Below are 247,009 nucleotides of genomic sequence, written 5' to 3'. Positions count from 1 at the left end.
GCCAAAAAGTATTCCAAAACAATTTGTGATGAACAATACATATTGTAGTAGCCTATATACACAGTGACCTTTTTGTACACATAGTCAGTTGTAAATTGTACTGCATATTGAGCTACTAAATACTCGTTTAGGCCTAGACTAGAGTACCTTAATCCTAATCAAATATCCGAAGAATGAGTTGTAACCTCAACTTTGAGCTCGGATTTGACTTGGAGACTTTAGATAAGCCTACAAACCATACATCAACAAAATAGGCATATATCTGAAACTTTATCTGCATGCCTGGATGCGAAGGCAAATTCAAAATGACGGCCTTAAATTGGGAATACAGTATACCCTCACCTATTCGCGGTTCCCCATTCGCGGCCCCGCATATTCGCGGGTTAGGCTCTTAACCTTATCGTATCGTATGCCGGTATACCAGGCCAGCGTCGTAACGTCATAAAAACGAATGCTCGGTAAACCGGGTTTTTGTAGGTCATAGAGACTAAAAGCGCTTTTCGAGGGTATGTCTGTATTTACTCTCTCAAGCAGTTTTATCGATTGACGTCTTTATCGAACAGTTATTACTGAATTGTACTGTACTGTATTATTATTACCTGAACTGTGCGTACTGTATTTATCTGTCTAAGTTTGCCTTTAAATTTGTTCCACATTTTGTCAATTCTAATACATGTGTTGTACGCATAGAAAATGACTTTACGGTACAGTAATACAGTATGGGTAACTATACTATGTACGTTTCTTTTTGATTAAAATATTGTTGCAGTACAAAATTAAAATGTGTTTACATTATCATTACTACATTAGTGAAATACATGACTGCATGCAATATTACTACATTATTACTGTATTAATGAGTAAGAGTGTCTTTAGAAAGTGTCTGGGAAGCATTTAGTACCGTATATAATCTCATACATAGAAGTTTTAAAACTGCATCCAATATTCGCGGTTTTCCGCTATTCGCAGGGGGTAAAGAACGTAACCTCCGCGAATAGCGAGGGAATACTGTAGTCCACTTTATTATTACAGGATACAGTAGCGTTTCCAGTGTACTTTTACTAAACTAGTTACAGTTGTTACGCCTAACGTTATTGTCACTCAGTTCTCAGATAACAACATCAATGTTAAGCCTGATACTAATACATTGCAACTGAGGCCACTAACTTGTTTAATTCATGCACTTTTTCAGACAATCCTAAATTGATTTTTGTTGATTTGCCGGTTCTTTACAGTATTGTTGTATGACCACGGTTCAACAGTACTGTACTACTAGTAGTAGCATAACGTATAGCGTATGCATAACGTTAAGAATCATGTTGTCGTACATGTCGAAGTCTTACGAAATTTGACCTAAAAAGTCGAATTATTGCCTTTAGAATGCTCCGATCAGTTTGTTGTTTCTCCAGCTTTTCAGAAATGTGATAGAACACATACTGATCCGAATTTACATTCGCAAGATAGTTGAATTACACCTAAAAGTTTGTCGTCGCTGTCTCTTCGTTTCTTTCTCGGATTGTTCGTTCGTCTCATAAAAAATATCACCAGAGGGCTGGGCCGGGTAGGGGCATTATGACGTCAGGACAGGATCAGTGAAGAAGGTAGGATAACATAATTATGATCTCCATTTTTAGGGCTAAAAATGGCATATTTGACAAAATTTTTTTGGTTATTTATGAATGGAGATAAAAACAGGGATGCCCGGTCTTAAATCACATTTGAGAGCGGGCACACTTGTATTTATCCCCTAAGTAAATCTCAGCTTCATATATGTTTATATTATTACATAATCACAAAGGAATACAAACATGCCCAAATACTCTTAAAGGTTGCATGTAATCGATGAACAGTGACATTGCTACAGTGGCATTCCTTTCCAATTTTTTTTATTGGTATGATAAATTTCAAAACATGTACTCTCACACGAAGGTGTTTTTTTGTTTCTTACAACAAGTTGTTTGAAGCCAAAAAAATCATGGCCCAGAAAAGCTTCAGTGAGAAACACAGTTATAAAAATTTTACAAATAACTTATGAATAATGCAATACTAAAGCAAATAAAACTAAAACAAACGAGACAATAACCCAAATATAACGTACAAACACAGAAGCCGAAAAAACATAAAACTAGCCACGTCTCTGTACACATCTGTCACTATTTCGTTTGACTTATGTTTCTGTGGTATTATACTATTATTTTTCCGTAGATGTGACTGAATAAAGCAGTGAAAGGTAAAACAAAATAGTTTCACTGTCTATAATTTCTTATAAATAACCACAACAGAAGGCATGATTGAGAAATATATTTCATCTTCACAGTCAGCCCCTCACTAGTATAGTGGTATGTCTACGCATTTACAACACTATAATCAGGGGTTCGATTTCCCTCGGTGGACTCAATAGATAGCCCGATGTAGCTTTGTTTTCAGAAAACACACACACGCGTCAAGGTCAGACATTATAACATACGACTATCTTCCATCTGAATTTTTATCAACATTTTGTACTGCTCTTTACAGTAATCTTTCGCAAATCAATGACTTCTTACTTGAGATACATAGGTTCGTATTATCTTGAAAATTTAGTCACTCGTCGAGCCAAAGAAGACATTTTTTTTTAAACAATGTAAAGTCGAATACGGCAGATAAGGAAAATTACAAAAAAATTGACTGAAGTTGAGTGTGGCAGTGAAGGAGTTAAGGGCGTGATAGCTAGGGGAACAAAATCTGTGGTGCCCCCACCTTCCCTTGGTGTCCTAAATAAGTGCTTATTTTGGTTCATGGTTAATCCAGGGCTGGTATGTGTGCGTTTTTCTTTAACAAAGCCACATTGGGCTGTCTGCTGAGTCCACCAAGGGAAAGCGAACCCTTGATTTTAGCGTTATAAGTCCGTAGACTTACCGCAACCCGATATATAAAACACTTTTTAATAACCATAAAGTTTTATAAAACAAATAAAAATAACTATGCATGAAAACATAGCACGTATTATTTCAGAATTGTGAGTGTATATCTATATATATAACACTGTATGAGTTTACTTTATACTACATATCTGTGTAGGTTTATGATGAAAACGAATGATGTTTTTTTCCGAATGCTAAGAACAGAATAAATATTGTTTTGGAATTTTTTATTTTGTATTTGATATAAGTAACGATTACTGAATAACATATTGTAATACTTGTACTAATGTTCTGCTTGTTCAATGAAACTGAGAGTGAATAATATTACGTTATACTGTCCTTGTGTTTGTTTCGAAAACAGTTTTCTAAACTTCACTAAGTGGCGATATATTTTTGTTACTAAATGCAATTTTCTTGATGAGGTGACTTGATGACATCAAATAACAAACAGATTATTTGAATATTTTGTCGTTGGAATTTGAGCGTTTTTAATAATACGAGCCAATTATTTAATATTGAGGTCACCAGAATATTTTAATACAATAGAATAATAGTGTTTTTGTGAAAATAATCATAAAATTATGGAGTTATAAGCTAATTTTAACTGAAGAAAATGTCAAAATTAGTACACGCAGTATTTCGTGGTAACATTATTTTAAATTGAATTCGTAAAATTATGGCATTATTTAAAAATAATGTGACAAATAAGTCATTAACAGTTTATCACGGGCCGGATAAACTAAACTTCTTCAGCTAATATAAAGCAGAATATGTATCAATTCAAAAACTTTAAATGTATTTCGATTTTTGAAGTTTAAATTTCCAAAGAAAAAATAATTGAATTTGGAACAGATTATACGAATTTTTAACGTAAATATAGGTGTAGTTCTGTTAAACAAATAGTTTCATCGAATTTTATCACTTCTAGAAAATAGGTAACATTTTGTTTATGATTTATAAGCAAATATGTTTTTGAATATTAAATAGGAAATACAATGCAGAATATGACTATGCTAATTTATCACCAAGGGAGATTTGTTTGTTAAACACAAATACCTACCTATGCTATTTCCGCCAAAAGTATCAAATCCCGGTAGGTAGCGCTATAAACTTTCACACTTGACGCTGAAGAACACAATAGGAGAGTTACCATTGATAAAGCGTTTAATCACTGTTTGAAAGCCGCTGATGTGTGCAGTTTATTTATTAACGTATTTAGTTTATTATGATAACAGCAGGTGGCCCTAATTGTGATGAAATTTCATGTCCCAGAAATGTCCATTCGATTCTTTGTTAGAAAGGTAGAATGTGGTTTAATGAAATTTGCCATTCAGTAACTTTGACCAGAATTACCATACATTGCGTGAGTGTGTTTTTTTCTTATAGCAAAGCCACATCAGGTTATCTGCTGAGCACACCGAGGGTAATCGAACCCCTGATTTTAGCGTTGTAAATCCTTAGATAACTAGTTAAACTAAAATAGCATCTCAATTTTATTATACTATACTGATATAATTTGTTTCCTAAACATATTAGGTTGTATCCAAGTCATTGTTACTGGCATCTTAGGTAAATTTTCAATGGCTCTTTGAGATTGTTATTAATTGTTTCTTACAGTATCACAGTATAACACAGACCTTTTAAGCTCTGTAACTCTTAAGAAGCTATAAAAATAAACGTAATTTTTTAAAAGTCATGATTAGGTATTTCTAAGTCACTTACAAGGGGCGGGGGGAGTGCTTTGATTGGAGTGTATTCAACATATGTGGTTTATTCAACGTTCCTAAATGTAAGACCAATTCATTTTTCTATAACATCAGTAGTACTGGAGTGACGGGAGAGACTCTAATAAAGTGTATGTTTGTTTGTTCTTACATTTCTCGCAAAGCTACACGAGAGCTATCTGCGATAGTCTTTCTTAATTTAGCAGTGTAAGACTAGAGGGAAGGCAGCTAGCCATTACCACCTACCACCAACTCTTCAGCTACTTTTTTACCAACAATTAGTGAGATTGACTGAACATTATAACGTTCCCATGGCTGAAAGAGTGAGCATGTTTGGTGTGACGGAATTAAAATCCGGGCCCCTCAGATTGGGTGGTTGGTTTGGTGTTTTATGGCGCAAAGCAACTAGGCTATTTACGCCATTCAGACTGGAAGACGAGCGCCCTAACCGCCTAGCCTTGCTGGATCAACCTAATCGAGTGAATCATACACTAGCTTTTTTCTCACACATATATAGGATGGAATTATGGCCACTTCAACACCAGCCTAGTGTCTAGCAAAATGTGTATTTTCCACCCTTGTAGTTAAAAAGTTTAATTTTAAACTTTTTTTTTGTAGTTCTCTTTTGGGACGAAGTGAGACACACAAATAAGTTACTAAATTTAACTTTCTCTGGGTGAGAAGCAGACTTGTAGGTGAAGGCTAAAGTATGTTTATTTGGATTTTTTTATATACAGGAATAATTAAAGTAGGACTTATTTAGCAGCTAGCAGAGGGCATAGGCTTGTGTGTGCTGAAATATTGATGTTAATTGTTATATCTAAGCTAGTGCTTGTGGACTTCTTGTAGAATTTGCGTGTCTTCAGGTCTTGTACAATCTTGTTTTGTATCTGATTTCAAGTTTTTTGTGGGTTTCCGTTGCCCGTAAGTATAAGATAAAGGCCTTCCGTTTATTTCTGAAGAGTTGTGATTACCTTAATTTTAATTTATAATGATATCATATACAGCTTTCGAGTGTTTGGTTATATTCTCGAATAAAGTTAGCATACTTTCCCTTTAAAGTGTACTGTTTATTTTACTACTAAGGAAGTAAAAGTATTTTAAAGTAAAGTAGTTGTTATTGTATCGAAATTCAAGTAGGAATTTAGATTTCACGGAGTTGTAGCGAGGTTTTAACTTGGGTATGAGGGAGGGGGTGCTGTTGCTAGTTGCTTTCTCTTCCGTCTATTATTTTAAAGCATAGATAAGCATCTACTATTTCCTGCGAGAAATTTGAAACAACTTATGAGATAAAAAGAACCAAGAAAAATGGGCGACTTTATTCAAGAAGCTAGTTTACATTATCAGTACCCCTTTTCATCTGTTAGACAAAGCATACACATAATAAATTAAAAGGTTGCTTCTGTAGTCTTCAAGACAAGCACGATGGTCCAAACAGCCATAAATTCAGGAAAAGTACACGTCATTAGTATTCCTCCAGCGCCACCTATTGATAAGAATACGAAACAATGATATATTCAATTTTTTAACTTTCAAAGTAATGATAAAAAAAGAAAAAATTACGCCCCTTCATACACGTGATGATAAAGTATATTTCATCACACTCTTTATTTTATCTATTACAACGGATTAAAAGTTTCTAAACATCCAATTTTCAGGTTCAAATTGTCTGTGTTTGAGAAAATTGAACTTAAATGGAGTAAACTAAATCAAACGTATTCTTTGATACATCGTTTAGGTTTATTATTCATGATAAAACGTAGTTGAATGAACGAAACTACCTGTTGTAGAAACACACGTGTAGAGGATGAAATTTTAAACGCCATCTGCTGTCCATTAAATTTAGTTTCATTAGTAAAAAGTGTTGTTATTCTAGTAATCGCTATAGTTACAAAAAGGAAAAAGACAATAACATAGGCTAACAAGATGTTTTTTTTTTTTTTACCAGGCATCAGGCAGGGTAGAAATTTTGAAAAAAATTATTATTTCATTGTTTGGATCAGTATAGAAGTTTCAACATTATAAAATTTTGTAAATGTCATTTAAGTTTAAGCGTTGTATCTTTAATTAAAAAAAAAACTAATATTTTTGTATGATACGATGCTTACACACAAATATACGAACGTATGAAGTTCGCATTACTCGGTTAATCCGTGCTCAGTGTCTTCCTTATTTTGTTAAAGTGAGAAAGAAGCAGAGGCAAACAAACCAACAACGTTTCACGTAGGCCTAAAGCTGTGTTTCAAAACTTGTGACGTCATTTAGATAAAAATATCGTTAATTAAGATACTTTAGTCAAACGAGAAAGAACATATGAGTGCATTTTAATTTTCGGATCAATAATAGTTCCAACAGGTTGTTTGTTTTTAAGAGTGGACTGTTTGTGCTGTAACTACAGCGGGTACCTAACCACGAATGTTAACGTAATAAAGTCCAGACACTTGCCGCTGAACCACTGGGGCTAGTGTGAGCAGAAATATTTGTTTATTATGTTATTGTCTTACAAAAACCACTTAATAATCACGATATAAAACATGAAAATGTTTTTTTTTAAAAGCAAAATAAATACAAATATGTAAGGTTTGGAAGACTGTATAGTTTTTCTAATAATCATATACAGTATTCTAAGAAGTCACTGCTTTTTGCTCGTGGGAAAACAAAAACAATATTTTCACACATTTAACATAAAATATTTCAGAGAAACTTAGCACAGTTTTCGATTGGACGAAGTTACATTACTGTATCACTCACCGTTTCATACACAACCGTCGAGTACCAAGCTGTTCACAGAAAAGACCTTTACAGCAAGGACGACGGATTAGAAACCCGTAACCATTCACTCTACAATCGGTATATTCAGGCGCACAAAACTTCTGAAACGAAAGACAAATTTCACTTACTCATTTTTCTTCCAATATGTGGTATCTAATCAGACAGCAAGAAAACAAAAATAGGCTGTTTTATTATTACTTATCTGAAGGGGGAGATTAGAGGTCAGACAAACCTATTATGACTGCCAGTGAAGACTAAAGTAAAACAACAACAACAACTAAAACTCATAACGTTTGTTTTTTTAGCCTTGGTCTGGGGGTACAGCCCCGCCTTAATCCACCCCTGCTTATCTGTAGCGACACCAGGATTTTTTTCTGCTCAAGATGTATCTTTCTTAGATATACAACTGTTCGTGTAACGGCCCGGCAGGAACAGGTGGTTAGGGCGCTCGACTCGCAATCTGAGGGTCGCGGGTTCGAATCGCAATCACTAAACATGCTCACCCTTTCAGCCGTGGGGGCGTTTTAATGATATTGTCAATCTCACTATTCATTGGTAAAGGAGTAGCCCAAGAGTTGGCTTTAGGTAGTGACGACTAGCTGTCCCCTCTCTTGTCTTAAAGTGTTATATCAGGGACGGATAGCGCAAATAGTCCTTATGTAGCTTTGTGAGAATTTACAAGCAAAATGTTCACGTGTATACGTAAAATTGCATGTGCTATAACTAAAACTTAATGATAAACAAGTTAGGTGAAATAAATGATCATGCAAGCTTTAAAAATAAACTGGGACCACCTACTAATTACTTGCCTGAAGTTCACGCGTACGTGTGCAAGTTCCTTTTTATTAATAACTATTCTGCACTATTGTGTAATATAAGGTAGACATGCTGCCTTTTAATCCTTCAGATTAAGCACCGTATCGAACCAACTAGAAGTATAGAGGAGTCAATAAACACCCACATCTTATGAAAGTAATTTATCACCCCCAAATTATCAAAAAATGAAGGTTTTTATCCAAGCCTAAATGAGATGTTTACGTTTATCTAGACAGTACTGTGTAGGGCTAGTGCGTGAAATGGGCGAAAAGAGAAAGAGGGATCGTTTACGAAATTTGGGAAGCGATATTAATTTATTTTTTTCATTAAAGTAACTAAAATGTAAAAACTAGAAACTTGTTGGGTTATATTAGGTAAAGATAATGGAAAACTTCACTGGGTATATTCGCTAGCAGCTCGTGCGTTACGAAATTCTATATAGTAACGTGAGCTGCATGTTCGCCGAGTGATTTACAACTTGAGTGGTGGGATTATTAGTTAGACACGATTCAAAGAGAAATAAAACTGAGTTTAAATAAATATATACTGCTACGCAGGATCTTCTAAATGGATAATCATATCAACACTGAAAATTCTTTGAGCCTCAAGAAGAAGAAATATATCCTGTTTAGATATGATACTGTTAAGAGTTCTAGTATAGAAACTACGGAGATCACTTTGTGCGTATGACCTCAACTGCACAAACTGAGTCAGTAGCGAGAAGGTTAATTCGTTCTATTTCCATCTATTTACTACTTTATCTCATTCATGCATGGTTCTTACAATACCTTTTACAAATGTGTGTATATATATATATACTCTTCAAAAAAAGAAACGCAAAAGGCAAAATTTGAGACAAATTGTTAACAAGTTTATTCCGGGTAGTTCTGTATGACATGTGTGAAACTTTGCACATTCACTGCTGAACATCCAAAGTCTGCAAAGGCGAAGTCCACGCTCACTAGTTGAAGTTTAACGTCACTCAACGTCAATAACGAGTATGCCCCCCGTGAGCATCAATAACTGCTTGGCATCTCCTGCCCATGGAAGCGATGAGATGACGAATCACATCCTGTGGAATGGCTGTCCACTCAGCCTGCAAAGCTGCTGCAAGCTGAGGTAGAGTCTGCAGTTGAGGTTGTCGCCGTCGCAGACGTCGGTCCAACTCGTCCCAAAGATGTTCGATGGGGTTTAAATCTGGTGATCTGGAAGGCCAAGGAAGAACGTTGATGTTGTGGTGTCTCAAGAAAACAGTGGTGAGTCGGGCTGTGTGAGGACCGGCGTTGTCATGTCGAAAAACGTCGTTGACGTTCACCATGATGGGTTGCACATAGGGTCTAAGAATCTCGCGCCGGATGTAGCGATCTTGTGCGTGCGTGGTCACACGATGTCTGCCAGATCGTGGACGGTCACGAGTTGAACCATGTTGTTGGTGACGATTCCATAGCCTTGTGATGGTGCTTGGGTGGACATACACAGCTCTGGCAACATCTGATCGAGATTCGCCTGCTTCCAAGCGACCAATGACGTTGTTGCGTTGTGCTTCAGTCAGTCTTGGCGTAACTGTATTGCGTGTCGGTGGCTTAACACTGAGCTATAGAAACCGAGAACCCGGCACTTTTATAGGGATTTTGCACATGTTGCACTTGCAGAACATGCAGATTTCTCAAACAAATTTATTGGATACGAATGCGTTTTGGCGAAAAATCCGTTGATTTCCTCTGTTTTCAAAGTGCACAACTTTTATTGTCATTTTGGTCTTACAATCAGTGCCTTAACATGTGTAACATCACATACTCTGAGCTTGTAACGTTATTACATATATTTCTCTTTAAAATAAAAAATATCCCTTTTGCATTTCTTTTTTTGAAGAGTATATATATATACACACACATACATATAGTTTCTCGCCACAGTCCCTTGCCGCTGTAGATATTTATTGCACTCCGAGAAGATTACAGTCTGCTAAAAACTTGTGACATGGTTTGGGGCCCTCCTGAAAAGAAGTAATATAACATTTCGCCTAATGCTGCCCTACTTCAAGCTCTTAATGTGATACCTGTTCATTTAAATTGTAGTGAGAAACTAAACCCCTGACAATTGACCAAGTTTCAATACATTATATTAGCGCTAAGGGTATTGGATTCACCCGTAGATAGATAAAATTTCTTGCGAACTTAATGTTTATTTACGATTACAAAATGGGGTTCATTGGCACTTCCTAACCTCCCATCCTGGTGACCCCCTTGCATGTTGATTTGTAATTAAGCACAAAGTTACACAATGGGCTATCTGTGCTCTGCCCATCATGGGTATCGCCCTTACATGATATAGATCTTTAAAATATACAACAAAAAAACGGTAAGCGGTAAATTACAAATAGCTATATCAAATACGAAAAATAAATTTGTAGAAAATAACAACTGTTTTTTTTCCAATATTTCCTTGTAGCTTGTAGAAAAGAGAGCTTGTTTTTGAATTTCACGCAAAGCTACACGAAGGCTATCTGCGCTAGCCGTCCCTAATTTAGCAGCGTAAGACTAGAGGGAAGACAGTTAGTCATTACTAACCACCGCCAACTCTTGGGCTATTCTTTTACCAACGAATAGTGAGATTGATCGTCACATTATAACGCCCCCACGGCTGAACGGACGAGCATATTTGGTGTAACAGGGATTCGAACTTGCGATCTTCAGATTACGAGTCGAGTGCCTTAACCACCTGGCCGTGTCGAGCCGCATACTTTGTAGCTAAGAAGAAAGCTATTTTTAGCATTATAAGAGAACAGACTTAATATTTTGCCATTGGGGGTCGATTTTTTTGTATTACGTTATGAACTAAGTAAATAACATATTACTATTACGTCCTTTCCAACCCACATAGCTATTCTTCTTAAAGCCACGAAAAACTAGGGGGCTCCACTTGTAGATCGGCCTGTCGTCGTTGTACGAAATAACAGATGTAATGACCATCAGGTTCACTATGGCAACAGCAAATATAAGTTCAAGCTTCATGTCCTGTTTTAGAAATAAAAGAAGACAAAAACCACACATGTTAAAACAATATAAACAGTATTTTTCTATAGCTTTATTTATATCTGTCTACCTCGTTACTTATTGGGGAATAACAGACCAATAAACAAGAGGGAATCCTTAATATTCTGCGACACTTTAAATCCTTTCAGGCAGGATTAGAGTAAATTAATCTACGAGACTTTGGGCATGTTCAAATACATCAGTCAGAAGGGTTTAATGCTCTGAGTCCAATACTGTAATCAGATTTTAAATCTGTCAAGAGATTACGGAGCTATGAACTGAACGTTTATATTAAAAGCAAACGAAAAACCCGAAGCCATTATATGAGTTGCTAAACCGCGGCTAAAATACTTTTTTAAACAAAACACGCCTACTATTGGATAGTAAATAGCATTATCATACACACTCTCACGTAGAACTTTTTGAACGATACCAATGGTTGTTTTTAATTTTATTTTTAGAAATATATACGTTTTTCTTCTGCTTGACAAGCAACTACCAATGGATACACGTACAGATAGATAAGATAGAGAGGTAAATACAGAAAAATAGGATAGATAGACGATTATTTTTGTGTTTGTTGTAAAGCTCAAAACTATATAATGGGCAAATATAATGTTCTGTGTACCGCAGTATTGAAACATGATTTCTAGTGTTAGAAGCTCGCTTGCAGCTGCGTTACCTGGTTCCAGATAGATAGAGTTATATAGATTTATCCCCTTCTTACAAAAATAACCTGCTATACTCGAAAACGAGCTCTTTGTGTCGTACGACAATGAAGTTATCTAAATATGAGAAGACGTTTATCGACAGCTTGATTAATGATAACCCAACAAGTGACGTCAGAGCCTTTCTTGTGCACCACGAGAAGAAATTTTAGTACGTGATTGTGAGTGAAACTAACCAAATTAAAACCTTTACCCAACCTACGTCAAAAGGTGAGGTTGGTTACAAGTCGGCGAGTACTGATTAAATACAACCTTCAAGAGAAAATCCATTCAGAATATTTTCAGTATTTTTACCATAAAATGGAAAAGGTTAATTTATTTACCAGGAGGAGACTTTTTTTTAGAAGAAAGCATTAGTTTCTACATAAAAATATGCAAACATTTTCCAAAGTGGTGTATTAATACGCAGTCCATGTAACAGCGACTTCCTTCCACATAGTCTTTTGTTATAGCAACTTTTAGAATTTCATATTAAAACTCTAACTTGGAAACCTTTCTAATGTTAAGATTTCATGTGCGCATATTGTTTCCATTCTCGACAACCCACGAGAAGCCTTAAACTGTTACACAAGAAGCTAAAAGATGAAATATATTTCTGTTTATTGTTTGAGCTGTCTTTGTAATTCGATAGAACTTGTGGTCAATTTCATAAGGTTGGCGATACCAAATTAGATTGACGACTCGAGCCACTGAGATGCCACGTTTGCTAACTACGCTTTTAGAAAAGTTTTTTTTTTTTAATATGTGTCAAAATAAAAAAATGGGATGACATAGATTCGTTTCATGTCGTTTGTTTAACGAACGAAAGCAGTTTTGAATTAATAGAGTCGAACGACAACTGCATTAAAACTAATTTTAGCATTTTCTAACAAACGTCAGAAAGCTTTTAATATAAGATTAGTTGTTTTCGAAAAAATGTAAGCTACTTATAGTCCTATATAGGCTAAGTGTGGCTCAATGATTAGCATGTGGGGCTGCGTATTGAAGGGTTCGGAGTTCCAGACAAAAAGCAAAAGTACCCGTCTTCAGTGACGGGGAAGAAGTTTAAGTTAATTTATCAATTTAAATTATTTCGTGGACTTTAAAACGGCTAATATTGTTGTAGTCTTGAGTTCCCTCAGAGTCAAAGCTCACCACAAAAAGTAATTGTTGAGCATTTCAGTCATGTTACATACCGCTCAATAATAACATACGGTAAATCTACATTTTTATTATTTAACTTATGTCGCATCTTGAAATGTGAATAATAGTGATTAGTTCCTAATAATTTTGTGTAGAATATTCTGTTTGAAATTAAAATTTGTATTCAGCATTATTCATGTTTGTTCTTCCCTCATTTCAGAAGTGAATGTTGAGCTTTGTCTGCGTGCACAGCTTTCCAAATGGGAAGTCTCGGCATGACCAGGCGCTAAGACACTCGACTCGTAAGCAGAGAGTCGCGGGTTCGAATCTCCGCCACACCAATCATGCTCGCTCTTTCAGCTGTGGGGGCGTTATAATGTTACGGTCAATCCCACTATTCGTTGGTAAAAGAGTAGCCCAAGAGTTGGCGTTGGGTGGTGATGACTAGCTGCCTTCCCTCTAGTCTCACACTGCTTAATTAGGGAAGGCTAGTGCAGATAGCCCTCGTGTAGTTTTGCGCGAAATTCAAACCAAACCAAACGTGAGACAAAGTAACATTCGAATACATACCACGGTCCGCAATACATAAGATATGCAGATGAACACGCTATGTACTTTTAGTTGTGGCGCGTTATAAAAGTAGAAGTCAATCCCATCAATCGGTTGAAAAGGAGTTGGAAGCTTTCCTTCTTGCCAGTATTTCAAAAGTAGGCACGACAACATCTGTAGTTTAGGGAGTCTCTGGTGTTATCGTTCAGCCAACGTACACATGCATAATGTACCGTTCATTTATAAATAAAATCATTTTGAAATTCCAGGTGGGCTTGTTTTATTTTTACTGGAACAACGTTTCGGATTTAAGAGGAGAATCCCGTCTTACGTCGTACTCTAAGCAAAGTATAGTCGAAACAATGAGAGTTAATAGTAATTTTTAGTTTCTCATTCTAATATAGGATGTTTTAAAACTCATTTATACACAGACCGTGTAGATATGAAACTTATTTGGACACTAATAAAAGTATATCGCTTCCAAATGCTCTCTCCCCCAAAAAATAAAAATCTGCACTTTCAACTGCCTTTTAGAGTTCCAAACGTTTTAGTTAATGCTTAGCGACTTGAAACTATCGCAAAAGTTTCTAACATGTTCCCCTCAGCCAAAATACGTAACTTGATTTGAATTTCGCACAAAACTATAAAATTGTTATGTGCGCTAACCCTCCCTAATTTAGCAGTATAAGGCTAGAGGAAAAGCAGTCAACCATCATCACCCTCCGCTAACGTTTGGGCTATTATTTTACCAAAGAATAGTGGGATTGACCGTAATATAACGCACCCACAGCTGAAAGATTGAATATGTTCGGTATTGGAGATTCGAACTTGCAGAATGCAAATAAAGCGCCCTAATCACCAGATCTTACTATAAGAGTGACAGTCAAACCTCGTTATTTGAACTAAGTAAGCCCCACGCTAGTACAGCAGTATGTTTACGCATTTACAACGCTAAAATCAGGGGTTCGATTCCCCACGGTGGGCTCAGCAGATAGCCCGATGTGGCTTTGGTTTAAGAAAACACACACTAAGTAAGTTTTCCTGTTATCTCAGGTTTATAGTTTTTGTTCTCCTTTGCTGTTTATAATTTTATTTTTCCTTTCTTTTCTCTTTTATTTTCTGCGCCATTCAACCGCTTAAGCTAATGTTTTGATTGACAAGCTTATATTGAAACTTTCTCTTGTTCCCCTTCTAAATTTATATACAAGTTGTTTGTTTGTTTTAACTTATTTATTAATAGTGATTATTTTTGATACATGACAGAAATGGTGGTGTCTTTATTTAATTTATCGCTACTCAACACAATAGGATTATCTGCTCTGGGTCCACCGCATGGAATCGAGCCCTGAATTTTAGCATTGCAAGCCCCTAAACTTACTGTCAAATCACTCTGGGACATGCTGTTTTCTTTATTGTTTGATGTAGCGCATTTTTGGGTTTCACACACCACTAAACTGTTACGTTTAATTAGTTGTGTTTTTATAAAAGCTAATAATAATCCAATATCATTAGTCAAATAAATTACGAATTACTTAGAAATTCCAACTACTATGATACTGTGTTTGTAATACAGGGTAGTATTAACTCGGAAAATATGTACTTCGAGTAATGTAGGTGTCATCAAGTTGATGACATCGTGAACATGTATGTGGTTCATTGTTTGTTTTTGGAATTTCTAAAATAACGCTAAAAACCGGGTTTCAATAGTAGCAATAGGCTAGTGTTTAACTCAAATAGTCCATTGTGCTGAACAATAAAAGAACAGATCTTCCATTTGATATAAGAGGTGTTCAATATTGAACACACACACACTTATAACAATAAATACAGGGTTCAATCCCTGTGATAAAAACAGCAAAGATAGCCCATTGTGCAAGCTTGTACTAAAACAAATGAACAAACTTTCAAAAGAAGAAACTATATAATAAGCGCCCTCTATGGCTTAGCAGCAATTCCTAGAGCTTATAACATGAAAAATCACTTTTCGTTTGGAAGAGGACAGACAAATCGCCAGCTGTTTAGGTTTGTGCATGATAACAAATAAAATAGGATTAGGTTTTTTAAATCCTGAAGAAGCAGTTCACTCGTCAGCACTGTCCTCTGTAAATCTATAAAACAGGCTTAATATCCTAAGTAATTAAGCCAGATTTACTTACTTTAAACAATGTTGGTAATTAAAATAAAGCACCGTTTTTGTGGTTTTAATTTTTTTTTCTTATTACTGCATTAATTAACTTACATTTATATTGTAAAGTCGAAAAATAAAAAGAGTATATTTATACACACACAAACAAATAAACAGTATATAAACCTTAAAATAAGAAGCCATATTATTAAACCATATATAAATTAATAACACTTACTTTACATTTCATGGAATGCACGAGAGATGGAAATGATAAATTATAATGCATTCTAATGTTAGAGGATTTCTCCTGAGGAGTATTCTTATTCCATGTCTATTAATATCCCCTATGTTATAGTTTTATAATAAATCCTTATTTAAAAATATTATACACAGAAGAGAGACGATAACGTAACTCGAATCTTCAATTCATTATGTATTATTTTACATTTGACAAAATAGGTGTTGATAATTATGAAACATTAATTCTCAAATTTCGTACAATGTATTGTAGCAACTTCTTATCTTAAGTACGTGTGAGAGGGAAGGCAGTTAGTGAACTCGTGGGCCGCTCTTTTATTAACGAATAGTGGGATTTGACCGTCAGTCTTACAATTAACTCAGAGATGAGCGCTCTTTTATTTGGGCGGTAACTGAGAGCGAACCATGAAACCTTCAAGAAACCCCTAGGGTTCGGGTATAGTCGTCCTTTGTTTTGAGCTACTGAGGAGAGAAGAGGCACCCAGACAGTAGCGCTAACCACCACATGTTTTATTCAGATCTCTGAATAAAATAATAGGAATGTCTGTTACCTTCACAGCGTGGATCTTTAGGTAATAATCCGTTACACTAAACAACAGGCCGCGCCCGACTCTACTTCAGTAGACACGTGCATTCACTTATATATTAGAGGCCTGGCATGGCCTAGCGCGTAAGGCGTGCGACTCGTAATCCGAGGGTCGCGGGTTCGCGCCCGCATCGCGCCAAACATGCTCGCCCTCCCAGCCGTGGGGGCGTTATAATGTGACGGTCAATCCCACTATTCGTTGGTAAAAGAGTAGCCCAAGAGTTGGCGGTGGGTGGTGATGACTAGCTGCCTTTCCTCTAGTCTTACACTGCTAAATTAGGGACGGCTAGCACAGATAGCCCTCGAGTAGCTTTGTGCGAAATTCCAAAAAACAAACAAACAAACTTATATATTAATCTTCGCTAATACACTTCCAGGTGAAGTAGAAAAACGCAAAGCGACTATTGTTAATCGAGAACGACCCGATTTCTACGTGTGTATAAATACGTGTATATTATTGGGTTTATTCGTTGAAACGAGGAAAGACGTAACAATAGGAAAAATAAAACGGGTTTCCGTCAGGTAACATTGAATAGCAATCTATAAGCCCCAATCCTAAAGGCGCCTCTAAGCTATTTGAAACACTTGTTACGATAGTCCTTGTTTGTATCCATTTTGTGTTATGTGTGTAACACTTTCAATTTATCATTATAAAAAAAAATTAAAAACCGAAATAAATGGATGAGATGTCAGACAGACAGAGACGAGAGATTTTGTTTTCTCAGTTCCTTGTTACAAAGTCCAAATCTATCTTAGCCGAAAATATTTACCGTAATCACACATTTTAAGCATTTCGTGAGGCATTTCTAACGTTTTTATTCTATATATTTAAAGAGAGTTTTAATTTCTCAGGCATATCTCTCACTGTTCAGTATCAAATACACAGAATTCAAGTACACAGATGATATTAAATAAACGCGAATTTTAAAGTATTAACTAAAATATAATGGGGTGTTTCAACATTACAATAGGCTAAATATAGTTTTCTTCATCCAATATATATATTAAAAAGTGTAAATTCTCACCAGTTTTGAGATTTTTTCACAACGGGTTAGTTTTCTCCAACTGCAACAGAAGTCGGCCGTCTTAGAAAACTCCTCTGTAGCTCTTGTGAAATCTGTTGGCAATGGAAAAGACGACATCTTTTATAGTCGAAGCCGTGCTTTGAAACCACGAACAATCATTCACGAATGAGACGAGTCCGCAGCGAGTTCTTATTGGCTTCTCGATCTAACACAGGGCGTATCATTTGAGATTAGGTCACAAGAAAGCCATGGTGTGATCTTAAAATAAAAGGACTAAATTGTGTACTTTGACGGGCGTTAATCAACCGATCAAACACGTCAGCAGAGATGAAGCAGAAAGTCATACAAAGATAACGTTCCTTCAAAAAAGAAAAAAACCAACAACTGGTGAGTGTTTAACGAAAGTAAAACATACAAAACATAACTTTAATATTTTAAGCACGATAATGTGTATATATATATATATATATGTAAGAACTTCACGACCACCTCCTTAAGTCTTAAACTAATCGAATTTTATAAACTATCACATTATTCTGGAGTTGAACAGAGTGAAATATTATTAAAATATGGTAACAGTACCATTTGAATGCATCGTTAAACGCAAGAAGCTCTGTATCTGCCTTGAGTTAGAATAGAAATGAGAATTGCTTTATTTTTACTAAGTTATAACCTTTGTCCGATACAGACGAAACGTACGACTTTAGAGAAGTTTCTTTTTGTTCTAGAACAGAATATTTTCATATACAGTACTGTAGGCTCTCCCAGCAGCACAGCGGAATGTTTGCAGACTTATAACGCTATAAACCGGGTTTCGATACCCGTGTTAGGCAGATTACAAGTAATCCATTGTGTAGCTTTGTGCTTAATTCCAAACAAACAGTGCTGTAGTAACTGTTAAATATTCTGATAAAATCTTCGTTTGACATATTTTGTGAAATCAATGTCCACCTGCTTTCAACAATGACAAATACCGTAATAACACTAAGAAATGCCTTGGCATCAATGGATCAATCACAGGTTCTAAAACTTAACACAAGATTCTGTACAATGAAACATATATAGTAATATTTAAACTACAGTTTAACATTATTAGAACGAAACTAATTTAATATTTAGTTTACAGTATAGTTGTATTGAACGAATGAATTAATTTTAATAATATTCAAGCTATAATTTAACATTATTAGAACGAAACTAATTTAATATTTAGTTTGCAGTCTAGTTGTATTCAACAGAATGAAATATTTTAATAATATTTAAATTATGACTTAGTTTTATCAAAATGAAAAATATTTTTAAGTTAAAACTTTTACTATTAGATTGAAACGTATATGAAAATATTTAAGACATGTGTCAGCTTTAATAAGTTGAAATATATATGTATAATAACACTTAAAAATATCTCTGCCTTTTCTATCTATCCGTATTGCTTATTTTACATTGTTAGTTTAGAATACGTAACCTGATAGAATATTATTGAGATTAAGTCCGAAAATGTCGATGATAAAGAAGGTATACAACTGATGAACCAAACAATCATACTCTTATAAATATTTATTTTTTGACATTGCACGATCCTATTTAGGCCGGTATATAAAATTAGATACAAATATATATTAAGTTTGTTTGTTTGTTTTTCGTTTTCATCTGTGTATTTATCTCACTTTACACGGTTTGGTTTGAATTTTGCCAAAGCTACACGAGAGCTATCTGTGCTAGCTGTCCGTAATTTAGTAATGTAAGACTAAAGGGAAGGCAGCTAGTCATCACCATCTACCGCCAACTCTTGGGCTACTCTTTTACCAACGAATAGTGGGATTGATCGTAACATTATAACGCCTCCGTGGCTGAAAGAATAAGCATGTTTGGTGGGACGCTTTACACGGAATTTAGTGATTGTAGATTATCATAACAGAGATGACAGTGTTTAAAAATGGCTATAAACCTGTTATTGTTTGTCACCCATGCGCTTCTTACACATTGTTAAATATTCTAGAATATTTTTTTAGCCGACTAATGCAATGTTTTGTTCGTTAATAGTAAGAAGATAATTCATTTTAATGTTATTTCTACCCATTGGTTTGTTTTAACATGTTAATTATAAGTTAGCCAACAATGTAATAAAACCCGAGCGCCTTGAAAAGGTGGACCTTTCTTCTTTAGGGGCAAACTTGAAGTCAATTATTAGACAATAATGTCGACTATACCTTGATAACTAACGTAGACCAAAATTTATATATACCTGGTTTAAAATACTACTATAAAACATGGTCACCAAGTTAGATCTAATTCCTTGTATATCTTTATAAACATCGCAGGAATTATCTTAGTGGGGAACGTTTCTGTTCGTGTGTATATTCATCAGGTTACGAAGAGAACTCGATGATGAAGAAGTTGTTTGGAAACACATATTTAAAAAGTATAAAATGGATATTTTCCGCTCGTTACCTAACTGAAGCCTCCCTTTGGAACAGGCGGTTCGTGGAAGTAATGTTTATTTTTGGTTCAAAATGAGGTTCGTTCACACACCCAGAATCCCCGCCTCCCTGGCCTTTGTTATGGTATTTACTATGAAAGTTGGTAACTAAGTTAAACCTGAATTCACATGCCTTGATTATTGTATTAACTTTGTCGATAATTCCAAAATTCAACGTTCTTCATTTGAATTTCAGTCCACACTAGGGCTTTCTTGAATTCAAAAGCCATTAAAATGCTTATTTTGAATCAATTTCAAGTTGTTTTTTTCTAAAACATGATTATATAGATTGGACTTCAAGTGAAATTACTTTTGATGATGCATGGAGATCTATTCCAATCAAACATTCAGCAGCATGTCGCCATCTTTGGAGACCTGCGAAGGTCTGGTTAGCATTCACGTTCTTATGCTCGTTTGTTTTTTAATTTCGTGCAGAACTACACGAGGGATATCTACGCTAGCCGTCCCTAGTTCAGCATTGTCAGACTAGATGGATGCCAGCTAGTCGACACCACCCACCACCAGTACTGGGGCTACTCATTTACCAACGAATAGTGGGACTGACAGTCATTTTATAATGTCCTAATGTAGCGATATATACCTCTGTAACTGATTCATGCCAAAAGTAAATATGTGGTCTAAGACTCGAATAACAAACTAAAATAACTTACCAATACTTACATATGCCATTTATTTCATGGCTTATTTTTTAAAACAATGAATGGCTCAATACATTAGCAAAGTCTGTTATATTTAAATATGGAGCACTGTTTATTAAACGCGAAACGTTAACATAGGTAGATAAAAAGTAATGCTTATGGTGAAAGAAGAAAATATGGTACATATATATTCTAATTAATCCCAATATAAAAAATAGACATGAACCTACGAATCAATCAAAATAAAGGTATGTGTGAGAGTTAATGTGGTATTTTTGTGAGTTATATATTTATCATTTTCATGTTTTTGTTTATCAGAGAGTTTATTTTTCTTCACATAAGAAATGGTTGGTGAAGTCTAGAAATCTTAGAAACGTTAAGACTTCAGTTAAATCTTGAAGTTTCTTGTAGTAAGTGGAAAATTAAATACAGAAATGAATTAAGGTTAGTTAATCACTGCAGTGTGAGTTAGTGAGTTTGACGTTTGGGAGAGCTAGTGAGTCCATTCGTCTGTGATTCAGTTGGAAAGTTAGTCAGTCATCATGTTTTATTTACAAAGAAATTTTGGGAACACTAATGTACACTAGTCTCATAATTTCTGTCGAAACATTGTAACGAAAGGTAGGCCTGTCAGTAAACGCACACTGTAGGAAATGTTATTGTAGAAAGAAAGTTGTTTGTTTGGAATTTGTTGACTGAGGGCTATTTCTAGCTTCCCTTTTAGCAGTGTAATAATCCAAAAGAAGCTAGTCATCATCACCCACCGCCAACTGGTCAGATGCATATTATCAACGAATATTTTGACAAACTTATCATATATTAAAGGGCGAGCATGTTTAGTGAGACAATAGATCGATATTTATTTGCGTTATGCCAGCCGAAATTGAAAAGAAAGTCATTTGTTTTCGATTTGTTGACTGGATTTCTCTTGAATTTTAGGAAATAATCCAAAAGAACTCGCCCATCGCTAGAAATGGTCAGATGCATATTATGTCGGCATTTCAAACTTTCATATATTAAAACTTCAAGTGAGACAATAGATCGATATTTATTTGTTTATGCCAGGAAAGAAAAGTTCAAGTGATTGTATATTTACTGTTGAATGGCCCGGTCAATCCCACTATTCGTTGGTAAAAGAGTAGCCCAAGAGTTTGCGGTGGTGGTGATGACTAGCTGCCTTTCCGCTAGTCTTACACTGCTAAATTAGGGACGGCTAGCACAGACAGCCCTCGAGTAGCTTTGTGCGAAATTCAAAAAACAAACAAACAAACAATACTTGTTGAACGATGAAAATACAAATAATTTCAAATTTGTCCATTTCCTAGAAAGTGACGGCTACGTAAGATATAAAAGTTACGTTATGCACTATTATGTACTTGGCGGTAATAATTCGTTTGTTTCGGTTATTTGCTTAAAACTACACAAAAGCTCTCTGCGTTAGCCGCCCTATGTTTAAACTGACAGACTAGAGAGAAAGAAAGCAAATATTCAACAGTACATACTGCCAAGTGCTGAACTACTCTAATCGAATAATCAGTGGCGGCGCCAGGATATTTTCGTTGTGTGTGTGTGGGGGGGGGGCTGAGGGGGGCTGAGATAAACTGTGGAGGGGCTTCCCAAAATGCCATTAATATGAATTATATATGGTAAATTATAATAATGTAAATACCAAGATACATTTCAGAAAGGTGTGCTATTTTGAACTGCGTTTTCAATGCAGTTTTCATTTTTTATGAATATATTAGGTAACAATATTGAGGGGGCTTGGCTCATTGGCTCAAGCCCTCCAAGCTCTCCCTTGGCGCCGCCACTGCAAATAATAAAATTTAATTGTCACTCTTATAAAAAATAAGGTACTACCATTTTTAATTTTTTATGTATTATTTTATTTAATGTTTATTTATTTTTTCTTCTTTACTTTAGAAAGCAGTCACCTTCCCACAACTGTTTGCAGGCAGTGAAAGGTGGTATAAGATGTGGGACGTTGTGGGCTTGAAGACTCACATTTCGATCTCCTTATTTCTATATATATTTTGATTTCTATTGCTATTCATTTATTTTATTTCTTAATGTGAGTCTGGCGAACGGAGGTTAAGACTGATAGAGGATGTATCCCCACCGCAATGTGGGTCCTACTTCCGTACTCACCTCCAAAACCTAGGGTAATTTTATATCACAGATTATAGTTTGTATCCTGGGATCCTTTCAATTAGTGCAGGGATTCTCTTTTTTTATTTTGGCTTGTTCTTTGTTATAAAAAAACTAATATATATATATGTATTGCTTTTACTTTAAAGAAGTAAGTATATAGTCAGTTTTAATTCGTATAATTTATGCTTCTGAATTAGTGGATAAAATCTAGACTTACTCAGTTTTTATCCGCAGTCACGAAAATATCAGTTTTAAATGTGATATATTAGTTTGTGATCTTAGTAAAACGTTTCTGAAAGAATGAAACTTACAATAAAATGGTTTCGAATCCGCGATTCAGTAGAGTAGAAATTTATTCACTTCTTTGAACTTGGACGAAGAAAAAAGCACTCCAGTGGCACGGTGGTATGTTTGCGGACTTACAACACTAGAAACCTGTTTTCGATACCTGTGGTGGGCAGAGAACAGATAGTCCATTGTGTAGCTTTGCGCTTAACTACAAACAAACAAACGAACGAAAAAAAAACGTTAAGACTAACACATTGTTCAGTGATCTTACGAAAACTTGTTCGAAGGAGTGGAAATTGACAGAGAATAGTTTTTCAAACTTGAAATTCTGTCTTGTATTAAGAGCCGATAATTGTGGTATTCGAGACACGTATGTCTGCTCGAGAAATAGAATCATACTCCACACAAAGCTAGTTTCTTCTCTCCGGGAGAATTCCTAACAACTGAAATATTCTGCTTTGATGTTTCTTTCATTGCGAAATATCATTGAAAAGTACGTTTTATAGAAGGCACTTATTCGTAATCGGACGATAAATACAACATAGCAATTACATAAACACTCTTAATTCACTTAGTGAGATAAAAAACTCAAAAACCTAAGTTAACCTTTAGTTTATTCTCAAACAAAGAGCCCACGTGTATATCGCAATTCATTCGTATTCATTTAGTTTTATTATCTCTGTAATGGCGTTTAACGTCTACGCCATAAGACTACAGTTTATCATGCCACAATGATGATCAGGTTTAACTTGAATTACAGTAATGAAGTGTATGAAACGGAATTGATTATATGCTGGTCCGCGACAAGGATTTTGAAGCAAGGCTGGTACACTTCTCAGACATATTCGTCATTGTTTGTATATGATGAAGTAAATGCTTAAGTGAGCATGATGTTAGAACATGAAAAAAGCAACAACGTTATATAAGACAATTGCTTCCTTATAGTTATTTTTGAGCAAAGCCACATTGAGCTATCTGGTCTGTCCATTGCATTAAACTGAACTCTGAATTTTCGTGTTGTATGTTAACAGCTGACTACCAGTATACACTTCCTTAGGTTAAAAACAATTAACTATTTAGTATAAAGAACATGAAATATCAACAACTCTTTCCTATGTTGTTGTTTTTAATTTATTTAAGTTTTCAGGAAGTAAAGAATGAGGAAAGATGTCTGAAACAAAAGGAATAACTGAAAAGATATTTGCTTGTTTTCAAAACTTTAAGAGGCTTAGAAAGTGCAATTATTACTTGTAAAACTCTTGCCAATAAACTCACTGCCTCCCAGCGGACTTACAACGCTATAACCCTAATTTCGATGCCCGTGGTGGGTAAAGCACAGTTAGCCCATTGTGTAGCTTTATGCTTTATTCAAAATAAACTCCCCTTTTTTAATTCCACAGTAATACATGTTTAATGCTTATTATAAAATATTTAATGCAAAGTATAAGAAGACACACTCGTGTATACAAGCTATCATTTCTTATATATATGCTTTGTCTGTGTGACAGTCGTACTTTTTAATCTAGTAATGCAAGGTTCAATACTAGTTATTCAGCACAAGTTTATTCAGCTTGCAATGAACTGTACTTTCTCACCACTAAGGTAATGAACATTTTGATTTTTTTTAAAATAAAATCAAAGCTACATGCCACATATCAGACTAAGCATATACATAAGAAATGACAGGTTATTTATACCAGTGTGTCTTCTCGAAACGAGTACCAGCACAACTGTGCAAAGTTTAGGGGTATAAAGAAAATTAGTAAATATTTCGTAACAGCTTACTAGTAAGAAACACTGCATGTTTCTTACCTGGGTCATCCGCTTTCAGCAAAGCTAAAAAATACGAGTTTTGATACTCGTGGTTAGCACAACACATATAGCCCATTGTAAAAGTTTTGTGCTGATTAATAAACAATTTTTTTTAGTGCAGCTTGTATTTAGCTATTTTATGGTCGTATTCAGATGTACTAAAATTGATGTTTTTCGTGGTTTTCATTTTTAGTTTAATTTTGTTGTGCTTTCTTTCTCCTTTTTATTTTTCACGACCTTAATCTAAGCAAGAAATTCACGATTATACTGTTGTCATGATATAAAAGACTGTATAATTTAGACATTATTAATTTTGCTTATTTAGTGAATTAATATTTTATGATAGTTTAATTGTTTAGTTTTATTTTTTATTATAAGAGTTAAAAGCAGACGAGTGTTGGAAGTTGTGTTTATAACTGATTAAGTGTCGAGAATATAGTGAGCAGACGATTTGGTAATGAATATTTCTATATAGTATGAGATGAGCGGGAAAATAGCAACAAGAAAAAGTAAAGCTGTAAGAAGGAGCTCGACCAAGGTAAAGTTAATTGCCGTAGAGAGGAAAGACCTAACGATTAATGTTAGAGGAAAATTAACAGTATAAGAATAATTTATTTCATCAGAGAGTTCCAAAGTGATTGAACAAGCATCAGTGGACTTACACAAATAGACAGACGATTCTCGGAAATACAAAGAAATGAAAGAGAGCAAACGAGTTTAGAAGTATAGGATACAACCTCGATAACATAACATATATATATACATATATTAATAATATGCTTATAATTTTAATAGTGTGGAAAATTTATTGTACATACATTTAACTTGTTCCGAATATATATATGAATTAACTAGAAAACAAGTTAAATGCGTGGTGTTTGTTTATCGTCAACAAATCATAGACACTTACTGTTAAAATCATTCTGAGCCTAACAACAACAAAGTGTAAGTAAAATCATATTTTATTCTGACAGTTGAAGAAAATATTGCAATTTTAAATTTCAACAACCGTATATTCTCTGTACATTAATTTCTCTTATGAGAGTAATAACAGTTACAAAACAGCTATATTTATGTGAAAGCTTTGTAAGAGTAGCTAATATTTTATACGTAATTATAGAAACAAACCACAAACAGTTGAAACGTGTTTCTTTTCTTCAGTGTAATGTTCCTAGGCAATGTAGTCATAAAAATAGTTAAAGTTCGTATAACTAACTAACTATTTCCGGTGTTTAACATAAGGACGCCAATCTCTCTCTTTTTTTTCCGGTCTGGCATGGCCAGGTGGGTTAAGGCGTGCGAGTCGCAATCTGAGAATCATGGGTTCGCATCCCCGTCGCACCAAACATGCTTGGCTTTTCAGTCGTGGGGGCGTTATAATGTGACGGTCAATCCCAGTATTCGTTGGTAGAGTATCCCAAGAGTTGGTGGTGGGTGGTGATGACTAGCTGCTTTCCTCTAGTCTTACACTGCTAAATTAGGGACGACTAGCGCAGATAGCCCTCGTGTAGCTTTGCGCGAAATTCAAAAACAAGCTCTCTTTTCTTTATTTTATTTTATCGGTACTTATCGATTAAAATCGAAAATCAGAAGCCCTATTTCTACCAATTTTACCAGTAAATACTGAACTTGACTGTGACATCATAACGCATCCACGGCTGATGGGGCGAGCATGTTCGATGTGGCAGAAATTCGAACTCACGAGCTGTAGATTGCGAGTCAAGCGACCCTAATGATCAGTCCCAATTCTGTAGAAGAGAATCTTAAGCAATATCGAATACCTAACGTTTCTTTGGTATCAGTGCCTATGTAGCATGCCTTTTTTTGTATAAGAGACAGTTCCACCAAAATAAATCATTTGTATTTTTACTGTTATTGCTACATAATAGCCTATCTGAACCCTCTTCTTACCGCAGGAATCGAACCACTGATTTTAACGTTGTAAATTCTTAAACTCACCGTTCACCAATCTACAGTTATATATAAAATACACTTATATTAAGAATTAAGAATTTTATTACTTCGAGACAATGAAAAAAAAACACAACTTGAAATACACATAAATTTATCAAGCATTTCCTTCCCTGTCGTCCAATTATTTGTTCTCGGAGGGAAGTGAAGTGGTAAGTTTAGGAATTTACAATGCTAAAACATGGGATTCGATTCCCTTCGGCAGACAGAGCAGATAGTCAAGTGTGGGTTAGCTCTAAAACAAACAAACGTTGAATTATATATATATATAATAAAAATTAAAAAAGTAAAGGCATCACAGATGCGCTTTAGCGTTATATTCTGTGCGAAACTAGAAACGTCTTAAAGATTGTTATTGCTATATAGCGATAAAATATTTCCCATAAACGCAGTTTTCTCTTCGCTAGTGTAATCCCAAATTAGGGAAATTAGATCGTTATAAGTTTAGTTCGTTATTCGAATATTACGTAATAAAATAATTAAGTTTATCTCTTTACTCTCATCGTTGGCAAGTGTTAAGCAGATAGAGGATGATTTGTGAAGTATATCCTTAATGAGTTATCACGTTTTTTGTGTTAAATAGGTTTTCGTTTTGATTAATCAAGTCCTTATAAAAACAAACGTACCAAATCTAGCGTGGGTGTCAGTTTCGAGATAAAAGTTTTATTTCTTTCAAGTAGTCAAGTACAAGCTCGAATTCTAAGCTTGGAAATTTTTTGTTTTTCTTTCTGTTCTTTGGTTTTGAAGAATATTCATACAACACAGTAGCTACTTGTGGTATAGAAAACAAAATAATTAAATCACTAACGTAACTAAACATTTAAAGTGAGAATGTCGTAAAGTTTCCATGTTCGTCCACTCTACTACACACAGAATAAAGAAACTGCATGTGTCTCAAAAAAATTAAAAAGTGCTCTGTTTGGTGACACTTTCTATCGTCGAAGGAAAGTTTACGTCTGTTGCTGGAAAGAGCAGTTCTCATGCCTTTAGGAATATTGATAAAATGAACTTTCTGCTACTTACCAAAGAATACTAGATATTCATGTTCTATAAAATACTGTTGTTGTTTTTCTTCTGATTTATAAAACTTTGATAAATATATTCTGTTAGTCATTTCGCTTCGAGATATATTTACAACATTTTTAATTATTGCCATCAGAGGCATTAAAATCTATATTAGTAGCATGAAGCAACAGGCAATAAAACATTCATCCTTCTTGAAGTAAAAGTGACGTTATCCGTTCTTACTTTCACCCAATTTCATTTCTGCATAATTTAATAAAGTTAAAAAATGTCCACGCACAAATCCCCTGTTATTATACAGACATGGCATTGCTTCTTCGTATGTGTATATGTATGGTTACTTTGAAAAAATACTTACGTACTTGCATAAGTAACAGTTACTCCGACCAAAAATCATTTTTCAGTCTTGGTGTTCTTAAAAATACGTTGATTTTTCTATCTAACTTGGAAACTATATTCATGGCTCTTATTAACAGAAAATTCCGTTAATCTCTTTTTGCGCTTCCATGTGATGAAAAAAAAAAGAATTATTCTAAAGCAAAGAACTACAACAGAGACCTTCAAAATTGGTCTGTTTTGTTTTACTTGTATGTACATTAAAAGAAATTAACAGTGAAAAAATTGAGTTTAAGCTTTCTAAATGTCATGGACGACGCGTGTAAACGCATTTTATCCATACATTTACTAAATACGTGTAAGCAAGAATAAAAAATGTTGTTTTTTTTTAATTTCGCGCCAAGCTACACGTGGGATATCTGCGCTAGCCGTTCCTAATTTAGCAGTGTAAGACTAGATCTAGGTAGGTAGCTAGCCATCTCTACCCCACAGCCAACTTTTACCAACGAATACTGAGATTGACCTACCATTATAACGCCCTTCGGCTAAAAGGACGAGCATGTTTGGTGTGACAGAGATTCGAACCCGCGACTCTCAGATTACGATTCGAGCGCCCTAACCACCTGAAACATTAGAGTTGAGTCAACTCAATCCGAAGAAATAATTTTTATTTTCAGTAGATTTAATATTCACATCGATTTTAACGTTAAAATTGATGATGGAAATCCTGTCAACTTTTCACATTTTCTAACATTCTTATGTTACATTGATTATGGTTTCATGACTATATTGATTAATTACACTAGTTAATTAGTCACAAAAATACTTTGATAATTTAAATAATCATATTAATGACTGTATAGATTAGGTTTCCTAAATATTTCATGTCTGTTCGTTTTAGCGCTAAGTTACACAGAGAAATACATACGCTTTGTTCACAACGTGAATCGAACCACGGATTTTAGCGGTGTAAGTCCTAAACTTATCGTTGATTCATCATGAGACTTGAGCGTTCTCACGTTTAAAATCAATCAATATGACACAATACGGTAATCCCATACTAGTGAATGAGGTAAAAACATCCTCTATAGAGGATCTTTGACCTGGCCGTTTAGGGTGAAAATTTCGGTATTATCATAAGAAATCCATTCTGGAGAGAAAAATAAAAATCCAAAACACAGCAGCAATAACTTGTTCGCAAAATTATTATCCATTTCGAATATGACACGAACCACGAGGGAAAAAATTGTTTAAAACGTTTAGGTACATAGCACTTAATTGATTTTACACTGGCCATGTGATTAATACAAAATAATAATTTTGAAAAAAAGATAAAACAGTAATTCCTGATCAATGATACTACTAGACGCTCTGTGTGATGAAAATCTAAACATCATCTAAGAAGCAAAAGTGGTCAAAGCACCATCCGTTCACTTCCAATGGATGAGCAGTAAATCTGAGGGATTAACTTGATAAAATTTGGATTTCAATACCAGCAATGGGTACAACACGGATAGGCCACCTTATTACTTTTCAGTAATTAATGAACAAATAAAACATAAAATTCACTGGTGACACCCAGTATCAGCCGAAAGATAGTAAGGTAATCCAATTTTTCGTATTTCCTCAGCTCAGAGTCACACTTGGACCTCTTGCCCGGCTGGTCACTTTTCAACAACCCAAACTGCAACATGACGCAAACAAGGCCCTCCTGATGGGCTTATTTAGGTATCATGGGACAACCACCAGTATTTCTGTAGTAAACTATTTTTTGCGTCTGCTGCATAATAGGTTATTTTTTAACAACTCAGCTGACACATCACTCAAGCGGACGATATAGAAAATTTAGCAGACGTAAAGGTATTGAGAATCTGGGTATAGATTATGTTTTTCAGAGTTCCAGTATGTACATTATTTAAGAAAGTAATCCTTTGAATAAAGAAGTTAATGTTACCTATTTGTGGTTTAGATACTGCTTTTAAAAATGCTTAAGGTAATTGAATTGGCTCAAGTACTTTTGTTCTTTTAAGTTTTTAATTAAGCACAATTTATCAGTACCTACCAGTCAATTATACTCTAACTCCAGCATAGTTCCAGTGTATCTCACAGGATTCAAAATGTGCAGAAAAAAAAAATATTTAAGCTAGGTAAATGTTTGTCTTACATTTGAATTTCGTGCAAAGCTACACAAGGCCTATCTACGCTAGCCATTCCTAATTTTGCAATGTAAAACTAGAGGGAAGGCAAGTAGTCATCACCACCTGTTGCCAACGAATAATGGGATTGACCATCACATTATAACGCCCTCATGGCTGAAAGAGTGAGCTTGATTGGTGCAATGGGTATTCCAACCCATGATCCTTGGATTACGAGTTGAATGCCTTAACCCACCTGGCCAGCTAGGTAAATAACAAGGGAGTTTCACACAAAGGGTTGGATATTGCCTTCTTTTAATAAGTCCAGTTAATCTTAGTATGAATAATTAAACATTAACAAATTTTAATGATTATCGTGTACTAGTAATGTACAAATAAATAGATATACTTTAATAGGAAAGGGTAAGTGGTAGTAATTGTTTAGAAACTGGCAACTTGCATTAGAAAATTACATACATAACAAAAAAAAAGATGAAATGGACAGTATCTGCCAAGTTTGGCATGTTACTTGTGGAGGAAACCTCAAAGCTGTAATCTACAAAAATAGCATAGATGAAAAGAGAAACCTGTAAATCAGCAGTTTTAGCTGCCAGTGGCCAAATCAGTCATTCGTGCCACCATCCAATCACATCTTGTCTACCTCACTTCTCTGCAGTAACATATAAATCCTTGCAAAAACCATGAAAACTAATATTGATATGAGAGAGAAAGAGAGGTCTTTTGAAATTTTTTTTATTTCTATCTGTGCTGCTTTTATAAATTAGTGGCCTAAGACTTTATCCACAAGTGTTATGTCAAACTAGGCAGGAACTACCCATTTCACTTTCATTTGTTTGTCGTGATCATCTATAAAAGGAAAGGTTACAAGATACATGAAAAAAAAATTATTGACTTTAATGTAATTTAAGTTTAAGAACAAACTCTGACTGTATTGTACACACAGAAAACAAGTTTTAAAAGAATGCACATCAAATGTACTGCAAACAAGAAATCAGCACAGTATGTTTTGAAGATTGCAGATTAATTATTGCCTAATTGTTTCACTTCTTAGTTTTAGACTGCAATTTCACAAAAATCTTTTTTTTTTCCCTTAAAACCAAACTACAACAAAGCTGTTTCAAATAAATTTGTTGTGAACTCAATTCTGTTGATTTTCATACTTTTTATCCAGGGACAGAAACTTAACTTTTGTTGTTGTTTATGTTGTAAATGCCTTAGACTGTTCTATTGATGTGACTATGGACATTATGTACAATAGTAAATAAACAGATGTGATAAGGACTTTAGAGATTTCAAGAACATATACTGGAAGTTGAACTTCATGTTTATCCATGATATCTCAGGCTAAAATTACCCTTTTGTTTATATCTGAGCTTTAGTAAAAAAAATTTAAAAATTTAATTTAATTTGAGCAGTCTGCTTGTACTTACATGCAACTACAACACCTGATTTATTTTTGTTATTAAACACAAAGGTAACAACATGAGCTATAGATTAGTAGGAAGACACTAGCAAACAGCATCCACCAACTCTTTTCATTGCAAATAGTGGGACTGACTGTCACCTTTATAACACACCCATGCCCCAAAGTGCAGAGTATACTTTTTAATGCAGTTACAAAGCATAGACCAATAGGTACATAGTTTATTGCACAAACTACTGGACCATGCCCAGTTATACAAAACATGGAATTTCACACCAGTGTCATACAGTCACAAACATTGTTTTACACCTTGGTTTGTTGTGTCTGTAGTTAGCCTCAGATGGTCACTACTCTTATGAGCACATACTTGGAGGATGAACAGGCAAATGCATGTTTGTAATTGTTGACAACAAAATAGTAAGGATTAGTTACAAGTTAGTTTTAGTAACAAAGCTCTTGTGTTAATCCTTTGGGTGTTTCAAGAAAGATCAGACAGCTATGTTTTTGCATCTCTAGGCCCTTCTCAAATTAGCAATGAACAAGCTTATGTGTTGAAATTCCACTTATACTTACTGTATCAGTGGAAACCAGTACAATAAATATGTTCTTTCGTAAACTTATATTGTACTTGGAAACTGAGATGGTGTTATAAATGAAACACACACACAAATGCATTAATCCTGTATTAATTTTAATTAATTTCCACTTGAGTATTACAATAGTTTGTAATAATCACTGATCAGGAGCTACTAGTACATGCAGGAGTAACAAAACTTTATATTTTTAAGTTACACTTTGTATAATAAAACATGGATTTGGGTTGTTGTTTTTTAAATATTTTACAAAAATTCACATATAGAAATCAGATAATTTTATTTCACACATAACCAGTTAACATCTTTATAAAGATATTACAATACTGAAATTATTTATCTACTATAAAATCCTCCTTACCCATGGTCTTTATGCTCAAACATACAAAATTAAAAAAAAAGGTTTGTATAATATAGCAACTGGTTGGTTATGTTAACAAATATTTATATTAAAACTCAATACCTTCAAAAGTCTTCAAAGTTTATTTTGCATAAATACTTAGTTTATCTTATTCCATGTAATGTTTTAATGTAGAATTCAAAACATTATGAATGGATGTAATTTAATATGAACCCATTTACAAAACAGGGAGACAGGTCAGATTGATATTTCCAGGTTACTGTAATTCATATCCTTTAATGGTCAGTTGAATAGACTGGAAACTAAAATGAAACCAATACTTCTAAAAACTAATTTTCATTTTATGTGTGTGTGTGTGTGTGTGTGTGTGTGTATATATATATATATAAAAGTAGTAGCCAGAATCTGATTTAAACAGTTTATATTAATATATGTATAAATATTATACAAGAAACTTCTTAGTAAGATCAATTATTGAAGGTGTGTTTAAAACTTTGATTTGACACTTTCATAATGTCTTATTGAAAACGTGCTGAGAGAAAACAGCTTTTTCCATTTGTGTCTATCACACAAGGCATCACAAGAGTATCTGGTTCTTGGGTGTGTTTTTTACCCGCAATTTTAAACGGGAGTAAGTTACCGGAAGTTTTCAGCTCAAGAGAGAAATGAGAGAGTCGAAAAACTTTGTTCTATCATCACTTTTGATTTCAATCACTGAAACATTAAGCAAAAACATGCAAGAATTAATTACTTGTAAATAATATTACAACAAAGGAAATGGAAACACTTTATAAATATTTATGTTCATTGAAAGCTGAACAGAAAGACAGATCAGCATTTGTTAAAAGTGACAATGTATTATTTCACATCAAACTTTCAAAACAGGTCAAATATCATAATTGAATAAAAACCTTTTAAATTATTAGCCTATTTCTAAGACTCTCTAACTTGCTGAAAACTCCTACTAAGTAAAAGACAAAATTATGAGCAGAAAACTAAGGCTTTTACAACAAACATGTACTGTTACAAACAGTTGCAAAGTAAATTTATAATCTTTAGATATCAATGTAAAAAAGGGGTTACAAAGTTTCTGCTTATATTAAACTTTGTGATCTGGTACTAGGCCTATTAAAATGTAACTGCACTTTCTGTTATTGTGTCAATAAAAGAAATATTGACATTTATAGCCATGTGCCCTTAACCACAAATAATTCAAACCTTTAAAAATCCTTTAATAGGCACAAAAAATGACCTTTACATTTTTTTGTTATATTTTTTAACTGGACAAAAATACTCAAGCTGAAATGTAAAGGAACTGTATAATGAAAAATAATTCACAAAAAAATAAAACATATGCTTCTCTATCTGTTTTCACATACTTCAAGTTTTATTTCATAAGAGTGAAAACTAAGAACAAATTAAAATTAAGACAATAAGTATTTTTCAGTTAAGGTAGAAAAAAAAATTGAATCAATTATTTTTCAGTTGAGAGAAAAGATTAACTGTTATCTGAATATTATACTTTACCTGCAGGGTCCCACACGTGCTGTGATATAAATGTGTTTGTCTTCTCACCAGCTTGTTCAAATGCTTTTCCAAAGAAGCTAGAACAAAAATAGTGATGTTATGATGCTTTTGATTCACAAATTCACAAACCATACATTTTAACGTAGACCTCTTCCACATAAAACACTTTAACTTGAAATATTTATATCATGCCTGATATTCAAAGTCTCTCCAGAAACATCATTTTTTGTCTATTAATATATGACCTATGTTATCCTTACATGTAGGAAACATTAAATAAATGAAATGTTAAAGTTACCACTGATTTTGGGCTGACATACTAGAAGGAGAACAACTAGTAACTGCACCCACAGCTAACTTTGGAGCTAGTCTTGCATAACCATATAGTTAAGCTTGATTTCCTTTAGAGTGCAACCACAGCCCCAAAATGTAGACTGCACTTTTCTCCTATTGAAATGCAAACCTTAAGCCCTATAATATACAGTACAGGTTTGTTAACCATTATTATATTCAGAATTCCACCTGATTTTTCACTGTGACTTCACCAAGTTAACACCTAATATAAGTTCAGAAATGTTATATCAAATCTCCCATATAAAAAGAAGACTAACCTAGAAACAACACAGTAAACTTGTCTTCATGATTAAGTTTTCCCTGTATGGTCAATGAATCCATGATTAAGTTCTACCTGCATGTAGACTGAATCTATGATTAAGTGCTACCTGCATGATTACTGAATCCATGATTAAGCTCTATTTCTGTGATCACTGAATTCATGATTAAGCTCTATCTCCAAGATTACTGAATCAATGATTAAGCTCTATCTCTATGGTCACCAAAACCATGACTTACTTGGGTACCATGGTCACTGAAACAATCTACCATTGTAGGGTGTGATATAACAAATTTATAAAAAGTCATGAAACAGAACTAGTATCTTTGCTAGAGGTTCATCCCAGTCTTTGGATTGAAGTATCTTCAGTGACAAACATAACTAAGAGATCTGGATTTCTACACAAAGGTAAATGCTCGTTTTGGATAAACTTATTATTAAGTTTTGAACAAAACATAAGAGTAGACAAGTTGTTTGCATGTTACATCATATGAAGTTCAAGCACACATCAGGTAAAGTTACCTAAGTAACATATATCTACTGAAAAAATAAAAAAATGATTAGAGAAATAACTATTGTAAAACATAAGCATCATATACTTTAATAAACACAAGGAAAAAATATATAAGTCAAGTTTCTAAACCAATGACTTTTTGCTGATGCATTGTAAATACTCTTTTAAAACAAAGTTGTATTCTGATAGAGCAAACTTGAAGAACTATTTTCATTTAAATTAAAAATTTGTCAAGTTACAAAAAAACAGTCTGAACTGTAATACCTTCTGGATTTTGTCTCAAGAAAATAAAATACCTGATTGATTTTTTTCTAAAAGTTAACATGTATTCAAGTTTAATTAAATACAGACATCTTTATATGTTGATGGTAACAGATATTATAACAATACTGAAGTAACAGATACAATATTTGTATTACCATGAATTAATATATCATTGTAAATCAACAAAAGAAGTAGTTAAAAGAGGTCAAACGTTACCCAGAAACCTAAATGTTTAGAAGAGTGGTCTTGTCATGAGGACCACAGTCTTACATGATATTTTACAATACTTTGGTATATTCTTCATTGATACACAGATTAAAACATTTGAGAGTTGCATATTCCCTTCATAAACACAAGTCATTTGTTTGCTCAAGTTAGGAATTTGTTTTTCTTTTAGATTCTTGGTAATTAGTAATTTTTCTTTATCTTTCACTTGTCATAGCTGATTAAAATTATCTACACTTTATATAATACTTATATGTGAATTTGTTTATCCAATTAAAAATAACACACCTATTTGAAACCAATAAAATAAGAGCACAAACTTTAATTTTTTACTTTTTCCTCAAAGTATCACTATCTGTAACATGGCATGTGAGTTTTGCTGTAAACTATAAATGATAATATCACACCACAGTGCTTTAACTGAACTATTAGTTTAAGACTATCTCACTCTTGTTTTTTCACCCTATGCCAAACTATAATTCTCATTTATTTCATAAGATAAAACAAAAACAGTGCAACAGATTATACAACTAATTGTCAAACAAGAATCTGTGGGAAACTTTCCTGTCATAACTAAAAATTATAAAGCTAATAAAATTGTCAGAATAGTAACAAGAATTTAATATAAACATGCAATAAAAGGAAGATAAGTAAAATTTAGTGATGTAAAGTAATGTATAAGGCAGTAATACATACACACACAAAAAACACAGTGAGAATACTACAAGGTAAACCAACAACAAAACTCCAAGACAGTGAAAAAGAATAATCCATACTCTGTGTAATAGACACCAGTAGTATCTTGTTATATTCTACATTATTAAGTTTGTACCAAAACAACTTAAGAAATGTCTTACTTTTTTGGTGATTCTTCCGAGATTGGTGGAATTCCAACAACAAGGCAGTAACTAGGTTTTTCCACAAGTGGAGATGTTAACACTAATGGTAAATTTCGAGCTCTCCTGCTCTTTGACTGTGTGATGGCAAAACAGTAAAAGTTTGGAGTAAAGTTTAAAACAAATTTATCAAAATGTGAGCCTCTTAATTATTATTAAGCAAGGGCATTTTTTTCCCCACCTATCCAAAAATTTTTTATTTAGCTATTATGACTGTTATTGGTGTATTTATAAACTTTCATGAAATTATATTTGAAGTAGTAACTTGTATGTTTAAAGAAAGCACTATTATGTGACACTTATGTCAACAACTGGTAATTCAAATATTTTGCTACCTTTCAAACAGTTTCATTAGTTACTAATCTGACCTTGTTAGTTATTTAAATCACATCAGACTTTCCACCCGATACTAAGAATCATCAAGATGAAACTTCATAATACATATTAACACCTGTCAGAAAAGACAGTCTAGGATTTTGATGTGGATCAAAATAGTGACTCATTCTGGAAATTATTTAGTTGTCTTTATTAGATAAAAAGATGAAATTTGGCACTATTTTCATGGTTTAGGTTACTGGATCAGACCCAACATGGAGTAGTTAACTTGTAAGTGTAAAGTGAAAAGATGTAGCAATAGTTGGTTGGTTGATTTGGTGTTTTATGGCATAAAACAGCTAGGCTATCTGCACCAAACATCTGGTAAAAAGTTGAAATTAAAGTAAGTTTAGTAAAATTCATAAAAGGAAATTAAAACAAAACAAAGTGAAAAAAAACATAAATAGCATAAAACCAATGTTTACATCTAGTTTACAGCAGTCAGAGAAAACTAGAGTAATACAAGTTGTAAAGGACTTTCTGTAGCATAATTGTAATTATCATTACAAAACTCACCAGAAAGACTGATAGGTAAGTACAAAAAACCACCATCAGTAACCTGAAGTTGGCCTTTCCAGTCCTGGTTCTGAGTTATTTGACATTATGGCCATTTTCAAAAATTAAAGCAATAAAAGTTTTAAAAGACTTGTAGCAAAATTTTAATAATAACTCACCAAGATGACTAACAGGTAGTTCAAACAGCAGCATTAATCACCTAAAGTTGTCCTTTCCAGTCCTGGTTGAGTTATTTGATGTTAGGCCATTTTCTAATTTCAAATCAAACTAGATGGACTGTGATTCTTAAAAGGGAATCACATTAAAAAAGGTCTAATGTATAAATTAAAACACTTAAATTGCATTAAAAAAGATTAATGGCCTTTAAAACTAAAAACATTACCAAGGTGGACAGTGTCACCATCACCAATAACACTGTCTAATGTTATCGACAAACTTTGGGACAAAACATGTTTAAAATGGTGCTATCGTTGCGAGTTGTAACGATGACAAGAAAGTAAAATGTGACTTATTGTGACCTGAGTGTTACACAGACAACACATTGGTTCATCAGTTCCAGATAAAAGTAAACAATGTGTTAAAAAACTGTGAACAATGCATAGTCTAGTTAGAACCAGTTCCTCTTTCCGATCATTACAGAAACAAGACGGCCAAAGCCCAATACAGGGTTTTATTTGGAAAAGCTTGTTTTCACGTTGCTCACTCCAAGTTGACTGCCAGCTGGCATAGAGCCGAGCCTTGAATACAGGACTATAAATCCATGTATGGAACAGGCACAGTGGTGATGGTGCTAGAGCAGATAGAGTTAGCTGTGGTGTTGGCAAATACCAACGTGGTCCGGTATCCAGAAAAGCTGGATAGAAGTAGATGTTAAAGAGAAATGGACCAGTCAGTTTTGAATATTGTCGAGAATGGGGCTTGAGCTAACGTGAAGCAATTCCAGGCCCAGCAGAGAACTAAGTGAGTCAGTTTGAGTACTACCTAGCTTCCATGCGATCTAGGGCATGAGAAATGGCATACAGTTCAGTAGTGAACACAGAAGCTGTAGAGGGGATTCTGGTGCAACCACTGAACCACAACAAACCATGGCAGAGCCCACACAGTCACCTGATTTCGAACCATCTGTATAAATAGAAGTGGAAGGATGGTTTGAAAGATGTTCAGCAAATAAAAGACAGTATTTCCAATCAGGAGTGTCTGCTTTTCTCAGATGACTTAAAGACAGGTCACATTTGGGGACTGTAAAAAGCCATGGTGGGATGAGCTGACCAGTGGATACAGCAATGTTATCCAAGGACAGAACCAATTCATCCAACTGCGCCTGGACTTGAAGGCCAAAAGAAGCAATGGCATACCGTCTGTTCTTAAAAAGCATGACCCACCAAGGAAGGAAAACACAACCCCAGGTGGAATGCTCTGTTTTTGAATGCAAAGTTTTGAAGTATATAGTAATGCAAAGAAGATTCATGAGACTCTATGTATAAGCTCTGAAGTGGGGAAGTGCAAAAAGCCCCAGTGCAGAGCCAAAGTCCTTGATGATGAATGGTGTCCAGCATCTTTATGGCCAAGGTCCTGGCAGGGCCATGGACCAGTGATCCATAGTTGAGTTTTGATCAAATAAGAACACAATATATCTTTAACATAGAGCATCGATCTGCCCCCAAGTGGTAGAAGAGAAGGCACAGAGGATGTTCAGTGCTCTTGTACATTTGACCCATAGCTTCTTGATGTGTGGTATAAAGGTCAACCCACACAAACTTGGAATCTCCTGTCCATTAAACAATTTTTAATAAAAATGGGCAAATGGCCACATAACCCATATATATGGAGGTCTCACAAAATGCCATACCTCCATGTTGTATCATAAGCCTTCTCAATGTCAAAGAATATTGATACAAGATGTTGTTTGAGAAAGGTTTCTCCAATTGACATTTCAAGTCAAATCAGGTGGTCCATGGTGGAGCACTGTCATCGGAACCCACACTGGGTGAGCAAGAACAGGTTGTTTGACTTGAGGAACCAACAAGACAAGCATTAACCACCCTCTCTAAGGTCTTACAGAGATAGCTCATCAAAGTAATTGAATGGTAGTTTGAAAGAATATTGGGATCCTTCCCAGGATTAGAGAAAGCATCAGGAAAAACATTCTCCTAACAGATCCAGTTAAAAACAATCAGAAGAATAGCAAAAGAAGCAGGAGATAGATGGTGCAGCATTTCATAGTGTACATCATTAGGTCGAACTGATGTACTGCCAGACCAATGAAGGGCCAGTTTGAGTTCCACCAGTGTAAAGGGATGATTATGGCCATGGAGACAATCAGCTCAAAAGGAAAGAGGTGAACCCTCTGCCCGAGTCTTGATGGCTAAGAAGGTGGAGGAACAAACAGAAGTGCTAGATACCTGGCAAAAGCTTTCACCTAGAGTACTGACGATGCTCCGGTTATCAGCTACTTCCTAGCCATCAGAGAAAAATGATTAAGAGGGGGACAGAATTATATTGCCCACTGACCTTTCATATCTTGTCCCATATGATTTGGAACTGGTGGTAAAAGATATGCTGATTGTGAACTTAATCCAAGATTCCTTGATAGCATACAGATCATGGCAAGATCAAGTTCTGCAAGAGTAGTAAAAGAGGGCCAGTTTGTTTGATCCAGCTTCCACTGGGGAACACGGGTCAGGTGGCATCGACTACAGCCAGTCTCTCTCAAAATTATAGGAAAATGATCACTGCCTCTTGGATTATTGTCAACCTTCCGAGAAAAACGGGAAAATAGTGAAGGGAGCAAACTGAGAGATCAATAGCAGTAAAGGACTGACTAGGTGCATGAAAATAAGTAGAAGAACCAGTATTGAAAAGAGAAAGTTTGTGATCAGAGAGCATATGCTCTATGGAGCAAACCCTCCTATCAATATCAGCACTTCTCCTTAAGGGATGATGTCCATTAAAGTCCACCAGGATAAAAAAGGGAGACAGCAACTGTTCAATGAGAGCATCAAGGTCTGATTTATCATAGGTCTTTCCAGGCAACAGGTAGAGAGAATAAACAGTGATGCTAGGATCCAAGGAAACACGGATGGCTAAGTCCTCCAAAGGTGTGTCGAGTGGCAAATACAGGGTGGGCACGTGCTAATCAACCAACAGTGCCACCCCTCCATGTACTTGTCCATCACACATCCTGTCATTTCTGTAGAAAGAAAACTTCCAAAAGGAGACTGTATCGGCAGGTTTCAGAAATGCTTCTTGTAAGGAAAGGCATACTCTCTTTATTCAAGGGAGGTCTGTCGCCCTCCATGGATCCTCCCCTTGGTCGATTGGGCAGGTCTTTGCTGTTGGAAGAGGATTCCAACAACTGATTCACCTAGGAGTGGGAGATGTATCCGAGGTTGTGCCTGTACCTGGAACCAAAGGAAGTGGATCTTGGGATTTGTTGGAATGTGGTCACTTGACATGTGCTCGTTGCAGTAGCAAGGACCACGATGCCCATCAGTGTGAAACAAACCCTAATTGCATCAATTGCAATGGCTTTCACCTGTCCTACTTTCATTCGTGCCCTAAATGGTTGGAAGAAAAAAAGGTGCAGTGTTTGAAAACGATTCATAACATTACTTATCCTGAGGCTTGAGAGTTGCCGTCCACCACTTCATTTCGGATGTATGCTGCTGCACTTCGTTCCACTACTACAGTGGGAGTGCAGACAGATCTCTGTGTCTCCAAAAGAATCGTTCTCAAGCCAAATGAAAAGTCTTTTGACCTCCATGGTTAAAAAGTTAATAAATCAACTTCAACACCCATCTCTGTCCCTTACATACATTCCAGCAAATCCCAAGATCCTCTTCCTTTGTTTCCAGTATAGGCATTACCTTAGATACATTTTCTCCCACCCCAAGATGCAAAACTATCATTTGTTCACATCCTCAGTCGTTGGAATCCTCCTGCACATAAATAAAAATGGCCACCTTAATACAATAGAACTGTCAAGGTTTACATTCTAATCTGGATGACATCAAAACACTGATTGCTTCCTTCCATCCTGTATGCCTTTCTTTACAGGAAATATTTCTGAAATTAAAATAACCTGCCTTGATGGTAGCAAGTGAACATGGTGATGTAAATGTCAGAACGAGGACATTGGTCAGCATCGTAATTCCATCTTTACAAAAGGAGATACACCTCACTGCAGAAACTTTGGTGGAGAAACTCAGAGATACTGATACACTGCATTTATAAAATGAAATAGCAATCATTTAACCCACTGCAAAGATTATAGAGTAAAGATTATAGAAACTCCTCAGGTGGAGAAATCAGTGAGAATCTCTGACTTGGAGATGTTCTTCAAATCATCTTAACAATAATGCCTTTGATAATGAATTTGAAGTAGCATGAGGTGTAACCTCAATAGGTATGTCCCCAATCGCCTTTGATATGCAAGAGGCGTTCACTGTGTTGAGATATGGATGATTCCACCAATATTTCACCAGATCAAAGCTTCTTTACTGACTTTGGAGAGACAGCAAGTTCCTCTAGTCCCTCCTGAATGAAAAAGGGAGACATCTGTCCTAAATGTTTGTCTGAAAGAGAATGTAGTATAAGGTGTTACAGATGTTGAAGATTGCTGCTCAGAATCTGCAAGACGTGGTTGTTTACCTATGGACAGTTTTATCATTGTTTTATTTAAGTTTTATTTGGAGGATCCATAACAAAAAAAGGAATATTTCAATGCTCACTGACCCACCCACCATGGAACCCTACGAGGGGATGCACTACAATGCCAAACAAGGACACGGACACTGCAGCAATGCGAGGGTTTCATGAGCACTATACCTAAACACCAGCATCAGATACAATGTCCACAACACCTGCTGAGAACATGCAACACTGGTACTTGGTTGACCCTAGCCCAAGTGGAGCCACCCCACGACTGCCCATCTACAGGAATTCAAGGCCAAACTGGTGTGTTAGGGTTGGACCCCTCAACCACCAGGATCCTCTCCTCCCCTTCACAGGTTGCCATGCATGGCAAACATGTGGGTGGATGTTTAGATCCCAGAGGAGGTAAACTGACAGAACAGAACCTTTCCTGAGAGCTCCCCCTTACCACATACAGGAATTCACACCAAGGGGAAGATGTAGTAATGAAACATGCTTGAAATGTTTTAGATATGGTTGTGAATGTGATGGTTTAAATGTAGTGATTAAGCTAAACCATAGGTTCGGGTTGGATGCAAGTAAAAAATTACTCAAAGATATCTCAATCAATCTGACAAACTGTATTAAAGACTTGTCAACTGATTATTGCAATAACAGTTGCATCATTAGTTTCAATATTATGTGAAACTAACATCACAGTAAAGGTCAAAGGTGTAGTCTTGAAATTGTAGCAAGTGCACAATGCATTACAAGATGATTTCCCTAGCAATTATAAAAAATGCCATTTCTGCAATTATAAATAAAAGTAGGAAGTATTGTGCCACCAGAGTATAATCTATATATATTTCATCATACCATATTTTCATCAATATTTAATTGTATCTTGATTTAGAAGTTGTGCCAAGTCTTTATTCATTGAGATTCATTGAAATAACACTAAATTCCCAGTTTCTGGAATGATCATCCTAAGCTCTGTACTGAAAGAAGTGGGGCTGGCTGGTGTTACATGTTTTTAATTAACTGTGATCATGTATATAGTACTCTATAATCTTTGCAGTGGGTTAAATGACTGCTATTTCATTTTATGAATGCAGTGTATCAGTATCTCTGAGTTTCTCCACCCAAGTTTCTGCAGTGAGGCATATCTCCACTTGGAAAGATGGAATTATGATGCTGACCAATGTCCTCGTTCTGACATTTACATCATCACATTCACTTGCCACCACCAAGGCAGGTTATCTTAATTGTGGTGGACAGCAACTCTCAAGCCTCAGGATAAGTAATGTTATGAATTTCATTTTATAAATGCAGCAGTCAATTACATGTGCAGATCTTGTGACAAAGCAAAATAGCAGCAACTAAATGTGCAGGTTTAAATTTAAAAAGAGAGAGAGAGAGAAGAAGAAGAAGAAAATTAAATGGTAGCTGACAAAATAAATGCACAGGTCTTGTCACAAGACAGCAGCTGTATGTGTAGGTCTTGGGTGCTAGATGTAAGTGACAGAATAAATTTTACAACACAGTAGAATTAGAAATGAACTTCAAGTAATGTATGTGTGTGGTTTTTGATGTAAAGCAAGATTGTCCACAATGTATAGCAGGCCTTATATTTACTTATCTGAAAATTTCACATAATGTGATGGAAAGGTGAAAGAATGGACACAAATACCTACACTAATCTATAATGTTAGTTATTCTACATAAAACAAGTACGAGAACTTACCGATGCAACATGAGCACTTAACAGGAAATGAGCCAACATGAGCAAATTTGCAGGATAGCTAAAATGACGGATATCGACAGTACCCTGGAAAGAAAAAGCAATACAGCTAAGACTGACACACTTTTATAGAAGTCCTCCCACTTTAAATACACATCTTTATAGATTAAGCCATTCAATATTCCTAATCAAAATAGAAGTTTAATGATGGTATGGGTTGAATTTTGTACAAAGCTACACGAGGGCTATCTGCACTAACCATCCTTGATTTAGCAGTGAAAGACTAGAGGAAAGGCAGTTAGTCATCACCACCAGCAAGTAGTGGAATTGACCATCACAACTGAAAGGGCAAGCACATTTGGAGGGATGGGGATTCAAACACACAACCCTCAAACTGGGAGTGAAGCACCCTAACCAACTTCATGATTCAACATAGAATAGAGAATACATAGAAAACATCCTTATTTATAATTAAACATATTAAAAATTGTAACATTAAAAAAAAAACTTTTTTTTTGTTTCTTTTTCCTTTTATTCATTATTTACAAATTTGAGAACTTGCCAGTATTTAACCCAAAACAATTTAATGTATCTTCATTATAGTTGTAAACTTTCTTGTTTATTAATGTTTTGGCTTGAAAATTTTTGCAAATATTATCACCAAAATATATTAAGTTAACACATATATTCTACCTGAGAAAAGTGATATCTCTGTTTCCCTAAAACATAGATCTCAAATAAAAATTAAGATGAAACACAATATCCTCAGTGATGTAAAAATAAGTTTCAAAATGTACCTACTTCTTGAACAACTGCATAAAGAAAGGGTCCTGCTGAAATTACATGATTCATGTGAAGAAATGACTGAACTTGTGTAAAGATGGCCACAAGCAGTGATTTGACTTTCTCAATACCCTTTTGCAACATGTTGATATTACTCCTGAAAACCAAACATAACATTTAATTTCAACACAAAACTTCCAAAAAAGAGATGCATTTTTCCAGGATTTCATTATGTACAGTCCACAGGTATTTTTTATATTGTGACTTACTAAACTAAAGAACATTGCTGATAAATATAAATGGAAAAATCCAACTTTCAAAAAAAATTTTGGTCATCTGATGAGCTTTTTGAATGAAAGGCCATACTTTCTTGTCAATTCAGAAACATGGGAACAAAAAGTCAAATTTACATACTATTTCTTAACTTAACATAAAAACCTTTTACATTACACTTCTATGTCAGTTAATTTTGGCTCTTTAAGTCATTATTGTTTATGTAAAGAACTCACCAAGAGAGGGCGTTTAAAGCGTCCAAGAACTTGTCAGCAGGCGTTTTTTCGTTATCCTAAGTTAAAAACCAAAGCTCTTTCAATCACTCTAACATTAAAGAATAAAATTTTGCAAACTTATAATCTAACATTTTTGTCTAATAAAACAATCTTGTAGTAAAAAAAATTAACCTAAGGTATATTCAGACTTATTTTATAATTATTTTCAAAATTCAGAAAATGAGAAAAAAGGCATGTGATTTTTTTTTGTACCTAGCTTCAAAATAATTATAGCTTGTGTATGTTTGTTATTAAACACAAACTAGACAATACTCTATCTTTGATGTGTCAAACCCAATTTTTTTGTATTATAACTTCTCACCTTTACTGCTGATCTGCTTGAAGGAGCAGTGGAAAAGGCATAATTATAGCACTTTTCAGCCAGTCTAAACATGTTAGCCTTAAGTTAGGTATGATTTGAATTTAGCACAAAGCTACACAAGGATTATCTGCACTAGCCTTCCCTAATTTAGCAGTGAAAGACTAGAGGGAAGGCAGCTAATCATCACCATCCACTGCCAATTCTTGAACTATACTTTTACCAGTGAATAATGGGATTGACTGTGACATTATAATGCTGGATGGGTGAGTGCCTTAACAACCTAGACATGTAGAGCCCTTAAGTTAGGTTAAACTCTTCTATTTTATGCAATTTTATAAGGTAACTAAACCATATTTAACTATTTTAGGAACTTACTATTGCTTGTAGAAGAGCCCCAACAGCAAACACAACATCTGTGGCACAGTATTTATGCTGAAAGCCATAGTGAGAGATAAAGGAACCATAGACTATTTTCTCAAGCCTGCATAAAATATATGCAAAAAACAAACTTAAAAGGATAATTTAAGCCAATATAATAATCATCATATTTGACTAACAACAAAATTATAATTATGCAGCATCCAAATAATGTAACATACATGTAAAGCTATTATTAAAACAGTGTGGTCATAATAAAATTACAACAACAACAAAAAAACCTTTTAAGACAGAATGAATCTGTTTCAACAAAGTGAACACTTCCTAGCCTTCTCAAAAGTTAATGTCCATACATAACAAAGTTTATACACTCTACTTTCCATGTTCTTGTTAAGGTGAAGAACCCTAAATATGCTCAAGTTCATCTGCAAATTAAACTATAAATATGAAGCAAGCATTTAAATACAAAGTCTTCACTTTCAATAACCAAAATTTGTAACAATTTGTTAGTTACTTTTCACCTACCCATATTTCTCTGACATATCTTCTATCCATGTCTTAACATTAGTCCGAAGATGCATATCCATAGCTGAAAATTTCTGTTTACATTGTACAATAGGAAGCCTGAAATAAAATCAACAATATTTAGTCACACATTCACAAAGAATTATATATATCTAAGAGATATATTGAATATATGACACTGAATATTTAGGCACTTAGAGGGCTATAAACCCATAATTTCTCTGAACAAAACCAGAAATTACAGTGAAAGATAATAGCACAAGGTTTTCGTTCTTTATTTTTTCAATTTTACTCCAATATTTACAATGTAATTTGCACATAACTTTCTGCACCTGTGAAACGGTGGGATAATAACCATTCTAAAGTAATTAATTATATATTTTACTGAAATCTTGTCTCTTCTGATAAAATGACTTAAAACTTCAATTTAAAATATTACTTTGATTTAATACTTAATTTCTGTAGTGCATACTGGTGTATAGAAGACATTAATACAAAAAATAAATGACCTTATGTTATTAATTAAACAATTTGAAGCTTTGTACTGTTCATTTTGGTTTGTGTTTTAGTAAATGCTCCTGAAGAAGCAAAAGTCCCTAATTAAATAAGAACAAAATTTTGGCATTATAAGGTCGTTTACTTCTAGTATTAATACTCTGATTTAAAATAGTTCCAGTAAGTGACTACTTTCATACATAAACTCACACACACACACAAATAATTCATAGTTGAGCAGTGGTATATGACCGTGGTCTATAGACCACAATCTCAAAACACAACTCTTTTATATTTCAACAGTTTCACAATTCTGACCACTGGTCACTCTTACTAAAGGTCTCAATAAAAGATTAACCCTTTTTCAATGAAAAGTCTACATTTAAATATAATATTCACTTACCTTGTCATTTATAATGATAGAAAAACAAACCATATAATGTTTTTACATCAGACAAACAGTGTATTCATGTCAATCACATCATGATTTTTCTATCAAAAGAAACAAACCATATGTTTTAATATCAAGCTAAAAGACACCATGTCTTCATGTCAAATGAAGTCTTACCCTAACTCAGCTAAAAATTCGTGAAGTTTTTTTTGTCCCCTTAACGTCCATAACTTGAACCTGCAAGCTGTATAAGCAGTGTTACGCAAGCTTTCGATCAGAGACCAGTGACGATACAGTGCTAATTGAAGTCTAATTATAGTTGAGGAATTGTATTTTGTCAGTTTATATCCTGCATTTTATGAATAAAATCGTACCTTAACCTTTTATGGTCTAATCTTTCACCTCTTAAATTACACAAGAAATATGACAGGCAGTTTGAACTGCTGTTACTTTATTTTCCCATGGCCTTAGGAATTGTGGCAATTCAATCTAAGTAACTCTTCAGAAATGAATTTTCTCTTAATAATGCAATTGCCAAATAAAGCAGTTTAGATATTTCTAATTGTTGACAAAATAAAATCTGCAGTTCATTTCTACAAAGAAAATTAATATGAAATAATTTTAGAAAAACTTCTGTTCCAGTTTATTTAATCTGAAATAACCCAGTACCACTTAAAACTAGTTAAAAGCATAATAGAACTTGGAAATATAAGGTTTTATTATAAAATGTAAAAGATTAGTTTATCTGTTACATAAGAGGTATTGAACAAATATTACAGTTAAAAGTATACATTTATTATCACTGATTAATTAACCTTTTTTAGGATTTTGATTTTAAGCATGTTAAAAACTGAGATATTTGCTACAGCAAAGCCATTTCAGGCTCTTTGCTGTGTCCACCAAGGAAAATCAAAGCCTTGATTTTAGTGTTGTAAATCCACAAACTTACTGTTGTCCCACCAGGGGATAAACTGAATAATATGACAAAATCTAAAAAAGAGAGAAATGGTTGTGACTTTAAGTTATATGTTTTAAATAATTATTGGTTTTAATATAATTCACATCTTTCCTATTTACACATTATAAATATAATTAATATTATTTAAGACTGAAACATCATATTATAACTTTTGAGTGTAAGAACAGTATATGAAAATAAAAGAATTACACAAAAGAATTGTAATGAAGTCATAAAATTTTCAAAATCAGATAAAAAAGATAAAAACATTAGACATGAATCTTAATACTGATGAATTTTTTTTACTTTAAAGAGTGTTTAAAAATTAATGAAACATTTTTAATTCTTTCATTCATAATTTATAGACAAACACTTATTTTAATCTTCCTACCCCAGATTCTTACACACACAAAGAATATTTTCTGGACAGTTTTGCAACCAGGGATGATAAAAAAAATAAAATAGAAATCTGAATGGTTTATGTTCCAAACTGAAAAAAACACCAAAAAACACAACTCCTGAGTTTAACAAAAAAATACAACAGAAGACTTAAACATTGTAAGATGTTGAAAACTGATGAATGTTCACCAACAAGGATACTCTTTGTCAAACGTTATTTTCATGCAGTTTACTGAGCCAATTGTCTCTTCAGTTTCATTACTGAAATTAAAAAAACATATATTAAAATTTTACTTGAAATTCTTACAAAATATTAAGAACTTTTAAGAAGAAAAATGCACATTTAAGATACTGGTATTTATTTTAAAAAGATTCCCAATCTGCATTCTTATTCAATTGAAAGGATGTCAAATCAAGATGACAGTTAGTCACTGTTTATACATATGTGTCCATAGCTTGAAGACAAGTTCTCGGAGTTACGTTCTAAATCTTTTTTAAAAACTTGATTTAAAAATATAAAATAGTTTAATTAATTTAACGTCCATTACATCATTATATATGCACAAGGTGTAAGTAAGAAAATAAATCTTTGGTCTAATTGTTAAAAAAAAGTTCAAATTAGGTACATTTGATGTTCAAATTTTTAATAAAACAGAACTGGTTTGGCAATGGGAGGTAATGCATAGTATATTAATTAACACACAAAAATTCATTATTCAGTTGTCACTTATTTTGATATGGACCCATGTGACGACATAATGCAATCAGGCTGAAAACTACATTCTACAAACAATTTTTGGATTCAGTCTATCTAATTTGTTATTTATGAAAAAAAAATTTAAAAGGGTTAATAACATAAAGCTATAGTTTGGTAATACTGATAATGCAATAGAAATTGCATACAGATATAGCTCAGACTACATATACCTGTGATTGTGACGAGAAACATGACCCTGCAAACTTCCCGCCTCAAATACATACTTATTTTGCTCTATTTTATTGTTTTGGAGTTGGTCAGTTAAGCCTACTATTCCCCACCTAGAAAAAGAAAAATTCTTTTAACAGACTTGGTATTCAATAAAATAATTCCATTGAATGATCTAAAGTATAACTTCAGTTTTAGCATTGATTCATACACAGAAATACTTATGGTACAAAGATTTTTTTTCTTGAGAAACTATTCATTTATTTTTATTTTTCTATAATTTGTCCATAATCTATACATTTAGTTTTCTACTTTGATAAACCATATTACATTGCTAATTTTCAGTTTCATAAAAGTTTTTCACAACAAAATCTTATTTCTAATTATAAAAATTAAGAGAACTTACACCTAATAAATAGTAATCACTGCAACTTATTTCATGCATGTGGAGAGAAACATTTAAAATGTGTACTGACAGGAATTTATTTAAACTGAAATCTGTACACTGCAGCAAAAAAACAATTTACCATAGCAATTCATTGGTGTCTCGAGACAGTTTCCACGCCAGCTCATACATCAATAATGCTGTCTGATAATAGAAAAAATTAGAGAGTTTATTCAAAGAACCAACTATAACGTTCAGGTGCATTGTTATAAATATTTCAGTCTGTTAACCTAAACTCTATATCACATATTATTATTCGTATTAGTGAATTTTTCTGCAAATATCTCCTCCACTTTTTGAGCAAGCAGAACCAAACTTGGCATGTAGACTCAGGATTTCCCAGGTTGTATGGAAAGGGAGCTAAACTTTACATGATTGGTCACCAAAACATGATGGAGTTCTAATGGGTTTTTCTGTGTTACCAAACCTGAATTTGGTACTATATTCTGTATTCCTGTAGCCCCTTAGGGCCACAGGGTCCTGCTGTTTGAAAACTGTCCATACCACTACTCAAACACTAGTAGAATAAAATGTGAAACAATTACTCAAGTACCACAGGCAAATGTTCAAATCAGGTGTTTTCTAGTACACATTCATTTCCTCTGGAATAGCTATAGAAGTAACTGGGGAGAGTAAAGGAGACTAACCAGTACACTGGGGCTCTGTGAATCATGAGGCCTTTCAATCCACAGTGAAGCATAAGTATTTTATACTAATGTAATTGACAAGTCGTAAAAACCTTTTATGTATTTAAAATATGTGAAAAATGTATGATTATATATATAGCACTCTAATGAAATACATGAAAAATAAATAATTATGTACATAAATAACGTAACGGAATACAAAATACATTTTGGATTACCTTCCAAATTTTTTTACTCCAGTGTGCCTTGAAACTAAAGCTATCACACTGCTTTATTTTTTACTGTGATTTCATTATCACAAACACAGTAAACTTTTCCAAACTTTATTTTTCATGTTTAGACCAGTATGTTTATAACCAACTATCATCTCAATAATTCTTTAATCAAATCAAGTCATGTTTCAAAATTGAGATCAGCAGTAATGTATGCAGACATCAGCATTATAAAGTTTTAGGCTTCTTGACATACACATATTGAACAAAATAAAAAACTTAATATTATGAGTTTCTATGTTTCTTGAAATGCATGTGAACTGCAAAAATAACACACCATTTAATGTAGTTCCTCTCAATGTAAGTAAGCAAAATTATATCCTCATTTTAAAGACCCCCCAAAAAAAAAAAAAACAACAGACTAGTAGCAATTAAGTATAATGGCATTGTTATCAATCTTGGAATAATCTCTATCAATATTTCTTGTGAAAGGCAATTGTTTGTTGTTAAGCACAAAGCTACACAAAGGGCCACCTGTGCTGTACCCACCATGAGTTTCAAAAGCTGATTTTTAGCAGTATGAGCCTGCAGATTTCTTGCTGCACCATTAGAGGGCCAAGAAGATGAAATAATCCATTGACAACCAGTTTAAAATGATTCCACATAACATGAAGGAAACTTAATAAAACATGAGTACAAATTCTTGATTAATAAACATCATCAAATGAACTATGCACAGTACAATAACATACACATTAGTCAAAACCATGAACCTTATGCTGGTCTCTCTTGCCAGAATTCAACCGGATCTATACTCCAAGCCTTCAAATTGCCAATCTAACTATAAAGGCATTTAGGTTTAAATGGAAGGCTTTATTATAAAAAATTAACAATGATAAGTATATTTTTCATTAATGTAAATTTTTAATAATTATGTTAAAATTAATTTCAATAAAATATGAACAGAAACACAACCTCAAAATCTGTAGTTTCTTTAATTCCTGACCATGTAAAACAAAGAGTTCAATTTCAGGTACAACTAAACTAAAATTGAGTAGGTAGAATGTAACATTACATGGTTTATATCATCACAATATATGCATTCATTTAAACTTATCTTTGTGATAAGTAACAACATATTATACATTCTATTAACAATATCACTTTTCAGTAAACATTTGCAAGTGTAATTTTATGCTTAAAGATTGCTGTTACAATTTGTTACATATAATTTTCTTCAGTTTTAAAAATTTATTAGTTTTTAGTATTTAACATGAATCTTTTACCACATATTCAACTCTTTTTGAGATTTAAAATACATAAAACTTACGGCTTGTCCAAAGAAGCTAAACTGTGTGTAATCAAACATTATCTTGTATCTGAAAACAACCAACAATATAATAAAAATGAAATATAACAAAGAGCAATCAATTTTCACACATGAAAATATCTGTATCTTCTACATATTTTAGGGAGACATCATGGCACAGAGTTATCAGCTTTGAAACATGAAAATTTATTTCAGTTTATTTATAACACAAGTTTAGTGAATTGGTTTGTTCCATAGCATAACATTTATTCTAAAGCAATTTATTAACAAGACTTAGTATTGATTTGACTGAATGCGAGCAGGTTACAGTAAAAATTTAAGGCTAATTTACAATGAAAATTAAGTATGTTTTATGTATTAGTGAGAAATATACAGTTAATTAAAAACACAATTCAGTTCAATGTGAATGGTACAGCACTGCAATTTTTTTCTTATGACATTACCAATCTGGCTTCATTGTTAAACTTTTCTGTCAATTCAGTAAAGTAATAAATGCTGACCTTTTTTCTTCCCACAGTCTCCTCTCTCTACGCTTTTCTAAGATTTGCTCGGTGATCCTTGAACGATTTTCTCCAGTTTCATCCTCCAATAATTCATCTTCGGACTGTATACATAAACAAAGTGATTATTTTGTGACTACATGTACCTTAATACAACTTTAATTTCAGTAACTAACTACCAAGCTTTTAAAATAACTTATTCTTTGAGGAAAGCTAATAAACTCATTTTCCACAGACTAAATCTGGGGAATGAGCTGCAGACTGTAAAAGATGTAAGACTGGTTGGTTTGGTGTTTTATGGCACAAAGCAGCTAGGCTATCTGTGCCAAACATCTGGTAAAAAGTTAAAATTAAAGTATATTTAATAAAATTCATAAAAGGAAATTAAGGTAAAAAAAACATACACAGCATTAAAACCAATGTTCACATCTAGTATACAGCAGTAAGAGAAAAACTACAGTAATACAAGTTGTAAAGAGCTTTCTGTAGCATAATTTTAATTACCATAACTTGCTAAGAAGATCAACAGGTAAATTCAAAAACCACCACCAGTCACCTTTTCAGTCCTGGTTCAGAGTTATTTGACGTTATGGTCATTTTCAGAAAGTAAGTAATAAAAGTTTTAAAAGACTTGTAGCAAAATTCTACTAATAACTCACCAGGATGATTAACAAGTAGTTCAAACAGCAGCATTAGTCACCTGAAGTTGGCTTTTCCAGTCCTGGTTTTGAGTTATTTGATGTTACAGCCATTTTATAATTTCAAATCGAACAAGATGAACTGTTATTTTTAAAAGGGAATCACATTAAAAAAGGTCTAATGGAGAAATTAAAAAACTTAAATGGCATTAAAAAGATTAATGACAGGATTTCACCGCGGATGAGGATATTGTGGAAAACGTGTCAGGTTTAAGGAATACACTGAGCAGCTGCTTGTATAATACAGTCAGTTACCGTTGTCACAGTCATCTATTGATGGTTTACAGACGATGGCAAGATAACATTCTGCAAGAGCAATGAAAGAGGGCCAGTTTGTTTGATCCAACTTCTACTGGGGAACATGGGCCAGGTGGCATTGACCATGACCAGTCTCTCTCAAAATTATAGGAAAATGATCACTGCTTCATGGATTATTGTCAAAGCTCCATGAAAAATGGGAGAATAGTAAAGGGGAGCAAGTTGACAGATCAATAGCAGTAAAGGACTGACTAGGTGCATAAAAATAAGTAGAATAACTGCTATTAAAAAGAGAAAGGTTGTAATCAGAGAGCATATGCTCTACAGAGCAACACCTCCTACCAATATAAGCACTTCCCCAGAGGGGATAATGGCCATTAAAGTCCACCATGATTAAACAGGGAAATGGCAACTGTTCAATGAGAGCATCAAGGTCTGATTGATCATAGGTCTCTCCTGGCAACCCAAGGAAAAACAGATGGCTACAGCCTCCAAGGGTGTGTCGAGTGGCAAAGACAGGGTGAGCACATGCTGATCAACCAAAAGTATCACCTCTCCATGCACTCATCCATCACACAGCCTGTCATTTCTGTACAAAGAAGACCAATGAAAGGTGACTGTCTTGAAGGTTTCAGAAATGTTTCCTGTAAGGAAAGGCATACAGGATGGTAAGAAGCAATCAGTGTTTTGATGTCATCCAGATTAAAATGTAAAGCTTGATAGCTCCATTGTATTTAGGTGGCCATTTTTATTTATGTATAGGCAAACTGGGTGGAGAATCGTTCTGTTTATGACCACATCTTTTTTCTTTACTGTCTTTATTCAAGGGAGGTCTATAAACCTCCATGGATCCTGACCTTGGTCGATTGGGCAGGTCTTTGCTGTTGGAAACGATTCCAGCAACTGAGAACATGAATGAATGATCGTTTTGCATCTTGGGGTGTGAGAACATGTACCCAAGGAAATGCTCATACCCAGAACCAAAGGAAGTGGATTTTGGGATTTGCTGGAATGAATGTTAGGGACAGAGATGAGTGTTGAAATTAATTAATCAATATTTTTAACCATGGAGGTCAAAAGACTTTTCATTTGTTTTGAGAATGATTCTTTCTGAGGCACAGAGAGATCCGTCTGCACTCTCACTGTTGTAGTGGAAGAAATTGCAGAAGCATAGTCCGGATGAAGTGGTGGACTGCACCTTTCGAGCCTTAGGATAAGTAATGTTTTGAATTGTTTTCAAATGCTACACCTCTTTTTCTTCCAACCACTTAGGGCAAGAACAAAAGTATAATGGGTGAGAGCCATTGAAATTAATGCAACGAGGATCCATTTCACTCATAAGCATTGTGGTCCTTGCCACCACTAGCACACGTCAAGAAACCACCACATGACGTCTTCGAGTTACCGAACCACTGACACTGGAAACATCTGAGAGGGTTTGGAATGTATGGCCATACCCTGCAATTAAGATAACCTACCTTGATGGTGGCAGGTGGACATGATGATGTAAATGTCCAAATGAGGACTTCAGTTGGCATCGTAATTCCATCTTTGTGAGTAGAGATATACTTCACTGCAGAAACTCCTTGGGTGGGGAAACCAGTGAGAATCTCTGATTTGGGGACGTTCTTCAAATCCCTCTCAATAATAACTCCTTGTGATGAATTCAAAGTAGCATGAGGTGCAACCTCAGTAGGTATGTCCTCAATCGCCTTTAATATGCAAGAGGAGTTCACTGTGTTGAGATATGGATGATTCCACCAATATGTCACCAGATTGAAGCTTTTTTACTGACTTTAGAGAGCCAGCAAGTCCATCTAGTCCCTTCTGAATGAAAAGGTTTGCCCTAAAGGTTTGTCTGAAAGAGAATGTAGTATAAGAAAATGAGGTACAACAGGTGTTACAGATGTTGAAGCTTGCTGCTCAGAATCTTCAAGATGTGGTTGTTTACCTATGGACAGTTTTTTTCATTATTTTATTTAAGTTTTCATTTGGAGGATCCATAATAAAAAAAAAATATTTCAGTGTCCACTGACCCCACCCACTACGAAGCCTTATGAGGAGACACACAACAATGCCAAACAAGGACACTGCAGCCATGCCAGCGTTTTGTGAAAACTATACCCAAACACCAGAATCAGATACAATGTCTGCAACACCTGTTGAGAACATCCAACACTGGTATTTGGTTGACTCAAGCCCAAGTGGACCAGCTAACTGACCCAAGGTGGGCCACCCTAAGGTTGCCCGTCTATAGGAATTCAAGGCCAAAGTGGTGTATGAGGGTTGGACCCCTCAACCACCAGGATCCTTTCTTACCCTTTACAGGTCACCATGCACGGCAAACACATGGGTGGTTGTTTAGATCCCAGAGGAGGTAAAATGAAAGAACAAAACCTTCCCTGGGTGGTCCCCTCACCACGTACAGGAATCACACTAAGAAAGATAAACTTAAACAGACATTTATGAATTTATAATACACATTTAGTTTCAAAAATTTAAAAGAAATACATACAATCAAATTTTGATTAATTTTCTTACTTTTACAAACTGCCCATAGGCATGAAGTAATAAAATCCTTTCTTTTATGCTAATTATGTCAAAGTTACCTCTACAGAAACAATAACACATTAGCATAATGTAACATTATAATCAAACTAGTTAAATAGTACTTCCTTAGTTTAAACAAAAAAGTGTATTTTACTTTCTTAGCCCTTGTCAGGCCTATTAGGTTGATTGATTGATTTAGTGTTTTATGGCACAAAGCAGCGAGGCCATCTGCGCCAGACATTCTGTAAAAATGTAAAAAAATAAATAAATAAATGTAGTAATAGACATAAATGGAAATGAAGGTAAAACAAAAAAGTATAAAACCAATGTTGACACCTAGTCTACAATGTTAAGATAGAAGGCAGAGTATAAGAAGTTGTAAGGTATTTACTCTAGCAAAAAGGTAATGATCATAACCCGCCAGGAAGACTAACAGGTAAGTTCAAGAACCACCGTCAGTCACCTGAAGTTGGTCTTTCCAGTCCTGGTTCTGGGTTATGTGTCATAGCAACCAGTATCAAAATGTAAAAGAATAGAAGTTTTAGAAGATACATAGCAAAATTGTAACAATGAGTAGCCAAATGTCCAGTAAAAAGATAAAGTCAAGTAAATGGAGTAAAATTTGTAAAAGTAAATGAAGGTAAAAACAAAACAGCAATTAAAACAGAAAATGGTGTAAAAACCAATGGTGACATCCAGTCTTCAAAGTTGTAAAATATTTACTCTAGCAAAATGGTAATGATCATAACCCGCCAGGAAGACTAACAGGTAAGTTCAAGAACCACCGTCAATCACCTGAAGTTAGCCTTTCCAGTCCTGGTTCCAGGTTATGTGTCATAGCAGCCATTATCAAAATGTAAAAGAATAAAAGTTTTAAAAGACACATAGCAAAATCGTAATAATGAGTAGCCAAATGTCCAGTAAAAAGATAAAAGTCAAGTAAATGGAGTAAAATTTGTAAAAGTAATTGAAGATAAAAGCAAAATGGCAATTAAAACAGAAAATGGTGTAAAAACCAATGTTGACATCCAGTCAACAAAGTTGTAAAGAACTACCTGTAGCAGAATGGTAATGATCATAACCCGCCAGGAAGACTAACAGGTAAGTATAAAAACCACCGTCAGTCACCTGAAGTTGGTCTTTCAGTCCTGGTTCCGGGTTATGAGTCAATATGGCCAGTACTAAAAGTTAAGTAGTAAAAGTGTGAAATGATATGCAGCAAAAGTATAATAACAACTCGCCAGGATGACTAACGAGTAGTTCAAACGGATAGTTCAAACAGTAGCGTTAGTCACCTGAAGTTGGCTTTTCCAATCCTGGTGTCGAGTTATTTAATGTTCTGGCCATTGTCCAATGTCAAATTGAAGGAGAGAGATTAAAACTGTAAAAAAGGAACCACAATTAAAAAGGTGTAATGAATAAATATGCAACACTTAAATGAGATTAAAAAAATTAATGTCCATTAAAAAATTAAAAACATTATCAAGGTGGACAGAGTCACCATCACCAATAACTCTGTCCAATGTTATAGACTGACCCTGGGAAAAAATATGTTTAAAATATTGCCGTTGTTGAGAATTGTAACGATGGCAAGAAAGTAAAACGTGGCTGATAGTGATTTGAGTGTTACACAAACTACACATTGGTGCATCAGTTCCAGATAAAAGAAAATGATGAGTTAAAAAACTGTGACCAATGCGTAGCCTAGTGAGAACAACTTCCTCCTTCCAACTTTACGGAAGCTAGATGGCCAAAGTCCAATTTTGGGTTTGATTTGAAAAGTTTGTTGTCACGTTGCTCACTCCAAGTGGACTGCCAGCTGGCACGGAGCCGAGCCTTGAAGACAACATCATAGTCCATGTACGGAATAGGCATAGGAGTGATGATGCTGAAGCAGACATATTTAGCTGCCATGTCTGCAAGCTCGTTCCTGCGAATACCAACATGGCCTGGTATCCAGAAAAACTGGATTGAAGTAGATGCTAATGAGAAATGGGCCAGTCGGTTTCAATATCAGCGAGAATAGGATGTGAGCTAACATGTAGCGATTCCAAAGGCAAGTATAGAACTAAGTGAATCAGTATAAATAGTGCAGTTGGAGTACTGCTCAGCTGCAATATGATCCAGGGCAAGAGATATGGCATACAGTTCAGCAGTGAAAACAGAAGCTGTAGAAGGGATTCTGCGTGCAACTACTGACCCATAGCAAACCATAGCGGAGCCCGCTGAATTACCTGATTTGGAACCATCTGTATAAATGGGAACTGAATGATTGTTTGAAAGATATTTATTGAATAAAAGATGGTACTTCCAATCTGGAGTATCTGCCTTTTAGGTGACTGAAAGAAAGGTCACATTTGGGGGCTGTAATAAGCCATGGTGGGATGGGCCAACCTGTGGAATCTGCAATGTTATCCAAGGACAGACCCGATTCATCCAATTGCGCCCGGATGTGAAGGCCAAACGGAGCAATGACAGATCGTTTGTTCTGAAAAAGTACTGCCCACCGAGGAAGGAAAACACATTTCCAGGTGGGATGCTTTGGTAAGGAATGAAGTTTCAAGTATATTGTAAAGATAGTTGCAAACGGCGAAGGTGTAGAGAAGGTTCATGAGATTCAATGTATATACTTTGAACTGGAGAGGTACGGAAAGCCCCAGTGCAGAGTCAAGTCCTTGGTGATGAATGGGGTCCAGCATCTTTAAGGCGAGGGTCTGGCAGAGCCATAGACCATTGATCCATAATAGAGTTTTGATCCAATAAGAGCACGATATACCTTTAACATTGAACAGCAATCTGCCCCCCAACTGGTAGAAGAGAGAACACGGAGGATGTTCAGTGCTCTTGTGCATTTGACCAAGCTGCTTTAAGTGTGGTATAAAGGTCAGTTTACGATCAAAGATAAGCCCCAAGAACTTGGTCTCCGGGACCACTGGCAGCAAAACTTCACCGATATGAAGTTCAGGATCAGGGTGAATACCCGTCGACGGCAAAAGTGCATGCATACAGTTTTGGAGAGAGAGAAATTAAAGCCGTTCGCCAGAGTCCACTTCCCTACACAATTGAGGGCGGTTTGTAGTTGCTGCTCAATATATCTCATGTTTGACGACTGACATGAGATGTGAAAGTCGTCGACATACAGCCCATTCGCAACAGTGAGAGGGAGTTGTTCAGTGATGGCATTTATCTTTATACTGAAGAGTGTAACACTCAATACACAGCCTTGAGGGACTCCAAGTTCCTGTACAAAAGAACGGAAAGTGTCGAACCCAACACGAACTTGGATCTCCCTGTCCTTAAAAAATTTTTTAATAAACATGGGTAGATGGCCACGTAACCCATATGTATGGAGGTCTCAAAAAACGCCATACCTCCATGTTGTGTCGTAAGCCTTCTCTATGTCAAAGAATATTGATACAAGATGTTGGCGGTTGAGAAAGGCTTCTCTGATAGATGTTTCAAGACAAATTAGGTGGTCTGTGGTGGAGTGCTGTCGATGGAACCCACACTGGGTGGGCGAGAGGAGGTTGTTTGATTCAAGGAACCAAACAAGACGAGCATTAACCATCCTTTCTAATGTCTTACAGAGACAGCTCGTCAAAGCAATTGGACGGTAGTTTGAAGGAATCTTGGGATCTTTCCCAGGCTTAGAGAAAGGTAAAATAATCAGGAAAAACATTCTCCTGCCAGATCCAGTTGAAAACAATCAGAAGGACATCAAGAGAAGCAGGAGATAGATGGTGCAGCATGTCATAATGAATATCATCAGGTCCAACAGACGTACTGGCAGACCGATGAAGGGCCATTTTTAGTTCCACCAGGGTAAAGGGACAATTATTGTCAAAGAAACAGTCAGTTTGAAAGGAAAGAGGTGATCGCTCTGCCCGAGTCTTGATGGCCAGGAAGGTGGAGGAACAAGCAGAAGTGCTAGATACCTGGCAAAAGCTTTCACCTAGAGTGTTAGCGATGTTCGAACATCAGTCACCTCCTGACCATCAGAGAGTAAGATCGAGGGGGACAGAATTGTAGTGCCCATTAACCTTTCAAATCCTGTCCCATATGATCTTGGAACTGGTGGTAGAAGATATGCTGGTTGTGAACTTAATCCAAGATTCCTTCTGGCTTTGACGCCTTACCCACCTAGCATGTGCACGGCCCGTTGGAAAGCAACCCTGTTTGAAAGTGTGGGATATCTACGAAAAGTATCCCAGGCCCGCTTTTGAGCCTTCCGTGCTAAGTGGCAAGCAGGATTCCACCACGGACGAGGATATCGTGGAAAACGTGTCGAGGTTTAGGAATACACTGAGCAGCTGCTTGTATAATACAGTCATTTACCGCTGCTACACAGTCGTCTATTGATGGCTGATTTACGATGGCAGGATCAAGTTCTGCATGAGCAGTGAAAGTGGACCAGTCTGCCTGATCCAGCTTCCACTGGGGCACGGGTAGGGTGGCATCGACCACGGCCAGTCTCTCTCAAAAGGATAGGAAAATGATCACTGCCTAGTAGATTACTGTCAACCCTCCATGAAAAATGGGAGAATAATGAAGGGGAGCAAACTGAGAGATCAATAGCAGTAAAGGACTGACTAGGTGCATGAAAGTAAGTGGAAGAACCAGTATTGAAAAGAGAAAGATTGTGATCAGAGAGCATCCGCTCTACAGATTGGCCCCTCCATATGCAACACTTAAATGAGATTAAAAAAATTTATGGCCATTAAAAAATTAAAAACATTATCAAGGTGGACAGAGTCACCATCACCAATGAGGGTGTGTTGAGTGACAAAGACAGGGTGGGCACATGTTGATCAACCAACAGTGCCACCCCTCCATGTACTCGACCATCGCACAACCTGTCATTTCTGTACAGAGAAAACTGCCGAATGGAGACAGTATCAGCAGTTTTGAGAAATGTTTCTTGTAAAGAAAGACAAACAGGATGGTAGGAAGCAATCAGCATTTTGATATCATCCATATTAGAATGTAAACCTCGACAGTTCCATTGTATCAAGGTAGCCATTTTTAAGAACGAGTAGGTGAAGTGGCTGGAGAACCCTTCTGTCCATGACCATGTCTTTTTTCTTTACTGTCTTTAGTCGGAGGAGGTCTATCAACCTCCATGGATCCTGCTCTGGGTCGGGTGGGCAGGTTTTTGTTATTGGAAGGGGAATCCAGTGACTGAGGATGCGAATGAATGATTGTTTTGTCTCTTGTGGTGGGAGAAAAAGATGTATCAGAAGAAATGCCTGTATTTGAAACTAAAGGACGTGGATCTTGAGGTTTGTTGGAAGATATGGGAGGAACAGAGATGGGTGTGGAAGTCGATTCATCAACCTTTTTATCCACGGAGGTCAAAAGGCTTTTCATTTGTTTTGAAAACGATTCTTTTGGAGGCACAGAGAGATCTGTCTGCACTCCCACTGTAGTTGTGGAATGAAGTGCAGCAGCATATGTCCGAGATGGAGTTGTGGACAGCAATTTCCGAGCCTCAGGATAACTAATGTTATGTGTCGTTTTCAAACGCTGCACCTCTTTTTCCTCCAACCATTTTGGGCAAGAATGAAAGTAAGAGGGGTGAGAACCATTGCAGTTTATGCAATGTGGTTCATGTCACAGTCATAGGCATCGTGGTCCTTGCCTCCACAACGAGCACATGTCAGGGAACCACGACAAGATGTCTTTGAGTGGCTGAATCTCTGACATTGGAAACATCGAAGAGGGTTTGGTATGTATGGCCGAACCCTGCAAATGAGATAACCTGCCTTGATGGTGGCAGGTGCACGTGATGAAGTAAATGTTAAAATGAGGGTATTTGTTGGCAGTGTAACTCCATCTTTGCGAGTGGAGATGTGCCTCACTGCAGAAACTCCTTGAGTGGAGAGACCAGCGAGAATCTCTGACTCAGGGACATTCTTCAAATCCCTCTCAACAATAACTCCTCGTGATGAATTCAAGGTAGCATGAGGGGTAATCTCAATAGGTATTTCCCCAATTGCCTTTGAATTCAAGAGGAGTTCACTGTGTTGGGATGTGGATGTTTCAACCAATATGTCACCAGATTGAAGTTTCTTTACTGACTTTGGAGAGCCAGCAAGTCCCTCTAGTCCCTTTTGAATAAAAAAAGGGGACATTTGCCCTAAAGGTTTTTCAGAAAGAGAATGTAATATAAGAAAATGAGGTACGTGTGTTACAGATGTTGAAGATTGCTGTTCTGAGTATTCAAGACGTTATACCCATTGACTGTTTTTTTACAATTTTATTTAAATTTTTTAGAGGATCCATAGGAAAAAGAAAATATTTCGGTACCCACTGATTCCACCCACCATGGAGCTCTACAAGGGGACGCACTACAAAGTCACGCAAGAACAATGCAGCAACGCCAGGGTTTCGTGAGGACTATACCCTAACACCAGCATCAGGCACAATGTCCACAACACCCGTTGAGAACTTCCAACACTGGTACTTGGTTGACTCTAGCCCAAGTGGACCAGCCGATTGACCCAAGGGGGGCCACCCAAAGGCAGCCGTCTACAGGAATTCGAGGCCAAAGTGATGTGTTAGGGTTGGACCCCTCAACCACCAGGATCCTCTCCTCCCCTTCACAGGTCGCCACGCACAGCAAACACGTGGGTGGATGTTTAGATCCCAGAGAAGGTAACCAGATAGAACAGAACCTTCCCTGGGAGGTCCCCTCACCACGTACAGGAATCCACACCGAGGGGCCTATTAGGAGATAATTAGAAGAGTCTAAGATAAGAATCAATGCATCAAGTTTAGACTTTTTGTAAAATGTGAAGTTGTCAAATTAGAAATAACAACATGGGAAGAAGTAAGATTTTTTGTATGTTTTTAATAAGCAAAAATATCATGTAATACTCTGTAAGGTTTTGTTATCACATTCTAGAATCTTCTCTAACTACAGATGCAAAGGTCACTGGCCTATAATATCCACAAGCTCATTTCTATCCCATTGAGAGGGAAATTAAAACAGTAAACCCTTGTAATGAGAAAATGTATTGTCTGAAAGCTCAAAAACTGTTTTACCTCTCTTACAATCAGGTTTCATAAGGTTAGCATCAAACATTTAATTTAATCAAAAATGTTCTTCAGACAGAGGTCTTACATCATCGTCTCTAAAAATGTCTTCAAATGCAGGTATTTCTTCATCACCTGGCTTCATCAGGAGTTTCACTTGTTCTTCACTATAGATATTGTACACATCAATGGGTCGGTGGCTAACAAATATGAAATGATACTTCAGTATACAGTGAAAGTTCATGAAGAGAAAGTAGAGAAATCTAAGAAGCAATTAATAAATGTAAAATCAGAATATCATGTACAAAAAGGGATTTTCTTTTTACAAGAAAAATATATTAGCATTTTGAGATATTCATGGACACTAGTCACTGCTACAAGATGAAAGTAATGTAATTTTTGGAAGTACAAATGATTTAAGTTTTTTTTTTTTAAATTAAGTATGAAATCCGACATTTTACAGTAAATCACACTACCAAACATAACATTATAACGTTAGAAGTAATTACTTATAACAATATAATAAACTTGCTCCGACCACAACTGCAAGAGCCTTTTGGGGTAACCAGACGAGACCTATGTCTCAGTTTAAATAATGCAAGTTATTTCTCTTGACCAGTTATGGTTTTAGGTTTTCTAAAAGGATAGGAAATAATAAAAAAAAAAAAAAACGTAACTGAAATCTATCTTTATAACATTACCAGAAAATTGAAGTAAACCTGTAATAAAGTCAAGCTACTTAGAATTATAACAACTAAGTCAATACTGAATGATAATGGGATTATTTTTAGGCTAAACCTAAGCACTAATTTACAACTAAAACAACTGGAAATAGCTTGAAATTAAGAGAATATTGGACTTTAATTGGCTACTTGTACTCATTAATGCAAAAAATATTATTCGTCTTTTAAATAAACTGAGAAGATAATTTCATGAAAAATGTAGAAATTTGACTTTATTTGAATTATGCCTTTAGTTCTGGTCACTTTATATCAAGAAAGGATCTTGTATCATCAAAGAGGATTCAGAGAAAAGGTACTGGTAACCTTTTAAATTTGAAAGTATTTTCATATGAGGATAGGTTGAAATCTTTAAACTTGTTTTAAGTGGAGAGGAAATGGGTTTGGAGGACTTTTAAACTTTTTAGATATTTGGATGCCATAAACCTAGATGTTTAAAAACTTTGCAAGCACTAAGGTAAGAGAGCACAGGTTTAAAACATAGTAAATACAAACACTGCTCTAGTTAATGCAACAGATTAGATTTAAGAACAGTAGAAGACACATTATTAAAGCTTCAGTGCAAACTGGATGATTTTAGAAATATGAGAGTTCAATATAGGAAAAGAGTTTAGTTGTAAGAGGTTCAGAATAGGGTGGTAGCAGAAAATGAAATGGACAAGATAAACCACAATGTTGAGTCATCCACTGAAAAAATGAGTTTAGTTGTAAGAGGTTCAGAACAGGGTGGTAGCAGAAAGTGAAATAGACAAGATAAACCACATTGTTGAGTCATCCACTGAAAAAATGAGTTTAGTTATGAGAGGTTTAGAACAGGGTGGTAGCAGAAAATGAAATAGACAAGATAAGCCAAATTGTTGAGTCATCCACTGAAGAAAATGGAGATAAAAGTCCAGGAGTTCAGTATACAATGTTCATCTGCCTACCAGAAAATTTTAAATGTAAACTTATAAAATTTTACTTACAAGTCATACAAAGTTCTTCTACAAAGGAATATGTATACAAAATTTAATATAATTTATTACATTTAATGACAGGTGGCATTCAGGAAAAAAAAACTACATTTATTAAATATATACAGAGACACATATCAACACCATAATTATTCTTTTTACAAACTTAGTAACATTTAAGTTAGAAAATCATAGATCCAAAATAACATTTTAGGACTTTAATTAATAACACAAAGATATAATAAATCAGTCTCATGGAGGTAATCAGTGTAAATTAATAGGTAACCTGTCAGCTATAAAGAAAACAGTTTCTTCTGTAGGTTGAAGGAACTCTACTACATCAATGGTTGCTCCACAGTTTAACATCACCACATACTTCACCTATAAAGAGAAACAAACAAAAACTTATTACCAGTTTCTCAGCACAACATACTACTCAAAATGAATTGCACTACATTTCCATCCTATTAAAAAATATTTGTAGTTTATAATCATTTATACTCCAAACAACATTAACTTTACATTTTTAAACATAAAGTTAAATATATATCATTGCTACTCTCAACTTTAATAGAATATCTGGTTTTATCAGTCACAATACACCTGTCAAGACTTCTGTGTGGATTGTCAAAAGAAGTTTTAATTCTAAAGTGTAAAAATTAATCATTTGAAGTAATGTTTTTCACTCATTTATTAATACTTCTGAAAATATATGGATGTGAGATAATTAAAATTTTGTACCTTATATATATGAAAAAATGTTCAAGATTTAACATATCACACAATATTACAAAACTTTGTTTTCATAGCACAAAGCTTCACAATGAGATGTCTATGCTCCTTCTCAGCCATGGGGAATTTAATCTCAGAGTTTGGTGTTGTAAGCCTCTAAACATACAAATGACCCACTAGAGGATGCACAATATCATGGAAATAATTGATAAGCACTTACCTGATCTCCATGTTCTCGGAAAGCTTCTTCTAAATCACTCTTTCCTGCCACTGGTACCAATGTATAAAGAACATTGTCACACTGCAGTAGACACTACAAAAATAATCAAACACACATGTTAATATTTTTAGTATTTGAAGATAATTCATTTTTTTTAAAGATGTTAAATTATTATTGATGGAGGAATATTTTTTTTGAACAATGATCAACACTATACTGTTATCTAATGATTAATATTTAAGTTACCAACTTAAATTATAACACAGGAGCTCTCTGCTCTTTATTTTTATTTTCTCAGTAAACACAAATTCTACGATAAATTCAAAATGCATTTGAGGTTGTCAACAAAAGTCAACTTGAAACGTTAAACTTTTTTATTGCACCTTACAAGAACATGAGAGAGGATGGAGAGAGAAAGTGCTGCAGGGACATCATTTAAGTTGTACGTTGTCCTTTGTCATCCATGTTATTTATAAAAAAAATACTACTAAAATTGAAAAGCAAAAAAAATTGTTTTTACACCTTACAGTACACTGGTGTACAAACTCCAATATTCAAAATTATATAAACTCTAAAATATCTTCATATTTCAGCCAGATGGCAAGCTTTATTTTCATGTTATTATTTGAAAATGCTAAAATAACTTTAATGACAACTGTTGAAACTAAAACAATCATATTAAATTTCAAAATTAAGATATAGTCTTCAAACTATACAACTTACTTCATCTAATAACATACATCCAAAAAATAAAAGAAATATTTAAATATATTTGAAGTGTAAAAGCATTAGTGTAATTTACGTCACTCACCTGTAATATCTTACATGCACACAAAGCATCAACATCAAATCCAACAAGCAACAGCACCCTCTGTACAATAGAAATATATATATATAGTTTTACACTCTTAAGTAATTGTATTTTTTCAAGCCCAAAACAAGTCAGCTACTTAATGACAAGCTACTGCCTAATGTGTTGAATGGAATACAATATATAATGTTAGAAAAATAAGTCCTAAATAATATTGTACTGATAATATAACAAAACTAACAAAAACATCATAAGCTGTTGATTAAAAACTAAGGGAATAAGAATATTGTTAAAACAAAATGTATAAAAATACAGTTAGTATGAATAATTATTTAAAGACCATTAAAAGAAATAAAGAAAATGTTTTTTTACAACTTATAAAACCCTGAACAGTCCATAAACACCCAAAGGACTTGCACAATCCAATTTAAAAGTTGTATATATATTTTTTTCCATTTAGATTATTTGATTGGCATTTGAGGGGGCATATATATATATATATATTACAGCAATAACTTTAAAATGCTCAGTGGGATGATTAGATTTGTTAAGGCATATGTGTATGTATACTGTACAGGGCCTACAACTTATCAGTAAATATAGAGAAAAACAAATGAGCTGAAAGACCATAAAGTAATTTTTTCTGGCATAACCTTACCATTTTACTCAAATCAAGTGAAACATCCACACTGTCATACATGTTCTACATAAAGTGTGAGAAACAAAAACTACAGCGTAAAAAACTAATACAATTATTGGTTACCTTTGATCATTTAGATTTATAACTATGTCATTAATAATTCTATTAACATTTCTGAACTAGATGAAGTTTAGCAAGTGTCTAACAAAAATTAAAATAATGAATCTTTGAAGATTATATATAAACATACATTTAATAATATATATTACAATAAACACAGTGACAAGTCATTCACTGGTGTTTCCCAAATAATGAATAAAAAACAGAATCCAAATTTTCATCAGATGATATACCATAAAAAATTACTACTTAAAAATTACCAAATACAAGTTAGTTTCTTTATTAGAGAAAAGCAATACACTAATATCATTCATAATGATAGAGAATTAATTTCAACTTCCCACTGTATTTTATCTTTCTTTAGTTTTGCAACAATATAAATCAACAGAAGAAATATTTGAGTCCAAATACACAAGTTTTGTAAGACGTCTAGATTTCTAATGATTCTAAAATGTTAAATAGAATTAATAGCAATAACATTCGTGAAATAATATAAATGAAAGAACACACATGAGAGCTGAAGGATGAGTCTGACATCAATACATGGAAGATTATATACTGATGTCAGTCAGGAGGATGACACTAATTAACTATATACCAATAAATCCAAACTCAATGTGGCATGGTATGAAACTGACACGTATAAATAAATGTTTAAGACCTACTGTTAGCTTACATCTGTTATCAAAAAGGCACGTCAAGCTGTAACCTCATTATAAAAATATTTAAAATAAAAGCACAAATGTAAAAGAAACTATATAAAAATGACATTAAAACAAAAGGGAATAAGTACTGTCTGATTATATGTAGTTTTCACCAACCTTAAATCTCAACATGTGAAACTCTTCACAAGAAATAGGCTACTAACCTAAAATTTATAAATTAGAAATATGTATTTTATAGACAAATTAACTGCAAGACTATGTACAGTCTGACTACATATAGTAAGTTGAGAAACCTTACGACTGTGTTACTTGTTTATAAATTTCAAAAAATGCTAATTTTAAAGGGATGAGACAAGAACTATCTGCTGTGTATGAAGCAACTGAAATAAAAAGAAATGCTTATCAGACACAGAAAATCTTTAAATATTCAAGATAGACATGTTTCTAACAGAAAAATGGTGGCTGTAAGTTAAATATCAACTTGGCTCATGAAGAGTATGAAAGATTAAATCAAAGAAAAATTATAAATTTAAAAAACTTAAATATAATGTAATATAATGGGAGGATCAGATAATTGTAAAAAAAATGAATCAAAAGTTGGTTAAACAAGATATTAGGAAATCAAAAAGGACATGAAAGTAGGTTGGCTGAAAATGTAGAAATTAATGATACAGCTGCATTTAAATACATATCTTAGAATGGCTTGTATGGGTATTAACACTTTTATGAATAAGGAGAGAACAACATTTTGACCTTCCTAGGTCATCTTCAGGTTAAGAGAGAGAGTTTGCAAGTGACCATTGCTGGACACTTCTTAGGGACAAAAGTATAAAAAGGTATGGAATTGTAGGGGGCATTGCAGTTGGATGTTAGGTTATTAATTAGCATAGGTATAAAGATGTTCCTTTGTATTTTGGTTTAAGTTGCTGTATAAATCGGGCTTCTTTAATTTTGCATTTGTTTCCCTACTTAGTACTGGGTGTTTTCTATGCTTATATTATGTTTATTTGATTTGCAGTGTTCAAAAACATTTCCAAGGCATTTTCTTGTGTCATTGAATCTGGTTTCAATTTTTCTGTTTGTTTCTCCAACACAGAAGTTGTGACACTTGTTGCATTGTATTTTATAAATTATGTTGGTGTTGTGTTTGCCAGTGTAGTTTTCACATAGTATGGACTTTAGTTTTGTACCTGGTTTTAAATATATTAAGGGTGAGCAAAATGTTAGGATGGAAAGTGTCTGAGGATTGATACATTTCTGATTATTACATGATACTGGGTTACTAAATTTTAACTTTTTTCTTTAAATTTTACTAAGGCTGATTTAAGCAATATTCCTAATCTTGACCAATTACTAGATGGAAGCAAAATTAAACAAGATTATCACATTACATTTTTAAAGTTTAAATAATAATAAGGTTCCTGGGCCAGATAATATTTCTCAAAGGATTTTGAAGGAGATTAAAGATTGGACACATGATAAATTTTATACTATTTTTGTAAGTTTTCAACAGAGGGTATGTGCCAGAAAATTGGAAAGTGGTTAGTGGAACTCCTGTTTCTAAGGTGGTGAGAAAAATTGTTCCAGTAAGTACAACCTTCTTGCATCCTTTGTAGAAACAAAATATTTTGCTAGATTGTAAACACAGTTTCACTAGAAGAAAAAAGTTTACTTTTAACATTCTTTGAAGAGGTTACTACTTAAGACTTGATATAAATTTAAAGAGTAATGCCTGGTTTTAAGTTTTTTTTAGGTTTACCCTTACTGTTTCTTTAGAGAATAGGATGGCATATATGGACCAACAAGTCACTTATTGCCCTTAAATTTTATGTTATATACCATACTCATAAATCTTTAATATTCATTAATATATAGTCTAACACTGTTAAAGAACAATATTATTAACAAGATAAATAGGCCTAGGACTACTAGACGCTACTTTTACCTGAAAAGTTAAATTTAAATACTACTAAATTACGTAATAAACTATATCAAAACACTCAAAAAACGAATGTGTGGTGTAAAAACACCAGTATTTTCTGTATTTACACTGTAATTGTAACACTAACAGAAAACACTGTCAATCACTGAGTATGATTTTTACACTGCAACTTGAAAAGTTTAGCTTTAAAATCGATAATTGTTAATTGTAACTAGGTTTAACCGTCGAAGTTAACGTAATTTGTGTTGTTGTAAACACTACCAATACCAAGTTTTATTTGCTCAATATAAAAATTGTAGAATGTTGTACTTACATTATTTAGAAGGACGTCGTAAAATTCCCTTTTTAAATCATTTAAAAACATTATGTTTTAATATCGAATTATATGTTTCAAATAAATTGGTTTAATTAAAAATGTTAAAAATATTCACTAAGTAAAAACGATAAACAATAATCCAATCACATGAAACATCAAAATTCCCGCTTAACGTATGATAGTGTCTCCCTCTTTCATTAGTATAGAAGTGAACATAAAATTCATACTTGTGTAAAAAAGAAACAAAAATTAAACTATACACTACTATCATAACGCTATCACATAATTCATGAAACATAATGACGAACATTAATACATTTTTTTACTGTAATGTTTAGAGTAAAACATTTAAACCCAAATTAAGAAATTTAATTAGATGTTTAAACCTAACTTTAGCAAAATATGATTTGTTACATTTCTCAAAACTATTAATAATATGTCAGTGGAATTTAAGGTCCTTTTGCATATAAAATTCAAAACGAAAATGAGAAATTTAAAAAAATTATAGGAATGTTATTTTTTTAATTTTGCGAAAAGCTACTCGAGTGGTATCTGCGCTAGCCGTCCCTAATTTAGCAGTGTAAAACTAGAGGGAAGGCAGCTATCATCACCTCGCACCGTCAACTCTTGGACTACTCTTTTACTAACGAATAGTGGGATTAACCATAACATTATAACGGCTCAAAGGGCGAGCATATTTGGTGCGACGGGGATTCGAACCTGCGACCCTCGGAATACGAGTCGAACGCCTTAACCCACCTGGCCATGCCGGGACCTATAAGAGTATTAGACAATATACTAAAAAGGGAAAAAAATCACACACTGTTCTCTGCAACTTTTATAATAATATATTAATGCAAGTATAATAAGAAATATTGCCAATTACTAAATTTTCACTTGAAGTTGTAACTTAAATACACACAGCGATTATAGGTTTTAATTAGAAACAAAATTAAAATATAATGTATGAAGATGCTATTTCGAGATGTAAAAAACAGTAGCCAGAGCAAAATGTATTTCATTTTATGCAATTTGAAAGCTAAAAGAATAGACTAAGGTTAATTTACTTATGGAATTATATGAAGAAAAATAAAAAAGTAAAATAAAATTAGAAATTTTACAATTATCTCAGAAGTAATTTGAAAATATCGCTTTTAATATTATTGCTTTCCTAATACTGTTATTTTTCTCTGGCTCGGGGATAAACGTAGGGGTTTGAAATGCCAAAATATTGGTTTCTGTCCAAATATTGGGCATAGTGTACATGATAGCTAGCCCTTTATGTAGGTTTTCATAAACAAAATGAACAAACAAACGAAACAATGTTAGTTTATTTATTGCTCAGCGGTAAGTCTGAGAAATTTCCATGCTAAAAATCAAATTTCAATAATCGCGGTGAGCATAGCATAGATAACCCAGTGTGTAGCTTTGTGCTTAATGACAAATAAACATCCAAAAACGTGACTGAATGCTCAATTGATTATACCTTATTAATTGTTCTATCCAATCCACTGATTGTAGCTTATATACTGCTGTTTATTCATTATAATAATCGATTCATATTTTAGTATATTCTTGAGATAATACAATAAGTATTTTTCTATCAATCACCGTACGATGGCCCGGCATGGTCAGGTGGTTCAGGCACTCAACTCGTAATCCGAGGGTCGCGAGTTCGAATCCCCGTCACACTAAACATGCTCCCCTTTCAGCCGTGGGGGTGTTATAACGGTGTGGTCAATTCCACTATTCGTTGGTAAAAGAGCAGCCTAAGAGTTGGTTGTGAGTGGTGATGGCTAGCTAATTTCCCGCTGTTAATTTCTAGCGAGCTCAGATAGGTCTTGTTTCAGGTGGCAAGGAAAGATAAAATATGCACAAAGCAGACTTCGTCCAACAACGTGATAGAAGTAAGTATTTGACGAGAAAAATACATATCTTGTATTAATCGTGAAGTTACTAAGATCATCTGCTACCATCCCTAATTTTGAACAACTTCCCGAGGGAAGGCAGCCAGACAGCAGCATATATCACCCACAGTCTACTCTAATTGGTCAATTATTACTTTTATAATGTGTTCATGGCTTAAACTGTAGGACGTGTTTAATTGTACTCGTGGATTCGAACCCGCCTCAAATAAGTCACTCAGAGTTTGAGAATAATTAGGTCTACGTATCCCCAGTAAGCTTTTTGTATCACTGTTTAACAATTAGTTAATGTATTTTATATTTTCAAAACATATTTACTGAAATCATGTGAGACTATTAGAGCAGTACGTCGAACGTAGATATCTTAGATATCAATAAACGAACGCTATTATTCAAGTTAAAAACTTTGTCTGTAAAGAAGTGAAAGTACTGCTTTATACCTCGTACCAGGCGTGACACAGTAGTTATAGTGGTCGTACGGTAAATCTGAGGATTTCTTCTATTCGAGGCCTGTTACAGTAAAAACGTACTTTGCACTTTGGAGTCGTGGATGAGCTATAAAAGCACCTGTCAAATCCTGTTATAGAATCAGCCAAGAGAAGAAATCCAAGAATAGGTGGTGGGTGCTGTTGATTAGCAGCAGTTACCTTCCCTGTAGTTTGTCAGTCTAGTGTAAGGGAAGATTATGCGCAGATATTCCTTTGCATAGCTTTGCGAAAAAAAACCAAAAAAACTAAAACAACAAAAATGCTATATTTCTTTATAGGTTCTGAATTATTTATAGTAAATGGTGTGTTATAATCTCGTTACCAACTGCTTTTGGCAATTGTTGTCAAAAAGCAGATAATATATCTTCAAGATAAATCTTGTGTTTGTGTGTGTTGTGTGTTTTCTTATAGCAAAGCCACATCTGGCTATCTGCTCAGCGCACCGAGGGGAATCGAACCCCTGATTGTAGCGTTGTAAATCCGAAGACATACCGCTGTACTAGCGGGGGAAAAGATAAATCTTTCACTCTCTGATTAGTTCTAGCAAAGGAGCAATTTATATAAGCCCGATGGCCCGGCATGGCCAAACGTGTTAAGGCCTGTGACTCGTAATCTGAGGGTCGCGGGTTCGCATCCCCATCGCGCCAAACATGCTCGCCCTTTCAGCCGTGAGGGCGTTATAATGTTACGGTCAATCCCACTATTCGTTGGTAAAAGAGTAGCCCAAGAGTTGGCAGTGGGTGGTTATGACTTGCTGCCTTCCCTCTAGTCTTACATTGTTAAATTAGGGACGGCTAGCATAGATAGCCCTCGAGTAGCTTTGTGCGAAATTTAAAAAAACCAAACAAAACAAACAATATAAGCCCGGCAAGGCCATGTGATTCAGGCACTCGACTCGCAATCCGAGGGTCGCGGGTTCAAATCCTCGTCACACCAGACATGCTCATCTTTTCACTTCTAAAGGATTTATAATGTGACAGTCAATCCACTATTCGTTGATAAAAGAGTAGCCCAAGAGTTGACAGTGGTTGATGATGACTAGTTGCCTCCTCTTTAGTCTTACACTGCTAAATTAGGGATGGCTAGCGCAGATAGCCCTCGTGTAGCTTTGCGCGAAAGTGAAAAAACAAAGCAATTTAAAGATTAGGCAAAATCCTCAAGATACCTATTTTTTAAATCAACCAAAGATTCCTATTTAATTTCTTTTTTTAATCTATTTATATTGCATGAAATTGTTACATTGGTTTGGTTTGTTCTGAATTTCGCGCAAAGCTACTCTTGGAATCTCTGCGCTAGCCGTTCCTGATATAGCAGTGTAAGACTAGAGGGAAGACAACTAGTCATCACTACCCATCGCCAACTTTTGGGCTACTCTTTTACCAACGAATAGTGGGATTGACCGTCATATTATAACGCACCCACGGTTGAAAGGGCGAGCATGTTTGGTGTGACGGGGGAAACTGTTAGAGGTTTCCTCAAACGTATGCATTTTAAACGTTAACAAACGTTTAAATTCAAATTTAGAATCCTGTACATAAACAAGTGAAATCACTTCATTTGTCCCTTATACCGGGCGTGAGCTAGTACTTCTCTGTAGTTCTCTGACTCTTAACTGCTAATACACTAATTAAAAAAAAAGGGATATAAGAACCGAAGTCTTAAATAGATTCCAATCATGACACAAGAAAGCCAGCTCAGCTTTGTTGAAGTTCTTGAGAGGTAAGACTGAATGTTTCATTGTTTTAAAACAGTTAAAATGGCACTGGTCGCCAATTTCCTTGATATATTTTTGTAATTTAATCACGTAAGAAGGTTGCATATCAGTTCAGGAAATGTTTCCTCCTACCACAAAGGTTTTTAGTTTAATTTTTTTTTGATGGTTCACCCTGTTAACCTGGTATACTTGAGAGGGGTGGTGTTTACACATTCATATAGATGTTTATATATGAAAACATATAAACAAGAACGTCTTTTCCTAAGCTGGTGACACGGGTTACAGAAGAGCCAGTTGGACGTCTATCAAGGAAAGTTTACGACTAAAGGGATAACTATATCGTGTAGTACATTTGCTAAATGTAAGCCTTATTCGTCACTTATTATTATTTCAAAAAAAAGTAAGCAACTGAGTGTAGTTGAAATTTATTCTCTGGTGTGTATCTAGTTGGTGTTAAACTGAATTAATACATTTTACGTTTTTTTTTAACATGTGGGTGAATTAATTTGTTTGTTGGTAACCAGAGAGTTGCATAATGGGCTCGTGATGATGGGAAGTACACTTGAAGTGAAAATGTATCTAAGACGGCTGGTATGAGTCTTAAAACTTTTATTAAAATAAAGTATAGAGCAACGTTTCGACCTTCTTAGATCATCTTCAGATTAACAAAGGTTGCATAATTGGCAGTTTTTGCTATACCCACCACGATTTGTTTTTTTTCAAAATTTAGTTTTTGTTTGAATTTCGTGCAAAGCTACACGAGGGCTATCTGCGTTAGCCCTCTCTCATTATGCAGTGTAAGACTAGAGGGAAGGCAACTAGTCATCACCACCCACCACCAACTCTTGGGCTACTCTTTTACCAACGAATAGTGGGATTGACCACAACATTATAATGCCCCCACGACTGAAAAGACGAACATGTTTGGTGCGACGGAGATTTGAACCATCGCCCCTTGGAGTACGGGTAGAGGCCTTAACCACATGGACATGCAGTGCTCTTTAGAGTGATATAAACCTTAAGACTTATTATATGTGTAAACACGGCTCGATGACCGAAGAAGGTCGAAACGTTGTTCGCTTCTCTACGTAAAAAATTTTCTCAACCCAAACGAGCAGTTTTCGCATATATATTTTTTTCTACAAGTGGGTTTTTTCGACATCACTTAAGACTTATTGCTCAGCATCTAGGGAGAAAAGACTGTAAATGAATATTTATAGATATAGAATCAGAATGATTTTATCCCTTCAGTAAAGAAAAAAACACACCAAAAAACTGAGTCCCGTTACGTATCAGGTCATCCCACAAGTAATGTCCGAAAATTTAATACAGAAAGTGCATCATCATTTCTGTCTTTGTAAAATGTTTTAATGTAGTAGGACATGCATAAAAATGTTCAGACAAATAAAAGAAACTAAACCAACTCCATTTTTTTCAAATCATTAATCAAATTAACCCTGATGAAGATGGATGTGTCTGAGGAGCACATTAGGCATATAATGCTTTGTGATTTAAGAAAAACGGCAATAGTGCAGCAGAAACTACACGAAACATTTAAGGTGTTTATGATGTGGAGTCTCTCAATGAAAGAAAATATCGAAGGTGGTTTCAGAATTTCAGATCATGTGACTACAGCTTAAGTGATGCGCCACGTTCATATCATCCTGTCGAGTTTAATGATGACTTGCTGCTGGCTGCACTTGATGAAGATTGTGCTGTAACAATTAAGTAACTAGCACAGAAGCTTAATTCAACCCATTCAACAGTTCACCGTTATCTGCAACAGCTTGGAAAGGTGTCAAAACTTTGAAAATGGGTTCCCCATGATTTGACAGAAGCCAACCTTCGAGCAAGAGTGGACATTTGCACTTTTGTGCACGCTCGTGAACGTAACTCACCTTTTTTGGACAGGTTAGTGACTGGAGATGAAAAATGGATATATTATAAATATGTTAAGTGCCGCAGACAATGGCTCAGTGCAGGTAAACTAGCTAAAGCACAGCCCAAAATGCACCTCCACCCCAGAAAAGTTTTGTTAAGCGTTGGTGTGATCTACTTTGAGTTGCTGCCGTTTAATTTAACGATTAAATCAGACTTCCAGTGTCAACATTTAAAGCGCTTGAATGTTGCACTGAAAGGAAAGAAGCTTGGTTTGATGAATCGTAAAGGTGTTGTGTTATACCAGGATAATGCATGGTCCCATACAGCAAGGGTCACATCCGCAAGAATTGAAGCGATAGATTGGGGAAAATTTCCACATCCTTCTTATTCTCCAGACCTTTACCCATCTGATTATCATCTATTCTGATGTTTGTAGAACTATCTTAATAGAAAAGAGCTTGGAACACATGAAGATGTCAAAACTACCCTTTCTGCATTCTTTTCCTCCAAACCCCAAGAACTTTCTAGAAGTGACAAACAGAAGCTTGTGAATCATTGGCAGGAAGTAATTAACAATAATAGAACATACATTATTGATTAAATAACATTAAAAGCATTTGAAATCCTTTCTCTTTTTCTGAACCTAAAATCGGACATTACTTCAGGGATAACCTGATATACTGAATTGATAGAATGTTTTCATTAAGACACTTCTGTTATTTTTGGTCTAGTTTTTCAATTAATAACAGCCTTGGTTATTCAATCCATCAATTTACAATCTTGCAGTAGTTAACTAAAATGACTGTTTCTTGCCACTTGACTTTGCAGGGTGTAATGCAACAACCAGTAGAGAAGACCCGACATGGCCAGGTGGTTAAGGCACTCGACTCGTAATCCGAAGGTAGCGGGTTCGAATCCACGTCACACCAAACATGCGTGCCCTTTCAACCATGGGAGTGTTATAATGTTACGGTCAATCCCACTAATCATTCGTAAAAAGAGTAGTCCAAAAAGTTGACAGTGGGTGGTAATGACCAGCTACCTTCCCTCTAGTCTTACACTGCTAAATTAGAGATGGCTAGCGCAGATCGTCCTCGTGTAGCTTTGCGCGAAATTCAAAACAAAGCACAAGAGAAAGGGAAAAGTGAATTAATATAGTATTTTAAAACATCTCTCTGCTCTGAAAGCTTTAAAGTAATTAAGCAACAGCGATCAATTGACGTTTTATTCATTAAAACTGTTGTGGAATAAAATATTCAGATTACATACATCTATAGTATTATACATGATATCTATGACAACTACTTGTTGAAGAAGTCGAGAACATAAAGAAAGATAAATAAACAACTAAAAAACCACACAATAGAATGACATACCAAAACACGTGGTGAGTTTTACTTGTTACGCCCTCTACATAAAACCTACACGAAGCTTTTTTTAAATAACCAACCTGGTTTATAACTTGTAGAAATTTGATTCAGACAAGCATCTATATTTATTACATTACAAGTTACATCTTTTAGAGTAAGTGATATTTGTTTTAAAACAGATACAACGTTACCATTATTGGTATAATCATTCTCGTGTACAAAAGTTTGTTCTGAAAATAAATCTTAATCACTGTAAAATCTGTAATTTGTGATACAATTTACTTAATCATTAAATAAACTCAATACAAAAGTAAGCATCTATGTTGTTAGTTCTTTCAGTACAGGCCCAACATGTCCAGGTGGTTAAAGAACTCGACTCGTACTCTGAGGGACGCGGGTTTGAGTCCCAGCCAGACCAAATATATTCGACCTTTCAGCCGTGGGAGCGTTATAATGCTACATTGGTAAAAGAGTAGCCTACGAGTTGACGGTGGGTGGTGGTGACTAACTTTCTCCTCTCTAGTCTTACAGTGATAAATTAGGGACAGCTAGCCTAAATAACCCTCATGTAGCTTTACGCGAAGGGCCTGGCATGGCCTAGCGCGTTAAGGCGTGTGCTTCGTAATCTGAGGGTCGCGGGTTCCCGCCCGAGTCGCGCCAAACATGCTCGCCCTCCCAGCCGTGGGGGCGTTATAATGTGACGTTCAATCCCACTTTTTGTTGGTAAAAGAGTAGCCCAAGAGTTGGCGGTGGGTGGTGATGACTAGCTGCCTTCCTTCTAGTCTTACACTGCTAAATTTGGGACGGCTAGCACAGATAGCCCTCGAGTAGCTTTGTGCGAAATTCCAAAACAAACAGCTTTACGCGAAATTGAAACCAAAATTTTTAATACATTAAACAAACATAAAAGTAAAAATTAGCTTTGTCGTAGTAGGTTCAGTTTTTAAACGAGATTTTTGTTTTTGAGAATATATCAACGTTTAAAAACTTATTTTTATAAGAAATGTTTCTTGGGAATATTTATATCATGCAGTAAGTGTGCAATGGGACACTGCCTTACGAACTTTCGTCACAATTTAATAGAGCGATTAGACCTTTACCATGTCTGTCGTATCCCAGTCTTCCTGTTGAGTCCTTATATTAACCTAATAGCCTCATTGGTCCTGGAGGTCGCAGATGTAGTGTGACTTACTGAAAGTTCGCCTACTTGGGGAATCTGGATTTCAATTAACAGCTGTAATTCTGAATAAAGTAAAATAAATAAATATTACAAACACAGCCTTGAATTCTTTAAACTTGGAACTTTTATTGTTTTTATAGCTCAGATTTTCAGACCTCTGAAATTACAGAATTTGTTCAAGAAATTAGTAGAATTCTTAGTAAAAGGAGGATTAAAAACAAACGGCAATAATTGCAAGTTCCTCGATAGCTACTAAAGTAACTTTTGCTATTAACAGCTTGAACAAATGTATACTTAATACTACTGATGACAAGGGCTGTACAAAATAAAAACACAAGAGTAGCTGTTACATGAGCTCGTATGTCCATACAGTCTTTCACAGTCACATCCACAATAGTGTCATCACTGTTGTAAATCGTATAGATACAATTGTCGACAAGTAATTATTGTCGTCAGGAAATGATGGCTAGTTTCCAGCTGTTGTATTGCCAAATACCACTCGTATATTCAAGTTGCACAAAGAGATGACTGGTTTAGCGACTAGCTTTTCGTATGTGAACCTTAGTCCTTATAGTGACCACCAGGAAAAACTTTAAGATCCCTCTTTCCGATTTTGATGGACTAAAACTATTCTTGTAAACACAGATGTCTTCATCACTGGAGTTGAACGACAGACATCAGCACACACACACATGGTATGTAATATTTACTTCAACAGCACATGGAGGGGATAGAAACCATAAATCAACATTTTTCAGTAATCCAGTGTAAAAGACCAGTGTAATTTTGAAAGTTCCAGTAATTGTGATTATTTGTCTTTTACACGATATTATCTAAATTGATAACTCATAGTTTTAACTGGAAGAATCCATATAAATTTAATAGTACTGTCTGTTGTATGTCCATGTGACTACGTTGTAGGATGAGAATGGATCTTTACCAAAATCGCTATGGAGGCTCATGAGGTTCATACGAGGGTACTTACGAATTTTCAGTTTTGCATTTTGCGTTTTTGCGGACTTTTACCACTGCTCTTCCTCAGTTAATGGATTTTCACCAAATTTAGAATAAAGGTTCGTTGGGCCCATGCAGAGATTCATGCAAATTTGTGGTTTCATGTACGTTTTGTGTTTTGCGGTTTTTAAAGGCGTTTTTTTTTTTTTTTACAATTATGTATAAGGGAAGCAACTTTTCATGTCTTAAGATAATTTTTCATTAGTAATGAATTCAGATATCTTCCATCCGTGGGAAGGGTATTCCAACTAGTGAAGAATAAGATTTAACATTGCTTAACAAGGGATTTTTCTTTTTCATTTAGAGCAAACAAGATAAGATAAAGGCAAAGTGTGTTGCAAAACAATGTATAGATATGTCTAAATGATAGCTATAGTTCTTGTTTATAATATATTCACCCAAAGCTGCGTTAGGGTTATTTGTAAATAGCAGCTAATTATGAGGCTAGAGGGAAGACAGTTAGTCAACATAACCCTTTGCCAATCTTGGGATTTGGCCGACACTCTTATAACGCATCCAAGGTTTCGCGGCAACGGAGCGCGAACCATAAATCTTCACATTCTCAGTCTCTTATGCTAACCACTAAGCTACTCCTAGATATTTACGGTCCCATCTTACTCAAAATTGATTATTTTGTGCATACGTTGACGCGGATTTTGTTGGTGTTGTTTTCGTCTAGAATGACCCAGAGATATGGAATTAAAATTTCAATTTGAACAACTTCTCACGAGCTAATAAGAAATCAGTAACATTCAGGTATAACCGTTTCTTAACTGCAAACAATTAATCTTTGACAGGACAACCAGCCTAAAGCACCCTCCACCACAAGTGCTTTGTCCGGCTATTTAAACCAAAAGCAGAACTGACCGCACCTCTTACAAGGCAACCACAGCACCCCCGGTGACATAGCGGTTTGTCTAAGGACTTATAACGCTAAAAACCGAGTTTTGATACCTGTGTTGGGCAGAACATAGATAGTCTACTGTGTAGCTCTGTGCTTAACTACAAACAAACAAAGTGATTACAGCTGGAAATGCGTAGTGTATTTAGCACCGTCCGTCTTGAACCATGAAGCATTAGATAAACAGCTCGACACGCTAACCACTAGATCATAGAAGTGTTTATCAAACCACGTCTATGGCCCGGCATGAACAAGTGGTTAAGGCGCTCGACTCGTAATCCGAGGACCGCGGATTCGAATCCCTGTCACACCAAACATACTCATCCTTTCACCCCTAAAGGCTTTATAATGTGACAGTCAATCCCAGTATTCGTTGATAAAAGAGTAGCCCAAGAGTTGACGGTGGGTGGTGATGACTAGCTGCCTTTCCCTCTAGTTTCACACTGTTAAATGAGGGATGGCCAGCGCAGATATCCCTGGTGTGGTTTTAGACAAAAATTCGAAACAAACAAACAGACCATGCATGTCATTTGTGAAGTTACAAAACGTGATTAGAAAATTATAAACAATTTGTGGACAAAAACTAAGAGCAACTTTCAACGTGTTAAAAGATAGGTTAACATTCGCACACAAAGTGAATGAGCTTAAGGAAATACCTAGATTTTTACAAGTGAAGGGCAGCCAGTCATCACCACCCACGACCAACTTTTGGGCTACTCTTTTACCAACGAATAGTGGAGTTGACCGTCAGTTTATAACACCCCCACGGCTGAAAGGGCAAGCATGTTTGGTGCGACTGGGATTTGAATCCGCGACATTTAGATTATGAGTCGAAATTTTGAACTGGCAAACAAGAGGAAAAGCAGCTACTCATCCGTAACCACCGCCAACTCTTTGGCTACTCTAATCAAATAGTGGGATTTCACCTTCACTCTTATAACGCTGGAGGATACGATATATAGTGACAATCTGCGAAGGTACCTAAAACTGTGAAAAGTCGGATTCACATTCCGGCGCACTAACTGTTTGATCACGCTCGGTTGTATTTGATAATTAAACACGGATATAATAGTTACCATTATTTTTTGACATAGTCATGACCTTACTCTAACTGTTGAGAATCTAATGAAATATTAATGTTCCTGTTAGGTAAAAAAATATACTTTTCTGGTCTAATGCGCGAAAACGTCACAATGTAATTTCGATTACGAAACCTTCCCAGCTATATTTATTTATATAATTCTGTTTTTCATTTCAAATGTGTGTATGAAAATATGAATTTATCATGTTTTAATTACTTATGATGTGTGTAATAGTGTTTGATGAAAGTTTAGAAATACTCCGTCATTAACAGAAAAAAACAAATAAACGAGATTTCTCATGAGAAAAAGCTCAGACTGGCTGTAATAAAATACATGTTGGAGTACGTTAGCTTATATTGTAAGAATTACAGTTATATATGTATATGTGAAAAATGGTTTATTATATATGTTTTCAAAGGATGACGAAATTGAAGCGGATGAAGACGAGACAAAAGACGATGACGATATAACCGGTCCAAAACCAATGCTGCCCTACACGCCAATGTTTCTATTAACACCTACAAATTTGTAAGTTGTCATAGTACCATTACCTCAGAAAGACAGAAAAACATAAGTGTGAAACTAAAGGTCCTCTAAGAGAACTAAGTTATTCCTTTACTGTTGGGTAAGAAACTTCTCTAGAACTCTGTAAGTGAACTTTGTTACATACCAATCGTCATGTTGAAGTGATATTTATATTATTATACTGAAAAACTGGGTTGAGACAAAATCTAAATTACTGTTCTAACATGAAATAAGAGAATAAATACTTTTCTGTTAACATAGAGAAAATTCTAGTTCGCATAGTAAAGCTACATTTCATCTTATTATTATCGACATCAGAATAGCTATGGATTTCCTTATCAAGATATTGGATTGTTTTGATATATAATCACTTCCTTCTCAATGTAACGAATTGTTTTGATATGTAATTACTTCCATATCAATGTATTGGATTGTTTTATATGTAATTACTTCCTTATCAATATAACGAATTGTTTTATATGTAATTACTTCCTTGTCATCGTGTAAAAAGAACAAATATTTCTTTTTCCTCTTCGTTTCTCAACTACTTGTGTAAATATTCTGAGTGAGTTGCTTTTTTTTCCTTTATACTTGTGTTTAAAACCGGTTACGTTAACTGTTTTGCAACTGTCGTCAATCTTCGATACTTCGATCTCTTCGACATGATCATCATATCTCTTAGCAGCATATCTTTAGCTGCAGAATATCCCTTAAACAATTGAACTATCTCCATTAAATTACGTAGAATGTTTTCATGACGGTTTCTTAACACCGATGGCCCGGCATGGCCAAGCGTGTTAAGGCGTGTCAGAATCCTCCCTATGAGGGGCCTGATGGGCTAGGAAGAAAACTTTTTAGAGGTCATCATTCTACATATTTTTGATATATAACGCCCCCATGGTTGAAATAGTGAGCATGTTTGGTATGATAGGGATTCGAACCCACGATCCTCAGATTACTAGTCGAGTGCCTTAACCACCTGGCCATGCTGGGCCCAGGAGAATAGTTGAAAATTGTTAGTTTTATTATTTCAGCTCCAACGAAGGATTCTTTAGCAACTACGTTTAATCTACTTTTAGGACTCTATAAAAAGTTTTATTTCAGATATTTCTGACATGTCCTCAAAAGCGCTGCAGTAAGCTTGGGGGTTTATAATGTTAAAATTCTGAATTCAATCCCTGCAGTCAGTCGAAACAGGGTGCAGATTGTCCACTGTGGAACTTTGCGCTTTAGAAATAAATGTTACACATATTTATTGATAAAACGGGTTTTGGTTACATTATAAAATTTAAAAAAATCAACTAATATGTCATCAATACAATAAATACTGAATACAGTGTAATACACTTGAACCGGAAGTACTTAATATTTTATTTTGAAACACTGGTATTTCCTTTTTTTACTGAGACCTAGGCCCTCAGGGTCCAGTCGAGCTTCTTTGGTGAACGAATAGGGGAAGTTTCGATAGTATTGGTGAAAGGTTTACGTTCGTGAATCTTCAAAGGGAGTGGGGAAGAGAGAGAGTTAAGTTTCACACAAAAAATATACAAGTGTCTTTTCTTAAAACATTTTTAATGACCTAGAAATATTCTGTAATCTAGGTTCAATTTAACCTTTGTGTTCTACACTGATAGTGACTTCTGTATTAATAATATCATTTGGGCTCACAGTTACAAACACATCTCATAAAACTTACTTTTTGACAAATCTTTGCTACCAGTACTATAAAGCCTTGAATTAAAGCTTGTAGGCAGCTTTAACGGATAACGAAGGAAACATGTAATAGTTTTATTTATTATCCTTTAAAGCCGTCTTTAAACTTTATTGTCACCAATTTCAAATTCACAACCTTGACTTATTAAATCATTCTTAAAGTGAGAACGTTAAGTTGTGATGCTTCACAAGTTTTTCTCTTCAATCCGGGCCCAGCATGACCAGCTGGTTAAGGCACTAGACTTGTAATCCAAGGGTCGTGGGTTTGAATCCCTGTCACACCAAACATGCTCGCCCTTTCAGCCGTGGAAGGCGTTATAATGTGACGGTCAATCCCACTATTCGTTCGTAAAAGAGTAGCCCAAGAGTTGGCGGTGGGTGGTGATGAATAGCTTCCTTCCCTCTACTCTTACACTGCTAAATTAGGGACGCCTAGCGCAGATAGCCCTTCAGTTGCTTTGCGAGAAATTCAAACCAAACCAATGTTTATGTAGTTTTGCACGAAAGTTCTGTAACAAAAAATAATAACAATAAATAAATATTTTTTGTTGGTAAAATATTAAAAACTGATAAGAGACATAATGAAATGTTTATAAATTTTCTTTTTACTGTTGTAATCTGTCGTTTCTGTACTTTTAATTTTTGCGTGAAAACCGTCTTGGTTGAACACCATCATTAGGTATGAAATGACGAATTACTTTCCACTTTAAAATTTATGAACTGCTTCGTTAACCCACTGGTGATGACGCCTGTAGAGCAGAGGACGCCACCTTTGAACACTTACGTTAAATATTACGTAAATAATTCTTTTTCTTTTTTTAACATTCTGTGCGAATGTTCTTGTTTGTCGCTTCTTGTCAGTAGCCAATTAAACATTTCACTGATTGATGAAAGATTTCTATAAACATCAAGGAAAAGAGCTTTTCTCGTAGATCGTATTCGTAAAAAAAACCAAAAAAAAACAAAACATGAACAAGTAGAGTTAATGGTGAAGTAAATATCTTTGGATCGAGCATGAGTAGAAAATTTTGTTTTATTAAAGGATTATCCAGTTTGTAGGTTCATTGTTTGTTGACTGTGTTGTTTATCTCAGAGCTACATAATAATTAGCTGGGCTGTGCCCACCACAGGAACCTGTTAATGTTTGTTTGTTGAATTTCGCGCAAAGCTACACGAGGGTTATCTGTGCTAGCCGTCCCTAATTTAGCAGTGTAAGACTAAAGGGAAGGCAGCTAGTCACCATCAACCACCGCCAACTCTTGGGCTACTCTTTTACCAACGAATGAACTTGTTAATATTAGTCACGCTGAGGACTGGTGATGATGACCAATATACACATGTTGTAAATTAGTGTTATGCCAATACCGTTTGTTGTTTCATGTTTTAAGTTTATATATTCTTTCTTTCAGGGACATTTTACTTAGGTGTGGATACGTTTTGTTTATTTTTTGAATTTCGCGCAAAATTGCACAAGGGTTATCTGTGCTAGCCATCCCTGATTTAGCAGTGTAAGACTAGAGAGAAGGCAATTAGTCATCACCACCCACCGCCAACTCTTGGTCTACTCTTTTACTAATGAATATTGGGATTGACTGTAACATTATAACGCCTCCATGGCTGAAAGGGCGAGCATGTTTAGTAGAACGGGAACTCGAACCCGCGATCCTCAATTTGCGGGTAGAGCGCCATAACCACCTTGCCATCTGGTTCCGTCTATGAGGTTACACAAGTTAAACATTAGACCCAATATTACTACTTTCAAATTACTTAGACTAAGACAATATATGTGATACTTTTCTTAGTATTTTATTGTACAAATACTGCATTTCACAAACCATATATGTGTTGTCATTTGATAAATTGATTTGTTATTAAATAATACAGGGATGTGAATCTAAATTCCACAAAAGTTATTTCGGTTTTAATAATAGATTTTCCGTAATTCAGCTTAGCAGATTTCGAAAATCTACTCGGAAAAAAAAGCTACTCGAGAGCTATCTGCGCTAGCTGTCCCTAATTAGCAGTGTAAGACTAGAGGGAAGGCTGCTAGTCATCACCACCCACTGCCAACTCTTGGGCTACTTTTTTCTAAAGAATAGTGGGATTGATCTTCACATTATAACGCCCCCACGGCTGAAAGAGCGAGCACGTTTGGTGCGACGGGGATTTGAACCCGCGATCCTCAGATTACGAGTAGAACGCCTTAACCCACCCGGCCATGCTGGGCCACCCCTCGTGTTAAGAAGCATTTGTGCGGTACAAGATAACGCGATTTCACTCTGTTGTAAACTGATAGATCAAGACTTGACAACAGTTTGAAATTCTTTAGTTTCAGTGTTGTCATTTTACAATGTCAATTACTAGAACCGTTCTTAAAATGCCTCACGTCAAAGCAAACTCGTTGCAAGGGGTGACGAGGAAAACTGACCGTGGACAAAAGGTTCGTTTACTCATTTATGTCGCCCATTTGGGCGTGACATAACTTCTGAATATACATTCTCTGCAGACAAATTTACCAGTAATCGGGATTTTCTCCAGACTTTCCGAATTTAATAGCGTTATCCGGAATCCGCAAGAAGCTAATTCTGGACAGCAAATATAATTATTGTTATTTTCTCTTGTGCGTTGTGGCAATGACATTCTTGAAACAACTTACCTGTGACGTAACGGTACCTATCTAAACTGCGGCGCTACTTGTAATAATAACCCTTGAAAGGCATACTGTATTATTTCTTTAATGTTGCCTCCATCAATATTATTGGTCAGAATGTTTAGTATACCTAATTTCACTACCTTTTTAAATTTGTTTTATTCTTATTATTTCACTTTTATTATCGAGATTATTTTATATTGTTAATATAATTTCCTCGGAATAGGGCCAAAAGCCGCCTGCAAGTGTCACCCGTTTTAACCACTCACACCATACAGTAGTGTATTGTACGTCTGTCAATCAGTCAGTAAACACAAAATGATGCTTACTGTTGCAACCTGAAATGTCGTGACATCTGTAAAACGTGCGCTTGCCATGAATTATACCCACTTTAGGCTACAACACAGCATGACATATGAACTCCAAAAGTAACAAATAAAAATTTTTGTTATTATTAATTCTGTTTTCATTTACTCTCGAAACAGAACACTTTCCGAAATCATGTCCAGCTACATCTATCACATGTATTTATGATTAAGTTAAATCTTCTAAGCTGTTCAAACCTCGTGAGATATTATTTGGTATATGGCCAAGAATATCATTAACAGCAGGGGTACTCTTTAAGTTTGTTTGTTTGTTTTTGAAATTCGCACAAGGTTACTCGAGGGCTATCTGTGCTAACCGTTCCTAATTTAGCAGTGTAAGACTAGAGGGAAGGCAGCTAGTCATCACCACCCACCGCCAACTCTTGGGCTACTCTTTTACCAACGAATAGTGGGATTGACCGTCACATTATAACGCCCCAACGGCTGAAATGGCGAGCATGTTTGGCGCGACGTGGATGCGAACCCGCGACCCTCAGATTACGAGTCATACGCCTTAACACGTTTCGCGGCCCACTCTTTAAGTTGAAACGTATATATACTTAGCTATTCTGAGTACTAGGTTGGATTTTAGTTTAGCTGTGATTAAGCAGTTTGCTCTGATCGAAAGTTAATATTAATAGACCGGTTAATTTGTGACAATGTTAAAACAAACGTACTGTAATAAAAACCACACCAGATTACAACTGAACTATTTGAATTCATCAAAATTTTGGTAATGAGATCTTTGGGGGTGTATTCCATCTCTCTCTCAGTTGTCCCCATGTGTATGGAATTTCCACAGTTTTAAGGTGGCAACCATATTTGGAAAGCAGGTAAAAAAGATGACAAATTTACTGAACAGAAACTTATCATTTTATGTTTAACATTTATAAAGTTTGCTGTTTATAAAGGTTATCTGCTAGCCATCTCTAAGTTAGTAGTATAAGACTAGAGGGAAGGCAGCTAGTTATCATCCCCACCGCTAACTCTTCGGCTACTCTTTTACCAGGATGAGTATGTTTGGTGTGAGGAGGACTCGAATCACGATCCCCAGATGACGAGTCGAGTGCCTAAACCATTTGGCCATGCTGAACCATGCTCTCACTCGCTCTAACTGTAACATTAGAGATAATTTGTGTTTCTTTCTGATCAGGAGACTATTTTCTGTAGCATTACTTTGCTGTAATTAACTGAGCGAAAAAAAAAAACTGTTACGAGTAGTTCATCACAAAACGCAAGGACTACACATCTGTTGAAAATTGGACTGACCGTGGCTTGATAGTTAGCGAGTTGGGCTGTGTATTGAGGAATCCATGGTTCGAGACATTATGCCACTGAACATGCTATGCACTTACAGAAGGAAGGTGTTGCGAACTGCTTCCCTTCCAATCAGTTCTTTGAAAATAAGGATGGTTATTTCAGAGCCTTGAAGGTCTCTAACGATTTTGCCTAAGTGTCCGTTTAGTTCGAGAGCTTGTAACGTCAACATTTGGCGTTGGACCCCCGTGCAGCTTTGTGCTTAGAGCAAATAAATAGCTTCTTATTCTCACTCTGTTAAACTTTTGCGTGAGAATGAATGTGTGTGTGTGTTTGTTGTTAGCTATTCGTGTAAAGCTGCTCTGGTGCTACCTGTGATAGCCGTCCTCACTACTGAAGTGATAGCTAATCAACATTAACCACTGCGAACTCTTGGTCTCTTATTATCTTAGCCCAAGAGTTGGCGGTGGGTGGTGATGACTAGTTGCCTTCCCTCTAGTCTCACACTACTAAATTAGGGACGGCTAGCACAGATAGCCCTCGGATAGCTTTGTGCGAAATTCAAAAACAAACAAACAAACAAACAAACTCTTCTTTGGTTGATTTTTGTACTTTTGTTTGAACATACTGCTGAGACCTTACCATGTAAGCAGCCATGTGCAGTTGTTTTTTGTTTATTTTTTGTAATTTTGCACAAAGCTACACAAGGGCTATCTGCGCTAGCCATCCCTAATTTAGCAGTGTAAGACAAAAGAGAAGGCAGCTAGTCATCATCACCCTCCGCCAACTCTTGGGCTACTCTTTTACCAACGAATAGTGGGATTGACCGTAACATTAAAACGCCCCCATGGCTGAAAGGGCAAGCATGTTTGGTGTTATGGGAATTCCAGCCCACGACCCTCAGATTACGAGTCGAACGCCTTAACCCACGTGGCCATGTCGGGCTCAGTTATATGCAGTAGCATCTACAACAAAATATTAGATCCAAGTGGAAGAGTGTTTGTTGAAACAAGGACAGAGTTGTCTGTTGAATCAAGAGGGGGGGGGTTATTGAATTGAACAGGCAAACGTTTTTTGAATCAAGGGAGGGCTATTTATTGAATCGATAGGGAAAGCTTTTTTGAATTAAGGAATTGTTTATTGAATTAAACAGGAGATCGTTTGTTCAATCGTCGGGAAGGATGATAGCTGAAAGTCGTTTTTAAAATTCATTAAAGTTCTGTTTTATATTTTTAAAGCTGGTCCTATAACCATATTACAAAATGTGTAACTGCACATACATTTCTATGTAAGGCTCCTAACTTCATGGTTTATAATAATATTAAAAGTTTGAATTTTGCGGACATAAAGTGATTTAGTTGACACATTTTATGAGATTGTTTGTTTTATAAATTTCGTGCAAATCTACACTAAGCCTAACGTGCATATCCGCTTCTAACACTAAGCTGTTAGGCAACAGGAAAGGCAGCTAAGCAACAGCACTCATCATTCTTTGTATAGTGGCCAAAAAGTACGGAATGGATTTTGAAGACAACGGGACACGAATCAGAAATCATCTGATTTAAAGCACGGGTATGCTAACCAGTAGTCCATGCAACGCCTCAAATCAATATGATTTATTATTAGACATATAGCAAGTCAGGAACTATAGAATCGGTTAGACGAGTGTATAAAACAGACGAATTATTCTTAAAACTTTAATATATGACACAAAATAAAATATACACACAAGAATAAACGTGTTTTAATATCCGTGCACCTCTAAATCATTGTAGACAGTGATTTATCAAACAAGACTTTCATCAGTGACCAACGTTGTTGACCTTCGCTATCTTCTCGTGGTTACAGCACACTTTGAAAGCGACATATGAATCGGTGTTTTGGTTTTGCAACCTGGAAGGATAAGGTGCTATTTAGACCTCTTCTTCTTTCTTTAAATGTATGTTAGAAATACGGTAAAATGCTATTCAAAAATTCACGTCAGCAGGGTTAGAAAATGGTTGCTTTTAGCCTGTTTATAATTCCCTTATCAGGGCCAATGTCCACGAAAGTAGTACATAGCATTGCGTTGATAGGCACTTTACTTCACTTGGTTGTGAAAAATTACTTCACAAACAGTTCACTGGTAAGTCATCACGACACTGACAAGCCCTGCTCACATTTGAAACCACTAGGGGTACATGCGCGCGCAGCAACGTGTATCACAGTTATTGCACGTGAATGGCTACGGTTGTTGACCATCTGGATCAAATTTTAGATTCCTTGGCCTCTTCTCCTGCTGCTGGTCGTTTGTCAAGCTGCCACTCCCGTGCAGGTTGAAATATGAAACTATGGCTTGAAGAGACTTATCAGAAGATTTAGTGGGATGGCCAAAAATAAATAAACGGTTTTGTAAACATTGTCATTTGTTATTGAGGAAAATGGCGTGGCTTAGGTTAAATCTCAAAACATTGTATGTCGAGAAATCATAGAAGAGATAGCAAGGGTCAAGATGTCGATTTTAACAGCTTCCAAAGGTTGTGTTTCTATACTATGAGATAAAACAATGCTTGTAAACGTGATTTTGCCTAATAAAACGGAGTATATTTTATTTTTGAACTAGAATTTGATTATCGATATTTTCAACCCACACAGCCAGGTCAAGAACATTTGCCGCCACAAGGGCTTTGTCTGGTTTGGAACCTAATAGCAGAAAAGTTTGTCATAACACATCAACAGCTCAAAATGCAGCGCCAACCTTGGTTTTTCGGGTACGCAGTCCTGTGAAGTTAAGCGTATAAAATATAAAAGAATCGGGAACCTTTCTCGTATTCGGTAAATCCAATAGCCATCCCATTTCGTAGCAATATGTAGTTTCTAGAAAGAGAGATTTAACTGGGAATAAAAAATAATTTTAATAATGAATTCGGCTGAGAAAAAAACGATAGACATGAACTGCTAAAATTTACATATAATAATATTTTTATTAGCACAACGCATTCAAATAACATGCAGCGAAGCTTAAAGTTCATCCACTCAATGCACTATTTAAAATTAAATTACATCAAACAGATCACTCAGTACTCACGAAATACAATAGCATAACATAATACGTACTCACTTTGAATGTTAATTGCTCATAACATCATTTTATGTTATTAAGAAGTTTTCCTCATATTTTAAGTAAGAAGTTTTTTTGTTTTAATGTTAAGCACAAAGCTACGCGTTGGGCTGTCTGTGTTCTACTCACCACGAGTATTGAAACTCTATTTCTAGCGTTGCAAGTTCGCATAACTGTTACTGGAAAAATGTATTCTTTTAAATATTAGCATATGCTTTAATATGCATTAAAATGATAAGGATTGTGTTACTTAAAGTTGACAACTTCGTTTTTCTCAAAAGTTATTTTTATCATAATTTATTCTAATTTAAAAAGACAAAAATAGTGTTTTATTGTGATAAAGTATTGGCATAATTTAACTACGATCATTATATTTAAAGTTATATACCTTTCATAAGCAACTGTGTTATTTCTCACTGGCGAAAGAATTTTATAATACTGTTTTGGAACTGTGATATCCGGTATGGCCAGGTGATTAAGGTACTCGACTCGTCGCAGGTTCGAATTCCAGTCACACCAAACATGCTCGCCCTTTCAGCCGTGGGGACATTATAATGTGACGGTCAATCCTACTTTTTGTTGGTAAAAGAGTAGCCCAAGAGTTGGCGGTGGGTGGTGATGAATAGCTGCCTTCCCTCTAGTCTTACACTGCTAAATTAGGGACGGCTAGCGCAGATAGCCCTCGTGTAGTTTTACGTGAAATTCAAAACAAACAAACCAAACTATGATATATTTTTTATATGCATGAACTGTAAGAAGACTTATGTATTATTACACCACAACTAACCACAGAATCATACAAAACTATATAAACTAACTTACATACAAGGGGGAGAAGTATCAGACTTAACTTTATATATTTATTTTATATTCATAAAATCTTAATCTGGTAATACGTGTTCGTCGTATGATTTCCTGAGGAAGTACATTTAAGTTTAGAGATGTGTTATACATGTCTTGTCTTCTGAAAGTTTTCTTTGTTTCAGACAAAAAGAATTAAGAACAGTCTCTGCAGAAGATACTTGTAAATTAGTAATTATGGCAAGTCTGTTAAGGCTGTTTGCTGCTAACTCTCATTTTGAACTAATGACCAGAAGAAAAGCAGCGAATCAACAGCATTCTATCCCCACAGTCTGCTCTGAAGGATTGACTTTCACTCTTACTGATGTTTAGAACGTTGTAGTAAAAGAAGCTTGGAATCTCACCACGTTGTTGCTTTCTATATCCCACGTCTGGTCATACTCTATCTGATGACCATGCTGCTTGAAAATACCTCTGTAATATAGTTTCTATTGCAAAAGACTCAGTCGTGACATTGTCACGTTCAAAGCACATCCCAATCCTTGTTTGCTTTCCATAATCCATCATGTATACAAGGACGACGGTTTCCCAACGCAAATTTCAACAGAATTCAATAGTGCATACGTTTTCGCAAGGAAAAGTAAGAATAAACGTTTATTCTCCAGATACCTGAGGTATGACGCGGTTGAATTGATTTGTTATGTATCATATGATACTTAAATGATGAGTAGCTTTCATACACATAATTTGAGCATACATTTTCGTAACTTAGGAAACAAACTAAACGTGTTTCCATATGTTTATTTGTTGTTGAACACAAAATAACACAATGTCTTATATATGTTCTGCCCACCACGTCATAAGCCATCATATTTACCACTAGTTCATCACGGTGAGGATTTCACACGTCTAACAAAGCCATATATTTCTATAGCTATAAAAATTACAAGTGAGATGTTTTCGTCTGCTTTTTACACATACAGATTTATATATTGTAAATGCATTTATTTTGGGTAGAAAATTTTGCTTCGTGTGATTAGAAAGAAAACGAGAACTGATAAATTAGTACCAAAAATATTTATTGTGAGAAGACAAATATATTTTTATTGTTTTTTACACTTGTGAAAAGAACTTAGAAATAGAGATCCAACTCTTGGAGTTGGTTTAGCAATCTCGAATTTTATTAGGATTTTTTTAAAAATATAATCACGCTATATTTATTCCACACTAATCGTCAATTTCAATAATACGAATAAGATCTACACACAACTGATGACGTGGTTTATCCGTTTTATACATCTTTAGAACGTTTATATTTTCAATTATCAAATTTGCAAATATTCAAAGATATGTGTAAAGAACATTGTCGCATTTAAAAGCGATTAGTTGTCTCTACAAAAAATAGAATAACATACAAAGTTCGAATATGTATGTACTTAAATATGCAAAAATAAACAAACAAGGAAATGAACAAACAAGGAAATGAACAAACAAAAAGAAGATGAGTACTTCTGGATACAGTTTGAAGAAATGCGTCACTTGGTTCGCTAATACAGCGGTTCTCAAATTTGATCCTCGGCCAACTGGTTCTTCATAAAGGTTCTTCAAGTGATGTAGGGTAGAACCGACAGATGATCTCGTGGTCTTTTGTTCAGCCGATGTAAAAGTTCGAGGAACACTGCGCTCACTCGAACTTTTTTAAAACAATTTGGAATATTACTTTCCCCAGTGATTACTATAATTAATATATTAAAGTTACAATAGCGTTTACACATTCGTGAACGTTGAAAGAAAGTACTGTTAATTGTATGTTAAAAACACATTCAAATATATCATTTAAAAACGTGTACTTTCACCGGGATGCCATCACCTTCTACCAACGAAAACGATAACAAACACGATTCATAAAGTAAACAGGCCGTGGATGAAGAGGAAAGGGGAAGGAGGTAATTCAACAACCTGAGGTCACTTCATCGTGAAATTTAGTTTTTTTAGATTTCATTGAACGTTTTTCCCATTACTCGGTTTTTAATTCAAGATCTGAACAGTATTAAATGAATTGACATCAAGACAAGAGGTTTATAAGTTGTATTTTGACCTCGTTATAAGTCTCTTCTCTAAAAAGTAAACTACAGGACCACAGTTCATACCACCTTTAAAAGGGCGTTTCTTACACATTATTAACGTGTTTTAAAATGTCCAACTGTCCGTTTATTGAGCCCATACATTTGAACGTCTTGATAAACTGATATTGTATCTCATTTGTGTTCTGTTTTAGCGAACTTTCTCCAATGTTTACTTCATAATCCATTAATTTACAGTTTAAGTTGTTTGTTTTTTTCTTCGAGTTCATCCATATTTGTTATGCACGTAACTTTGGTGAAGTAGCATTTAGCTAGATTTCGGCGAGCTCCTTTCTATCTGATATACGCGTTCAACGTCCACAATGTGGAATTCTTAGTATCATCTTTGGGTAAAGCTGTACTCTTCTGGCACCGGCGTTGCAGAGTAAAACCCGTTATACCGTGCAGTACTATGGTAACTAGGATAGTGGAGTGGGGGTCGAGAGTATGGTGAATTGTGGCTCTTCGTTTGATGCACGAAAGTCTCGTAAACAGGACCGTAATGGCATGTATCTTCCGCGTATGGTTGCCCCACGTGAAATCCAGTATGGTCATCTTGGAATAGCTGTGGAAGTCCTCCTGTTAGCTGCAGACTGGACCCAATCACTCGAGAAAGGAGGTTTCCCCCCGTTACCACGTTATCACTTGTTGTTTCTGTAAAATGTACAAGAAAGTCGGAAATTATAAATGTAGGTTTTATTGGCAGCCTTTATAATGCTAATAACCTTTTGTGACAGTGAAATAAGAAAGACAGCAAAGCAAGAAAGTTAACAGGACGACACGTTGCTCTGCTTTCATGACCGACATGAAAAAGAGTTCGTTTAAAATTCGAATATAAATATTTTAACATTACACAGGCTACACGGTCGATCACAATTACTTTACAACAGGTTTCATAAAAAACAAAAGAAGCCTTAGAGTCAATAAAAAATAAAGAAATACAAAAATAAGTAAAAACAAACTAGAAAAAAAATATGCGAAACGATAATGACAAGCAGCAAATAGCAATGAAAATAGATTTAAAAATAAAGTATTTTGCTAAGAATATAGCTGCACAGCGGGCTATCTGCCAACGCAGAAATTTAACCTTGGATTTTAACTTTATAAACCTTCAAGCGTACCGTTGAACAAGGAGAAGGCGTGTTTAAACAAGCAAATTGTTTTTTGAATTTCGCGCAAAGCTACACAAGGGCTATCTGCGCTAGCCGTTCCTAATTTAGCAGTGTAAGACTAGAGGGAAGGCAACTAGTCATTACTACCCACGTTAACTCTTGGGTTACTCTTTTACCAGTGAATAGTGGAATTGACTGTCACATTATAACGCTTTCACAGCTGAAAAGATGAGCATATCTGGTGTGCTGGGGATTCGAACCCGCGACCCTCGGATTACAAGTCGAGTGCCTTAACCACAATGCCATGCCGGGCCTAAAGAAACAGCTAAAATAAGAAGCACAACTCGAAAGGAAAAGTAATTTCCTATGTGATGTTTTAGGCTTAGAGTTTCATTAAGAACAAATGTAACTCACAATACAAAATATAGAGAGAAGGAGAAACACTGAAGGTTTGATATGATCTCTTTATTTCCATTTATTTGTTCACTTGACATCTTATGAAGACCTCCCTGCAGTATAAACATAACCATCTTTAAAGTCTGAACTACGAATCAGAGAGAGGGCGATCAACTAGCAGCATTCGCCGCCTGAAGAAAATACTCTTAACAGAATAGCGGGATTGAGTGTGTATTTTATAATTCTCTTAAAGATAAGAGTATAAGTCCCCCACTGGTACAGCGGTAAGTCCACGTATTTACAACGCTAAAATCAGGGGCTCAATTTCCGTCAGTGGACTCAGCAGATAGCCCGATGTGGCTTTGCTATAAGAAAAACACACACACATACACATTAAGAATATGAAGTGTGTTTGATAGGATCGTGTTTCCATCCCGACTCCCTCGGATTTATAGTCCTGACTCGATAACTAATAGGGTACGCTTAGACCATAGAAATTAGCACTGAAATGTGTAACAAACTACACAATAATTTGTGCCGTCACTTTTAATGACGTAGTACTGTGTGTTTTTATTTTAGGTTTTTAGGAGCATATTCTGAAAAATTCTACTGAAGACACTATTGTCGTCGATATAGTTAATCACAGTGCATAATTAAATGTAACTGAGAAGCGACAGTAGTGTAGGAAGAGCATCCTCACTTTTTATGTGTACCGGCAAAATTACACCAGAATTAGGAAAATTACTCTCAGGAATAACATGAGAATACATAGCATTTAACTCTAAACCCAAGGACTTCGACGGCCAGTAGGTAAGCCCTAGATTCCATTCATAGATGCGCCTGTGGTAGGCATTTCCTTGCTTCCCTCCGTTAAATGAACCTTGCCCCCCTCCCGACTTTTAATTTGCCTTCTATACACTCTGGGCAAGAAATTAATAAAACATATGTTGACTTCTCGTGTATGTCAAGTGACTGAAGTCTTACCCGAGTAAAAAACGTCGCAATTCAACGTATATCTTGTTGCATCTTAAACAAACATGATTAACCTTCATACTCTCCTGATATATTATTATCGACTGGATCAAACTGAACATAATATTATAGTCTCCAATAAACGTGATTCTTCAAACAGGTTTCACCAAAACTTAGTTAAAGATACGGTCCATGTATCAAAAGTACGTGTTTTGTTGTGTTTTTTTCATTGAAAACATGCAAGTATCCACATCAGAATATCAATCGCCGATACAGTAGATGTATCAATACAATGGTTAACTTGATGTACCATGAAATTTCTGGAGAAATAATTTAAGAGATCTAATAAAGTTTGTTTATTTGTTTTCCAATTTCCCGCAAAGCTACACGAGGGCTATCTGCGTTAGCCGTCCATAATTTAGTAGTGTAAGACTAGAGGGAAGGCAGCCAGTCATCACCACCCACCGCTAACTCTTAGGCCACTCTTTCACTAACGAATAGTTGGATTGGTCGAAACATTATGTGCCCCCACGGCGAAAAGGGCGAGCATGATTAGTGTGACAGGGATTCGAACCCGTGACCCTCATATTACGAGTCAAGCACCCTAACCACCTGATCATGCAGGTCGAAACCACAGTGGGTTTGACCGTCACATGATAACGCCCCTACAGCATATTTGGTGTGACGAGGATTCGAACTCGTGACCCTCAGATTACGAGTCGAGTGTCTTAACCAGCTGGTTATGCCGGGCCTTTTTTGTGAAGAATCAACATAACGTAGAAGTTCTGTTTGCACGATTTTCTTCATTAAGAGTCATATAATTTAGTTCACGATTACACAAAGTTCTTTTTTTTTTACATTTAGCTCCTCTGTCTTAATTGTTTCCACATTTTAACCTGCGCAGACCTTGGGTTTCTCAGCACACTTGTGCTTGATTCACAATCTGAGGGTCATGGGTTCAAATTCTCATCACGTCAAACATGTTCACCCTTTCAGCCATGAGTGCATTATAATGTATGGTCAATCCCACTATTCGTTGGCAAATGAGTAGACCAAGAGGTGGCGCAGACATCCCTCGTGTAGCTTTGCGCGAAATTAAAAAAACAAAAACAAAGAAACAAATTCTCAGCACTCACAGATGGAACTTTCTAGAGAGTTTGACGGCACGAGAGTACGTGTTACAACAACGAGCACGTCAAGAAGGCGCATTATATTCGCGATTCGATGCAAATAAGAGTTTGATGTCTTTATCATAAAACCTGGTCATTTTGTGTGTCGCGAGAACTTTTCTTGAAAAGTGTCCTGGTAGGAACGGAACGTCTGGTTACTCTAACATTAAAGGGTCGAACAAAACTTCTGAGAACCCTTAAAATACAGACACCATCTTTCAATATGAAAACTAATGGCTGAATTCTGCAAGAAACGTAACGATCTTCGAATAAAATTTTGCACATCTTTAAGCAATACTTTTATTGCAAGAAAACCTTAGACAGAATAGAGTGTCGTTTATATGTCGCGGATTTGCTATTTGGCAGCTTGTACTTTCGCACTAAATGATGAAAATGGATTTACATAACACCAGGGAAATCTGGACTGGAAACAAGTAGGATCACAGAACCAAACAGAATCGTGTTAATAACCTATGACTCACCTATTTCCTCTTTGGTCACTAATGACTCCTGAGAAAGGCCCAGATGATGGAGTGAGCTTGGTCGTTGTGGATTCCGTAATTTATGTGTTGGTGGAAGTCTCGGGAGTATGACTGGTACTGCCGACGTAGCGGGCCTGCAAAAAATAGATATATTGTTAAAAAATGGCACAAAAACAAACTGAATAAACATTTGACCAAAGATGTATAATTCCAATAACTTGTGTCCATTAAAAATAATAAGAATAAAGTGCACGTTGTTATTAGCATTTTAACAGCTCACTTCTGTACAAAGTTTCCACGTGACTATTAATTAGAACAATTTTTTAAATTAGTTTCTTCAAAACTTTATTTGAAAATATTACGTTCACCCTTCTAGTTCTGTATTACCACATTCCTTTTCGCCCAGGCTTTGAATAAATCGGTTTCATTCGACTTAAAATAATTTTAAATGCTATCTTTATGCGTTTGGTTTCAAGCAGTCCAAATCCAAACGGTGGCAGAGATTTTTCCTTAAGATGTTGTTGTTCTGAATTAAGCATAAACTACACAATGGGGTGTCTGTGCTCTGCCCACCACGGGTATCGAAACCCGGTTTTTAGCGTTGGAAGTCCGCAGACATACCGCTGAGCCACTGGGAGGCTGTTGCTTAAGATCTATTAGGCCTCACAGAAAGTCTCTGGCCTGAAAAACTACGCGGAATGGCCAGAAACTTAAATGTCACTTCACAACAACAACAAAACCATGACAGGTATTTAGTTTTTGACGAAAGGTATCAAGCTGGGGTGTTCAGGTATACGATTACCCCCCCCCTTTTCGCTCATGTCTCTTAACTCCACGCGATGAAGAGTTTTAAGCTAAATGAAATAACCTCTGTGGTTAATTTTTTGTATTCACTGAATGCTCTGTTGTACAGCGGGTGAGACGTTTAAAGATGCCGGCCAGAAACCACCAGTAAAGCCGCGAAGAGAGCCGTGGTAGTCGGTGAATACTTTCATATGATATACAAATTCTTTACCATTTTCTCAAAGGAATCTATTCTTTAGACAAAACTAAATAAAGACAATATATTTTTTTTTTACTTTACCAGCTTTGGTTGTCTCCTTCTCGGAATCCTTTTGCGAATGGATTGCTAGCTATTTTCAGTTGGGTTATCTATAAAAGTCGAAAAATACCAGGTGCTCAGAACATATGTCCTCTACAACAGTGTGGTAGACATATATCATAAATCATTCTATCCTATATCCTATTCATACTTTAAAAACAAAACAGAAAAACATTCAAAACCTAGGCTACATTTTATAATCCCACATCATAACTTGTACCATGGGATTTTTTCAATTAGTGCAGCGTTTTTTTTCATTTGTTTCGGTTTGTTTTTTAAGTTCTAACAAATTAATATATATATATATTATGAAATGGAATCCCAGGTGTTCCTCTGTGTTGCAAGGTTTACTCAAAGATTTGATATCTAATATTTCATGGGAACAGTTGTATTATAGACAAAATAACTTTTTTGTGACATTATTTTATGACTGTCATAGAAAGTGGAGGTGTCATCCAACTTCTGGAGTTCAACTTATGTGTTGTTGTTTTTTTTAATTTTGCGCAAAGCTACACGAGGACTATCTGCGCTAGCCGTCCCTAATTTTGCAGTGCAAGACTAGAGGGAAGACAGCTAGTCATCACCACCCACCGCCATCTATTGGGCTACTCTTTCACCAACGAATAGTGCGATTGACTGTAACATTATAACGCCCTCACGGCTGAAAGAGCGAGCATATTTGGTGTGACTGGGATTAGAAACCGCGACCCTCGGATTACGAGTTAAGCGCCTTAACCCACCTGGTCATGCCGGGCCCCGTTTAACTTGTGAAAAACGCAATTTTGGTGGTTCCAAGAAGATTGTTTTTGACTTTGGAAGAGTTCTTTATTAAGTGCTCAATATTTCATTTTTAGTTTTTATCTTCTATTTCAGTGCAACATCTAACTAAGTTTTGTTTTACTTCTCATTGTATTTTATATTAAACAGTTCCAGCCATTAATTGTGATCAGTTTTGATTCGTTTTATTACAACCGTAGCATTTATTATTAACCGTTTATTTAGATTCACTGTTTGGCCTTATCTGTTACTATGTGTTTTCTTTCATCGTAGAATCTTTCATTTTAGCTCGTCGTCTCCTGGTGGAAAAACGATAAATTTGCAAAGTTACATCGCTTAAATCCAGGGTCCGATTCCATTTGATGGACATAATAGATAACCTAATGTGACTTTGATCTTAAAAAAACAAACTTTCATATAACCGTTAACAACTCATTATTCAATTTCTTTCTGCAGACGAGGTCTTCGCGTCAGCATACAGCAATACACTGCAATATATTTGTAAATATAACTTATCATTGTGGGTTTTCAATACATAACACTGTTTTCAGTTACGATAGTGCCCACTAGCATGCTGCCTTGTACGTTGTATGTTTAAAAGTATTTATTAGGCTTTAATTTGTATTAGCACTGAAAAGGTTTAGTAAAGCCTCGTATAACCAACATCTTTAAGCAATTTGCAATATGCACTTGTTTTGCCTTTGGATGAGCTTTGACTCTTATGGTAATATAATAACAACAATGTATCTTTGTGTTCGGAAAGTTCTTTCACAACGCCAATCAACAAAGATCTCTGTGAAACTCTAGAAAGCGACACCTATCAACATTTATGAAGTTAACGGTTATGCATGTGATGAAACAGGTTTTAGCATGAAAGCGATATTGTTAATTCATCATCATTATTCGGAAAAAGATCGACAAAAACTACACGATTTATAATTAAAACAGACATAAATAGGTCGTACATTTAGATACTGCAGATATTAACCATGGAACACGTTACTAACTCAGAAACTTATTAGCTTGTTCTCAACAGTTAAATTATGTGAATCACACAATTTTTCTCTCAAAACAGTTTATTTTCGTTTAATTAAAAAAACAAATACTGCATCCATGCTAAGTTGTTTTTTCTTTGTTTTTTTCAGAGGAATTCGCATTTAGGAATGCTACTCGAAATAGTATTTTAAAACCTTGGTAACCAAACTTCACTTTCGCATTGAATAAATCTTCTGCGTCTTGGTTTTCGTTGCTGACGCACATCAGTAAAAAAACAACAACACACTTTTGTAAAACTAGCAGCTTAATATAAGGATCATGACTGTTATCTGGCTGGATTCAGGTCAGATCCAACACCATATCGATCAAGAAAATACTCTAGAAAGCATAAAGCACAATAGTAAACATTAGTAAACAAGTTTAGTTACATTAGTTCATCTGATTCCAACGCAGCTTTTAAATTTTCAGTTCCATACCAGATGATAAGGGCGCTCGATTCCTAATCTGAGAGTCTCGGATTAGAATCCCCGTCACACCAAACATGCTCGCCCTTTCAGTCGTGGAGACGTTATAAAGTAACGGTCAATCCCACTATTTGTTAGTAAAACGGTAGCCCAAGAGTTGGTGGTTGTTGTTGGTGACTAGTTGCCTTCCCTCTCTCTAGTCTTACACTGCTAAATTAGTGACGGCTATCATAGATAGCCCTCGTGTAGCTTTGCGCGAAATTTGAAAAACAAACAAACAAACAGGCAGATGAGACGTTGCGAATGTCTTTTGAGGCATAATTATAACTAACTATAGGCCTAATAATAACGTTCAGTACTGATATTGTTGCTTCAGGTTTAAGTTTTTGAAAGCTACGTTACAGCTAAGTAGAGGCAAAAATCGGGTCATAACTATTTAGCAAGACTTTATAAACTTTATATATGTATAAACATTAATATTATCTAAGCAGTTAAGTCTATGTTTGCATTAAAAAGGAAGGACTACATTGGGTGGGGGATTGGTATAATATTGGTTCAAACAGTTTGATCAGGATTTCATTGTAGTGTAATTTGTCTGTTGTGCTACAAATATTGCGTTACTGATTTGAGCTTTAAATACCATAATGATCCCCTCCCAGTGGACTTACAACGCTAGAATCCGAGTTTTATACCCGTACGTAGTAGGCAGAGCACAGACAGGTCATTATTTTGCTTTGTGCTTAACTTCAAGCAAACGGTACCATAATGAGGATGGAGCGTCAACTTTCGGAGGTAATGTTTTCTTACTCACTTCCCCAGTGGTCAGGCTTTTTTATTTTTCTTTCTATGTATCTTAGGTAGTAACCTTTCACCTTTCAATGTCGTTGCAGTGACCTTCTCACAAATGTCTGCAGTCACTGAAGGGTGATATGTGTTGAGCACCCACATATTTTTTTATTTATATATTTTTCTCATTTCATTCTATATATTTGTTAGTTGCATGTGACACCTTGCGGATGGACGCTAAGACAACTAAATTGTGTATCTCCATAAATTATGTGGGTCTTATTTCCGCTGTTACATCCAAAAACCAGGACACATCTTACATCTCGGAAAACTTTGTTTTACTGTGCAGTGTTTTGGCGTTATAACTTTGTTCTAAAGATATATATGTATATTTTTCATTTGTTTCGTATTATACCGCTAGTTTGTTAAAGAAATAATACGTGAATTAAACAAAGAAAAAAAGGCGTGTGAGAGTCGAATTATAACCGACGAAAACAATATTTGTAATGAAAAGTTTTCCGAAGAGTGATCGGAAAATAATAACAACATTGACTCACCCTGTGGTTTTGGTACGCTGTTACTGCTATAAATTTTGTCTCCGGGAATAGGAACGTTTTGAAGTTTTGTGTCCAACTCGGGTCTTCATTTTTAAGGTTTCGATACAAAACATGAAACCTCGGTTGATAGCGATGCATGGAATTCAAGATGATCTGCATATAAATAACATTCAGGTAAGGTGTGTCATTTTAGGCCCAGGGTAAATTACAAATTACAGTAGTCTTAAGTATCGTGTAAGTTAGAGTCAATAAAAATAAAACAACTTGTAACAATGAGAATAAGGTTACAACAACTTCCATAATAGTTGGTATTGTGGGAGAAAATTTGATAAAAAACTAAAATATTAAAAATGATCTAGTAAATAAAAGTTTAGAAAAGATATGAACAGTTCGGATATACAGATATATTAACGTTCTTGAACAGTTTTATTAATAAAAACAATTGCAGTGTTATCTGTTATATTTTGATTTGGTTTGTTTTGAATTTCGCGCAAAGCCACATGAGGGCTATCTGCGCTAGCCGTCCGTAATTAAGCAATATAAGACTAGAGGAAAAGCAACTATCTAGTCATCAACCCCCACCGCCAACTCTTGAGCTACTCTTTTACCAACGAATAGTGGGATTGACCGTAAAATTATAACTCCCAACGGTTGTGGACGAGCATGTTTGGTGTGACGGGGGTTCGAATCTGCGATCCTCGGATTACAAGTCAAGTGCTTTAACCACCTGGCCATGCCGAGCTTATATTTTGGAGTTTAATAGCTTTCTGGTTAAATATACACACTCGTATTTCATATATATATTATATACCATAATATAATTAGTCCTAGAAATAATGGGCCAGGCGTGACCAGGTGGTTAAGGTACTCGACTCGTAAACTGAGAGTTAAGGGTTCGAAACTCCAACACACCAAACATGCTCGACCTTTCAGTCGTGGGGGCGTTATAATGTGACAGTCAATCCCACTATTCGTTTGTAAAAGTGCAGCCCAAGAGGTGGTGGTGGATGGTGACGATTAGCTTCCTTCCATCTAATCTTACACTGGAAAATTAGGGACGGCTAGCGCAGGTAGCTCTCGTGTAAATTTGCACGAAATTCAAAACAAACCATGCGCAGATAGCCTAGTTGCTTTGTGCCATAAAACGCCAAAACAAAACAAGCCTATGAATAATGAATTTTACATACGAATCTCGCAGCTTGTTTAGTTTATTTTATAAACTATCTGTGCACCAACTTGTTCGTAGGTTTATACTTTGTTGTGCATCTTTTATCTTCTCATTTTATGTATATGTTTTTATTATTATTAGTTATGATAGGTATGTGAAGTTTTCATATAAAAGGCAGCCAAGAAAGTCGATATGTTTATTACGTTCTAGATACCGGAAAGGTTATCGATACTGTAAGTTAAGTGGAAGAAACCGAGACTAGCGTTAATGTTAAGGTTACATCTATAATGTTAAATCTAAAAGCAAGTACAACACGTCTGGTTGAGAGTTTTGAAACAACCTAGACGCAATCAATGCAGTGAGAACAACCCAGTACATTCCCGAGACACAATAGATACTAAAAGACGGAATCATACAATCTCCAGAGAGTTTTTGGGGATCTTCAATATTGAATGTCAAAAAGGAAGATACACCAAGGTTCTGAGTTGATTTGAGATTGATTATTCGTATTCACGTCTTTCCCACTATGATCATATGAATTTATGGACATGTAGAAGATTCTCGTTAGTTCAACACTTTAGATCTGACATCTAGCAAGTCAAGATGGATGATAAGAGCAGACCTAAGATCACTTTGAACGTGGTAGATGGTTTGCATTAGTTCTGTATAACATTAATGCTACTTTTGGAATCCTCAACGGCAGGATGTTCATCAAGTTTCAATCGTCTTGGTTTCCTTGCCATTGGACTCAAGTGTTGACTGCCAATGATCGTGTGTCTGCTGGTGTGCAACATCATTCACACGTTAAATCACCTCACGCACAGGCGTCTTCCAAGTTTAACAAAGCTTCTAATTAAGACCCGCCACGCAAGCGGTGGATATCTGATTCAGTCGTTGAGCTCTTGGATTGAAGCAGGGGAGCTCTTCGGCAGCGTCATCCACGACTGAAGCCGTTTTTAAGATCCACCATTCTTCCTGCCAGTGGATGCTCTGCAAAGTTCATCACTATCTTGCGCCTTCTCTATGACGGAATGAAGGCAGTGGTTCAAACTGATGGAGGCCTAACAGAATCTTTTCCTGTCAATCGCACCAAACGTCTTCACCATTTTTATTTCTGCCATCATGTATCTCATAGAGCCAAGATTATTACCAGGCGTCGAAATCGAATACCGGACAGACGGAAAGCTCTTCAGGCCTATCCTCCTTAAGGCCAAGAACCGAACATCACTGACCTCTGTGATAGACCTGCAGTACGCTTACGACAATCAGGTGTCATCTCTCAGCGAACAGGAGCTTCAGGACATCCTTAACGTTCTTGACTTTGCCTACCGAAAAATGGGACTCTCTATCAACTTGACCAAGACCCAGATTCTCCATCAACCAGCACCTGCGACGGTTAGCCCTGTATCGCCTGCTGTCAAGCTACAAGACCAGCTCCTATAAAACGTCAGCGGTTTCTGCTATCTGAAAAGCCATCTCTCATCCTCTGCAGAAATCAACTGCAAAATCCAGTATTGTCTGAAATGTGCAGAAGCTGCCTTTGGACGTCTCCTAACACGAGTATTCCAAGATAGAGACATTAGGACAGTCACCAAGATGCTCGTATACAAGACAGTTGTTATCTTCACCCTCCTGTACGGATCTAAAACATGGGTCACACATAGTCGACACCTGAACCAGCTGGAACGCTTCCACCAAAGGTACCTCCAGAGTATCTTGAAGAGGAATACAGAACCAACCTCAGCGTCCTTGAAGAAGCCACCATCATCAAGAGCCTCCTCCGATGGACAGGCCACATGCTCCGAATGGATGACAGCCAACTCCCGAAACAACTCTTGTATGGTCAACTAAAAAATGAGAAACGAATGAGAGGAGGACAGAAGAAGCGGTTCAAGGATGGCCTGAAAACAACACTCAAGAGCTGCAACATCGATGTTGACAACTGGGAAACTCTCGCTCACGACCAAACCACCTGGAGATCCCTTATCCATCAGGGAGCAAATTCTTTGAGTCATCAAGAAGACAACATTTTGAAGAGAAGCGAGAGAAGAGGAAACAACGCCAGCTACTAATGAAACTTCTCCTTCCCTCTGAAGTGACCCGCACTTTCTGTGCAGCAAGGATTGGCTTTATCAGCCATCTCTGGATACATGTATGAACTTGGAGGACCATCATCCTCGACTTCGAGAGATTGCCATGACGATGACTACCACTTTGGAGAAGTAAACAGAGCTTAAAACAAATGGACTGCAATGGGAGGAGTGCCTGTTCTTTGTCAACAATGTTTTGATGTTTGGTTGCACATTGAAATCTGTGGCTGAGGACCTGGAAATGGAATTTTGATGGATAAAAAGAGCAGGATTGAAATTAAAGCCAGGAGAACTTATACTCACGTGCACAGAAGCTGAAATTCCTAATCATATTCTAGACAAATATAAAATCTACATATCCTCCTAATGAAGTAGTGATGAATACCTCGCAAGAAGTTCGTAACGTTTTTGTTTTGCATCACAATGTCAATGTGTTGTAGCGAATTTCTCTAAAATGGCAGCACCATTGTCCGCTCCCACTAAAACTGAGATGTACTTTGGATGGACTAAAGAATGTGAAGAAATATTCCAATCCTGAAGCTTGCTTTAGTGAAAACTCTAGTACTTGTTTATCCATGACAAGACAGTGAGTTTCTATTGGCAGTGGAAATGGAAACATTGTTATCACAATAAAAGGACTGAAAATAACGTGTAATTATATACTAGTCATAAAATCAGGGGCATTGAATTCAGGTACTATACGAGAAGAAAGAACTGCTTACGGTTGTAGTTTGAAACAGAGGGGAAGGAAAATGTGGCATACAGTCATACCATGAGTTTTCTGCAGTCTTATTTTAATGTGGAATTTTCCAGTTCTTTTTATTCTAGGTATGCACAGTTTTCACACAAGGTGAGTTCATGAAAGTCATTTAGTTGATATTTTTGCATTTTATCACCACTTGAAAATAACACATGGCCTGACCATGAGGGTACAGCTATGAAGATCGACAGTAGTGTTCTCCAACGTTAGATCAGGTAATATCTCGAGGTTACAACTCTTATATTTGAATGGAATACCAGTCACACGGATAGTACTAGTCTCTTTGTTCAGGGTTAAGATATTAAAAACTGAAAGGTTTACTTGTAATATTTGAAAGATTATATATATAAAAAAAGCTCTCTCTATTATTTGTTAGAAAATCCAGTTCTAACGTTTAAAATTTGAACAGTTATATTTCTTAAATATTTCCCTCATTGACTCAGTGGTAAATCTGAAGGATTATAACGCTAAAAAAAACAACTTTCGATGCCCATGATGGGCATAGCGCAGATAACCCATTGTGTATCTTTGCCCTGAACTACAAACAAATCTTTAGACCTCTTTTGTTTTCTCTCATACTTACGTAGCCGTTGCTATCCATTTGGTTATTGGTCAGTTTCAGTCTGTCAAAAGAAACTAACTGCTTCATCCATTGGCTACCTTTAGCAGGAGAATCCGGATGAACGTGAATCCGGGGGGGCATGACCGAATCTGCTTTACCAGACACCACCCATGTAGAACTGCATTGGAAAGCATAACATAAGAAACCTAAACTCACATAATAACACGGACTGTAAGCAGTTTAATAAAGAGCGTGTTAGTTAGTTAGTTAGTTATCACCATTAGATTCCATCTAGGAACATAGGGCCGCAATCGCTTGCGGATTCTTCAACAAGTATTTAAGTGAGTAGGTTGTTAGCCCACTGCACCGAGCCGTCCCTAATTTAGCAGTGTAAGACTAGAGGGAAGGCAGCTAGTCATCACCACCCACCGCCAACTCTTGGGCTACTCTTTTACCAACGAATAGTGGGATTGACCGTCACTATATAACGTCCCCACGGTTGGGAGGGCGAGCATGTTTGGCGCGACGCGGGCACGAACCCGCGACCCTCGGATTAAGAGTCGCACGCCTTACGCACTAGGCCATGCCAGGCCCAAAGAGCGTGTTGTCTTGATTATTTTTGTTAGACGGGCATGTTTCCCACTAGTATTATATAATCAAAATCCACAATATGCTCTCACAGATAACCATAAAAAACATATTCACAAAAAAACAAATCGTACTTTTCTTGAATGTTAACTACAAAAAAGCCTGATTATATATTTTTTATCAAACACTGATATCCTGGTGATAATTGCCAATGCTAATTTCCAGTCAAAGGTTACAGTTCGATTGATCATACTGTTATATAACTACGATTGTTTTTAAATATTTATTCTGTTTTCTGTTGGTGTAAAAATTACAATATATCACATGAAAAAAGTTGTTTTTTTAACTGACAAGGAATTTTTTTGTATGACTGCCTCGGATGCAAAAGAAGACAAATTCTACCTTTGAAAAGAATATCTGTATCGTTTATCATCCACAGGTGCAAAGTCCATCATCATCATATACTCCGCCAGAGGGTCCATACCGTACAATTTCACTTGAAAAGACGGAAACATCCTCCTATGAAAAAACGTAAAAACGAATGTTTTATATTAAATAGTTTCTTTTGAATTTCGCGTAAAGCTACACGAGGGCTATCAGCCCTAGCGGTCCCAAATTTAGCAATGTACGACTAGAGGGAAAGCAGCTATACATCATCACCCATTGCCAACTTTTGGGTTACTCTTCTACCAAGGAATAGTGGGAATGACCGAAACATTATAACGGCAAGTATGTTTGGTGTGACAGGGATTCGAACCCGCAACCCTCAAATTACGAGTCGAGCAACATAAACCACCTGGCTATGCCAGGTCACAATAGTTTATATAGAACACTTAAACAGTGCTAATAATAATAACAAAAACTAGGTAGCTTCAGAATATAATTAGATTGTAACAAAATAGATACAAAACTGATCTCAAATATCTATTAGTTTTATAACAGGTTGTGCTGAGTTCACCGCCTAACCCTAAGTTCTACCGTTGTAAATCCCCAGATTTACCGTTCATGCTTGGAAGAAAAGGAAAAAACGTCTCAATATGTACCATTTGCTTTAGCACAAATTACATCATGGGACTATCTGTGGCGTGTCCGCCACGGGGATGGAATCCCGAGTTCTAGCTTTATTTAGATGAATACAGATAACACCTGGAGATCGCAACAGTCAGGGACTCTCTGTTGTTGCTTTCTTTCCTCGTTCTGGAGGCCCGGCATGGCCCAGTGGGTCAAGGCGTTCGACTCACAATATGAGGGTCGCGGGTTCGAATACCAGTCGCACCAAAGATGCTCGCCCTTTTAGCCGTGAGAGCGTTATAATGTGACGGTCAATCCCACTATTCGTTGGTAAAAGAGTAGCCTAAGAGTTGGCGGTTGGTGGTGATGACTAGCTGCCTTCCCTCTAGTCTTACACTTCTAAATTAGGGACGACTAGCGCAGATAGCCCTCGAGTAGCTTTGCGCGAAATTAAAAAAAAACAAAAAAAAAACAATCCTCGTTCTGTTTTCTACCGGTCGGATTTCGACCCATGTAGAGGGCATAGATAGTACCATTGTGAAGCTTAGCAATTGAACAACAAGAAAACAAATCTACCAATCAGCTGCACAAACACGAAAGAGATTTCTTTGGTACCTAATTATTGTATAATTTATGTAAACAAAGTGTCCTTGCAACACATGGGGGTTCAAACCTCCACAGCCGAACATATTTGCGAATTCATTCTTGGAATCATTATAAAATGATAGCCAGTCCCACGTGTTAATAAAAGACTAAATCAAGAGCTGGCGATGATTGGAGATGACTAGTTGATTTGATTACTAAATTAGGGACAGCTACCCGCAGAAGATATGGATGCCACCAGACCAAATCTGACCCAGAATCATCGATAATGTATCATTATGTGAGATGCTTGAGCAGTTGCGAGTGGCCTTAGTGTCAAATTTGAAGTCAGATCCCAAAACACTTGCGCTTTTATTAAAATTATGCTTAATAAACTGTTGTTTTTTTATCTGCCAGCAAAATAAATTTAAAAGTGTGAACAGCTGAGCTAATATTTTTCAAGGACTCGAATCTAGATTCAAACTTTTTTATAAGAACGAGATGTTTTGTATGTGTGTGTCGTAAGATGATTTAATTATTCCTTATCAAAATCCCACTCCTCTTCCCGGTAACTCAGTAATAAGTCTGAAGACTTATAACGTTAAAAATCGAGTTTGGATACCCGTGATTGGCACATCATATGTGATCCACAGTGTTGTTTTGTGCTAACTACAAAACAAACAAATATTTCCTAAGTTAAAATTAATATATTATAAAAAAAATAAAAAATATTGTTTACCAGAAGCTGGTACACTAAGTTTTCTACAATAAAGCCAAAGTCCATTTATTGTAGGACTCTGGAATAAGAAATAGCAGTTTACCAGATAGAATGTTAGTTGCTTTTAATTTGAAATAGCAAACAGTTCATTGATATGCTTTTGTCATTTCATTAAGAAATTTAGAATATTAAAAAATGTCTCAACGATGCAGGATTAACCAATCGGCCCGGGAACGAATGTTCTAAGATGATCCAAAAACAAACGAAATTACGTTATTTGTTTACGTTCTTACAAGACTCGGGCATGGCCAGGTAGTTAAGGCATTCGACTCGTAATCTAAGGGTCGCGGGTTCGAATCCCCGTCACACCAAACATGCTCGCCCTATCAGAAGCGTTATAATGTGACGATCAAACCCACTATTCGTTGGTAAAAGAGTAGCTCAAGAGTTGGCAGTGGGTGATGTTGACTAGCTGCCTTCCCTATAGTCTCGCACTAATAAATTAGGGACGGCTAGCACAGATAGCCCTCGTGTAGCTTTGCGCGAAATTCAAACCAAATCTTCTTTTATAAATAGATTTATTTTGGAGGAATAGGTCTTTTGCACCCGACCCTCCTGGTTATCACAATTTCCAACATACTCAAACACCAATAAAGAAGAAGCGAAGCTTTATTTTACACCTTCGCCAAAACGTTTGTTAATCGGTTCTTTTACTGTCTTCCTTAATTTTGAACGATTTTATCACTTCATAATTTATTTATTTTTTGTGGTGAGTCCTCCAGATGTCTCAGCTTAAAATTGAGTTTCGAAACACGCGGTGGATAACGCACAGGTAGCATTGTGTAGCTTCGTGTTTATTAACATTTTTTTTTGGCGAACAGTTGATTAAACAGCGTATTGGAAAGCGCTCAGACTTTGTGAGATGTATTTCTTATTTTTTGGCTGCTTAAAGTTTGTTTCATTAATTTATCTGTTTCTCCATATCGATTTTCGCGTGTATGCACGAGTTTTATGAATTCTGATTTACGATAACATCCATAACTTAAATCTATACGATGGTTAAGGAACAGTTGTTGTTTTTTCGAATTCAGAGCATCAAGCTTAGTTACTATGACACTGTGTCTAGGTTTGTTGTTGGTGCTGGTAGTGTTGGTGATCATTTATTTGTTTTTGAATTTCGCGCAAAGCTACACGAGGGCTATCTGTGCTAACCGTCCCTAAATTAGTAGTGTAAGATTAGAGGGAAGACAGTAAGTCATCACAACCCACCGCCAACTCTTGGGCTACTCTTTTACCAATGAATAGTGGGATTGTCCGCACATTATAACGCCCCCACGTCTGAAAGGGCGAGCATGTTTGATGTGACGGGGATTCAAACCCGTCTGGTAGTCGTACTGTTGTTTTCGATGCTGGTGTGAATAATGCTTTCTTTCTTTATTTGTTTCAAGTTGAGCACAAAGCTACACAGTGAACTATCTGTTCTCTGTCATTCACGAGTATCGAAACTCGGTTTCTAGCATTGTAACTCCACAGACATACCGCTGTACCACAAGTAAGTTGGTTTTCTGTAGTATATGGCAAGTAGTTTGTATGAGGTTTTCTCATAATTTCTACCTTAGATTGGACTTCACCATGAAAACGTTTGTGACGTAAGGTTTCGTCAACGCTCTCATTCATTTCCGATTGTCATGTCATCTTATGTGGTAATATGACTTCTATAAGAAGCGGTGATGACTGGAGGGTTTAAGACGTTGATTGGTAAAAATAAAAAAAATGACTCTACTATACAGAATATTTTTTTATTTTTAAAATCCATCAAATATACAAAAGATTTTTTTTGTGTTTTTTTTCGTATAACAAAGCCACAAAGGGCTATCTGCTCAGTCCACCGAGGGGAATCGAACCCCTGATTTTAGCGTTATAAATCCGGAGACATACCGCTGTACTAGCGGGGACATTCAAAAGATACATCTGTATATAGCAGTAATGGTTTTAGAGGTTTCAGCGTTCCCATCTTTACCAGAATCAATACCATACACCTTGCTTTCTTCTAATCTAATTCTGTTTGACCTCTAAGGGCATTTTGTCCTTGTTATTATTCTTTTTCCAATTTCAACATCATTTCTTCGTTTCCAAATGATATAATTTGCTTTATTCGAACATGAATCTAAAGGTAAACAGCACCTACAATCACCACAATCTCCTTATTTTCTATGTTTATGTTCCTGACAAAGCATTTTACAGATTTTATTTATGAGTAGAGTTTGTTTGTTTTTTCAATAAAATATATAAAATTTTTTGAGACTGTAATATTGGACTACAGCAACGTGGTCTGGCACCTCCAATCAACTTTTCGGCTCTGATGTTTTTTCCCCCTAAATTTGGGAAGGTTCTTTTTGCGAGCGGAGGAGGGGGGTCTTAAAATAAATAGATGATTGAGGAAATAGAGGGTGTGTGTGAACTATAGTGGAAAGAAGCATCATTTGAGTGCAAACACACGCGCACATAATTTACCAGAAAATACTTTAGAAACACTCCGTTCAAAGTATTCGATTCAGGATGCAATTATTATGACAATTAATTAATAAATCGTAATCAGCTTTTCATTTATGACGATATCCTAACGAGGTTCTTACCTCACCAGAGGTCGATAGATTACACGTGACATGAACGGCTGACACTCAACGGTTATCGTGAGAAAGAAGTGAAAACATCAGAAGGCACCTACCTGGCTACAATGTAGAACGGTACGTGAACTTCCTACAATACCCGGAACATACTCTAGATCCAGCTGGTTTCCATTTCCGATCTCTCCACCCTCAATCTATTTGTCAAGCATTTTCGCCTCGTTTTGACATTTGACAAACACAGAGGGAAACGTACTGTGCTTAATGATGTATGCATACAATCATTTATCTCTCTCTATATTATATATATATATATACATACATATATCTATATGTATGCACATCCTGGTTTGCCATGTCATCGATTTCTGTAACGCCAAGGAGATTGTTTTAAACTTTTACGATATCAAGAGTCCGGTATAAGACAATGACAAAGTTGAGTCTGATATAAACCAATGTCAAAACTGAGTTTGGTATAAATCAGTGACGAAATTGAGTCTTGTGCGAAACAGTATAAGAATTGAGTCTGTTGCGAAACAATGTTAAAACTGTATAATTTGTTGCAAGACAATTTAAAAATTGAGTCTTGATGACGAGAAACCCATTTGAAATAAAAATATATCTCGGAACAGCTGGTATGGGTATTAACACTTTCATTGATAAGCAGAGAACAACGTTTCGACCTTCCTAGATCATCTCCAGGTTAACTAATCGTTATGAGATATAAAACTTGCGTCTGGAACAAAATAATGTCAAAGTTCATTTGTCCGTATAAACTTTCAATAGTCGTGGCTTTGTACATATTAACTAGCAAGTGTCTCTCAAATTTATTCACTATTTTAACCGCAGAATTGTAACTGTCTGCTCAATTATGGAACAATACTCAAATACTCCAAGTTTTCCACCCACTAAACTTTATCTTCTTTAATACAATTCGACAGGTTAATCATATCTGCAGCATTTCAACTCTGTAATTAAAATTAGCAAATAATACCAAGTTAGAAATATTCTTCTCACAAGCCACAGGGCGAGCGACTTAGTAAAAACGTTTTTTTTTATCTTTAAGGTAAATCATTCTTTAACCCTACGGTATCCCGCTGGTTCTGCGGTAAGTCTACAGATTTACAACGCTAAAATCAGAGGTTCGATTTCTCCTCGGTGGACTCAGCAGATAGTCTGATGCGGCTTTGATTATAAGAAAACACACACACACACTTTAAGCCTACAAAGAATGTAGAAAAGAAAACAATTTTATGTTGAGGAAAAATACTTTAATTCTGTATAGTAAATAGAAAAAGTAGTGTTATGTTTTAAGAAAAATTACTACTTGAATTTGTTGTACATGTAGAAAATTAATGTTTACTTTAAGATTAAAATGTTGTCTATGTCCGTAAAGGACTTAGAAAATACTGTCTTATTTTACGGTAATTTCTTTCATTTGAATTTCGCGCAAAGCTACACCAAGGCTATCTGCGCTCGCCGTCCCTAATTTAGCAATGTAAGATCAGAGGGAAGGCAGCTAGTCAACACCACCCACTGCCAACTCTTTGGCTACTTTTGTATCAAAAATAGTGGGATTGATCGAAATATTATGACGCCCCCATGGCTGAAAGGGCGAGTATGTTTGGTATAACAGGGACTCGAGTGCCTTAACCATCTGGCCATGCCAGGTCGACATTTTATGGTAAAATATTTATTTAAGTCTATGAATTACAAAGAAAGATAATATGTTATTTCCGGAAGATTAAAGTTTCTAAATTGTAAACGAAGATATAATGATTTATTTCACTCGAGCATTAATTTATTTTACTTTTTGCAAAATTGTATTTAAATTTAACAATGTATTAAATTTAATTTAAGAGAGTGATTTTATAGATGTATTTCATATATGTATTATATATATTCCATGGAATGTGATTTAGTATGTTTCTTGTGACATAGTAATTACCGAGTACATAACTATTTACTTTTAGGCCTAGGAAGTATATTTCCTGATCCTAATCCTTATTTACCACAAACATCATTTTGCTTTCTTGTTCAGAGGACATTTTTTATATGTCTGTAAGGAATACAGTAAATATGTTTTATATGCATTCGTTAGTAATTTAGTGAAGAGTTATATCTGTTTTCAGAATTCGTATGTTCTTTAAACCAGTTGGCAATTTAAAACCCTTTTTTCCAAAAAATAATGTATGCATATATCCTTAACCTGGTGGTGTTAAACAAAAAATATTTCTATAAAACTTTAGAGAAAGGATCGTCTTAATACATTCATTTTATTAAATTGTGTTTTGTTTTTATATGATATGATTCATTTAAAAGGATTAATTAATAAAATGTTTTTTTTTATTATCAGAGGATCGCGAAGAAATTATTTATTAAAGTATCGCATTCTTCTAAATTAAAATTTCAATTTTTTTTTGGAAATTATTCCAATTTGAATTTAATTTATGATAATAAAATCTTCTCTCCGTGTAGAGCGAGAGTGACCCAATACTATGCATCTGACGCACTGTGATTGAAGCCCTATTACCTCAAAAAAAAAAAAAAACAGTACAAAAAAACACGCACTATGTTCTTTGGGGACGATGGTGCCTTAATTAGTGTCATGGTCAAATCTAACATTCTCTATAAGAGTAGTGGTGAGTATTGTTGACTAGCTTCTTCCTTTTCGGCTGAAGCAAACAGCATTCGAGTTGTTTTGAGTGAAATTCAGCAAAAAAACAAATTTCTCCATATCATTTTTCTTTGTTTCTTTGGAATTTCGCGCAAAGCTACATAAGGGCTATCTGCCCTAGCTCTTCCTAATTAAGCAGTGTAAGACTAGATGGAAAGCAGCTAGTCATCACCACCCAACGCCAACGAATAGTAGCATTGAGCGTAACATAATAACACCCCCACGGTTGAAAGGGCGAGCATGTTTGGTGTGACAGGAACTTGAACCCGCGAGCACACTAACTACCTGGCCACGCGGGGTATCTCCACATGCTCCTAGAACCTTTGTTATAGTCTGACGCCCCAATTAATTAACACATGTAACAGCGTGATGCATTACTATGTATAACCACACATATTTACGATTGAAATACGTTAAACACGCAAAATTTTTTTCCTTATTTCAAATCTTTTAAAAAAATAACTATCGCTGTTTTTTGTTTTTAGTCATGAACCGTGAATTTAGAATAGAGAAACTTACAGCACAAACAACGTATCACTTGTTATCTGCTACAGCACTTGTTGTCTTTTAATTATGATTTTCTCCACCAGGGATTATGATGTTACATTTAATACAGCCCACTTCGGCTGTTTGAAAGACTGTAGTTCACTGAATAAACTATTCTCAGCATGTGGGTGTGGAAACACCAGTTTATGAGCTCTCCAGAACTATCGGGTGCCGTAACCTTGACCTCAACTTTCCATTACAAAGTGTTACGTTGTTCATCTATTTAAGTACAGTACCTTGTCTTTTCGTAGCTGTAGCAACCTCGACTTTTCTTTGTAAAGTGCTACACTGCCCATCTACTTAAGCAGGAAGTACACTGTTCCGTTGCTTTTGAAGTCGCCCTAAGTTATATTCCTAAAAGTTTCGTCAAGTTCTTAACAATTTCCAGCATAAAAATTCGCCTTAAACGCGATATCTGTTTATCAAACATAATTTGTTCGTATGTGCTATTGCTTCACTTCCATCTTTACGCACGTCCTTTGTATACTGAGAAATTCTGTAATTTATTAAAGGTATTCATCTCAGTTGGTGACGCTTAGACTGAATGAACTGGTCAGAAACACTTAGAGCGTTCAGACATAAATTGTTCCCCGGTGGTACGGTAGTAAGTCTAGGGACTTTTAACGCTAAACTTTGGGGCTCGATTCCCCGTGACAAACGTAGCAGATAGCCCAACGTGACTTTGTTCTAATACAAAAGGTTATTTTTGAAGTACTGAGAAGAATGAGGGAAACGACCTAACAGCACATTTAACTTACTAAAACGCCTTTAACTAGGACTAATTGCTGTGACAAGAACACCTTTAACTGGGACTAATTGCTGTGACAAGAACACCTTTAACTGGGACTAATTGCTGTGACAAGAACGCCTTTAACTGGGACTAATTGCTGTGACAATAACACCTTCAAGTGGAACTCGTTGCTGAAACAAGAACATTTTCAACTATAACAGTGCGCGCACAGCTGAAAATGTGGAGAAAGTTCATGCACTGACATCTTGCGGGCCTGAACTTCTGACTTTGAGATACAGAGTTTGGCATAATAGTCACTCCCAGCCTAGAATTGTTTTTCTTAAGGCAGGTGATGAAATAGAAAATTACTAAGTAAATAATAAAACAAATTAATTTTTCTCTTAGGATTAGAACTGAGTAAAACTCGGAGATCACACATGTTCTTTTACTTGCTTTCGTCTCGTTACACAGCAAGAGGACCCAGTAAAGGTCCAAACAATACGACCTCTGTTCATTGAAGCAGAATCCTATTGGAAGAAAAAGTTACTTTGAGGTTATAGCCAGTAAAAATGGAATCAGTTTCAACTAAATCGATAACACGTGATGCACGTTATCATTCTTTGTCGCGTACCACGAACGTGATTATCAGTTTTTCAGTTCAGTTTGTAAGTTTTCGAGAGCGTACCGAATTTCATCAATCTCCGTCAGGTTTTATTTCAGTAGATAAGGCTTAGCACATCAATCAACATCAAGAAACGTTCCATACAGAAATAGTATCTCAGCAGATGATGACGTAACGCTATACAGTATATTCAATTTTTACTAAGTTTCATTCGGTATTTGGGTTTATACATTAAGCGTCCCTTATGCACAATACGCAGTACACTTTTTTAAAATGTTAAACCGAAATTTAAATGATAACACATTGATAAATACGAAATAAAAACTTTCTCTACAATCGCACTACGTTTGGACTTATCGTCTCGTGTTTGCATTTTATTTTTCTTGGAGAACTCTGCCTCGAAACCTCACATCTGCTTATATGTTTCTGTTGGTGACACTGTTAATGACATGATTAAAGATTTAATACTTATAGAGAAATTTTAAAAGTTGTAAAAAAGGACCATTTGTGTCGGATTTTACTCTGAATCACGTTGGAAGCACCAACGTCACAACAGGAAGTAAAACTGTCCGCACATTTTACTGGATGAAGTCAGTAACTCCGCAGGTGCGCTCCTTCATTTAAGAGTTTCATTATTAGGTCTGGCCAGTTATTATATGTGGTCCTCGCTAGGTCACAGATGTCATAATCAGTGTCAACGTGGACACAAAATAATTAGTGTTATTTGTAATGTTATAAAGTGTACGTTTTACACTCTTCAACCATATCTCCTGATAATCCCGTTATCACTCACGTGTCTCGAGTTTAACATTGAGTTCTGAGGTCGAAATTCTTCACACTCGTAACTGTGCGGTTAAACTAAACATTTGTGTCCCTAGCTGGGATCTGTCTCTTGAACTGTGGGGGTTGGAAGAGAAATGAAGTGGGTGGCATAAGACAATCTATCTGGTGGCGTTTGTGCAACAGGTGGGGATAGTAGCGTTGCTTTTCAACAAGCTTTCTCTCTCTTCTGTCTCAGAAGACATGCGACTGATATAAAGCCTCGGCTTGTTTTCACTTTAAAGACTTCGAGTTACGCTAACCATTCAAAATATTTCCACGACCAGGAACTGACGAATGTATAAACATGGAATAATTGTATCATTCACCCTGAACAATACTGTAAAGACCACCAGCACCAGGAACTGACGAATGTATAAACATGGAATAATTGTATCATTCACTCTGAACAATACTGTAAAGACCACCAGCACCAGGAACTGACGAATGTATAAACATGGAATAATTGTATCAATCACCCTGAACAATACTGTAAAGATCACCAGCACCAGGAACTGACGAATGTATAAACATGAAATAATTGTATCATTCACCCTGAACAATACTGTAAAGATCACCAGCACCAGGAACTGACGAATGTATAAACATGGAATTTCCTTTTTTTAAGCTTAAAGCGGATTAAAACACTTTAATTTTATTATTCTTTTCACTGAAACTTTCGATTGCAAAAAATAGAATATGACGTAATTTTGAGATATTTGATGACTGCATTGGCCTGGCATAACCTGTTGGTTATAGTACTTATCTCGCAATGCACGGGTCGTGGGGTTCGAATCTTCGTAATTGAACATGCTCGCCCTTTCATTCTTGAAGGCGTTATTACGTGTGGGCAATCCCACTATTCTTTAGTAAGAGAGTAGTTCAATAGTTGGCGGTGGGTGATGTTGGCCTTCCCTCGAGTCTATCACACCTAAATTAAAGACGGCTAGCTGAGATAGCCTTAGTCTATCTTTGAGCGAAATTCAAACCAAACTATTTTTCCATAATTTGACATATTTACTTGTACGTATTATAGAAGGTGACAGTGAATATGTATTTTTTATCATTCAGTAATTTTCATACGCAAATTAGTGTTATACAAATACCGTTTCTTGTTTCATGTTAAATTTTGTGTTCATGTTTTAAGTTTATATGTTCTTTCTTTCAGGGACACTTTACTTAGATGTGGATACGTTTTGTTTATTTTTTGAATTTCGCGCAAAACTGTACGAGGGCTGTCTGCGTTAGCTGTCCCTAATTTAGCAGTGTAAGACTATAGAGAAGGTAGTTAGCCACCATCACCTATGACCAACTCTTGAGCCACTCCTTTACCAACCAATAGTAGGATTCACAGTCACGTTAAAACGTACCCGCGGCTGAAAGGGTTAGCACGTTTGGTGGTACGGGGATTCGAATCCGCGACCTTCAGATCGCGAGTCAAGCGCCCTAACCACCTGGCTATGTCAGGCAAAGACAAAACAAGAGCAATCAGAGATATTCTATACCCTCGTCTCAGTGCTCCTTTTAGAGATTACATATGTTTATATTGGATAGTGTCAAACTTAAACTTAGAAAACTCAGAAACATCCTTCTCAAATCCCGAATGATCAACGATCCAAATCATTTTTTGTAGTGTGATGAAGAGTTTGAACCTTAATGTGCTCATGAAATTTGGTGCAAATCCGATCCCTATCTCCCTTCTATAGAAAATGCTTCAAAATGGTGGGGAATCCGAAACAAATTTGGAGCGGACTGTCCCATACTGACTTCCCATCTGATTTAAAATGTTCGTCTACATCGGTCTAGTAGTTTCAAAATACGCGCACTGAAACACACACACACAGACATGGACTCGATTGTAATACCCATGTACATCTCATATACGGGCATGAGTGTTCGCGGGGAGTACTTCCCCCCTCCTGGAAAATGAGAAACATAGTTATTTATTTATTTATTCATCATATGCCCCCACCCCCACAAGAAAACTTTGTCCCTTTCTGGAAAAATATCTGCAGACGCCTATGTACATGCTTAGTTTAAAAAAAATAACGGTACATTTAACACTTTTAGATTTTTATTTAAAAGCACAGTTAGTTAGACATATTTACACCAGTTGGTGCTTTTTTAGAACATTACACTCGATTATTTATCCAAAGTTTTATCTTAAACTCACGCACCAAACGCAAGACGTCACGTGGAGTGGACTGCTTTTTTCTCATTATCTGTTTACTCCATAGCGTACAAAGTTTATCCTTCCATACAGTCTATCATTGCTAAATAAGAAGCGTCTAGAGCAGGTAACTTTGGGCAAAATTCTAAACAAACTGCCTGTTTCAGCGTTTAGCATATCGGTCACCATTTTTAAGAACTCTGACTCGCATTTATTATTATTAATTGGCGTGTGTTTTTTTTATAGCAAACCACATTTGGACTATCTGCTGTGCCCACCGAAGGGAATTGAACCCCTGATTTTAGCGTTGTAAATCCGAAAACTTATCGCTGTCCAAACAGGGGACGTTATTAATTGGAGTTGTATGTATGAACATTGTCGGATTGTCATAAAAAAATCTTTATTTTGTATGAGGTTTAGGTGTATTTCTGTCTGTTGTAAAAAGTTAAACTTATTACAATTTTCCAGTTTGTTTGATAGTCCCTAACCACAGATTGTGAAGCGCTATAGTTACAGACAGGGAAACCTGGGAAGGCATCCCTCTAATCTTACACTGCTATATTAGGGACGGCTCGGTGCAGTGGGCTAACAACCTACTCACTTAAATACTTGTTGAAGAATCCGCAAGCGATTGCGGCCCTATGTTCCTAGACGGAATCTAATGGTGATAACTAACTAACTAACTAAACCTGGGAAGGCAATGGAACAAGTGAACTCAATTTTGACCCAGTAGCAAAGAGCTCCTTTGAATGGATAACAGGGGAATATTGAACTACGGTAAGAATTTTCTGTTTTGAATTCAACGATCACGGTCAACAAGGCCTTCAATCATCGATACGCCCTACACCTTCCCCCCAGAGTACGGGAAAGGCTACTGGTAGGATTCCTACAATTTGGAGAGCACTCTAGTCTAGAAACATGCTACTGAACAGTTAAAGAATTACGATAGAATACAACATGATACATTGAAATACCATCCCGCGAATATTAAGACTAATCCACAGGTAACTGTTAAAATTCCAATTAAAACTGCTCACACAATATTAAAAATATACGATAATAATATAATATAATGCATACTCAGTTTGAATGTTTTTAATTATATATATATTAGTTCATGACATTACTTTTGTGCTATTAATTAATTTTTATCACTTTTTAAACGTTAGTATGTTTTAATATCCATTAAAATGATAAGAATTGTGTTACTTAAACTTCGTTTTTTTCACGTATTTTATAACAATCCAACATTTTTGTCTTGTATTTTTCATCATAATTTATTCTAATTTGAAAAGGCGAAAACATTGCTTTATTGTGATAGAGTATTGGTGTGATTTAAATACATTCATTATATTTAAAAGATATATACCTTTCATAAGCAATCATATTATTTCTTTTCCTTATTGGTAAAATATCTTTGTTCTATACTACTTTGTAACTGCAATATTTTTTTACTAGCAGGAGTACCAATCTGCTGGACGGGTGTTATGCAAAGTTATGATTAATAAAAGGTTATCTTAGGACAATGAAAATTTGTTTCCCTTATCTGTAATCATAAAAAAAGCGCAAAATTTAAAACTGTACAGTTGTATGCATCAACCCTTGGACTCAATGAACCCCCAAACCAATTTTGGTGAAGATCCATCCACAACCTGCGAAGAATTTATATAGACATACGACAAAATATTATATTTATATAAATATAAGAATTGTAAGTTTTGTTTGTTTCTTTGATTGGAATTAAGCACAAAGTTACACAATGGAATGTCTATGCTCTGCTTACCACGGGTGTCGAAACCCGATTTTTAGTGTTGTAATTCAGCAGACATATTGCTGTGCCACTGGGGTCAAGAATTGAAAAGAATATGTATATTGTTATACCATTATATAAGAATTGTAAGCAGACCCGTATACTGTTATGCCACTATATAAGAATTGTAAGCAGACCCGAATGTTGTTATACCTTTATACAGTAAAACCTGTCTAAGACGGAATCGTACGGGTCAGAGAAAAATTCCGGCTTAAACAGGTTTTCCAGCCTAAACTGTGAACATGCATATCCTTAATTATATATAATTTTTGAGTGGAACGTTATACTTGCTTGACTCAAGGGAAGTAAGACGTTTGTGGATAAAGTTATTGTACTGTTTATGCTATATCTATTAGAATAAAAACAAAACAGACATCAAAATATATGTAAGTACACAAAATCTTAATCAAATTTATTTGAAGAAAGTGTCCAATATCAACTGTTTCGTTTTTTTAATGGGCTTTCTCATGTGGATAAAAGAGAAGGCCAATTCTACGGCCTTTTCATGAAGTTCATTTTCCCCCTTCATTTTTACATACAATTTGATAGCGTTAATATAACTTAACACTTGAGATGAAGTAGGAATTTCTATTTCTTCACTATCTTTTCCATTTTGTTCATCTTCTGAATCTCTCACACTGTTACCATCTTGTAATTCTATTAATATTTAAAGAAATTATTAATTAAACAAGAATTTATTAATATTTAAATAAATTATTAATTAATAAAAATAATATTTAATCAAAAACATTTTTCCGCCTTACACAGGTTCTAATCCTACTTGTTAATAGATGAGATAGGTGAAAGATAGTTTTCCGTCCGCGTTACGCAGGTTCCACCACTCAGAGGGCCTTTTATCAGAAAAATCTCAGGATAAAGCTGCAAAGTTTGATATTTCCGGCTTGTACAGGTTTCCGCCCTATGCAGTTTCCAGTTAAGACAGATTTTACTGTATAAGAATTGTAAGCAGACCCGTATGTTGTCATACCATTGTATAAGAACTGTAAGTAGACCTGTATATTGTTATACCTTAACGAACCACAGATTCATGTAAATATGTATAAATCAACTTAAGTACAGAATTAAAAGTATTAGGTTGAAGTTTGTGTATCGTACGTGCATAAAACTTTAATCTGGCAACATGTGTTCGACACATGCGATTTCCATCAAAAATTAAAATCTATAATAATTTCTAAGTTTGGAAATTTTGTTACACCTTCAACTGTTGTAAAGATACAAACTGAAAAATGCAAGAAAAAAATCGACATGCGAGTCTTGTGGTAGTCGAATAAGTTAGACAATTTCTATCTAAACCATCTACAGTACCCACGAACGTTAGTTAGGTTCAAAACAACTAGTAACGAGTTACCATATAAATCTGATTAATTATTTTGCGCATCTCGTCATTTTACGAGAGAAAACAGAAAGCATGATATACCGATAAAACCGGTTTACACAAATTACTTCCCACTTTAAACATGAATTTATACAGTTTGTAAGTATGCAGCTGGATTTTTGTTTTGTAGTCAAGGCCAATATCACTGTTATCACATTATCTTTCTTACTATAAACAAAGTGATTAAGTAGTCGTTCCCAAATACATACTCGAGTTACGAATGGCATCCTTTACGACGTATATCGTGATATTACAATAACGATTATGTTACAAGTGGAGACCTCTCTGAAGTGATAAATCACAACTTGAAATCTTTGTCGTTTTTCAGTTCCGATCAATAACATAATCCGGTTCACAGAGGAATCTTAGATAAGTTAGGACATAAGAGTGGCTCGTGAACATGTGGTTGTGTTTTGACAAACTGTTTTGACTCAATACACCTTTGACCCTGAAATTTAAACCCAATCCATCTATGTAAACTAACTAACTAGCTATGCATTCTCGTGTGTGTTTTTTTTTGTTGTTGCATTTTTATTTCACCCTCAAACACGAGAAATCTGTTTAACACAAAATTAGTAGAAATGGTTAATTTAGAAAATGAGAACCATGAATCGTTAACAAAACTACTGAAAACAAAATGGACTAAAATACAAAGATTATACTTACAGCATACAAATAGTGACTCTAAAGAAAAGAAGAAAACAAATAACAAGGCTGGAAACAGTGTCTAACTTATTTTCTCAAGCTATTTTTACTCAGTCTCTATACTATTAGAGTTTAAGACCAGGCGCAAGAAATTAATCCCGAATTTTAAAGTCGTACATCGAAAGGCCTATTGCTGAGCCATCAGGGACATGAAACTAATAAATAATCCTTTCCATAATTAATACTTATTTCAGTATTTTAATTAAGTTGAAATATATATTTGATATTTTAAATCTGTATATGGCCCTCATCATTTTGGTCACATTTTTTCCACACGTACATTTAAACTTTATCTGCAGCGTGTAAACATTCTAAAGCACGTAGTAACACAAACACAACAATATTTAAAGTGATATGCAAATAAATAATTATTAAAACACGTCGTAAGAGCTAAACAATATATTCAATGCAGTATGTAAACGGTCCCTCATTAAACCTATAATAGAACACAAAATTTTGACTCTGGAAAGCTGTATTCGAATTCGTGCAATACCAGTCATTATAGGTTATTACAGCTGTAACTCACCCCAGCTGACAGTATAGAGTTTTGTTAAGCATAATATCGGGACTCAAACTTTGAACCTTCCAATATGCAGGTGATACGTAACTTAAAGCCTTATGATTCAAGACTTAAAGACTAAAGATCTATGACTTAAAGACTAACGATTTGTGAATTAAAGACTAATGATTTGTGACTTAAAGACTAATTATTCATGCCTTAAAAATAACAATTAATGACTTAAAGACTAATTATTTAAGACTTAAAGACTAACGATTTGTGAATTAAAGATTAATAATTTGTAACTTAAAGACTAATAATTCGTGACTTAGAGACTAGTTATTCATGACTTAAGGACTAATTATTTAAGACTAATTATATGACTTAAAGACTAATGATCTGTGATTTAAAAACTACTGATTCGTGACTTAAGGGCTAATTACTCAAGATTAATTATTTGTGACTTACAGACTAATTATTCAAGACTAATTATTTGTGACTTAAAGATTAACGATATGTGAATTAAAGATTAATGATCTGTGATTTAAAGACTAATGACATGTGAATTAAAGACTAATTATTCTTGACTTAAAGACTAATTATTTATGACTTAATGAATAACGATTCATGACTTAAAGACTAATAATTCGTGAATTAAAGACTAATTATTCAAGACTTAAAAACTAATTATTCATGACTTAAATACTAATGATTCAAGACTAATTATTTGTGAATTAAATACTAACGATATGTGAACTAAAGGCTAATTATTCATGACTTAAAGATTAACAACTTATGACTTAAAAACTGGTTAGTCTTGAATTCTGTATGATATATATCGCGCACTGGAACAAGAAGTGGTGTTTCTTTTCTGCGTAAATATATATCTCTGACGGAATCTTGAACCTTGACCTAGTCTTCCAGAATTTTAATTATTTTTTATATAAGTACGATGACATATACGAAAATTTAGGTCATTTGGTCAGTCAAGGTCAATTAGTACACTTTCAATAGGGCTACTAACATTGATGTAACATTAGATCCCACTATCGATATTCCATCAGTTCAATTTTTTTAACAAATGTAATTGACTTTGAAAGATTTGATGGTGGCCTACAAGGTTCAAGTCAAAAAAAGTTTGACGTACCTATTTTTAGAGGTCATTATCGGAATATCTAAAGTAATTACTTTCCTTTTTGTTTTTCATCAATAGGTCATCAGCACTGAGCTCAAAGAAAGAAATTAACCCTGAATTTTAGAGTCATACGTCATAAGGCCTGTTGCTGAGCCACCAGGGACGTGAAAATAATCATCCAGCTCATAACTAATAATCATGTGAGTATTTTAATGAAATGAAAATATATCTTTAATATTTTCAATTTGAACACCTCATTATATGAGACATAGATTAGAAACCGAAGTTTGAAGCACAGCCAGTACTACATTACAAAGTTTGACCACTTGACCATAGGTCGAGTAACCAGTCAATGGCGCCCGTCGTTAATACGTATATTTTTAATCGAATAAAGGAACTGACTATTACAGTTATAACTCACCCCAGATGACAGTATGGAATTGTGTTCAGTATATATTGGAACTCAAACTTTGGACCTTCCGATACGCGGCCTGTAATGATTACCAAATACACACACACACACACACACACAGGTATATATATATATATATATATACTGCGTTGATTATTAAGGTCAGTATTGTCTCATTTTGCATCCAGATGGAGAAGGAAAGAGAAAAACAAACAAATTCAAATTAAGATTTTTACAAAGGTGTTATGTTGACTGACTTGCAAATGACTCAATCAGTTGTGTAATGGCAAAAAAATGGTCATGCTAGATATATCTTAATAGATTATATGTGCACATGTGGGTTGCATTTTATCATTTACCAAATACTTATCAGTAAATTTCATCTGACTATCTGACACATCTTAACCCTACATATACAGCTAATATATCATACATACCTTATACGACACTTTAATCTTAAAAGACACAATTGCCACAACCTAAGTTGATTTTACGGCTACATGTTCTGATGTTAATAACATACATGCAAAATAGAGAGAGACCAATGTGTGTTTTGGACATAAGAGGGAGAGGGGGGTAAACCGTACAGCTTGACCAGAGAGTTTAAAAGTGACCGTTCCAATTTTCGACCTACACCAACTACCTAAGATTTTGCGATCAATAAATCTCTGAAAACTGATATTCAGATAACAGAGAAACGACAAACATTTAATGTAAGAAGCTTATCCATCCATCATTTGATGGTGAAACTCCACACTTGTCATGTGTTGTTATTCACGGTTCCCTTCACATTTTAACCCTCAGCCTGGGAAGCATGCAGAAAAAAAAAGGTCTGTTTTAGGAGATCACTTAAAAACCAAGGGGAGGGAGGAATGTGACCGATTCTCCCTGTAAAACAACATTATCCTGATTCAGCAGACTAATTCCAGTTAGGTCTTATTTGTTTTGTTTTGTTTTCTTTTTAGTTAGTAGACCTAATTTTCTGAATACGTTTCATTAATAGTTTCTTACAGAGGAAAATCAAAAACAAACTACTACTTTGACAACCCATAAAAATGTAGACTGTCGTGATCACCAGGAAGACATGATGGAATCTGACGCTGAGGTTTAAAATATCTAGTAAGAGACGACTCCATCTGCCTTTTCTCTCAATTATATAAAGATACGCGGTACATCTTCAAACTACTTAAGACGATGTTATATGAATTTGGTTGTAAGGGTAGTTCATCCTGTAATACGAAAATGTGGAATGAAATGCAAAAATAATACATTTTCTTTAACGTGGAGTCACGAGGTGTAAAACTCTTAAGCCTAATATGGAATCACAAGGCTAAAAATTCTTAGGCCTAATGGTATCACGAGGTTTAAAAGACTTAGGTCTAATATGGAGTTAAGAAATTTACAACTCTTAGGCCTAACATGGGATTACGAGGTTTAAAACACTTTGGCCTGTATATTTGAACAGTGTATAACTAGTGAGGCTAACAAAGCACAGTTAAATAATAATGCTAATAATCTTATAAGCTCAAATACTTCATATACATGCATGTTGGAAACTCATCGATTATACGTCATGTGAGCTTTACGAATTACTTTTTAAACTTTTTAAGAAGATTGCGACATTATTAAAACACGTCATAACAGCTAAACAATATATTCAATGCGATATTTGTAAACGGTCCTTTGTTGGCCCTATAGCAGAGCACTAGCTTCCTACATTGGAAAGCTAAATTCGAATCCTTGCAATACCACAAACTATGTCCCGCATTTTATGCTGTGGGTATGTTATAAAAATGTCAGTCAATGAGCACAGATGGTGAGCGCTGCTGACTGGTTGTGGCCATATAGGTCAAAATTAGGGATATAAATAAATGATAGATGAAGAAAAGTGGACAATTTAGAGAATTCAAGGTGTATATGATTTAAACATAAGGTACATTGTAATAGATATATATCAAAATGTAACATGGTATGTGAATAAATTGTAGATATAAAAATCTAATATTTATGTAAATTTACACTTATTGTCCCACAGCGCTAGAACTATAAATTATATATACACACACACACACAAATACTGAGGTTTTAAAAAGAATACATCCAATTGCACAATTGGTAAAACACAAAGCTCGTTCCCATATTTTCACGCAAAACTACACAATAGCCTATCTCTGCACAACTGCTCTTAATTTTGAAATGAGATACACAGTACCCACCGCCAACTTTTTGGCAACTCTAGTCTGGTCAAACAATGAGTGTGATTTAATCATCACTTTTTGGAGCAATGGGACGCGAAACACGTACTCTCAGATTTACCATCCAAGCACTCTAGCAGCTAGGCCACTCCCGGTATAGCATAGAAAGACATGGACGAATAATTAGATGGAATTAAAATGTCAAACATTGAAGGTTTGGAATCACCATATTTATTAAGAAATTCGGATTTTTTTATTTTTTTTTTTACCTTTATAGTGACTCAACTGCTTGTGCGTTCAGGTTTTCGTGGATTACAGGGTTCTAACGTGTGATTCATAAAAATAAAACAAAGAAACATATATTGCCTATATTGCAATTAATATCACTAGCCTTTCACTACCGGATCTCCTACATAAGTAAATAACACGTTTTGTTTGACCACCATGGTCCGGCATGACCAGGTGGTTAAGGCACTCGACTCGTAATCCGAGGGTCGCGGGTTCGAATCCCGTTACACCAAACATGCTCGCCCTTTCAGCCGTGGGGGCGTTATAATGTAACAGTCAATCCCACTATTCGTTGGTAAAAGAGTAGCCCAAGAGTTGGCGGTGCGTGGTGATGACTAGCTGCCTTCCCTCTAGTATTACACTGCTAAATTCGGGACCGCTAGCGCAGGTAGACCTCGTGTAGTTTTGCGTGAAATTCAAAACAAAACAAACCAGTTCCTCGTATATATTGAACTGATCGTAAAAGTATTCGGTGTGACATAATATCTGGACTTTACCGGGAATGAATGGTATAAAGACAAATTGGTATCTACAAGTTACAAATTACTGACACTGGTTTATTACAGTAACATACACCAATATTATTAAAGTTTCGCAAAAAATCCTAGAAATAAAGACCCGAAACGTTTTTAAAATACCCTACCATCTAAAGAACTGTCGTTTTCAACTCTTATTATAATAGAAGAGAAATGGTTTGATTCAGAAACTCGAGAGGCATATAACCTGTTCTATTGTTGTTGTATTTTTCACAAGGTTCTATACTGTACTCAAATGTATGTTTATCTTGCAAATGTTAAAAAGAAACAGGTTTATTAAGTAGCTGGGTACCCGTCCTCTGGACGGATGTTATGCAAATTCATGATTAACGATAGGTTGCTTTCCTTATATGAAATTGTGAAAAAAACACACACTAAAAAACACCCATATAAAGTGCAAAACACAAAATGTGAAACTGCAAATTTCCATGTTTCTCCGCATGGACCTAACAAACCTTCATGTTGAAGTTAGTGAAGATTCATCAAAAGGAAACGAAGTAATAGTAATAAATGCAAAAACGCCCATAAAAACTGCAAATTTCAAAACTGTAAATTTGTATCTATTTCTACATGGACAGAATGAATCATCGTACCAGTGTTGCAGAAGTTCCATACTAAGGGAGCGACATAGTTAAACAATTCAAACAAAAAACGCTCATAAAATCCGCAAAATGCAAGATTGAAAATTTATATTTATCCCTCAAGCACCTAATGAACTTCCATACCGATTTTGGTGAAGATCCATCCAAACCCTGTGAAGAAGTTAATGGACTACAGCAGACAACTATTGTATTTATATTGATGTTAACGCTTCAAAACTTTGAGACAAACGTGTTAAAACTAGAGATGGCGCTTTATAAATAATGATAATTTCTACCTGTTTTTTACTGCTGCATTTTAACTCCAAGACACGTAGTTTAGGACAAACTGGATTTAAAAACAACGGATATACTTACCTTCCTGCCTTAGTGACTATCATTTCAGTCTCTAGCTGGTTGAACTCTTCCCAAAGTGACTTCATTTGTAATTCACAATTGACGTTAACTAGTTTTGGGTGCATAACCTTGTTTGGATTACACGAAACCTCTGCATCAAAACGAACGGGAGTTCGCGCACGGCTCTCGTGTTCCTTATTGTTCTGAACGTCGTACGTGTCGGTCGTGGTTAACCCGTAAGTCTCGGCCAGACTTGGCCTATGGATACTGGCGTTTAGAAGAAACGCTGAATAAAAAAATAAAATAAAAATTATACACTCCTTTTGTTTTCGGAATTTTTTTAGTAAAATAAAATTATTTTTTAAATAATTTTCACAATAAAGTTCCCATAAAAAAAGAGGATCTATGCACTCCAGATAATTAAGACAGAAATTTTATTTCAATCAACATTTCGCGTTAGCAGTTTCTTCTAGGCTTGGTATACGTGCAATTGATTGTTGTTAGAACATTCGTTACGTTATAAAAGTGTTAGTGGCGTTATATGTCTCGAGTCTACCGTATCTAACAATGTATAAAATATTATTATTGCTTCACTGTTATTTTAATGTTAATACGTGGTTATAATTCTAAGCATATAGTTTTATTAACACACAACACCTGTTATTTATATGAAATATAAAAACAAAGACGATTTCAAAAGCTTTGATGCTTAGCTACAAAAAGAAATAGAAGTGAATATGGACCATATGTCTGTCCTTGAAATAATTGAAATTTAAAGGTTTTGTAGGATAGTTTTCAGTCTCTAATATAGTACGGTTATTCGTTTTCTTGTGTAAAACTGTTGACCCTTGTGCAGAGCGACAATTTGTTAATTATCCAACATATTATGGTTCTGTTTTTCGATTTTCAAACTACGTGCAGCGTAGAATAACTTGGGTTAAAAAACACAACTTACGAACAAAAGTCTAGTTACAAGCAAAAGTTCGTACAAAACTACACAAGAGTTATCCAGGCGTCCCTAATTTAGCAGTGATAGCCTAGAGAGAAGGCAGCTAGTTACCACCACCGACCGCCAACTCTTGGGCTATTCTTTTAACAACGAATAGTGGGATTGACGGATGAAAGAGACAAGCATGTTTGATGCGATAAAGATTCGAACCCGCCACCCGTAGATTACTTCTTTGTTAAAACAGTGTATTTGTAAATAAACGAAATTTTAAATTCGAAATTCCACGTCGTGTTTATAAGCTTGCGTTCACTATAACAACCATCCGTGTCAAAATACACAAAAGTCCGTAGTTGGACTCGAACAGGGCGGCATGCTGTTAGTCAATAAATATACGAAACACGTTTTATGTAACATTTCGCCAAGTTATAAAGATATCTTGACGCCATAAGAACGTGCGAGTTCGTAATCATTTATCGGAAGCGATTTACCAAAGGTGGTAAAATGTAGAATAAAGTTACTCAGCTATCATCACTCTGTTTACTGTTGAGATCGAGCCCCGAATTTAAGTAGCGTTATAATTATCAATTTTCCATTAGACCCACCTGAAATGGGGTACTGAAAGACGTGATACTGTACATTCTAATGGCTTACCGACTCCAAGTCTGCAGAATAATAGCTTGATAAATTTATTCTTTATTTTATTATTTGTTTGAGAAGCGGTGGAAATAGAGAGATAAACTTTTGATGAAATTGTTGTTGCATTGAAAACTTTTTTGTCAGAAAACCTCTCCACACACGACTTAATTAAATGTTTACTAGTAATTGTGCTCTTTGCTTTTTTAAGAGAGACTCGTTTAATTTACGAACGACACAAAGTTTTGAAACGGCTGTTTGTGAAACGACAATAGACGTATTTCTCTACAACGTTTCGTCTCTAACAGTGGGACATGATCACGCTTCACTTTCGTAAATGTGTAACAATCACTACATCCGTCTTAACAATACGTGGAAAGATTTTTAAGTGTTGACACAGTCGTGACGTCAGTAACAATTCAAACAACTGCGTTTAGATCTGTTAAAGGTTTATTTTCCTAATACAAAAATAAAAGAAATCTTTAACATTATTAAACGATCAATTAAACCATTGGTCCACAGTTTAATTTCGAAAAAGATTTTCGACAAAGTATAGTAATATTATTCACATACGAAAATTAATTTAGGTTATTGTACGGTAAAGTAAAACGGACTCCATAGATAGACTACGTACTTATAAAATACACTAATATTATCGATATGTATCTTTGTTTTGTTTTTGAATTTCGCGCAAAACTATTCGATGGCTATCTGCGCTAGCCGTCCCTAATTTAGCAGTATAAGACGAGAGGGAAGGCAGCTAGTCATCACCACCCACCGCCAATTCTTGGGCTGCTCTTTTACCAACCAACGAATAGTGAGATTGATCGTCACATTATAACGCCCCCACGGCTGAAAGAGCGAGCATATTTGGTGTGACAGGAATTCGAACTCGTGACCCTCAGATTACAAGTCGAGTGCCTTAACCATCTGACCATGCCGGGCGTTATCGTTATATTGTTGTAAAGTATATTAATGTTTATTGTGGACTTTGCTCGGTTTTGCTTCCGATATTTTAGTTTCACCGTCATGCAGAAGAATGACTAATTTCAAAATTAGTCCAAGACTATATAGTTTATAAACTTTTAGCATGGACTCTTACCAGTTCTTAAAAACAACAACAACAAAGAAACTAGGAAACTGAGTTATATATTTTTTAAATATCATTCGATGTATAATTGTACAAACTATATTTCATTTTCAGCTCAGCTTCCAACGACACCTGGAATTTTAAACCACAAAACTGTTCACAGTCTAATCTTATCACCCCTTGTACAGTTCAATTTATTTTGTTGTTGTTTTTACGAAAACGACGACAACAACAACGCAGCCTAGTGAAAAAGTAAATGTTACGTATACTATAACATCTGGCGATTGTTATCATGTTTGTCTAAGACTAATATCATAAGAACCCAATAAAAACATGCACTAATAAAATCCATGTAATTTCCCATATTTATTATTGTTTTTGTTTTTTTTAAATTCCTCCTCTCTTAATTGGTTATTATATTTAGTTTACCCTCTTCCTTGAGTATTGAGAAATTCTGTTAAATCAGATGAAAGTCAGTTTTCCCTACCTTCCATATCTTTGACCGGAGAGACAGAACTGTAGTCAGTGAGAGAACACTGTAAGGCGGCCCAGTTGTAGCAACAGTCGTCAGTAGAAGTGGGTGCCGAGATGCCTAATGCAGAATCCATTGGCGGCAGAGCTGATTGCTGGTCCGTAACTGTGAGTAGTGACTCCGGTGTGACTTCCGTCATCAAGGAACTGGTGGTGAAGAGACACCGTCTTGGGGTTAACGGGTTCTACATGTTCGTTTCAAGATCGGAAACGACAGCTATTAGATCCAGGTGCACTCCGGAATCTTAACGGTGGGGTGGACGTGCGCCTGCTGCACCTCACAATAAAGCTCCGCCTCCGCTGATCACAACCTATCTGGGTAACGTGCGACCGCTGACAGACCAGCAGAAGCTGGGCGTAAGAGTGAAACAGTCCAGCCCTGACCACACACCGTCGAAAAGTGCCATAAATACCCGGAACATAGGAGCTTCCAGGCGGCAGGACAGATTCACTTCTCGCTTGTCGTGGGAGTTCCAAGAAGCGAATTTCTTGCTGGAGGACGAATAGTTAAAAAATTTTCTAGCCCGCTGTCTTATCCTTAGCCTATAGCTGGATGTTAAAACACTGTATTCTATCTGGACCGGTCACGATTTTGTAATAACTTCTTGAAGAAACAACAACAGGGGGTTAACGGGTAGGTCTTTCCTCTGTCGTGTGACACCCTCATCATGTCCTCCCCTTCGCCCTCCAAACTGAAACAAAAGAGATCGTGAGTTTTCTGCTAATGTTTCACAGTAGCGAGAGACACCCCAACCCTTGTACGCTCCTTCTTAGAACATAACGCACTGTATCCGTAATGTTGCTTAGAACATAACGCACTGTATCCGTAATGTTGCTTAGAACATAACGCACTGTATCCGTAATGTTGCTGCTTTTTACCCGTCATTGTTCAAAATTTAAAAACCTGTTCACTGTCAACGTCATTTGAAGGTTTACTTTCCAGATTAGAAAACGTTGATTAGAACATACAGGATGGATTTGTTTGGATCTGTGTTTCAAACACATTTGTAATTCCTAAGCACAAAATTATATATATATAGAGAGAGAGGCTAAGAGTGAGAGAAAATATTAATACTGATAGAGTTAAATAAATAAAAAACAAAATCAAAAGGAAGGACTGCGTTAAAAACAGCAAATCAAAATTCCTTACCAATTATATTAGTTTGTAATAGCGTAAAATAAGCCGAAACAAAGATAAAAAACGCTGCACTACTTGAAAAGATCCAAGGGTACAAGTTATAATGTAGGATACAAAATGTATCCTAGGTTTTGGAGGTAACTTAGGAAGTAGGATTCATATTGAGGTGGGGATACACTGTCTATCACTCTTAACCTCCATTCGCCAGTCTCACATAAAACAACAAAATACAGTAAAGAAATAGCAATAAAAATTTAAATGAAAATAATAGATGCAAAAATAAAATTAGGAGAGCGAGATATGAATGCTCAAGCCCACAACGTCCCACATCTATATCACCCTTCACTGCCTGCAGACAGTTATGGGAAGGTGACTGCTCTCCATATAAAGAAGAAAAAGAAGAAATAAGAATTAAATAGAAAATATATAAAAATAAAAACGAGGTTCTACCATTTGGGGTAAGTAAGTAAAATAAACTTACCTCTTGAAGTCAACATTTCAGCCCCCATTATAGTAGAAAGGGACTAACTGGTAGCCCAGTATTTAGAAAATATTAATACTGATAGAGTTGCATAAATAAAAACAAATTGAAAACAGAATTATGAATTATATATATATGTATATACACATATCTGTTTGGGATTTCTCGTTTGTTAACCTTCAGTACAACACTTTGCTTAACCTTGCAACCTACCTTGCAATTCAACACTGAATTTTGAACTAAAACAATATATATTTATGCTTGGAAATGAATTACTTCGTCATTTCTAATTAGTGATAGGATGAATCATATTTGAGTATATTTTCAATTGAATAGTGAGATCGTATTCTAATTCTATTCTCGATACGTTTGAAATTTAAATAAAACTTCAAAATATGATTCAATTTTATAGGTGGGAAGTTTATGTGCTTTTGTATCTCAAAGTATCGATGTACAGAACTGTATAATATGTTATCAAATCACTCACATTAGTAGTCGATATAAGCTATTCGAGTTACAAAAAATAAACGAGTTATTGATTTCTGTCATCTTTCATGGCGAAACATAAATGTTGCTTAAACTACTCTGACAAATAAAAACACAAATATGTACAAACACAGAACCTTATTTGTGGTAAGAGAGACTTTTAAATTCACAGCTATAGTTACTCATTAGTTTAAACAAATATTGTCAAAATAAAAGGTGTACTAGAACTGAATCTTCTAGTACTAGAATTAAATTTTGTTCCAGGTTTGAATCTGTTAAACACTACACCTTGTACTAGGACTAAATATATTAAATAGTACACCTTGTGCTAGGACTGAAGCTATTAAACACTACACCTTGTACTAGGACTGAATCCTTTAAATACTACACCTTGTACTAGGATTGAATCTATTAAACACTATACTTTGTACTAAGACTGAATCTGTTGAACACTACGCCTTGTATTAAGACTAAATCTATTAAATACTACACCTTGTACAAGGACTGAATCTGCTAAGCACTACATCTTATACTAAGACTAAATCTGTTAAATACTACGCCTTGTACTAGAACTGAAAATCTTCTCTTAGCTGCATCTTGAATTGGTACTGAAGTTTTTCAATTTTCAAACATAATACGTTAAGCTATTGCTGTATGCTGTGGAGTCATCTTGTGTGCGCATGCACCGCTAAATACAGTAGATATTAGTCTATTATAAAGATAATAATAACAATCAAAATTATATATGATGGTTTATTGTAAGCCTGGTGTTTATAAACACTCCATCTTGCGAGACTGAAGATGATGATAAGATTACAGTTGCTGCGGAAGAAAAGTACAAGAAAAATCTTCGTATCATGAATTATGTAAATCAGAAATTGTCAGTCGAGTACAGATATGAACACAAGCTTCAGGATTTTTGTCTGTGGCTCAAATGTTGATTTGATATTCGATAAATTTAACACATTAATCTGTTAACATTTATTTTAAACATTTGTTGATTCCAGCAACTATTACCATAAATTTCGAGCCAAAATGCACCATCTCTAATGTATTTGAGTCTTAATACACCATCCCCAATGCATTTGAGCCATAATACACCTACATCGAATGTATTTGAGTTACAATACACATATACCTAATGTTTTAAAGCCAAAATACACCCACACCTAATATTTTTGAGCCATAATAACCTAAAACCAAATGTTTTAGAGTCAAAATATACCCAACCCCTAATGTTTTTGAGTAGAATACACTCACATCCTAACCCGGCATGGCCAGAAGCTTAGAGCTGACTTGTAAACCGTGGCTCGCGGGTTCGAATTCCCATCACATCAAACATGTTCGCCCTTTCAGCCGTGAGGGCGTTATAAAGGTACGGTCAATCCCCTTATTCGTTGGTAAAAGAGTAGCCCAAAAGTTGGCGATGGGTGGTGATGACTAGTTGCCTTCCCTCTCTCTAGTCTTACACTGCCTAATTAGGAACGGCTGACGCAGATAGCCCTCTTGTAGCTTTGCGCGAAATTTAAAACAAGCAAACAAACATTTTAATTTGTTTTTCTTGTTTTACTGTTAACGTGAATGAAACTATTATAATACAAACTACATTATTGAATGTAGGAACTCGAATTTTAAACTAAATAAAACTGGTGGTAGTTAAGCATAACCGTAAAAGTATCAGAAATCGAATGACATCAGAGCTGGTTGAACGGTTGCAAGTTTATCTTTAAGATATATTGTTACTTATTTAGATGACAAGGTGTTGAAAGATAAAAAATAAACATTCATCTCGGTTCTTTGGCGTCTGTGTAGTTATAATAATAAGCTCATTCTAAGTTGGGAGGCCTGGCATGGCCTAGCGCGTAAGGCGTGCGACTCGTAATTCGCGGGTTCGCGCCCGCGTCGCGCCAAACATGCTCCCCCCCCCAGGCGTGGGGGCGTTATAATGTGACGGTCAATCCCACTATTCGTTGGTAAAAGAGTAGTCCAAGAGTTGGCGGTGTTGGCCCAACTAGCTGCCTTCCCTCTAGTCTTACACTGCTAAATTAGGGACGGCTAGCACAGATAGCCCTCGAGTAGCTTTGTGCGAAATTCCAAAACAAACAAACAATAAGTTGGGAAGTAATGAGAACTAAAATTAACGCGCTTCATGTATGATCCGTTGTAAACTGAAACTTCTTAGAGGGCTAAGTATATTTTCATTGGGTGTTTCGGATTCCTTATTTCCAACTATAATACGTGCTTAAGGTACATCACACGTTATCGTTTATCTCCTATTGGGTTAAATACACTCAGCCACAGGAGTTTTGCCCGCCCATCCCTAGTGTGGGCCTACATAATTATGTAAATGGGCGGGACTCTAAAACTTTCCAACAACGCAGATAGCCTGATACACGCCTCCTGCATATGAATGGACCGAGCTGTTCCGCCTGTGAGCTTATAGAACCAATAATACCGAAAACGCCAACTCTACCGTTGAAGAATTCAATATTTTCAACCTTTTCCTTGTTTTATTCAGATTTTTTTTTATTCAGGTCTGTTGAGAAATTTTCATTAATGCTTGTACTAATAGATACATTTTAAATAGATATTTTAAAAGATGAAGACACAGAACATATAAATTATTAAAAAAAACAGATAAATTGAATTGGAAATATATGTTAGTTGAAAACGAGGCGTAAAAAAATTAAAGTACACATACGAATTCTTACTGAAGATATAACTGTCTCACTGACTGTTGTAAGTAAACATTATTTTCACACTGTACCTAAAAATTATCAGTAATGTTTTATCAAAGTCAATTACTGACATAGATTAGAAATAAAACGTAAAGCAGTAACTGGCACAGCTGATATAATATACTTGTTCAACTAGAAGTATGTGATATTATGAAAAAAAAAAACTTATGGGACCGGCATGGCCAGCTAATTAAGGCACTCGACTCGTAATCCGAGGGTCGCCCTTTCAATCGTGAGGGCATTATATGTTACGGTCAATCCCACTATTTGTTGGTAAAAGAGTAACTTACGAGTTGTCAGTAATGACTAGCTGCCTTCCCTCTAGTCTTACACTACTAAATTAGGGACGGCTAGCGCAGATAACCCTCGTGTAGCTTCGCGCGAAATTCAAAACAAACAAATACTTATAACAAAAATGTACTGGATAATAACTGTATGCTGAGAAACTGTGTATATATAGTCATTTGACCATGAGTTTATCTTTTCACTGGAACATCCCCAAGCTTTTATTACCATCCATATCGAGAGACTTTGTTTAATTTCTTTTTTATATCAAAGCTATAATTTTATCAAAATTTCTTGGTTATCTAATGTTTTAGAAAAATACATTTTTTTCTTTTATGTTATACGCTACATGGCTGAAAAGGCGAGCATGTTTGGTGCGACCCTTAGATTACGCAAATACAACAGTTGTCAAAAGTCGTGTGTTGTAACACACTACTCAGAAAGCTAACACAAGTAGCAATTGAAAATCGATATATATTGTTGCGATTTGTAAAGCTGTTATAACTGTAACTAAAAGCCGCATGAAAGTCCAACGCAGAAGACTAACTCAAAGCGATAAATTTAATATAACATTTTTTATTTCTAATTTTAAAATAAATATAAGTGTTATAAAAAGTCCAGTTGATAAAGATGTATATGAAAGATTATTTAAATACTTAATTTATTAGAAATTTGTGTAGAATACTGAAAAACTACCACTATTTTTTATCTTCTCCATTAAAGGTTCATTTTCATAGTTTTGAATCATCCAACACAGCTTCGCTGGACTTTAATTTAGGTTGACCAAACGCTAGTCAATAAAACTTCAACCATTCTCCAAACAAATGCTAGAAATATCCAATTTTATAAAGCAAAACATAGTAAATTTAATAAAGTATAAACGCAATATCTGTAATTCATGTATGCTAAATAGAAAAATATATTTTATTTAAATTAAAACAACACCATTAGATGGCGCACCTTTCCAATGTTTCTTTCGTTTTCAATGTTTTTCACTTCAAACGTTCTTCAGAATATCCACACTTTTATCAGCCTTTGTTGTTTAAAAAATAAATCGAATGTACAATTGTGATGAAAATTAAACACAAAGCTACACACTAGATCTTTTCTATTCTGTTTACCACGGGTATCAAAACACTGTTTCTGCAGTTGTAAATCCGCAGGCATGTCGCTGTGCCACTTAAAAAGGTACATAGAATTTTCAAAAGAATTTAAATTGTCAACATGTTATTAATGTTTAAAATTAAACATTGAACACTTTAGTGAACGTTTTGTAATTTTTGGATACTAGAACAGTTTGGTTTACAATTAAATACCAAGATACACAATAGGTTATTTGAACTCTTCCCTCACAAATTTCAAAACCAGGTTTTTAGTTTTGCAAGCCTTCAAACTTAGTACTCATTCAGTGAGAGGGTGTGGAAAAGAAGAAATGAGAAATTTATTTTGAAAGTGATGACTAGCTGCCTTCCTTCTAGTCTTACACTGCTAAATTGGGGACGGCTATCATAGATAACCCTCGTGTAACTTTGCGCGAAATTAAAAACAAACAAAAAATTGTTAGTTCAAAATTAGGGAACTCCAGCACATATATTCCTCGAGTAGTCTTACGTGGAAATTTAAACAAATAACGAACAAGAGACAAAACAAACTTCACAAGAAAATTAATATTTTCTTTTTTTACCATTCTTTACGTTTTATGTATTGGTTATATTCCCTTAAAAAGTAAAAACCAAGATTTGTGTTATAACTTAAGTGGCAATATGACTACGATTAAAGTTATTATTTGCAACATGAAATCCACTCTCTGTATTTTTGTCCTGCAAGTAGACAACAATACATCCCTTCCCCACACATGTACACATATATGAATATAGAGCTTCATCGAATAGATTGTTTACGAAAGTATGATGTCACTGTAATAGTTTTGTGAAACCTTAAAAAAACATACGTAAATTTAACTAAATCATATAATGTCATTGCAATCAAATTCAAATCATGTCAACAAATATTGGCCCGGCATGGCCAGGTGGTTAAGGCGCTCGACTCATAATCCGAGAACCGTGGATTCGAATCCCTGTCACACCAAACATGCTCGCACCTTCAGCCGTGGAGGCGTTATAATGTGACAGTCATTCCTAATATTCGTTGAAAAAAGAGATGGCGGCGGGTGGTGATGATTAACTGCCTTCCCTCTTGTCTTACACTGCTAAATTTGGGACGGCTAGCGCAGATAGTCCTCATGTAGCTTTGCGCGAAATTCAAAAATAAACAAACAATAAATATCTGATGTCATTCCACCAACCTTGTGCAAGTGATTTTGATATTCAGAACAAGATATTAAATGATTTGCAATAATTAGGTTTAATAATTTAAATCCAAAATAATTAAGTAAATTATGCTGATTAAACCTAAAACATTTAGTGTTAAATTATTCTTCAGTTTGTTTTTAAGTCAAAAAGTATATTTAACAATCTTATTTTATCATCGAACACAGAGATCAAAGTAAATATATCATAGTAGTAAAATATATTATGAAATATAATTAAAACTTTATTTCAGTGTAAAATCATATTTTTCAACTACACTCTATATAATAATACGTATTTTCTAATTTTTAAAGGATGTTGGATTAATGTATGTTGTTTATTTTTAAAATTTCACGATATAATACATTTATTGTTCCCTATTATGCATATATCAAACAGCTATGTATATTAATCCTGAAGAGGAAGATGAAACGTTGGTTTACATAAAATTATATTCTTTTATTTTTATGTGGAGTGTAAAGGTAGTAGTTTTTCTTAACCTTTATCAAAATCTATATATCATGGTAATATTTTTCTTTTCTCTAGGGTGCGTTCTAGTTCTATTTGGTTGTTGCTATGACTTGCAAGCGTAGGGGAACGTGAGTAGGCTAAGTGGTTGATGTATTTGGTTAGAAGTTTATAATATTATAAATAGTTTGCTACAACTTCTGTTCAACCCAAATACTTTTTTCATTTATTTAACTTAATGTTATAATAAGGAATACAGTATAATGTTTCGATGTAAGTTCCAAATATTATTCTTAAATTTCACATTTGGCTGCGTTTTCGATTTTGTCAGTGTTAAGTCGGCAGTTATAAAATTTGAACTCGAAGTGTAAACTCACGATTATTATAATATTATATTATATTATATTATTAGTATAATATTACTAATTAATATAGTATTAAAGTTAGTTGCGAAGGGCAGTAGTAGTATTAGTTGAGACTAAGTCGAGTTCGATTTTTGTTCATCACGCTATTCAGCTTTTAATATTTATATTCATATCGTGATTGTAACTTGAAAGTGTAATGTATTAATCTATTATATAGTCATGACATTGAGAGTTTCTTTTATATCTACAGTTTTTAGAACTATCACTCTTGTAAGCAAGCCGTTGCAAACTGTGACTGAGGGAACTTAATTTCGTATGGCATCTTGATCATGCTGGCTATAATCTGAAACAAAATGCAAAGTGTAAATAGTCGTGCATATTAATACTAATAGTTAAAATAATAAAACTTATTTATCGTTCGTATGCAGATTACAAGGTTTCTTTATTAATTATACAAAACAGTGTAGATGTTAGGATAATTTTCGTTTTACTTATCTGTTAAATTTTGGATGTTACTTGGTATTCCTTTGATTCTCATAAAATATTTGAAAAGGTGCCAATTAGAAAGTCAGAAAAACAACTAACAAACAAAAACAAACGCATTATTAAGGGTTAGGGCACATTATTTAATTGTATTGTAGAGTAGTTGGATAACAAACAATTGTTATTAATAATAGTCCAATCAATTTGTATTATGTTAGTAGTATATACATCATGGGTCAATGCTTAGGCCTGAAGATTTTATTTCTGTTAATAATATTGATGGAGAAAAAAATTATTTAACAAGTAAAATTTGTGATGATGGTAAAGTCCTGAAAATGTCTAACTACTGAATATGTTGAATTACTATACTATGACTTGAATCAGTTTATTGGAATGAAAATTTGGCAAGTGGTCTTTATAGTATATGAAAGATAATGCATTTTGGTTATCATAATTTGTAGCAAGGAATAATGACAGAAGTAAATTAAGACAATCCAGTCATTGAAAGTAGTAAAACTAACAGAATATTTGATTGTATTTTATAATTTAAAATGGGTAATTATCTCCATGTACAAATTTTTAATTAGGCCTAATTTGTATAGATTTGGTCTCCTTTTCTAAAAAAATGGATATTTATTTGAGAAGATTTAGAGGAAGGCTACTAGAGTGAGTTTGGAAATGTTTTTTGTGGTAAGGATTAAGATCTCTCAATATATCTCTGCTTGATGTAAGAAAGGTAAAAGATGATCTTTTTGAAGTTTGTAAGGTTATCTAGGGAAAGAGTAGGTTAAATAACCCTGATTTATTTGTGCTTTTTTTTTTAGTACAGTAAAATGTACAGAAACAAATTCAAAATTTAGTTAAGTTCCAGTAAAGACATTTTTTATCTAAATGAATGAGTGATTGGTTTATGAACAATTGTTGCCAACAAAAGTGTTGGTCATCTTTTTGCATGAGTTAGAAATAGGGAATTAATAAATTTCTAATAAGAATAGGTAGATTTCAGTTTTTACTTAGGTGTGGGTGTGCAGGGACTGACAATGACCAACCAAATGGACCCATGTTTCTGTATGTTACTTTAATATAGGAGTGACAGTCCAGACCTAAGCTTTATTGATGGATGATATTGTTACAAGAGATTATCATTAGTGCAGTGTACTGAAAGAAAAACAAAGTAAAACTAACAACTATCATCTACAAATAATTCAGATATGGTTCTTGAACTGTATGTAATCTACTTTGGCCATGCTCTGTGCTGTATAATTTGTATAAGGTTGTAAAATTAAACCTCGTGAGAACACTTGTATATCAGTAAATATAGATTGAAGAACTATTGTGTTACACTTTGTTGTACATGTGGTTACAACAAACAGTTATACTGTTCATGTTTGTGTTGCTTTTATTAATATTCTTTCATATAATATTTGAACTCTGAGTAATATGCTTGTTTTATCCTAACTGTCTTGTATATTTCATTGTATAATTATGAAAGATTTTAGTTTTGGGTACATAGATTAGAAAATCATTTTAATTTAAATGTCAGTCAAAGTACAAGGTAGACAGGGTTTTAAAAACTGTTGATGGTTTTCACCAACTTGTAAGAGAAGCTGCTAAAAGAAATGGTATTTCAGCTTTATCGTGAAGTTCTAATATAGAAATGAATCCTGGTGAACATCTGAGTGAAACTGCCGAATTATGTTTTTAGTTTGTTGCATAATGAGCTAAGAAGTAATGATACTGTAGTTCTAAGTTTGAAAAAAATCTTTGATAATACGAGAATAGAATTCTGTTATAAATTGAGCAGATCAGTGAATTGAAAATACTGTTTAAATGTGAAAAACTAAAAATAAGTATTTAAGATATGCATATTCATTATATGAGGAAAAATGATAACTTTAAGTAAAAATCAGGTTAGCTCACAAATGCTATTAAGGATAGAATTAAAGAAAAGCATTTATGAAATTAAAATTTTAAAATGATGGGAAATTTAGACAAGTAAAGAACATTGAGATTTTGTTTGATCTAATGAGCAACTAGGAAATTGAAACTTTTATATGGAAAAAGATTGGCTAAGAATGTAGAAATCACTATTGAGGGTAAACAGAATGTTAAGATGGGTAGGGTCTTTAAAGGATGATACAGAAAGACTTGTATCTGATAATCATGGAGGCTATTGAATTCTGCTCTTCAGTTTTTACAAATGAACAATTGAGATAAAAAATGAGATGATTGTATTAATTCTGAGCTTGTTAAGAAAATGTTGTGATGTTTCAAGAACAGTATAATCTTGGATTAGAAAATCTTTACCCAAGGGTTTTATAGGATATTTAAGGATTGGAAATGTAAGCCACTTCCTATTATTTTTTGTAAGTTTTTGAATAGAGGGAGTTGTCAGAAGGGTAGGGGAATTTGGTTAATAGCCCTTCTTTTTAAGGGAAATGATAAAAATTGTACCAGTAATTATAGACTAGTTTTAGGAAGAAAACTTCATAATTGAGAATATCTAACTTAAAACTTGTAAACGGATATTACTTGTTTTCTACATTAATAATCTGTGAAGGTAAACTGAAGGATGTCTAATTGCTTTTGATAAAAATTCAAATACTGTGTGTAGTGCAATTACTAGCCAATAGATGGCAGTCTCTGAATTTAAGAAAAAGTACTACTTGACTGTTCTTTCGTGTCTTCCACAGATATAAAATGTGCAAATAATAACAAACGTTAGTTACTCTTGAGAAAACACTAATTAAATATGCTAATTAATTGAAATGTCATCTTGTATAGTCCTGTCCATGAAAACGAAGACGTTTTATTCCCCCCCCTCCAAGTCGAACGGTTTGGGATATTTCCATTTTAATTTTATTTTAAATATGAATAAAGTTTTCATTGCATTCACTGATTCACCACATGGTCTCTGGACGCATATTGTGCTGTTAATTTCTACTCTTTGTTTTTAAGGTTTCGCGATCTTTGATATCATTAGAATTTTACTTCATTGTACAACCACTAAAGATGTATTCCGATACAATTTGTTTTCAGATGTTGGTTCATTTCCTGTGATTTTTCACCCTAACCTTTGCCGTCTTTGGTTGGCTTTAATTTCCTCATGAATCCGTCGCCAGTTATTTAAGTTATGTCCCACCAAGTGGTCTCTACTTTTTCCTGTTTCATTCTCTGAGTCATGAATGGTATCCTAATTTGCTGGACAAATAAATTGCTCTCAGTATTAATGATAGTTATAAGTAATTAGCCTTCCTCCAATGAGGTCCCTTCGGCAGGAAAGTGGCAAGTCTATGGATTTACAACGCTAAAATCAAGGGTTCGATTCCTCTCAGTGGAAACAGCAGATAACCAGATGTGGCTTTTTTATAATAAAAACAAGCAAACCCTCCAGTGGATCAGCGACGAGTCTGAAGGCTTCTAAAACTAAAGAACCGGATTTCGATAACCGTGATCATTTTTACTTGTGAAACACTAGTGATGCATACAAATAAAGCAAATTATTTCTTGGTGTAAGAAACTTCTTTTGGTCGCAGTGTTGTTCTCTGTTTGAAAGGATTAGTAGGACCAGTTGTGTTATAATTTGATCCTATTTCTGTAATGGTGTCTTACCACCTTCAATATGATTTGATCCATCGTTTTGTAAATGTCGTCGTGTGAGGGTTGGGACAAGAACGCCATTGTTACTTCAATATTTACATGAAGTGTCAACTCGAAATGAGAGGTAATACGAGTGACTTTTGTGGCAAGAAGAAAATCTTAAATTGTCGGACCGCAGGTACAAAGTTCTTTGAAAATCAGTGCTTAGAATTGTTGACATCTGTTAAAAAATTTTCAGACACAAATGCGTGGTCAGGTCGCGAGTTCGAATCTCCTCACTGAAAATGCTCGCCTTTTCAGCCATGGGGGCGTTATAATATGAGAGTTAATCCCACTTTTCGTCGGTGTAAAGTAGCCCATTAGTTAGCGGTGGGTGGCGTTGACTAGCTGCATTTTCTGTAATCTATCATTTTAAAGTTTGAGATGGTCAGCGCAAATAACTTTCGTGCAACTTTGCGCGAAATTCATCAAATACGATAACATAAAGTTTTAGAAATTCCTTGGGATATTTCTGTTATTCTTGTATGTCTTAAAATCTTGAGTTTGGTTATACTGATGCACAAACAGTTCAACTATGTGGTGAAGTAGAACAGATTCAAAATCCCATAAGTGATTCTACAGTTTGTTCGCATAGAGTAACACTTCATGTTTGTTTTTATAATTGATTCCCCTTATAAAACCGATTGCTGAAACCACATGGTTTGCTCTTACAGTGTATGAAATAGTTAATAGTTGTTTCTAACTCTTTGTGGTCACTCAAGTTCGGTGTGTTTGAACTAGCAAAATAATAAACTTCAGTGTATGTGTTATGTAGTTCCAAATTTCGACTACAGGCGTATACGCATGTCACTTATTTTGGTTCTGTCGCCAATTTCTAGAGCTAACGCTAACCTTTCACTGTATAGGTTCATGTGTGCGTGCGTTTCGATGCGTCTGTGGCTTCCTTAAATTGTCGACTGTAAGTACATGTACTTCATCCACCTTTGAATGAAATATAGTTAATCAACCTTCTGCCATTCGTATTAATGTGTGTTTTATGGGTAATGGATTAATTTGTGATACCTAGTAATATGTCTCCAGTGGGTTAGAAATATTTACTAATTTACAATACTGAATTGCGATGTTCGTTTCCCTGTGGTGAACGGAGGGCAAATAGTATTTTTTGTGTAGCTTTGAGCTGAAAAGAAACTGGTAGTGAATGGTGTCTTTTACGATCTGGTGCGTCGTGTGGTTGGCTGGTGGTTTGGTTTTGTTTGTTTTGAATTTCGCGCAAAGCTACACAAGGGCTACCTGCGCTGGTCGTTCCTAATTTAACAGTTGAAGATTAGAAGGAAGGCAGCTAATCATCACCACCCACCGCCAACTCTTAGGCTACTCTTTTACCAACAAATGGTGGGATTGATCGTCACATTATAACGCCACCGCGGCTGAAAGGGGCGACCCTCAGATTACGAGTCGAGATCCTTAACCATCTGGACACCGCACTGCTGGTAAACTGGTTTTCAGTGTCTTGTTCCATTAGAATATTGTATTCACTGAAGTAAACAGTTCATCACTTCTCTAACGGGTATAAGTTAAATGTTTAATTTCCTCCTTTGGTGTTATGGTTTTTAAACAACGCTTAAATACAACATTGTTAATAAGACCAGACTTCGCGAATTCTTGCGGCCCCATGTGTTCGTAACGTGTGTTTTTAACGAGTCCTACAACTTTGTTTGGTGTGATTACTTGGCAGCCAAACTCTCGGCTCTGGGTGTGAGAACCACTGCTGTTTAGATTCCAGTGACTAAGTCAAGTTGGAATTGATTAGTGTCGAGGTTTATTTTAAGAAGCGCGTACGTCATGAGTGATATTTTCAAGTGTACCCATGTCCACCTATAGTAATTGGGTAGGATCCGCGTAATAACGGGAGGTTCGACAGAGAATGTTTCACCGAGTAAACGTAAATTTTACGAATTAGAAAAAGTTAGACTGGGCAAAACGAGTAATGAAATAAAACGATTTTTACACTGAATATGGAAAAGTGTTGAACTGTTTTAGTTTAAGAAAATAAAGTATCGTATACATGAAATATTAACATTATTCTTTCGAGATCGTGTGTGGGCCCGTCATGGCCAAGTGTGTTAAGGCGTTCGACTCGTAACCTGAAGGTTGCGGGTTCGAATCCCGGTCGCACCAAACATGCTCGCCCTCCCAGTCGTGGGGGCGTTATAATGTGACGGTCAATTCCACAATTCGTTGGAAAAGAGTAGCCCAAGAGTTGGTAGTGGGTGGTGATGACTAGCTGCCTTCCCTCTAGTCTTACACTGCTAAATTAGGGACGGCTAGCACAGATGGCCCGGAGTAGCTTTGCGTGAAATTCAAAAATAAATCGAGGTCGTGTGCACTACCGACCCACTGTTCGTCGTTCCCATTGATGGATAAGAAAGGTTCGGGGATGATCTGACCCATAGTAGAAAAAAAAATGCAGATTGTTCAGCTTTGGAGAAACCTTTTCGACGAAAATGCATGTGTGATACTTCAGATGAGTGGGCCAGAATAATGAGTATCTGGTGTGAAAAATGTTCATACTAAATGTGGAAGTGTGCGTGTATTTTACAGGAGATTAAAGATTTGCGTGCATGTTTTTGTGATTCTTGAAAACCGAAATTTATGTTGAGCAGGTGTACACTTATGTTATTGTGTGTGTGTATAACAAGAAAGTTATACCAAACTAACAAAACTGCCACATGATCAGAAACAAGTGTTTAAGTTACAATAACACGAGTCGGAAGCAAATCAATATGGTTTACTTATTACAGAAGGGTGGCAACATTCTGATAGTTTATTTGATACTAATAGTGTCAAAAAACAAATAGGTGTTTATAACAGGTGGCGGTAGCAGTAAACAGAAACTTGTATACTACGAAATGTTTCCAAAATACCCTTCTGAGTGACAGTATGTTTTACCCTAGTAGAAGAAAAAAAGATAATTGCTAGCTAAAATAAATGTAAGATTTCTTGGCGACATCCACTTTCTAGTTTGTTTTTTTTAATGTTCTCGTGCGTCACTTTTCTTTAAATAATCTTATTACTACACTTAATAAACTTTAAACGTATTCACCAATAAACTGTTCTTTCCAACTCAGTCTTGTGTGCATACCAATTGCGCAATTGCGCATCTTTCGCTGATACATAAAATTTACAGGCGATGTCTGATGCTCATTGTTTGAGCATTGTATTGTAATAATCTCAAGCGCTATCTACAGGAAATGCACAATGATCCCTTTGGTGAAGACGTAAGGGTAAATTTTATAGTGTTTCACAAACATGTCTTTATATGACGAAATTTATGTGATACTTTTACAACGACAGGAAACACTGACATTTGTAATGTAAGACTGATTCAGTTGTTACACTTAATTGTGATTTTGTTTTCCTTTATTGGTGACGGGAAGAGATATTCGTTGTGCCTCATCCTATATATCGATGCTGTTTTTTGTAATATTAAACGCCACGTTTTTGTACTTGAAAATCGTATAACATATTCAACACTAGATGGAAGTGAAGCAACTATATATTTTTCCTAAATTAAAATTTAAGATATACGTCAGTTCCTTTGGACGCTTTTCGTTCTGGTGTAGTTAATCTTGTCCGTACAGAGGAAGTTGTTTCATCATGTCGTATGAGATAATTTTCCTTTTCCTTTCGTAAAGGATAGCACTGGGTGGCATGTTGAGTCAATTAGCAGCATTTTTATCATCAAAGCTCTTCCATAATTAAATAAAACGCTCGTTTTTTTGTTTTCATTTTTCTGTTATGTTATTATACCATTTAAAGGTGACATTATGAAACGTTTCGATGAAATTCTTCACATTTAGGAAACATTGAGATGTCAATAAAGTACGAGGCACTGGAAGTATCCAGTGTTGAATTTCAAGGGTAAATGTAAGCGCTGGAAAGATGTTATACTTTCTGCGAAAATGTTTTATGAGTTGGCAAGAGACCATCAACCCCTAAATTATGTATCGCAACTCCACGTGGTGTCGCGCAAGTAGACATTTACAATTAAGCTTTTTTTGGATTAAAAAATTGCTCTGTAAATACGTTGTCTAAGATACGGTCTGGAGTCGAGTGATCTTTTGTGTCAAAATAGGTTGGAAAACCCGATTTTAAACGGTTTATCAGAAATAAGACATTTTCCAAGTGTGCTGCAGAATTATATTCTTTTTTTTTTTGAGATGACGTAAAACTATTCCCCAGAAAAATGATTAGTGTAGAAATATACTAGATTCGCTAATACTATCATTTTATAAAATTTGTAAAGTTTCAATAATATTAGAGTAACTTACGGTGGTTTGGCAGACAGCATTTCTGGTCAATTGAGTTATTGTAAGTCAAGTTGTCTAGAAGTGTGCCTCTTGTCCTATATCATAATCTCAGGGTCGCTGGTTCAACTCGCCGCCACACCAAACATGCTCGCCCTTTCAGCCCTGGGGGCGTTATAATGTGACGGTTAATCCCACTATTCGTTGGTAAAAAAGAAGCCCAAGAGTTGGTTGTGGGTGATGATGATTAGCTGTCTTACACTGCTAGATTAGGGACGGCTAACGCAGATAGCCTTCGTATAACCTTGCGCGAAATTCCAAACAAACCGAACTTGTTCCACAAATACTTAAGTGGATGTATATTTTTATACTTATAATAATAATTCGAAAGTATCGAGACACCAACTTAGAGCGAAACTCAAAAATCAAACTAGTAATTGATATAGCTAATGGAATGTATTGCTATTATGTTCATACCTAAATTTTAGAATGGATTAATTTCATCAGCTGGATGCCCTAGTTATGCACAGTTCATTTAATCTAAGAATTATCGATAAATTACGTCATATTTTAAAGCATTCCCTTAAAGTTTGTATGTACTAAATTCTTTTCAGGTTTGACCATCTGATACCTAATAACGAATAAGTTAACACAAAAAATATCAGCAATTTTGTACTTAATTAATGGTGGAACCTTTTGTGTGTTTTAACGTGTAATATAAGATATTTTACTGTTTCAGTTGTTAGTCTTTTCACGGAGACTGTTGAATTTTGCGCCTGATGATTTAATGGATACCACCCACCCACTGTCTACTCCTGGGCGATTATTGTATGACTGTCATTCTTATAACTCAACCACAGTCGTACAGTGCGGAAAGCGAACCATGGGCCCTCAGATTTACAACCCGGCACGCTAGCCACTAGGTCAAACCAGAAACTCGGGGGTGTAACAGACAACACATTTTGTGTACAAACAATTTGATGTGTGGAACCACTAGTAGTAAATGATAAAATAAAATTCGGTAACTTGAGTTTTCTTAACTGAATTTTTTTTTTTTAATTATACGAATACGATATGTACATACATAACATGGAAGTACGAGAATGCATTCATGTTGTATGAAATAGTCGTCGACATGATGGACAAGATTTATGCTCGTAAATGGAAGCAGGTAATGTTAATCATAGTACAACATATATAAACCACACACACACAATCAGCTACAGAAATATACTACATGCAAGGTATACTAGTTGCGCGTGATGTGACTGCTACTTAGTAGTGAAATATTCTGAAGAATGACCTTACTAAATGATCGTATTTTACTCAAACTAAAATTCCTACTCTCAGTCTGTAGAATGAATGACCTAACTAAATGTACATATTTTACTTAAACTAAAATTTCTACTCCTTATCTGTAGAATAACCTTACTAAATGTACGTATTTTACTCACACTAAAATTTCAACTCTTAATCAGTTGAATGACCTCACTAAATGTACGTATTTAACTCAAACTGAAATTCCTACTCTTAAAATGTATTACAACTTCGTATTGTGTTATCACGTGGTCTATGCTACACGTTTCTTTAAAACTGATATCAAAACATCGTATTGTGTTATTAAGTGGCCCATACTACACGTGTCTTAAAACTTGTACACAGTAACTCTGGTTTAAAAGATTTTGATGTTATACTTGTATACCGTTTCTCTTTCTCAGAAGCGATCGTTTTCATACAACTTGTAACTTTCCGGGGCTCGGCATGGCCGGGTGGTTAGGGCGTTCGACTCACAGTCTGAGTGTTGCGGGTTCGAATCCTCGTCACACCAAATATACTAGCCTTAACAGTCGTGGGGACGTTATAAAGTATGGTCAATCCTACTATTTGTTGGTAAGAGAGTAACCCAAGAGTTGGCGGTGGGTGATTATGACTAGCTGCTTTCCTTTTAGTCTTACACTGCTAGATTAGGGACGGCTAACGCAAATAGCCCTTGTGTATCTAAACTGGGTTTATAGCGTTGTGAGGTTGCAGACATATGGCTATGTCTCTGATTCACGGATCCACTTTTCTTTTTTAAATGCTAGAAGGGGAATTTTGATTGTGTGCTCTCCCCCCCCCAAGCGTGGCTCAGCGTTAAGTCTGAAAGCTTGTATTATATTACTACAAAACGGATTCGATACCCGTGATAGGCAGCGCACAGGGAGCCCATTGTATAGGTTTTTGCTTAACAACAAAAAATCGTGTTTCGAGTGTTAAGAATTGTATAGGATATTGTGGTTATTATGGCGTTACAGGGTTTTGTAATAATTAACTGAAGAATAGGTGTATAGATTCTGCGCCATCTTTTTTAAATTTTAAATCTAAACAAAACTGGAAATTGTGACCTGTTTGGCCTAACCTAGTGGTAGGCGTGCTAGACTGTGGACCTAAAGGTCCATGATTAGTACACCATTTTCCAAAAAAAGAAGTAAAAATGAAAGTGTGTGTATTTATAGCAACGTTTCGACCTTCTTAGGTCATCCTCAGGTTAACAGATTTCTGTACTTTATTTTAATTAAAGTTTTAGTACCCACACAAGCCGTCTTGAGAATGCAGTTAACGCAGAAAAACCTTTTATAAACATGCGAGAATATTAAAACGAAACCATATCATTTTGTTTTTTATGGTCGTTTTTTGTAAACCCACTAGGCGTTCACTATAACTACTTGATTTTAATGGAGAGTTTTGTATCTTTTATTTAGGTTTCGCCAGGTTTGGCATTGTATACGAATACATTCACTGCGCGTTTCTCCAACAAATCAAGGAGACTATAGTTAAAGAGAATGAAACTGTTGGTCATATTGACCAGTCGGGTTTGTAAGTAATATCTGCTACAAATATGTATATACCAAATAATCTAATTTCGGGTATGTAACGTTTTCATATTTTACACAAATATTCGTGCACTTGTTTGAGTTTATTTTTTAACGTTTGTTTTCAACGATTGTAACATTTTACAATTTCGATACCATTTCCTAGTCAATTATCTGGCCCAATTAAAAAAAGTGTACCACACATACAGGGCTTGGCGTTGTAATTGGTATACCCAAACTGTGAATCGGAGAATTATTAATTTGTAATTCGTTGCCGCAAAAATGAGCTTTGCAGTTTTGGGGCGTAGGTATGCTATAAGAGTAGCAGTGAAATTCCACTATTAAATTAGACAAGTGTACTAACTATAGTTACTTTCTCTCTCCACTATTTCAAAATTAGAGGTTTGGCTATTCGCATATAGTGCCTTATTCAATACCCTAATTTCATGGGAAGTCGGCCGATTTGACCAACCTTGCAACTACCATAAAAATGCAAAATAAATCAAAATTATCCTCTTTTTATTTCTATAATTACTTCAAACTAGCAAGAGACTACACTTACATGTATAAATGATTGTGTTTGTTTCTCTTATGAGACACAAGCTTAAAAGAGATGGGTTTTTTTTTACACTAAAGGTCTCTGTCCATAAGAATAAGTGGTATACGAACGGTTACTTTAGTGTTCACATGTTAAAAAAAACTTAAGTTCAAATGGTGTATCTGAAGATCTCAGTCAGGTCTTCAAGTTTACCTTCCTATATGGGTAGATGTATTTGAAAGAATAAAGAATCGTGGAATGGGTTTTAGGTGCTGAACTAGTATTTGGCTCGGCATGGCCAAGTGGATAAGGCACTCGACTCGTAATCTGAGAGTCGTGGGTTCGAATCCACATCGCACCAAACATGCTTGCCCTTTCAGCCGTGGGGGCGTAAAATGTAGTGGTCAATCCCACTATTCGTTGGTAAAAGAGTAGCCCAATAGTTCATTGTGAGAAGTGATGACTAGCCGCCTTCCCTCTGGTCTTATACTTTCAAATAAGGAACGGCTAGCGCAGATAGACCTCGAATAGCTTTGCGCGAAATTCAAACCAAACCAAAACTGGTATTTAGATATGTTTAACAAACATGTGAGCCTATATCTCATGTTTAAAGGGCTGCTATAATTTAAACTTAATACTTGAACTTCTAATTTGCACTCTTCCAGTTTAATTATCGTTGTCGAACGGCAATTTGTAGGCCTATGTAAAGTATTTACGTATGTAAAGGCTCTAACGTACACCAATGGCAGATTTGGGGTCAGCTTTCGTGAAATCCCGCAAAGTGTTTTTGCGAAATACCTTGGTTCCTTAAAGGGTCGTGTGAAAACGTTTACCTTTTTGCAAGCCTGAGGGCCGAGACGATTCGTTTGGTACCACATGGAAGTCTGTGGGACGAACAGTTTAGGCGCATATAGTGACATATTCACACAGTATCGTATTATAATTATATTCTATCACGTAATTCTACCTTTCCAAACTCACTTTCTTGGTGTTCGAGGTAACATTAAAACGACGTGTGACCACAAACCGTATTGGAGGTCACTGTATGGGTGATTTAGTTATAAATCTGTTTTCTATCTTATCCAGAAAGTTCGCGGCCTGTTTCCAGATTTTTCTTATAAGATCTAGATTTTGAACAACTTTTTCTAACTGTCGTTAGGGTTGACGTGTTCACCCAGTCTCTCTGTGAACTGTTAAAACTCGCCAAAGTAAATAGAGTAATGGATCATTTCGAACATCATCCGTTACATACAGAAAAACTGAACTCATTAGACATTTTATAAACGATAGCTTTATAGCTGTTACGTGGATAGTATATGTGATGGGAAAACCTGATAAGCCGTGACTAACTTTATATTTGTTACTCACGACACCTACGTATATATGAAAAAGGACTACCATCACTGGGTTTTATTACTATTGTAGTGTACTTATTTTAAAGAGATGTTAGAACTGGTTTCTGCCTTCACTGTTGTCTGTACTGTCAGTTTTCCATTGTTTGACGATTTGTACTGTCAGATCCGGTTCTTGTTTTAGTGGAACCCTACTGACGAAGCTGTAAAACGAAACGTTGAGTCTCTAATAAAAAAAACAACAAAACAATTCGATGGTATAAGGTCGTGTATTTATAATATTAAAATGTCTTCTATACACCAGTATATACCACAGAAAGTAAATAATGGGTTATCCTTGTTGGTTATTTTTGTTACATATTGTTTAACAAAGAGGGTTAGAATCTATGGTTATCTGACTAATTTTTCATTCTATAGCATGGCATTTGTGAATTTATAACTGGTTTATCAAGAACGTTTAATTTTCACATTTTTTTCCTCAATCATATTTCAGCGCTATGTCAGTTCTAGTTCATATCCCCAGTGAAAAATGTAAGTAAAAACTTGAAATTGTAGAGTTAATAAGTGAGCAATTTGTGACATTAATAAGTGGATGTTGTATTAAATATTTTGTTGCTTATATTTACAGGATTTGAGAGTGTCAACTGCAGTTAGCACCATTAGAGGGCATGACGTAACCGAACACAAGAAACAGCGTTACGTTAACCAGAATAATCATATTTCAAGTGAAAGAATCATTTCTTTTAACTGTATGGCTCTACACTAGCAGTACTTAGAGAATATATCCGAGTGTTAAACTGGTGTATGACGTAAACGCGCGAAACCTGCAGCAACTCAAACCGTTTACCAGCAGAATCGTCGGTACTTTACAGAATGTGAGCTTGTCACCCACTTTAAAGTGTCTTCAAGAGGGTGTGACATATTAACAATGCGTGTATACTCCTCTCTGTGTGTGTAAGATCTGTGATTTCGTTCGTGGGATTGTGAAAACCTCGCTATTGGTTATAAGCTTTCTTATGTTGTTGCTGTTACAAGACCCGATAGCTGCAATGCGATATACGAGAACGAACATAGAGGGCGACACAAACGGACTGCGTAATATGGAAACCGTTTTGAGCAGACGGTGCTGAACGTGCCAATACTGACTCGTTAGTGCATTTTACAAATTTCCACTATCGGTGTTTAGAGAATCCGAAGTCCTATATACCTCAGTATAAAATGAGCCAAAAATCTTCGGGAAGTAAATTACCCACCAAGGTATCTAAACCCACCACCTTACCCACCAGACCACCAGCGATAGGAGGGTCGACAGCAGCGCCCCCTCGCACATTTTCACCCTCTACTGCGGCATCCACGGGAGTAAGGTCAGGTGAGTTATTTGTTATACAGATGAGTTTTTTACAAAGCTTTGGTGTAAGATGGGACAATGAATATAAAACGTACGTGTACTAACTGTTGGCTATTTTATCTATATATATTATCAACATTCTATCTTTATACAACGTTATTAACTTCTGATCTAAATTAAACCATCTATATCGATCAGAACCAAATATCAATTCAGTAATGAATGTAACTGTATGTATGTTAGATACAGCACCTTTGACATATTGCATGTATAATGTCAGAGGGTACACTTGATCTTTGACTCGTTGTTGCATGTTTAATGTCGGGGAAACGATCCTAGATCTTTGACCTAATGCATTTTTAAGTGCATACACTAAAACTTTAACCTATTGCACGTTTAATATCGGTGGATGCTGCTAGACATGTTCATTGTCAGTTGACACTTGACATTTGACTTCTAAAATAAAGCATTATTTGTTTGTTGCGTCTCCGGAACCCCTGGTAGTAAACCTTTTTGTCTGTCACAATTATCAGTTTCTGAACACAAGTTCATTTTTATTAATATTTTAAATGTTTATTACTTTTGTATCGTTTAACTGGATCAATATTTAAAATAATTAATATTATCTCCGTTTTGTGGCTTCCTGGTATAAAATATATAATTTTGTATTCACTGGTTTAGTATACAAAATAAGGATATAGGTGTACTCTACGTTTTCCCTTGGTTGCATAATACTGGTCAACATCCACACATCAAATATCAAGGTTAAATTGCACTCGGTATCCAACATTATACGAAGAAAATCTACGCCTCCTAGTGGCTAATGTGCGATCGTTTGTTATGTACGTTTTCGTGATTCATCTGGTGAAAAACGAACTTTTATAATAAATATTAAAAACACAGTCATACAAACAGAAAATTACGGATGTCTTTAAAATTCCATCATAGGCTATTAAACCCTCAAAGTTCACAATATTTTAAGCTCAGAAATAACGTATCTCAGAACGGCTGGTTTGGGTATTAACACTTATTGATAAGCAGAGAACAACGTTTCTGTGTTCCTAGAAGATGACCTCGGAAGGTCGAAACGTTGTTCTCTGCTTATCAATAAACCATACTTTTGAATTATTGTTTATAAATTACTTAGAATAGGAGCACTCGGTGATGCATTTATCATTGTTGTATGAAAAAATGAAAACATTTTTAGTATCGTTGAAGATTCTTAATATCGTTCATTGTTATGAGCAAAATGACAAATTCATAATAATTCCGACTAATTATACCTGTCATAAGTCATTGGTATTAGGCCTATTGGTTATAATCTTAACTCGCCAGTTTGTGAAAGGCATTCACAATCATACCATTGGGATTCTGTTTGAACTATCCAAGTGATACAGGTTGCGAAATTCCTTTTGATGACTGTTACGTCATTAAGTTCTGTAATGGATTGATAATTTTCTGACGAAAGAATTGTTTTGTTTCGATGTTAGAAACAATAACGATTTAGACTTAATTGTACTATCTACGTCGTAACCATGGCAAAGCATTATAGTTGAAATTAAAACGACCGAACACTAAGCCAATTTTCTCCAATCTCAGTAAAATATTTTATAAAGTTTAAAAAAAATAAAGATTAACAACTGCAGGGAGGCAATATTCACTACCGGCAGGGTTGGTTTTGTATGACCAAAGGAAACTTTTTTGTCTTGCTAAGTAATAAATACTGAAACCTTTTGAATTATCAATCTGCTAGACTTGAGAAACCCTGGTTGCGAATCAAACTTGTTATCCATGTATAGTTCTTCCTTGATATTACCACACAGAGTAAGTCGAAATAACGACTCTATTCTAAACATAAGCAACCCATACATTAAACAGAATTTCAAACTTACAACGAGATGAATGTTTACCTAAGTCGCGCATTACTACTATATGACGTAAAACAATGTGAAAGTCGCTGCTATTCATCAGTTGTGTCCACGTTGTTTGTAACTATCAGGTGTAACCAAGACACAGTACACGTGTTTCTTTCAGTGATCTAAGCTTTTTTTCTTTCACATGTCACGATTAATTTTCAGCCATGATTTACTGAAGGAGTTTCAACCTCATCGTCGATTTAAGCACGTTTTTAAACTGTTCATGAAACTGAATCAATCAGGTGCTTGTGGGATCGTGATTTTATTGACTGCACGACCCGTAATAAGATATGCCACGAACAGAAATACTGTCAGTGTCACAGATATCAATTACCTTTGACTCTCCTGCGTTTTTTTTATATAGGAAATGAGTGATTGCACCCGGTATTTTCTTTATAGTTGAGTATTGTGAAAGATAAAATCATAGAATGTTCCAGAATAAGCCAATATATGAACACCACTGGTAGTAAACATTGAATTACGTAATCTGGGAAGTGGTGATGCCACTTCCGGTTAACTCGTCACTTCTTATTGATGACGTCACTTCCATTGAAATATTATTTTTATTGGATTGTATATCATGACATTATTATATTTGATCATGAGCGTACTTTGTATCTGTGCTGTTTTATTCAGTTTCACTTGTTTGTTTTTTCCCTAAAGCCCACTTTGGTGTTTTCATAGTAATATGTAATTTTATCACATTGAAACTTGGATTTCTATACACATTGCCCCCCGCTAGTACAGCGGTATGTCTTCGGATTTACAACGCTAAAATCAGGGGTTCGATTCCCCTCGGTGGGCTGAGCAGATAGCCCTTTGTGGCTTTGCTATACGAAAACACACACACTCTATACACATCGTGGGTAGATCACAAATAGCTCATTTGTGCTCAACAGCAAACAGTTTTTTTTTCCTAAAGTCCAGTGCGACTTAAATTTTTGGTAAATGTTTCAACAACCAAAATCAAACCAAGTGTTTCCTAGAAATTCGGTACAACTGGAAATATTTAGGTAAATATTTGGGAAACTAGTAATTGAATTTTTGAGAGTCGGGAATTTTAAAATGAGTTCAATTCTTCAACAGTCTGTTTGTGCACGTGAAGAAGAAAAAATACGATATTACAGGCATTAGCTTGAGGTACTAGTCCCATCATCTGACATCTTTAGGTGTTTAGTATACAACTTACGGTTACAAATGTACCTTTTTTAACAACAAAAACCAACACGAGTTGTGGATTTAGGTGCACGTGAGCAAAATCGGTTCAGTTTTTTGCATTTATTAGTTTTTCAAGCGAAACTAAATCATTCTTCAAATGATATAGTAGGCTTCCGACATATGCATACACATTATTATTATTACTACTGAACAGTAACCGTTAAGGAAGAGAAAATTACCTGAAGGACGATTATTATATCCATAATGACAATTGCATACCTTGCTGTGTGATTGTCAATGCAACAACTCCAGTTGTATGATTATTCCCCAACTCATACAAGTTCGTGTAACAACTCCAGTTGCAGCAGTATAATAACGTACAACTTGTGCAGGTTCACATAACAAGGTAGATACTGCGACTTTCCACGTATTCCACAAGGAATTTATTCATACTGTGCTCACACCCTGTATACAAACATTCACGTGCATTTTACCGTTTTTATACCAGTCGTGAACATATGCAAACCGAATCGTTCGTAATTTTAAGTCACGATATTATTTACACGTCTTAGTTTGTGTTCTGTTGAATAAGAAAACGTTGTATTGTAATCATTTAAGCCTGTACATCTATCTGGACCTGAATATCATACATATACTATACTGTTTGACTAAACTGTCTGATCTCATTTCCAAGATGGCGACGTTCAGAAAGTTGTGAACGCCTTTTCTGCCAAAACGTCCTTATACTTGTCACAACTGCTCCCCGCTAGTACAACGGTAAGTCTACGGATTTGCACCGCTAAAATCAGGAGTTCGATTCCCCTCGGTGGGCTCAACAGATAGTCCGATGCGGCTTTGTTATAAGAAAACACAAACACTTGTCATAAGAAAATGGAATTAGGTTTATCGTATTTTAGTACTACATTTTTGTTTAGGCCTTTAGGGTGCTTATTGTATTTTAGTACTATGTTATTTATTCAGGTTGTTAGTTTTTTTGTTTTTTTTAGGAATATATAAAGGTATTTTCATCGCACTATGTCCATTATATCTATTTCCAATGATGCATTATACTAAATTCCAAATTGTCTGGGATGCAATAAACACAATATTGGTCAGAACCCTACATAAGCCGGCTGTTAAAGGGATAAGGTAATAAGTTCCGTGTTTGGACGGGTCATAAACCTCACCGCGTCCAGAATGAAAGGTTTTGAAAAGTGCAATAAGTATAATATTATTGTCTTATTACAAGTATATGTGATTATAGACCCTAATTCTTACCTGACCATATCCATAAATATTTCTTCTTACGTTATTTTTCACGATTCATCTCATTAACAGTAACTACTTTCAATCTTTTTTTTATAAACGAGTCTCATTGAGGTCGAGGATACAGAAAAAAAACAAGCGGTTCATGTCTCCTACATCATTCCAGTGTCGTGTGCTTCGATCCCTTGCCATCAGTTTAAAAAAAGTTAACGCTTACCCCATAACACAAACACTAATCAAAATAATGTTTATCTTGCTTGTTTCTTGTTGGAAACCGTAAATCAATCCTGATTTATTACAGTTTTATTACGTTTACTACCTTTGTATGTGTAAAGATGTCTTTGACCTTTTGGTATACGAAAATACTAATTAATTGGGTGGTTAAAAAAGTAAGAGAAAAAAACCCTTAAAATCTCGACAGTAAGTACGAAAGGGTTGTTTTTTTATTAATATGTGGAAAGTCAATTTGTCATTTAATTAAGAAATAAATACTAAACGTACTTAAAGTGCGTAACTTGTATAATTTCTCGGCTTGTGATATATGCTTGTTATAACTCAAAAACAAGTCGAAACAGAAACAAAGAACGCTGCATCAACTGAAAAGATCCCAGGGTACAAAACTGTTTTGTTTTTTTTTTTTTGGGGGGGGGGGTTTAGTTACAACAAACTAATAATTAGTCAGAGGTTTGGATTTGATGTTTTTAACACAGTCATTGCTTGTGATTTTATGTATTTTATTAGTTAACTTTATTAAAATGTATTTATTTTCTCAAAAATATATATATATTTGTATGCACACCGTATTCACGTCTATACAAAAACTGGGCTTCACATGTGTTTTTACTCTACTGAAAATCGTATGGTTAGTTTTGTTTCGGTGAAATGGATGAAGTATAGCAGATATTAGTTTTAAAAAGTGCTGTATACTGCGTGAACCACTTTAGTCAATTTCTGCGCGTGTAAACAAAATTTAAACTAATTTTGAAGTCTAAAGGAAAGAGAGCGTGCTACAACCACGTTTCTTTATAGGTTGAATATTATTTATAGCGATTAAACCGAAAATAATGACGTGGCATAAATACATAGGGACAGAGAAGTAAAACTTAGTTTACAAACGACAGTGGTGCCCCAGTGGCACAGCGGTATGTCTGCGGTCACACTGCTAGAAACCGGGTTTCGATACCCGTAGCGAGAAGAGAACAGATAGACCATTATGTAGTTTTGCGCTTAATTCTAAACAAAAGACAGTTTGGAAGCGATAGGTTGTGTGAAAGAGACATCCGAATATGTAGGAACAGCATAGCAGTAGGGGATACACTGTCTATCAAATGTGAATTTTGTTCACGAGCTTCGCGTGTAAAAATAAACTAGGGCATAAAAATTAATTCTTTTGCATGCTCACACGTGTGTAGAGATTTACATTTGTAAAACACGGAAAGTTTTGTACCGAAACATTATTTCCATAAATATAAGTAGGCCTAATTACAACCGAGTGATTCGTTCGTTTGAACTAACAAGCGCTTTGTTTTTCAGTTACACGAATTTTGTTTAGGTTTCAAGGAAGTGGAATGGCCATTTTCAATATTGAAGACAGTTTTGGAAATGGCATTCTATATTAAGAAAAGAAATTGTATTTGTTGAGGGTAACTGGCTAATGACACACAGGATTTTGTATTCGTAAAATTAAAAAAAAAAATCCATTCTGTCGCTGAAATCTATTTTTGCTGTTAATATTTTGGGGTCACGTTTGTTTGTTTTCACCAATCGATGGCCTTAAAAGTGTAAAATAATAACGGATTGAAAATGTTTAATGTGACAATTAATTAGACGTTTATATGTCTGTTTAAAGTCGTTCGACATGATGACGTATCGTCTCACTGGGTACGGTGATTAAGTTAATGTATATAAACAAATTTATTTACATGGCTTTAAACATGAAATCGTACTTGAGCACGTGCTATAAATCTCAAGGCTCATGAAGTTCCGCTAATAAGTGGTTGTATGTGAAATCGCTCCTAATTGCGTTAATTATAAATGTGTATTATTATTGGAATTTTTTATTTGTACCACGTGTTATAATTGGATATTGCAGATAGTGTGGATGTTAAAACGTTTTTCCTTATTTTTAGTGCTAAGTTCTTAGAATTAGTTGGTGTTTTAACGTGTGTACTTAACGTTAAATTTCCAGGCACTGTAGAACTCCGGATAAATTATTTACAAGACACACTCATGCGCACAATATACGTATATTAAATCGTTTTGTTTGGAAAATATACTCAACTATAGAATATCCATTGAAATCTATGTCATAGTGCTGCGTATACAGGGAATATAAACATTTGTTTATCAAATCTTGTTTGTAGCACGTGATGCAAGTTTTTTGTTGTTTGAGATTGTGTCTGTTGGTTGAACTAAGGCTGATGTTAAAATAAGTAACATATATTTTACGTGTATTCTTCTGGTAATGTAAAGAGCTACAGGTCCCTTAATGAAACGTTTATAAATCTATAAGATCGTTTATTCTCATTTTCCGTTATTTCCTTTATTTTTGTACCAATTAGACAAGAAAAAGTGAAAAAAACTAAAAACGTAAATCTGAAAGGCATACCTTTAACTACCTTTAGCTACACTTATAGCATTGATAGGACTTTTAGAGTAAATATTTATTAATTGGTTAGCCAAGCCGTGTATTGTGTTTCATCCACCAAGATACCCCAAGTTAAACAAAAAACGCAACCTGGCGAACTGACGAATGAAAATTTACTGTAATAATATGAATGCTATATAACTGTAGCTACAAGTTTGATCGTCAATTTTAATTTCATTCCTTTAAGTCGCACACTCAATCCTTTCTTGGTCGAACTGTTTTAGATTAGAGTTAGGTTGCATGTTGTCACACTAAGAAAATACCTTATAGTGTATGACTGTTTTATTTAGTAGTGCAATTGACTTTTTGTTTAGCTGTATCTTGTATGTATTACCAGGTGTTCTGTGATAGTTTGACATTAGGTGGTAACAATGTTTAGGCTTAACACCTTATAATGATTAAGAAGCCTAGATGTGCTTCGAGAATTTCTCGACGAATTTTTAAATTTTTTTTTAAATGCCAAGAGTGGACTCACAGTTTTTGTTTTGTTAATCACTTAGTGACTGGTTTGAAAATATACATGGTTGTATTTAATATAAGCATTAACTACGTCATTACTGGAGTTAAAATGGGTAAAATCACGTTTTAGAATCTTGGTCTGGCGACGTGTAATCTGTGGATTTGAACCCCATTAACGAACAAACTCGTCTTTACAGCCTCAGGAGGATTATAAAGTGACAATCAATCCCACTGTTCGATTAAGAGTAGCTCAAGAGCCAGCGGAGGGTGGTATTGACTAGCTGTCATCCCTCTAGTCTATCAAATGTAAACTGGAGACGGTTAACGTAGATAGCTTTTGAGTAACTTTACGCAAAATTCAACAAACAAGCAAAAACTTTGTTTAACTCGTGATTACTTCATTTAAAATAAATTTGCCAGACTGTACCTCAGAACCAAATAAAACACCAGAAATAGTATTCATTCAGTTATATTCTAATTATTGAACTGTACTTTAGAGACTGAGCGTGGCCGACTGGGTAGCGTGGCAAACAGTGGATCTGTGGTACTTCGCTAGCGTCCCTAACCGAAAAAAAGTCATCCCACGAATTTTTATGACGTAGGTGCTTTATAAGGGTGATGGTCAGATACTAAGGTCAGACAAGAAGAAACAAGAGTTGGCGTAGGTTGCTGTTTACTAGCCTGCGCAGACAATCCTCGAGTACCTTTGCACATTAATATAAAGAGTACATTAGAAACCAAGAAAAAGTCGGGAAACTATTTGTTTGGGTGTTATAACTATGAGGCTGCAACACGAAATCGAAAATTAAATAAACGGGAATAGCATTTTTTTACTACTAATTGCCCAGAAACCGAGAACAAAAGAAACCAGGATGATATTTGTCATAATATAAAATCGACTTAAGTAGAAAGTATTTTTAAAACTTGGAATTCGATGCTTATAGTTCACTGTGTTCTGAGTCAGTGTGTTAAGATACTGTATTTCTGGTAGTGACTGAGTCATTGGATCGTCCCGAACTATAGGAGTGGTATTTTTATCACACATATTAGACTACTAACCTAGCAGATAAATAGTGGTTTACCTGTATGGATTTCGCTGGATTCTCAACAACATTGAGTTTGAAAATATCGTGTTCTAACTAATTTAAAACTTAATTGCTAATCAACTTAATTTGCTGTCACTGTGTATAGTATTTAAAAAGGTGGTCAGTAATGCATCGCTGTGTTTCATGAGGGGTTTTATAAAATAACCAGTTTCGTAATGAAACCGCATTCTTGAGTACCACGCTTGTTTTATTTTTTCTTAGTTCATAACTGAATTTTTTCATTACATAAAATTCCTCGTGTATAATTTGATTCATAATAAAGATATTTCATTATTCGGCTAGTAAAAACATTTCGCCATTTCGAAAAAGTAACTCGAATTGACAATAGATGTCGCTTTCCTACGCTTCGTAGCTTCTGTGTTTTGTTTTCTTTTTTTTATCAGTTTATGTCGAGTAAAAAGAAGTTTGTTTTCCCGCTAATTTTATAGTCGACTTAGTTTGTATATGTTTATTTTTCCCTGAAGTAAATTAATTGCGATCAAGCCGTTTCTTTTCGTTAAGGCACTCGACTCGTAATCTAAGGTTCGCGGTTTCAAATATCCGTCGCACCAAATATGCTCGCCCTTTCAGCTGTGGGGGGCGTTATAAAGTTACGGTAAATCCCACTATTCGCTAATAAGAGTAGCCCAAGAGGTGGCGGTAGGTGGTAATGACTAGCTGCCTTCCCTCTAGTCTTGCACTGCTAAATTAGGGACGGCTAGCACAGATAGCCCTCGAGTAGCTTTGTGCGAAATTCAAAAACAAACAAACAAACTACCTGTACTTTTACAGGTGAACTACATTGTGCAGTGACTTCTCAGTATTATTAAACTATGATTTTAGTAGACTAGTAAAGAAAGTGTTCCGGTTATTTTTGGGGTTGGGGAATGTTAAGAAGTAAATAGGTCACGCTCAACGATCTGTCTATAAATAAATAACACGGTTTGGGTCTCTCTATTCTTGACGATAAAAAAAAAAGGCGTGAAGTTTTTAATGACCATTTGATTACATAATTGTATTAATATCGCCACACATTTATATGGAGACATGATCATGTATTTTGTTGTGTTTAACGATGTCTATGTGGTAATTATTATTATTGGTAGTTTTGTTCAGTTCTTAACAAGAGAAAATGCGACTTTGGTCAGAGGGATTTCGTTTATTATTTATGTTCAGTGTTGACATTGTATCAGAGGATTCAAGCAGCAGGGTGATCAGATTATTCAAGGATTTAAGGGGACCCGTTCCGACCTCCCAAGAAAATTTCGAAAGTTAAAATTCAAATAAGTCCCTCAACTGTGATTTTAAACGGTAGAACGTCACGCGTTTTGTTGCATTTCAGCACGAGTTAAAAATAAGAAACACATTCAGTTTCTATTTTTAACTTACTAGCATGGGGCTTCAAAACAATCGGTTGTGGTTTTGTTTTTCTACTTGTATCTGGAGCGATATTTTCAACAATGTTTGCATTTTTAAACCAGATTTATTTTAAATTATTAATTAAGTGTTATGTCCGAAAATGAAACGTCATGATGAGTCGCTATTTCTGGCACTGTTAATTTTAGACCAAAGCCTCAACAACGCTGATGCTGCTCTGACGTTGTTACGTAAAGTTTTGGAGGTTGATGTTTTTTTCTCACCGTTTTCATGTTTGGGGGGAGGGGAGTACAATGATTTTATTGCTATTGTTAGAACACAAAGATCGTCGAAGTGATTAAAACGTGTCTAAAGTTAAAGCTAAAATCAAAACAGTAGTGATGTGTGTTTAAACGATCACTGTTGTGCTGTAATCACGTTAGATTCAGTTATGTGGTGACACACAGTCGACTTTGAATGACGAGAATTACACAAGATTAGAATTAGATTTTATATTGTATGGAAATATAGCTGAGTATGAACAACTAGAATTACGCATGATTAGAATTAAACTATATTGTTGTATGGTAATGTAGCTGAGTTTGGATGACTAGAATTACGGATGATTGGAATTAAACTATATATTGTTGTATGGTAATGTAGCTGACTTTGAACGATTATAATTACGCATTATTATAATTAGACTATATATTTTATGGTAATGAAGCTTACTTTGAACGACTAGAATTACGCATGATTAGAATTAGACTGTATATTGTTGTATGATAATGTAGCTTACTTTGAACGACTAGAATTACGCATGATTAGAATTAGACTGTATATTGTTGTATGATAATGTAGCTTACTTTGAACGACTAGAATTACGTATGATTAGAACTAGACTATATATTGTTGTATGGTAATATAGCTGAGTTTGGACGACTAGAATCAGACGTTTATAATTATACTGTATATTGTTGTATGGTAATGTAGCTGAGGTCGGGCGACTAGAGTCACACATGATTATAATTAGACTACATATTGTTATGTGGTAATGTAGCTGAGTTTGGACGAACGATAGTAACATTACGCATAATGAAAATGAGGTTAGATGTATAATTGTGTTATAGTAACACAGTTTCATGCGAGGCTGTTTTAATCTGTATGTTAAAAATATCGAGATTCTAAATAGATGAATAATCATACATAGTTAAAGAACATGTCAACACTTGAGGCTGACACTAGTGTTACCATGAGATGAGTAAAGTGGTGAGTCTCTCTACACTGTGGGAATCTTTTTGTTTCACTATGAAATCAGACAAACTATTAGAAAGAAGCAACTAATTATATTTTGTGTATTATTACTTTAGATGGGAGTTTTGTGCTAATTGTTCACACTCAATAAAAAATATTAGTGTTCCATATCTAATTACTAGGGTGTGTATCATCATAGTAGTCGATACAGAAGTTTTACCACCGGTTTGTTACGAAGTGTGACAGTATTATATGCAGTTTATTATTTGTATTACTAACATTGTACTATTTAAGTACTTCACACGTTAGTGTGTTTTTCAGATTCTCAGGTTTGATCAACTAAATTACAGCTGTCAAGAAAAGTAAAAAACAAAAGTTAATATCTGTTTATTTAACTTGTTACTTTACATGTAATGTTTTTGATAAAAGAAAAGAAGACGTAATACTCCTTACTTATATCAGAATTATAAATTCTGATTTATTCTGTTTTATAATGTTTACTGAAAGATTGACAAATTTTGTGATAAGCAAATTGTATCGAACGGTACATCAGTTGAGTTGTATCACGGCTCACGATATAATTACCTAGATGTATTTTCCTCGGAGTTTCCAAAAGTGTTCTGTTTCAAGAGTAAATAAAGCCAAAATTAATAGTAACAAACATATTTTATTTCTGGTTTTTGAGGTTGCTGTTTTGTGCTATGTTATAGCATACAGTGCATAATTCGTTTCATGATTCGTGGAATGCGCACGTTTGACTGGTGTCACGACAGTACAAATTGCAACGTACAAACATACGAAATGCTACTACGTTGTGGTGTGAATGGTGTGTTTACAGTTATTTAATGAAAGCCAAACTCCTTTCTTTCATTTCTCCCGCCGTTGCAACTTGACTCCACATCTATCTTTCTTCAAATCCTGGATACGTTGGTAGTGGTTTAATTATTATTGCCGTATTTAAATCATGTTGCTATAATGATGTTAGGATAAAACTAACACAAAGCATATGAGTTGATACAGAAGTGTATTTATATATATAATGAAATTAAATAATTACATCCAAATGAAGCCAAATAAGTAAACAAACTCATGAGGAAGGATGCGTTAAAAACAACAAATCTCAACCTTTGATTAATTATATCATAACCATAATTTTTAAACCATAAACAAAACACATTAAAATTAAACAAAATACGATACATATTTTTAAAAAGATTCTAAGGTACAAGCTACAACGTGGAATTATAAAATGTATCCTAGGTTTTAGAGGTGACTGTTGAAGTAGGACTCGCATTGCGCAATTTAAAAATAAGCAGCATATTTTGTTTAATTTTAATGTGTTTTGTTTATGACTTAAATTATGGTTTTATATATATACATAAATCTGTCACTGGTTCTTTTTTATGTACAACATAAAACTCTTATTGGTTTAGTAACCTAACGTTAACCCGTTTCACCGTTCTTGTTTCATTAAAAATATATCAAATATTCATTAAGCCTTTTTGCATGTTTTAGGGCAGTTAAAGTAGTATAGGTTTGAAAACGTAGATATTAGAAGCAAAAGTACTGTTTCGTGAGTGACATGTGCCACATAAGAGAAACATAATTAGTGGTAAAACGTTTGTTATAATAATAATAACAATAATATAGATAAACTGAAGTCATGTATATTGTATCTCGTCTGTGTTCCCCATTATTCTATTCACCTCTTAGAGCGAGCCCTGACTTTGTTGTTAGCTTACCAGGCTGCGGACGAACAGTCCAGGATTCGTGTATCTCAAGACGGTTGGTATGAGTATTAACACTTTTACCAAAATAAAGCAGAAAACAACGTTTCGACCTTCTTAGGTCATCTTTAGGTTAAAAGAGTTTGCAACTGATCGTTGCCGGTCACATGTCTCAGGGGCGAGAATGTAAACAGGTACGAGATTGAAGGGGTCGTTGCAGTTAGAGGTTAGGTTATTAATTAATGTTACTTTATTGGTTTAACTCTGGTTTTAGTTGCTGTATAAGTAGGGCTTATTTGATTTTGTGTTTGCTTATATTTGTTTCTCTACTTAGTATCTGGGTGTTTTATATGGTAATGTTGTGTTTATTTGATTTGCAGTATTCAGAAACGTGTGGAGGTTTTTTGTGTTCTTTGAATCTGATTTCCATTTTCTGCTTGTTTTTTCAATATATAAGTCGTGGAACTTGTTGCAATATATTTTATAAATAAGATTGGTGTTCTACATAAACTGGAGGCCCGGCATGGCTAGGTGGGTTTAAGGCGTTCGACTCATAATCTGAGGGGCGCGGGTTCGCATCCCTGTCGCGCCAAACATGCTCGCCCTTTCAGCCGTGGGGGCGTTATAATGTTACGATGAATGCCACTATTCATTGGTAAAAGAATAGCCCAGGAGCTAGAGGTGAGTGGTGATGACTTGCTGCCTTCCCTCTAGTCTTACACTACTAAATTACGGACGACTAGCACAGATAGCCCTCGAGTAGCTTTGTGCGAAATTTAAAACAAACAAACAAACTGAAAACACCAACAAAACAATTGAAAAAGCAACCACCAGATAGAAGACAACTTCGACATTTATTCCAGACAACCAACCAATCTTTCCAGGTAGAACTGAAAACATCTATTACCCCGAAACATCCTAAAAAAGGATCTTAAACAACTTGTTCAAAGAATTTTTACGGAAAACCATCAACATAATTTCACAGAAAACTAGAAAACAACCTCATACTAAAATATATCAATTTTACAAACAACGTAAAACAAGATAATATCAAAATTCAAAAAGCAGATAAAGGCAATGCTATAGTTATAATGAACACAAATGAATACATTCAAAAAATGAACATCTTATTAGATTCAAACAAATTTAAACTAGTAAGCACAAATTCAACAAAAAACACATTAAAACCAATTAAACAAAATACTGCTACACATGAAAAAAAAAACAATTTCGGAAAACCTTTATTCTTACCTATGCAGGACCGACTCATGCACACCAAAACCACACAGCACCCCCAAACCTCATAAACCCGATTGTCCACTACGACCCGTAATGTCGATCTGTGAATCATTTACCTATAACCTCAGTAAATACATAGCGTGGGAATTTTCTAAATAACATCAACCGCTTCTTTTTCAAAGACTTTTAACTTTAAATCTATTCTTAATCAACTAAATCATAAAGCTTTAATGGCTGGTTTTGACGTAAATCTCCAGCAACCAATTAGCAACCCTTATGTAATTCATTACCACAAAAACTAACTTGATGTTCAATAACCAAAACTACCCACAAATAAATGGCTTAAGTATGGGGAATCCCGTCATCAGTTCTAGCCAACTTTTTTATGACACATTGAATCTCAAACGATCAATTCAGCCTTACACCCACCACCATATTGGTACAGGTATGTTGACATTACAATTGCTGGATTCACATCTACAGAACACACACTTAGTTTTTTTCAACCACATTAACTCGATACACCCCTACATTAAGTTCATCTGTGAACAGGAAAACAAAGCAAAACTGACCAAATAGCATTTATTAATCTTAAGATCACAAGAAATGATACACCATTCGAAACAGAAATCTACAGAAAAATCGCCCATACTGGATTATACATTCCCTGGGACTGAGCTCATGAAACACCCCTCGGTGTGGATTTCTGTACGTGGTGAAGAGACCTACCTCCCAGGTTATCTTCTGTCTGGTTACCTTCTCTGGATCTAAACATCCACCCACGTGTTTGCCGTGCGTGGCGACCCGTGAAGGGGATGAGAGGATCCTGGTGGTTGAGGGGTCCAACCCTAACACACCACTTTGGCCTCGAATTCCTGTAGACGGGCGGCCTTTGGGTGGCCCCCTTGGGCTAGAGTCAACCAAGTACCAGTGTTGGAAGTTCTCAACGGGTGTTGTGGACATTGTGCCTGATGCTGGTGTGTGGGTATAGTACTCACGAAACCCTGGCATTGCTGCATTGTCCTTGCATGACATTGTAGTGCGTCCTCTCGTAGGGCTCCATGGTGTGTGGGGTCAGTGGGTATCGAAATTTTGCTTTTTCCCTATGGATCCTCCTTCAAACATTTTAAATAAAATAGTGAAAAAAACAGTCAGTAGGAAAATGACCACGTCTTGAAGACTCTGAGCAGCAATCTTCAACATCTGTAACACATGTACCCCATTTTCTTATATTACATTCTCTTTCAGAAAAACCTTTAGGGCAAATGTCCCCCTTTTTTATTCAGAAGGGACTAGAGGGTCTTGCTGGCTCTCCAAAGTCAGTAAAGAAGCTTAGATCTGGGGACATATTAGTTGAAACATCCACAACCCAACACAGTGAACTCCTCTTGAATTCAACGGCAATTGGGGATATACCTATTGAGGTTACCCCTCATGCTACCTTGAATTCATCACGAGGAGTTATTGTTGAGAGGGATTTGAAGAACGTCCCCGCGTCAGAGATTCTCGCTTGTCTCTCCACTAAAGGAGTTTCTGCAGTGGGTTGCATCTCTACTCGCGAAGATGGAGTTACACTGCCAACAAATACCCTCGTTTTGACCTTTACATCATCACGTGCACCTGCCACCATCAAGGCAGGTTATCTAATTTGCAGGGTACGACCATAAATTCCAAACCCTCTCTGATGTTTCCAATGTCAGAGGTTCGGCCACTCAAAGACATCATGTCGTGGTTCCCTGACATGTGCTCGTTGTGGTGGCAAGGACCACAGTGCCTATGAATGTGACATGGACCCACATTGCGTCAACTGCAATGGTTCTCACCCTTCCTACTTTCGTTCTTGCCCAAAATGGTTGGAGGAAAAAGAGGTGCAGCGTTTGAAAACGATTCAACATTAGTTATCCTGAGGCTCAGAAATTGCTGCCTGCCACTCCATCTCGGACATGTGCTGCTGCACTTCGTTCCACAACTACAGTGGGAGTGCAGACAGATCTTTCTGTGCCTCCAAGAGAATCGTTTTCTAAACAAATGAAAAGCCTTTTGACCTCCATGGTTAAAAAGGTTGATGAATTGACTTCCACACCCATCTCTGTTCCTTCCATACATTCCAACAAACCTCAAGATCCACATCCTTCAGTTTCAAATACAGGCATTTCTTCTGATACATTTTCTTCTCCCACCCCAAGAGGCAAAACAATCATTCGTTCGCGTCCTCAGTCACTGGAATCCCCTTCCAACAACAAAGACCTGCCCAATCGACCCAGGGCAGGATCCATGGAGGTTGATAGACCTCCTCTGATTAAGGACAGTAACGAAAAAAAGACGTGGTCGTAAACAGAAGGGTTCTCCAGTCACTTCGCCTGCCCGTCATTAAAAATGGCCACCTTGATACAATGGAACTGTCGAGGTTTACGTTCTAATCAGGATGATATCAAAACACTGATTGCTTCCTACCATCCTGCATGTCTTTTCTTACAAGAAACATTTCTGAAATCTCCTGATACAGCCACCATTCGGCAGTTTTCTCTGTACAGAATTGACAGGCTGTGTGATGGATGAGTACATGGAGGGATGGCACTATTGGTTGATCAGCATGTGCCCACCCTGTATTTATCATTCAACACACCCTTGGAGGCCGTAGCCATCCGTGTTTCTTTGGGTCATACCATCGCTGTTTGTTCTCTCTACCTCTCCCCTGGAGAGACATATGATCAATAAGACCTTGATGCTCTCGTTGAACAGTTGGCGTCTCCCTTTCTACTCCTGGGGGACTTTAATGGACATCATCCCCTCTGGGGAAGTGCTGTTATTGATGGGGGGTCGCTCTGTAGAGCGTATGCTCTCTGATCACAACCTTTCTCTTCTCAATACTGGTTCTTCCACATATTTTCATGCACATAGTCAGTCCTTTACCGCTATTGATCTCTCAGTTTGCTCCCCTTCATTATTATCCCATTTTTCATGGAGGGTTGACAATAATCCACTAGGCAGTGATCATTTTCCTATATTTTTGAGAGAAACTGACCGTGGCCGATGCCACCCTACCCACGTGCCCCAGTGGAAGCTGAGCAGACTGGTCCACTTTCACTGCTCATGCAGAACTTGATCCTGCCATCGTGAATCAGCCATCAGTAGACGACTGTATGGCAGAGGTAACTGGCTATATTATACAAGCAGCTGCTCAATGTATTCCTAAACCTCGACACGTTTTCCACGATATCCTCGTCCGTGGTGGAATCCTGCTTGCCACTAAGCACGGAAGGCTCAAAAACGGGCCTTAGATACTTTTCATAGATATCCCACCGCATCGCTTCCCAAAGGGCCCGTGCACATGCTTGGTGGGTAAGACGTCAAAGCCAGAAGGAATCTTGGATTAAGTTGACAACTAGCATATCTTCTACCACCAGTTCCAATGTCATATGGGACAGGATTCAAAAGGTCAGTGGGCACTACAATTCTGTCCCCCTCTCGATCGTACTATCTGATGGCCAAGAGGTAGCTGATGTCCGGAGCATTACCGATACTCTAGGTGAAAGCTTTTGCCGGGTATCTAGCACTTGTTTTTCCACCTGACTGTCTCTTTGACTATATTGTCCCTTTACACTGGTGGAACTGAAAATGGCCCTTCATTGGTCTGGCAGTACATCTGTTGGACCTGATGATGTACACTATGACATGCTGCACCATCCATCTCCTGCTTCTCTTGATGTCCTTCTAATTGTCTTTAACCAGATCTGGCTGGAAAATGATTTTCATGATGCCTGGCTCCAGGCTATTATTTTACCTTTCTCTAAGCTTGGGAAAGATCCCAAGATCCCTTCAAATTACCATCCAATTGCTTTGACGAGCTGTCTCTGTAAGACATTAGAAAGGATGGTTAATGCTCGTCTTGTTTGGTTCCTTGAATCAAACAACCTCCTCTCGTCTACCCAGTGTGGGTTCTGACGACAGCACTCCACCACAGACCACCTAATTCGTCTTGAAACATCTATCAGAGAAGCCTTTCTCAACCGCCAACATCTTGTATCAATATTCTTTGACATTGAGAAGGCTTATGACACAACATGGAGGTATGGCATTTTGTGAGACCTCCATATATACGGGTTACGTGGCCATTTACCCATATTTATTAAAATTTTTTAATGGACAGGAGATTCCAAGTCATGTGGGTTCGACACTTTCCCTTCTTTTGTACAGGAACTTGGAGTTCCTCAGGGCTGTGTTTTGAGTGTCACACTTTTCAGAATAAAGATAAATGCCATCACTGAACAACTCCCTCACTGTTGCGAATGGGCTGCATGTCAACAACTTTCACATCTCGTGTCAGTCATCGAACATGAGATATATTGAGCGGTAACTACAAACTGCCCTCAATCGTGTACTGAAGTGGACTATGGCGAATGGCTTTAATTTTTCTCTCTATAAAACCGTTTACATGCACTTTTGCCACCAACGGGGTATTCACCCTGATCCTGAACTTCATATCGGTGAAGTTTCGCTGCCAGTGGTCCCTGAGACCAAATTCTTGGGGCTTATTTTTGACTGTAAGCTGACCTTTATACCACACTTAAAGCAGCTACGGGTCAAATGCACAAGAGCACTGAACATCCTCCGTGTCCTCTCTACTGCCTGTTGGGGAGCAGATTGATGTTCTATGTTAAAGGCATATCGTGCTCTTAATCGATCAAAACTCGACTATGGATGAATGGTCTATGGCTCTGCCAGACCCTCGGCCTTAAAGATGCTGAACCCCATTCATCACCAAGGACTTCGACTCTGCACTGGGGTTTTTTGCACCTCTCCAGTTCAAAGCTTATACATTGAATATCATGAACCTTCTCTGCACCTTCACCGTTTGCAACTGTCTTTACCATATTCTTTGAAACTTCGTTCCTTACCAAAGCATCCCACCTGGGGATGTGTTTTCCTTCCTCAGTGGGCCGTACTTTTTCAGAACAGACGATCTGCCATTGCTCCTTTTGGCCTTCGCATCCAGGCACAATTGGATGAATTGGGTCTGTCCTTGGATAACCTTGCAGAATCCACAGGTCAGCCCATCCCACCATGGCTTATTACAGCCTCCAAATGTGACCTTTCTTTCAGTCATCTGAAAAAGGCAGATACTCCAGATTGGAAGTACCGTCTTTTATTTACTGAACATCTTTCGAACAATCATTCCGTTCCAATTTATACGGATGGTTCCAAATAAGGTAATTCAGTGGGCTCTGCCATGGTTTGCTGCGGTTCGGTGGCTGCGCCCAGAATCCCCTCTATAGCTTTCGTGTTCACTGCTGAACTGTATGCCATATCTCTTGCCCTGGATCATATTGAAGCTGAGCAGTACTCCAACTGCACTATTTATACTAACTCACTTAGTTCTCTACTGGCCCTGGAATCGCTACACGTTGGCTCACTCCCTGTTCTCGCTGATATTCAAAACCGACTGGCCCATTTCTCATTAACATCTACTTCTATCCAGTTTTTCTGGATACCAGGCCATGTTGGTATTCGCGGGAACGAGCTTGCCGACACGGCAGCTAAATCTATTTGCTCAGGCACTATCACCACTGTGCCTATTCCGTACATGGTTTATGGTCCTGTATTCAAGGCTCGTCTCCGTGCCAGCTAGCAGTCCACTTGGAGTGAGCAACGCGACAACAAGCTTTTTCAAATAAAACCTTATATTGGGTTTTGGCTATCCAGCTTCCGTAAGGTTCGGAAGGAGGAAGTTGTTCTAACTAGACTACGCATTGGTCACAGTTTTTTTAACTCATCATTTTCTTTTATCTGGAACTGTTGCACCAGTGTGTAACACTCAAATCACTATAAGCCACATTTTACTTTCTTGCCATCGTTACGACTCTCAACGACGGCACTATTTTAAACATGTTTTTTCCCAGGGTTTATCTGTAACATTGGACAGTGTTATTGGTGATGGTGACACTGTCCACCTTGATAAAGTTTTTAGTTTTTTAATGGCCATTAATCTTTTTAATCTCATTTAAGTGTTGGATATTTATTCATTACACCTTTTTAATTGTGGTTCCCTTTTCAAAGTTTCAATCTCTCTAGTTCAATTTGAAATTGGAAAATGGCCAGAACATTAAATAACTCGACACCAGGACTGGAAAGGTCAACTTCAGGTGACTAACGCTGCTGTTTGAACTACCTGTTAGTCGTCCTGGTGAGTTGTTATTCTAATTTTGCTGCATGTCTTTTAAACTTTTATTACTTTACCCTTTGGTACAGGCTATAATGACACATAACCCGGAAACAGAACTGGAAAGGCCAACTTCAGGTGACTGACGGTGGTTCTTGAACTTACCTGTTAGTCTTCCTGGTGGGTTATGATCATTACCATTCTGCTACAGAAAGTCCTTTACAACTTCTCTTACTCTGCTTTCTTTCTTAACATTGTAGACTAGGTGTCAACATTGGTTTTATGTTTTTTCTGTTTTTCAGTGGTGTTTTGTTTTACATTCATTTCCTTTTCTGTATTTTACTACATTTAATTTGTTTTTACCTTTTTACTGGATATTTGGCGCAGATAGCCTAGCTGCTTTGTGCCATGAAACACTAAATCAATCAATCAATCAACTCATTAAACAAAACAAAAACTCAACATATTAAGAAACCAAATAAACACAGCTACAAAACTATGGTCACCTGATAAAATTAACGATGAAATCAACAAAATAAAACATTTCATCAACATCAACAAATTTCCTCCAAAAACTGTTGAAAAAATTATACGCAAACACCGAAATCGACAACAAACAAACAATAATAAATCACAAGATACAACAAACTACAAAACCTTAACTTATTCTGTTGCATACCATATGTTCCTGATATCAGTGAAAAAATAACTAACATTTTGAAAAAACTTATAACAAAACAACATTCCGGTAAATACTATATTTATTCAAAAACCAGGAGCAAAACTAAAGTCCATACAGTGTAAAAACTACACTGACAAACACAACACCAACATTATTTATACAATACATTGCAACAAGTGCCAAGATTTTTATATTGGAGAAACAGACAAAATGAAACCAGATCCAAAGAGCAAAACAAAAAATACCTTGACACGTTTTTGAACACTGCAAATCAAATAAACATAACATAACCACAGAAAACATCCAAATACTAAGCAGGGAAGCAAATACAAACGAACACAAAATCAAAGAAGCCTTACTTATACAACTAAAACCAAAATTAAACCAATGTAAAGGAATATCTTTATACCTATACTAATTAATAACCTAACATCCAACTGCAGCGCCCCTTACAATACTGTACACGTTTACACTCCTGTTCCTGAGACATTGGGACCAAAGATTTTTTTATTCATAATATTGTCTTTTAGATCTAGACCATTTAATAATCTAATATATTATTCTATCTTTCTTTTGAGAAAGCCTTTTGAGTAGTTTATAGATTTTTTAACATGTATACAACATATCAATGTGTATACGAAAGCCAGATTTCGTGTTTATCTTGTTCGGCTGAAAATTTCAGGACTAGGGTTGTTCTATTGATTGTAGAATCGGATTATATATAGTAGGTGTTACTTTTAAAAATCGCTATCTGCTGCTAAAACCACGTCAGTTAATTTCTTCGTGTGTAGACAATATTTGTTGATTTTAACATCTGAAGGAAAGGAATAACACATCTCGTTAAAACAAGTTTTAAAAAAAGGACCTTTACTCCACGTATATAATTTTAATTAATGTTTTGCATTTGCAGCGTCCTTAGGGTTAATATATTATGTATATTATCCATAAGGAAACCACAAAAACGAAACGTTGGTTAAAAAGCATTATATGTATTTAGATTGTAAAGATCTGTTTTTTTTCTGAACTTTTTATCAATATGTGTAAATTCCTCCAGTATACACTACAAATTTGGAAAGAAAACGTCTCCCCATAGTTGAATATTATTTAACTGTTTTAACAACAAGAAATAATGAAGTGCTACAACAGCACATGAGGCAGAGAAATAAAATTTAAAAATGTACGAACATGGAGCGTTGGAATGTGTGAAAGAGAAATCTGAACATGTTAGGAACTGTACAGAAGTTGAGGATAAGCTGTCTAACACATTAACTGTATAATTCCTCATGCATAAAATAAACAATTAATTAATGGACTAGTTCTTTACATTTTACTTGGTTATTGAGATTTCCAGCAATTATTAGGTATATTATTTAACATGAGATGTATTTTAAAACAAAACGTTATTCCAAGTGCTCTCTTTAAAGGGATACTTGACTCATTGGTCATCATTAAGGGCATTCCGTAACTAGAACTTACGAAATGTTTCTATAGTAAAAAGTCTGAATGCTTATTTAAACTGCTCGAAAACTTGTTTTAATTTTCAATTTAACTCTTAATCAATAAATAACCACTAAAAAGCGCCATCAACAGAACTTATAAACTGTCACAACGAGTATATCTTGGTGAACTTGTAGCACCAACACTTAAAACGTACAACGTGATGAACTTCTAGTACCAACACTCACAATGTACAATGGGCAGATAACTGAGTTTAAAACAACGATAAAAGAATATTAAGACAATAATAATCATTACTGTTTATTGCATACATTGTGTAAAACTATAAGGTATCATTAAATTTGTTACTTAAATGTTTCTTTACACACAAAACATCTTACAACATACGGTAAGCTATAAATGGGTACGTTATCTAGAAGTAACATTGGTTAATTGAGGAACCAACCAAAATAATTCTATAGTTTATTTACACTGTTACCTAGAAGAAAGCAACATGGATGTGTTAGCTTTACGTTACAATGTGCAGCAGAAAGTTATCACAACGATCAAAATCAACATTTGAGGTTTGAGTGTACGATCACTTGTATGGTGATTGGGATAATATTACAACAAAATAAGGCTTATCTGATAAACGTTTATCAGTGTTTAATATTATTATCAAACTGGTTGTGGTGAAGTAACTGGTAGGATATTATATTACAATAAAGCTAATGCACTTTATTCCCTGTTTCTTCGTGTTTTCACGAGCTAAATTACAGCACGGTGTTTCGTAGAATAAAAAGTAACCGTTTTAGTAAGAGGGTGTGAATTACCTGTATGAGTTTGATTCTGATTTGACTGAATGAGAAAAGGTATACCCTTTCAGAGGCTCAGGATTAAGTCTGAAGGCTTATTCGTTAAAAATCGAGTTTTGATACCCGTGGTTTGAACATGCTATTCTGTAGATTTTTGCGAAATAAACAGTAAGTCAAAAACATTTTATTCAACAAAGCATTTATTCAGTTTACGCGTGCCTATCGGAAAACGTGGAAATGTTACGTTTCTATTTCTGAAATCGATAAATCTTTTCCAAATCGAAATTTGGACAAGACCAAAAGAATCGTCCATTATATACTTGCTTTAATTGTGGTTACGTTACTCAGTTACCTGGTCACTTCCATCAAAAAAAAAAAGAAGAAAAAAAAAGAGAGAAAAGCATTTAACTTTTATACTACTGATGCGACTAGTAGAATTATTTCGACAAGCCTAAAGAAATTCTCCAACGCTATCTTCCGTATTGAGTTGAGATTTAGATATATGAAAGGGTAATGACCCTAAATGAAAGCGTAGTCCAGAGCCAGCTAAGTACATGCTTTACGTTAACACGTGCACTATTGCGTGTAAAATGCAAAGAAAAAGGTATTTCCTAAGTTAAGGGAGATAGAAACACCCGATACGCTTCGCATACAACGATAGTAGTTAACCGTATAGATCCAGTGTGTTGTAGAATTTACTCCTGGTTTTCTATTCCCCAGTAAGTGTCAGATAACTAGCCTGTACTTATATTTTTAAATGAAATATTAGTTTCTTGTAATTAATCAATGTATATATTTTATGTTCACTTATTTTTTCCGTTATCTTTAATAGTTGCAACAGTACTCAATTAAAGCACGCATCGGAGAATAACAGTAACTTAATTAAAACACTTCTCGAATAATAGCAACAATTTTACAAGACAGTGGCGCCCCCAGTAGCACAGTGGTATGTCAGCGGACTTACGACGCTAAAAATCGGGTTTTGATACCCGTGGTGGGTAGAGCACAGATCATACATTGTGTAGCTTTGTGCTTAATTCTAAACAAACAAATCCACCAGGGGAATAGTTGAAAATTGTTAGCTTTCTTATTTCAGCTCCAGCAAAGGATCCTCTAACAACTAGCTTTAACCTACTTTCAGGATCCTATAAAAAAGTTTTATTTCAAATATCTTTGTGCTCAATTCTGAACAATAAGACAGTGGTGTTACAACATATTAGGACCTGTGTTCACTGAGATTCCCTTTACAGACTACATATCCGAGAGCTCTGAGAACTCGTAGTATATATTTTCTTTAATTGGACTGTATATACAAAATCACAAATGTTGAATAAACTTTGTCCGAGTGGACGGTAACCGCCTATTGTAGAAACATAAGTGTAGAGGACGACGTTTTAAACGTCTTCCGCCTTTCGTCTCGAGTCCTTTTGTGAAATAAAACAAATTATTGGTTTGAAATATTTGGTAAAAACTTGCAGTTCGATCTCATTATTTACTCCCCCCCCCCTTTTTGTTTTTAAAAAGAAAAGTGTAATGATCTCCCAGGGAACTCGATTATTCATGTAGTGATAAATTCTTGTAGAAAACAGGAACTTAGTACATCTTTCAACAGTATTCAATGATTGGTAGACGTTTCTTCTTGAGTCGTTTTTCTGTGGAAGTTCAACTTTCTTTGCATAGTTTACGTTACTTGTTACGGTTTTTAGCCGGTTAACTCGCTGACTAACGAGAAAAAGAAACAAGCTTAAAAAGAGCACACCTTTAGATGTGACAATCGCATATCATCGTCTTGTGTGATGAGTTTATGAAACACTTATGTTTGCTTCCGATCTTTACTATCCTCCACTCACACTAGGGTGTAACTCGTGCCGTGAGTGTGTTTCAGTTAAACACTTGATAAAAAAGTTCAACTTCCATCTGTCAATACACAGCTATTTCACCATAGTGGCGTCGTTGTAGCGATGTGTGTATCTTCAATTTAAACGGATCTTTTGATTGGACGACACATTCTCCACAAACGATTTTTTTATTCGTAAGCCTAAGGTCATCTAACCCTAGAATTACCGAAGGGTCGTGGACCTCGTGAGTTTGCTTGAAACACTTATCTCAACTATTTATGCAGTAAATTTCATATAGCCTTATATATTTATTACAGAATCCTGAATATTATTTGAGTGTGTAACTCAAATAACATTGACGATATATACCAAAACTTCAATGTTAAAGTCGAATCATCTAATTACTGAACTTTCAGTATATACCGTATGTGTTACAGTTTAGCCTACTAATTACTTAGGTTTCGGTATGTACCGTCAATGTCACAGTTAAGCCTAATAATTACTGAGCTTTAGGTATATACCGTCAATGTTAGAATTACGCTAAGTAATTATTGAGCTTTCGATAGAAAACTTTCTTTTGCATAGAAAGTTATTAATTTTATCTGTTTTATTTGGGCGGTGCAGTTTTTTACACTGAATGTTGCGGCAGATAAAAATATGTTCTGTATTGGGCAACATGCATGGACTATGGCATAAAGAATACTTGGGCGATTCCCCTAATGACATAATTATAAGTGTGGGGGCTTTATAACTTCATAAACCGTGTCATAATATCTGTGGTGGACACAGTACAAATAACTCAGTTTTTATTTTGTGTTTAACTACAAACAAACAAACTTGAGCGATGAAACCAAACTTCTGGAAGTTAAAACTACGGGTGAAATATACATTTTCTTCAGTTCGATAGCTTCGAGTAGATAAAAAATGCTTGTAGATCATTGTTGATAAAACTTTCACATATTTGTCTTTTTGAGTTTGGACTTCTGAATTTTTTATCTTTTCTGGTGTTAGAAATAGCAGAGGTTCAAACGCTGAATATATTTTTGTAACTCTCAAGTACAGATCCAGCGAGTTCATAAAATGTACGCCAGGAGTCCTAACGTTCCCAATAAAAAAATACGCTAGAAGACTATTTTTTAAAACTCACATTCGTCTTAACTTGTCCACTACGGTTTTCAGATTAGTCATGTAAAAAGCATCATTTCATTTACATATTTTTATCTGTTTCAAAACACTTACCAGTAGGCTCCTCGTTCAATAATAGAATTCATCAACTGGACTGAACTGTGACATAAGATATAAAATATAAAACTTTTAGTTACATTTGGTGTTGAACATTCGAAAGATGACGGAAGCATGGAAACCAGCTGACCAAATTAATTATTCGTGAAGAGAATCGCTGTTGAATGGATGTTTTTCTCACAAACCCATTATTTAGCCCCCTTCGTTTCAAATAGGAGTCGTGTAAAAATAGCGTTTTAGTGAGAGAAAAAAACCTTATTTTTGTGTATGTCACATAACAACGACTGTATCTGGCCTGTCATTCTCACACAACCAACGTCTTAGTAACTGTAAATATTTTCTATATTTCTCTTAGATTGTTCATTTCTTGTATAGAATCAAATAGAGGAATGCTGGGAGATGGATTAAACGTCTATATGTGTGGTGACTTTTATCATAAATATTGGATGTATTGGTTTTTAGTGTTTTGCTAGTTGTTGACGTTCAGGACCCTAATGAAGATTAGATTTAATCTTCCAACTTTTTAACCCTACGGGATCTTCAATTACGCTAAATATTTTATAAGTTTTGACGCCGACAGATGGGAGCACATACATGTTTGTTCTCAGTGGCTTCAGTGTTTGTGTTTAATTATTACACTGAGTTTATATATGGTAAAAAAGAAACAAATTTAACATTCAGTGTTCATTTATTGGTTAATAAATGGGAAAATATTTGAGCGTCAGTGTTTTTCTTTTCAAAATAATAGTATATTATTATCATAATATATTTAATTGTTATGACAGGGTCCAAGTGAACCTCTGACGAGTAACTGTGGATTTTTTTTTTATATACAGAAGAGTAACGCATGGTTAATAATTATTGTTTCCCAACTTAATAAACTTTTGAACATTAACCCTAATGAGTGGCAATGCAAGTAATGTTTTAGTTTACTGAAGTTGTGAATCAAATGGAAATTACATTTGGGAACACGCCGAGTCCACACGTATTTATTCAATACACATTCTTCAATTTCTGACGACACCAAACTGTTATAGATAAATAAGCCCACTGTTACCTGAAGGATGAAGGCCCTTCTTGTCTGTTTCTGGGCGTAAATTAAATAAAGAAAAACGTCCACGGCGGAAAACTTTTTATGCAGTTTAAGCTTGTTATGCTACAGAAAGTTTCTGCCGAGTCACTTTGGTATTTAATCATACTGTCCTTATCTGCTGTGTGTGTTTGCTTGTCAAGTTACGGCAGCAGCTATTTATATCTTGATATATATATTATACTCGTGCCACGTGCCAGCTCTCGAACTATACAAACCTTCCATCTTTGAATGGATGTGACTGACTTTTTCAGTATTAATGTCACATCAAAGTTATTTGTTTTCAAAGTGCATCCCACGTTTCTAAAAGCTACTATGTACTAAAGATGGTCGCTAAAAATCAAATTATCAATGTATTATATCAGTTTATTTACTTTATTATAAGTGGTGACATCACGTTCTAATGGTATATGATATAATTGAATTATATTACAATCCCCCCCTCCGTTTTATTTTCGTGGTAGCCCTATAGATACATAGTTGTTTTTACGTTTCGTCTTGCTATTGAACTAGGCTTACACACATACACGGCCGGACATACTTGTATATATATATTCTTAAGCAAAGTTAATCATATGTATAGAAACAAACAGTAACAGTGAAGCAGAAACTGAACTAAACATTTCATTTTTAAAAAGGTGTCTCTTCTCCCATTGTATTATCACTATAGCTCATCCTCGGGTGGTTAGAGCGCTTCATTCGTAGTCTGAGGGCCGCGGGTTCGAATCCCCGTCCCACCAAATATGCTTGCCCTTTCAGCCGTGGAGGCGTTATAATACCAACTATTCGTTGGTAAAAGAGTAGCCCAAAAGTTGGCGGTGCGTGATGATGACTAGCTACCTTCCCTCTCGTCTTTTACTGCTTCATGAGGGACAGCTAGCGCAGATAGCCCTCGTGTAGCTGCTTTGCGTAAAATTAAAAAACAAAGCGAATATTTAGGATTTTATTTTGTACAGTAATTCAGACATTTAATAAATCTAATAAAATAATAATTTGAGGGGTTGTTGCAGGAGGCTGTGGAGCTTGTTACTTGCTTCTGGTATACATAAGATAAAGGTCATAAGAAGCAAATATCTTTTATTCATATTTGATTCGTTTTATAAACTTTTAAAATCTAAAACTAAACATTGAACTATGTATAAACTTTATTGTATATTTTTTCTGTGTAAAGACACACAAGTAACAGTATTCCATTTGTTTTAAAACTGAATTTTCTCTCTCTCTCTCTCTAATAACTTGAAGATGTGAAATTAAGTATATTTTTCAGTAATTGTTGCAAACTGGAGTGAAAGGAACAGGGTCTTGAGCTCCCCATGTAGTACATCAACTGACCCTTTGCTGTAATATTCCTAGAGAGGTGCTCATTGTGTGACTTGTGGATAGTACCATAAAGGAAGATGTATATTATGTATACATTCTCCGGATGATGGTGTGGCAGTATCGTACAATCCTTCATTCACTCGTACACACCACCTCACGTGACTGATACGTGCCATAAACTGAGGTGTGGTGTGAAAATATTTACGAATCATATCCGTGAACGTGGATCAATATTTAACTGTTTTACGCGAGAAAATTATTTATAATCTTGTAGAAAACAAATAAACTTAGAAATATAGCCTCTATCTTTGTATTTATATCATTAACATATTTAATGACATTGATTTTGTAGCCTCGATTACACTATGTGACAAAATTTTTACTTTTTCTTGTTCCTGGACAGAAAGTGTTATTTCCCAAAATAAATGAAAAAACTTATTTTTCTCTTCAAGCTTTGCTTTTGTGGCCTGGGAGCGTATAACGAAAATATGTTGGGAGACTGTTTAGGGGCTGATACGTGAAAGTGTTTTACATTACAATCGCAAATCTTGAAAAACTACTCACTTCTAAACATTTTTGTTCATTTTTGTATAACTTTAGTATAAATACATATAAATCTTGATTCATATGTTGTTTTATTGAGACCTTACGTGAATGAAAATGTGCAAATTTGCCCGTTTTTACATTGAAAATAGCTTAATTTCTAAATTTCATTATCCAGGTCACAAAAGCAAAGTTTGAAGAGAAAAATAAGTTTTTTTTCATTTATTTTAGGCATAAGCATTTGGGAAATAACACTTTCTGTCCAGGAACAAGAAAAATAAAAATTTTGTCACATAGTGTAATCGAGGCTACAAAATCAATGTCATTAAATATGTTAATGATATAAATACAAAGATAGAGGCTATATTTCTAAGTTTATTTGTTTTCTACAAGATTATAAATAATTTTCTCGCGTAAAACAGTTAAATATTGATCCACGTTCACGGGTATGATTCGTAAATATTTTCACACCACATTGAAAATAGCTTAATTTCTAAGTTTCATTATCCAGGTCACAAAAGCAAAGTTTGAAGAGAATAATGGCCATTTTGTGTACTTTTACAACATAAGCAATTAAGAAATAACGCACACTATTCAGGAACAAAATTTGTGTTACATAGTGTTATCAGCTTATGCTAAACCTAACAGATTCAAGCGCTGGTCTGGTTCAACATTCCGAATTATATTTGTTGTATGAACATCGAAGTTAGAAAATAAAGTATTTATAGAGAACAGGGTTTTGTGGGTACATTTCCTTTGGGTGTATTTTTTTCTTGGTATTTTAAGGTGTGTGAAAATTAGTAACTTTTTCACTATTGTTCTTTCGAATTAAAACCATTTGTGGGAACTTGCGATTTACACCATACGTTTAGTCCAGGTAAGTTTCCTCTTAACGATAGTAACAGCTGATGGAATATTAGGATATCTTTTACTTAAGTATAATGTAGTTTCGGCTCAAATGAAGCCATGTGAAGATATCTGAGTGTCCGGTTTTTAATATTTATTATTAGCCGTGCAGACCATTTGTGATGGTATTCATCGTCTTTATTTGATTATTTTTATTTATCATTTTCACACATGCTATTTAAGCTACGCTTTTTAACAGACACGATGTGTTAGATCGATAAATCCTGGTATGTTTGAATAAGGTCACATAGATGTCACTTTAATAAAACCACTCGTAAACAGTAAAGTTATGGAATTTATAATCGTATATAGAATACGGAACAGTAATGAGTGTCAAGTGTATGACGCGGTTTTATGACATGAAACAAAGAAATTCGCAAAAATGACGAATAAAACCTTAGTAAAGAAAAAAGAAGCTAAAAGGTGTTTGTAGGAGTCTATGAAACGAACTGTGGCTAAATTATTGCAAAGTAAATGTAAAGTTATGCTTGTTTTTGAGTTTTCGCGCAAAGCTACACGAGGGCTATCTGCGCTATAAAGTTATGAAGGCAAACTTAGCTGATTATGCAAAAACGACTGAATGCGTGTTCAAAATGAAAAGCAGATGGTTTTGAACGAACTGCGCGTTTGTGTTTTAGACCTAAATAAGTCAAGAAAGCTTACAGAATTAGTATTAGCATAATATTCATTTTTGTAGGAAATTACACGGAGATAAGTGTTTGTACAAAATACTTTGCAAATAATAAATCTAAATTTGAAATCGAAGCCAGTCGTTATGTGATGACAACGACGTTGTACCATCGTGTACCATACTCGTTGGAGTGAAAAGTTTTGAATATGCAAAAAAGTAGGTAAAGTAATTTTGAATAGAAAAGCCAATATGCAATCTTGACTTCCTGGGCAAAAGCCTTTCTAAAGATACGAGATTTGTAGCTTTTGATCAAGAAATTTGCGAAAAAAATCTCCGGACAAACAAACGCAAGCGTGATTTTTATATAAATTTAATCGAAATTAAGATTCATATTGATTTCGGACATTAGACAAGAAATACATTCCATGTAATAACGTTATTAATATTAATTATCTTACAGCTATCGATAAAATAGTATTTGGGCCTGGCATGGCCAGGTGGTTAAGGCGCTCGTTTCGTAATGTGAGGGTCGCGGGTTCGAATTTCCGTCACACCAAACATGCTCGCCCTTTCAACCGTGGAGGTGTTATAAAGTTAGTCAATCCCACTATTCGGTGGTAAAAGAGTAGCCCGAGAGTTTGCAGTGGATGGTGATGACAAGCTGCCTTTTCTCTAGCCTTATACTGCTAAATTAGGGTCGGCTAGTGCAGACAGCCCTCGTGTAGCTTTGCGCGAAATTAAAAACAAGCAATAGTTTTTGTTCTTAGAAGATAAGAATGTATACGTTTGTCATATATGTTTTAAATAAGTTTTCTTGTTTATTTAGATATTTTTTTCAATGGGAAAACACCTATCAAATACATAAACATCGATGTAAGCTTGTTATATATATTTATTAGTTAATGCCATATTATGTGTGTCTAAAATCGACACACGATTGGTAAGTTGTGTGTAAAAACCAAAATGGCATAGTTGATGGTGACTTTTAGGATTTTGTGCCTGCAGATACAGTGACTCGCGAGTTGTATAATAATGCGAACGAGCTTTATGTAAACATGCAAGTAACGGATAGGCTGAATTTAACATGAATGTTGGGTTGAACATGACTCTCCGGTATAATCACGTGGGTGTCACATTGCAATTTGTAGATTCTGCGCACATGTGAAACTCGCTCAGGCAGCTTGTGCTGTTTGCGAGAGATGCTTACGTAATTGATGACGTCACAACTTCAACTTTCTCTCTCTCTTTTTTTTTTTTTAATTATACTGATTAACCCGCACGCGCGGAGAATCGTAGCGTTAGCAGAGAAGTGAAGGTTTGACTTCAGATGGTTGTCGAACCATTTTTTCACTGTAACTTTTTACTTGCAGTAAAGTTATTTTATTCGAGGAATATATAAGTTTGTACTGGTACTTTCGTCACTAATGAATTAATACGAAAGTTTCAATAGACAATTTACAGTTTCGGTCATGCCCACGTCGACGTCGGGTTCGTCATTGAGAAGTAAATCATCGAAATACCAAGGTTCGATTTAAGATTACCTGTTGTTTTATCTTAATCAGGTTTATGTTTTTATGTTGATAAATATTTTTAACATATGGGGGAGCACATTTCTCTTGTTTTTCTACGGTAATATTTTCACTGTGTGGGGAGGGAACAAAGTGGAATTTTTCCCCAAGTTAAATAAAACTAAAATTATAAACTTAATTATGATTTACTTGTTTTTTGTCTCGTAGGCTGTGGATATATTTATAAAGGTTTTGTATAAAATGTCTGGGTCGTGGGATCGAAAACCGTCACTGAACGTGCATGCCTCTTTCAGCCGCGGGTACGTTATAATATGACAGCTAAATCCCATTATTTCTTCGTAAAGAATAGCCCGAGAGTTGGCAGTGGATCTTATTGACTATCTTCCCGCTTGTATGTCACTTGAAAGTTAAGGACCACTTGCACAGTTAGCCCTCGAGTAACCGTGCGCGAAATTCAAGAAGTTTTCATTAATTGCTGCAGCTGAGAAAGATTAAAACATTTTATGGACCACTGTTATTGTTTAATGTCGTGATTTAAGTTATTTTCAGTGCTCCGAAAAGAACATGTAGTATACTGAAATGATTCTGAATTCTGGATTAGCACAGTCTATTAGCCACGGTCATGTTTTAATCAAAATATACAGACGTTAGAGGCTTATAAGCTCAGTCATGCTTTTGACTCAAATTCATTACTAAACAACTTCCCGCCAAACCACATATACACACGTTAATTTGTCCCTACTTATATTTAATTTCATTTTACACCTGTGGGCCAAAGATATCGAAAGGAAAGACTGTTTAAAAATCCATTGGAAGTGAATTAAGGATATCGTCAGTTTATTTTTATTGAGTTCCGAACTTATTTTCTATAAGTAGCCAATAAATTTATAATCCGAAAGACAACAGACATCAGAAGTGTTTTGTTCCTATACTTGGGTTTGTGATGGTTTGTTGAACTAGTACAAAGCGTGAATTTTTCTGTACAGGTTGTTCTTAAAAACGATCTCTACGCCAGAGTTAGAGGGCGTCGAAGATACAGGGCGTTGACAAAAGGTACTGTGTGAGAGGGAGTTTGTGATTCATCAAAGATAATGTTTGAGAGCAGAATTTTCACAATAAATCATAGTAGCAGCTTATTAGAATTAGATGGGAGGGGGGTATGAGCCACTTCTGGCAGTTTTTCTGGAATTAGGGAGACAAAGAGCCATTACTGACAGTTTTTTGTTTTTTTTTAATTGGGGAAACCGTTGCTGTTGGTAAAGTTAGAAATATAAAGAATATTTTAAAGTTGGAAAACTAAAAAAAATACATGTTTATACAATTGCGTTTTGTTTGTTATTTTGTGGATGGGCGCTGCGTGAAGTGGCCTGTTACTTTAGAGAGTTCCAAAAATGGAACGAGAGTTTGCTATACGTTAAGGCACTGTACCCTTCTTCAAATATGAGTTTAGCTTTCTCCTAGAAACCATGCTTTGTAGAATATTCAGTAAGGAAAGTTTGATCCTGCCTATCTCATGGATCTGATGTTCCTTAAATTAGTATGTAATCACGAACGTATTAGGACTAACCAAACCATGAACTACTATTAAAACGAAAAAAACATTAGTCGCAATATCTGGTTTGTATAGATTCTATTTTATATAGTGTAAAGGTTTTATGTGCGAGAGGGTCACACTCTTCTATCCGGCTGTCTTTTGTCTGTTGGCCTGATATGGCTAGGTGATTAAGACACTCGAGTCGTCATCTGAGGGTCTCGAGTTCGAATCCCCGTCGCACCAAACTTGCTCGCCCTTTCAGCTGTGGGAGCGTTATAATGTTACGGTAAATCCTACTATTCGTTGGTAAAAGAGCAGCCCAAGAGTTGGCGGTGGGTGGTGATGACTAGCTGCCTTCCCTCTAGTCTTACACTGCTAAATTAGGGACGGTTAGTGTAGCTTTGCGCGATATTACAAAAAAGAAACAACTCTTGTTTGTTATCAAAATTCTTGACTCATGGCGCATGTGCACAGCAGGAAAAGTAATATTTTCTATTTAAATCTAAGTAAATATCAACCTGAATGAACTGCGCAAGTTACTCCGCTATCTGACTTCTTCCTTGCGTGGCCACTGCTACACGGTGACTAAAGTTATTGCGTTTTTCTGTTGCTATTATCATCGTTATATGTACGTCACTTATCAAATTTATATTGTTGTGAGTTTTTTGTTTGTTTTTTTCTTTCGCCAATTGATAAAGTATGAACGCATGCGTATCACTTGAGGACGTTGATCCACTCATTTTAATAGACTTGTTGGCAAAGAAAGAGGCAAATAATTATAAGAAAGAAAGACTCGTGGGAATTTTATTCCTCTTTTACAATAGTTGTTTTTCAAAACTTGTAGGAAATAAAATATCCAAGGATTGGTAAATCGAACGTTAAAGATTGTTCGTCGTGTAAAATCGGTAAGTTGATTAACACTGCCTTACTTGAATTGCTCATAGAGGTAACGAAAGTAATCAAAAACTGGTCGAACATATCTGGTGATTAGCATGCTAAGGCTGCAAAAGGGTGTGTCCAAGATTCGAGCCAACACATGCCGTTCAACACGTTCTGCATTTTCAGTTGCAGGAGCATTATAACTGACAGTCAATCCCACTATTAGGTTTAAAGTACTGCTGAATGGGTGTTCTCTCTCTTGCCAAGTTCAAACTTAGAAATGCTCATGTCTGAATTTTGAGGTTTCTGGCCTTGTAGTTTAGCCTAGGTGTTGCATAAAATGGCGGCGTGTGTCTACGTTAAAATTACTCAAAACATGAGAACAAATAACATTAATTCTCTTAGTTGTTAATAGAAGGTGATGAGAGATTCTTTTAGCTGTTCGTGGAAAGTAGTCAGAGATTATTGTAGTTGTCCAGGAGAAGTTAAAAAGATTTTCTAATGAATTATGCACTTAAATTTCTGTAAGTGAAGCCAAACCTAGTTAACTCCTGTTAGCGATAATAGTAAAGAAATGTTATATTGTTCAAAGGTTGATAGACATTTTCGTTCACCCTATCGATGCCAATAGTTGTAAAAGAGTGTTTTCTTATAGCAAAACCACATCGGGCTATTAACTGAGTCCACCGAGGGGAACCGAGCCCCTGATTTTAGCGTTGTAAATCCGTAGACTTACCGCTGTACCAGTGGGGACAGTTGTAAAAGAACATGCGAGGTTGTATTAACCCCAGTAAACAAAGTAGATATGGTGCTATTAATGTTAAAGTTCCATTGCCCTTATGTGTGAAACTGTTTTGTGTCAGTAACGTGAAACTGTAAATAAATCATTAATTTGACACTTAACGTAACTCAGAACATGATTTCAATTCAGTTAAAACTTTGTGTGTGTGTGTGTATATATATTACTCTGGTATATTTATTTATTTTAGTTTATACTTTGTCCAGGGCCCATCAGTGCCTCGGTGCAACATTAACTGTGGTATATTTATTACCCGTACTTGTGAAGCGCTGACACGGCAAAACCATCAAGTAGAATGACGAATCACCATGATACCACAGCTCTCTGTGCTTTCAAAACTAAGCCATTAATGAAAAGGTTCAATGGAATGCAGAACCGTGATTCTTTAAATATGTACTCAGAATATTTTTCGTATATTACACGTTATAAGAACTTGCGGGTTAGAATGAAGAATATTGCAATGTGTCAATTACATCACACCCACTACCGAAGTACCGATATTTTAATCGCGCATCTGAGACTAACTTAATTACAAGACTTCAAAAACTTAGAATGCGAATATAAAAAATAAGTTATTCACTTTCAACTCAATGTTTAGTGCCTTTCATTACCAAATTTTCAGAGTTTCGGAGAACACACTGGCTATTATTGGTGATATCCGTGTCCACTGGTAGAGTTCTCTCGAACCACCAGCACACAGTCACCTCCCATAGGAGCTGGCATCAGGCATCGTGCAAACTCTCCGGGTCAAGAACAAGTGTCAGAGCATTAAAACGGTTTTTATCATGTCACGCGGTTCATACACGTAAAGATGGTATTAAAAGACTGAGTAAAGCACATTTTACAGTTTTACTGTTTATTAAAATGAAAACGTTTTCAAAAGGCATAATATACAACGAAAGTCGATTTATGTTTTGCTATTCGTGTGAGGAGGACCGTTGTCCAAGGCATTATAAAAGTAAAAAGTGTTTAATATTATAGTGAAATTAAATCTATTAAGTTCTGAGTTTTTAAAACTTGTTTTGGTGTGAATTATTTTTATATTGCACTTTTATTTTTAATTATCTCGAATAATTGATGCTGCATACCTTTTGTTCACAGAAACGAAAATTAGGCTTGCAGTACGAGATCTTTACCTTGATAGTGACGTCATGTTAGATAAATATCTTTTAGCAGGGCTTCATCACCTCAGAATCTAGCACTACACCACTGGTCGTGATGCGTAAGAGCCAAAACAGTGACATCTTTCGTATTATATATATTTATTAACCTTTAATACGTTATTATGTATTTTCTCTGCTCGTTAATTAACCAAAATCATGTTAGAGCATGAATTGACTAATAGCGTATTAGCTATTTTAAAGCAAGTAAATAGGTTAGAGCAAACATTTCCCAAAGTGTGGGCGGCTGTTCCAGGAGGGGGAGGAAGAATGATCTTGGGAGAGTATGGGGAGCAGTCATGGTAGAGTCAATAATGATAATACGTAATTACCAGAACACACAACATTTTTGCTCTATAACCATGTGTTACATCTCGCTACTTAACTCACTTTTTCACTCACTTAAATAAATATAAAAAAAAAATGGGAGGGGGCATGGGTGATCAAGAAACCATAGTTATTAACGGGGAAGGGGATGAAAAAACTTTGAGTTTTACTTCTTTGTATGCTACCGTTCTACTCCATACTTCGGGTTAATAACCTGCAAGCTTACGTGTGGAAGCTGGTTCGATTGTTTTCTTTAGCCTAACTTTAGGTACTTCTTGAAAGGAAATTAGTTATGTGTTGGAGGTGCGAATTTAAGCACCCATGCCTTTCTTTCACTGAAATGTGAATGTTTGTTTAAACAGTAGCTTCGATTTCGTTACTTAAAAAAAAAAAAAAGAAAAAAAGTTGCAAATTTAGATTTCCCAGAATTCCACGAACCCGTGCTCGTACCGCGTGAGCACAGCGCGTGTCTCCATGCGTACCGCTAGAATAATAACAATCAGTGGCTCCGTTTCTATACTCGTGTTTTTCTACTGTCGGTAGTTGTAAGATGTCTGTTGTGCGCTTTTATGGCGGCTTGGATTTTCAGTTAACATTTCCTATTAATTTTTTTTTTATTATTTTGTAAAATGCGTGTCATTTCCACATTACATGATCTGGGCTTAATATAACTTTTTTTTAAACCATACTAAGTTGAAATAGTTTATTAATTAGAGAAGGGTAACATGACTCTTTCTGGTAGTCACAAAAAGGAAAGGCGGTTAGTTATGACTTGATTGTTGCCTTCGTGGAATGCAGCCAAATCCAGCACTAAAAGATATGACGTGTGGGGTGAGGTTCTTGGAATCTTACTAGTCAGCCTATATTTCCGAGTTATGCTACTCATTTTGTGTCCAATATAAAATATTGAATTGCTCAGTTATTCATTTTATTTCAGATTATATATAGACTTGCCAGGTTTCACTGAAGATATTTTTTATGTAAGAAATTATATATAATTCCTCCCTTTTGATTTTCTCTTCCTCACATCTTGGAAATGTTGTATAGTTCCAGACTTAATTCCATATACTACAGTTATTATTTGAATTCTAATACTTAACTCGAAAGACTTGTATAAAATGTGAAAATGAGCTTCAAACATACAACATGGGATACTAGCAAGTACCTCTGTCTGGGTAGTTTGAGTTGAAAAGGTTAAGTGGGGTGAATTGTAGATAGGTAGGTGTGTTCATGTAGTATTTGATGGATTATTATTACCTAAAGAAAATGTTTGTGTTAACTGAGAATTTTATTTGGAGGAATGGGGGGGGTCACTGGTATATAAATAAATATTTTATTTTGTGTGAAAAACTGATGTTTTGCTCACGTTTTTGGATTTTTTTGTGTGTGTTTATGAACTGTAGTATAACTCATGTCATTCAGATATTTTTGCTGCAATTTTCTGTACTGTACAATATCACAAATGTTATATTACCTGTGTGGCTTTAAATAACTTAAACAGGAGGAGATTGGAGTGTGTCTGTCTGGGTAATGAGCTTGATGTGCAACCTTTAACACTGTGTAGAAATCAGTGGTGGAAAATATTACTTAATACATTACGTTACTGAAAATAACACCAACAGTTTGTTTATAACTTTGTGTGTCTTACAAATGAATACTTAACCTTCAGTTTAGATCATTAAAATTTGGCCATGAATTGTTATGTAGCCTCATCAACAAATTTTCTCTTCCATCAGATGTTTCTGACACCTTAGCTCAGAGTACAGAAGATTTCATCATTGGAGACCAGGTTTGGGTCAATGGCACTAAATCTGGTTACATCCAATTTCTGGGAGAGACCCAGTTTGCTCCAGGACAGTGGGCTGGTATAGTACTAGATGAGCCACTTGGTAAAAATGATGGTTCTGTTGGGGGCATCTGCTACTTTCAATGCGAACCCAACAGAGGGGTTTTTGCCCGCCCATATAGATTGTCCCGTTTTCCTGCTAGCCCGAGCAGTTCAGCCAATGGAACTTTACAATCAAGCTTAAGGAGAGCATCAACAAGTCAATCATTAGGTTCAACCACACGACTCTCTGGTTCATCACCAGCTGGAAGCGTGAAGAATGCAACAACACCCCCTGGTGGTAGCAGCAACACCTCTCCTATGGATGGTGTAATTGCTATTGGAGATCGAGTTATAGTCAATGCTGCTAGTGGTACCAAGATAGGAACCCTGCGTTACCTTGGTAATGCAGAATTTGCTGCAGGACAGTGGGCAGGGATTGAACTAGATGAACCTCAAGGAAAAAATGATGGCTCAGTAGCTGGGAAAAGGTGTTCAAATAATTTTCTTATTTATTCATTATTATTACATTTGTTACTGTAATCATGATTATAGCTTCCCATGTTAAAAAGCTTATTTCAAAAAAAAATATTTTGTAAGTATGGCTTTTTAATAATATAAGACTCTTAAATCCATTTAATTCTTTTATTAGGGCATAGAATTTATTTATAATAATATTCAGTTTTTGTTTATCATGATAATGGACACAGTTGTGTTTCACCAGAGGTAAACAAAATGAAGAGATAGTAATATTTTAGTAGACATTTTGTACAACAACATTTTAAAAGCTTATCAAAGTTTTAAAAAAAATCTGTAGCATTAGATCATAGAATCAAATTATAGTTTATTTATTGACAGTATTAAGTACAGTGAAGCTTAGTTTTAACTAAACTAAAGCAAAAAGCACATGCAAGTTACAGTATTAATTTATCTCTTGTATTCAATACTCAGCCATGCTTAATAAAGGCTTAATTAATGTTAGGATAAAGGTGAGCAGAATTGTATATTTTGGTGTCTACAATTATAATAATTGTTTGTATTATGTGAGAAATTCTGTATTGAAAGAAGTACTGTTGCAATAAAGATATTAATTGGATCATAAATGTTTTGTAGGTCTCTGATAGTATAAATTAATAAAATAAAAATACAACCACCACCAATTAAGCATAACACTCATTTTATAATGTTGTAATATTTTAATTTTTCATATTGGCTATATATATGTGACATTAAGGTAAAACAAGTCCTAGAAATGCTTAGAACAGTTATAATTATGTATAAAAACAATTGATGAAACGTAAGTCAGACAGTGAGCTGAAGGAAGGAATTAGTGTTATCACAAGGTAGAGATAATAGATTGGTTGTTTATGACTTTGTACAACTAAGTTGATTTTTCCACAACAAGCTTTCTACAGAAAGCTCCAATACAAAAGTATCCAGAAATGATGAATCAGTCTCAGAATCAATTTACTTTTCTTTTTTTCTTTAGATTATGGTGATTTGTTTAGCCTGGTTAAAAGGAAATACAAGCATTTTTTTATGTTGTTACACCCAAAAATCTCATGTGATGTTCATGAAACTGAAGGTCACCATATTTGGAGAAGATTTATAGTGTAAGGTTGTTAGATGAAAGGTCTTTATTGACTAGATTGAAATTATAAGCCTCTTTTGGTTTTATACACTTTGGATTTAACATGTGTATGCTATCTCACAGAATAGAGAATCACACCTGTTGGGGTAAAATGTTCCCTATTGGATTACTACAGAAGTAATCAGGGATAACAGAGGAGCTTTCTAGGTACACTTGGGTCTTTTGAACACTCCAGCCATTTTAATACGTATGTAGCATATCCATGTGGATGTTATGACTTAATAAGCTGCTACAAGATTTCTACTGCTGTTATCCTGTGTGCTAGAGGAGAGAAATTTTTTGTGATTCTTTGTCTGTTATTAATTAAATACTGTTGTGAAGTTAAGATGCATCATTATGTTTAACATTAGTACTTATCAGTAGTCAGTGGCTTTAAACTGTCTGTTTGATACATTAGTTGTAAGACAAAGAAACACCTCTAGACGTTGTTTGTTTTGTAATAGTATCTTAAAGTTTCATACTTTTTCTTTTATTCCTTAAGATACTTTGAATGTAAAATGAAGTACGGCTTGTTTGCTCCAGTTCATAAACTCTCAAAAGCAGGAAAGGGTCCAGGGTCAACTAGAGTATCTCGACTTTGTCTAGGCACGGGTTTACCTCTCCACCGCCGTGCAGGGAGCCAAGAGTCGCTCAACAGCTCCATCAGTTCAACCTCTAGTGCTGCACGTGGTGGCAGGGTAAGGCTTGGAGTGACGTCACTTACTAGTCCCCAGGTACTGACCATGCATTTAACTTACCAGCTCTGTCCCAATCCTCTTCACTTACATTTTTGCTTAGTAATTACATAATAATAACAATGCATGTTTATTTGTAAAGAGATGATTAATAATTCATTTGTGCTGTCTCTTATTGTTATGAAGCTTCATACTGTTATGAATGGGTTTATTACATTTTATTAATGAGCAACTAACACTGTCATTAAAAGCTTTTACTAAAGTGCTTTACAATCATTTATATTCCAACATTAGGTAACAAAATTGTTTATGTATTCATTATCCTCCTGTTTATATTGACTGTAAAGTTACTGTAAGTAAATTTTATTCAGTGTTTGGTTTCTAGGTGAGATCAATTGTATCAACAGTGACTTTTATTTAAGTAACTAATAATCCATATTAAACTTAATGAATAATCTTAAAATATCCACCAGAGGATGTTTCTGATTTTATTTAATTATTTGCATTTTTTTTATATTTAAGCATGAATCGTTGCAATAAATAAGTTGTCTTTACGTAGCATGACTTGTGTTTCAATTACCACCACAATCATTGTAACAGTTAGGTTTAGAAATGATCAATGAAAGACAGGTAGAAGAGGTACAGAAACAAATGTATAAAAGAGCACACAAACAAGTTAAGATTTCTTGTGTTCTACAACCATTTACCCTTCAAACAAGAGCCCTCACTTTGTTAACATACTTAAACAGTAAATTATTTAGTGATTCTCATGTCCCAAAACTGGCATACTTATGTATCCATTGATGAAAAGCAGTCCTGTTCCACCTACATAATAGGGGATTTAGTAGTCCATGAGATTAGATTATCTAATAAAAAAATGAAATATAGTGAATAAAGTTAGGACTGATGTAAACCTCCAATGGATGAATCGTGTTTCGTATCTTCATTGTTTGTAAGACAAGATGTATGGCTCACGTACGAAGGTAACTATGTTTACACCTTAGTAGTTCAAACTTTCACATGGTATTCAGTTCAGTTAGTTTTATCATAAACATATAGTTTTAAATTTGTGAAAATGTCTTTTGTTGTTTACTTAAAGCAAATAGTGTTATTTTACCACTCCCATATTGTCATTGGCACTCAGTCGAAAACACTCTGAGAAGAGAAAGTACTGGGTAAAAGAAATAGTCAACCTTTTGCAGCTTACAATGCATCCCCATATCTAAGTTAATCAGTTATATATTACCTATAGTTACAAACATTTCAGTGAATTAATTTGTGTGTAAATGTATGTGTTAGCCTCTATCTAACATACCTAAATCCTTTTCAACAAAGCATGTCAAATTATGCTAATAATGTCACTTTCCAACTGATTATTAAAATTTCAGAATTATTTCAATAAATTAGTGATTACTTGTTTTTGTTAACAGTATACAGAAACGTCTAGAAGAATGTGAAAGAGTAAAAACTTTCCAGATAAAATGTTTTAATCTAGTTATGACAACACCATTTCTCACTATTGCTTTAGGAGACAGTAAACTGTGATTTAAAAAAACATGTAATATTTAAATTTGTCAAAAATCTGTTTCTACATGTTTGTTTTGATTTGTAAAACCAAGAATTGCATTTATCCGTAGACTTCAGAAAAACATGTTTATTTTCCTTTTACTTGTAAGTTCTCTTACTTCCAGAGGGCCTCACGGCGTACAGTACCCAACATCACTGCAACAAATAATGCTCTTCAGGTGAGTGAAAACTTTCCGTTATGTTGTTTACTAGTTCTCAAAGCTGTTTGATACTCTAAAACAGTGTTTTCTAAAGTGGGAGCTGTGGCTCCCCCTAGGGCCATGAAAGATTTGGGGGGAGGGGGCAACAAAAATGGGCTGAAAACAAATGTGTTAAATGAATGTTAATTTTAAATAAGCAATAAGCAGATTAAAATTATGGAAATGTTATCGTTCTTACTATATGGCACTGTGTTTAAATCACCATGCTGAAGTTATAGGTTGAGGCTCTCGAACTTCTTTATTTACATCAAGGGAACCTCATTCTGAAAGAGTTTGGGAATCACTGCTCTAAAGAACTGAGAGATGGAAGAATATCATTTTATTGAAGGAAGATGAGTAAATGTTCTTTGCAAAACAACTGCTAGAATTACAGATGTGCATATAAAGGTTTCAGCTGTAATGTGCATCTGATATGTTACACATGAGGGCTGGAACATGACTTATTGCTCATATTTATTCAAGAAAAACTGTTAATGAAGATAGAAATGTTGAAGATGGAAGGAACTATAAAACCTATGATAGGTGATGTAGTTCTTATCATAACTGTAGTTGTGCACATAATTGTTAGACATTTTGACACCAACTAAGCACGTTCATAAATTATCTGTTTTTGGATAGTTCTAGTTTCATGGTGTATGTTTTAGAAATTATCCTCAATAAAAGCAGTTTGTTTAATTAAACAGTTACAAATTGAAGTACATTCATGACACCAAGATAAATCCCGGGATAAAATTTATTACTATGGGAATAAGTTTTGTTTTCTAAGTAGGTAGGTGGTTTGTTTGCATTATTTTATTTTGTTTATATACACCATGAATCAAAGATGTTATTGTGTCTTGGATACCAATTTGTGAATTATTTTTATTATTTTTTAGAAAATAGGTCAACTAAACTTACCTTGTTTTTTTATTTTATTATTATTGGTCAGATCATGTGAATAGTAAACAGTACTTGTATGATTCATTATCATACTCTTTATAATTGTTTTGATATTCTAACATTGATCCAGTGCCTAATAAACAGATGTGTGTTGAAAGTGTCAGTAAACTTTTTCATTTATTATGTTTTAGCTTGTTTTAATCAATGTAATACTTTAAAAAAAATATTTTAAAGGTAACCTAAGAGTGAAAACTCATTCTACAGTTCTTAATAGGAAGATCATGGTCTGTGCTAATTATATTGAGTTGTGAAGGTAGCTGTTTGGGATTGTAAAATAACTATAAAAGTATGAAGGTAGCTGTTTGGGATTGTAAAATAACTATAAAAGTATGAAGGTAGCTGTTTGGGATTGTAAAATAACTATAAAAGTATGAAGGTAGCTGTTTGGGATTGTAAAATAACTATAAAAGTATGAAGGTAGCTGTTTGGGATTGTAGAATAACTATAAAAGTATGAGGGTAGCTGTTTGGGATTGTAAAATAACTATAAAAGTATGAAGGTAGCTGTTTGGGATTGTAAAATAACTATAAAAGTATGAAGGTAGCTGTTTGAGATTGTAGAATAACTATAAAAGTATGAAGGTAGCTGTTTGAGATTGTAGAATAACTATAAAAGTATGAAGGTAGCTGTTTGGGATTGTAGAATGACTATAAAAATATGAAGGTAAATTTTTGGGATTGAAGAATGACTATAAAAGTTTGAAGGTAGCTTTTTGGGATGTAGAATGACTAAAAGTTTGAAGGTAGCTGTTTGGGATTGTGGAATGACTATAAAAGTATGAAGGTAGCTGTTTGGGATTGTAGAATAACTAAAAGTATGAAGGTAGCTGTTTGGGATTGTAGAATAACTATAAAAATATGAAGGTAAATTTTTGGGATTGGAGAATGACTATAAAAGTTTGAAGGTAGCTGTTTGGGATTGTAGAATAACTATAAAAGTATGAAGGTAGCTGTTTGGGATTGTAGAATAACTAAAAGTATGAAGGTAGCTTTTTGGAATTGTAGAATGACTATAAAAGTTTGAAGGTAGCTGTTTGGGATTGTGGAATGACTATAAAAGTTTGAAGGTAGCTGTTTGAGATTGTGGAATGACTATAAAAGTTTGAAGGTAGCTGTTTGGGATTGTGGAATGACTATAAAAGTTTGAAGGTAGCTGTTTGAGATTGTGGAATGACTATAAAAGTTTGAAGGTAGCTGTTTGAGATTGTGGAATGACTATAAAAGTTTGAAGGTAGCTGTTTGAGATTGTGGAATGACTATAAAAGTTTGAAGGTAGCTGTTTGAGATTGTGGAATGACTATAAAAGTTTGAAGGTAGCTGTTTGAGATTGTGGAATGACTATAAAAGTTTGAAGGTAGCTGTTTGTGATCATGGAATGGCTGTAAAAGCTTTAAGATTAGTTGTTTGGGACTGTGTTTAAAAGTCAGTAAAGGTAGATGCAGAGAAATGTAGTATGAATGCTATAGAAATATGAATTTATAGTAAACCTGGTATAAAGTAAACTTTTAGTAACCTGTCTTTTAAGGCTCCTTCAACTCTTAAAAAAAGAAAAAAGTTTCACAAGGTAGATTCTTGTAGCTGCTTTAACCGAATTAGTTTTACCTAAAGTCGTCTTTTTTGAATTTACTTTTCTACCAAACTTATTATAAATTTTAAAGAAAATATTCATAGGTTATCAAATAAGCAATTTCTTCAGTATTCGTCTGATATTAAACATCTTGAGTTTGTACTAATTTCTCTTCCACAGTGAGAACATCATCTGTGTAATGTGTGTTGAAGATGAAATTCTTGAGGGTTTTTTTACATATACTCTTCAAAAAAAGAAATGCAAAAGGCAAAATTTGAGACATATTGTTGACAAGTTTATTCCGGGTAATTCTGTATGACGTGTGTGAAGCTTTGCACATTCATTGCTGAACATCCAAAGTCTGCAAAGGCGAAGTCCATGCTCACTAGTTGAAGTTTAACATCACTCAACGTCAGTAACGAGTATGCACCCCGTGAGCATCAATAACTGCTTGGCATCTCCTGCCCATGGAAGCGATGAGATGACGAATCACATCCTGTGGAATGGCTGTCCACTCAGCCTGAAAAGCTGCTGCAAGCTGAGGTAGGGTCTGCTGTTGAGGTTGTCGCCGTCGCAGACGTCGGTCCAACTCGTCCCAAAGATGTTCGATGGGGTTTAAATCTGGTGATCTGTAGGGCCAGGGAAGAATGTTGATGTTGTGGTGTTTTAAGAAGACAGTGGTGAGTCGGGCTGTGTGAGGACGGGCATTGTCATGTTGAAAAACTTCGTTCACGTTCACCATGATGGGTTGCACATGGGGCCTAAGAATCTCGTCGACGGTTGCGTACGGTCTGATCGGAAATCCTACGCAGCCCTGGTATGGTTGAAGCAGTAGACGTTGCAGTGGTGGTCCTATCCCGAAGGTGACGTAACCGGATGTTGCGATCTTGTGCAGGCATGGTCACACAAGGTCTGCCAGATCGTGGACGGTCACAAGTTGATCCATGTTGTTGGTGACAATTCCATAGCCTTGTGATGGTACTTGGGTGGACATTCACAGCTCTGGCAACATCTGATCGAGATTCGCCTGCTTCCAAGCGACCAATGGCGTTGTTGCGTTCTGCTTCAGTCAGTCTTGGCGTAAGTGTATTGCGTGTCGGTGGCTTAACACTGAGCTATGGAAACCGAGAACCCATCACTTTTATAGGGATTTTGCACATGTTGCACTTGCAGAACATGCAGATCTCTCAAACAAATTTATTGGACACAAATGCGTTTTGGCGAAAAATCCGATGTTTTCCTCCGTTTTCAAAGTGCACAACTTTTATTGCAATTTTGGTCTGACAATCAGTTTCTTAACATGTGTAACATCACATACTCTGAGCTTGTAATGTTATTACATATATTTCTCTTTAAAATAACAAAAATATCCCTTTTGCATTTCTTTTTTTGAAGAGTATAGTTCTTGATGATGTAGTAATTGTTGTCTGCAATATATCTTGTGTGTGATAGTGTGTATCTGTTCATAAGTTGTTCACCGGGAACTTCTTCTGGAACATCTGGAGTGATACGTAGTGTTTGCTAAATTCACCCCTTCTTATTATGTTAAATATGCTTTCATCTCCTTCTCAGAACTCCCCCTCCTGTACTCTTTGATTACCCTGAAGATAAGTTTTAATATAAATTTGTTTCTATTTTATTTTAACCATTGAGTATGATAGAGAAACATCTCGCTACTGACACTTAAATCAAAGTGTGAACACTAGTTGGGTATTTCAGTTAAATAAACAAACAAAATTGATAGTTAAAGATTAGTAATCAAAAGTAGTCAAATAAAAAAAATTATAAGTAATGAATAAATTGTTTTCTGATGTTATTGTATTAATATAGTAAACAAAAGTTTATTTATTTTTCCTGGAAATAGGTGGCAGTTAAATCAGATGAACAGTAGAGGAGAGACCAAACAAATCTTTCAATTATCATTACTTGTTTTGTTTCTAAGAAGGACTTCCTTCTATTTCAGGAGGCTCTGAAAGAAAAGGAGGAACACATTGAACAGCTTCTCCGGGAACGAGATCTCGAACGAGCAGAAGTTGCCGTGCTGCTGCTCAGGTGGATAAGGTATTAACGTGGGTTAGGGTTAGCTAGTGATATTTGTAAAGTTACTCTAGTTTTTGAAGGTGGGAGCTAAGAAGAGACAACAGAATTTTCTTAAAAAAAAAAAAAAGATTACCATAAACTTTTAAATATTAAGAGTTTGAAAATGTGTATCTAGTGCATTTTTACTCTAACAAATCTGTTTCATTTCATGATAATATTTTAATAGTAATAATTTTATTTGCTTCATGAAGTGTTAAATTAAAAAAAACAACAAGCTCTACATTACAACGATTTTCTTTACCAGTTTTATATAAACTTTTTGTGTCGCTTTAGGCCGAGCAGGAGTTAACAGCTTTTCAAACAGACCACAAAAGGTTTGCAGAGGAGACTGAAATCACAGTTAGTCAACTAAAGCAGCTACTCGAAAAGGCTGAGAGTGAGAAAAAAGAAGTGTTAGCTCAACTAGATGATGAAAAGAGGTAACTAGTAGTTTATAACTTTATTTGGAACCTTCACCATGAAGGCATGAAACAGTTGTTAATAAATCAAACCAGATGTTAATAAAGTATACAGTGAACTGATGTATCACGGGATGATTGGTATAGGTATTAACACTTTTACTAATAAAGCAGAGAACAACATTTTGACCTTCTTAGGCCATCGTCAGGTTAACTGTTTATTGTTTGCTATTGTAGACGGTCATTGCATATACTATTATACAGGTGCTGTGTCCAGGAATGGCATGTACTGTGAAAGAAATGAACATTTTTTACTAATGATCTCACCTTAGAAGCAGGCTTTTTTTTTCTGTACATGTACATGTGTCCGTGTTTGAGCAACTTAAAATGTTTTATTCTGTAACACTGATCAGCAGTTCTCTGTATGTTCCAGAAAAGTTGAAGACTTACAGTTCAGAATAGAAGAGGAATCAATAAATAAGGTGGACTTGGAGGTAGGTTCACAGTTATATATTGTGGCTTGTGATTTTATATATAAGCGAAACTAAATACAAGAGTTGGTATGTTTTCTGTAGGGTACTAAATAATATATTCATACTGAAACTTGTGATTAAAAACCATAGTACAAGTTTTTGTTTCAGCTTTACTTGTATTAAATGTTAATTCATAAGTACATTATGGATTTTTTTTTAAACAGATATTCACTCTAAGTCTTGGTTAATAGTTAAATTTGAGTGGAAATAATGTATCATTTTCCAAAGTTAAGCTACAGTTAATGTCTCTTGTAATTTAAAAAAAGAAATATTCGCTTAATTTAAGCGACAATTTATTGTCGGAAAATAATGTAATTAAACAGTTTGTTTGAATATATTATTTTCTTACATCCTGCTTTGTCTTTCTACACATCTAGACATTTATAATGTACATCATTTAATTTTGTATAAGAGAGATTTATAAAGGTATGTTAATTTTACCAACACCTGTAGAGTCAGTCAGAACAACAACGAGAAAAACTTGAGGAGTTGGAAAAACTTTTGGAAGAACATCAACTTTCAAGATCTTTGAACTCCAGCAGTAATCTGGTATTGTTAGTTATATGAATAATAGTTTGCAGGGGTGGAAAGGTAACAAAGTAACTTGACCTGAGTATAGTACTTGGAAAGGTAACAAAGTAACTTGACCTGAGTGCAGTACTTGGAAAGGTAATAAAGTAACTTGACCTGAGTGCAGTACTTGGAAAGGAAACAAAGTAACTTGACCTGAGTGCAGTACTTGGAAAGGAAACAAAGTAACTTGACCTGAGTGCAGTACTTGGAAAGGAAACAAAGTAACTTGACCTGAGTGCAGTACTTGGAAAGGTAACAAAGTAACTTGACCTGAGTGCAGTAGTTGGAAAGGTAACAAAGTAACTTGACCTGAGTGCAGTACTTGGAAAGGTAACAAAGTAACTTGACCTGAGGACAGTACTTGAGTAACATTTTTCAGTATTTACTTTTTATGAAGTTTTTATATTTTCATATACTTTTACTCGATCTTAAGTAATTTGTTAGAGAATTACTTTTAGTCCACTACCTTTCGTCTTGTATGTTTCATCACTATTCTCAAAACTCAAATTTTTGACAGGCAGTGAAGGCAAGCACAGCAAGTGAAATCAATTAATCTCATGCATTTCTGACATCAACAGGTTTGCTAACCTCTGTGACTGGCCAGGTTGCAAGCATCACTCTTTTCCTGCAGTAGCCAACTTCATTTCTCCTTGAAGATTGTGGCAGTGCTTGGCCACACATTCATAAACTGTTGAAGTTTATTAAATTCATGAATAATTTTGTGTCCCTATACTGATGTCATGTTTTGTTTCTAGACCTCGTGGGCCACAGCATAAATGCAGGGTTTGAGAGACAAGTGTACTTTTTACTTTTGTTACTCAAGTACTTACTACATTCTATTTTATCCTAATTTAAGCAAATGGTACTTTTACTTGAACATGGTTAACATATTTTAGTACTTTTTACATCTCTGGTAGTCTGTTACTAGAAGCTGTTTTCTGAATTGGACATTTCATTTTAGATCTGGGAAATTAGTAATATTTGCTAATCAAATACATTTGGTTAATAGGTCAGAACTTTGTATTTTTCATACCATGGTATACATTATTCCATAGGAGCAAGAGAGAGAGAGAGAAAGTAGCCAAAGATTTGCAAGTGGATGTTGCCACTCTTTGGTTACCCTTAAGTTAGCAGTTCAAAGTTAGTGACAATGAGAATCAAACCCAACACCCTCAAATCACGAGTTCTCCCACTCCCGAATAAGTGGGTCATGCTAGCCCAAAGCTGAACATACTTAAAGCAGTAACTTGTAATGCTAAAATCAGTCATTGATATCTGAAATGGGAATAGCATAGTGGTCCATTACGTAACTTTTGGCTTAATAACGAACAAACATATGGAAAAATATTGATTACTTGGATAGTTTGAATAATAGAAAATATTGTTAATTGGAAACTTTAATTTTAAGTAATTGATTATCTGTATAACAATTTAATTATAATTCTGATTAATCTATTGTTGTAATGATGGACAACTAATATTTGGAAATAATTTCAATTACTTGTTTTTGTGACAATCAATTTAATTGTACGTTTGGTTTATTAATTCACTTAATCATACCTCTGACGTATGGATTAGTTTATGCAGTACCAACTGATATAATTGTTACCTATTAACCCCTTTCATCCTCAGCTCTATTCCATATATTAATATAAAAAAACAAGCAGAAAATTGAATTATAAATTTATTTTATGTTTGATTCTCACCTTTAACATAATAGTAATTCAAACTGATGTCCTACATTAGCAGTAATCAAAATGATTACCTATATGGATACTTTAACTATTGTATTTTGTAAAGCCAGGGATGAAATCAGAATAGAAACTACATAGTTCTGTTATTCCTAAAACATGTTTATTTTCCACAGTTTTATTTGTCCTACAGTTCATACTGCAGTGGTGAAACTGCTTTCTCCATTACAGCATTACAAAAGTACATTTGTGAGATCATACAAAACATAATAATTCTTATGTAATTTGTTCCATGTTAATGCATACTTTTTGAAAGTAGTACAATGTTAAGAAGGGCACTGTGGTGAATATAACATGAAGTTTAGTCCATTTTATTTGATTTTAGCATATAGTAACAGTCACCTGTTGGTATGATGAATATATTTATTTTATTTTTTGGCTTGTTGATTCATATGAACTGGATACTTTGGCTCTGTGGGTGCAGTAATGCTAACTGCAAGATAAAAATTGAAATTTCAATATCAAACGTGTATGAATCTTGTATTCATGAAAATATTGAAATTAGAGAGAATAATAAACAGAATTATAGTCATTCTGAACAGGAGACAACGTACTAATGTATATTAAAATGGAATTCCTTTAACAGAGAACGTTTCTCTTCTTTTAGATTAGCAAATCTTAGGTCCATAAATGAAGGATTTTGGTTTTGATTTTATTTAGTTTTTGAGACTTTTCTCACATGTTTTTTCAAAGACTCTTTATTGTGTGAACCAGTCTTGTCAGTATAGCTTCATAGTGTTGTTTTTTTATTTATATTGTAGTGTTTTTTTTTAGACTTTGTGGATCGATTAGTCTACACAGCATCAAAACTATTTTATGCTTTACCATAGGCTTTTCTACTTACTAGAAATGCTGTAAAACAATTGTAAAGAATTAATATTCCAAATTACTATAAAGTATTTTATCAGAAATAATACAGTTTGTGTTGTAATATGAATACAAGTAGATACTTCATTTGAACAGTCAAATAAATTAATGTGGTATGACTAGTATACACTTTTCAGGTATACTCTCACTAGTAACTGATTTCCAGATCACCTGACAGCTGTTTCCATTTCTTTTCTACTATTACATACTTTAATTTATGTTGATAATGCATGAATGTCTGTGTGTGATTGATATTGTTTCTTTTGTTGGACAAGAATTTCTCAGTCTTGAAGATGAAAAAAAATTCATATTTATAAAAACAATACTAATGTGTATAAAAGCCATAGCTATAACAAAACTTACAGAATTCCCTAAAACAAAATGCGTCATATACTTCTTGAGTGATTTTGTTTTAATTAGTTTGTTCTGCTGGAAGGTTAAAGGTAATAATAGCCCAGTTTATTAAGGCAGTGAAGTGGTTCATGTAATCTGATGTTCGCTCCTAGGAAAATTCTGGAACTGACCTGGTGAGTTGGCACAAAGAAGAAGTTGAAAAACTGAAGCAGACTCTTTCAAAATCTGAAGAAAAAATCAAGTCTCTAGAAGAGCTAAGGGTACTTATTTTAACTGTATTTAGAGAATAAGAAATAAAAACAAGGTGTTATTAGTTCTGATTTTCATAAAGTGATTTTCCAAAGAATTAAATATATAATGGACAAGGAAGGAGTATTTAGGTAAGTTGAAAAAAGATGAAACAGTGGTTAATTTCCCATCAAAATATACTGTTGACAATTTATTACATTATTTGACTTTAAGATTATTTTTTGTATTGTTTAATAAGAGTCAAAGTGAAACATTATTTTAGGGGATGCATTAGATATTCTTTGTATAAATCACTGATCTTGAACATAATTTGAAAAATTTTGAAAAAAAACAACTAAGGTTAGGTGTTCAAAAGAGTTTGTCATGCCATTATTATTTTATTGTATTAAAATAGTTGTGTATATGCTGTGATTACAGTTTTTAGCTATGTAGTTTACACAATCACATGATTTATTATTGTTTTTTTTAAATGTCATTTTACAGTAGTTTAATTGAAAAAAGAAAGGTTAAATGATTTCCATAGACTTCTTTCTTTCATGTAACCTGGACTGTTCAATGTTTTTATTTACAAGATAATTTGGTTAATGGGACTGAGCTAGCAAGTATAATCTACAGCAATTTTTTTTCATATCAGTATCATGTTGAAAAAAATGGCAACATATAATGCATTGATGCTTTATATATTCTGGTTTTCTTTTTTACAACTATTTTTGTGAAACTTGCATTGGACTTACCAGCATTGATATCTAGAGTAAATTCATTATTTTGTTATGGAGAAATCTCTTTGACAGTAACAAACTGACAAATGAATCACTAACATACTTATGCCAAATTTACATTTTATACTACTTGAACCATTTCCCAAACTGTCATAGAGGTTCTAGTCATTAAACCATGCTTATCACATAAAGTGAAAGCTCCTTCTAGACAAACAACAATACAAACATCTGAACTAAAAATCAAACAGCTGTAATCTCAACTTTTCTTTAACTATAAAATTAAAAAGATATATATGAAATTCAAACATAAAAATTACAAAATAGATAAAAGTTAAGGTTCTTGTATAAGAAGAGTCAAGGGAATATTTGACAAGTAATACACAATTTAATTTGCTGATTTATTATTATTAATAATACTACTATCCAAGTAGTTTAGTTGATACAATGACTTTTCCTTATGTGACAAGGCATCTGAAAATGCTGCTGTAAAGGAACTTAAAGCAGAGATAGTTCACAAAGATGAAACAATCCTACAGCTAGAAGCTTCTCTTGAAAGCCGAAAGAGGGAAGTTTCTGATTTGCAGAAACGGCTGACAGAATTAGTGAGTTTTTGATTTACAAGTATATGATTTGAAAATTCCATCAAGTAACATAAAAATAATTTCATTTGTAATAAATATTTCAAACTCATAGAATCATTTCAGTAATGTGTGTGTGTGTGTGTGTGAGAGAGAGAGACTGCATAACTACATTTTGTGCTATAGAATAACAAGAACATTTGTTACTGGAGGTGATTTTTCACTTTAATTTGACAGAACTTTGTGGCCTTCATAACTGTAGTGAAAATTCAAACATTTTAATAATTATGTGTGGGTGTGTATTTATTTATAGATTTTCGTGTGTGTGACTGCTTAATGACATTTGGAGCTACGGCTTAACGTAGAAATTTTTTCACTGGAGGTGACTTAAGTCAACAAAACTTGTAACTTTTTTTTGTAAAAATGCCAGTTTAAAGTACATTAAAAATTTGTTTAAATGACATTTTTTGAAATTTATAAACCTAATTGAATGTTATGTACATACAGATAATCATTCCCTTCTATTTTTTATTCATTATAACACTGAAAATATTAATATCTTAGGTACTTTAAAACAAGTATATGTAAATTTACAGCTACTAATTCCAAAAGAATTTTATCTTAGTAATTTGACACTACTGCTGACATGCCAAACAGTTTGTGGACATAAAGATGCAGTTGTTTCTTATCCAACATAATCACCACCTACCTTGGCCTGTAATAAGTTTACGTTTTTGTATCCTAAGATGATTAGTATGTAGATTTATATATATATATATCTTTAAAAACATGATCTTCCTGATCACTGTTTACTTGTTAGCTAGTTTTGTTGTATTATGAATCTCACAAAGTGTTCGTATGTACCTATCAGAATACTTAATGCTGTTTGTGGTGCATTTTAATTTGGTTGATACTTTACAGTGTATATGTGACACCCACAAAAATATCTAATATTATGTTTATCACAAGAGAAGTTTAAGAACAGAATGAAGTTATTTTATGTCTACAGACATTAAGGTGAGTATAATGTTGATATTCCTTCAAGGGGGAGAATCTCGAGCAGAGTAAGGTGAGACAGGAGAAACATCTACAAATAATTGATGGTATGTCGATCTTTAATTTTAAACAGTAAAATACTTTATTTTTGGCTATTTTAGGCTTACACACATGAGAAAATCAATTTATTTTATCTGTAAAGTAACAATAAGTGTCTCTGACTTTATAATTCTCTAAAACCCTGGTAGAATTGTAAATATCTGAATTTATCTCCCTCCATAACTTTAGTTAAACTATTACCTGTGTGATCTTGCATGAGAAACTGGTATAGAGCTGTAAGTGTCTGGTCTTACACGTGTAACTCTGGTATAGATTGTACCTGTTCTTACATGTGCAATTGTTGTATAGAACTGTAGGTGTTGTTTTGTATCCATGAAATTGCTTAACAAAAAAAGTACCCTGAAAGTAAAAGAAAGAATTACTGTCATCTCATCACTTAAACCCAACACTTTTGCTGGCAACATAAACTAAACATGTCGTCTTCGTATGAATACTGTTGTTAAAAATTACTTAAGAGCAAAATTTGTAAAAGTATATCAACTTGGTATCTTTATTTACAAAAAGAGTCATTTTCTACTAGTCTCATTGAAATTTTGGTGACAGAATTTTGTGAAGAAGATGTAATGACTAAATATATTCTTGAGAACACAAGTACATGTATTTGTGATCTGAAGACAGTTAATGTGAATTTGAACTTAAATAATGCAGAAATAATAAATTAGTGAAAGCAGTTGGGCAAATGGAATTTGGAAAATTATGAATTAATATATGAAACAAATGGCAAAACTCTCAGGTCAAATAAAATCAGTAGAATACTGGAACATTTTGAATCAGTACATGAAACAACTAATATCTCTAGTCAAATAAAATCATTGGAAAATTAGAATGGTTTGAATCAATACACCAAATAAACAACAAAAGTCGTGGGTCAGATAAAATCACTAGAAGTTTGGAATGGTATGAATCAGTTCAACTAAAGCCCATAATGATTACAGTAAATCATTAGATGGATACTCTCAGTGTTAATGATGCCTTATATTTATAATGTTCAAAAGACAGGTACATCAACAGAAAAAAGCATCAGAAAGGAAATTCATAGCTTTTGGAAAGCTCTTGAGGTGTGTTGGGTTTCTTTTCTGATGCTACCAATATTACATAGCTTTCTACAAATATTAAATGAAATGTACTGTTGTTGTTTTTTAACATTAACATAATTCTTCCCCTAGTTAAGATTAGATGAAATTAGGCAGTTTATTATTTTTTTTATTTTAATGCATTATTGACTTATTTTGACCACTGCTTTGGAACTTTAGTTTTGTCTTTTATTATATTTTGCTTATACATTTATACACACATATATATGCATGGATATATTGGCTTTTTTATGTTTTTTCTATATTTTTTGTTTTGCATTATTTTGTTACGATGATATTGTATAGACCTGAATGTGAAAGTGGCTCATGCTGAGGCTTCGTCTAGTCATCTTGATGAAGAGCTTCACACAGTGAAAACATGTTTAGCAGGTGTGTTCTTGTTTGTTTCACTTCTTTTTTGCTTCTTTGTTTGATACATTTACACACACACTCACACACACACAAAATAATTACTATTAACAGTAAGTTGTTTCATGTATGAAAAATATTTATTTTAACTTTAAGTTATTCTGTACAAAATTATATTTGTTTAAAAGTTTTTAAAAAATTCAACTAAAGAAAGAAAGCATTTCACACATTGAAATGGTAAGTGTTGGTAACTAGTGGAACAATAAAACTGAATACAAGTTTAAATTCACACCAGCTAGAAAAATAAATCTCACTGTAGGGTATCAACTACTATGTCAAATTTTTTTTAATCTATCAGTCAGTGATGTGATCTATTAAAGAAATATGTTTAGTTAAAGCAGGCTCTAAGGATTACTCATTTTTTTGTCAAACACCTGTGTTTCCACTTTCTGACCCTTCATTGCTTAGTTTCCTCTATGGATTTAACACTAATATTTACAACCATCTTAAACTTTTTTTTATAGAACACTTTTTTTGGTTTGGTAGAAAGGTGTATTTGTGGAAGGTTTTTGAAGATCCAATTTCTTTCACAATATCTTTAAGGAATACTAGTTTCTTCTTTTTGCTGAAGGTTCTATGCAAATAGTACTGTCTTTTTAATTCACCATAGATACAATAGACCATAAGATTTAGGATGATATGAAGAAAAATCTAATTACTTATTGGTCTGCACTGATTTACAAAAAAAAAAACACGATAATGCATTTATTTGCTTTTGTTCAATAAATTAAGATGGCTTGTAGAAAAAGGGTGAAATTATCTTTTTTTCTTCTCCATTGTAAACTTTAATGTTATCATTGGTGACACTTATATGGGCAAATAAAAGTAAAGTGTTGACTTTAAATGAGAAAATAGTAGTTTCAAGACAATTAATTAATTAGTGCTGGTTGTACTTGAAATATTGGACTGCTATTAATCATTTGGATGTTGTGGTTTTAAACTTTTATTTAGTTCAAGATGTCTTCACAAGTATGTAGAATAAAACTGTTGATAGTACTGTTTGTTTAGTTATCCTTAAGGGAATAATATCATCAAAAGGTGTGTTGATGTTTGTTAAAATATAACTTTATTTTCATGGATCATTACTAGAGCAGTTAGAAGTGGATAATTATTGTTGGAGTGTTTATTAAATTTTTAATAACAATCTTCAAAAAATGTCTTAATTTTTGAAATTTCTTGTCATTTAATCACTAAACAGAGAATTGCTTTTGAATTGTTGTTTTTTGATATAAAAATGTTATATATTGATTTTTAAAATGTTATAGAAATATAAAGTGATAGTTTACTAATTTTCTATTTTTCATTTAATTATTCATAATTTAAAAGTTCTGTCACTAAAACAAAAAAATAAATTTTAAAATATGAAGTGAAATAGAGTACTGTTGGTTTGTTATTAAATAAATATCTTTCAAAAGAGAAGTGAGAATATTTTTATCTTAAATTTTGTTCATTTCTTAGGTACTAATAACGATTAAGCAACATAAAGTCAGATTTAGTGTTAATATCTGAAACAAGAAGGCACTATTTGTGTATTCCCAATGTACTGTATATTTTCATATGCTAAGTTTAAAGACTGTCAAATTATACTAATAATTCAGTGTTTAATATACTGTATTATCCTTTTCTTTGGGCTAAGCTGGATATGACATCTTTGATGCTCATATTCTACGTAAGTGGTTTCTACCATCTTTCCTCAGCTGTCTCTTATAAGCTGTTAGTTTTACAGATAGGTAGTTTTATAAACTCAAACCATTTGAATCCTGAGGTTTCATACTTGAATAATTGCTGGAAATACAAAGTGCTTTTGTACATAGTGTGCAGAAAATTTGATCTCTTAGATAAGCTTGAAAGCTTGCTTTGGTGTACATTTTGGTTTAAAATATGATATTATATGTTACAAATACAATAATTTGATTTATAAATTAATAATTTTATGAAATTCTGCTACAGTATTGTTTTAAATTTTTCTAATTTTTTTTCTTCAAATTGTTCTGATTTTTTCATGCTTTGTGAGATGACAACACCAGTGGCAATTTTCACAGTAATCGTACTTTGTATGTAAGCTGTGCTTTGAACATTATTTTATTTGTTGTGAGATCACCTGCACCTGATATTTTATTATGTTTGTGGTTACAGTGTTTAACTTTTCCATAGGACATGATAAATATAGTGATGAGAGTAGAGTGTTTTTGCTTCTTTTTTTAAAAAAAAAAGAGACTGACTTAATATTCACCCTTCATGTTGTTTTGTACCCAATACATTTAGTTTTGAAGAAAACCCAAACTAAAATATTAAAAAAAATAATAACTTGCACCTGTGTAAAGAAGAAAAAAGTAATATTTGTTTTATAAAATTAATGCTGTAACTTGTATAAAGTTGAAGTGAAGGTGTTGTCTACTGCAACAGAGGTTGTTCAAAAAGACACATAACTAATAGCAGAATGATGAATTAATCAGTTGTTTTTTTATATTTATACTATTAAACCCATTTTCTATTTTGATTACTGCATTTTTATATTGTCTCCTTTCACTTTGCTATAATGCAATTAGGTGCAGAGCAGAAGTTGGAAACAAGTGAACAAAAGATGAAGGAGTTTTTACACCAGAAGAAAGAACTTGAAGACCAGGTTGTAGAACTAATTCGTACATCGGGAGATAACTCAGATCAGAGAAATCTACTAAACCAGGAGCTTAAAGAGAAACAAGGGTTAGTATGGTTCTGACTTTTGTTTCATGACAAAACAACCATGTCCCCACCCACCCCTCTTTTTTTCTTTTAAGGATAAACAAGAGGAGAACTCAGAAAAAGTATAAGGGACTTTCATAAGATTTTATGAACAGTTTAGCCATTGTAAAATATGCATAGTTTGTGTATTTTGAGTTTAAAGTGTTTGATAGAGGAAAAGGAGTCTACAAGAGTGGTTTATTATTCTATACAATAACTGAAAAAAGTAGATTTTTAATGACACAAGCATTTAAAGTATATTTTTTATAATTCCAATTAGATGTGTAACATTTTTAAGCATGTACCAAAAGCTTTTAATAGACCCACTGCCTCCTTGGAGATCTATACTTGTGCTACTGGATTTTTTTCTTTTTATTAGGAGCATTTTCACAGGAGAATGTCATTGGAACTCCAGTTAAAATTATTGTATGAGCACTGCAGGATGCCACATTTCCTTCATCTATTTTCTATATTGTGTTTTTGTTTTGAGGAAATGTTTTGAATGCAGAGAGGTAAATTATAGTTCTGAGAATTTTACATCATAGTTTTTGGGGAGCTTTGAATTGTTTTGTTAACATAAATATTTACAATCAAGAGTGTGCTATCACAGCAAAACTCACTTCTGAGACATGCCAACAACTGACTTCTAACACATTGCAACTCTAATAAAACATATTTGCCTCATTATTTTAGTCCACGTGCACATGCTTCGAAGGCACTGACTAACATATCTCTGGTCACAGCTGTATCCAGTGGCAGTGAATGTGTTAAACAGAGAGCATTTATTTAGTGTACACCTTAAGCAAGGTTTGCAAAAGTACAATAATCTTCAAACCTTAGATCCTGAACTTTCCAGACTTTTTACTAATTATAGTAATTTTTAGATTACTGTACTGCATATAAAAGCTGAAACTTCATAAATTAATACTCTTGTCTTTAAAGTAATATTTGTTGCAGAGCAGTAATAATATAAACAAAAGGGCTGTTATAATTTGTTAAGATAGTTGTATTTATTTTAATATTTTTACATTCCTTTTATAAAAGGAACATAAGATAAATTTCCTTATCTATGTCTCACATCTTTATTTAAAAAGTGTGGAAACTGAGTGAAATCAAGTTAAGAAAATCTTTTGTTCTTGTATGCAGTAATAGAAAATTTCATTTTCAATTTTATAGGTAAAATCATTTGTTTTTATAAAATCTAGATTTTATTTTATTTGTTTAAGGAAATGACTGTGCATCATCCAAGTTATATGGTGTGCATTTTGTACAACCCTTTTGTACCCCCCCCCCGACCTTGATTTAAATGCAACTGCTCCCCTAGTGGCATGCAGTATGTCTGCAGACTTACATTGCTAGAAACTGGGTTTGATACCCATGGTGGGCTGTGGCTTTGCAGTTAATGACCATGATAATCTTTAAACTGTAATTAGAGTTAAAAGTGTTTTTATTCATTACTTTTAATGTCAGTAAATAGAATTAAACTGATAGCTATTGAATTGAATGATTTTGTAGGAAAGTGGAAGAGCTACAAGCCAAGTTAAAAACCTGTTCACAAGAAATAGAAGAACTAAAAGAAACTGTTAATTCTCTTCACAACCGAAACAAACAGGAATTTGACAAGACGAGAAATGAGCACAATGAAGAAGTTCAAGTACTGAAAGCTAAAATAAAAACACAAGTAAGATAACATTCTAGTTGATACTTCTTTTCACTTGGCTACCTTGGCTACATTTTTTTCAGTGTAACAATTCTGTATGCTCCATTTGGCACCACTGCTTTGTGCATTACCACATTGTTCTATAATTGTCTGTCATATTAGAATTTTGGAATGACTTGCTTGTGTCTGGGTTTTCAACACTGCTTCAAGTAGTCTGTTTAGATTGTGTGATGTGACTTAAGAAAATATTGGATGATTTTATGAACCTGGTTGTTGATCCAAATTAAAAAGACAGTTGTAAATATAAGCAAATATAATTAAATAACAAAAAGTGTCAGTCCTTAGTAGTAATGATTTTATTTCTACTTTGATGTGCAAGAAATAAAAAGTCTGCTTCTTAAACTTTTGACATGTGCTTCATTTCAGCCATTTTGTTTACACCTGCTTTCTGCAGTATACAATGTATTCTATCCCTTCAGTATTAATACTACATATTACAAAGCAAAATTCTTGGAGTTGAAATTTGGGGCTCGATTCCTTGCAGGAGACAGAATGCAGGTGGTCCATGATGTACTTTGCAGATAAAAAACAAGAGTCCTTTTTTGTTATGCAGAACATAGGTTTGTTATGAATGTAAATTGTCTTGTTTGATTTTTTCTGACAAAACTATTTGAAAATGGAAAAACTTTTGTTAACAGCATGAAGAGTTACAAAAGGCACAAGAAAACATCTCTGAGCTTACTAATACATTAGCTGGTCAAGAGCATCTAGTTTCCATAAAGGAAGCAGAGAGAGAAGAGCTGTGGCAACAGTTGGAGAAGAGCAAATCTCAGGTTACCCAGTCACAGGCTGAACTGAAAGAATTGCAGCTGTGTATGGAAAGCCTGCAGACACAGACATCCACATCAACCGAGGCTCTGGAAATAAAAATTCATCAACTTCAGAATGAAATAAAACAAGTACATATGGATAAAGAAGAGGTAAGCTACACTGTTTTAAACCATTCATAAAAGGCGATTTATGCTGAAATTGATTTTTTTATGAATAATTTGAGACTGATGAATGTTTTAAAACACAACTTCACATATAAATTGAACTTCTGTTACCACAAGTATATTTGTAAGCGATATTATAAACCTTCTAGCTATTTGAATAATGTGTTTTTCAAGTTCAGTAATTATTAATACAAATTTGTATGTATAGACAATAATAAAAATTGTGTGTTTTAATACCATCTAAGACCAACGGGTTATCATTTTTATGGATAGTTTTTTGTGATCTAGAAATTTAATGTTAATGTTTGTTGCTAGTTGATTAGTACTAGTTAAGTTTTGATGTTAATTGTGTTCATTTTTTGAAAAGACGTTAAGTCGTCTTTTAGTAATTAGTTTGACTGATAACTTTACGTACCCTTTCACTATAACAGCCCACACTAGCACCCATATCTGTTGTATTATCAGAGTTAGAAAAAGATAATAAATTTAAATTTAAATCTCAATTGCCATCCAACAACCTTCTTGATGAAAAACAAACTGCTACTTGTTCAAGTGTATACTGAATATTTACAAATGTATGAGAATGACGTTAGACATAAAATTAATGTTATTTTATTTTTCTAAGAGCTTTTTAATGAGATATTGACTAACAGAAGCAAATAACATTTGAAATAAATGTGAAGTAAATAAACTTATGGTCTTCAAAGTGAAAGGGTTATTGTAATACATGACACCAATTATTTAAAGCTCATTACATCAGTGTAAGTCTCTCCTTATGATTCTGTACATATTTAATATTTCTGTAAAAGCAAAAGATAATGTAGTAGCTGTCCTTACATATTAATTACATTTTTGGATTTTCAAAAGTGTCCAATTTAGTAGTCACTTAATTCTAGCTATGTCTCTTTTGTATCTAAATATATCTGTATGTATGTGTATGTATTAAATTCTGGATGTTATTGAAATGTAATAGTTTCTTGTTACGTGTTCACCACATAATAAGTTGTAAATTGTTTTCTTCTTAAGCAAATGCTGACCTCAGAAAGCCATAGACTTGTTGTCTCTGTATGTGTACTTTTGTACATTCACTTGCTGACTATATTTTCTAATGCAAGTACAACTATAATGCCTGTGTTTAGTCAACTTTTAATGCAAATGTATTTTTCAAATTATGAGCTGTTATTAATTGTTAAAGTCTGAGATAATTTTAAATGTCTGATCGCATTAAGACTTGCTTTAGATTCTTCTATCTTATTTACATAGTTATTGCATCAGTACCAAGCTTCAGAGGAAACCCGGGTCAAGTTGGAGAAAAACTTGGAACAAATCATGAAAGAGAAACAAGAGCACCAGGCGACAGTTTCGGACCGAGATGTTCAAGTGGCTCAGCTAAAGGCAGAAGTGGAAAGACTTCAAACAGAGTTTGCTAAGCACAGAGAGGAGTTGCAGCAAAAGATAGCTGAAACAGAACTAGAATCTAAAACTATGCAGGATCTGCACAATCAGTTGTAAGTTATTTTCTGTAACATCAGATTTTGTGCATTTATAACCACATGGAAGCAGGAGAGAGATACTATAGCAGGCCCAATTAGCCAAGGCATACATATATCCAGTAGAGGCTGTTAAACAACAAAAAAAAGATATATGGAGCCGTGTTTACTTTCTTAACCACCAGTCCTTGAAATGTTACAAAAACCACTGTCCCTGATCTATTCTGATTTACTTTGTTTCTAAAAGTTCATCTACTGTAAGTGTAAATTTTGCTTAACAAACAAAGCAGCACACTTGTAAAATTAACTGAATGTCTATTTCATAGAAGTTAACCATACATATATAGTTCTGCAACACAGTGTAGTGAAACACATGTAAAGTTAATTGTGTTTTTATTTCACTGATGTTAATAGCACCTACAAGATAAAGATTTGCACTAACATCTGATTGTTGACCTAATGTCACAACAGACTTGTTTTAAAAAAAATTAATAAAACTAAGAAGAAGCTACATGTTACAAACTGTATTTACTGCTACAAAAGTAATGCATTATAATTATTTAATATTTCAATTTCATTGGACATTGTGATACTTCCAAGGTTTGTATTGCTATATCACAATGTCCAATGTTATAAACTTCCTTTACTTCTACAAAAGTAATGCATTACAATTGTTTAATATTTCAAAATCATTGGACATTGTGATACTTCAAAGGTTTGTATTGGTATCACTAGTGTATTATAATTTGTTAACGATGTGTAATTTTGTACAGCTATTTGATAAGATAAGCATGCTCTGGTTATTCATTCTTCAAATCTGTTTTGTGCAGCAATCTGCAGCAAGACACCATTAGCAAACTACAGAAGGAGCTGGTTCGTGTTGAAGCTGAGCGAGACGAACTCTATCGAGAGGTTCTTACCCTACGAGGGATACAGGAAGAAAGGAATCAGGTATGTCTGGAGAAAGAGGAAGTCTGAAAACAACTGTCAAAATATTAATACTTGGATACAATTATCCACTCAGTACTTCATTGGAAAATACTTAGAAAATGTCAGAGCTTTAATGGTTAAAGGCTTTTGACTTATCATCTCGCATGTTCTTAATGGCTCCAGTTTTTTTTGTAATACTCGTATTTTTTAAACAACTATAATTTAAAAGCAACAGAAAAATAAATTGCTTTCTTAAGAGAGCTTAAATGTGAAATCAAAAGTAAGCTGCTGATGAAGTCCCCCAAGAAAGAACCAGAAAAATAAATTATTTGTTAAAGAACCAAACAATGTGAAGGTGTACAGTAGGTGAAAATAATTTAGTTATTTTTTTGTTTTTCAGTCGATTGGTTGACATTTGTAAGTATTATAACACTGGTCTTTAATATACTGTGGCACAAACTAAACCTGACACCAACACTTCTAGGTTATGATTGGCTAGTTCTCAAGGCATTAACTCGTACTGAATATCCTGTTCACATGATGCCAACATACATGCCTATATATTTCAATACACTCATTAATCATAACTCTTATTTTCCTGAAGAAAAATGGTGAACCTGTATGAAAGGACTCATGTTTTGGATTTCGTTTGAATACCATTACAACTTTTTGTATGCGATTGTGTGTGCTCACTTCTTAATCAGAGTTTAGTTAGAATGGCTAGACAGAAGACATACAGTATATGGTGTGTAAAAACAGAAATATAAGAAAAGGTATTATTTATATAAGAAAGCTAGTGTTCTTGTTTAACTTATCTTTTACTGTAGGTTTTACAGTTGTTAACAGCAAATGAATGTAATAATGGAGAGAGTTTATAAGATAAGGACCACAATGAATGTAACATTGAAGAGGATTTATAAGATAAGGACCACAATGAATGCAACATTGGAGAGGGTTTATAAGATAAGGACCACAATGCATGTAACAATGCAGATAGAGAGAGATGACAATGAAATAGACATCTTAATATAACATTTGAGAGAGTTGATAGGAAAAGGGCCACAATGAACAAGGCATATCAGTTTTTTGTTACATGTGCTAGGATCTACCCCCCCCCCCTCTCCTCCAAAAATGTTATGGGAAAATAAAGTAAATCTTTCAATAATCATGAAGCTATATAAATCAGAGAAGTTTTGAGCTCGTAAACTAGATTAACTGGACTCTGAAAGTTTAGTAAAATCCATTAAGTATTAGTCTTTTTTGAGGCTCTAGTTTTGTTTTCTTTATTTTTGAATTATTTCCTTCATTTGTTGTGCTAAGTAATTAACATAATGCAAGTATTATCAAAGACTTGAATTGTTTGCAGATGGAAAACAGGTCTGCCAACCTCGAACAAGAGTTGGAAGATTTTAAACAAAGGTAAGGGACTGAAGGTAGTCCTGTTTATTCCACTATTTCTGACATGGCTGCTTTGCATAGTGTTATAGACAGTACATTTGTTTTTTGCTGGTATCAATGATTTTAACAGTATAGTATGCGACCAGATTTGTTCGTCGATCACTTGGTGTTATCAATGGTTATTTTAAGTGTTAAAAATGGTGTTGAGAAGTAACTACCCTTTTGTGAAACGTTAGTAAATTATATTCAAGTTCTTATTATTGAAAGTGACATTTGTATGTAATCTTTCTTTGAGGGATATTTTAAATGTGTGTTTGATAAACATATACTATCTATTAATAAAGCCATTTTGTTTTATTAGTGCATATACTGATTTGAGGGGCATTTTAAATGTATGTTTTATAAACATATACTATGTACTAATAAAACTATTTTGTTTTATTAGTGCATGTACTGATATTCCAATAGCTAGTGTATTTATTTTATGAAAATGAAAAAAAAAAAAAAAAATTGGTTATTTTAGCTGTGCTAAATTAGAAGTAATGCTTTTGACATTGTGACTTGTATTAATGTGTAGTTTACACTGTGTGTGTGTGCCATTGTTTTTTTACTTTAGTTTTCTTTGAACTTCATTTCTTTACTTTGCTTATCTGTAAAAACAAAATAACTAAATTTGTTCCTAGCAGAACACCTTCAAATTAACAAGTATATTCATGCACAGTTTTGCTAAGTATCTAATGTGTAATGTATGTGTACTTTTCTGCAGTGACTGTAGATAATAGTCATACATGTGTACTTCTGTTTAGTAGCTTTAAATTAACTTTAAGTTAAGATTAGTGCCTTTAAAGTAACACCACTGTAGTGCCTTTAAAGTAACACCACTGTAGTGCCTTTAAATTAATATTGGTATATAAACCTATAACATCTCTAGTGTAGTTGAGTAATAAGTTCAGCTTTCCTGTTAATCACAAGTCTTAACTATGAAATGCTATGTATACCACATTAACTGCTTTAGTTAGTTGGCTTTCACTACCTATTAAGTTAAAGTGAATTTTACTTTATTTATTTTACTTGTATTTATTCTGTTTCATTACACTTGTTAAGTAAATGTTTGTTCTGGCTCTACTCCTACTCATTTAAATAGCAAACTTAATTACTTTATTATGTGATGGACAGTCTTGGATTACTATATTTTCTGTGTCATAGTGTTTGCTTTGATGAATTATAATAAAATCGTTTTTTTTTAATCTTGCTGGTCAGATACTGTATTGTTTTCCTTCATTCACAACTGTGTTTTTTCTGTTTACACTTGATTTTCATGATTTACTGATAGTATAATTGTTATGCTAATTATTTTTTCAAATTAATGTTATTTACAAAGGAACAAATGGTAAAGAATTTCATTTTGACTGGACAAACATCCAATTTAAACAGACTTTTCTTGCTCATTGTAGAAAAGTCTATTAAGTTTAATGGATTTCTTTATAAGCATATGAATAAAGAAACATTTTGTATCATAATAGTTGTGTAATTTTCTGAAAGCGAACTTCAGAAGGTCATGATGGACCAGAGTAGTTTAAACAGACAGTAAAAGTGAAATCCATACATATTGGTTGAATCTGAATTTGTATTTAATGAAAGACTGCAATACTATAAAATATATAAGGTATCAACATTTGTAAGGTTATAAGTTCATTAAATGCATTAATTACAAATGTTATGTACTGCCATCACTTCCATTCAACGTATAACCAAGTTTGTCTTAATAAAACGGGGTACTTTTTAGATAGTATTAAAATCAGGTGGTCACAAGAACTATTTTATGTTATAATATCGGAAGAGAATGTCTAACAAAGTTGTCATGAATACAAAGAAATGAGTTAAGTGTAGAAAATAAAAAATTAAGTTAAAGTATCATAAATAGAAGATGTTTACTATTTGCACTAATAAATATATAACATGTTGAACAATGATTTAAGTTTTCTTATTCTCAGAATGTATATTTATAAGGAGCCTTTACATACATTTCAAGATATTTTCAATATGTGCTATTTCTTAAAAAATATTTTGATGAAAGTTTAGAGAAAATGATCTTTACACAACATATATATATATATAAATTTTTTAAAAATTGAATCAACTTTTCACCTATGTAACTTCCTAAGGGTTAATATGCACAACAGTCTTGTATACTAACCCTGTCGAAGCCGTGAAGGCAAAATGTTGATTAAAATATAAATATTTATTTTATCTATAGCTGTAGTTAAAGGTTGTTTTTTTCTGAACTAATTAAAGAATAGATTCCCTTATAGATCTATTAAAATATTTTGACATTAGATAAAAATGGAATATAGGTTTTGCTAACCTTTCAGTGACAGTGACTTCTTTTGTTACGTATAAATAAGTAAATAAAAGTCACTATTTTTTTTCCTTCCATGCTGCTTGACATAACTTGTCACATGGTAAGAACATCTGTTAGTGACCGTGCTATTAATCTGTGGTGGTGGCTAGGTTTATTGTTGATACTAGTGATAGGTGATCCTCTGTGGAATTTTGTGTGCATCTTAGCTTCAACTGAAGCAATAAAATAGAATTGTTTCTTTGGTGTGACTTGTTTTCTATTCCTCCCATTGAAGTTTATATAGCCTTATATCAAGTAGTTTATAGTAGAAAGAAATCTGAAGGATAGGTCTGATGAAATTGAACCTCTAAATCTTTTCATATTTTTTAATTTACATATTTTCATTACAGGTTAAATCAGTCATTTTGGTTTCTCAGTTTATATATAAAATGTATTTTGTAATTATTTTTCTTTTGTAAACTTTGATCTGAAGTACGTTTATCCTGATTTGATCAGTGGAAAAACTGTATGTGATATAAAGGAACACGTGCATTGACTTCTTCAAATGGAAATTTCAGCACTACTGTACATTTAAAGGTTTATAATTTTAAGTACTTTAAAGTAACTCCCATCTATGTATTTTAATTTTTTACTCTTGTTAGATATGATGAAAGCTGAGACTATTTAATAAATATCATCTTTAAAATGAATATTTAATGTGTAAAAGAAACCTTGATGTGATAACCTATTTTTCATTCATGATGCAAAGATCTGAATAAACCTGTTATTGCTAAATTTGTATTTCTAAACCCTGATCTGTTATTAAAACAGTTTTCAATTAAATGTATGTTGTATGATACATTTTTATAACATGGTTATGTGATGTTTCTTTCTTGACATGTTTAGTTAGATAAGATAACTGTAGTGCAGTAATGCACTGACTAGAAACATATAAAACACCGTTTTAATGTAGTTATCGTGTTGTAAAGCTCTGACTGACACCAATCATGAGAAACATTTTGATGCAATTACTGTGATGTAAAGCTTTGACTGACACCTATCATGGCAAACATTCTGATGTAATTATTGTGACATAAGGGTATGAATGACACCCATCATGGAAAGCATTTTGATGTAAAGCTCTGACTGACACCTGTCATGGGAAACATTTTGATGTAATTACTGTGACATAAAGGTATGACTGACACCCATCATGGGAAGCATTTTGATGTAATTATTGTGATGTAAAGCTCTAACTGACACTCATCATGGGAAGCATTTTGATGTAATTACTGTGATGTAAAGCTCTGACTGACACTAATCATGGGAAACATTTTGATGTAATTATTGTGGTGTAAAGCTCTGACTGACACTCATCATGGGAAACATTTTGATGTAATTACTGTGGTGTAAAGCTCTGACTGACACTCATCATGGGAAACATTTTGATGTAATTACTGTGGTGTAAAGCTCTGACTGACACTCATCATGGGAAGCATTTTGATGTAATTACTGTGATGTAAAGTTCTGACTGACACTCATCATGGGAAACATTTTGATGTAATTACTGTGATGTAAAGCTCTGACTGACACTCATCATGGGAAACATTTTGATGTAATTATTGTGATGTAAAGCTCTGACTGACACTAATCATGGGAAACATTTTGATGTAATTACTGTGATGTAAATCTCTGACTGACACTCATCATGGGAAACATTTTGATGTAATTACTGTGATGTAAAGCTTTGACTGACACTCATCATGGGAAACATTTTGATGTAATTATTGTGATGTAAAGGTCTAACTGACACTCATCATGGGAAGCATTTTGATGTAATTATTGTGATGTAAAGCTCTGACTGACACTCATCATGGGAAACATTTTGATGTAATTATTGTGATGTAAAGCTCTGACTGACACTCATCATGGGAAACATTTTGATGTAATTACTGTGGTGTAAAGCTCTGACTGACACTCATCATGGGAAGCATTTTGATGTAATTACTGTGATGTAAAGTTCTGACAGATGTTATGTAAATCATCATTATAATTTCATGATTCATTTACTTATGTTGAACATTGATGTTATTAATATCAGAATATGTAGCTAATATTGATCATATGAATTATCCCTTCATACTTAGTACAGTGGCATATAATACTCTAATATCTATATTGTAAAACATTATTTTGTAATAATGTGCTTGTACAAGATACTTTAACAGTATTACTGTGTTTAATGATACCAAGACTAATATACATCATTTGAAACATCCATTGATACTTGGTACTGTACATTTAAAATGCACTTTTTCTTTATTATGAAGCACAAAACTATACAACAGGCTATCTATGCTGTGCCCACCATCACGTTTGAGATAGAATTTTTTAGCTTCATAAGATTTCATGTGAGCTATTTCAAAGCCAAAAACACTCTTGTGCTAAGAAGACAACAGTATTTAATATACAACATATCCTGACAGACTTGTTAATGCTTTATCAAGAAGAGAAACTTTTAAATAAACAGCCACCAGAAGTCAATTTATGATCAGATCAGTACTGAGTTATGTCATGCATAGGTTTTGCATAATGCAAATGATGTTTCAAGAAAACCATAAACTATATTCTCTGAAATAGGCTTCTGAGTATGAAGTTAATGAAGTAACAACAATTGATTTTATTCTAATGTAACAATTAATTTTAATTCTCTTAATTACAAAATCTGACAGATGAATTATTGTTGTATTGATTAAAGAATCACATTCTAATGTTAACCTTTGTAAACAAAATCTTATTGCAGAATTTGACATTTGAAAAATATCAAACAAGTGGTGTTTTAAAAACCACAAATTTTTTATTGACATTTAAAGATGTATTTATTCAAGTAAATCACACTTGTTACCCAGTGAAAATAAGCGAATTATTTAAAAAAAATTTTCCTGCACCTTCAACTGAAGCAGACAATTGAGTTAATTCCTATATCCAATCTATACTCCTAGCCTGGATTTGTTTGGATTTTCTATTGCAAGTTAAGTATGGAAACACTATTTTTTGATATTCATAAAAATGTGTAAGAGAAGAAGCTAGGGTCACTTTGTAGAAGGTTTTGTGTAGCTTGAAGGCTAATGACCATTAAAGAAACTTTATACACATATTTTCTATAATTAGAAGCAACAATCTGTTTCTCTAAAACGTGTTAAACTATGCTAACGAACCTAGTTTTAGCTTTGTTACTCTATATTTACAGCTGTAACAAGCATTGTAAGAAACATTAACTGTATTATATAAACATTAAAGAAATGTGTGATTTGCACAATGTCATATTTGGTGCTTGCATATAAATATAATAGAGGAAAGAGTTATTTCATTCCTTACATTCAATAAAGTTTCAGAATTCTCATCTTTATTTTATATGCAATATCAAAATAATATTTTGAAATATCAATTATTAGATTAGATACATCAACTTGAACAAAGTTATAAACTAACTTATAGTTTGAAAGTAATTTTTTTGTTTTGATTGTTTGTATGTTGTGCTTTCCAGTACAATTTTTTTCTTTTTTCCATTCTGAAACTTCCACCCATTTGGTGGAGAATTGGAGGAAAGGTAGGTAAATATTGTAATAAAACTTCATTATTTTTCTTTGACATTGTACTCTTTCCTTGGCACTGTATCTTTTTACCATGAAATGGTTTGTGCATTGCTGAAATTTCGTATAGGTAAATTTACCTTTATGTTGTTTGTTTTGAACATTACCATTTTGACAGCTTTTGTTTGTAATCAGATAAAACTGTGTGTGGGAACTTTATGCTTTAGAGATATAATACTTTATTTTTTAGATAGACTAATTTTCTGTATTATACAATGGAAACATAATTGCTCTCACCCTTCATGTCAGAAAAGATGGTTCCTGAAATGTGTAAAAAAACAATTTAGTAATAAAAATAATAATAAAATAAATGTACATTATTAATTTGAGTGAAGACATTCCTTATTTTTCAGTTTAGTTCACACTCAAGAACATGCAAAATTTGATACTTGCAAAATGTTTAATTATCTTAATGAAAACACTTCATTATCAGTTATTTCCCCTAAAACGGTGTTTTTTAAACACCTTCACCCAATATCAAGTATTGGACTGGTTTTTGGGAAAACTCCAATTCTGTTTATGCTATTGTTTACCACCAAAGCATGCATCATGCTTCTCAAAGCAGTTTATACAGCAAATTTGAGGTCCAAAGAACTTTCATAGCTGTATGCATTTATCAACCTGTATATTTTTAAATGTAAATTAACAGTTTTTGTCCAGTGCGTATTGTAAGTTTTAGCAATAAGACATACACACTCTAAACAATTGTCAGATAGTTAGAGTATGAATTTAAATTTATTTGAAAATTAGATGTAAATAACAAAAATAATACATATTGAAACATTTTGTTTGAAAACCTTTTGTTAAGGCATGGAATCTATCTCCTTCATTAATGATTTTTTTTTGTGTGTGTAAGGTAAGTAACAAAGAAGTTATGTGCCAAAAAACTGAAACGTATTTTTGTTATTTTCATATTGTGTTATATTTTCATGTGTGAAGTTTCACAGAATAATTACAGTCTATAACTTTCTACTCACTCAATATCTCGTTTATTTCATTTTTAAACGTTGAAAAATAATGAACACCTTTTTTGGAAAACAGTGCACTCTCATTACTTGGGTTTGTTCAGCAGTGAATTTGTGATAACTGAAGATTTGTAGAGTTAATAAAAATAACAATATTGTTAACATAAATTAAAAAAGAAGTGAAATGCAGTATGTGCTCAAAGAAATTCTGAAAGGAAAAATAAAAGTGAACTTGCATTTGAACATAATTAAACATATGTAAAATATCCAGAAAAAAAAAACGTCTTTTTGTTTTACCATTCTTTCTATTCAAAACCTACATATTTTTTTCATGGACACAAATTATGTGAAAGAGATTTCTTTGTTCAAAACAAAAGCTATGCTAGATCTTGGCTGTAAATTTCATATTTCAAACAGGAAGAATAGCCTACAGAAAGCATAGGGTTTTTATGCAAGTCTTTTTATAATAGTAAACAAGCTTATGATTTATTAGTACTCTTAGTTTGTAACAAATGAAAATTCAAAAAAAAAATTGTAGAATAATATATAAGATTTCTGATTTTACTTGTCTAACCTCAATATTCAGTGACAAAAAATGTGTTACAAGTGCAATATATTTTGTGGGTGCTTTGTATAAAGTATTTTGTTTAAAAATTGAATATTTTAATATTAAGGTTTGATATAATATGTTCTGTGGGTGAGCTAAGCCTTTACGTGGTGACATATGCTAAAATAATACGTACAGGGACAATTGTTGACAAACTGAATCCAATATGTGGTGTGTTTTCAAAAAATCTAAATATTTTCATTAAGAAGGAACTCTGGGGTTTTTAATTTTTATTTCTATGGAACAATGAGGAGAATAGTAAATTGACTGTTGAAGTCAAAACTCAAACACCCTGTAGTTGGGACAAAAGTTATTATCTGCATTGAAATGTATATGTACAATGATATGCAAACACATGGTACTTAAAATAAAGTAATATGTAATTTGAAATTCAGACTGGTTATACTGAACAAAGTAATATGTATATTGAACTTCAGGCAGGTTATAGTAAATACAAAACATTGTATATTGAAATTCCAGAGAATTTTCCAAATAATGACAAAACATGAGAAATATTTATTTTTTAACATTTTAAACAGCTTGTCATTACCTGATAATTCCCTTGAATACCATAGTAGCACCAGTGCTGCACAATTTCTGTATTAATACAGAATTACTTTGAGTAAATAGCATCTCCAAACAGCATACATGAAATCTGAGCAGGTTATAGTGAAGACAAAACCTCTACTGTTTTACCTCAATGATTTGTTTTGATTATTACAAATGAAATTTTAAAAATATGAACCTTTATAAAATAGATGCTTGTTGGGCATTAAAAAATAAGATTTGTTACTCTTCACTCACATTTGTTTATATTCATATGATAACTGTGTAGCTGTAATGAGGCATATAAAATATTTGGACTTCAAATATAGTTTCATTTACATCTTACTCAAGCTTGAATACATTATAAAGGTAGCATGTTCTTAAAAAAACTTGTACTAACAGAATATAGTGCAAGCAGTTCATGTGATATTGATGATGTACTATGATAAAATTAGTTTTCAATAGCAGTGTGTGTGTTTGTTATAGAGCAACGCCAAACTGGGCTAGCTGCTGTGTCGATCATGGAGAGTCAAAACTTGGATCTCAGCTTTGTAAGTCTGTAACTTTGCTGCTGATCTACCAGCTGACAAGAGAATGTGTGTATCATATAATATACAGAGTATGGATGACATCTGAATATGAAAATTATTTACTTAACACTGGTTGCTGCTAGCAAATTTGTTTTTGTGGTTAAACACGAAGCTACACAGTGGGCTATTTGTGTTCTGCCCACCACAGGTATTGAAACCCAGTTCCTAGTGTTATAAGTCTGCAGACATACTGCTGTTCCACTGGGGGCAACTACGAGCAATCAATCAAGATTTGAAACTTGATTACATGGAATACCTTATTCCCAAACTTGTATAAGAAAATTCTCTGTTTTACACCTAATAGGCTACGCTTTCATCATGGGTTATGCTTAGCATATCTTTGGCCTTTATATGGTCTATCAGCACAGCATCCACTTCTGTACAAACTTTCTCACTGCTTGTCCTACATTTCTTGATAAGTTATGCTTTCCTCATGGGTTATGTTTAGCCTGAATATGGTTCAACAGCAAGGCCTTGAGAAGACTCCTCCACTGAACTTTCTTGTTGTGTCTTTTCTGCACCTTTTGAAAAGCTTTCCACAATGTAACCCTCATTTTTAAGTCAGTTTTTGCTAAAGTATCTCATGAAGTAGTCAAACACAAATTCCAATGTGTGTATATCTCCCTTTCTCACACTATATGCTATGTATATATAACTACATACTTAAACTGCAATGATCACAAACATCTGACTACTGTGTGATCTTAAACACCCTTTTCCTCATTGAGCTCATGTGAAAGAGTTGAAAAATAATTTTGTAAAGATTGCAAGGACTATACCCATATGAATTATGGAGTACTGTGGAGATGCACAAGAAATTTGATACCAAAGAAAGATTTAATCCTTTAACCATCTCTGAATAGGCACAATAAGAATATACCTTGATGACTGTTAGATTACCTTGTACATCCAAAATATATCCTGAAAGTTCTATTTAAAAAAAACACCTGTGATTGCTTATTGGAGGAAGAGGCCATTAGTGACCTATTGAAGAATAACAATTAGACACATTAAGATCAACAACTAGAGATATGTAGATGTTTGAGGAGGGATTGAGACACGCTGACAGCCCAGCATATTATGACTGGGGCATGGAGTCACTATTTGTTTTTATAACTATAAATATGTATATATTCACATATTTCTGTAATCCTTTTATTTTGCTCTTCGATACATTGTCAGTTTTCTCCTTCAACTACAGGTTATCATTTTTCACATTTCAATCACTTAGTAATTTTTTGGCATATGTAAATATGTTATATGTAAGTACAATTTGTCATGAGGACTGTTTATGATGACACTGATGTAGCATTCACGTCATTTCCATAAATTCTACATAGTAACTGTTGTTTAGATGAATGTTTGAAAATTAAACTTCTGATAACAAAATTAGTTAAAAGATGAGAAAATATGATTCGACAAAAATCTTTAGACACCCACTGCTAAGGATCCCTGCCAAATGACTTAATAGAAAGTAAACAAAACAGACATTTTTAATGCATGTTATATTTTTTGCATTTTCTTTCTGGGAAAAAGTGTTTAAGCATTAAAACCTTTGTTGCAATCATATCGGTGGCAATAAACAAAATTATTTCTGAAAATATTATGTGTCAAGGAATTATCTAAAGAGAATATTATTTTTATGTGTGCTAAGCTTTCCTTCCCCAATACCATCCACAGTTTTCAATTTTGGAACCACTATTCTAGATGTTCAGTGAAACCAAAACATTTAAATTCAAGCACTGGTCTAACAGTCAGTAAGTTTAGTCCTAACAAACCTAAGCTTTAATATTACCATCTGTTAGTATTGTTTATTTTAACAGTTATTACAGCTGTTCCCAGTTAAAGTTTACTGTATTGAACAAGTATCAAATTAGGTGTTTGTTTTAACTTGGCACTTTTATTGTTTATTGAAAATTTAGTGAACTAGTCTCTCTGCTTAAAAAGTACAACTTGAGACTAGTGCACTGACACAAACATTGGACTTTCAGTGATAGGTTGAAAAGCATAGATTAGGAATGGGACTTCATACCTGAAGGGAAAATGCAAACTAGAATTATAAATGTAAAAAATAAAATTATTCTTTGTACCAGTAATTATCTTCAGAAATATCCACCAAACTTTATAGGTGAAGAATTTTATGGAAATAAAGAACCAATTGAAATATTAACTACCTTTTAGAAAAATAGCATTTGAAGGAATTGTAAAGTTCATTTGTAGACAAATATGAAATTACTACTAGAGATTAGGCATGAAAACATCCAATTTGAAGCTTTTCTTAGATAGATATGTTTGATACACAATTATTTACATAAAGGTGAGCTCTCAGTTCCAAGCAAAATGATTTGTAATTATATTATTTAGTAGTGTGAGCAAAACAGAATTACACAAGTGGTGTAGTTTATTACATTCCTAATGACCTATAACCATAAAAGATAAACACTGCCAGCAATTCCATATAGAAATGTATTTAATACTCCACACTGATCAGCAGAAGAAAATAAAACTGTGTAATAAGTAAAGGCAGAAGTATTATAGAAATGGTCTGTCATACTATACTGCAAGTTGATAGGACAACACTAAGTAGAAATGGTCTGTCATACTATACTGCAAGTTGATAGGACAACACTAAGTAGAAATGGTCTGTCATACTATACTGCAAGTTGATAGGACAACACTAAGTAGAAATGGTCTGTCATACTATACTGCAAGTTGATAGGACAACACTAAGTAGAAATGGTCTGTCATACTATACTGCAAGTTGATAGGACAACACTAAGCATTTTTCATTATCAGTACCTTCTGATTGAACTAAGCTACACAGGTTGACTTTATGTATTCACTTGTAAAATGCAAGAGCTGCATAAAAATATGACTATAATTTTTTCTCTGAAATGAGACTTGATCAACTCATCAGTCAGACAAAACCATACAATTACCTATCAATAACTTTTGATTCAAGCAAGCTACTGAGATAGATTAAACTTGTATTTTAAATTTGGAAGTTCTACTACAGCTTCATGCAGTTCATAAACTGTTATTTTGCCAAACAATGATAAATTTATAATATTTTACTTAAAATTAGGTTTAAAGCACTTAAAAAGCAGCAAGTGGTTTCTTAAAACTATATCATATAAAGTATTTTAATTCAGTGAAAATGAATTAATATTTTCTTGTTTATGACACTAAACACTAATTATATAATAATAATAATAAACTGAAAATACAATGGAATCAGTTATAAAGTTGCATTGTTTTATTATTTAAAAAAAATTTAGGCAAATAATACCCTTCAAATAGTTAGGCTACAAGAAATGCATATAAATGAACAAGTGTTCTAAAATAGATCATGACAATTTCTTTCAATATCATTGTTCAAATGTGTTTTACAATGAACAAGCACTTGTGTGGTTTTATATGTTACCATATTTATCTTGGGCACATCTTATTTACCCAATAATCTATCAAATGTAGATCTATAATAGAGAACTAGTACTGCATACATCATATTTTTGTTTAGCCTTTTCTTGCCAAATTGCCCTCTTGTAATCACTTCATGAAGTTTAATTGGTTTTATCTCCGTGTTATACAGAGAGTCTAAACTTGTAACTGACTTCAACAAAGAACGAGATTTGCTGAAGAAGATGGTGGACTCAACTCAGTCTCTTCTGAAGCAGCAAGGAGATGATATCATAAAGAAAGATCAAGAGGTAAAAAAGTGAAACATGTAAAACTGAAATACAGAATAACTAAGATTTTCTTCAGTACCTATATGACTGTTTCAGTTCTGTAGTCCAGACATCAAATTTCTATCAAAGCCAGAAAACAGATGGGATGATGTTTAATTTTTGGACTTTCTTTGTAAGCATTTGTAGGTCTAGTAGTATCTGTTACTTTGGTAAAACTGAATTAACTTGCAAGCAATGTCATCGTATGCCTAGCAGCATCTATTACTTTGATAAACAAAACAATTGTGAAACTTCACACGTTATGTAGTCACACCTCTAACTATTTATATGTGCTGCTACCTTTGATGTAAAGCAATTAACAAGTGAATAATGTAAATATTAAATCCTAGAAATATGAGTGTTTTATTTTGTTAATACACTTTATTTATATAAATATGTGTATGTATATATTTATATCCTCTACATGTATGTATTCTCATTAGGAAAACTTTTGAAAAACTCTTATCAGAACCAAAATTACAAAGATTAGCAACGAAATTAGAACATATTGGAGATTTGAAGTACATATATCTTCTGGCAATGCTGTTGATCTTATAAGTAGGCACTATGTCTACATTCTGTATTTACTATGCGTAGCAGTATTTAAGATATTCAGTTTTCCTTTTGTGTTCTTAGGGTTTCTGTATTTATGTTCACTGAAAGAGGTGATTTGTGAGTTCTTTCCAGACAACAAAGTTTTATGAATATGTCTCATAGTGCATATATTAAGATGAACTAATGGTGTTTCCCTCTCACAGCTGACAGTTTTGCAGGAACAAAATTTTCAGCTGCAGAACAGCAAGATTCTGTTACAGGATGTAGAACAAGAAAAGAAACAGTTAGAGAAAAAAGTTGTGGAGATCCAAATGGCATTGGCAAATTTACAGTCCAATGATAAGATTGAAGGTAAGGAATATAGAATATAATAAATTAAAAACAGAAACAGATATGACAGTTGGTAATTCTTGCCATAGTCATACTACCAAAATAATAGTTCTCTTGGAAGTGATAGAGAACCTTATTCACCCAATCCTAACTAGTAGAGGATCCTTAATGTGTTTCTTATGATTCAACAGTAACTGGATCAGTACAAAGTGCTTCTGAAGGCACTGATTGAGTAACAGTGGTAGTTCTGATTTGAGCTACCAATTGAGAGCTGACTTAGTATTTGATCACTATCACACTGGATACACAAGTATCTTGATACACTTATGACTTTGTTACTTACTAATTTCTGAGAGTTCATCTGTGGTGAATGTTATTGATATATGAACCTATGACACTAAGAAGAATATTTCTTACAGATACTTCACTGTTTTGAAATTTTGCACGACTAATTACACAAGTGTTCGAAATATTTTTTCCTTTTAATTTACCACGGTAAATTAAAATAAAATACTTATTCAATATTGCAGGATCAGAATTTAAGAAAACCCAAGAAGATAATAAAGCTTTGGAAAAACAGGTAAAAAACAAGATAACTGTGGATATCTTGATGGGATATATAAGGATTCATTAAGATTGTTGTGTTTAACTTTTATATATTTTTTTGTCATAGTCCAATGTATACATGTCACAAGAACTGTACAGAATACACTTTCCAAGATTTAAATAAAAGACAATCAGGTGATCTTGTACTGTGTATGTGGTTCTTATATTTTATACATAACTCTTGTATAATAGTTCTATAGAAGCATACAACTCAAAGATACAGCAAACTAAATCCCAATACTACCTAATAATTCATTGAAACTGGAAATAATTACACATAACTAATCAACTCTTGTTTGATTAAAACATTTAATAATCTACACAATGTTGTTTAGTAAGCATAAACAAACATCAAAACTTATTATTCAAACTATTCTGTTGCAGTTGTTAAAAACAAGTATTCTAAACAGTCATTTCATGTCAGTGAAAGTTAGCATATTAAAATTTGTCCTTGAAACTATCCTATTGTAGTTGTTAATGTACCTGTATTCTTCATTATCAAAAGCTATTAAACAGTCTCGTATCTCTTCATAATAACAACATGAGCTGATTCTATGTTGTTCTTTAACAGGCTACCAGGTAAATATTAGCTAGAGGAAATAAAAAAAAACTGTAGGAATTGCTATTTTGATTAATGTTCTAATACAGCTTATAGTTTTAAGTACTATGATTTTAACTATTTGCTACAGTAACATAGCTATACTTTATGCAGATAACATTTTAATTTTGTGAGCATGTCATTTCTTAGTTTTTAATCTCTGGTGTTTACAGATGGAGTTTTTGAACTCTGTGATTGTGGATTTGCAAAGGAAGAATGATGAGTTAAAATCCAAATTAAAGATCTTAGAAACTGGAGAAGCTCTGGATGGTGGAGATTTGAAATTGTGAGTGTGGTATTATGATGACTCTTTACTAGCTCTTATGAACATAAACTGTTTTAAAAGGAAACATGGTTCTTTCATTGTGTGGGTTTTTTTAAGTGTTCTGGTGAATATAAGTTCAATTTCTATAAAAATATATTTTATTTCTTCCTTAACATTTATAAAAGCCTGTACATTGTTGTAATATATAAACCTATATTTACTTGTGAGGTTCAAAAGGAAATGCCTTGTTTATGTACTATGACTGATAACATAAGATAAACTTAGTGGTACAATTTGATATCTAATCAGCCAAGCAACTGAATACACAAATAGCTAATATTGGTCCAAATACCTTACAAAGCTAAATTGACTCAATACCCATTCACTACTTCTATAAACTGAGAGTAGAAGAAAAACAAAAAACACTAACTCAATGCTTCACTGATTCCCATATTTATAATCTACTCTTGTCTCTCCCCACATGTAACAGACTTTTATAACATCAAATTTAGGACTTTCTAAGCCTGTGCTTCAAATTTTCTCAATGTCATGTGCCTACTAGCTAACATAATAATTAAAACATTGAAATTATAGTTTGCAACAATATTATTGTGATGTTTTCTAGTGTGTTCTTTTAGATCAGTGCTTCCAACTCCATAAATCATGAACATCTAGAAATTGAGAGGTTTGCAAGAAAAATTTAGGAATAGCACCCCACCCCCAACACTTTCGTGGTTCTAGAGTTCTTACCAATATTTTAATTTCCCTTTAATTTATTAAAATATTTACAGAAGAAAATATCTCGATGCAGAACCAGATTAAAAGCTATCTGTTTCTTCTGTTGAGCTGAAATTTAAACCAGTGTTCTAGTTTTTTGTTTATTATTATTATTGTTTCATTAATTATATTTCAATTTTCCTGGGTACTAACATATGGCAATCTCACAGACTCAGATTTTATTGTAAACATGTTACATACTTGTTATAGAAACTTTTTATTTTTAATAAATTCAACTTATCACTACTTAAAAGGGAATTTGTTGTGAAAACTGTTATTACTCAAGGAGTTTTCAAAGAGAGAAAGGTTGGAAACTGTTGCTTTATTTAATAAAGTGATATGAAATCTAGTCCACGTAATGATAACTAATTTATTCAGCTATTCATTAAACATTTACTTCAGCCTTGTTTACATGTAGGCCTAATTTCATAAATAAACATTTCAACATAAGCTCCACAGGATCTAGTTCTTATGTAAAGGTCAAATTAGGAAACAATGTGCTTTATAAAATTGTATTTCCAAGTACATTAAAACCATATTTACTTATAGCAACCTGTATAATACATAACTAGAAACTGTAGCCTGTAATCCGTGAGGTAAGTGATGAGAATTGTGCTTAAAATATAAAAATATCCAAAGTTACCAAAGTTAAAAGATATGTGAATGTCAGTTTTGAACTAGTTGGCAATCCCATATAGAGGCCAATTTGTTCACTGTTAAATTATTAAAATGAGTATATTTTGAGCTAATATTTCACCTACCAATGATGCATTATTAAAAGAAAAACACTTGCAGGGATATAACAGGATTTCAAGTTGTCTGGTAGATTCTATAAAAGACAGAATCACTAATTCATATAATCTATATACATCTGTTCTTAATATTGTATTTAGAATTTACTAAGATTTTTATCTTGTATCAATGATATTCCTATTTGCAATACTTCATCTTTGAAGATAGTACGGATTAATCAGTAAAAATGGTTTATTTCAATCCAAAGTGAAAAAATAATTTGGCAATAAATTAAATCAGACGTAAGCTAACTATGAATTTTCTTTGAAGGACAACTTTCTCACATTTCTTTTATAAGGGCTTAATTATATATCTTTCTGTTCATTTGCTGTAAAATGGTATTTTACTATTTCACTGTTGTATGTGTATAGGTGTAATGTGACATATGTATAGGTGTAATATGATGCATTATCTTGGGTAATGCTTATTAATTGATTTATTACTCAAAAAAGTTTCAAATTTAAATTTGGTAATTAGTAGAACCAACTTTTATATTTTTTACAGCATTAAAAACTGTACTTGACATCTGTTCATAAGTGATTCATTTGTAAACTTTTCTGGATAACTGGCATTATTTAATCTTTGCATGACACACATATTATTATTATTATATTATATGCCCCCAATGTTTTACTAAAATTATTTTACCCTTACTTTACCTTTAATATTTTTATTATCTTCTCGTAATCAGTCCCATAGTGGCACAGTGATAAGTGTGTGGACTTATATCATTGAAAACCAGGTCTCATTACCATTGTTGGGTACAGCACAGATAGCCCATAATATAACCTTACACTTAACTACAGACAAACAAAGTTGTTATTTGTGGGTTCAACCCCATCACCAAACAAGCTCATCCTTTCAATCACGAGGGTGCTATAATGTGACAGTCAATCATTTTATTTGATTAAAGTAGCTAAATATTTAGTGGTGGGTGGTGTTGATTAGCTGTCTTCCCTCTAGTTTGTCACTTCCAAATTAGGTATGACTAGCACAAATAAGTTCTCAAATAGCTTTCCATAAACTTCAACAAATTAACACAAATCCATCCATCCATCTGCATGAAAAAGTTTGAAGGTTAAAAAATGAAACTTTGATTGAAGACAGTGAACTGTATTTAATTACTTGTTACAGGTTTTATACACTTGTTGAAATGTTTGTTTAGTTGCTTTGCTATTCAATAGAATTTGTCAATTTCTTATTTTATTGCACATTAGAAATGGAATTAATGCAGTAATCCCTCCACGGTTATTTTGTGACATCTGTGACATGTTTGATCTCCATGACACAGAAGACTGCCCTCAGCAAGTTATGGATGAGAAAGTTCTACATTCACAACACCATGGTAAAAGAAACCAGGAGAGACCGTATTGTGAGGACTGTGAAGTGTTTGGACACTGGCAAACAGAATGTGACAGTAATGAAACTTTCTAGCTCAGAAAGCAATGACTTGCTGTTCTTGGTCACAAAACTTATTTCATGTTTTCTGTTAATAAATTTAGCCACCCATTTATTTGTAACTGCATGGTTGTGATGGGGTTTGTACAAGCAAAACAAGGCAATTGTGATAAAGCTGTCATATAAATATATTTTATATAATAAATAAAAAAATAATATTTCAGAGGTTAATATTACCTTGGGTAGTGTATCATAAATAATCTAAAGAGGAGCCTTTACAAGAATATAAGTTTAATGTTAGACTTAGCAGTAACTCCTTAATATTATGTTAATTGATGAAATGAATATATCATTGTTTTAAACATGCCAGTAATGATGGATACACCATTCCAAGTTTCAATAATAGTATAGACTAATTATTGCTTATTTGAGAGCATTAAAACTGAATAACAGCCTCTGTACTTGTACTGTTACATATCTGCTTTTTCTCTGAAAAAAAAAGAGAGGTCCTGACTCTCTTACATCCAAACTCTGCTCCTTATGTTTTTTGTACTACGGATTATCAAAGCAACTATTGCAAGAATGTTTATCAGAAAACGCATCCCAGTTGCTTGAATGAACACTTAAGTGTTTTACATTCTGGTTTCACTTGTTCAGTCATGTCCGATAACCCTTTTTTGTGGAATTAAAAATGTATATTCACTAATTGTATATTTGGAAAACAATATAAGATCAAATCATCAGTTGCTTGATATGCACTGTTAAAGTAAAACCTATAGTTTGATGTAAAACATCATTCTAAACAGGATAACACTGCTGCTTTGAATTGTGTGAATCAACAGTGTACTGTCACTTGAGATATCAAAATTGAAACTGTGGCCTCGAATATACTAACTGTGATTTGGTTTGACACAAAAGTCGTATGAATACACACAAAATCCTTTTTTGGTTTTGTAATTTTAACAGAAACTGTTTGCATAATTCTCGTATTTTGTATATTATTTTTAAAAAATGGATTTTCCCAAAATGTAGGTTCTTGAGTTCAGTTATTACCAAAAATGTCTGACGTTTTTGTTCAAGTTATTGTGTAATAAGAAAAATATTCAGAATGATTGAAAGAAAAGTTAATAATAAAAGGCTGGGAACTGTGAACAATATGTTAAAAAAAAAAGTGTAGCATTACTTCTCAAATTGTGACACATCACTTCCCAATTCTAAGCTTTTTCTAATGTGTAATATTTTTGAAATGTATGCTTCATTTAGTGTTTTAAATATAAGTTTTTTTATAAGTTGTGAAGTGATTTTGCTGTAAAAGTTTGAAAATAAAGTTAAAGTATTGTACAATGAGTATGCGATGTATTAAACAAGTTTCTGATTCTTTATTCTAGCACAAATAAACCTATAAATTGATAGAAGGTAAAACATGGAGTAAGCAAAATTACAGTAACAGGTGAGAACAGTTAATTTTAATATAGCTGTTACCTTTGCCACTTTTATCATAATGATCAATTTTTTTATATGTTTGATAAATAACTTGTGATCCGAGTAGGCTACATACTTACAGCTAAACTAAACGTGAACATGGCTGTTGGTATACTTAGTTAAATGTACTTATATGTCTGTTATAAGGATGAGCAAGCATTCCTTCTTCATTTGGGTACAATATTCTTGTCAGCTCAGCATGGCCAGGTGGGTTAAGGCGTTCAACTTGTAATCTGAGGGTCACAGGTTCGAATCCTGGATGCACCAAACATGCTCGCCCTTTCATCTGTTGGGACATTATAACGTGATAGTCAATCCCACTATTCATTGGTAAAAGAGTTGGCAGTGGGTGGTGATGACTAGCTTCCTTCCCTCTATTCTGACACTTGTAAATTAGGGATGGCTGTCTCAAATAGCCCTCGTGTAGTTTTGCACGAAATTCAAAAACAAAGAAAAATTTTTGCCCATAACACTATATCATCTCCTGACACTTACCTGGCTTAAAAGATTCATGTTGTGTTAAATACAAAAAACAAAGCTAACAATGTACTCTTGGTTCAGTGCATGATACTACAAAATTGTCATCTCTTGGTTTAGTGGATAATGTACAAAATTGTCACCTCTTCCTTCAGTGGATAATACTACAAAATTGTCACTTTTTTATTCTTTGTAATCTCTTGGTTCAGTAGATAATTTTTACAAAGTTGCCACATTGTTCAGTGGATAGTATTGCAAAATTTTCACCTCTTAGTTCAGTGGATAATACTAGAAAATTTTCAATTCTTTGTTTAGTGGGTAATATAACAAAATTGTCACTTTTTTCAGCAGATGATATTACAAAATTGTCACTTCTTTGTTCTTTGTAATCAGATGGTTCAGTGGATAATACTACAGAATTGTCACTTCTTTTTGTAATCTCTTGGTTCAGTGGATAATTCTATAAAATTGTGACTTTGTTCAGTGGGTAATATTACAAAATTGCCACTTCTTTGTTCTTTGTGACCTCTTGGTTCAGTGGATAATACTATAAAATTTTCATATCTTGGCTGAGTGGATAATAATACAAAATTGTCACTTTGTTCAGTGCATAATGTCACAAAATTGTCACCTCTTGGTTCAGTGGATAATACTAGAAAATTGTCACTTCTTGGTTCAGAGGATAATATAACAAAATTGTCACTTTGTTCAGTGCATAATGTCACAAAATTGTCACCTCTTGGTTCAGTGGATAATACTAGAAAATTTTCAATTCTTTGTTTAGTGGGTAATATAACAAAATTGTCACTTTTTTCAGCAGATGATATTACAAAATTGTCACTTCTTTGTTCTTTGTAATCAGATGGTTCAGTGGATAATACTACAGAATTGTCACTTCTTTTTGTAATCTCTTGGTTCAGTGGATAATTCTATAAAATTGTGACTTTGTTCAGTGGGTAATATTACAAAATTGCCACTTCTTTGTTCTTTGTGACCTCTTGGTTCAGTGGATAATACTATAAAATTTTCATATCTTGGCTGAGTGGATAATAATACAAAATTGTCACTTTGTTCAGTGCATAATGTCACAAAATTGTCACCTCTTGGTTCAGTGGATAATACTAGAAAATTGTCACTTCTTGGTTCAGAGGATAATATAACAAAATTGTCACTTTGTTCAGTGCATAATGTCACAAAATTGTCACCTCTTGGTTCAGTGGATAATACTAGAAAATTGTCACTTCTTGGTTCAGAGGATAATATAACAAAATTGTCACTTCTTTGTTCAATGGATAATATTAAAAATTGTCACTTCTTTGTAATATCTTGGTTCAGCAGAAAATTCTACAAAATTGTCACTTCTTTGTCATTGGATAATACTACAAAATTGTCACTTTGTTCAGTGGATAATATAACAAAATTGTGACTGCTTGATTAACATGATAATATTACAAAATTGTGACTGCTTGATTAACATGATAATATTACAAAATTGTCACCTCTTGGTTTAGTGGATAATGCTATAAAATTGACATCTCTTGGTTCAGTAAGTTAGAGACTTGGAGAAGTAATTACCAAATCCACCCACATTTTCAGTTTCGTTTGGCTTTATTAATGTAATATATCTAATTAATTGTTTATTCCAAAGTATGTGCCTACAGAAAAAAAATCTGACTATGAGTATTGTTAAGCTCTTCTATAATTGTTACTATTGGCAAGTGAGAATATAGTAACATTTACCGAAAAATGGATTTAGTATAGAAATTGAAAACGTGGTATGTCAGTGACAAATTTATTAGGGTGGCTTTAAAAAATGTGAATTTTTAAACATTATGTATGAATAACAATGAATGAACTTTTATTAGTTTTAAATATGGTATCATGAATGTAATTTTTTGACAGTTGTTATAAGTAATAGTTCCAAAAAAATTAAAATGATAAACATAACACCGTTTGAGTAGTCTAAGAAGCTCACCTGTACAAAAGATTACATCAGGTGATCATTCATTTACTTAAATTCAAAACTACCAGTGTCGCAAATTACCGAAGGAATGTAAAATGGTAAAAACATTAAATTGTACTGCAAGCATTGTTTTGTGGTGTGTCAACCCATCAAATATGTCCAAGGTTTATGTTACGAAGCTACTAATTGTGCCCAATACTTTTAGCTGTGAAGAAAGTTATAGGTGTGAACATAAACCCAGTATTCGGTATAATACAGTCGTGTAGATGGTGGGTGCTGTTGATTGGTTGTCTTTCCTACGGTAAGCTATTAAAAATTAAATTTAAATCTGTAGGGGACTCGAATGTGGTCATTTAGTATACCGTTACTAGATTCTGATCAGGTTGAAAATAACTAATGAATGTATGATATTTTCAACTGTGGTATAATGTCTTACAGAATGGATTTATTTGTTTTATTTTCCTATTAAGTTACAAACTTTTATATCATAGCTCTGTCATCTCAACCGATTAGAGATCTAGCTACAGTTTCGGACTCAAGAGATCAAATACTTTTGACTGATTTATTTGACCATGCCTAAGGTCTCTTAGATTAATTTATTCTAATCCTGTCTAAAAGAATTTCAATTTGAGGATATGCTAATAGAAATCCTGATGAATAATAAAACTGAATAGGGAGTACACATTACACATACCTCAAGTTTAGTATTGCTGCTTACAAAAATATAGCTAATGAAACAGGGGAAGAGATTAATTAGTTTCTCCTTAAAATAATTTCAAGTGCTGCAGCTATTGAAGACTTCCTCGTCTTTTTGTTTTTTAATCGAATTTTAAAATGGAATCCTGGGCCAAATTTATCATTTAAGCCATTAGTATAATATTTGCTTCTGGAGTTGCTTTTGTCAGCGAGTTTTGATGTTAAAAAAAAAATACAATGGCCATTTCGCTCTAAAATAACTTCGAACAGACGCTTATAAAGATTCCCGAATATGTTGTAAGCACAGCGAGATGCTCAAGGCTACGTCGCTATAAAGGTCACAAGCTAGTTTTCCTTCGTTCTTATTTGAAATGAATCGGGTAATGGGGATAATGAACTATCAGCATGGTTATAACACCCACATAGTGCTTGAAAAACATTACAAGCCCCCGGTTACGGGGTAGATGGGTACATAACCTATGAAGAGAGTTTTTCAAATTAATAATAACTAATAATATTCTTGGAAATAAATATGTATGTCGACAACTCGGATACTTCTTAACAGTATTAGCCCCTGTAAAGTGCATTCAGTATTTGTTTTTGGTACAGGGACGATACTGTAACCGCTACAAAATTCACTCAGTATTTGTTTTTGGTATAGGGGTGATACTGTAACCTCTACAAAGTTCACTAGTGTTTGTTTTAGGTATGTCGGCGGATCTGAATTTTACATTATTACGACCTCTAATAAAAATATATGGACGCTTATATGACCAATGGTAGATAGTAATACGAAACATTCTTCATTGTTTATCACGAGATGGAAATTACACAATGTAACAAAATTTTTACTTTTCCTTGTTCCTGGACAGAAAGTGCTATTTCCCAATTGCTTATACCTAAAGTAAATGAAACAGATCTATTTTTCTCTTCAAACTTTACTTTTGTGACCTGGGTAATGAAGTTTTCAAATTTACCCATTTTTCCAGAACATTACAGGTAGATTCAGTGCTGAATAGCTGATAGAGAATTTTCTCGAACTTACAAGAATTTTCAAGAACTTTCTAGAATGTTGTATAAGCCTCAAAGCTGTGCTGCTCCATAACGGGAATAAGTATCCGTCTCTCCCCCCTGGCTCATTCGGTGCACCTCAAAGAGGAATACAATAGCGTCAAGACCTTGCTAGTAGCCTTGAAGTATGATGAGTATGGCTGGGAGCTTATGGGATACTTCAAAATGGTGGTATTCCTGATGAGTCTCCAAGTAGGCTTTACCAAGTTTCCTTGTTATCTTTGCCTTTGGGACAGCAGGGGCACCGCAGCGCAGTAAAACAGGAATCACTGGCCACAACGGACCGAGTTCTCTGTGGGGAGGCACAATGTCAAGTGTGAGCCACTAGTGGACCTCCAGAAAGTGTTGGTCCCACCACTGCACATAAAATTGGGTCTTATGAAAGAATTTCTCACAGTTCTTGATAAGGAGTCTGCAGCCTTCAAGTACCTTCGAGACTTCTTCCCCAATCTGTCGGAGGCAAAGGTCAAAGCTGGTGTCTTTGTTTGACCATAAGTAAAGAAGATCCTGGAGTACACAGAATTCCCCAAGAAGTTCAATGGGAAGAAGAAAAAAAGTTTGGAGCAGCTTTGTCGCAGTGGCCGAGAATTATGTGGAACTGGTTGAGGCTCTGGTGAAGAATTACGGTAAAGTGGGCTGCAAGATGTCCCTGAAAGTCCATATCCTTGGCGCTCATATTGATAAATTCAAGGAGAACATGGGAGCATACTCATAGGAGCAAGGCGAGCGCTCCTGGGTAGCGGCGTATAACGAAAACATGATGGGAGACTATATCTGGGGGCTGATACGTGAAAGTGTTTTACATTACAGTCGCCAATCTCGGAAACTACTCATTTCTAAACATGTTGCTTCATTTTTATATAACTTTAGTATAAATACATGTAAATCTTGATTCACATGTTTTATTCAGACCTTATGTAAATGAAAATGTGCAAATTGGCCCGTTTTTACAGAGGAAGTAGGTTAATTTCTAAATTTCATTATCCAGGTCACAAAAGCAAAGTTTGAAGGGAATA

At 34.6% G+C, this 247,009-nt stretch overlaps 3 protein-coding genes and 1 pseudogene across 5 annotated transcripts; 1 reads left to right on the top strand and 3 right to left on the bottom strand.

Annotated features, from left to right (window-relative positions):
- Positions 1-5,909: 5,909 nt before the first annotated feature.
- On the bottom strand, positions 5,910-17,964 carry LOC143235852 (uncharacterized). The gene is made up of 4 exons (XM_076474097.1): positions 17,647-17,964; positions 11,095-11,232; positions 7,379-7,500; positions 5,910-6,113 (listed from the first exon to the last, which is right to left on the bottom strand). The coding sequence occupies exons 1-4, from the start codon at positions 17,761-17,763 to the stop codon at positions 6,074-6,076; spliced, it is 417 nt and encodes a 138-aa protein (XP_076330212.1). The 5' UTR covers positions 17,764-17,964; the 3' UTR covers positions 5,910-6,073.
- A 14,654-nt stretch (positions 17,965-32,618) lies between these two features.
- Cdc45 (cell division cycle protein 45) lies at positions 32,619-70,922 on the bottom strand. Its single transcript, XM_076488089.1, has 19 exons — positions 70,737-70,922; positions 67,057-67,116; positions 66,246-66,338; positions 65,580-65,674; positions 63,689-63,800; positions 53,060-53,163; positions 52,560-52,608; positions 50,453-50,514; positions 49,928-50,038; positions 49,202-49,261; positions 47,821-47,952; positions 46,758-46,856; positions 46,230-46,335; positions 45,494-45,549; positions 45,003-45,141; positions 44,205-44,288; positions 36,899-37,014; positions 34,426-34,502; positions 32,619-33,612 (listed from the first exon to the last, which is right to left on the bottom strand). The coding sequence occupies exons 1-19, from the start codon at positions 70,785-70,787 to the stop codon at positions 33,548-33,550; spliced, it is 1,671 nt and encodes a 556-aa protein (XP_076344204.1). The 5' UTR covers positions 70,788-70,922; the 3' UTR covers positions 32,619-33,547.
- Positions 70,923-94,220: 23,298 nt separating this feature from the next.
- LOC143244064 (T-box transcription factor TBX1-like) lies at positions 94,221-138,263 on the bottom strand. 2 transcript variants are annotated; one of them, XM_076488088.1, is made up of 9 exons: positions 137,791-138,263; positions 134,382-135,117; positions 131,244-131,508; positions 109,212-109,328; positions 108,243-108,399; positions 103,642-103,794; positions 100,044-100,111; positions 98,960-99,093; positions 94,221-95,482 (listed from the first exon to the last, which is right to left on the bottom strand). In XM_076488088.1, exons 2-9 carry the CDS (start codon positions 134,563-134,565, stop codon positions 95,169-95,171), a joined length of 1,392 nt encoding a protein of 463 aa, XP_076344203.1. In that variant the 5' UTR covers positions 134,566-135,117; positions 137,791-138,263; the 3' UTR covers positions 94,221-95,168. The 2 variants fall into 2 exon arrangements, with proteins under 2 accessions (XP_076344203.1, XP_076344202.1); XM_076488087.1 differs by lacking the exon at positions 137,791-138,263 and having other exon boundaries at positions 134,382-135,435.
- Positions 138,264-142,436: 4,173 nt separating this feature from the next.
- LOC143244063 (CAP-Gly domain-containing linker protein 1-like) lies at positions 142,437-241,668 on the top strand (annotated as a pseudogene). The gene is made up of 25 exons (XR_013024885.1): positions 142,437-142,461; positions 143,781-143,868; positions 156,456-157,196; positions 195,911-196,490; positions 198,132-198,363; positions 200,016-200,069; positions 204,580-204,677; positions 204,990-205,135; positions 205,548-205,608; positions 206,101-206,196; positions 209,345-209,452; positions 210,628-210,762; positions 211,784-211,841; positions 213,234-213,317; positions 215,906-216,062; positions 217,596-217,761; positions 218,439-218,720; positions 219,999-220,243; positions 221,056-221,176; positions 222,522-222,574; positions 234,848-234,965; positions 235,742-235,889; positions 236,399-236,448; positions 237,246-237,358; positions 240,124-241,668. The product of XR_013024885.1 is annotated as a CAP-Gly domain-containing linker protein 1-like (transcript).
- The last annotated feature ends 5,341 nt before the right edge of the window (positions 241,669-247,009 follow it).

The sequence above is a fragment of the Tachypleus tridentatus genome, chromosome 2, assembly GCF_004210375.1.
Source record: "Tachypleus tridentatus isolate NWPU-2018 chromosome 2, ASM421037v1, whole genome shotgun sequence".
In the NCBI taxonomy this organism is placed as follows: Eukaryota; Metazoa; Arthropoda; class Merostomata; order Xiphosura; family Limulidae; genus Tachypleus; species Tachypleus tridentatus.
Note: the sequence above shows the minus strand (reverse complement) of the source record. Positions and strands in the feature narration are given on the sequence as shown.

Coding starts and splice junctions, on each gene's coding strand:
- LOC143235852 (XM_076474097.1), bottom strand. CDS start 17,763: ATGTCGTCTTTTCCATTGCCAACAGATTTCACAAGAGCTACAGAGGAG. Junction 7,501..11,094: donor GCTTTAAGAAGAATAGCTAT/GTGGGTTGGAAA, acceptor CTTTCGTTTCAG/AAGTTTTGTGCGCCTGAATA. Junction 6,114..7,378: donor CGACGGTTGTGTATGAAACG/GTGAGTGATACA, acceptor TCTTATCAATAG/GTGGCGCTGGAGGAATACTA.
- LOC143244064 (XM_076488088.1), bottom strand. CDS start 134,565: ATGACGGAAGTCACACCGGAGTCACTACTCACAGTTACGGACCAGCAA. Junction 131,509..134,381: donor TCCGGTCAAAGATATGGAAG/GTAGGGAAAACT, acceptor TTTTTTATTCAG/CGTTTCTTCTAAACGCCAGT. Junction 103,795..108,242: donor AAATGGATAGCAACGGCTAC/GTAAGTATGAGA, acceptor ATTTATATGCAG/ATCATCTTGAATTCCATGCA.
- Cdc45 (XM_076488089.1), bottom strand. CDS start 70,787: ATGTTTTTAAATGATTTAAAAAGGGAATTTTACGACGTCCTTCTAAAT. Junction 49,262..49,927: donor GTTTCTCGTCACAATCACAG/GTATATGTAGTC, acceptor TTTTAATTTCAG/TAATGAAACTGAAGAGACAA. Junction 46,336..46,757: donor GATATGTCAGAGAAATATGG/GTAGGTGAAAAG, acceptor TATTTTATGCAG/GCTTGAGAAAATAGTCTATG.